At 37.3% G+C, this 288,358-nt stretch overlaps 1 protein-coding gene across 1 annotated transcript; it reads right to left on the bottom strand.

The window, feature by feature from the left end:
• Nucleotides 1-106,270: 106,270 nt before the first annotated feature.
• Nucleotides 106,271-273,234, bottom strand: LOC131064199 (probable cytosolic oligopeptidase A). The gene is made up of 17 exons (XM_057998254.2): nt 272,813-273,234; nt 235,986-236,153; nt 210,106-210,229; nt 208,514-208,590; nt 203,046-203,189; nt 202,473-202,703; nt 202,291-202,381; nt 190,040-190,161; nt 180,484-180,591; nt 180,119-180,364; nt 176,428-176,573; nt 164,055-164,172; nt 161,561-161,720; nt 161,406-161,437; nt 136,377-136,442; nt 108,296-108,367; nt 106,271-106,602 (listed from the first exon to the last, which is right to left on the bottom strand). The coding sequence occupies exons 1-17, from the start codon at nt 273,152-273,154 to the stop codon at nt 106,516-106,518; spliced, it is 2,334 nt and encodes a 777-aa protein (XP_057854237.2). The 5' UTR covers nt 273,155-273,234; the 3' UTR covers nt 106,271-106,515.
• Between the last annotated feature and the right edge of the window lie 15,124 nt (nt 273,235-288,358).

Below are 288,358 nucleotides of genomic sequence, written 5' to 3'. Positions count from 1 at the left end.
GGAAGTGGATTTTTGCAAGGCTCATGATCATCGTTGGTTTTGTGACCGTCTACCGTTATGTCACTGTTATCTAGCAAATCGTAAACCAAGTTTTTCAACCTTAGGCAATCATTTGTGTGATGCCCTTTGTTTCTATGATATTCACAGTAGTGCACGTCATTCCACCATGATGGTTTGACTTAAGTTTCAAAATACCTTGTGTTTGGCAATGTAATGAGTTTATTTGCCAATAGTTCTCGAAATGCTAATTCAAGGGTTTGTCCTAAAGGTGTGAACTTCCATTGATATGATGTCAGTTTCATGTTAGTGTTGTTTCCTTGATTGTTGTTACCTTGGTTGATGTTTCCTTGATTGTTTGTTTCTAGATTATTGGGTCTTTGATTGGTATTCCCTTGAGTGTTGGTTCTTTGATTTATATTGCTTTGAGTGTTGGTTGGTGGAGTAATACCGGATAAGTTTAACATAGGTTGTTTTGTTTTAACATTGTCAACTACACCATCATTAACAATATTCTTATTCCTTGTCCAAAATTTGGATTTATCCGAGTTGTAGTAAGTGTTGTTGGAGGAAGTAGAACCTTCTTTACAAAACTTTAAAGTTCCCTTTTTGATTAAAGCTTCATCTATCTGGATGCCATTTTCGATCAACTTTTTAAAACTAGGTAGACATTGTAGTTTAAGTTGATAGCTCATTTCCTCATTAACATTGTGTATGAAGATTTCCATTTTTTCCCTTTCAGGTACATTTCAGGGATATCTAGAGATCAATCTTCTCCATCTTTGTAAGAACATGAATATTTCATTGTTCTTTTGTTTCGTGTTGCAAAGATCAAGCATGGTAATCTCGTGCTAAATGTTATAGAAATATTGGGAAACAAACTTGTTCACCAACTCCTCAAATGATCTGATGGGAGGTGTGATTTTTGAAAGCCATTCCATTGTTTATCCCCTTAGGCTTCTTGGAAATAACCTCATCATGTAAGTGTCATTATGGGAAAACTCCAAGCTCATCGTGCAAAATTCCCTTACGTGATCACGAGGATCATTTTTACCATTGTATTTGTCATACTTCGGTATTTTAGAGTTAGGTGGGAATGGTTTCATGTTTAAACTTTGATCAAATGGATAAGGACAAATATCCTCCAAGGAATATCACGTGGTAGAGCCCTATTTCATGTCTTCCATTTGTTGTTTAAGTGCTTGTAGTTGTTGTGTGAGTGTTACAAGAGGATTGTTTCCAATGTTGGTATCTTGATAGTTGGTTTCACGTTAATTATTAGTGTCATCTTGGTCATTGGTATGGGCATGATCATGTGTATTGTTATGATCAGTGTTGGAAGTGTGTGTTCTTGATTTTGTTCTTTTGATGCTCTCAGTTTGTTTTGGTTGTTCCATGTCAAAATCCTCAGGAATTTTGATACCTTTGTTAGATAGCAGGAGGAAGTATTTCTGTTTGTCAGTTTCTATGAGTTTTTCAAGAAGTTTGTGTAGGCCAGGGTCCTGTTGTGCCTCCTCAATAACTTCATCTGTTATTTCTTCCTCATACATATTTAGGTAGTTTTTCCAAGTGTTAACCTATCGATGTCTCATGCTTGATTCATGGTCTTCGTCGTCCCACTTGACATTTTTACATGATCGTGTAGAAACTGACATGATGTGATGTGACTCAATATGTGATTGTCTCTTCAAGTAGTTAATCCAAATTGATCCTTCCACTAAAGTTGATATCTTGTGATAGTGCTGACCTTTGCATGAAGGAATGTGCTTTCAAGGATTCTTCGTCAAAATCCATATTTTTACCACGGAGATAGTTGCAGAAATGATGTAAAAATGTCCTATATTTTAGAAGGAGTTTGTGGTTGATATAGAGGAACTTGTTTTTCCTCAAGACCTTCTTTTGACTAGGTTGTCTCCTTTTTAGATCAGTTTTTAGACAAGGATGCTTCTTCTTGATGTGTTGAAGAATGGTCATGCAAGTGATCAAAGTTTTGGTTGTGAGATTGATTGGATGAATACCTTGTTTTGATCTCTAAGTCTACTAAGTCGAATAGAAGGTTTGATATGCCCCTATTGATATGACTAAGCATGTCAAATGATATGATAAAGATTCCTGATAGTTGGAAACTAGATGGATTTGACTAACTTAGAAAGTTAACTTAGTATTTTGATGTTTGATATGGGTTGATTTGAAACTTGTGATCACTTGTTGATACCTCTTTGATTTGGAAGATAAACATATATCTGTGATAATGGAAAAGGAAAGACCACTCAAAAGGGTATTTAGATCTATTTTTGGATTCCGAGAATCTTTGCTAGACAAGCCTCTATTTTAAATGCACTAATCAAATGCGCTATAGGATCTTTCAAATGCGCCATATGATTGTTCAAATGTGCCACACGATATTTATTATGCACCATTGTTTATGTTGAATGTGCTACAAGATGTTTTAAATGAGCCACAAGATGTTTCCTATGTGCCACTATTTCAGTTGAATGCGGTACAAGATGTTTTAAATGTGCCACAAGATTACTCAAATGCACTACTCTATGTTCTACTTGACTTGACTCAAACTTTGAACTAATTTTTGGATGTTTGCTTTTTTTTGCAAGATGTTTTAGGAATTTTGACAAAAATACATAGCAAGCATGAAGACAATGGTCATTCTAATTCTAAACATCGAATGTATGTTTGTTTGAGGATGTGTTCAAATCCCCAATGTTTTCACGGGTTTAGACACAAGAAAAAAACACCAAGTAGACTCTTTAATCAAGGGTCATCAATAATACTATAGCCCACATCTGGATACTCCTTCAACTCAAATAGTTGTGTCACCCCCTAAAGGGCGCCCATTTTTTTGCCTTTTTCCAGAAATTAATTCAAAGATGATTTCTTGTCAATTGAATCATTATCTTGGGAGATATACGACGAGTGTCTTGGGGGGATATTCTTCCCCACCCTTGCACTATGATATTAATAATGTCTGGATACTGACTCGGTGAGACTTCTATTTCTAAAGTTTGTAATCAGGCTTCTGTTCGGTCTTCAGTGATAAAATCCCTTAGGAGGCTTCCCAACCTTTAGAACAAAGGCTTTATGTATCACAAGGATACTAGGGAAAGGCTAATTACTGAAACAAACCATTGGAGGGGATTTTCATCAGCCTCCACATTTGATTATAGTGGGTTGGAATACTTGGCTGAAAGCCATTGCCTACTTAGGTCGTTGCCTTCTCACCAACCCCCTCAAGGCAACTCAAGAAGGCATGCTCTCTAAAGGTTTAAATTTCTTGTAAGGAAATAAAGCATGAAGGAGTGAGTCTAGCTTTTTGGTCACCCAATTAAGGGGAGAACATATACCTATTACTCAAGATAAATCAATCAACTGTTCTTTATAGTCCCTCATTGCAATGATTTTCTAACTTCTATTTGGAGATGTTGCTCCAACACTCTTGGTGTTCTTTTAAAGCCCACATAGCAATTTGTTTTGAACTTTGGAAATAAACTTGGTAAAAAAAATAAAATTGCGTTGCTATAAGCAAAAGTGTCTTGTTCTTTTTAACTTGCAAAAATAGGGTGGATTGTTCTTTTTAAACTTTGCAAGAAATGAAAGATTTGTTGTTTCTTTTTAAAGCCCAAATGAAAGGTGATCTTAACTTGCAAAAATTAGAAGTGAGATTTTGTTGTTCTTTTTATAACCTTGCAAGAAAGAAAAATGTAGTTCTTTTTAAAGCCCAAATGAAGGTAAAGTTCTTTTTAGGTGCACCAAATAAAGTATGAGGTTCCTTTTAACTTTACAAAGGAAATAAAATATGAATTCTTTTTCAACCAACTTCAAAATAAAGTAAGTAAAAGAAATAATTAAATCATCTACCCTAAAACTTGCAAACCACTATTAAAACCTGCACCAAAAACTAGTTAGCAACCTGCAAAATCAAAGTGGGCTAGACAAGCCTAAAATTTTCCAACTCTTTTACAATTTTTGTTTCTGTTTTATATGCGCTAGAAAAATGATTATATGCACTAAAACAATTTACAAATGTGCCACAAAATGATGTAAATGCGCCACAAATTCACTTAAATGCACCACAAAATGACTTAAATGCACCAAAAGAAGTGGCGTATGTGCCACAAAATGATGAAATGTGCCGAAAGAAGTGGTTCATGTTCCAAAATAGAGGGTAGATGCCCCAAAACGTGTTTTGGAGTCCTCTACATGATTCTACGGAAAAAATGTTAGAAATTTGTGGGTTGCCCCATGGTGGGTGCCAAAAATGTATGCCAAGAAGTGTGGCACTTGCAAGAGAGACACAAACCACTCAAACACACCAATGAAACATTACGTTAGAGGTTAGAAATTATAAAAAAAGAAAATGAACCAAACTCTAAGCACGTTCCATTGTCCTCTATCTCCATGGACACCTTAGATTCAAGGTGGCTCTCAGCTTCGAAGAGCACTTGATCTTGGGATGACTACTCAAAGAACGAGAGATAGTGTATGATCTAAGATCTAAATAAATGCAACTAAGATCTTAATGATGTGTTGTGGATATGAAACTTGATATGATGCAAGATACATGGTTAGTATGATATTAAGCTAGCATGAATATGATATGGAAATGATATTGATCTAGAGTGGAAATAGAACTACATGATAAAGATCTATGTTATGATACTAAAATGATCTAAAATGCTTATTATAACAAAGAGAGTTCAAAATGATTAGTGCTACGTGACTATAGTTTAGATGCATGAAAACTTGGATCTCTTAAAATGAAGGAAATGGAGCTCTATTTATAGAATAATTGGTCAAATGGATGGACAAGATTGAATTTTCTTGAGAAGGGTTAGGATTGAAAGTTATCAATCCATGTGGGGTTTTCAATCCAATCTTTGATTGACAAGTGTCACCATGAGAAGGGTTGAGAGGATGTTAAGAACGTATTAAATGGTTATTAAGCTTGGGGGGTTAACCTTAAGAGGATGAGCCATTGGATAAAGCTATTATCCAAGGATGAAGGCTATTGTCCAAGAGTTAAACTCTTGTGCAAGGTTGGAAGATGGTCAAAGGGACAACCATCACGGGCTAGGGTGATGTCTTGTAAGAGACATTAAATGGTTTAGAAGACTCCAGAGGCTAATTTTTAAGAGCCTTACAAATTTGGGGAACTCAACAAGTTAACTTGTTGAAGAGATAAAGTCTTTAGAAGAATTTCTTCCAAATTCGGAGAAGTGACTTCCCCAAAATTAGGGATGTGACATGATAGAAGGATCAATCTAGTTAAGTGGGAATTGAGGACTTCTAGAAGAATCCTTAGGAGGTTAATGGAAAATGTAGGAGAATGCAAGTGGGAGGAAAGGGGAATTTTTAATTAGAATAAAAAAGATTTATTTCAACCAAAATGAATGCAACTTGCATTTGTAGGAAAATGCAAGTGGGGGGAATTTTATAAATAAATATTGATTTATTTATTTGTAAAATGAATTCTAATTAAATGTAAATTGAATTAAAATGGTGGAAGGGAATTTAATTAAATAAATAGAATTTATTCAATTAATAGAAGAAAGGGGATTTAATAAAATGTTGTATTTAATTAATGGTTGGTCTAGAAGAAAAGGGATATATTAAATAAATCTTAGTTTATTAATGGATGGATAAATGATAATTAAATAAATAAAATTTATTTAATTAAGTGTGCAAGTTTTAGGTGTCTACACACCCGCATGTGGCTGCTGCAGAGTTTGATGCGCTTCAGGCAGTACAGTGGGGTTGGAGAGCAGGTGCTGCAGATCTAGGAATGACACCTCAATATGACACATGGTGGGCCAAACAAAGGCCTATTCCACTTACTAATCCTATAGTTCCTATCACACCTTAGTAGATACGTCATCATAGACAGCGAAGGAGGGGCAACAAGGAGGAGGGAGAGGGTGAGGGGGGAGATGACGAAGGAGATGGGGGTGGGGGCGGAGATGAGGAGGGAGGAGATGAGGACGTAGACATAGACATCGGTGAAGACACTGAGTCTAGTAGTAGTGGAGATGATGATAATTCAAATTTAGGATCATCGATCAATGATGATGGGGATGACATCGACATGCCAGAGTTGGAGGATGTACTAGCTGCAGAGGGAGGTGGGGATGGAGGATAGGGTGGTTATGGAGATGATGATGATCCGCAGATTTTGAGAGAGCAGATTCAGAGTCTAGAGGATGAGATTATGAGGTTGATGCAACGATAAAGTGATGAGAGAGGGTTCTTTCACAGGGATTATGTTTCCTTAGTGAGGGAGAGAGACCAAATTTCCAGTGAACAGGATCTTCTTCAAAGGGAGCGAGATATTTTATTGCCAGTTTTTTGATTGATTGATTTTTGATATTTTTTTTTATGTTTTTGTCCTTTTTCCAAGAGCTTTTTCTATTTTTTTTGAATTTTTTCAAGATCATATTTGAATGTTTTTGATAGATTTTTTCAGGATCGTATTTGAATGTTCTTTGGTATTTTTTTAGGATCATATCTGATTTTTTTTTGGATTTTTTCAAGACTTTATTTGATTTTTTTTGGATTTTTTCATTACATTTTATGATTTTTTATGTTTTTCAATGTTTTTTTATTTTTGGATTTTTTTTTCAAGACTTTATATGAATTTTCTTGGATTTTTTTACGTTTTTTAATGTTTAGGGTTTTTTTCAGCTATGCCGCTAGTATGCAGATCTGTCATGATATGATGATCACCAAAATGCATGTGGAGACAATGTATTTTGACATGACCGATGCTAATGCAATATGCATGATGAAGATGCATTTCCTATTTGAACAAGGATGATTGTGTTTGTTTAACATTTTGTAGTACACCAATTGAATTGGAGGTGCAAAACATTTCATAGATAAGTGGTCAATCGATCCTCAAGATCCCTTGGAACATACAAATTAACACACTTAGTGACTAGGATTTACAAATGGAGATGCGGAAAACTTCTCCATTTATTCTTGAAACTTTGATCTTCTTTTGCCCATGTATGTGCAAATGAGTTAATTCCCACTCTTGTGTTCACTAAAGATCCTTGGCATCCTATATGAATAGCTATGTGGATTATTCTAACTTCAAAAGCATCTCGGATAGAGCCTCGTCGCCAACACGATTTTAGGGCTCCGACAAGGTTATAGACTGTAATCTCTCAAATATTGTTCCATTGCCAGTAGGCATCCATAGCCCTGATGGAGTTATTCTCATGTCCCCTAGTCAAGATTTTTGTTGCACTTGTATGTGTGATATTTCAGTTATATATCATTGCTCTTTTGCCTTGAGATGGATATTTGGCATAAAACTTTTTCTTTTTCTTTTCTTGCCTTGACTTGTAAGTAATGAAACCCGCATGGGTGTGACAATTACAATGACGCTGAAGTAGAATATTAGATTTTTCACTAGTCATATGATCAACTAGGTGTCTAGAATGAATTAGAGATTTTGTTAATGTGCGAGATATAGCAATGGATAGATTTCGGGTTAACAAGTCTCAAATAGTGAAATATCTACCCAAACAAAGGTAAAGCATCGTCATGGGGTGATGTTGAAAATGAATGACCTTGGGATCTCAAAAAATTCATATTATAATATCTAAGAAAGGAGACGACCCTTGTTTCTCTTGAATACAAACAAATGATAAATTTGGACAGTTGCCTTGTTTTATTGATGCTGCTATATGCTAATGTAGAAATTTTGTGAATGTGATGCATTTGAAAATAACCTATATGTAATGCAGTGCTTTTAAGAAAATGATATGCAATGCAAAAAATAAAACCAAAACTAACCCAAACCTTAGATGTAGTATCGTTTAAGGTGTATATTGTTCATAGGGTCAGGAAGTGGATCTCCCTCCATAGTAGCCAAGTTATATGCTCTATTTCCTATGACCCTTGTTATGATGAAATGACGTAGCCAGTTAGGTTCTAAATTTCTTGGCTTTTCACGCTTTGCTAGGCTCCTTTGGTTCTCCTACTTCAAAATTCCTTGGTCTTACTCATTTATTGTAACTCCTTATTAGTATATTCTGGTAGGCTTGCAAGTGATTTAAAGTAGTTTGTGTAAATGATGTTCAATTTACATTCAATATGCAAGTTATATTCTATTAAATAATCTTGTTATATATCTTATTGCCTTAATGTATGAATCTAACTATCTTCTTGTTTGTGGCAGGTGAGAGGAGCATTTAATATTTTCCATGTCCTATCTGACAAATGCCACTCAATATAAGTATATAACAAATGGGGTACGATCAAGAAATGCCTTGATCGGTCATGACCGATCAAGACATTACTTGATCGTGCCTCTTTGTTTATACTAAACAAATGCATGTTTCAACGTTAATGTCGATCGGTGTGGAGTTATTATAACAACCGATGTCTATCGGTGTTTGCACAATGTTAACAACCGATAGTTATCGACATGTTAGCCTTAACAACCAATAACTATCGGTGTAGGCTTAACATCTGATAACTATTGGTAGCCTTTATTATTATGCCACCCGATATATCATATGCAACCCGATATTAATCGGTATTTTCATTAATCATTTATTTATCATTAATTTATGTTAATCGATATAAATTGAAATTCAAGATTTAGTAATTGATGAACATAAACAAAATATATAGTATGATTATCAATGAATAGGTTATTTATATGCAAATGTAGAATGGCTATCAAAGAGGAATTAATTGCTTGAAGGTTTTATCATAGTTATCGATATGATAAATGATTGAATGAGAGACTTCATTTATCTCTCATTCAATCATTTATCTTACCGAAGCTATCATGCATTAATACTCCCTCTTAGCTAGGTAAGATGAATGTAGACAATATATTCAAGCATCACAATTCAATTGATAGTTAGTATTTTAGACATTCTTAGGAAATCATACCACCTAATCATATGATATGAAGTATCACCTAAAAATGTGATACTGAAGTCAATCACATCAATCTTGTGATTGATAGGATATCACCTAAGCATGTGGTATCAATATTGCCTACACACGCAATACTTAAGGATAATCATATAAGAAAGAGTAATTTCTCATCTTATCCAAGTTGTGATATGTGCACTAACATTTTATACAAATGTTTTATCACAACACAATCATGGCACTTCCATGACACACCAGAGATCCAACATGATAACTAGTTTGGACATTATAAGATCGTCACCTTATAATGTCCCCATACAAGTGTTCACTATCTTGAGATATCGTCACCTCTTAGATATGAACCCAGGGGATAGAATCCAAAATTGTACTATCATAACAAAGAGGTTTACACATTAAACATCTTATAGGTATGCAAATATAGATTAGAAAGCAAATTACCTTTCTATCATACCTAAACCCTTTCTGAAGTGATCAACCTTCACTATAGAAAGAGGTTTGGTCAGAATGTCTGCAGTTTGATCTAATGTACAAACATATTCCAATTGGATTGCATTCCTATCTACCATATCTCGCACATAGTGGTATGACATTTCAATATGCTTGGATCTGTCATGAAACATTGGGTTTACTGAAAGTGTAGATCTAGTTGTCACAGTGTATAACAGTGGGTTTCATAGGTTCTCCAAACAACCCCACAAGCAACTTCCTAAGCCATACTGCCTCTCGGGAAGCCATAGAAGCTGCAATTTATTCTGCCTCGGTGGAGCTTTGAGCTACAAAAGACTGCTTCCTACTGATCCAAGATATCATAGCTGAACCTAGACTAAAGCAACACCCTGAAGTGCTTTTCCTGTCTGTCAGACTTCTAGCCCAATCTGAATCTGTAAATCCGTGTAGGTCTATATCAACTTTCTCATATTTGAGACCAAGGTTTAGGGTACCTTGTAGGTATCTCATAATGTGTTTTACTGCAACCAGGTGTATCTCCTTCGGTTCACACATAAACTGACTTAGAGCATTAACTGCATAATAGATATCTAGTCTTGTATTTACCAGGTACATCAGGGACCCAATCATCTGTCTATATTGAGTAGGATCAGTGGGTTGTGACTCTATTGTTGCTTCTTTAAGTTTATGTAAGTTGGTTTCCATAAGAGAGGTCATGGGTCTACAGTTTAGCATTCCAAATCTCTTCAAAATATCCAAGGTGTACTTTCCTTGGTTTAGTATAATGTTGTTAGAATTCTGCCATACTTCCAATCCTAGGAAGTAATGAAGGAGTCCTAAGTCCTTCATATCAAATTCTTTGGATAGATCATTCTTGCATTGATCTATAAGGTGATCATTTCCTGTGATTAATAAGTCATCAACATATAAAATCAATATTAGCATATCACCTTTATTTCTTTTGTAGTAGAGATTAGGATCTGCATCATTTTTGGAGAAGCCTAGTCTTGAGAGATAGGTATCAATTCTTTCATACTAGGCCCTGGGAGCCTGTTTGAGCCCATAGAGAGATTTCTTGAGTCTATACGTATGAGACTCTGAATCATGAATTTCAAAACCTTCAGGTTGCTCTAGGTAGACTTCTTCTGAGATCTCACCATTTAGAAAAGCTGTCTTAACATCCATTTGGTGTATCTTCCACCCCTTTGCTGCTGCAATGGCTAATACAACTCTTACTGATGTATACCTGGCAACAGGTGCAAAAGTTTCTTCATAATCTATTCCTTCCCTTTGTGAGAAGCCTCTGGCTACAAATCTGGCCTTGTATTTTTCAATACTGCCGTCTGCAACATGTTTGATCTCGAAAAGCCATTTAGATGAAACCACAAATTTCTTGGTTGGCCTAGGAACAATCTCTCAAACATCATTTTTCATAATGGACTGATACTCTTTAGACATAGCATTCTTCCATACTTGATGTTCAAGTGCATATGATACATTGTTTGGTTCAACTTTAGAGAGATCATTCATAAGGGCAACATAGCTAGTGAATTTATTAGGCCTTTTGCTTTCTCTGAAGGTTCCTAAGGGAGCAACAAATTTTTGAGCTTCTTCTACAGTTTTGGTGGCCCATAGTGGTCTTTTCTTGAGGTTTCCTCTAGGTGGACTTTGAGTTTCACTCATAGTTTCCTTAGGATTCTCCCTTTGAAGCTCAGGAGTAAGATCTCTATCTAAGATAGGGTTGGGGATATAGACTTCAAGATCTAGAGAGCTTTGGGCTCTTTTGAAGGCTAAGTTTTCTTCAAAGATCACATCCCTACTTAGTTCAATATTCTTTTGACCAAGTATATATATCCTATAGGCTTTGGAGGTTTCACTATATCCTACAAAGATTCCCCTTTTTCCAGAAGGTTCTAATTTTAATCTTTTCTCCTTAGGTACATGAATATAGACAGGACATCCAAAAATCTAAGGTGGCTTATATCCAGTTTTGTTTTAGTAAAGACTTCCTCAGGGGTCTTATCTTCAAGATGAGAGCAAGGACATTTGTTTTGAATATATACAGTAGTGCTAGTTGCTTCTGCCCAAAGATTGATATTTAGATTCTGATCAAGAATCATAGCTTTGGCACCTTCAATGATTGTCCTATTTTCTTTTTCTGCTATCCCATTTTGTTGAGGGTTGTAGGGTATTGTTAACTCCCTCTTAATCCCTAAATTTTTACAAAACTCTTTAATTAATTCTGATGTGTATTCCTCCCCATTATCAGTTCTTAGGGTTTTAATTTTGTTTCCTAAGTAATTTTTTGTTAGTGATTTGAATTCTTTAAACCTGTTAAGGATCTCTTCTGATTCTTTACATTTCAGAAAGTGGATCCAGGTTTTCCTAGAGTAGTCATCAATAAATATTACATACATAGGTCCACATACATCAGAATGAACTAACTCTAAGATTTTACTTGTTTTCCTAGTACTACTCTGAAAAGCACCCTTAGTATTTTTACCTAGGGCACATCCTGTGCATGCCCCTGAATGATATTTCTTTAGCTTAGGTAGACCCGTGACAAGGTCTCCCATTGATGATAAAGATCTAAAATTTAGGTGGCCTAGTCTTCTATGCCAGATTTCATTGGCATCTATAGTTTCATGAATTAGGGCTAAGTTGGGCTCTGTGCATAGCTTATACAAGTAGCTTTATCTTTGACCAATTGTTTTAGCTTTCTTGATGGATGAGTTGTTTGGCCAAGCCAACACTTTGTTGTCCATGAAGGTTACTCTGTATCCATTGTCCTCCAGTGCTGATATTGAGACAAGATTCCTCTTAATGCCTGAAACATATAGCACTCCTCTAAGTTGTAATGATACACCTGACTTTAGTTTGATGGTGCAATTTCCAATTCCTTTGACAGGGTGTGTAGAGTCATCTCTGATGGTTACCTCCTCATCATTCTCCTCTTTCATGGAGTCTAGTACTTCTCTAAATCCTGTGATGTGTCTGGATGAGCCACTGTCAATCACCTAGGAGTTCACTTTATTTGATGTTTGATTTGTGAGTGCTGAATAGAGCACATACTTCTCGGAGTCCTCTTCCCTTTTTGTTTTTCTTATTTTGGCAAATGTGGCTTGTTTAGCTCTTTTTGGACATTTGGCAACATAGTGCCCAAATTTGTCACATCTATAACATTGAGTTTGAGAGAGGTCCTTCTTGAAGGAGTTCTTGCCGTGACGACCTTTTCTCTTTCTGAATTTCTTCTGCTTGCCCTTTTTGTTTGAGTTCGTATTTAGAACTTGAAGATCTTCATCTATATTCTTTTGTTTTATCCCTTTCTTATTTTGCCTTGATTTCTCTTGGAGACAATCAACCTTTAGCCTATCAAATTTTGGAAAGTTATCCCTTGCATTGATGCCTTGGATGAACGTTTCCCAGATACTAGGCAACCCATCTAAAGCAATGAGGGTTAATTCTTTTCTTTGGATCTCATATCCAAGGGTTGCCAGTTCATCCCTTAAGGTAGATATTCGCATGAAGTAGGCATTGACTAATTCTCCTTTTATCATGGCTATATGATTTATCTCTCTTTTTAGAGCCAAGGTTATACTAGCATTGGATATCTCAAAAGCGTATTCAAGTGCTTTGAACATGTTGAAGGCTATTTCGTGTTTCTTTGTAATGGGCATAATATTGTTCCTTACCCCATCAACTATGATTTTGATAGCCTTATCATTTCCTTCTCTCCAAATTGCTTGATCAGGTTCAGTCTTAGGCTCTTTAGTTTCAGTCTTTACAAATGATTCAACTTTGTTTTCTTTTAGAATCATTTGAATTTTGAATTTCCATGCAGAAAAGTCATCACCCCCTGCGAGTTTGTCTTCAAATTTGATAGTGCTAGTCATTGATAGGATTGTGATGTTGAATATATACTTGATTTGAATTTTACGTAAAACTGAATAGCCTCAGGTTCGATTTAACTATAGCTTTGATACCATGTAAATGATGTTCAATTTACATTCAATATACAAGTTATATTCTATTAAATAATCTTGTTTTATATCTTATTGCGTTAATGTATGAATCTGACTATCTTCTTGTTTGTGGTAGGTGAGGAGCATTTAATATTTTCTATGTCCTATCTCACAAATGCCACTCAATATAAGTATATAACAAATGGGGTATGATCAAGACATTACTTGATTGTGTCTCTTTGTTTATACTAAACAAATGCATGTTTCAACATTAATGTCAATCGGTGTGGAGTTATTATAACAATCAATGTCTATCGGTGTTCGCACAATGTTAACAGCTGATAGTTATCGGTATGTTAGCCTTAACAACCGATAACTATCGGTGTAGGCTTAACATTCGATAACTATCGGTAGCCTTTATTATTATGCCACCCGATATATCATATGCAACCCGATATTAATCGGTATTTTCATTAATGATTTATTTATCATTAATTTATGTTAATTGATATAAATTGAAATGAAAGATTTAGTAATCGATGAACATAAACAAAATATATAGTATGATTATCAATGAATAGGTTATTTATATGCAAATGTAGAATGGCTATCAAAGAGGAATTAATTGCTTGAAGGTTTTATCATAGTTATCGATATGGTAAATGATTGAATGAGAGACTTCATTTATCTCTCATTCAATCATTTATCTTATCGAAGCTATCATGCATTAACAGTTTGTCACTTTTCATTGAGCATTTCAAGCTCTTGTAATCTTGCAACTCGATAGTCTTCCTCTGTTATATATGTTTTAAGGAGACTCTTGAAGAAGGTAGTTCTTTTTCAATGGGTAAAATTGCTTTTGTACCATAGACCAATGAATAAGGTGTTGCTCCTGTATGTTTGTATACCCCTATTTTGTAAGCCCAAAGAGTGAGATTTAACTAGAGATGCCAGTCCTGTCTTGCGTCAGTAACAACTTTCTTTAGGATCTTCAATATTGTTTTATTTGTTGCCTCTGCTTGTCCATTACTTTGCAGATAATATGGCATTGCAAATCTCTGTTATATCTAGAAATGTTCACACAGTTTGCTCATTTTTTGATTCTCAAATGGACGTCCATTGTCAGTCACTATACACATTGGAACCCCATACGAACAAATGATGTAGTTACGCATGATTTTTTCTATTTTCTTATCAGTGGTGTATGTTAGAGGGATTGCCTCGACCCATTTGGCAAAGTATTCAGTAGCCGTTAAGATGAATTTGTGCTCATTGGATGAAGTAGGATTAACGTTACCAACAAGATCCAAACCCCACTATGAAAATGACCATAATGATGTGATAGGTTGGAGATCCTGCGCTGGTGCATGTATGAGGTCCCCATGCACTTGACATTATCTACATTTATGTACATATTTGTAGGCATAGTTTTCTAGAGTAGGCTAGTAGTACCCAGTTCTTAGTAACTTCTTTGCGAATGTAGGGCCACTTGAATGTGCACCACAAATTCCATCGTGTACCTCTTTTAAGGCAAGTTGCGCCTCTTCAAAATTAAGACATCGACAAAGTGTTCCATCAAGACTCTTTCTATAAAATGTGTTGAGTTGTTGAGATTGTTGGGAGATTGTTGTAGTATGTTGGATTTGGTTGTTGGACTTGGATATGTTGTTGTCATTAATGCCAACATATTCCTGTGAGTTTTTTGAGTGAGCTTGTGAAGGTTTTTTGATCTGGTTTGCTGTTCTTTGGTTACCAGTTCCTGGTGTTTCTTGTTGGTGTTCTTGTTGATATTCCCTTCGGTATATTCCACAATGATCAGATATTGTGCTGAGACTTTGGGATGTTGTTTGGGATGATATTGTGTATCTTCATTTTAGATGGTTTGTGATTTGGTGACCCGCAAGTTATCTTTCTTCATGGCAGTTGTTATTTGGTTGTGTTCTTGAGCCTTGAGGCGTTGACCGATGAAGATTTGATTTGAGGTATTGGTGCAACTGTTCCAGATGATTCTAATGTGTTTGATGGTGTCTCCTAATCATGTCCTATTTGTTTTGGTGATCCACATTGATTGTTGTGCGAGTTTTGGTGATTTCTATCAACCGATGATGATTTATTTGCTATGCGGTATTTCTGGTGGTGTAACGTGTTGCAGTTGATCTTGGCGTGATTTTTCAGTGGATATGATCATTTGAGAATTTGAATTAGGTCCATGCTATGTAATATAAATCATAATATTGGTTCATTGGTCGATCTTTGTATCGTGTAGTGTAATTTTTGTATTTATGAGTTGAGGGTTTAGCCGATTTTTCTATCAAGGTTGATGATTTGTATATATAGGTGATATACTTATGTAATTTAGTTGTGGATGTGATGTCTGTATTATCAAAGAGATTTGTGTGTGCGAACAAGAGATATATCATTCGGTAAAGTGTTATGGTGAGATCGGTGTTGCAGAGCAGACAACTGTGCTTAACCAGAACTATTATCAGGCATATGTAGATGCTACTATTGTAGTTCATTTGTTCCGGATTGTAGTCCGATTCATTTTGTAAGTTAGTGAGACTTCCCTGAGGGTTGGAGCCTTCCAAGCATATATCTTTTGGGTAGTGAGCCTGAATGCATGTGCATTCCCCATTGTAATATTTTCACATACTACTACAGAGTATCATCTTATTGTGGGTAGGTTCCCACCGTGGTTTTTCCCTTGACTGGGTTTTCCATGTCAAAAATATTGGTGTTGTGTGTTGTGTTGTTCATTTGCTTATCTTTCAGTTGTTGCAATTTATCAGTTTATGCTTTGGTGTTTGATTATCTGTGTTCCGATGAAGACTGATTCACCCTCGTTCTCAGTCTTCCTTCTTGATTGCTGCTAATAAAATGTGTCAACAATAATGGTGTGTTTAGATGCTTGATGAATAAGAGTCTTCTTTTAATTTCTTGATAGATCAGGAGACATATATTGATAATGTAAGTATTCATATATCTCATTATACCATGGGGATTCAACACCCACAATTACACACACATATTTTGATGAGGGAATCTCATATGCTGGTACCATCAATTGTTCTACAATGAACTCAAACTGAGTTTCATTATTAGGCATGTCTAGGAGAGACCCTACTGTAGCCATACCTTATTCTGCATTCTTGGGATCTGCTCAAAAGTGATGTTGCTGAAATGTTATTTGCAATCTTCTACTATTTGCTTAGAAGGCATCAATTTATCATCTTTTGTGTTATAGTCATCATTCAATTGATTGACAATCAATTGTGAGTCACCATACACTTGCAGTTCTTTTATCTTCCACTATATAGCGGTATGAAGTCCTATGATGAGAGCTTCATATTCATCTATATTATTTGTACATGGAAAATTGATTCAGAATGACTTTGGGATAGAATCCCCTTGAGGGGTGATGAAAAGAATCTCGACTCCTGCACCATGATTTGTGTAAGAAACATAAAAGTACAATTTCCAAGTGGTGGATGTTGTCAATGTAAACACAAATTTATTAGGAAAATCCACTAATAGCGGGTAACTGTCTTGCAATGGAGCTTTTGCCAATTGATCTACTATAATCTGTCCTTTGATTGCCTTTTTGTCCATGTATTCTATGTCAAACTCACTTAAAATCATGACCCACTTGGCCAATCTTCGGATTAATGTTGCTCTGCTCAATAGATACTTGAGAGGATCAAAATGTGCTATGAGTTGAATTTTGTGACTCAACATATAATGTCTAAGCTTTTGAGATGCGAAGATCACTTCTAGATAGACCTGTTCTATGGGAGTGTAATTAAGATAATATCCAATAAGGGTTCTACTTATTTAGTATATTTCTCTTTCCTTTCCTTGATAATCATGTTGTGCCAAAAGGGCTCCCAAAGATGAGTTTGTTGCTGATATATATAGTAATAAAGACTTGCCCAGAGTAGGTGGAACTAATACTGGAGTAGTCAAAAGATGATCCTTTAAAGCTTGAAAATAATCTTGGCACTGATCTATCCATTTGAAGGTGACTCCTTTCATGAATTAAATGCTAAAATGGGTGTCATTTATCTGCTAGCTATGCTATGAACCTTCTTATAAATTGTAATATTCCTTCTAATCCTCTTAACTGCTTGAGTGCTGATGGCGGTTGCGTATCAATGATTGCTTTGACCTTTGCTGGATCTACCTCAATTCCTCTACTAGAAACAATAAAACCTAGAAGTTTGTTGGATGTGACATCGAACACACACTTGTTTGGATTTAATCTGACATTGTATTGTTCTAATCGATCAAATATCTTAGCTAGGATTTCCAAGTGACCTTCTCTTGTTTCTGATTTAGCTAGTAGATCATCAACATAATCTTCCATGATATTGTGTATTGTGTCATCGAATCATGTTCTCATAGCCCTTTGATATGTTTCTCCAACATTCTTAAGACCAAACGACATGACATTCCAACAATATGTTCCCCATGGATAGGTAAATGCAGTCTTGTGTTGATCTTCTGGTGCAATCTTGATTTGGTTGTATCCTGAGAAATCGTCCATTAGTGAAAGAATTTCATTCCCAATAGTTAGATCAACTATCATGTCTATGTTAGGTAATGGGAAATCATCCTTAGGACATGTGTTTCTTAAATCTCGGAGGTCTATGCAAATTCTTATGCCCCCAGTGGGTTTAGTCATAGGTACTAGATTGGATATCCACTTAACATAGTCAATAGGTCTAATGAAGCCCACATCCAAAAGTTTCCACAACTCCACCTTTACCAATAATGTGATCTATGGATGCATCTTTCTAAGTTTTTGCTTGTATGGTTTGATTCTAGGTAACAACAACAAGTGATGCAATACCAATTCTGGGTCTAAACCTGACATCTCTGCATATGACCAAGAAAAATTGATCGAGCATTGTTTGAAGAACTGTATGAACCTATTATTTTCCTCATGATTTAATTACTCAACCAAGTGGATATTGTGTATAACCTCTCATTTTTCTATATTGATTTATTCAATCTTTTTCATAAGTAATGCAAAATTTTCTTGTTCAAAAGGGAGATTGTCTAACTTGCTTTTACCAGTGTTATCACTTTCATCTACATCTTCTGACATAGAGGAACTTCCTTCCTAAAATTATGTTGTTCTATCCAAGTCTATAGAAAACCTTGCCTTGTGATCATCATAGGGGAACCCTTCTCTGACATCAAGGAATTATGTGATAGCTTCATCATTTTAAAACCAATCCAAACTTGGCGACTCTTCATGTCTGCAGTCAATTAGATGTGAATGTATAAGGGGTACATATTTGCTTTCCTCTGTTGGAGAAGTTTCTGACATCATACAAACCTAGTTATTCTTAACATATTTTACTTATCTTGGGTGAACTGGTATATCCTTGTAGACAATGCCATCATCAATAAGTGGTTGGTTGTCATATGTCATGTCTATTATTCGTGGGCTACTATTGTCAATAGATAGAAATTCATAGTTGTGAGAATCTGTCACACTTTCTATATATGTTTCACTATCTGATGCGGTGTCACTTGTCTCATCTTGTTCCTCAATGGGTGGTAGGGAAACTTTAGTTGTAGTAATACATAATGGGATTTGTTCTCTACTTGTGGGTCCTCTTTGTGTGGTGGAACCTTCTCTCAATCCTGGTATAAGACATTCCAATCTTTCTTCATCTGACTTATTTGGTAGAGCTAGGTTTGTTTCCCTTGGTATAATTATGGAATCCATTGGCAGAATCCAAGTATTAGATTCATTTGTAGGTGCTAATCCAGTTTCTATTACCACATTTGTAGATGCTAACCCAGTCTTTGTTACCACATTTACTTGTGAAGATATTTTAGGTACCATACTTTTGGATGATGCCACATTAGCTTCTTGTAAAAGGTGCTTGGGATCTTTTCCATCTGATTCCATACTAGGGTATGTTGCTACTTTTTTGCTTCTATGAGATGAAGGAGGAAATACTCGCATTGATAACCGATTTTTGAGGTATGTACTCTGATGCTAGTCTAGGATTATTCAATATGTCAAGTGTTCATTGTCTTGCCTCTATTATCTTTGTGACATGTTTATATCCTAACCCTTGATTCTTTGGGTTCTCCTAAGGTAAAACATGTTCTATTCTTCCTTGTATTTGTGGTCCTAAGCCTGTGGTACCATCATACCAATGTTTCTGTAGCATTTTGAACCCATTGATTCACATCTTCATCTAAGGATTCTTCCTATAAGTCTCCCCATCTAATGAATGAGCATGAATATGAGTATTTGACTATCGCTTTTCCTTTATCTTGTTTTATCAAAGTAGTCTAAGGTTTCCCAAAGGGTCTAGGAGAAAGAGATAATTATCTGACATTTGATGTACCTGAAATGGAATATTCCCCACAACCAACCTCTTTAATCTGTAAACAAGGTGTCACAGGTGTATCTTTTTGTGTTTCTATAATTGTCAATGAGTCCATTTGTGTGGTGAGCGAGGCTACTTGATTGATAGGTACTTGGTTATCCACACTAGCCTTTAAGTGATTACAGTGTTGAAATGAATTCAGATCAACATGGATGGTGATTTCAATGCCACTGTATAGAAATTTAACACATTCGTGGAATTTCGAAGGTACAACCTGCATTACATGAATCCATGGGTGACCTAACAACATGTTATATCCTAGTTCTCTATCCAAGACTTGAAAGATAACCTCTATTGTGATAGGTCCTACTTGTACTGGTAGTGTAACCACACTTTTGAAGGGTTTTCTTCATCATCATATGCCTTTATGTTTATTCTCTTTGTGGGATTAATGTAAAGTTCAAAATAGCCTAATGCCTTGACCAAATTTAGTGTATAGATATTAAGACAAACTCCTCCATATATGAGTACTCTTCTGACTTTCTTCTTATGTATATAAGCCTCTAGATGTAGTGGATCATTGTGAAAAGGTCTATCAGTAGAAACATCCCGTTCTGTGAAAGCAACATGGGTAGAAGTGGATAGATTCCCTACCATGGATTAAAAAGCATTTTCATCTATGTCTCAGACAACCAATAAGTCTTGAAGTGATTTATCTAGGATAGCCCTGTGATTTGGTGATATGTGCAACAACTCAAAAAGGGATATTTGTGTTGGGGTTTTATTTAGTTGCTCAACCACATTATAGTTTCCTGCTACTGGCAAATGATTCAATGACACTCCTTGTAAGGTCACTTTTGATCAGTGTGTGATTACTGCACAATCTCCATCTCTTGGATTTACTGTAATAGTAGCCATATGTTATCTCTTGTGAGGGATTTCACTCCTTCAAGATATGTTGTGCTATCAAGGTTTATTTCATATCCCATCTTATAAGCATCATGTGGAATTTTGACATCCATGAATTTTTCTATAACCTCATATTCTTCAAACCATTCTAAATATGGTGACTCTTCCTACCCCCAGTATATAAGACAAATATTCTCATCTTCATCATACCTTGGTATGTTTGACATCATGTTGTGTAGGGGAAAAGTGAGACTAAGTATGGAAGCCCTAATCCCACTCTCATACACACTCATAGAATACGAAAGAGCCAAGGGAGGTGAGACACTTTAGGCTACTTCTTGTGTGGAAGAGAGAGACAAGGATCATCTCTTAGGTTTTCTATTCCCTTGCTGTAAATGATAGAGAGGAATGATTAAAAAGTGCAACCTAACCTAGGATGCAAGTAAGCAAGCAAACCCTAATCTAGAAATGCAAATCAAAGGACAACTGATATACTGCTGAAAAGTACAGATTAGGAGGCAAAATAAGAGGTGCACCTTTGTCTAAAATTTGAGCAAAATTTTTTTGGACTAGGGTGCCACGCCATTGTCCTGATTTTGCAAGTTTGGAGCTGCAACTGACAAAATAGCTTCTGGAGCCTGCAAGACACTGTTATGCCAAATCCTGCTGACAGAGTGCAGGACCAAGGTGAGACACCTCTATCCTAGGTAGGATCAGGGAACCACACCCCTATCCTAGGTAGGAACAGGGTGCCACGCCCTTGTCCTTAGGGTTTCTGATGAGATCTATACCCAAGAACTATTTCTGTGTGCTCTTCCGGTCCTGAAACTGCTAGTGACGCTCAGATCCGAACCTGTACTTGAAGTTGCAAAATAGGGTTTTGGGTGGCTATATAGGGTTTTGCCTTAGTCAAACCCCTATTTTTGTGATTTCCACCTCCACAAATAGTCGATAATGTACTGAAAATATGTGTGCAAGAACCTTGTGTGTGTGCAAGATCCTAAAATGAAAGCAAACAATCTAGAGCAACCCTAATTGCTTATAATTGACAAAGTAAATGCTCTAAATACATGATTAAAAGTGATCTAAAGAATGAATATGAATCAAAATAAAGCTTATGCAAAGACATGAAAACAACATGAAACCATACCCAACCCCAAGGGAGAGGTACAAGCCAATCTTTAGTCGGTAATCTCTTATTGTTCTCCTATATCTTCAAAAGCCCCCAATTGATGAAATGATGATTGATGCATGTTTGATGGATGAATGTTGAATGTTTTTGAAGACTTCAAAGATCTACTCTTTTGATGCAAAGAAGGCTCTTTATGCTCCAAAAACCTGCCCTTAGATTCTTAGAAGAAGACCCCTTCAAATGAAGAAATAGAGCTCTTAAGTATGAAATCCTAGATCTTAATTTCATGTTTAGGCCAACCTAGGATTTGAATTTCTCACCAATCTTTTGGGGTTAAGCATTATTATATCATAGGATTATACTCCCGATTTTTTAGGAAAAAAGCTGAGGACCATGTGCATTCCCGTCACGGTCCGACCAAGTTTTCACCAAATTTTTGGGGCCATTAGATATGATGATATTAGAGTGCATCCCAAAGTTATATCTGATTTAGAGATGTTTTGATATGCGGAATCAGGCCTTAAAGGTCAAAATAAGACATAATTAGGGTTTATGATTAAATGATTTATTGAAGGAATAAAATGGAAAGGGGCACGCTTAGGGTAAACGGTCCAAATTTATAACATGTAAAGTGATGAAACATGACTTTATATCTAATTAAATTAATTAATTAAATTCTTAAAGGGAAATTACAAATGCAAGATGCAAGACACACTAAGGCGGGTACTAACCTAAGTGTGATATTGTACCACCCTAGCAAGGGTGTACAATTTACGACACTAAATTTAGCCCCCACTTTAGCGGTCATATGACACTACGTGCATATGCAAGATAAAGTACATAAAAGTAAACATCATTTGAAAAAGGATATATGCATAAGTTGTTGGAAGAAGCCCCCAACGGTAGCTACAATACACAATTAGGAACCGCACCTTACAAAACCACATTTTAGATCACAAAATCACCTAATGCTTACTAAAAGAAGGTGATGAAATTGCGGGTAGCTATATGCCCCCCCTTGTTTTGACTTGCTAATTAGTGAGATGAAACAGGGTATCATGTTTACCACAGCGAATTGTGATAAATATTTTGATGAAGAAAGTTCACAACAAGGCTTGATTGTTCATTCAAGCACGTTATGTAACTAATATGGAGTGGGAGGGAAAACTCACGATCCTAACGCCACTGACGGTGCGAGACTCAGAGCTCCCTAGCTCAAGATATGAGAGATTGAAGTAAAAGTACATAAATTAGGGTTTTTAACTTAAAATCATAAAACAAAAAAGTGCATAACTCATTAATATGAAAGTGACACATTCATTTGTCACTTTTTGACTTTTCAGCACTATTCACTGCAAAGGAGACCATCTATTATTTAGAATGCCTCGACGCCAACCTGAGAGACCTACACGGATGGAGTTCCTGCACTAGTCCGTACTTGCTGACCGACCACTCGATGAGGTGAGTTGACCTTCCATTGATTGCCTTCTGACTCTTTCATGCTTTTAGTGATTTCAAGATTGTGATGTCATTTCCGAAACCGGGTCCGTGCCTCCTATTCGGGCACCTTGGGGTCCTACTGTGCCTTGGTCCCAATGGGGAGCCCTGGTCCTAGTAGGGTGCCCTAGTCCCAATCTGGGGCAACCAGTGGCGACACGAGATTAGGCGATTGAATGTCAGAATAGATAGAATGAATGCTTTGTTTAGAAAATGATGATGATCGATTACTGATGATAGAATGTTTCATTTTTGCAGACACTACCATATATCCGCGAGCATACTGTCGGGCTCACCTTCTAAAGCCTTCAGGAGTAGATCCCAAGGCTGACACTGGGGGAGAGGGAGTTGCTACGTATGGTGGGGTTGTGGTATGCGATGACTATGACGACCATTAGATTTCATTTTGCGATGCTTATGGCATTGATGAAGAGGTGGAATGCAGACACTTCAACGTTCCTATTGCCTGTGGGGGAGATGACAGTCACCCTCGAGGATGTATACCACATCTTGCGCCTTCCCATCAGGGGGGAGACCATGAGATATCAATCCGACCACACTGAGGAGGATTATAGGAGAGAGCAAGTATATACTATGGGGAGAGTGATTCTTAGTGAGACGAGGGACTGTATCATGGTCAGCTAGCTCCTACACTCGACCGATGAGGTTCCATTACTAAGGTGACTCATAATAGCGACATTGCATTGGTCATGTGACCTAATGGGCGTGACACACACATGCATGGAGGCCTCATGTATACTATTTGAGTGATGGAGAGACACAAGAGAGTATACTCTTGGGGTCAAAGAATGCTTGCACATCTCTATCATGACCTTGGGGAGTATGCATTTGGATAGGGATGCAACCTAATGACATGAACACTACTATAGGTGTGAATTTTTTAGCACATTACCTGTACTAGGGCCACTAGAGTCCCTATAGACTTAGTCCCAGAGCAGCCTAGGGTATTTTCTTATCCACTTATCCGTGAGTGGCGATTTGGCAATCTCTTGCATTGGAGATTGAACTTAGATAGATTGATAGTAGACAAAGTCATATGGAGACCCTACCTTAGGATGTACATGTGGGCAGGAATAAATAGGCAGTTGTTCTTCCTGTAGAAGAACCATCTACTAGACGGATGGTACAACCACATAGTCATTCTCTTCTACTTCAACCACTAGTGATGAGATCAACATCATGGATTTAGAGGGGTCAGATCGAGACACTACAATAGACTACAAAGAAGATGTGGGCTCACGCTGATGATTCATCACATGGTAGGGGAGGACATATACTGGAGCCATCTTCATGGCAGACTTCCTTGGAGGGAACCTCAGACCATGGAGATAGATGGGAGACAGAGGAGGACCCGATACATCTGAGGAGGGCTCAGATGATGATGTAGGAGAGTAGGAGGCAAGTGGAGATGGAGATGATCCTAATACTAGAGAGGGAGATCAGGATGGAGATGATGAGGAGGAGGATGAGGAGGACGAGGAGTAGGAGGAGGATGAGGAGGAGGCTAAATCAGATGCAGTTACTCATCATTTTGGGGACAACACCATAGCACTAGATACACTGAGAATCCCATCGTAGGCGGAGAAGGACCCTATAAGGGGTCTTGATTCTAGTCCCCATCAGCCCATGCCCACTGTACAGAGATAGTATGAGCAAGGAGAGCCTAGCCAGTCCTAGTCTCAGGCGGTCTCTGTCCATGATCCCTAGTGCTGAGAGGGAGATCTAGGTAAGGTGTTTAATTTATGTATCTTATTAGTTTAGATTTGATGATATAAAATGTTACTGATGAAAATCTCTTCCTTTTCCCTATAGGTACTATCCAGGAGTGACACTCTCTCATTCAGAATGTAGTGACAAAACTCATCATGACCGCACACATTCCCAGTTCCTCACAGATAGCGCATAGATCATAGAGGAGTGTAGGACGCCATGAGGATCTATTCACCCCCCTTTGGATGGAGATGTAGGTCCTATGAGACATTACATTAGACAAAGCACGATCTAGCAGCATTGCAGATAGAGGCAACCACATATCACGTGATTATGATGGAGAGGGATTGCAAGAGCTCCTCACGGTCTATATTGTGATACACACCAATGGGCCCACCTCCATGACCATATCAGGAGGGGACATCTAGTCACCATCCTCCAGCTACTAGTCCCAGGGATAGGAGATGACCTTACTATGTCATGAGACATTTTTTTTGATGTATATATTATGACACTCATGGATATGTATGTATTTATGCCCATGTTATATCTAAAACATGTTATTGTAATAGTTAAACAATGCATGCACTGCTTAGATTAAAAGTAACACATTTGGTGATGAACATGTATGTCTAATTTCATTTCCATGTGATTGATTTCTCAATGCTTCATGATTAAATTGATACATGTGTGATTTAACTAAGTATTTAATTAAATGCTACTTTGTTGATGTAGAAGAGAAATATGTTAATCTTAAGAACTATATGACTAATGTGATTTAATTAACTCTAATTAAACACAACATGATATAATCCTACTTAACACATAAGAAATTGTATAATATGCTAGCACATATAAAATGTAAATCTATTACAATTTACATAAATGAATCCAAGACAAACAATAAAGTAAAGAAACATTCTTGTCAAGAATGAAGTAATGTAGACTAAAAAATATAACATCATTTAATCATACCTACTTTAATGAAGATATGCTAGCATATTATCCAATTTTGAAGAAAAAAAAGGTACAAAGAGAGAGAAGATAAACTAGAAAGAGAGAAAGAGGGAGAGAAAGAAAGAGATAGAGGCTAGGCCTAGTATCTATGAAGGTGCCTAGCATTTATACGTTCCCTGAGAGGTGTACCTTCCACATCTGCTATCCTGTAAGCACTTGATCCATAGACCTCAACAACAATGTATGGTCCAAGCGAATTAGGGCCAAATTTTCCTTTCTCCTCAGGTAAAGAATTCACGTTACACTGATTCTCATAAATCACTAAATCACCTATCAAGAAGGAATGTTGAATAACTTTATCATTGTAGCTCCTTTGCAAAGTTTTATGATATGATTGAATATGCTTGAGCACATTTATACACCGTTCATCAAGCATTTCAAGTTGTTGGAGTCTTTGTTTCTTTATAAGAATCATCATTCATTATACCCCTAAGAGAAACTCTCAAAGAAGGAATTTCTAACTCCAAAGGCATAATGGCATCACCACCATAAACAAGATTATAAGGAGTACAACCCATAGCAACATGTACACTTGTTTGATAGGCCCAAAGAGAATAGGTTGATTGAGTATACCAATCCTTACCATGCTTGTTCACCATCTTTCGAAGAACCTATTCAATTATCCTATTCGAAGACTCAGCTTGACCATTTGATTGAGGGTAATAAGGTGTAGAAAATTTATGTTGAATATGATATTTCTCGAGAAAATTCTTCACATCCTTATTTTTAAATGACTCTAATGCCTCGCCAGGAAACCCCAAAGGGATTAAGCTAAAACACACAAATGGAGTGCAAATAATATATATATATATATCTTTAATAAGACACAATATTAAGATACATTGGGTTATCTAAAGCTTAGATAACACAACGGAAGACTAAACAAAACCTAAGGAGTTTCCCAATGTGATTACGTAACTTAACACCTAACTCAACTCACGACATTTGATCCAAGTAAGCATGTTAACTTAATTACATGTTATTACTTAAAACATGGATATAATTTTCTCAGTAAATTAAAATTATAGATAATATGATGCGTTCATCCATTATGGTTGAAGATGAGTCTAATATGAGGAAATTTACCCATTGAAGTTAAAATATAGATAACATAAGAATTCATCTATTAAGGTTGAGATATAGGTATCTTGACGAGTTCGTCCCATTTAGTTAAAATATAGTTAATAAGATGAAGTTCATTTATTAAGGTTAAAATGTAAATAACCAAATGAGATCATCCATTATAGTTAAAATATGGCTAATAAGATGAAGTTCATTTATTAAGGTTAAAATGTAAATAACATAATGAAGTTCATCCATTAGGGTTAAAATATAACTAACTTGATGAGTTCATCCATTATAGCTAAAATAAAGCTAATATGATGAAGTTCATTTATTAAGATTAAAATGTAGATAACTAAATGAGTTCATCCATTTTAGTTAAATTATAGCTATACAATGGATTTCATTTATAAAGGTTAAAATGTAGGTAGCCAAATGAAGTTCATCCATTAGAATTACAATTTAGGTAATATGACGAGTTCATCCAATAATTTTTAACCATTCATTACGTACAAATTTACATTTAACACATGCCAAGCACCTTGTTCCAAAACGTACTATAATTACATCATAACTAATGAGTTCTTTTCATGCTTACCTATTTTCATTAACATTAACAAGACACATTCCTTCATGATCCAATTTATTGGATTTAAGAGACAACTGCTACATGCATTATGATAAATCTCATCCAATCCACTTATACATTCTATCAAAGTGCCATCCATACATGCTAGCACTAACCATTAAACATAAGGACAAAAGCATCACATAACACCAAAAGGATCTCGGAGTTCACCCTTAGAGGGCTACATCTCTGAGTCTGCTCAACTACAAGACCCCTCTGATATTTAAATAGGTTAAAGGTACATAAGGTTCACGTCATTTACAATCCTGCCATTTAGGTGAACATAACCAATATACAAATGACCACTTCGGTCAATAAATACATAATGATCCCTACATAGAAATGGATCCAAATGAACATATTAAAAAGCAAATACAAAGGTCTCTTGTCTGAAGGTACTCTAACTAGGGACTTGACCATCTATGGCCAACCACACATCAACTAGACGATAGGGTCCCAACAAATATATCAAGTCTTGCTGTTACTTAAGCAAAGACGAGTATAGAAATTAAACTTGCATAGGCATTAACCGGTAGGGGCAATCCTTTTTCCTATTGGTTTAAACAATAAAGGTCGATCAAGTTTTCTAAAAGATCTAAGCTTTTCAAAAATACATTAACAGAAGAATCACAATTACAAGTTGATTAAAATGTCACAATCGCAATATTACCATTTGTCTAATTCCCATTTCAGAGGAAAAGTATAACTACCATTTATTTCACTAAATGATAATATCAATAACTTACCAACTCTCAATTCGACACATTATTAAAGTTCCAATGATTCTAATAGCATATCATTTAAGTCTTCAAAATATCCAATGATAAGTATTTCATTTCTAAAATTCCTAGATCACCTATAACAATCAAATCCAATAATAATACATCCTTGAATAACATATTATATAGAAATTACCAAGATATATTTTATTTCAAGAAATTTTCCAATTAAAATCATATTTGGTCTTTTTTCCAAAAAGATACTTCCTCATTAAGACGGATACCCAATTTAAGTATTAACTATTATATATTTATTAACCCCAGGAAATAAAATATAACCATTAATACTTCAATAATAATACCCAGTTTCAAATTAAATATATATATATATATATATATATTATTCCTCATTAATAAAAACATATATATATTAATAATAATTTAATATTTCACAAATAAATATTAATTAATATATAAATATTAATCTTCATTAATACACATATATTAATAATATTTAATTATTTTGATTAAAAACTAAAAAAAAGAAACTTTAAATTTAATATGTTTATTTTTTTTGTTTTAAACTATCCTACCACATAGTGGCCCCCACACCGTGGTTACCATAGCTGTGGTTTCCATAGACTGTGGTCTTCACAGCCGTGGAGAACCACGGACTAGGGTTTCCACAGTGTGGAACCACAGCCGTGGAGAACCACGAACTGTGGTTTCCACAGTGTGGAACCACAGCCGTGGCCTCCATGGTCTGTGGTTTCCATAACCGTGGAGAACCACAAACTGTGGTTTCCACAGTGTGGAACCACAGTCGTGGCCTCCACGATGTGGAGCCATAGATGTGGACTCCACGGTCCGGGGTTTCCACAACGTGGAACCACAACCTTGGATTTCCATAGGGCTGTGGGTAGAGCGAAAGCTCCCCATGCCCAAAATCAGATTTAAATAATTTTTTTTTATAATAGCTCCAAAAAAAAAAAATATAAACAAACCCCCAAATCTGCAGTCTCAGACTCAGAATTTTCTGAGAGGTAAATTTCGTTTTCAATCTTCAGACATGTATATATATATATATATATATATATATATATATATATATATATTTTCTGATAATCTCAAACAAAACCCCCAAATGAAATAAAAGTAAACTAAAATCCCCAATTTCTTTCATTCACAGTCCCATATATTTTCCAGAATGTTCAAAAACAACAATATGAGAAATTTTCCCAGCAAGTTCATGATCTTCCAAACACACAATAACTTTCAAAGCAAGATTTGCTCAACCACAAAACCATATTTGGCTACCTAAGATGGATTTACTCCCATTTATCTGCTCCATTTAAACAATCTTGACCAAAAAACAACCAATATTCTCAAAACTAAAACTTAAATTTTAAGAACATTCATGGATTTTTTTTTTAAACCAACATTTCATGAAGAACCACCAAACCCAATTTTTGATTTAACAACAAAATAGAAAAGTAAACAAGAATCCTACATCTCTTCGCATTCCTGGCAAGATCCGATGGAGAGCCCAACCTGCAACTCAAGAAAAATCTCCATTTCCTCCAAAATCCCCAATTTCTCCATCCAAAATAAATTTTTCTCCAAAAAAAATCAACAACCCTAAAAATATTTTTCAACCTAGGTTAAATAGAATAAAATTTGACCTAATCTCTTAATTTCGAATTTAAACACTTTTTAAATAAAAAAAGAAAGAAAATCATTCTTTTCAACTATTCAAATAATTTAACTTGTTTTTCTAATTAAAATTAAAATGCCTCTTTCTCATTTAATTTTAATTCTCTCAATATTAACAAAGCTAACATTTATATTTCGCAATATTGATGAGGGTAAAATATTTTAATTAAATTAAACTCCCAAAATCAATCTTTCACACTATATCAAATATATATATAAATTAAACTTGCTTTCTAATAAAATTAATTTTCTTAATTAATTAAAATTAACCTTTTTATTCCAAAAAGCAAAAAGGGATTAAATTATTTTTATTTCGAATAACTTTAAATCTTCCCTTTTCAAAATGCATAAACTAAATAAATTCACGATTTTAAATTAACCATTAAATTAAACTTGCTACAAACATAAATAGAGCGATCTTTTTAATTAATGATTAATCATGTAAAAGAAACCTATTTATTCTAACTTCCTTAATTTCTAATGCGTAAATGAACACATTAAATCAAATTAAATACTTAGGATAAAATACTCAATTTTTACCACATGCAAGACATGACCCAAGAAAGCCAACCAAATGCACGACCCACAAACCCAAACGAAAATAGAAACTGATGGACCACATGTGACGCTCACTTGAGCATGACTAGGGTAACACGAGGGTTTTACGACCACCTAACCCAAATTCTAAGGATGAAAGAGGTATACTCAACCCTGCGAATCCCGATGAAGACAAACCTTGCACCTAGGCGGTACTGTTCCTGCAATCTCTTGCAACCATGAGTCCTACACACACACACATACACAGATATATATATATATATATATATATATATATATATAATGAAAGTGTAAGCTCGAGATTAATAACAAGAATCAGGAGAACAATTAAACTTACATAAGAATCGATGCGAAAGGACATTAACAGGTACGCATAGTAATCACAATATTTGACTACAACATTACATCATGATAAATCAACCATTCAAGAATGCCACATAAAAAGTCAACCAAGGTCAAACCGGTTTTACAAAGCTGACTAGGGTAGGGGCACTACAATGACGTTCCATTATCCAAAACTAAGGCAAAAGGTATTCCAAATCGAGAAATAATGTTTTCCAAAATGAATTGACAAATTACTTTAGCGGCAGTGCATCGAAGAGGAACAACTTCTACCCACTTCGTAAATTAATTGGTTGCAGTTATGATGAAGGTATGTCTTTGAGATGAAGGAGGAGATATTTTACCAACAAGATCCAAACCCCATGTAGAAAAGGGCCAAGATGCTACTTGAGATCAAAGTTTTTGGGCAGGGGCATGGATCAAATTGCTATGCTGCTGACACTAATGACATTTCTTAACAAACACGAAGGAATCCTTTTCCATGGTCTACCAATAATATCCCATTTGGAGTAACCTTTGAACTAAAGATCTACCCCCAAAATCCCCCCCACAAGCACCTGAATGTGCTTCCTCAAGGGCAATATGGATTTTGGCTTTGTTGAGACAATTGAGGAGAAGACCATTATAATCCCTTTTATGAAGAACATTAGAAAGGATAATGTATCTAGCGGCCAAATTGAGAATTATAGCCCTAGTATTCTTGTTCGAATAGTCGGGAAAGGTACCATCACTCAAATATCTCATGATATGCGAGTACCATTTGTTAGAATATATAATGCAAAAATATGCCACATCACTAGGATTATCAGCAATATCCAGGGTAGTGAGGTTGTGAATAGTGAATTTAAGATCTACCAAGGGATCCTCTAAAGATACAAGAGAGGCTACACATGCCATTGCATCAACATGTCGATTATCTTTTCGAGGAATAGGCTCCATGGTATAAGAATCAAATTTCTATAATAAAGATATAGCTAAATATCTATATTGTAATAACTTGTCTTGCTTCCTATCACTTGTCTTATGATTAGTTGAGAATATCCAAAGATATGTAGATGTTTTATATTTAATGCTAAGGCTGCTTTAATTCCAGCTATAAGAGCCTCATATTCAACAATATTGTTGGTACACAAGAAATTGAGACGATATGATAAAGGGATAGGCTTCTTTTTAGGAGAAATTAAGACCACCCCTGCCCTTGATCCTGTACAACATCTAGAGGCATCAAAGTACAATTCCCAAGTCTCATCAATCTCAATAGAGAAAATGTATTCATCGGGAAAGGACTCCAGATTAGGTAGGGAGAAGGGTGAGGGAGCCTCAACTAAGTGGTCAGTCAACGCTTGACCCTTTATTGCCTTCTGTGAGACAAAAATAAGGTCAAACTCGGTCAAGATCATAACCCACTTAGCTAAGCATCCAGAGAGGTCAGTTTTAGAGAAAAGATGCTTGAGGGGATCAAATTTAATGATAACATGGACTTCAGCATTCAAAAGGTAATGCCTTAACTTTTGGATTGCAAAGACCAAAGAAAGGCATTGCCTTTCTATCATAGAATATCGGACTTCGTAATCGAGTAGAGTGCAACTTATATAATAAACTGAATATTCTCTACCATCCTTATCACATTGTGCCAACAAGGCTGCCAGAGCATGAAGGGAAGCGACTGTGTATAACAAGAAAAGCTTAGTAGGATCAACAGGTTGAAGAATAGGAGGATTGGCCAAATAGGCTTTTAGGTCTTCAAATGCTTGATGACAATCCTCATTCCATTGGAAAATGATATTCTTTTTAAGAAATTGAGTAAAAGGAAAGGTATGATCCGCAAGTTGAGAAAAAAACCTACAAATAGCCTGGATCTTTCCCTGCAAACTTTTTAGTTGGGAGACATTCCTAGGAGGTGGCATGTTAACAATAACATCTATTTTCTTCGTATCCACCTCAATGCCATGATGTGAAACTATGAACCTTAATAGTTTTCCACTATCCACACCAAACACACACTTTTGAGGATTCAAGCGCATGTTATACTTACAAATTCTCTCAAAGATTTGGCAAAGTATCTTAACATGATCTATACGAAGAACGGATTTAGCTAAGATATCATCAATGTAATATTCTAAAGTCTTATGCATATAGTCATGGAAGATGAGAGTCATAGCACGCTGATTGGTTGCACCTGCATTTTTCAATCCAAAAGACATCATAACCCAACAAAACATGCCCCAAGGGGTGGTGAAAGTAGTTTTGTATTGATCTTGAGGATTAATGAAGATTTGATTATATCTTGAGAAACCATCCATGAAGGATAAGAGGGCATGACCTGCTATGGAATCCACTATCATATCGATATTCGGGAGAGGAAAATCATCTTTTAAAGAGGATTTTTTTAGATCATGGAAGTTCGTACACATCCTAATCTTGTTTTCAGACTTAGCCACAACCACAATGTTTGAAATCCATGGAGAATAATCGATAGGATGGATGAATCCAACATCCAACAATTTTTCAATCTCAACTTTAACAAGTAATGCCACTTTAGGGTGAATATTTTGAATCTTTTGCTTCATAGGTTTAGCATCACGAATTAGGACAATGTTATGAGTGACAATCTTAGGATCTATGCCAGACATATCAGAGTATATCCAAGCAAATATTTCAGGAAATTCAAGTAATAACTCAGAATATTGTTTTTTCTCTTCTTCGTCAAGACATCTCCCTATCTTAATGATCTTATCTTCAACATAAGGATATATCCTGATATCAATAGTGTCACTTATTAGGAGATTGCTTTGTTGAGGAGCATCTTTTAACTGAGGAAACTCTTTAACTATCTCATCATTATTTATTTCTTTCCCAAAGTAAGCTTTTTCATTTAGACAATAGGGAAAGCCATGATTATGGTGATAATGAGGAAGGTTGTCATAAGCTCCTAAGAATTTGGCTAAGGAATCATCGTTAGGAAAAACATCCAAAGCTAGGATACTAGAAGAGTCACAGTCAATATACTCTAGATATTTTAGCAAAAGGGAAGAAAAAATGACATAAACACTAATAAATGATCTCTTAGAGGTTTTAGTATGCTTAAAAGGATCATAACCAAGCCCAAATTTCATATCGCGGAAGTTGTTTTCCAAGGGAATCTTGATCCCCTGTTCTTGAGCACCACATCCATTACCATTATATCCGCATCTAGCTAGGATGTGAAAACCAGTACCATAAAGATTAGCCATTTCTGCGGAAGGAGGATTTTCATAAAGCAAAGGGTCAAAGTCCTCCGGGTCAGAAATGAGAGATGAATTCTAGGAAGCCGCCACAAAGTTATTACTCAATGGCTCAGACAAAGCAGATTGCACCTTAGGTTCTCTAGGGGGAATTATGTATTCCCTTATGAAGGTAGGATTGAAATCGAGGGATCCCTAATCATCTTCTGCAAGAACCTTCTCAGGAGAAAAGGTGTTCTTAGTAATAGAATCGGGCTGATAAGATTCTCCATCAAGAATCTTAAGTTCACTTGAGGAAGTATTGGGAATCGATTCAGATGTAGGAGATAAGTTTGATGAAGTGGTCATATTAGTAGGAGTAAAAGTTCAAGAGGAATTATCTAAGACAATTGGGGAAGAGCCAATTGAAGAGGATTTAGAACTTGATGTTTGTAGACAAGCCTGGAGACTTGTGTCACCTAGCAAGGTATATGTTTTATTGTTGTAAATAAATTTAATTTTCCTATGCAATGTAGAGGGGACAAATTGCATGCTATGAATCCAATGTCGCTCTAGCAACAAGTTATACATCAATTCTCCAAACATGACATGGATAGGTGTGGGTAAAGTAATAGGACCTATGTTAATAGGTAAGGTAATGATACCTAATGAAGATTTAGCAACATTGTCAAAGCCTTAGATAGTAAGAGAATCGGGCTTAATAAGAGATGTATCAACATTGATCTTATGCAACAAGTTAATGCTACAAACATTAAGGCTAGAACCATTGTCTACTAGTGTTTGCTTTATTGCACTATCATTTATGATAACCAAAATCATCAAAGGATCATATTGTTGTTGAATTTCACTAGAGGGTAGCTCATCTTGTGTAAATACAATCTGAGCCTTAGGTGTTGTGATAGAATTAATCAAGGAAGCCATATTATTAGATGTCACTACATGTGGGACATTTTAATGTTTTTAATGCATCTTGTAGCATTCCATGATGAGTTGAAGAAGTTTGAATCAAATCCCATAGGGATATCTTGGCAGGAGTAGCTTTAAGTTGTTCAACTAGGTCATAGTCCTTACCAAGAGTTTGTGAAATGCAAGATGCTTGAGGAAGAATAGGTTGAGGATCAGGAAGAGAAGTTGAAATAACCAGAGGAGGATTAGGTTGCCTATTATTTCTTGTATTATAGGTATGGGAAACTGCATTATAACTCTCCTTAGTTAGTTGTTTAGCGTAGATATAAGGACTCTTAGTGGGATTCCTTCCTTGAACTGTAATGATGATTTTTTTTGAGTACTAGAGGAATCATGACTATATCCAGCTTGAACCATGAAAAGAGGTTGATTAGGAAGAGTTGAAGTTGGAGAAGGACAAGCACATTGGACTACAAAAAGAGGGTTGCTATGTTCATTCACATTGATCATATTGAGTAACCTTTTAGATGCATTACTCTTGTTTTAAGGTTTAGACAAAGACATAAAGTCATCAAGGGCATCATCCAATAAAGCATGATCATAGTGATTGAAAGGTTAATCTTTGGACTCAAAAGGAGCTGCAACTGACAAAATAGGTTTTTGAGTCTACAAGACACTATTTTGCCAAATCCTGCTGACAAAGGGCATGACCAAGGCGCCATGCCCCTGTCCTAGGTAGAGCCAGGGCGTGATGCCCCTATTCTAGGCAGGACCAGGGGGCGACGCCCTTGTCCTAGGCAGGACCACAACGTGATGCCCCTATCCTTAGGGTTGATGAGATATGCACCCAAGAACTATCTCTGTGTTCTCTTTCTATCTTGAAACTCCCAGCGATGCTCGGATCTGAACCTATACCTGAAGCTACAAAATAGGATTTTGGGTAGCTATATAGGGTTTTGCCTTAGCCAAACCCCTATGTTGGTGATTTCCACCTCCACAAATAGCTGATAATATGCTCCAAAAACCTACCCTTTATGATAATATGATAATATACTCTTTCACTGTAAAGAAGGCTCTTTATGCTCCAAAAACCTGCCCTTAGATTCTTAGAAGAAAACCCCTTTAAATGAAGAAAGAGAGCTCTTAAGTATGAAACACTAGATCTTAATTTCATGTTTAGGTCGACCTAGGATTTGAATTTCCTACCAATATTTTGGGTTTAAGCATTATTATATCATAGGATTATGCTCCCAAAATTTTGGGAAAAAAGATGAGGACCATGTGCATTCCCACCATAGTCTAACCAACTTTTCACCAAAATTTTCAGGGCCGTTAGATATGAAGATATTAGAGCGCATCCCAAAGTTATGGCTAATTTCAAGATATTTTGATATGCGAAATCGGGCCTTAAAGGTCAAAATAAGACATAATTAGGGTTTACGATTAAATGATTTATTGAAAGAATAAAATGGAAAGGGGCACACTTAGGGTAAAGGGCCCAACTTTATAACATGTAAAGTGGTGAAACATGACTTTAGATTTAATTAAATTAATTAATTAAATGCTTAAAGGGAAATGAGAAATGCAAGATGCAAGGCACACTAAGGCGGGTGCTAACCTAAGTGTGAAATTGTACCACCCTAGCAAGGGTGTACAATTTACGACACTACACATGCAAACTTGATTATCACAATTGTCGGTCCATTGAATTTTCTCATCATCATGAAATTCTTGTTTTGGGTCAATATTTATTGCATCTCCTGAGCTAATAGCATGAATGGTATAGTCGTATGAGACCTTTGTATAGTTAGTAGTGTTGTCTTGCGTTCTTGATGTTGATGCCTTACCTTTGTCATGTTTGACAAAAGGGTCATTAAAGATGGTGTGGTTTGTGTTTGTCAAATCTTTGTTTGTGTCCACTGTGATATCACCTTGGTCTATCAAATCCTGAATAAGTTTCTTCAGCTTATAGCAACTTGCAATCTTATGACCCTTTGTGCGATGATAGTCACATAAATAATTATCATTCCACCAGTTTGGTTTGAAAGGACTTGGTTCATACACTCTAACCTATGGAAAACTGATCACATTTGTTTGTATCAATTTATTTAATGTTGATTCAATGGGCTCTCCCAACAACTTGTAATTCCTTCTTGGAGCATTCATTCTTGGGAATCTTGTGTTTGTAGCTTGTGAAACATTTTCATTTGTTGACACTATATTGTTTTCTGCATACATACTTTTATTCTGAAAGGATGATTGAACCGGTCCTTGTAAAGATACAGTTGGTTGAGCCCTGTTCACTGTATGAGTGTCCACAACACCATCATTAGTCATATTCTTGTTTCTTGACTAGAACTTAGGTTTATCATTGTTTGTGTTGTTTGTAGAAGCTCCATATTTTATAATACCTTTCTCTACAAACCCTTTTCTCACATTTTAAGGCCATTTCCATGATTTCTTTGAATGAGGTCAAACACTGCATTTGTATTGGTTATTTAATCTGTGGAATCAAATTCTCTATGAGCATGTCAACTTTCTCATTTTCTAGAATATTATTTTTGCATCTTCAGTAGAGAGATATCCATCTTTGTAAGAGGGACACAAGGGTTTCATTTTCCTTTTGTTTTGTAGCACATAGATCCATCAATGTAACAATGGTATCAATGTTATGTGAGAAATTTGCAATGAATTGTTCAACTAGTTCACCCCATTATGTGATCTTTGGTGGAAGGTGTGAAAACCATTCCAAAGCGGAACCTCCAAGACTCTTAGGGAACAATCTCATCAGATAGGTGTCCTCATGTGCAACCTCTATACATACAGTAAAAAAATATTTGATGTGATCCCTAGGATCACCTTTCCCTTGGTATTTGTCAAATTTTGGTGTTTCAAAATGTGGATGGAAGGCATACATGTATATTGTATGATCAAAGGGATAAGGACTTAAGTCCTACATTGTATATCTCTTTTTGTCATTATCGGTTTGCATAGTTGTCACTTGTTGTTGGAGATTTTGTACTTGGGTTAGAATTTCGGTTCAATGGTGCAATCTACACGTGTATGTTTTCCACAAAAGGATATGTGGTAGTGTAAATAGGAGCTTGTTGAAATGTATCATAACTATAATTCTGATGATATGATGAATCAATAAGGATCCAAACAACTACTAAGAGGGGGGGGGGTGAATCAGTAGATAGAAAACAAAATAAACTTTCACCAAACTCAAAACCCAACTTACAAATCAATCACTTGAACTAACTGGTTCAAACATAGTACTATAAACTGCAACTGCACTGCCAGGTTTACCGATTGACTTAAATACCAAAATAACAGTGTAACATATCTGAAACTCTCAAATCATTTAACCAAAACATCAAACCATTTTACTAAAATTAGTAAAAGCACATTTCATATCACTTCCGGTCATCTTAACACATCTAAGTGGCTTTACTAGTTAAACAAATTAACCATATCAAAACATAACCACAAAAATAATTCACCACTTGACACAATAATTTTTGATGTGGAAACCCAAATGGGAAAAACCACGGTGGGGATGAATACTCACAAGTATTTTGAACTCTTCTGAAGTTCGCTCTGTTAGGAGCCAAGCCTTGTTAGAAGCTTTACAAAAAAAGTCCTGTTAGGAACAGATCTGGTTAAGGGATTGACTACAATACCTTGTTAAAGGCAATACCTTGTTAGGAGTAACCTCGATAGAGGATTTCAAATCCAAGCTAATGGATCACCTGGTGAGAGGATTTAGAAAACACTAAGCCTGTTAAATCTTACCCAGTTAAGGGATTTAACTGTTGTAATTGTTAGAGAACAACAGGGTTTTGCTGATCTAGTAATAACACTACTCTACTTGATCAGATCCTTTTAATGCTCCTATCTTCCTTCACACATACTGTAGATACTCCTTTTGGTTTAGCAATCAATCACACTTACATTTAACCAAAATTGCCAACACTACAACAAAACAACTCATCGACCTTATAAGCAAAACAATAGGTTGGTAACACATCACAAAACCTAAGATCTCATAGAGATTACAAACAATTTGGTTCAAACATGATCGTTAGTGATGCAAGAGCACCTATGCACTAGGAGGTTAAAAGTTATAACATGAGAAATTTAATTACATTTGAGTCATTCATTATGTATTAAAGTCATTTGAGTCCAATTGAAACCAATGTAAGGCCTGAAAATGGTTTATAATTATTATGAAAAGTTAGGGCAGTGAGTTAACTTTGTTTTGGCTTTGGTTTGGTGTTTTTTTATGAAGGAATGAATGAGTTATGTTAGTTTTTGTAAAAACAGTTTGTAAACCCTCATTTATAGAGGTGTGTGCAAGGGTTTGATCATATTCCAAATTTTAAGCATCGGAAAAATCTAAATCTTAGTTATTCTGAGAGTAGATTCAAGGGGCTTTCAGATTTATTTGATTTCATATCAAATGGGTTTGTATTTTGGGAGATATTTGATGCCCTAGGTGGACTGTACATGAACAATTCTTGTGTTTTTGTAAACAGTCTATGTGCAGAGACCATAACTCTTAACGCCACTGTTGGATTATTCTAAATTTTAGATATATTATAGTAATCATAGTTATCTACATCTCCACTGAAGAGATTTCAAAACCGTTTTCTGGTTTGAAATATGTGAATAACAGAAAGTAGGGTATCAAAAATGTCACAACTGGGATAGATTTGGAAGGTGATTGGAAGCATGGATTGGATGGACTCATGATTGATTGGTAATAGTTTATAAGGATATGGTGAAAGTTTTGTGATTAATTTAAGGTTATTGATTGAATGTTTAATTTTATGGAATGTAAAGGTTGTAAGTATCTTTGATAAGATTGAGGAACCTATCATATTTGTTATTGATTCAATGATAAGGTGTGTTGTTACATGATAAATGCCTCTAAAATGTTGTTTAGATGAATGGATCAGCATGATCCTTGATGGTTGGTTGGTTTTCCATGATACTCTACATCAGTTAGATTACATAGCAATCACTGCACATTGTCCAAGACAACCTCGACCGCTCTTGGATCATCACACACTGGATCTTGTAACTCATCACGTGGTTTCCACTTCATGCTATGCACTTGCTCATTCCCAAGATAAAACAATTATCTCTACATGCCAAAAATCACTTTGAAACTCATCACATGCATTATGCATACGTGTCATAATCATCTCTAATCACCATTCGATCATAGATCAACACAATCGATTCACCAAACTCCATCAGTTAGGGTTACTGGTTGATCTCACTGCTTCAATAGTAATACCATTTTCCTTCACATGCTCAACTACCAGTTGCAATACAACATCACTACTGGTTGCAATACAACTCCATTACCGGTTAAAAATTACATCAATGATAACACTTAAACTTCATTAATGCAATTTTCATGAAATGCCAACAAATTCTACATGTTGTGGCTTCGGCTAGGTATTGTGAAATAAGCAAATTGTGAACGCATGTTTGGTTGGGTTGTACTCATTGTATTAGCGGAACTTGGATTTATGTTCTGATGACTGTATATGGAACTTATTGAGTGAGATATCGAAGGTTGTGTTGCACTTGTCTTATGGGAAACATGCAAGGCTTGCGTTTGACTTGGTGCCGAAACATTTGATATTGCTGGTGTGGTTTGAGAAGTTATGATAGCTTGCGTTTGTGTGCTAACATTCATAGTTGCGGATGATGCGCTTTCTTGAGAACTTGAGTTTGACACCAAAGTTGCTTGGGTTGATGATGTTGATACACTTTGGGAGGAACTTGAAGTCATAGCTTGTGTTTGTGTTACATTTGGTATGTGACTACTATTTTGACATAATGTAATTCCTGGTGGTAAGATCGTTGTGACATCAAAACCTTGAGGTAGCTTGGCACCATTTTGTAATAACAAAGAAATATATCTATCTCTATCATTGTTTATAAGGGCATTTAGAATCATAAGTGTTACCCTTATTTTAAAATTTCAAATCGTTACCCCTTTATTCATGGGCTTGGTGATTTCTAGAAGTTATGTCATGTGTCGCGTCCCTTTTCTAAGTTAGTCATGGAGTTAGAAAGTTCTAAAAGTCCCCAATTGCCTGATATTTCCCATCTTTTGTTTGGTCGCTCTGTCGCGGGTTGTAGGAAGCTCGCAAGTTCTGACCATAGGTTCATTAGTTCGCATTTTCCTCGACCAAGCGACTTGTCAAATCTTTCCTAGGTTTCGGGGTGCCGCCTTTGTGTAAGTTTTTATATGGCCTAATGTTATTTTCCTTGTCAGCAAGAACAAGCCAAATTAAGGGACCGTTTAAAAAGGCGAACTAAATGTGGCATTTAAAGTATGTCACATCATTTAAGTACATGAATGGGGTTGTAGATGATTTTTGAACTGGTCTCCAGTTTTCTGAATTCTCTAAGTGTATCATCTATCTTGTGCTCATGCAGAGTATAATACAAAAATAGTGGGTATGCATGTGAGACATGGTGACAAAGCAATTGAATTTTGAAACCTTTCTGCAGGAGCTTAAAGTAGGAGAAAGAACTCTACTGTGAGAGAAAATTGTTCAATGTGGTTTGGCCTCTGGAGCTAGTTTCCCATTTGTCGTTCACTGCACAGATTTGGTTACCACTTGCTCTGAGAGATACAACCTTGAGACTCAGGAAAGAAGAATTTCAGGGACCCTCAAAGCATATCTTTGGAATCTTTTAAAGCATTGGGTCACCTACAAATACACACCTCTACCTTTGAATCTGAGATGCACAAGAATATAGCTGTTATTGATGGGTTGATTATAAAGTGGAAGACAAGGTTGCGGATCACTACTATACCAGAGGATCCAAAAAATGGAGCTAGCTATGAACAAGTACCATGAATACAAACAAAGGATCACAACTCAAGAGGCAACACGTGTTGAGCAGGAGGTGGAGATTGTCGATGATGGTGAACTGGGAGCTGAATAGGTGGTGGCGGTTTCATGTTTGATGTTTTAATTTCTTTTCCTTATCATTGATTGGGAGGCCTAAAGAATTTTAAATAACAGTTTTCTTCAAGAAACCATTATCTTTCATGTTTTAAATATCTGGACTTTGTTTTTGGTTGGGATATTTTGGGCAAACTTTGTTTTCCTCATACGAGCAATTTTTTTTATGCATGTTATTATCTGCTATTTTAATAAAAAAGAACTACTGGTAGCTTTCATATATTCATAACCTTTTAATTATGGTGTGTGAATGCCTTTCTATTCTTTGAAATGGATGTCAGTTGGTGAATTTATATTGAAGTGGTAGATGGTTTTAAATTTCAGTTATTGTGAAATATTATCTGTGAATGATGTTTCCTAGTGACTTTTATTTGAGAATCCAAAAAATCCCCAAAATAGTAGTTAATGTTGTGAATGCCTTTGCAAATCTTTTTGGATAAAATCTCTTTCCTTACTTGCTTTCTGGTTAAAAGCATATGAGTTGTTTATTTATTCATTGAAAATCATTAGAAGGTAGCTGCCACCTTGTAAAATAAGCAGCGAATCAATCAGATAATAGTTTGTTAGACTGGTTCAACTGTGGTTACATTTGTCATCTCCGTGGGCATGAGAATATAGAGTTAGGTGACAAATCTCTTAACCAACATATTTTTGGTGACTCCGCTGGGGAAATTATAGAAAATAGTATTATGAGGCATTTGTGGAGTAGTAGTCAGTCATGGGCTTATCTAAACAAGTTGCCCCTATATTGTAGCCCAATGTAGATCGTTTGGTCTATAATCAAGAGGATATAGTTGTGACTCTTCAACGTCTTTCTTGGGAAAAGAGAAGAGCTGACCGCCAGTTTCATAGAGTTTATGCAGTTTTGGAGAAAGAAGAAGATTTTGGAGAGAATGTGGTGCATCTGGACGCTGCCCAAGAAGGAGTAATAATCCTAGCTAAAGAAGTTCATCTCTTACCAGCCCTTAAAAATAATTAAACTTTCCACCTAAAGTTGAAGTTGGCGACTCTAAGCCTTGTTGTTTATTAAAATTATGGCTTCCAAAAGATACAATAGGGATGATAAGAAAAAGGGGATTGTTGATAAAGATTTTGAAGTTCTAGAATCCTTCAACTTTTCATCTTTTCTACCTCTGCGGAAGACTAAGGCCGTTAGCAAACCTCCTTCTCCCCCTAAGTCTAATAGACCTACATCCGTCAGTGCGCACACCCTCAACCAAGCCCTTGTATTATAGGGTACTAGATTACCTTTCCAATTTTGTTTCCCAATCCCTGTTATCTGATTCATGGCTCAAACCGTCCCATGGGGTTTAGCAATAGGTCCTATGACATTTGCGGCTGGAGCTCAACTCCATGATTTACCAAAAGGATATGGGAAAATCATCCCTAAGTTCAAAGGAGATAGAAAGGTTTCTCTTGAGGAACATTTAAAGGCTTTCTTTGCTGCATCCTCTATCTTGGTAGTGCAACATGAAGATGTTGCAATGAAATTATTTTTAGAATCTTTGACTGGTCCTGCAGCTGAATGGTTTTATTCTCTTCCCAACGGTTGTATAAATGATTGGAACACATTGAGAACCTAGTTTGAAAGTATATTTAAGACATCCAAGGATGATTTAGTTTTGGTTGCTCAGTTAGATTCTATGAAGAAAGAAGTACATGAAGATATGAGAGATTTTATGGCAAAGTTCAATAAATTGTTTAATAGAATCTCCATTAATATGAGGCCTAGTTAGCATTTGATTAAAGACATGTTTATCAACACTCTTCCCCTGATATAAGTTTTACTATTAAAAGAGAATGTGCTGCTAATATAGAAGCTTCTCAAACTTTGGCTATAGCAATAGAGGATGATCTCATTACAACAGGGAAATGGAAGAAAGAGTTACAGACTATAAAGCCATTGCTAGTGAATTCCACTGATCCAGTAATTCAGAGATTAGTCAATGATATTATTACCTTGAAGAGGGAGATACCTAAAGGTCCATCAAATTATTATTCAGATGTTCCAAGAAGAGATTATAATTATCAAGGTGCCCAAAATAAGCCACTCTCTATAACTAGTCCAAGTCCAAGGTTGGCAATTGAAGTTCCCCCTTCTTCTTCTTCTTCTTCTTTTTCTTCTTCTTCTTCTTCTTCTTCTTCATCCTCAAATGTGAATAATCATTGTGTTTTTCATTTGACATCTGGTCATGATGGAAGTACTGCCCGAAAATGATAAGATATACATAGTTGCACTCTACTAGTGAGCATGCCACGAAGCCTTATGTGGAAGAACCTAGCTCATCCAAGGATGTTGGTGTGAATTTCTTTGAGTACCTGCACGGTGATGATGACAAGGAAAATGTATTGGTTGAAGTAAATGATCCTAATTACGTTCTATTCACCAAGTCACAACATGCAAAGGGAGATTCAAGTAATTCCTCTTCCACCCCAAAATTCCTCCCTCTTAACTAGACAAAAGAAAGAAGACCGAGGGACTTGCAAAGAATCTCAAGCTGAGGTAACTCCTTCTAAATAGGATTTTTTGTAAATATTTGGGGGGAGAAATTTAAATGGATTGGTCCCATGCTTTGATTCCACTTGAAGGGAAGAAGATGCACCTTAACCCCGAGCTTAAAGCTAAACTTACTATATTGATATCTGGAGACCCTACGGCTGACATTTTATTTGTGGAAACTGGGCTTGGTACCTATATGTGCTCATCAAATCCCCATGATAATTTAGATCAGATTACCCCTGGCATGAAGGATGAATTATGGACACTAGAGTTCGATGGAAGTTGTGCCAATGCTAGATTGGGAGTAGGGGTAGTCTTAGTCTCAGTAGATGGCTACAAGTTTCCCTATGCCTTCAAACTAGAATTTTCTAATACCAATAATATTGCAGAATATGAGGCTTTGTTGCTTGGTTTAGGGTTAGCTAAAGAAAAGGGTATCAAATAGTTGAAGGTTGGTGGCGATGCTGAGTTAGTTGTCAAGAAAGTCAGAAAGATTTATACTATGAAGAACAATCATCTGAAGCATTATAGAAACAGGGTTTGGGAATGCATTGTATTCTTTGACGCCTTCTCGATTGAATTTGTTCCAAGAAGTCAGAACACAAGAGCTGATTCATTAGCTATTTCAACCTCTTTACTCTTGCCCCATCCTGATTTTGTGGATAAGACTTTCCAATTGGAAGTAATATACAGACCAAGTCTCCCTGATAATGTTGAGCATTGGCAGGTGTTTAATGATGATAGATAGATAATTGAATTCCTTAAGAGTTCTAAGTCTTTTGCTCATTGTTATTTCAAAGGGGGTGTTAATGGGTGTAATGAAATCTTGGAAGATGAGGATACTGATTCTAAAGGAAAAGAAATATAAGTAGTATAGTTGAAAGGAAATAAGATACCTAAAGGATTGGTCTCCCTTGAAGATATTTTTAGTTGGCACGATCAATATCTAAAGCAAAAGAATAAGTCTATCCCTACCTCTGTTGAATATGACCAGGTCAGCATTGGGATTGAGGAAAATCCAAGGCTCGTCTGTGTTGGTAAGTGCTTCTCTCCTAAAGAAAAGGAGAAACTAATCACTTTGCTGATTTGTTATCGAGATGTCTTTGCTTGGAGTTACGCTGACCTAAAGAAATTCAGAAATGGAAGTTTTTCAGCTTAAAATTCCTTTAAAACTTGGTGTCACACCTTTCAGACAGAAACAAAATACCTACAACTTGAAGATTGCTGATGCAATATTTGGTGAAATTGAGAAGATGCAAAATGCAAAGAGCATCTACCCTATTCATCATTCTACATGGGTGGCCGATATTGTTCCTGCCAGGAAAAAGAATGAAGAAATAAGAATGTGTTGATTTCAGAAATCTGAATCAAGCTTCTTTACAAGATAATTATCCATTTCCTGTCATGGATCATATTTTGAAAACAGTTGCAGGTTCGAAGATGATGTCTATGCTTGATGGCTTCTTAGGTTATAACCAAGTTGAAGTAGCTCCTAAGGATCGACATAAGAATGTCATTTGGTCTTATGAATGTTGGTGCCACTTTCTAGAGGACTATGGACCTATTATTTTGAGATTTGAAAAATATAATCATTGTAATCTATTTGGATGACTTGACAATCTTTTCCAAGAAGAGAGCTAATCATCTGCATGATTTGGAAGTGGTTTTGCAGTGGTGCAGAGAGGAAGGAATCTCTTTGAATCCTAAGAAGTCTATCTTTGTCGTGACTAAAGGAAAAATCTTAGGTCATATTGTATCAAAGGAAGGAATCAAGATTGACCCTAAAAGAGTAAAGGAAATTATGTAGTTTATCTTACCAGTGAACAAAGATGGTGTTAGATCTTTCTTTGGCGAAGTGAATTTGTTAAGAAGGTTTGTTCTTGATTTTGCTGAGTTGACTAAGCCTATTGCAGAAATGTTGAAAAACCATCCCTCATTTAGGTGGAGTCCTGAGGGAAAATAATCTTTTCAAGACATAAAAGTGGCGATTGTGAATGCACCCACCCTAGTGTATCCTGATTTCACTATGGGTTTCATTATATATTCATATGCCTCAGAACATACCTTGTTAGCTATATTGTTGAAAAGCAATGAACAAGGTATTGATGCCCCAATATCTTTTATGAGCATCCCTCTGAAGAAGTATGAGTTGAATTACTCTCCTCTTGAGAAACACACTTATGTTGTAGTCAAAGCTCTTAAGAGCTTTAGGTATTATATTCTACATTCCCATGTTGTTGTTTTTGTGTCGGAGGCAGCTGTGAAAAGTATTCTTACTCAACAAGAAATTGGGTGTAATAAGAGATGCTCTTGGATAGCCAAAGTGCAGGAATATGATGTGGATATCAAACCTACTAGTTTGGTCAGGGGAAAGAGCTTGGCTAAGTTAATTGCAGAGAGAAAACCCTTTGAGGAAGAAAGTCTCCCATTGGTATTGTTTACTAGCATAATAGATGAATGGTTCTCAGATGTATCATACTTCTTGACATATGGAGATTGTCCCACTCACTTATCCCCAAAAGAAAAAAAGGAATTTGAAACTAAAACTAGAAGGTACGTTCTTTGGGAAGGAAATCTGTATAAAAGAGGAGTTGATGGTACTTTCTTGAGATGCGTAGACAAAGAACAACATAAGAAGTTGTTGGAATTATTTCATAATGAGGCTTGTGGTGGTCATTTCTTTGCTTTTGTAACAACTTTCAAAATTCTCCGTCAAAAGTTCTATTGGCCAGGTATGTTCAAAGATACATATGAGTGGGTATCCAAGTATGAAAAATGTGCCATGTTTGTTGGTAGACCCTATTTAGCCACATTACCCTTGAGACCTGTTGTGATTGACAAGCCTTTCCAACAATGGGGCATCGACTTTATAGGCCCAATCAATCCATATTCTTCTGATGGACATACCCATATTTTAATAGCCATTAATTATTTTACCAAATGGGTAGAATCCATCCCTGTGAAACATACTTCTTCTGAAGTGGTCTGCACATTTTTGAAAGAAAACATCTTGGTAAGATTCAGAGTTCCCAAGAAAATAGTTGTTGACAATGCTAGTTATTTTTTATCAACTGACATTACCTTGTTTTTCTATGAGAATGACATAAGCTTGGCACACTCCTTGGACTATTATCCTCAAGGAAATGGACAGGCTAAGTCTACCAACAAGAATATTGCTTCCATCATCAAGAAATTAGTGGATGAGAATCAAATGGAATGACATAAAAATATGTATGATGCTTTATGGGTAGATAAGATAATATATAATAGGTCTATAGGCATGTCTCCTTTTCAGATTGTCTATGGGGTGGAGAGTCCTTTACCCTTGCCACTAGAAATCTCTGCACTCAATTTGCAGAAGGCTATTTAAGATGGACAATTCAATTTGCAGTGGAGAAGAGGATCATGTACCTAAATCAGATAGAAGAACAAAGAGACATGGTGATAGACAAAATTGCTCACCACCAACAAATGGTTAAGAAGGTTTTTGACAAAAGAGCCAAACAGAGAGATTTTACAGTTGGAGACATGGTACTTCTTTGGGACAAGAGAAGGGAACCAAAGGGATTACACAAGAAGTTTGATTCATTATGGAAGGGACCTTTTCAAATCAGACAAATCCTTCACAACAATTCTTTTTTGTTGGCCTATCCCGATGGTCCTCCATTATCTCTTTCCTATAATAGGCAAGATTTGAAAATATTCAATTAAAGCAGTGTCGTCTCCTTTGTACATAGTTTTGTTTTCCTAGTTAGTCTGTTTTGCTTTCTTTCTTTTGTCTTTGTTTCCCAATGAATAAGGCTTCGACCAAGTTTTGTGGATTCTCTGTGTCCTAAAAGTCCTTTACCCCAATTAAGAGCCAATGTGTTACCCTTATTTTAAAATTTGAAATCGTTACCACTTTAGTCGCGGGCTTGGTGATTTCTCAAAGTTATGTCATGTGTCACATCCCTTTTCTAAATTAGTCATGGAGTTAGAAAGTTCTAAAAGTCCCTGATTGCCCAATATTTCTCATCTTGTGTTTGGTCGCTCTTTCGCGAGTTGTGGAAAGATTGCAAGTCTTGATCATAGGTTCATTAGTTCACATTTTCCCCGATCGAGCGACCTGTCAAATCTTCCCTAGGTTTTTGGGCACCGCCTTTGTGTCAGGTTTTATATGGACTAATGATGTTTGCCTTGTCAGTAGGAACACACCAAATTAAGGGACCATTTAAAAAGGCAAAGTAAATGCGGCATTTAAGGCATGTCACATCATTTAAGTACATGAACAAGGTGGTAGATGATTTTTGAACTGGTCTCCATTTTTTCTAAATTCACTAAGTGTATCATCTAACTCGTGCTCATGCAGAGTATAATACAAATTCAGTGGGTAGGTGTGCAAGACACGGTGATAGAGAAATTAAACTTTGAAACCTTTCTGCAAGAGCTAGAAGTAGGAGAAAAAACTCCTCTGCCAAAGAAAATTGTTCAATGTGGTTTGGCCTTTGCAGCTGGTTTCCCATTTGTCGTTCCCTACATAGATTTGCTTGTCACCCGCTCTAAGAGATACAATCCCGAGACTCAAGAAAGAAGAATGTAAAGGACCCTCAAAGTATATCTTTGGAATATTTTAAAGCATTGGGTCACCTACAAATACACACCTCTACCTTGGAATCCGAGATGGACAAGATGCATAAGAACATAGCTGCTACTGATGGGTTGATTACAAAGTGGAAGACAAGGTTATGGATCACTACTATACCAGAGGACCTAAAAGTGGAGCCAACTACGAACAAATACTGTGAATACAAACAAAGGATCAAATCTCAGGAGGCCACATGTGTTGAGCAGGAGGTGGACATTGTCGATGATGGTGAACCGGGAGCTGAATAGGTGGTGTCGGTTTCATGTTTGATGTTTTAATTTATTTTCTTGATCTTTGGTCGGGAGGCCTAAAGACTTTTAAATAACGACTTTCTTTAAGAAACCATTATCTTTCATGTTTTAAATATCTGGACTTTGTTTTTGGTTGGGATCTTTTGGGCAAACTTTGTTTTTCTCATAAGAGCAATTTTTTTATGCATGTTGTTATTTGCTATTTTAATATAAAACCACTGATAGCTTCCATATATTCGTAATCTTTGAATTATGGTGTGTAAATTCTTTTCTATTCTTTGAAATGGATGTCAGTTGGTGAATTTATATTGAAGTGATAGATGGTTTGAAATTTCAGTTACTGTGAAGTATTATCTGTGAATGGTGTTTCATAGTGAATTTTATTTGAGAATCTGAAAAATCCAAAAAATAGTAGTAAATGTTGTAAATGCCTTTGCAAAGCTTTCTGGTTAAAAGCTCTTTCCTTACTTGCTTTCTGGTTAAAAGCATATGAGTTGTTTATTTATTCATTGAAAATCATTAGAAGGTAGTTGCCACCTTGTAAAATAAGAAGAGAATCAGTCCGATAATAGTTTGTTAGATTGGTTTAACGATGGTTACATTTGTCATCTCCGTGGGCGTGAGAATATAGATTAGCGATGGGCTTTCATACTAGTTGTATGCGGGAAAAGTGGGTCGATAGAACTCAAAATGTGAAAAACTGAGTTCTATGGAGCCTTGCTCACACACCCACATGACTTCTTGGTGCAAGCTATGGAGTCATGAAGTATAACTCAGCTTCCCAAGGATGGTTCCATGGTTCTCTATCTTCCACGGTCCTTCAAACCAATATTTTTGCTCTCAGATCATTGAGCAAAATGGTTTAGGGATGGCAAATACAAGAACAAGGGATGCTTTTTGTTGATTTAATATAAGATGCATCCTAAGCTATGCATGATTCTAGAAATGCAATAAACTAGTTATAAGATGACAAGATTAGCAAATAAGACTATCCTAGCATGCTATATTAGTCTATGAATAAGCTAAATGATGAGGAACATACTCTAAACATGCATATTTAGATTAATTCCTATTGAAAAGAGAAGCTAAATGATGAGCATATAAAATATGAAAGCTTGAATGGATTTGAGTATAAGTGAGATGCTAAAGTCTTGGATGATATGAAAATGGAGGGATGAGAGCTCTATTTATAGCAAAAATAGGGCAATGGATGGCCAGGATTGAAAGAGGCAGTCAAGGGTTGAGTTTGAAAGTTGAGAATCCATGTTTGCAATTGGCACCAATAAAATGGTGACAATTGTCAACATAAGACTGGGTTGAGAGGAGAGGTAGGAAGCATTAAATGCTTGAGAAGACCTCATGGTTACCTTATGGGTTAAGGGTTAAGGTTAAGTTAAGATTACCCATTGGATAAAGCTTTTACCCAAAGGATAAACTCTTGTGCAAAGGTTTAAGGATAACCATGGTCAAAGCAATAAATGCTTGATGAGACCTTTGGGTTACATGGAGGTTGAGTTTATGGAAATTCTTTAACCATGTAAGAGGGTTTGAGTTAACCATTAATGGTTATGAAGACTTTGGGGACAAATTTGTAAGAGTCCTTCCAAATTTGGGGGCAACTGGATAAAGGCTTTAATGCCTTTTGAAGACTTTACTCCAAATTTGAGAAGTGACCTCCTCAAATTTAGGGGAAAGGGATAATGGATGGGTTTTGGGTTAATTGATTAGGTTTAGAAGAATTCTAGAAGGGAGTTTAGAGAGGCAAGGGGAGATGTAGGATTTTCCAAGTGGGTGGGGAAAATAGAATTAATTAAAATAAATTGCTTTATTTCAATTTGGTTGCAATTAAATAAATTAGATTTATTTAATTTAGGATAACTATTTTAATTAAATTTGAATTTAATTAAAAAGTGGATAGGGGCTTTAATTGAATAAAATGAATTATCCTATTAAATGGTATAGTGAATTTAATTGAGTAATTTACTTAATTAAATAGAGGAATGCGGATAATTTAATTAAATTGGATTTAATTAAACATAGAAATGAACATAAAATATTCATTTAGGAATATGGTCATTTTTATACGTCTACATTTTGCCCCTCTTTCAAGTGACATGTGTGCACATGTTATTTCAAAGAAAATGGTGTGTCGTTGTGATTTTTATGATCGATGTCATTTTTATGATTTTTAAGTTGTGCCCCAGATTTGATGCATGATGCCCCAGATTCGATAATTGATGGTGATGCCCCCTCGGGAGATGAATCAATATTTTGAAAATTTTGATTTGATTGGATGATTTGTGTTTGGTGTGTATGATTTTGGCTATGTGAAGCGTTGAAATTGATTCATCTCCTGATAATTTTCACGCTGCAAGCAAATTACATGCCCTTTTCCCTAACCCTAATTTCATTTTTCTCCTATAAAAGGGGAAAAGTGCTTTGATTTGATTCATTTGTGCATTGTTGACTTTTGAGAAAGAGATTTTGGAGAGAAGTCAAAATGCCCATTCCGTATTCCAGGCATCGTTTTGAGCGCGTTCGAAGGTATCAGAGACCTACCGCATATGGACCACTAGTAAGTCAACCTTTTTGACCCTTTCTTGATTTTTTATTTTGTCATTTTGGTCAGTTTTTTGGAATTTTTCACGCGGGGTTCACGGTTTAGTGCATAGGGGTCTTAGATTAGCGCATACAAAAACTGTTGTAGCACATGGGGGTTTAAATTTTGGGTGCGTCCGAACTTTTAGGGTAGCGCATTTGTTTTCTAGGTTAGCGCCTTAGGTTTCTAGGTTAGCGCATGGTCTTGGTTTAGCACATTAGGGGCACAGGGTAGCACAGAAAGTGAAAAGGTTAGCGCATCGGGTTAACCTAGCGCATAGGCTGCATAGAGGCTCACATGTGTAGGGGGAAGTAGCGCATAGATTAGATCTAGCGCACAGGGTTAAATAAGTAGCGTGGTCGTAGGATAAATTAGCGCATAGAGTTAGTATAGCGCATAGGTCGGATAGGATAGCGCGTATAGAAAACAGTTTAGCGCGTGGAGGGGTTTCAGCACGTAGACAATCTATTTTAGCGCATCGAGAAGATTTTGTGAGGTAGGGCGATTTTGCAAATGATAAAAAGTGATAGGACAAGGCCAGGTTTGCCAGGATAGGTGTAATTTGTGCGTTGTTGTGTCTGCTGTCATGGTGTTTGCTAGTTTGTCCAATATAACTTGTTTTGATTTGCGATATTTCAAGTTATGCATAGATATTAATGTGTTATGTTGAGCAAAGCATGATTTGTTTTTGTACTGTGTTTCAAGTTCATTGTGTGAAGCCTGATTTGTGTTACAAGTTGATATGGGTTGGAAACTTGATTTGTTTTTCAAGCCGATATGAGTTGGAAACTTGAGTTGTTTTACAAGTTGATATGGGTGGGAAACTTGAGTTGTTTTACAAGTTTATGTGATGTGGAGACTTGAGTTGTTTTACAAGTTTTGATATGGTTTTTGATAACTTGAGTTGTTTTACAAGTTGATATGGAATGATATGATGTTGAACTTGATTAGATGAGCAAATTGTTTCATGTTTTTGATGTGATTTTGATTTGAATATCTTTGTTTTGATGTGGAAATTGATATTGGACTTGGTTTGCTGTTTGGCAGGAGCAATTGGGAGTGGTTCAGTCGCGTGAGCGGTTTCCTAGACCTTGGACATTGATACCACGGTTGGCACAGGCTGACCTTGACATTATTGAGAGATGCGACCTTACTTCCCTATTGGATATGTCTTGGTTCACTGTGAACTGGGGTTTACTTACAGTGCTCACAGAGAGGTGGCACAGCGATACGAACACCTTTCACTTTTCCACGGGTGAGATGACAGTCATGCCAGAGGACTGTTACAGGATCCTACACATACCAGTAGTAGGTTCACTACTACCTTACGAGCAGTCGGAGGAGGGCAGGACAGAGGCACATCGTCGTATATTCCAGGATGAGACAGTTTGTGGATATGAGATCCCCTGGTAGGAGTTCTTGGACTTGGATTATGTACCTCTCCCATCAGTACTGGCAGGGTTTATAGGTGGTTTTCTATGTCCCGACCGCAGGTCGAAGGGACTATCTGTGGGATGGGGTTTGGTATTAGAGGATATGGTGACACAGGGCCGCAGGTTCGCATGGGGATCGACTATGCTAGCCCATCTGTACAGGGATTTGCACGAGGTGGTATACTTGGGTTACGACAATTTGTCAATTGGCGTGATGCTCCTACAGGTATGGTGTTGGGAGCACATTCCGCAGCTAGGCCATTAGCAGACAAAGATAGGCCTGTTGGACGTGCCTATGCATACGGTTATAGGGGTCTAGTTGTCCAGCGGAAGCTGGGCAAATTGGAGCATTGGAGGAGGGTTTTGGACGACATTGATACGGTCACTTGGCGACCGTATACAGGTTGCGAGGTATGGGCGGAGGATGGGCTAGAGATGCCCTATGTTTTCATGACTCAATACCTGATAGGGAGGACCACGTTTGTGATTGAGAGATTCGTGGTCACCAGAGTTTTGCGGCAGTTTGGTCGGCAACAGGGTATACCACAGGGGGCTTGCTTGTATACGCGTCGGAGGTAGGACATACTAGACTAGGGTCCGACTATTGACAGTGTGGTGGCTGTAGAGGAGTTTGTGAGCCTAGCGAGCCAGATATGGGATTATGCCCCAGAGATTTTGGATGCTGGGATGACAAATGAGTTCGCTAGATTGTTCACCGTGCAAATAGTGGCGAGGATATCAGATCCGGAGGAGATGCGACCTTCATTTGATGATGATGAGGATGAGGGAGGTGGAGATGATGAAGATGATGGAGATGGTGGAGGAGGACGATGAGGGAGAGGAGATCGGGGGAGGAGAGGAGATAGAGGGTTGGAGAGGGCAGTTAGACGAGCGGTGATGGACAGAGGGAGAGGTGGGTTGACCATTGGAGCAGGTGGTGAGGGGATGGTGGGGGAGGTTATAGCTGTAGTGGGAGGGATTGACGAGGTGACACGACCAGTTCAGAGGAGGAGGGCTGATGTGCTACCACCTCCAGCACCGAGGACAGGCAGAGGGAGAGGGGATACCGCTTCACAGGGACCCCTACGGGTCCGGATCCCTACTCATGTGGAGGATGCATAGATTAGGACCCTACAGATGATGGTACAGTAGCTGCAAGCACAACTATTGACGCATCAGCGATAGATTTCTCAGCTGACCACTGAGCGAGACACGAAGATAGAGCGGCGGGGTCGAGTGGAGGAGCTTGCAGTGAGTGTGCAGAGAGCAGCAGCAGGTGGTCCAATGAGAGACACCCTGAGAGAGCTTTCTTTGAGAGCTCAGAAGGCAGAGTACTACCGTCGTCATTATGAGGCTGTGGTACCTAGGGATTGCTGAGTATAGAGCTTTACACAGTCGAGATCTAGTCGATCTCGAGAGACCAGGTCACGGTCAGAGAGCTGAGGTCTGACAGGGCCATCGAGACATGATCCTCCTGGAGATCCAGGGGCAAGGACTTCTGTAGCGAGACCGTCTCCGTCAGGAGATAGTCATACTTGAGAGATGCTATCTCCATTGTATTTTGATCATTGTATTTGTTTGTACTGAGCATAGATATGACAGATTTTGTACATTTTGATCATTTTTGAGATATATATATATATATATATATATACATACGGCACCATTTTCTTTGATCATGTGGTGTGTTATGTGGATGCATGTTCTATGTGTTCTTTCTTTACTTTATGATAATGCAATGCTTAGATAGATGATATGATGCATGATGTATGATGTATGCTTTGATATACTGTGAGATGTATCTTGAAAATGAGATGTATGATAATGATGTGTAGCTAATGCAAAATGATATGTAATTATTTATAAAATGATAAGGCAACTATGTTAAAATGATATGCAACTAATGTTAAAATGATATGCAACTTATGTTAAAATGATATGCAACTATGTTTTTGGAGCATCCTCATTCTGCATTTGTCATCCTGATATAACCATATGTTATTTGCTTTTGAGACAAGTATCATCATTGAGCATTGATTTGTTTGGGATATGTTGAAAATTTATACAAGCACAATGGTATAATTGAACCATAATGACCTGAGAAAAAATTACATGATGTTCGATTTTCCAAGATAGCACAAGCGTCAAGGTTTAATGGAACCAGGACGACCTAAATGGGTATTGCATATAAACAGACAAGATTAAACCATTTGTATGCATGAAGTGGGATCGTGCCTTTAGTGATATTCGATGTATCACGTCTCAAGACAAGTATTCACATAGTACAAATGATTGCCTCCCAGACAGAAGACTAAGAAATTATTGGAGTTGCCCCATGATCTCTAGCTTTGAAGCTTTTAGTGAGAAAATGTAGAGAATCCAATAATTTAAAAAGTTCAAATGCAAAAGTAGTCAAGATTTTATGCTATGATGCAACATTTATTACTTCAGAAAATCATCCATCTTTGGTATTTCTTGTGATGCTTTGTTTTGTTTTTGCGATGAAGTTTAGCTTTGGTCGTTGGATGCAATGTTTCTGAGTTTGGTAAATAGTTTTGATGTCTTGAATGTGTTGCAAGTTTTGACGATTTATTGCCTCTAGCTAAGTGTGCCTCTTGACATGAATATGTACAGCGATTTCCAAGCCATGGTGGAATGTGGTAAAAGGATATATGGATAGACTAGGATAGTGACTATGCTAAGTATGTCCTGAATGGATATTTGCTAAGTGTTGGGTGATGGCTGATAGTGTTTTACGGCGAAGATAAGGATGTGGATATAGATAGAAGAGCCATCCTCTCAGAAATAGCGCCTGTTACCAGGTTTTCACTAGTTGCTTTTATTGTACCTTTTTATTTGCTTTTTTTGGATTTTTTTTTTTTTTTGCTAGTTTTTTCTTTTTTTGTGCATTTAGACCACTCAAGTGTAGTATTTCTTCAAATGAATGATGTTAGTTGGTTCTTCAAGCACATCTCCTTCTAAGGTTGTGAGCTGATATGCACCTAAGCCATAGACTGATATGATGACATAGGGACCCAACCAATTAGGTTCAAACTTCCCTTTCTTTTCTCGATCTTGCTGATTTCTTGGATTTTCTTTGAGAACTAGGTCACCAACTTTGAAGTTGCGAGGGATGACCTTGTGATTGTAGCTCCTGCACATGCATTGCTGATATGCTTTGAGATGAGTGTAAGCATGCTGACGTCTTTCATCTAATAGTTCTAGTTCTTGTATTCGGTTGACCCGATACTCTTCATCTGGGATTAAGCCTTTTAGAGAGACTCTGATAGACGGAATTTCTACCTCCAGTGGTAAAATAGCTTCGGATCCATAGACCAATGAGAAAGGTGTTGCTCCTGTAGGTGTACGGATGCTGGTTCTGTATGTCCAAAGTGCTGGATTGAGTTGGATATGCCACTCTTTGCCTGCATCATTGACTATTTTCTTGAGAATCTTCAGTATTGTTTTGTTGGATGCTTCTGCTTAACCATTTCCCTAGGGGTAGTATGGTGTAGAGAACCGATGTTGTATTTTGAATTGTTCACATAGTTCTCGTACATCTTGGTTTTTGAATGGGCGTCCATTATCGGTGATGATGGAACTTGGAATACCATATCTACAAATCATATAGTTTAGGATAAAAGATGCAATTTGTTTTCCAGTTACTGTGGTCATGGGGATTGCTTCTATCCACTTGGTAAAGTATTTTGTTGCAGTTATAGAACTTGTGTCCATTTGAAGATGAAGGATGAATTTTACCAACCAAGTCTAATCCCCACTGACAAAAGGGCCAGGATGTTGCAAATGGCTACAGTTCCTGCACGGGCGCATGTATCAAATTGCCATGGATCTGGCATTTAGGACACTTCTTGGCGAAGTGGTAAGAATATTTCTCCATTGTAGGCTAGTAGTATCCCATCCTTAGAAGCTTTTTAGCAAGAGTAGTCCCACTTGAATGTGTTCCACAAATACCTTCATGAAGCTCGTGTAAAGCAGAATTAGAATCATTACGATCAAGGCAACGAAGAAGAGTACCATCTAGACCTCGACGGTACAAAGTATCAGCGGTAAGGGTATAACGGGTAGCTTGCCAGATAAAATTACGTTTCTGGTTACAGGATTGGTCAATGGGTAAGATGTTGTTCTTTAGATAATCATATATTGGTCCATATAAAGGGGAATCCGAACTAGTTAAGATGTAGATGACATGGGATTCAGAGTGGTCATAGGCTGGGGAGAACAGTTGCTCTACCAGAAACTCGTAACGACTCTGTTGCTCTGGAATTTGTAGTAATGAAGCGATAGTAGCCATGGCATTGGCTACTTTGTTGTTCAACCTTGGTATCTGCTCGAAGGTGATGTGTACAAAATACTGTTTGAAGTCATCCACCATTCGTTTGTAGGGTAGTAGCTTGTCATCCTTTGTTTGATAGTCGTTGTTGACCTGATTGATAACTAGTTGTGAATCTCCATAGATCATTAACTCGGTGATTTTCCATTCTACAGCCATTTGATGCCTATAACCAATGCCTCATATTCAGCCACATTATTCATGCATGGGAACATAAGCCTATATGATCTTGGTATAGAGTGTCCTTCAGGAGTGATGAATAGAATGCCAGCACCTGAACTGTGTTGGGTGTAGGATCCATCAAAGTATAGGGTCCATTGTTTGGTAGAAATAGCAAGAACGTCCCTGTTCAAAAATTCAATCTCCATAGTTTGTTTTCCTGGTAGCGGTGCTTCAGCTAGTTGATCTGCAATTGCTTGTCCTTTGATGGCTCTTTTTTCTGTGTATTGGATGTCGAATTCACTGAGAATTATGACCCATTTAGCCAATCGTCCAGTAAGAGCTACTTTGCTAAGTAGATATTTGAGAGGATCAATTTTTGCTACTAGCTTAATGGTGTGTGCTAGCATATAATGTTAGAAATTTTGAGATGCGAAGACCACTATTAGACAAGCCTTCTCAATGAATGTGTAGTTGAGTTCATAGCCATTCAATGTCCTGCTGATGTAGTAGATGGCTCGTTCCTTTCCTTGTTGATCTTCTTGTGCCAATAGTGCCCCCAGCGATATATCTGTTGTTGAGATATATAGTATAAGGGGGGGCTTTCTTGTGACTGGTGGTACTAGAACTAGTGGATTCATTAGGTACTGTTTGATTTGATAAAAAGATTCTGCACACTTGGTCTCCCATCTGAAAGGTACATTTTTATGGAGCAAATGATTGAATGGTAGACTTTTATCAGCTAATTGAGCGATGAATCGCCTGATTGATTGAAGTCGTCCTTGTAGAGATCTGAGTTCACTGATATTCTTTGGTGGTGGCATTTCCATAATGGCTTGTACCTTTGCTGGGTCTACTTCAATACCCTTAGCTGAGACAATGTAGCCTAGTAACTTTCCTGATGTAACCCCGAAGACACACTTCTTAGGGTTGAGCCTGACTTGGAATTTCTCTAATTGATCAAAGATCTTTGTTAGGATGCTGAGATGTTCTGCTCTAGTGAAGGATTTAGCTAGTAAATTGTCCACGTAGTCTTCCATAAATGTGTGCATCATGTCATGAAAGATTGTTGTCATTGCTCTCTGATAAGTATCCCTTGCATTCTTTAAACCAAAAGGCATAACATTCCAACAATATGTGCCCTAAGGATAGGTGAACGCGGTTTTATCTTGATCTTCCAGGGCTATTTTGATTTGATTATAGCCCGAGAAACCGTCCATTAGTGAGAGCATTGCATGGCCCATTGTGAGGTCTACAATTATGTCGATACTGGGCAAAGGAAAGTCATCTTTTGGATAGGCTTTGTTGACATCTCTAAAATCAGTGCAGATTCTGATATAGCTGTCTAGTTTTGATACTGGTACTATATTGGAAATCCATTCTGCATAGTCAATGGGTTGGATGAATCCGACATCTAATAGTTTCTTCAATTCAGCTTTGACCATGAGTGCCACCTGGGGATTCATCTTTCGTAGCTTTTGTTTGACTGGTTTAACTCCTGGAGAGATGGACAAGTGATGCATGATTAAGTGTGGATCTACTCTAGGCATATCGGCATATGACCAAGCAAAGTTAATTTGCTTTTCTTTAAAGAAAATGATAAATGCTGATCTTTCCTCCTCTGTTAGAGATTCTGCAAGGTGTATGTTTTTGACTGCTTTTGTGGTAGCAATGTTGATTGATTGAGTGGGCTCATTCAATATGGGTGATCGCTCATGAAAGTGCTCTGGAAGAGTGTCAAGTCTCCCATCTTTAAGTGCCTTAAAAAGATTTTCACCCTCAGATGCATCCTTTATTTTTACTTTTTTGTGATCTAGAGCTGCCATTGATTGGTTTTCAGCGTCAGATCTTTTACTTGGATCATTTTTGCGACTGACAGACTTGGCACTCCCTGGTTTGCAGACATCGTTACTTTGTTTGCTGGTAGAGCCTGTCTCCGGATTAACGGTACATAGGTAATGGATAATAGATTCACCGTTTAGGAAAATTGGTATATCATGTATTTCGGGTTCATCCCAGTCAATGAGGTCAGGAAAGACAAGCGGTAAGGAATCATTTGGTGGATCAAGTTCTGCTACTGTAAGTGTCAAGATAGAGGTTTCATCATGATTGGTCTTAGTTTTAAAGAAGTCAAGGATTTCGTCAAGGTCTTCGATGGTATTATCTTCTGTATAGACTTGTTCATAATGCTTTTGTTTGCTTTCCTTGGCGTCATAGATATTCTGCGGTCCAAATTCAAGAGGTCTTTCTTCTGCGTTATGCTCTTCTTGAGAAAGGGATGTTGCCAGTATTATTAGGGATATCTGCAGTAGCATTTGAGCAGGTACCCCATTCATATTCATTTGGATCAATCTTTGAGGCATCATCCCAGATTCTATCAGTGTTGTAAACAGGTATGTTGTATGGTGAAAATAGATCTTTGATGATGGATACCATTTTGATAGTTTTTGTTGATTTAGTGTCAGATCCTGCTTCTATTTTCTGTATTTGTTCATAGACTGTGCCTTCTTGGGGAGGAACAATGGTATCAGGAGATGATATTATCAGTTCTTGAGATATTGGTGTTTGAATATGAGCTACTGCTGCAGATATGGCCTTCTTGTGGTTTAGAAGCTTTTCCTGATGTAACTTCTATTCTTGACGTTCCCATGCTTTGCGGATTGTTTCTGCTGACTCAAATAGTGCTTCCTACCAGGATTCTTCTTTGTACTTCTTCTTTTCTTTCCATTGAGGTTTTGCAGTTATGCGTGGCATTTTTCTTAATAGGAAAGTGAGTTTACAACCCAATCCTGTTTTGTCCCTACTGGGTTGTGAAGGAAGATCTATGGGTTCAGTGACTCCTTCCTTGCGTTTGCCAATAGGTCCTTTACCGTCATATCCCATCTGCTGCATGATTAAGTATCCTTTTCCATATAGGTGTGTTGGTAAAACAATGTCCAGAGCAACTGCTCTGTTATCTTCTTCCTCATCTTTGTATAACCAGCTAAGAATGTCCTTATCTTCTGATTCATGTGCTAGAGTTCCCAGTTGGATGAAGGTACCATCAAATTTGGTGATGGGCTGAGTTACCAAATGCGTTGATGTAGTAGGCAATCCATGAGATCTAGGTGATGTTGGCAATTTGGCCAAACACAAGGGTTCCAAAGAGTATTCTCCCATACGTTGGTCTTTGATTTGCATTTGCTGCTTGAAATCTCCAGATAATGAGTCGGGCTTTGCTGTTTGTAGATCTAACGTTGAGGATCTCTGCTTTTCTCTATTATGAGGAACTAAATTGTCGTGGGCTGCCCCCATTGCGTTGCAATGTTGAAAGGGGTTGTGATCAGCAGATATGGAGATCTCTTGTCCGTCATAAGGGAATTTGACACATTGGTGATACGTAGAAGGCACTGCTTGCATTTCATGTATCCAGGGTCACCCTAACAAAATATTGTAGGTGAGATCTATATCTAAGACCTGACACATAGTATCCTTTTGCACTGGTCCAACTTGAATGGGTAACATCACGGTTCCTTTAGATGACCTTTCCTCATCATCATATGCCTTTATGGTAATCTTCTTACGGGGATCAATAGACTCTTCTGAGAAGTCTAATACACAGATAAGCTTTAAAGTACATATATTAAGTCCAGCTCTTCCATCTATTAAGACTCTTTTTACTCGGTGTTTATAAACGATGACTTCAATATGGAGAGGAGTGTTAGGTGGATGACTCAAGGAAGTATTATCATGCTCTGAGAAGGTGAGATTATGAGGTCCTGTCATATGGGCGACCATGGCTTGAAATCTGTCTGCATCCAGATCTTGAGGTACATTGGTTTCCAATAGCGCTTGTTCCAATATGTTTTTGTGTTTGGGTGATAGTTTCAGCAATTCTAGTATAGATATCCGAGCTAGAGTTTTGCGTAATTGGCTAACCAAGTCATATTGGATTTTTGATGTAGTAGTTGTAGGCACGGTATGTCCTTTTAAGGCATATTTCTGAGTTCGGGTTGTTACATTGATAGATTCATGATCACGCTAATCTCGGATGGTGCTGACGTTTACCTGATGATCTTCAGCTGATATGTGATTGATGGTGTTGTTGTAGATATGGTTGATACGAGCTCCACGTGTATCATTTGAGTTTGAAGCTCCATCTTTGTTGTAATTTGGAAGAGGATTTTTAAAGGCTCCGTGGTCACCATTTGTTTTGAGACCATCTACTGTTAAGTCACCTCGATCAATCATGTCTTGAACAATATTTTTCAATCTCATGCAATCGTTCGTCTGATGACCCTTGTTACGATGGAAATCACAATAGTGCAAATCATTCCACAAAGGTGGTTTGATTTGGGGTTCATAGTTGCTGATTGCAAGAAAGGAGAGAATCTTGTTTGCCAGAAGTTCTCTGAATGCTGATTCTAGTGATTGCCCCAGTGGTGTGAAGACACGCTTTTGGAAATTGTTTGTGTTGTCGCGTGAATTGTTGTCAGGTCCTGGATTCATGTTTTTGCTTTGAGTATCGTTGGTGTTGTTTGTGTTGAGTTGTCCTTGATTGGTGTTTGGTGCATATGTGTTAGCATTTGGATTAGCACCTTTATGACTTTTCGTAGCCTGAGGATTTCCGGATAATGCAAGCACTGGTTGCTTAGATTTTGGATCATGCGTTTCATTGTTGCCTTCATTTTTGTTTCGAGTCCAGAATCGAGACTTGTCCAAGTTGTTGTTGTTCTGGTTATTGTAGTTTGATGAGTTTGTTCCTTCCTTGAAGAATTTGAGTGTTCCCTTTTTGACACACGCTTCCTCTACTTGAATGCCGTTTTCAATCAATTTAGCGAAAGATGGTATGCATTGGAGTTTGAGCCTGTAACTCATTTCACCATTCAAGTTATCGATGAAGATTTCCATTTTCTCCTTTTTGGGATATCTCGAGGATATCGTGATACCATACGTCGCCAGCATTGAAGGAATATCATGAATGTTTCATTGTTCTTTTGTTTGGTGTTGCAAACGTCTAGCATGGTTATAGCGTGTTGAATGTTATAGGAGTATTGTGTTATGAACTTGTTAACCAATTCATCAAATGATCTGACAGGTGGCGTAATTTTGGATAACCATTCCATTGTTTGCCCTCCCAAGCTTCTTGGGAATAACCTCATCAGATAGGTGTCATCATGAGCAAACTCAAGACTCATGGTACATAATTCTCTGACATGATCACGAGGATCACTTTTTCCATCATATTTGTCAAATTTAGGCACGTCTGAGTTTGGAGGAAAAGGGATCATGTGCAATCTCCTGTCAAAAGGATAAGGATAGATTTCGTTTAAAGAGTACCGTACTGTTGTCCCTTGTTGCATGTCTTGCATTTGTTGAGTAAGGGCAGCCAAAGGCACATTGTTTTGCCGAGGGAAAAGTTCTTCCCTTGTATTGATCCTGGGTTGAAACGGTGTTTGGAATGGTATGTTTTGCTCAGGAATGTATTGTCTTGGTGTATGTTGCTCTGGTATGTTTTGATCCGGGATGTTTTGCATTGGTGTATGTTGCTCTGGTATGTTTTGATCCGGGATGTTTTGTTCAGGGTCACGTGCTTCTCTTTCCCATTGTCGTTCTTGATATTCGTAATGCTGAGGGCGTGTCCTAAACACATCTGCGTCAAGGTTTTCAGGGAGTTTTACTCCTTTACTTGTGAGCATGAGCAAATATTTTTCTTTGTCATTTTCGATGAGCCTTTCTACGAGCTTTTGGAATGAAGCACTTTCCTGACACTCCTGAAGAAGTGCTTTAGAAATTTCAGTATCCTCTAGGTGTGGACCCTCAAAAGGATTTGACAACCTTTGATTCATACTAGACTCTGCGTGTGTCTCGCTTTGTTGGTTTTGTTGAGAGCGAGTAACAGGCATTTTAGTAGAAACTTTCAGTGACGAAGGGGACAAAATCCTCTTGGATATCTTGCTCGGGGGTTGGTGGTTCTAGTTGGGGTGTGTTATAAGTGATACACTCGTCGGGTAAGAATGCTGGATTGTTCCTTCCTCCACGGTTTATGATTTGATTAAAAGCGGATTTTTGACAATATGCCCTAGTCTTTAAAGGCTCTTTGTCAAATTCGTTGGGTTTTTTTTGGATATAACGTTTGACGTGATGAAGGAACACTCAATGAGATTTGAAGAGTTGACGATTGATGTATAAAAACTTATTTCTCTTGATGAATTTGGAAAAACTAGGTTGTTGTTTCTTCAACGTGATGTTACGATAAAGATTCTTTCTTCTCAGAATATGGGGATGTTGGTGTAAATAAATATTCATTTTGGGTATTATTACACTTACTTAAGTTAACTTAGGATAATGCATCTCTTCGTAGTTTGGATTTGAGACACTTAGGGAAGTGTGCACATAGGGATAGAGCTTATAGGAGAAATTCCACCTTTTGTGGTCTTATTTTGCTGTTACACTCCACATTCGGTGGGTCATCCACCTCTTGTGGAATATTATATTATTTCTCCTACCTACCCCTAGTATTTCTTACCTACCCTTGTTTCTCATTGAACCACATGTCATAATTGTGTTCTCATACATCCATATGGCCTTGCCTATATAAGCAGGCCTATATTCATTGTATTGGTTAATCCAGTTGATCATTTTGCATATTGATGAGAATACAGTTTGTTCTTGTCATTTTATTGTCTCTTTTATGCTTTTCATTGTGCCCTTGATCTTGGCAAAATCCTACATGGTATCAGAGCTATTGGGGCTTCATTGATTGGTTTTTGGAGACATCGTGAAAGGCTTCTATTTTCAGATTTGGGGATCTTCATTTTTTGGGGGTGTCATACAGCGATTTGGACATCACCGTTGAATCCGGGAGGCCGTTTCCATAAATTTTGACTATAAAGTCGACCTATTTTGGTGAGAAATTTTTTTTCCCCATTTTGGCTATTATCGTACAAATTTTGAAATTTAAAAAAAAAAAATATTTCTCAAAAAAAAAATTCGAAAATCGAAAAATAGCGATCAAAAAATCAAATCAGAAAAAAAATATCAAAAAAAACAAAAAAAATATATTTTTTGGGGGGTCCGCAAACCCCCCCCATGATCCCCATACTTGCAGGTCTGCGCAGCGCTGCCACAGTACCTGCACCGGTGGTACCTTTTTCCGAGCAGCCTCTATCACCGCTGCCGCTACAAATTTCCCCTGTGCCGCCGAGACTGCTGTACCTCCCGCTGCCGCCGAGGAACTCCCGCGCTACCGCTGCTCTCCCGCCGGCCGCCTCGCTCCCGCCGCCGGCTTCCCTCCTGCCAGTCTCCGCCTTCTGTAGGCCGACGATCTTCGCCTTCCGCAGGCCGTCTCCGGCACCTGTCCACCCCGCCTTCGGCCGCTCCCTCCTCTCCGGCGACCGTCACCCTACCGCCGCAGCCCAAAGATCTCTGGCGACCACTAAAACAGGCGGCCCCATGTCCACCACGTGGCAAGCGGCCACTGGCCCGCAGGCAAATCCGTACACCCTGCACAGTGACATCAGATCCGTACGCCCTGTCAGTCGTACTGAACAATCACCTGCACAGTCATTTGCGCAGTCAGCAGTTCGTACAGTACAGACGCCCAGTCAGCAGGGAGGCGAAGTTTTCGCAACGGTCATATGGCTGTCAAATTTAACACAGTAAACTACTGACGTCAGTGCCACATCAACAGCCTTTTGAAATTTTTTTGACCCCTCTCCATTGAGCTTTTTAGTTTTGCAGTCCAACTTTGAAAGGCCATATCTTGCTCATTTTTGCTCCTTTTTTGGTGCAATTTTTTTTTAAATGGGCTAAAATTTTGTGATCTTTGCAGTGGTGTGGTTATTTTCTGATTTTGGTGCATGAGTTTTTTAGAATTTTTGGACTCTCTCAGCTCTGCCTATCCAATCCTCAATTCTGCAACTTCAAAGGCCTCGTTTGAGCTCATACGACCTCCTTTTCAGGTGCTGTTTTTTTTTAAAGTGCTTAATTTTTCGACTACTTTCATAATCTATGATCAGATTTCAGAGATTTTGAGTGGAAATTGTAGTTTCAGATATTGGTCTTATTTGGCCTATTATGTACTTGTAAATTGCTTGGATCTTAGTTAGATCTCTTGCACTATCAGTTTGAGACTCTTTTGGCCTTATTGAGGCAATTGTAAAATTGTAAATCAGAAGTCCACTTTGCCATTTTTTGCAAGTGGCCCATTGTATACGCACTACTTATAAAGTGCCAAATCATCACTTTTGGGGGGGGGGGGGGGGGGGTTCTTTGATTGAGTGAATTTGGGGGGGTGTCTTGTGTGATTGTGCCTCTCTTTGTGCTCCTTCCATTTTTGTTGCAATGAGTCCTAATAAATTTCCACCTTTAACTCCACATAATTATGCATCATGGAAAATTAAAGTATGGAGTAAATTAATGGAAAAGGGCCTCACACATTACATAGATGGAACAATAACAACACCACCTGATCCTAAGGCTGATCCAAATGCTCAATTAGAATGGCTCACAAAGAATTGCATGGCTCTTGGAACTTTGCGCAAGTATGTATCAGATGACCTCATTTTTCACATTGAGAAGTGTAAAACAATCAAAGAGGCTTGGGATATGTTCCAGAAATTGTATGGTCAAGTTGATGAAATCAGAGGCTATCAGATTGACAATGAACTCACAAACTTGGATCCCAAGTGTTTTGATACAATCCAAGATTATGTCACCAAAGCAAATGAGCTAAGAGCAAAGCTTAAGGATTGTGGAATTGACAAAAAGGATGCTCAGTTGATATTCAACTTGTTGGACAAGCTTGCACCAAAATATGCAGCATTTGTGTCTAGCTTCCAAACTCATTGTTTGACAGTGGGGAGTTCTTATGTTATGCCTTCATTTGATGCTTTCACAGAAATGTTAATATTGGAACAATCTAAGTTGTTGAACATGGGGTTTCTCAAGTCTTCAAAGTCCAAGGCTTTGGTGGCCAATCAAGGGAATCAAGGAAGTCAAGGCAAAGATTCCAACAAGAAGAAGAAGCAATATAAGTCTAAGCCACACCAGGAAAAAGGACAATCATCCTCTCCATCACAAGGCGATTTTTCATCCTCTTCCAAGAACGGGACACCACCTTAGAAGGATAAACCAACTTGTACATATTGCAAGAAGTATGGTCATGATGAGCATCGATGCCACGCAAAGCAAGTTGATGAGTTAACCAATCTTCTCAAGAAAAACAACATCAACTTGCCATCCACCTACACAAAGAAGGATTCATCTCCTTCCTCTTCCTCACAGTCTAAGGGAAAGCATTTGTGGCTACAACATGTTCTTCACAGCAGTGGATACTTGACTCGGGTGCCTCATATCACATGGGTTCTACAAAGGAGCAGTTTTCTTCATTGGATCCATCTAAGGTACCTCACATTTACATAGGTGATGACACACAAGTAGAGGTTGAAGGGAAAGGTTCAGTTGACATGGATGATGGAACATTTGAGAATGTTCTCTATGTTCCTAACTTGTCTACCAACCTTCTCTCCATCTACCAAATCACTCACTATGGGAATGGGAAAAAGGTTGAGTTTATACTAGATTCAGTTGTGGTAAAGGAACTTGATGATGATACCTTGGTAGCAGTGGGACAAGTCAATGACAACTCAAGGCTTTATTCATTCTCCCACTTTGTGCCAAGTTCACCTTCTAGGGCGTTGCTTACTCATTCAAATTTAGAAAGTAAGCTATGGCATGAGCAGTTTGGTCACCTAACTACCGCTATCTTCAGCAGCTAAGCACTAAAGACATGGTCACAGGTCTACCTCGAATCAATTTTTCAGAGGGTGTATGTTCAGGTTGTTCCATGGGCAAGCATCCCGAAGAGAAGTTTGATAAGGGGAAAACTTGGAGAGCTTTGGAAGTTCTTCAACTTGTTCACAGCGATGTAGCATGTCCATTTCCAGCACCTTCATTTAGTAAGGCCCGCTATGTTCTTACCTTCATTGATGACTACTCCCGCTTCACTTGGGTCTACTTTCTCATTCATAAGAGTGAAGTATTTGACAGATTTCAGGACTTCAAGACTTGTGTGGAGAAGCAATCAGGGAAAGTGGTCAAGATTCTTTGCACAGATAATGGAAGGGAATATGTGAACAAAAGACTTGAGGATTTTTGTACTGTTGGGTCTCAAATCAACAGATTGGATAGGTTCTAAGGAAATGCCAACTCCTATGATCAAACCCTCCAATTGACTTGGCCAACTTATAGAGTGAACCTATTAGTTACTAACTCTCTCTCTTTAGGCTCTGCAGGACCTAGGCGGGTATACCTATTCACTGAATGTCTCCAATAAACAGTGCTTTTTATAGCAGATATGTTATCCTATTCTGGTATCTCCTGATCTTGAAATGGCATGAGTTCCTTGAATGGAGATATTGCAGACGAGTTCAAGATTGTTATTTCGCTTTGTGTTTCCTAATTACTCCTGTAGCTATCAAAATAACTAATTGTGAAAATAAACGATGAGTATGACTTGAGATTTAAGCCAGTGCCTTCTTTATTGCATGGGTTACAGAGTCATTACAATTTTCTTCAGGGCTTATAGTGCGAATCTGTGAGACAGTTTTTTAACTCATCCCTTATGAACCTGTCAGTTACTATTTCTTTCAAAACCAAATGAATGCTTATATTATGTGCTGATTGAGTGAATTTAACCCTACCCTTAAGGGACCAGTCAATTAAGCATTGCAGGGAACAATTACAATCCGCAAGCAAAACTTTTGTTACAACATTATAACATAAAGCATAGATTTGATCTTAAGAATATGAATAACCCTATCTTTATCAGATAATATCACAGACGATTGCCAAAAGAAAATGAAATAATCCACAACACATATGCAGGGAAACAATTGATCAAGATTTGTATTCCATTGAAGTTCGTACACGAAGACTTACAGGCTGTAGTCCTTTCGCTCATAATCCTATCTAATAATATCTCTCTTACATTACAAAAAACATTCTCATATATATATGAGGACGCAAGCTTTTCATGAAGAGACACGACTTTTCAAAATATTAGTCGTCAACTCGAGTGTTTCTAAACTTAAGCAAAAAGAGATTCAAAAGTCCCAAATGATGAATGTAATCATCGTCTTTGAAAGTTCTGATTCGAGGCGTTTGCTTTTTTAATTCATCCCCTAGCGTCAGGTACTTGAATATCATCTGGTTGACGGTAGGGGCCATATCCTTACTCCGATCAATTTCTGACAAGGCCCAATCCTTGACGCTGACAAGCTCCTTTCGCAAATCCTCCAAGGTTATTACCTCTCCTTCCTTGTAGACGGAAGGCATTCCAATGGGTCTTTCATCATCTAATTCTTTTAGATCTCTTCTCAGCATATCTTCGAGTTTGGCATGATTATCCATATACGCGTTACCCTCAGCCTTTTCTTCTGGCGTCATGGAATCGTCATTGCTTAGCACCCCCTGCAATCGTGCTCTTAACCGCTCATGCTCTGTTAGCGCTTTTATGGTTCCATTGTAGACTATCCAATATGGTTCAACCTATAAGAGCATGGTGTTAAACCGATGTCCTATGACGTCATTGACCAATTTGTCCATTTTTTGCTGGATATTGTCTGCGCGTTTATTGGCCTTCTCTGCCTGATATTTCCAGTACAGGGCATCAGAGACGTCATCCAAGCTGCGTCCTGCAGGGTATGAGGTGTATTCGCTGATAGGAGTCCCCGTTTCTAATTGCAATACCTTTGCTTGCAGCTTCTGGTTTTCCTCCTTGGATTTTTCATATAATCCCTTGTATGTAATGTTTTCTCTGACCAGAAACTCTGTCTGGTCCAAGTTTAATCTTGCAACATCCAGGTTGAGCTTCGCAGTGACCCTAGGATCGGTCTTTCCAACCTGATGAACCATGAGGTGCCCAAAGGTTTCTTCTATATCCACAATGATTGGCCTCTTCCCTTTTGGATATAGTGCCCACTGTAGGAGAGCCTTTTTGTCTGGATCATATCCAGAGCCTAGGAACAGTTTATCTACCTCCTGGGGCAATACCTGCTGATTCAAATCTTGTTTCTTCAAAAAGCCATCAAATAAGAGTGCTGAGTTGATATCCCAACCAGAGAAGATGATCACACCAGCCTCTTTTAATAATTTCCTCCCCTTTTCAGGAGTCATATCTTTCATGAGGACATCAATTTCATCCTGTAATCTCTTCATCTGTTCTTCCTCTGGTTTTCCAGCCATGCTTCGTTTGACATGAGCCCCTTTGTATTGATATAGAAATGAGAGGAATTCCCTAGAGGAGGCGAATCCATCATCAGCAATGAAGTCCTCATGCTCAGTCATTCTTATGTCAACAACATCTTTGATGTTGATTTCTCCTATGTCCATGTTCATTTCTGTTTTGAAACCAGGAGGATAATCCTCTCGAGGAGAATCAGGTGGGATACTACTGGCGGTTGATTTTGGTGACATGTGAGCTAGGGGCTGACTGTCTCTTTCAGTATTAATGAAGCGAAGGAATTGTGAAGGAACTCTGTGCATAATTTCAGCTTCATGTTGAAGCAGCCTTTTAGCTACCTCCAGAGGATCTTGGAGATTTCCAATTAGGTCTCCATCTATCATTCCCCTTGCCCTTTTCCATTTGTAGGCCTCCCAGACTAACTCACTCTTTCCTTTCAAAACTTTGGCCTCCTCTCGCTCAAGGTTCTTAATTAGGTCGTCTGGCATTTTGGCCATATGTATCCCAGCTTTGAGTTTCTGTGAGGCTCTGGCAGCTTTTATATATCCTTCGGGATCAAAATTCTCCCTGGGCTCACCCAGAGTCATGCCATAGTAATTTAATTTATTCTGTAATAAATGATAACTCTTTGAACTTTTGACAATGAAATCAGAGAAAACTAATAGACCTGGAACAATAGATTGTTTACCAAAATCAGTTAAATGTTTAGCACTGGCAATAGACAATTGCCTTATAATCTCCAAGCTAGCCACTCTGTCTGGCACCGTAATTGGAAGCATGTGTGGTTGCCCTTCATATCCAAATACCCTTATCTCCGTGTGATTATCATGGCAATACCAATCACCCCAATTGTGTTCAATCTGTGATTCTGGAGAGAAATCCTTTGGCCTGAGGAACCTCTTAATTTCAGGGGACAAAGTATAATCCCTGCGTTGTCCAAAAGCTGCACTGAGAGGTTTCACAAAGTATTCTTGAAAATGCCAATATTGGTTGTTCATAAACCTCTGGTCCCATGCTGATACCCACAACTGAACTGGCTTCTTCAGACCATTCTTATCATAGGACCTGATGCTGAACTCATCTGGCCAGAAGTTAATTTCTTGTCCACAATAAAGAAGAATATGCATTAACATGGAGTATAATGAAAAGTGAACATTCACAAGGTCTCCTTTCATTTTTTCCAGCCCATGATTCAAGGTATCCGCAACATAAGTAGCAAAATCAAATGACCTAGGGTCTTTTGATTGAATATCAGCACACAAAACCATAATCCCAACATCCATGAGTGGATGAGCCTCTATGCCTAGTACTTGGGCTGCAGTATAATACGTATATTTGAAATATGGATGGAAATGGTTGACATCAAATGGCACCTTGTCACTTTTGCCAAACTGAACAAATGACCCACCCACTTTTGGCCTGTGAACAGGTAGCCTCCAAGTCCTGTAGATATTTTCCAAACTAAAGAATTCCTGTGAGAGTTTCTTCATATCGATGCTTTCCTCGACTTCCCAGTCTAGATCAAAAACCATATCAATAGTCTGCTTGTTGATTACTACTAATGTATTCCCTCTGTAATCACATATGGTTTTAGTTCTCGGGTTGTAGCAATTTACCAGAGCTTTCATTAATTCTACGTCTACAAATACATTTGGAACTACTAGCTTGCCTAAGTTCCTCTTCCACAGATTACTAATGGGTTCGGGTGCATCCCTTCTTTTGTAACCAAACAAAAATAACTCATGCCCTCTTATCTCAGTCCAAATGTCTCCTAGATTTTCAAATTTTTCCTCTAATCCTTCTTCTTCACTTTTAATCTTCTTGGACCTTACACTAGACGATGGACACTGGTCTAATAAGTCCTGAGTCAAAGCTCTCCCTTCTTTCTTCTGTCTCTTGGACTTCTCTTCAGGGTTTAACTCTTTTCCTTTCCTACTCCTTTTAGAAGAAGAAGACGAAGGTTCCATAGTTATAGTAAATAAGAGAGACAATACTTACTTGGTAAAATGCTCAACACTTCTGGTTATCGTTTGCAAATCTCTGCAAGTTCCTCACAGCTTTCAATCTCTTAGCATCGATCTGATTCTTACGAAAATTCACTCAGCTTAACTGTAATTGAATGGGCAACTTGTGTATAGTTAATGTTCTGCATCTGTAACGGCTACTCAAGTGTTTTAAATTTAATTGCAGATGTGACACTTTTCAACTGGGCCTTTAATTCCTTCACGGGAAGTACAGTCCGCTCAAAGTGCGCGTGTTTCAAATTATCGATGAAACCCTTGCCTTCGGCCGAGTGTTTGAATCTTCCATCGAAAGCTCATTTTCTTCGATAATACTGTTTCGGTGAAAAACTTACGTCGAGAAGCCGCTTTTAAGACTCATCGAAATTACTTTTTCATCGATAGTCTCCCTTTTCGACAAGTTGCTCGCGAGTTTCATCGATGCCATACTTTCGATGAGTTTCTTTCTTCGATGAAGGCTTATGAGTGTTCATCGATATCTCCTTTTTCATCGATATCCTTTTTATCGATGAAACAGCTTTTCTTTTGTTCGACGCCACGTTCATCGATGAAACTTGCATTTCGATGAATGTCTCTTGAGTTTCCTCGGTAACGACATTTCTTCGAAATCACCTTTTGCCTTTTCGCCTTTTCGATGAAACATGGGGTATCGATGAGCGGTTTCTTGCGTTCATCGAAGGTAACTTCTTGCCGAAACACCTTTTCTTAGCGCTTTATATGCCCTGTGTCAATGAAAATGCTCTTTCGATGAAACCTCTCCTGCAGTGCTCGACACAGCTTACTGGCCGAAATATCCATTAGTCTTCATGCTTATGGAAACATATAGTATTATTTTTTCATTTTTATTATATTTTTTCTTTTAAAAAATAGTGCTCAACATGTACATTTGAGGGGATTGATCTTCAGCATTCTGTAGCCTACACTCCACAGCAGAACGGGGTTGCAGAACGCAAGAATAGAACTCTCAAAGAAATGTCTAGCTGTATGATACATGCACGTTCTCTTGATCCTGCCTTTTGGGTAGAGGCTATCAGTTGTGCCACACACATCCAGAATCGGGTTCCTCACAAAGCTTTGCAAGGTATTACTCCTTTTGAAGCTTGGGCTGGTAGGAAACTGATTGTGAGACATTTCTGAGTCTTTGGGTGTCCAGCATGGGCTCGCATACCTTCGTAGAAACGCAAGGCATTGGAACCTCAGAGTCGGCCTTGCATATTTGTTGGATATCCTGAGGGTGTTAAGGCATACAGATTGATGGATCCAAAGACACATGAGGTGTTCATTGAGAGGAGTGTTCACTTTGAGGAAAGCTCTCCTAGCTTAGCCTCTCTACCTCCTCCACCTTCCTCCATTGTGGATAGTGATGTTAGTGATTCAGATGATGAGACTCCTTCAACTCCGACTCGCAGGGTTACACCTCCGCAAGGTCCACTTGCAGTTGAGGAGCCTCGTTCTCCACCTCCACCTAGACCTCGTTGGGCTCGACAGACACTTAAGTCTGTGGGTTCTCTTGTTGGGGATCCTTTAGATACACGGAGAACTCGATCACAACATCAGGATCTTCCACATGCATTCATTGCCACCGCTTCTGATCCACAGACATTTAGGGAAGCATTAGGGGTTCCTGAATGGGACCAAGCTATGGAGGAAGAGTATAGTTCCTTGATGAGGAACAACACATGGGATTTAGTCCATCTCCCTAAGGGGAGAAAGATGGTTCGATGTAAGTGGATCTATCGGACCAAGTTTGCATCAAATGGTAGTGTGGATAAGTATAAGGCTCGGCTTGTTGCAAAAGGTTTTTCTCAGGTTGCAGGTGTTGACTATACTGAGACCTTTGCACCCGTAGCCAAGATGAACTCCATTCGTTTGACACTTGCTATTGCTGCAGCTCATGGTTGGGCTGTACATCAGATGGATGTGAAGAGTGCTTTTCTTCATGGTGACCTTGATGAGGAGATTTATATAGAGCAGCCACAGGGTTTCATCCAGGATACTTCCTTGGTTTGCAGACTAAGGAAATCTCTCTATGGCCTTAAGCAGGCCCCCAGGGCTTGGTATACCAAGATGGATTCCTTTCTTCTTTCCGCAGGTTTCACTAGGTGTCATTCCGATCCGAATGTCTACATTTTGCGATAGGATGACTCTCACTTGATACTTGTGCTCTATGTTGATGACTTGATCATTACAGGGAGTACTTCATCCATCATTAGCAGGGTCAAATCTACTTTGCATGACATATTTGCTATGACTGACTTGGGTCTTTTGCACTACTTTCTCGGGATCAAGATTTCACAGTCACCTTCTGGGATTACACTATCGCATCCCAAGTATGCTCTTGATTACTTGCACGCTTTCATATGGCTGATTGTAAGCCTGCCTCGACTCCCTTTCTTTCAGGAGTCAAGCTTGAGGCTCAGTGTTGTTCTCCACCAGTTGATGCCACTTTGTATCGTCAGCTTGTGGGTAGTCTCATCTACTTGACTCATACACACCCTGATATTTCATTTGTAGTTGGCATGGTTTCCCGCTTCATGCAGGAACCACATGAGCTTCATTGGAAAGCCGCCAAACGCATCCTTCATTACATCCAGGGTACACATCACTATGGGATTCACTATGCAACAGGCACAGGACTTCGCTTGGTTGGTTACACAGACTCCGATTGGGCTGGCGATCTAGTTGATCGTAAGTCTACTTCTGGTTACAGTTTTCACCTTGGTTCAGGCCCCATTTGTTGGCAGAGCAAGAAGCAACATGCTATTTCTCTCTCTTCGACTGAGGCTGAGTATCGAGGCACTGTTAACGCAGCAACTGAGACCATTTGGCTCCAGCAGATTCTCACCAAGTTTGGATTCACCACTCCACGACCGACAGTTCTACATTGTGACAATCAGAGTGCTATTGCGATCTCGAAGAACCCGGTCCAGCACCAGCGGACCATACACATCGAGATTCATATGCACTATATCTGAGAGCTCATCTAGGAGTAGGTCATTGATTTGCAGTATTGTCCTACAATAGAGCAGGTTGCTGACATATTCACCAAACCTTTCACCAAGAGTAAGTTCCAACAGTTGCGAGCTCTCTTGGGGGTGCAGGATGTGTCATTAGGGGGGGTCAGCTGACTTCTCCTTCCTCTCTTATGGGGGGGACTTCTTCCTCTTTGAGGTTTTGTCCTTCTTCTTTGAGAGTCTTTTGTACATTCATCTCTCTTTTGGGGGGAGTTTTTTCCCACTGGGTTTTCTCCCTTTCTCCGTTTGTGAGAGATTGCATTGCATAGTTTTGCTTGCGTTTGCATATTGTACATGGGTACCTATCATGGCCTAGTAGCCGGGACCCATCTTGCATTGTTGACTTGAGTCTTCATTCCCCTAAGTTGCACTTAAGGGGGGGTGTTGGTGTAAATAAATATTCATTTTGGATATTATTACACTTACTTAAGTTAACTTAGGATAATGCATCTCTTCGTAGTTTGGATTTGAGACACTTAGGGAAGTGTGCACATAGGGATAGAGCTTGTAGGAGAAATTCCACCTTTTGTGGTCTTATTTTGCTGTTACACTCCAAATTTGGTGGGTCATCCACCTCTTGTGGAATATTATATTATTTCTCCTACTTACCCCTAGTATTTCTTACCTACCCTTGTTTCACATTGAGCCACATGTCATAATTGTGTGCTCATACATCCATATGGCCTTGCCTATATAAGCAAGCCTATATTCATTGTATTGGTTAATCCAGTTGATCATTTTGAATATTGATGAGAATACAGTTTGTTCTTGTCATTTTATTGTCTCTTTTATGCTTTTCATTGTGCCCTTGATCTTGGCAAAATCCTACAGGGGATTAGTCATGCATGAGTGATCAATGGTTTGCTTTGATTTGTTTGGATTCAGTTGATCTTGTTTTGAAAATTCAAGTCTTACTCTATCAAAATGAAGGTTTAGATGCCCCTTCACGACAAAGTGTGTCAAATGATATGGATAAAAGCCTCCCGATATGGAGACTTGATTTGACAACCTGAAATATTTTAAACAAGTGTTTTTGAGATGAAATCCGTGAAATGGTAAAGGATTCTTTTGACACTTGTGATGAGGTTTCCGGATTATGATAGGATAGATATGTTTTACCATGCGATCAGTTTTGGATTTTTACAACGTTTGTTTTGACACAAACTTGGCTCAAGAAATAGCTTTTAAAGTTTTGTTTTTGCTACTCTTCTTTGATGAAAAATGATGTTGATGGAAAAAGGCTTCTGAAAATGTTTTCAAAATTTTTAAAATTCCTCACTGTTTTGCCCCCTGCCTTTTTGATTTTGGTCACGTGCTAAAACAGAGACAAGATGCGCTACCAAATTTACTTCACACGCTAAAATAAGGACCACACGCACTAGGCTGCCCCCAGACATGCGCTAAAGTTTTGACTGTTTAAAATTTTGTTTTCTTTGTTTTGAAAAGCTATGCGCTAGTATGGGTTTGTGACGTGCTAACTGTTAAACCCGATGTGCTAAAGTTTGGTTTCCATGCGCTAAGTTGATGCTTCAACACGCTAGACTGTTTTCCCAATGTGCTAATTGTTTAACACTGTTTTGAATTCTGGATAAAAATTGCTATTGTTTTGAACAGATGCGCTAACAGGAATACTCTAAGCGCTAAGGACTTGTCCCCACGCGCTAATCTGCCCTGATTTTTCCTTTGGTTGGTTTTTCTGCAATTTTTGGATTTGATTGTGAGTTTTTCAGCTTTGATGGATGATTTTCTAAAGTAGTAAATGCAAGTACAGCACAAAGAAGACAACCATTTTTGCTTAATCTAACAAAAAGTGTATGTTCTGCGAGGATGTGTTCAAATCCTCAATGTTTTAACATGTTTGGATACGAAAAATACATTTCAGAAAGACTCTTTATTCAAAGGTCATAAATAACATCATAGCCCACTAGTCTCGATACTCCGTCAGCTCAAACAGCCATGTCACCCCCTAGAGGGCGCCCATTTTTTTGCCTTTTGCCAGAAATTAACCCAAAGTGAATTGCTTCACAATTGAGTAGTTATCTTGGGAGATATATGGTGAGTAATCTTGCGGGCGGATTCTTCCCCACCCTTGCACTATGATGTTATAAATGTCTGGTTACTGACTCGGTTCAAAGTTTCTATTTCTATGGCTCGTAATCAGGCTTCCTGTTCGACCGTCAGTGGTAAACTCCCTCAGGAGGCTTCCCAACCTTTAGAACAAAGGCTTTACATATCTCGAGGATACTGGGGGAAGGCTAATCGCTGCGTGCAACCGTTGAAAAGGACTTTCGTCACTTTCCACTTTTGATTATAGTGAGTTGGAACACTTGGCGTCAAAGTCGTTCCCCACTTAGGTCATTCCCTTCACATCGACCATAAATGGCTTTAAGAGTTGATTCCAACTCCTCGGGAAGGAAGGCCTACTAAAGGATGTAAATGCTTGAAGTAAAGAAAGCTTTTAAGAGTGGTTTGGCTTTTTGATCACCCAGTTAAGGGGAGAGCATATACCTTCCACTTTCGAGACAAGGCAAACAAGGTTCCTTTTAAGCCCTCAATTCAATGATTTGCTAACCTCTACCTGGAGATGTTGCTCCAGAAAAGCATGGTGTTAATTTTACTTCCACAAATCAGTGATTATTTAATCTAAGGAAATAACCGAGTCAACAAAGCAAAAGGTTTGTTTTGGTCAACAAAGAAAAATCGGTAAACAAAAGGGGAATTACTTCCCTCTTTGATTGCAACAACTTTTTAGGTGAGGTTCTTTCATCTGCACAAAAATTTAAAGATGAATCCTTTTGTACACCAAAGGATGGTGAGGTTGTTTTTATAGCTCTATTTTTGCAAAAAGAAAATTTTGTCTTGTTCTTTTTAGAGCCAAAAAAATAGGTTTTCTCCTATGAAAGCCATAAATGTTCGGTTTAGTGATTCTTTTTATAGCCCAAAGGAAATAAGTGAGTTCAATTCTTTTAAGAATAGAAGAAGTTTAAAAATTTAAACTAACTTAACTAAGTTAGTGAAAATCCTAACTATCTTAAATTTTTTAAGTTTAAGCTCCCATCTGCAACAAATTTTGATAGAATCCTGCAAGAAGACAAGTTGAAAATGTTAGATGGTTGGTGGACTTCAACAAGTCTATTTTCTTATTCCCGGTTACAGATTTTGAAACTTTGATTTCTATCTTTTTTGGATGCGCTACAGAACAAACTGTACGTGCTACATAATAGCCGTGATGCGCTAAAAGAAGTCTTCAACGCACTACATTGTTTTCGGGATGTGCTACTCTGTGTACTGAAAGCGCTGCTCTATTTTTCTCCCACGTCGAGACCTATAGGAAAAATTTAATATACTTATGCGCTAATAAATAGACTTGACATGTTAGGTGATGGACTCCATGCGCTGAAAAGTGAACTGAATGTGCTAAGCTGTTAACCAGATGTGCTAGGGAATGATTTCCACGCGCTGAATCTTGTTTTCCGCGGACTTGCAAAAGTGGATATATTTCAAAACCGATTAGATATATGGGGTAATGCCCCATGGTGGGCACTAGAAATGTATGCGGGCAAAGTGGGTCGATAGAACTCAAAATGTGAAAAACCAAGTCCTATGGAGCCTTGCTCACACACCCACAGGACTTCTTGGTGCAAGCTATGGAGTCATGAAGTATAACTCAGCTTCCCAATGATGGTTCCATGGTTCTCTATCTTGCATGGTCCCTCAAACCAATGTTTTTGCTCTCAGATCACTGAGCAAAATGGTTTAGGGATGGCAAATGCAAGAACGAGGGATGCTTTTTGTTGATTTAATATGAGATGCATCCTAAGCTATGCACGATTCTAGAAATGCAATAAACTAGTTATAAGATGACAAGATTAGCAAATAAGACTATCCTAGCATGCTATATTAGTCTATGATTAAGCTAAATGATGAGGAACATACTCTAAACATGCATATTTAGATTAATTCCTATTGAAAAGAGAAGCTAAATGATGAGCATATAAAATATGAAAGCTTGAATGGATTTGAGTATAAGTGAGATGCTAAAGTCTTGGATGATATGAAAATGGAGGGATGAGAGCTCTATTTATAGCAAAAATAGGGCAATGGATGGCCAGGATTGAAAGAGGCAATCAAGGGTTGAGTTTGAAATTTGAGAATCCATGTTTGCAATTGGCACCAATGAAATGGTGATAATTGTCAACATAAGACTGGGTTGAGAGGAGAGGTAGGAAGCATTAAATGCTTGAGAAGACCTCATGGTTACCCTATGGGTTAAGGGTTAAGGTTAAGTTAAGATTACCCATTGGATAAAGCTTTTACCCAAAGGATAAACTCTTATGCAAAGGTTTAAGGATAACCATGGTCAAAGCAATAAATGCTTGATGAGACCCTTGGGTTACATGGAGGTTGAGTTTATGGAAATTCTTTAACCATGTAAGAGGGTTTGAGTTAACCATTAATGGTTATGAAGACTTTGGGGACAAATTTGTAAGAGTCCTTCCAAATTTGGGGGCATTCAACAAGTTAGCTTGTTGAATGGATAAAGGCTTTAATGCCTTTTGAAGACTTTACTCCAAATTTGAGAAGTGACCTCCTCAAATTTAGGGGAAAGGGATAATGGATGGGTTTTGGGTTAATTGATTAGGTTTAGAAGAATTCTAGAAGGGAGTTTAGAGAGGCAAGTGGGAGATGTAGGATTTTGCAAGTGGGTGGGGAAAATAGAATTAATTAAAATAAATTGCTTTATTTCAATTTGGTTGCAATTAAATAAATTAGATTTATTCAATTTAGGATAACTATTTTAATTAAATTTGAATTTAATTAAAAAGTGGATAGGGGCTTTAATTGAATAAAATGAATTATCCTATTAAATGGTATAGTGAATTTAATTGAGTAATTTACTTAATTAAATAGAGGAATGCGGATAGTTTAATTAAATTGGATTTAATTAAACATAGAAATGAACATAAAATATTCATTTAGGAATATGGTCATTTTTATACGTCTACATTTTGCCCCTCTTTGAAGTGACGTGTGTGCACATGTTGATTCAAAGAAAATGATGTGTCAGATATGATATCAAAATTTGATCGATATGATGTTGTGGATATGAAAAATTGATTTGATATGAAAAGTCGATATGATGTTGTGGATATGAAAAATTGATTTGATATGAAAAGTTGATATGATGCTGTGGATATGAAAAATTAATTTGATATAAAAAATCGATATGATGCCCCAGATTTGATGAACGATATTGATGATGCCCCAGATATGAAGAATTGTTTTGATATGAAAAGTTGATATGAGACTGTTGTCGATATGAAATTGATATGAAATTGATGTTGATATTTGTTATGATAATGCCCCCTTGGGAGATCATTCGTGCACACAAGGCATGAATGATCTCTCGAAAGAAGAAGAATGTTGTTTGAAAGATAGAAGAGTGGATAGTGATGGCATGCATGGGTTTGATCATATTGATTAGATTGATTGGAATGAGATCAAGTCTGGTTTCAGGTATGACACCTCCTGTATAAGACATGGATGATCGAGCGTATGGTTTCAGGAATGATACCGTCTGTATAAGATATGGATGATCAAGGATCTAGTTTCAAGAAAGATGCTGCCTATATAAGACATGGATGATCGAGTGTCTGGTTTCAGGAACGATATATCCTATATAAGACCGATCAAAACGCCTAGTTTCGGGAACAATATATCCTGTATAAGAGCTTATCAAAACATCTGGTTTCAGGAACGATATATCCTGTATAAGAGCTGATCAAAACATCTGGTTTCAGGAAAGATACATCCTGTATAAGACATGATAGAAGATAGTTTGGAAGAATGATGAACATATGATAGTGAAGAAAGATTCCATGATGATGTGATAGATATGCATGCGAGGGATGCAATGATTCAACCTTTAACGAACTCCATCTTTATCAGGTGAGAACCTTATCTTCCTTGTCTCTTCTTTGATGTTTCACCGGTTGACATAACATGTCAACTATCACCAATGCAGATTCCAGTAAATGTGTTTGTCAGTGGGCAACATACTTTCCTTCTTATCGGTGAGACACATTGATGACACCAAGTCATCACACTCCAACTATTCTGCATCAACCTTCCTTCAGTATCCCAATATCCCATGTATATTCTTGTAGACTCACCAACATTCTTCTCCATCAAACCGGTTCTCCTCTCATCTGGTTTGTCAAGATGACAAACACACCATCTCAACTCCTCATTCTTCCACTTGTACAACCGGTTTTTGCATTCAATCACCTACCTATCTCAGGGAATCATTTTGCTAGTACAAGTGTGAGTTTACTGAGCCGAGGATACATCATCCACATGACATATGTCATCTTGCACATAGAGGGAACATACTTTGTCAACCTATCACCTATCCTGGGATAGATTCTTCATCTGGTGGGAGTCCTGCTAGTTATCCTTACACTAGCAATCTGGTGGCCTGCTCATACTTCTCCTTTGGTGTTGATGTGAACCAAAATAGCATTTTTCCATTTCAGCACACTCAATGCCCATCATGTAATCTCTTCATCCTAGTTGTATGCAACACTATATCAACAACCCTTTTATTGAGTGGTCACTTTACTACATCTCCAACATATCGATACACATCGGTTCTTCCTTATGCATGAAGATGGTCACCTGGTTGTCACTAATGACAACACAACAACACTTCTCCCATACTGGTCCATCTTCTATTCTGATTGACATCAAACTCTAATGCCAACAACCTTTTGTTCACTAGTTGACATCAATGTCAGTGATACCGGTAACATCCTATACCAGTTGACATCAATGACAACACAATGCCAATAATCTCCCCCTTTGGCATTGATGTCAACACATGTAGTATCTGGTATACTACATTATATTTCTCCCCCTTTGACAACAATGGCAAAGGGCATTGTCAGGATAACATTCCTCCTTGTATCTACCGAGCACTGACATGAATCTTTCTCCCCTTGTTACCGAGTGCATCTCCCCCTTTGAAGATTATGCACAACATCATCTCAATCATCAACACTTGAGATGGAAAGCTCAGGTACCAAACAACCCTTAACATCTAACTTGGGTCTCTCTCCTTCTTGAGCATCTGTTTGATCTGCTTTTGTGTTCAGTATATCTGATATCAATCTGAGGATATAACTCTGAACTCCCCTTGAACCACAGATCTCTGGTCTTCATTTCTCATATGCCTGATTCCAAAATGGTACTCACCTCAATACCTCTGACATTTACCATCATGACCACACTGCCAACTGTAGGTCACATATCCAACCAGTTGACTCATAAAGATGTATGCACATAAGATCAGCTACCAGACCAATACATGTCATTCGGGCCCTTTTTTATAACACTGGTAACATGCTGCTCATACCGGTCTCTTGTCTCTACTAGGACACTTTCCTTTTTACCTTTATTTCCCGGTTCCAATTCCCTCTACTACTATTCATTTCATCTGTAGCAGTAAACCATCTTTCATGAGTAGTCAGGGTAACTACACATACTGGCAGCAGCTTGTTCATCTCCTTATCCATGTTCAACTAAGGGGTGAATGATCTAGTCAATATGTAACTCCCCCTGAGTCCTGCATCTCCTTTAATCCATAGGAGATATCACTTGTGCATTGAACGCACAATTTCAGTCCATGCTCTTATCTTCCGGATTCTTCCTCCATGTTTGCTTGATTTCTTTCTTTTCCACATCTGGAGTCTTGGCAACAGGATTGACCTTCTTCTCCTCATTGGTCCTTTCTCTATAGATAGTGCTATAGTGACATACAACATCCATGTCAATCTCATGACTGGGGAACCTTCTAACATATCGATTCTCTCTTCCTTTTCTGACCATGCCATTTTGGCTGGTTACTGGTTTCCTTGAATTCTTTGATTATGCAGGAGCATTTCTCTTCATGTTCCATGCAGGTCTATGCTACTCAGATCCCCTGTAACTGCTCTCACTTTGAGCATGATTAATCCTCTGGTTTCCATAAGACTGCAAGTTCTTCCTCTTGCAATCATAACTTCTATGGTCGGGTCTATTGCAGTTATAACATACAACATTTGCAAAATTGGGAGAGAGGGTATGCATTCTTTTTCCCCTAGATGCATTATGCTCATATGCATGAAATCTATAGCCATCCGATTTATTATACCTAGGAAGCACACACTATTTATTCTTAGACCTTATTTTACACTCTTCTGCCCTATGACCATAATCTTTACATCCAAAACAATAACCGGAGAAAAGAGGCTTATTACTTACAAATTTATTTTGCCAAACATGAGGTGTTCTTACCGGTTTGGCATATGCATTTTTGCTTCTCTGGGAGTGGATCTAGGGTTGTCCATTCTTTGCAGATCTTCCATCTGATCTCTTCTTCTACCATGCATGGTTTGACTTGGTGGCAACAACATTTCTTTGTCTTCTACCGGTAGGAGGTCTTTTCCTATTCATGCTAACGGTAACATTGTCTTCCCTCACCTTTCCTTTTCCTTTCAGATCTGCATTGTATCTCCATGCAGCACCAACTTTCCTCTTCATGTTTTCACCAGTTGAAGTCAGGTAAGCCTTCTTTCTTGCATTATCTTTGACTGTGAAGGTTTGGTTTTTTCCATTTTCATTTGACGAGACAAATTGAATATCTTTGTGGGAGGTCTCCTTGCTTGTAGAGCATTCACCAATACCACATCCTAATCCTCTAGTATCCTTGGAATGTTTTTATTTACTTAACATTTTGTCCAAGGCCTCAGTACTGCCATCATACCGAATCCTTATCTTGAGCTCATTTTGACATTTCTCAAGGTCTTTCTTGATGCTCTCCATTTCCTCTTTCAGCTTCAGACACTCGTTGTCCTTTGTTTCCACTTCTAGCTAGAGATCCTCACATATTTTATCCTTGTCATCAAAGACTGATTTCAACTCACCAGTCAATCCTTTTTCCTCTTCAAGCTGAGATATCAATATGTAGATATTTTTATTTGATTCTTCAAGGCATATTCTCAACCGAATGCATTCATCATGAACTGAATCTTTGTATTTCTTAAAATCTTTTCTAACACTATGCAACTCATCTAGTGCACTTACCAGTTCACTTTCAAGATCTACTTCGGCTTCATCTTCATCATCACTCCCAAACACATCTTGCTGGTGGGATCTGTCTGCCTTGTCACATTCTGATGTGTGCACATCACTTTCTGTCCCTTGTGCCATGAAGAGATGAGTTTCCTCTTCATCAAAACTGCAGCAGCTAACCGATCTGCTATCAACACTTCCACATGTGTCTACATTGTTGTCCTTCACTCTTCCACGATCCGATTCAGCAATGCATGGCTCATTTCCATAAAGCTTCTTCAGTCTAACCCATAGACTCTTTGTTGTTTTGCATTTGTCCACCTGTGAGGAGACATCACCTGTGAGCCCACTGAAAATAGTCTTCATAGCTTCTTCATTACATATACATCTTCTTTTTTCTTCAGTGCCAGAGGGGGGACATACATCCCTGGGGAGACCATTAACAAGTGCCATCCAGACATCATAACCTAGGGAGGCTTATCATAACATAGTTTATCATATCCCTGGGGACATACACTTCATGACAGCACAATATTCTTCTATACAACAACAACCTTTAATGAATTTGGCTTCATTATTTATAGCCTAGTTTTCCCGCCAAAGGCCAATTCAAATCTAGGTTGTTAGGGTTTCCTCATCATCCTCAAGGCAAACAAAAACCAGTCAAATCTTGTCGAATATGATCTTTCTGACAGTCAACTGTACACTTCCGCCATTAAGGTGCCATCTTGATCACGCCTTTTATCTTTGGCAATCTGCAACTAGTCTGTTGGCACACTTTAGTCAATCGCCATAAATGGCTCAGCTATTTCTTTCACCAACTCTGATCTGCACAATCAATATGTCTTGAATCTCTGATGTCTATTTGATCTCAAGCCGCACACCTTTGCAACTCCACCTCGAGCTTTGCAGTCACCATTACTATCAGACCAACCTCAACTACCTCACCGACCTGTGCATGTTTCATCTGCCACTTCATCTTCACATGGCATCACAGTCGATATCCTCCTCATCATACTATTCTATCGGTTTAGCTTGGTTATCGACCACACACATAACCGGTACACCCATACTGGTTTACCAATCCTACCGGCACTAACCACCTTGCCGGTTGTCCTTCTTGTCATGACCTTTTCTAATATGTTGGTGTAACCCTTGTGTTTGCACTTCACCGCTCTGTTGATGTCTCATACTCTATCGGTTACCTCACCATGTCTGCATTGTGTTGAACTGCCGGTGGAACACTCAAACCGATCTTCAGACATGTCAATCCAAAACATGCACATTCTCATCATGTAGGAGTCTTTTGCACTTGCACCTTGTCCATATTACCAGTGGGCTTTCATACTAGTAACCACGCTTGATAACACCATGTTATCAACCTTCAGCGAACTCCATCTTTATCAAGTGAGAACCTTATCTTCCTTTATCAAGTGGGCTTTCATTCTAGTAAATGTGTCTGTCAGTGGGCAACATACTTTCCTTCTTGCTGGTGAGACACATTGATGACACCAAGTCATCACACTCCAACTATTTTGCATCAACCTTCCTTCAGTATCCTGATATCCCATGTATATTCCCGCAGACACACCATTATTCTTCTCCATCAAACCGGTTCTCCTCTCATCTAGTTTATCAAGATGACAAACACACCATCTCAACTCCTCATTCTTCCACTTGTACAACCATTTTCTGCATTCAATCACCTGTCTATCTCAGGGAATCATTATGTCGGTACAAGTGTGACTTTACTAAGGGGAGGATACATCATCGACATGAAATATGTCATCTTGGACACAGAGGGAACATACTTTGTCAACCTATCACCTAGCCTGGGATAGCTTCTTCATCCGGTGGGATTCGTGCTAGTTATCCTTACACTAGCAATCTGGTGGCCTGCTCATACTTCTCCTCCGGTGTTGATGTGAACCAAAATAGCATTTTTCCACTTCAGCACACTCAATGCCCATCATGTAATCTCTTCATCCTGGTTGTATGCAACACTATATCAACAACCCTTTTACTGAGTGGTCACTTTACTGCATCTCCAACACATCGGTTCTTCCTTTCTGCATGAAGATGGTCACTTGGTTGTCACTAATGACAACACAAAAACACTTCTCCCATTCCGGTCCATCTTCTATTCCGATTGACATCAAACTCTGATGCCAACAACCTTTTTTTCACTAGTTGACATCAATGTCAGTGATACCAGTAACATCCTATACTGCTTGACATCAATGACAACACAATGCCAACAAAACTATCTATACGATTGCGGTATTTTGTCTGAATGAATGCGTGAAGTTAGGTCCGCTTGTGAAATCCGTACCAATCTTGCAAGAATTCTCAAAATCCATACAATCCTACAAAAACGCAAAAGAAACACAAAGGGTTAATTGGTTGTTATTCACATTGGGTTCACTAAATGTTTCATGCTTAAAATCATCATTGCTAAATAAGAAATAAGGAAAATCATGAATTCCTTAACTATTCAAGCAATCCTAAACATAAATCAATAAAATAGATGCATAATTGAATCAATTAAACAATATAAAACTCCCTATTCTGCATCATAGCTTCCATTGTTCTTCTCTTCTTTGTGGTATGGTGGTTGTCAAATATTGTGCTAGTAACTTGCAAGTGACACAAAGATTCAAAGTTCGTGATTGTTGAAAATGAGGAATTGATCCTGAATTTATAGATTTTTAGGTGAGATTGATTGAGAGGTAGAACAAAATGATTAAGAGGTGGAACTTAGGTGAGCTCACATGTTGATTGATAGTTGAACCGCTGATTTGGAGGTGGAACAAAATAGATTGAATAATTAAATGAGTTAACTAATTGAGAAAAAAATTGATTGAAAGATCAAAAAGTGATTGGAGGATAATTAAAGAATGATGCAATTAATCAATAGATTGAATTGATCAATTAAAATAGATTGAATAGTTAACTGAATGATGACTGATTGAATGCTTTTTGGGAAAAAGCAAAGTGGAATCATAAATAGAGATTGAAAAGATAACTGATTTAATTAATCAATTAATTGAATTGATTAATTTAGCATTTGCTTGAACTTTGATTTTGATTTTCAATATAATAAATTAATTCAAATATTGAATTTATTTTAAATTCAATTTGTTATTTGAATATATTTAGAACTTGATTTTGGTATTCAATTTGATTTTTGAAAACATGCACATGTATTTGAATTTAGAAAAAATTAGAAGAATATGAATTTGAATTTGAATTAGAAGAATTAAATGTAATTAAATGAAATTAGAATTTGGAGATTTGGAATTGGAATTAGAAGAATTAATTAGTTAATTAAATAATTTAAAGAAACTATTTAATTATTTAGAAATTGAATTTAATTAAATAATAAAGATTTTTTTTGGATAGGTAATAGGCTATAGCCGAATAATTTTATTAATTTAAAAATGTTTTTACACCCCAGTTTAGTGTGGGCACTGGTAGGAAAGAACCGGGTCAAGAAAACCTTCGGTCTTGCCCAAAGAAATTCTTCCTAGTAAAACTATTTACAGATAATACATGAGCTACTCTAAGCTTTATTGCCTAACACCAGCAAATAATACATGGCTTTACCAAGGAGCTTCTCCCTTGGTACAACATTAGAAATACATATATTACATTGCATCTTCCTTAAATACATCTCTTATTACAGAAGCATATACTTCTCTGCCAGCCTCTAATTTCCATTCCTCTGACTTCTCCTATCAATTTCCCCTCGTTTGTCCCCGAGTAAACATCCATGTGACTCATTCTTTAACCTACAATATTGAAACCACTACATTGCTCCAGAACTGGTGCATTTGAAAGGTAGAAGGAAGACATCTAATTATGTTGATAGTGAGAGACTATGTTTCAACCCAAGATTGAAATCTGCAGTCTTAAAATGCTCAAAAGAGAGAGAAGCTAAATTAAAAGAGCTACTTATCCTCATCCTAAGGCCAAATTTCATGAGGGCACTGATTAATCATTTAAGTAGAACTTAAATTCCCCATCAGCATCAATCAAGACCAAGAATAATCACCACATCGACACTTCATAAACAATGGAGCAGAATATCCTCACTGGCTTTTTGTTGTTCTTTTCTTTGGCAGTTGTGTCTTTGTTGTCCTTTTCTGTAGCGGCCTGTTCTATTTCTTTGTTATTGGTCTCGGTCTAGTTGCTTTAATTCTCTATCTTTGGATTATGTTGTAAGGGGTTTCGGGTCCCCTCAAAACTTGTTTTTGCCTAATCAAAAACAATGGAGCAGAATATTAATAAATAAAATGTAATATAACTTTCAGAAAAAGAACCCTTCTCTATCCCTGTAATAAAATAATCAGAACAGAAGGAAATCTACCAAATTATCCATGCCTAACTGTCTTTGCATATAAAATCAAACCAGACGAAGAGTTTCAATGACCAGATATATTCAATAAAGAGAATACATTCTAAATAAATATATGTATTTCAGTATATGTGTGTGTGTGTGTGTGTGTGTGTGTGTGTGTGTGTGTGTGTGTGTGTGTGTGTGTGTGTGTATGTGTATGTGTATGTGTATGTGTATGTGTATGTGTATGTGTATGTGTATGTGTATATATGTGTGTGTATATGTGTGTGTGTGTGTGTGTATTTGTGTGTGTGTATATACATCTATATATATATATATAGATATATACACATATGTATGTATATACATACATATATGTATATATATCTATATATATAGATGTATACACACACACACATATATAGATGTATATACACACACATACACATGATATATACCAGATTGATAGATTAACATATCTACAGGATTATAATTTCGTAAATGCTCATAAAATTTCTTAGAGCTTTGTCTATAGTCCTATTTTTAGAAAGACTGATAGATATTGTATGAGAAGTCTTTAAACAACACATAGGTCCAAAATAAACGAGGAGTTCATACCCTAATCACCATTATTGTCAGATTCTAGGATTAATACCGGACTTAACAAAATGTATACTCCTTCAAAAGAAAAGGATTGCTATATTCTAAAGAGGAAAGCTCAATTAGGTTCCAGACCATGGAACTAGGGAGCCGTCATACTTTCTCTTTCGTCTTCACTAGCCTTCCTTTTCTGCACCACCCTTGCACTCCTCCTAGCATCGTAGAGGTGAGAAGCCCTGATAATTATAGGGGGTAAAACTTGAAAGTTTCCCAGCTCTGACTCTGGAAATTTTGGAGGGGGCTCAAATCCTTCAGCTCTCATGTATTCAACCCACCATTGGGTGCCCTCCACTGGCTTCAGATGCAGCCACTTCTGGAGGAAATCAATATTGCACCCCATAATTGATTTCCTTTCTATGAATTGTTTCCTATCCTTTATTACCAGAACAGGGCAACGGATAATGCCTTCCTTTTGGAGTTTGGCCTTCTTGCCCCTTTCCAATTTGTAGTCTTCAGGAAAGGGGATCCTCAAATGTTCATCCACATTATCTACCGCAATTTCCAGGCCCCTGAGGAGTTTTGTCCTGAAAATTGCTTTGCAAAGGTATATTACATCTAGCTTCGAAAATTTTAACACCAGAAGGATTACCACAAATGTCACTGGAATGTTTGGATTTACCTTGAATCTATGGTCATAGTTTATCATATCCTCCCCCATAATTTCATGAATGGCCCTAACTGATAAATCATCTAAGTCATTTAAGACCCTACGCCACCTTTCTGGTTTAACCTTACCTCTAAATGTCATCATCCTATGCTTTGCCTTAGGAAAAAGCACAATATGCGACTCCATTGAAATCAGACACTACAATTCAAGGAAATTTCACATTAAAGAAAGGCAACCCAACCTGTTTAATAGCTTAAGACGGTGCAAATTATTAGTGTCGATAGATTCTCACGTTAAGTGAGTTTTCCCTCGATAAGTACGAGTGATGATGAAGACCTACTTAATTTGTCCGCCTTGCGAAGACATCATAAGCTGCCAACTACACATGTTAATACTATTATCGAGGGCACTCGTTATCAAGACCATTACTTGTAAGGGTGGGTTTAATAAACGACTTACTTTATTTAATTAAAGGGGCCAATGCATATTATAGTTAGATCATCCCTATAGGTGTATAGAAGGGTTTTCACTCTTTCTTTCAAAATTTCTACCCAATTCTAATCAACCCCTAAGTTTGCAAGTTTATCGGCCTTACCGTTGGCTTCATTTTATATAAGATTTAGAGTCTAATCTTTTAAGTCTTTGAGAGGGACAATAGCCCTTCCTATGTGGCCATTTAAATACCTATTAGGTGTGAATTCATTCCTTTGAACCATAAATAATGATTGCGAGATCTCCTTCAATTTCCCTGATTAAAAGTTTTTTCCTCAGAGGAGACATTCATTGAGTGCTTGAATTCTTGCCATATTATTAGTTTCTAATCCAATAGGTTTACTTTAAGCTGGCAATTATCAATCAATCCCATATATATATATATGCACACCCACCATAAGAACAGAGCCAAAGATTAAAAAAAAAACCTATAATCTTACCAGGATCAACTAAGTTGCTAATATAAGTTAGAATGACTAGTTATATAAGGAGGTTGTGTCATCCCTTGTTAATACAATCGGTTGGCCCCTATACCCTTGTTTGAATATTTGTCTATATTGCTCTTAGTTTTACTAGTTTTTCTATGATTGCCCTACTCTCCCAAATCTTGATCTTGCCAAGGATTTGAGATTCTCACCGAGCTCCCTCATTACATTATGATGTTTCCATTTGCTCCCCTATTTGCTAGTTCATATGCACGGGAGTTGCCCTCTCTATATATGTGGTTGAATATTGTCTTCTTGAATAATTGGACTAAGTATAGAGCTCTTGTGAGTATTGCGTTAAGCCTCCAATTTGGCATAGATCCTTTTCTTAAATCATTAATCACAATTGCAGAATCGCCTTCAATGGCCAGTTTCTCCACCTTCATATCTTTACATATTAGAAGCCCTTCCACAAGGGCCATCAACTCAGCCATGTTATTAGTCTCAATACCAATTGGTTTTGCATACCTTTCCATCTCTGTTTCATTTAAATTATGAAGACAACATCCTATTCCTGCTTGACTTGGGTTACAGTGTGATGCACCATCGAAGTTGAGCTTGAACCACCCTCTCTAAGGAGGATGTCAAACACATTCTTCTCTTTTTCATTTATTTTCCTCAGCTCTAGGCCCTACATAGGGGGGAATCTTAAGACCAATCCATCTACCCCTCATCTTCTCATCCCAGTAAGACATCTTGACCATCATTTTTTGTTGATTCATAATCTTGTTGTTCACAATTTCAGTGATGGCAACCTCAATTTTATTTGTTAGTTGTTCCCAGCCCATCTTCTTATCCTTGAAAACGTGTCTATTTCATTCCTTCCATAACTCCCATATAACAATAGAGGGTGCTACTATCCATAGACTAACATACAAACAACTCTTCTTTATGACAGGCCAGGCTTGGAACATACTCAAGATGGAATTTGGCAAAGTTGAGCTCCATCCCAACTTGTTGCACAGCCACATCCAACATTGGTTAGAGAAATTAAAAATCAGTAATATGTGATTTGCATCCTCCACTTCCTCTTCACATAGTAGACATCTACTCAATCCCTCGTATCCCATTTTTCTAAACCTGTCAGATATCAAGATCTTGTTCTGTAAAGCCAGCCATGAAAACATGCCAGCCTTAGGTGAACAATTTTATCCCAAAATAAATCCAGTGCGATATTAGTCTTGGGCCTTAACTATCTCCTAACAAGGTAGTTATACCCATCCTTAGTGTTGTAGTCTCCAGATTTTGAGTCATCCCAAATCAATCTATCATCACCAAAGTGAAAGGTAATATTCCTATTTTCAAGGATCCTAGTGATCTCCTCTTTTTCCCTATCCGGATGTTAATGTTAGACAAGGATTTCCATCTCCATCCTTTAGCAATTTCCCCATCCACTACTTCAATGTAATCCTTAACATGTTTGCCCCATCAAGTTTCCAAGAGGGTTTTTGAGTTTTCAAAGTTGGAAAGTCTTTCTATAGCTGTGTAACCACCCCAAGAGTCTGACAATAACAGGGCATGTTCTCCATTGCCAAGGTTCCAAGTTAATTTCTCAGTAATAGTGCTTTTGCATTCTAACATAAAGTTCCATATATGCGAGCCTCTTGGGGGGGATGCAGTCCTGAAAATACTAGTTGAATCATTTTTATTTAGGTATTTGTGACTTAGGATTTTAACCCATTTTAAATGAGGGTTTTTGTACATTCTGCATATTAATTTAGCACCTAAAGCCTTACTCTGTTCCTTAATACTTTTAATTCCAGCACCCCCTTCCTCCTTGGGCCTACAAACCTTATCCCATACTAATGATGAGATTTTCTTTTTTTCCCCCACTCCTTGCCAGAAGAAGGTTCTCAGGTGTTTGCTTAGTTCCTCCTTTGTCGTAGGGAGATTCATGCAAGATAATTGATAGATTGGCATTACAGATAGTACTGATTTTAACATAGTTGCTCTTCCTGTAGAGGAGAGCCATCTACCTTTCCAAGATTTTGTTCTATTCTTTATTCGATACACCATCTGATCCCATAATTTTGTGGCCCTACAACCATTATCTATGGGTAGCCCCAAGTATTTACATGGTAGTTTGCCGTTTTTAAAGTTCAGAATATTGCATATTGCATTTTGTGTTCAAATCTATATTAAAGAAATTTTTGTTTGATTTTCCTTGCTAATTTCATATCCTGAGGCCTTAGTATAGGAGTCAAGAATATTTTATAATGCTTGTGCTTCTTGTCTACCTCCTTGGCCATATAGCATGGTGTCATCAACAAATTGTTGGTGCGTGGTAGGGGCTAACTCACTAGTTATTTTGATACCCTTAAAAATATTCATTTCTCTAGCTTTTGTTATAGTTTTGCCTAAAGATTCCACCATAATAATGAATAAGAAGGGATATATGGGATCCCCCTGTCTCGATCCTATAGATATGCTGAAAAAACCTTCTAGGGTGCCATTTACAAGGAATGACATTTTTGGAGTGGAAATACATTCAAATATTAGGTTGATCCATTGTCTAGTGAAGCAAAAGGCTTCCAAACATTTGCAAAGGAAGTGTCATTTTACCTTATCATAGGCCTTCTTGATGTCTAACTTAATTAGCATGCTCAGATCACCATTCTGGTGAATAGAATGAATAGCCTCTTGTGCTATGATAACTCCATCATATATAGGCCTCCCAGGGACAAAGCTCGTTTGCTCTTCACTAATTAAGAAAGGGATCAACTTTTGTATTCTGTTTTCCATGGTATTAGTGAGTAATTTATAAATAGTATTGCATAGTGCTATTTGTTGGTATTGTAAATAAGTCGCACTCGGACCGATGATGGACTGGTCCAAGAGGGGTTAGTAGCTCGGTGGTAGAGCACTCCAGCAGCATATGGAAGGTCCTAGCTTCGAGTCCTAGCTGGTCCATGTCTCAACATGGTATCAGAGCTAGGTCCAGGCTAGGAGCCCCAAGCACACGAGAGGTGTAGATTAAGGGGGGGTGTTGGTGTTGGAAATAAGCCACACCCAGACCGACGATGGACTGGTCCAAGAGGGGCCAGTAGCTCAGTGGTAGAGCACTCCAGCAGTGTATGGAAGGTCCTAGGTTCGAGTCCTAGCTGGTCCATGTCTCAACACTATTGGCCTAAAATTATCAACACTTTTTGCTTTATCTTTCTTGGGTATAAGGGCTAAGAAAGTATCGTTAATTTCCTTTAGCAATCTTCTTGAGTTCCTCACCCCTTCCAGGGCCTCTGTCATCTCATCCCCTATGAAATGCCAACATTTCTGGAAGGAGGTTGGGAACCCATCCGGTCCTGGAGCCTTGTCTGGGTTCATTTGCATAAGTGTTGCTTCGAACTCAGCTTTAGAAAATCTAGCCAGCAAACTCTTGTTCTGATCTTCCGATATAATCTTCAGGATACTTGCTAGAATGTTGTCCTCATTACCAAAATTAGAGCCCTCCTAGTTATTTAGAATATTCTCATAATACCTAATAGCCTCAGGTGCAATCTGAATAGGGTCCTTTGTACTAATACCATAACCATTTTTTATCTTAGTTATTATGTTAATAGTCCTTCCCTGTTTAGACCTATTATGGAAGAATTTTGTGTTCTTATCCCCCGCATTTAGCCATGTTTCTCTAGACTTCTGACGCCAAAAAAAATCTTCCTTAGCTAAGATATCTTCATATTCAGCTAATAACCCCTTTTCTCTATGATAGAGTGTCTCATCCATTCCATTTTCAACTACCGCAGTATTAACCCTTTCTAATTCTTCTTCTAATTTTACCTTTGACTCAAAGATGTTGCCAAAGTGATTTTTATTCCATGACAGTAGTTTGTTTTTTACTATCTTTAGTTTGCTAACTACCCTGAATAACTCAGATCTTAAAATATTTGTCTCCTTCCACCATTTCTCTATTAACTCTAATACTTTATCATCTTTCAACCACATTTGTTCAAACTTGAAAGGGAATCTTTTGGGCCTAATATCTTTTTTGATGGTTAGCTGGACTGGATAGTGATCCGATCTAGATATGGGGAGAATTTTGCAGATAGGGTATAAGGGAAGTCAGTTAGACTTCCTTTAAGAAATAATCTATCTAATTTATTTGCTATGTTACTAAATCCTTTCCTCCTGTTATTCCATGTGAATGAATCCCTAGTAGTTTAAATTTCCATAAAATTATTTTTATTGACTCGGTCCTTAAAATCAGTGGTCAATTGAGATACTTTCCAGCTCCCTCCCCATTTCTCTGTATGATTAGTTATGGCATTAAAGTCCCCTCCTAAAATACAAATCTGGTTTGGGATTGATAGCAAATATTGATCTATTTCGCTCCAAACCCGTCTTTTGTCCCTATTCTGTGTTGGCCCATAAACATTTATCAAGAGGAACTGGAGATTATTCTTAATGCTCTTAACCCATACACTCATCCAATTTTCTTGACACCTATCCTTAGTGAAAGAGACAAATCTAGGGTCCCATATCACTGCTAGTCCCTCAGAGGCTCCAATTGTCAGGGAGCTTACCAATTCCATGGTGCCTAGTCTTTTCCTAAATGTATCAATGTCCTTTGTATTAAGTTTAGCTTCTTGTATCATTATGATATCTGATTTAGTTGTGATGCAATGCTTTATGATACGCTGCTTGTTAACATTCTAGGTTATGAGCTTCATGGTTTGTTGGGAAGGACCTTCCCCTTCCCTGCATAAAACATAGAAGTCGTTTAGTCTAGCCCTCTACTGACCCATCTATAATTCTTAGTTCAAACTGGGATTTTCTCCCTTTTTTCTTATGTTGCTTGGCACTGTCAAGGGTTTCTTTCCCTGATTCAATTTGTGCAATTCCTAGGGTTTTAGTAGCTCCTCAATTCTCCTTATTATTTAGTTCTAACATCATCTCTGCTTCGTCTATCTTATCTTGTTCATCATCCCCTAGTTCCATAATTTTTGCAATTAGCAATTGTTTTTGGAAAGCCATTTCATCCTCATCAGCAATTTCCTCCACAAACCTATCCATAATTTTACTGACTACCTCATTACATATTTGGTTCATTGTCAGATTAATGTTATTCTCATCCTTCTCACCTTCCTAAGGCATAGATTCCTTAACTGTCATGTCTAGTGAATCCCTCTCTTTAGCCTTATCCCCTTCTTCTGTAGGCATCTGGTTATTAAACGTGATGGGTATCTCTTTAACAGTTGTTTCCCCATCCAATACATTCTCCGAAAATAATAGATTATTTAAATTAAAGGATCAGAATCACAATAAAATAAATAATACATTTTAGAAAAGGGTAAATGATTAATTGATTAGAAATAGAAATAGAATAATTAGTAAGATGATGAAGAAATATGAATTTAGAAGAATAAGATTAATTAAATAATTATTTAACTAATTGGACGAATAATTAGTACATGATCAATGAGACATTTTTTGGTGTCTGCACTAGATATCCTAGATGGATATGGCATGCTTCTAGGATGCGATTAGTCTTGGGGTTTGAATGGGTATGTGACCACCAATTTTTCACATGTGGTTACCATGGAGAGGAATACCAAATCAAATAAGGATAGATAGTACCTCAAAATTGAAATTGATGATAATCGAGTATGATGAAGATAATAAAATTTTGTTCTTGGAAATGAACCTTGGTCTCCATAGATCATATATGGAAGAGGTTTTGATGTTACAATGTTTTAAGAAAGAAGATAAATTGCAAAAAATGCTATAATCTACAAAAGCACTTGTTCAAGATTCATCTTTTGAGGAATGTGAAGGCATGTTCAAGATTTTTCAAAATTGTGTCCTCAAAAATGTTGAGAAAGAGATTCAATTGGGGAAACAAGTTTCCCTCTAGGATTTGTTATTACCTAATTGGTGGAGGATTCACAACATTTCTCATTCCAAACTCTCTTGTGCAATGTGTAAAATTACTTTAAATGAAGTCCAAAAGAGAATTCTCGAAGTGTTAGGAGTTGATAAGATACACCCCAATAAAGAGATTCCAAAAGTAGAAAAGGTTGAGAAGGTTGAGTCCAAGCAAGACTCAGTCCCACAAGAGAAGTATAAAGAAGAAGTTACAAACGTTCCAGATAACTAGGTGTGGATATTACGGTTTGATGGGTCCAAATCCAAGAAGGGAGCCAAAGTTGGATTTGAGTTAATCAGTCCATCTGGAGAAGTGCATTTTGGCACTCATAGGTTACAATTCCCTTGCACAAATAATGTAACTGAGTATGAGTCACTAGTTCACAATTATTGTGTGCTATTAGGAAAGTAGTTAAAATATTCCATGTCTTTGGAGATTCTGAGGTAGTTGTGAGACAAGTGAGAAAGCAATATGTTTGTCATGATAAAAGATTAACTTGATATCATAATCAAGTATGACACCTCATAGAGAGTTTCAATGCTTTTAACGTTAAGCCCATATATTGATCGAGCAATCAAGTGGAAAATTCATTAGCTCAAATCGCTATTTCTTTGGAGCCCCTTGCTATGGAAGGTTTGAAGAAATTTACGGTTGAACTTACTCCAGTACCATTTGTTTTGGGTAATATCACCAATTTTCAAGTGTTTGAAGATGACAAGTATATATTGGACTTCTTCACAAACTCATATGTATTTGCAACTCATATAATTGATGAAAAAATAGAAGAAGATAAGTTTGACCAAACAGGCATCATGAAATTGAAAACCAACATATTCCTAGAGGAATGATCAGGTTGGAAATAATCTTCGACCCAAACCGATTGAATACACTCAAATATTAGAACACCAAGGGAAGTCAACGTGATACAATAAATGTAGAGACAAATGACGAAGTAAAAATGTTTTCATAGGAAAAGTTTGTACACTTGAGGAGAGAGAAGGCATTCTCAAGAATATGAAAGAGTTTCTTAAGGTGATTTCATGGAGCTACGAAGACTTGAAGACTTACGACACCTCCATCATCACTCATACAATTCCTCTCAAGATTGGAAGAAAGTTGTTTCGACAATGCCAAAGGCCAATTAATGCACTTTTGGAGCCATTGATCTATCAAAAAGTAAAGTTCTTATCAGAAGGAATCATTTTCCCAATACGACACTCAACGTGGGTTGCCAATCTAGTCCCAATCCCAAACAAAATGGGGAGATAATACTATGTGTTGACTTCCAAAATCTCAATCAGATGTCAAAAAAGGACAACTATTCTTTGCCATCATTGGATGAAGTTTTGCATGTTGTGAATGGATCCCAAATAATGCCATTCTTATATGGATATTTAGGATATAATCAAATCATAATTGAGCAAGAAGATAGACTCAACCATTTTCACAACAAAGTGGGACACATTTGCATATTAAAGAATGCCATTTGGACTCATCCACACTAGTGCAACCTTTCAGAGGGCGATCAATATTGCTTTCTGAGATTTAATCAAAAAATGCATCATAATTTGCATGTATGTTCTTATAGTATTTTCTAAAAGGAGAGAAGATCACATGGAAGATTTGAGGAGAATTTTTTAAAGATGCAGAAGAAACGGGGTGTTTCTCAACCCAAAGAAGTGCATATTCAAAGTCACTAAAGGAAAGCTCTTGGGACACATCATCTCAAAAAAGAGAATTTTGATTGACCTAAACTGTCTAGAGGTTATTTCCAAGATAAACTTGTCAAAAAGTAAAAAAGAGTTAAAATCCTTCTTTGAGAAGATTAATTTTGTGAGAAAGTTTATAACTGGATTTGCAGAAATTGTCCAACCATACATGTGCGACCAAGATCACCTAGAGAACCAAAGAACAAGATGAACACCCCATCACATTTATGAGTGCACAACTCAAAGATGTCGAGTTGAGATATCCAAACATTGAGAAACAAGCATATGCTTTGGTGAAGGCCATTAAAAAATTCAGGGATTATATTTTGAGAAGCAAAGTTCATGCTATCATTTTGGATGTTGCAATGAAAACCCTCTTAATGAAAAACAACCTAGGAGAGAGAAGAGGAAAATTGGTCGCCACTATCCAAGTGTACAACATAGAGATTCAATCAATGAAGCTCGTTTGAGGACAAGCGTTGACACAGACAATTGCGGTTGATGGGCTAGAATTAGTTCAACAAGTATATGAGCTCCAAGATGTAACCCTAGATGAATGGTATAAAGACATTGTGTGTTATCTACTTAATCAAAGATGTCCTTCCCATTTGAATCCAATACAAAAGAGAGCAATATGAATGAAAAGTCAATGTTACATGCTCCAAGAATCAGTGCTATACCAAAGAAATCATGAAGGCATTTACTTGAGATGTGTTGGAAAGGAAGAAGCAAAAAGGATTATAGATCACTTTCACAACAAGTTTGGGACCGATCACAGTGTTAGTTTAGCTATTGCACACCAAATTCTAAGGGCAAACTATTATTGGCCTACTTTGTTTCAAAACACTCATGAACATATGAAAAAATGCCACGTTTGCTAGGTAGTTGCCTTCTGAGAAAAGAATCATGTCATGCCACTCCAACCTGTGATTGAAGTAAGACCTTTTGCCAACTGGGGACTACACTTTATTGGTATGATCAATCCACCTTTCTCTATGCAGTATAGGTATATTCTAATCGCTACTAATTACTGCACTAGATGGTCAGAGGTTCAAGCTTTGAAACTTTGTATTACTAATGTTGTGATCAAGTTTTTATTATGCTTTAGTCTGTTATAATGGTCTAACATTTTTGTCTTTAAGATTTTCAAATTGGGCCTTTGAGTATGGAATAACATTGACATTCTCACCAAATTATTATCCCCAAGGTAATGGTTTGGCCGAATCCACAAACTAGAAATTTCTAAGTGTCATCAAGAAGTTGCTAGATAGGAATCCAAAAGACTGGCACACATTTAAAATTATCTTTATGCAGATATAAATCAAGCAAAGAGTTCTCTAGGAACCTCTCATTATCATTTGGTGTATGGACAAGATCCAGTCTACCTGGTGCAATTGAAAACCCCAACATTCTAATTCATGCAAGAATACCTAAAAGGTGAAGATAGGGTCCAAACATGATTGACACAGTTGATGAACCTAGAGGAAAAGAGAGACACAACTTTAGACAATTTTGCCAAACACCAAAGATTTGTGAAACGTTGGTTCGATAGGCAAGTGAAAATTAAGTCTTTCAGGTTTTCTAATATGGTATTGTATTGGGATAAAGCTCACAAAAAGGAGGGAGGACACATTAAATTTGACAAACTTTCGAAGGGTCCTTATCAAATCTTCAAGATTTTGGGAGACAATGCATTTAAATTGAAGACCTTGACTCGACAAGATATTTCATTGCCTATCAATGGATGATTCTTCTAGCATTATTTCCAATTATAGGTTGATTTTTAGGACCTATCCAGTACATAGTTAGGAGTACGTTGCTTTTTAGTCTTGTCCTAGAGTAGGTGATTCCTATCTTATATTAGGTTTCCTTTTAGTTTTAGCTGTAGGTTTTGCCTAGAGTTAGTTGATTTTGGTCTTTGGTTTGCCATACTCTAGTTTTCTTTGAGTCCTTTGGTGTTAGTTGTTTAGTTTTAGTTCTGAGGGGTCTCAATTTGTGAGAAAGGTAATGTAGTTAAGACACACTTTTGTGTTCTGCTAGTTATGTCTAGTCCATTTCCTGGATGGATACTTGTGAAATTCTTTAGAATCCGAGATTGTTTTTGTTAAAATTTATCATTGGGTTAGGATTTGTCCTTGACTCGGAAGAAAATCACGTATTGTGTCTTAATACTTAAATCTTGTGATTATTATATTTTATACATTTAATCAGTTTCTCTAAATTATTGTGGTTTCTTAGGTGAAATCGTGACTAGTGAAAAATCTTAAATCCTACTTCAACGCCACTGTAATTATAAAATCCATTATAAGATTCACTACTCATGAGCCTAAGTGTGAAAGTTTGAAAATAAAAAAGTGATATCAAGAGAAAAAAAATCATGAAAAAAAATGAACTGAAAAAAAATATATATATATATCAAAATATTTGGCTTTGGGAACATGTGAGTAACTTTGTTGGCGCTATGGACGCCCGATTGGCAATAAAACAATATTGATGAAATTACAACAATAACCTCATTGGGACCATGAACATTTGCTAGCAACGAGGCTCTATCTAGGATGCTTTTGAAGTTAGGACTACTCGCATAGCTCATCATGGTGGATTATAAGGATTACAATGGTCTTGTAAGAAGGAATGAACGCACTTGCATACATAGATAATCAATGACTAAGTATCTTGATACAATTTGACATTTTTTTCCCTTTCAAGTATGTTACCTAGTCTCTTGATAGGTTAGGGAGAACTAATCAAAGGTTCTAGGTTTGGAATGAATTTTATTCTTGAAATGTTTAGAAACATTTCCCCAGTGGAGTCGCCAGATGTTGTAACTTTTTTACACATCGCCCCATTGCAAATGGAGATCCCCTTTTTTTGCTTAGTAATCTAACTGTTTCATAGGCTTTAGTTAATTTGGCGGTAGTTTTGATCTCTAATTGAAAATTTTCCCCTTACCGTGTTCATAAGTCACCAAATATGTATCTTCAGCCAATTAGTTGTCAAAAGATGTAAAATCTTGAAAATGTAGTTGAAAGTGTCAAAATTGCAAAAAATGTTGTAAAATTTTGTTGTCACGTCAATTGATTGGGATTTAGAGTTTTTGAAGTAATAGGCATGGAAGAGTTGGAAATTTCATTCCTAGACAAGGATAACTTTTTGTCAAGGTCAGATTTTTCGACCTTGATAAGAGGGAAATAGCGAGATAATTTTGTCAAAATTCATTGAAAGGGTTTAAATGGCATTCCATGTGAAGGAGTGCAACTTAAAAGAAGTTGTGGATTTATAAGTTTAAATTGATTTTCTTGACAAAATTCCCAATTTTCATTTAGGAAATTCTTTACCAAGGTAATTTCTAGCTCAAACATCTTATTGTCATAAAATTTCTCGCTTAAATGTAATGAAGCAATCTTGAACAATTTTACTTCCAGCTCAAACAAGAGGAAGCACCTTCACTTCTAGCTCAAACAAAGGAAAGCAATCTCAAGCAATTTCATTTCCAACTAAAATAAGGGGTAACACTCAACAAGTTTTCATGTTCCTTCATGTCACCTTCGGCTCAACACTTCTAGCTAAACACCAAGCGCTCATCACTAATTTTGTTGCAAAGTCACCCTCCCCCTTTATTGGCAAAATTAAAGACTGAGAAAATCAAAATTCAAACACAAGATAGCAAGTCAACTTAGGTGCATATGAGTTCAAATTCAAAAGAAATTTTGAAATATAACCCAAGTTGGCCTAATGGGAGAGGTGTGATTCAAGTGTTAAGAGGCTTATAAAACAAGATAAAATCTCTTCACTTAAACTCCAATTCAAAAGCAAGTTAAAAAGAGCAGAGCTGAGTGAACCATCAGGAGCATATTTGAAACAAACTTTTCATCAACAATCTTGTATTTGAGGCAAGTTTCATTAGCATTTGGGGCGAGTTCCATCAACATTTGGGGCAAATGCTATGGATGATTTTGAAATAAGGAAGAGGATGTGTTCAAGGCTTTCGATGCCAATGATAAGAATGTATTGGCTATTTCATTCGAATCAAGTGGAGGATGATGTGAATTATGTTCAACGCCATTTTGAAGAAGAAAAGAGTAATCCCTTCTAGGTCCTAACTCTTCTAAGGTTGAGGTAACATATTTAAATATATTAATGAGAACAGTCATAACACATACACAATGATGGATGGATCAACAAGTGAATAAGTTGAAATAAATGAATAGCCCTCTAACGTATGACTTGATGGCTGATTTGGAATCGAGTTCTTCTGAGGATGAGGCTAATTAGGAGCAACATGAAGACATTGTTGAGGAAGAAGGAGATGGGCAAGAAGATGAAAGTCATAAGGAAAGGAAAGATGCAGTTGAGACTTCATGAGCAAGAAAGACTAAGAGAAATGAAGTTTCACGTGAAGAGCCACCACAAAAGAAGCAAACATCAAGAACATTTCACTCATCGACTAGCACTTTTGTTCAGCAAGTTGCCTCTTTCATGGGTAGAAATACAACCTCAATTGTCGAGAATGAGTCACAAAAGGAAGTCGAGGTTCATCCAATTATTCTAGCAAGGGTAGAATGAATCCTTGGAATCCATTCAACAACGAGATCATGACATAGATTTGTCTCAAGGTCTTGAAATTCCACCTGTTGATCTAACACTGATACCAATTGAGGAAATTGTGAAGGATGTAGACATGACTTTCTTAGATGAGGATATCAATGAAGGAATGATATCAACACTTCAAGAATTTCAAGACAATGAATAAGTGAAAGATGAAATAATTGAAAATATTGAACAATGCACCACTGTTGAATGGCCAAGAGATAGAATGAAGAAGCTTGTGTTAGAAGCTAATGTGGATAATACCTTGGAAGATTTTCTAAGTAAGATTGGCAAGACTACAAAGAAAAAATAGGAAAAGAGGTTCTCCAAGATTACAAGAGAGTTCAGGATGTCGCACAGTGTAAGTTGCAATTCCAAGAGTTGATAAGACACGAGATGATATCACTCCAAAAGAGTATGAGATTACAACTCTAGATGTGGGACTGGCAACACAAGATCAAGCAATTGAAAATTTGATGAGTCATCAATTGTGATTAAGGAAAGATTAAGAAAAGTGAAAGAAAAGAAGAATCAACTCAAAATAGAGGTCTAGCGATTGAAGAATTGCATTAAACGCTTGATGAATCCCGTTCGAAAAGAAGATGAGACATTTGTCCCTCTAGCAATACTTTCAAGGGAATAAATCGATAATTTAGAAGAGATGAAGGCTACAACACAAGCAACAATGGGTTGGACTGGAAAGGCATTTAATAAGGCAAATGTATTTAAGGGGTCGGTACAATCATATGGTAGAAATCATTCAAGATAGGATCTTCCTAAGAAGACTTTGGTGGATGGTAGTGTAATGGAAGTGAATCAAACTTGTCACTTCCACATATGGTACTTTGCATTAATGGCAAGGATGGAAATTATTGAGAAAGCCAAAGAGAATTGTGTTTAGTTAAGCACCATGATCAAGGGAATTCACGATAAAATCCTAATTGCACCGAAGGTTGTCCTTGGGAGACAGAAGTGATTGATGAAAAGGATATGAAAGTAAATCAATTGAAAGAATAAAATGAAGGCTATCTTCTTCAAGGTGATGATCAATTTCAAAAGATCATTTTGAGGATGTTTATTTGTTCATGATTTTCGTGAATGGAGTTCATGATCAAGGATCGGAATGGGAAAAGGCATTTGCCACATGTACAACTGACTTGACATTCATGGAGTACATGGAAACTATGTCAGTGTACCAGTGGAGGAGCTTGATTCATCATGTCCAAATTCGTTGCATTTGCCATCAAAGAAAAGGATGCGGGGAACATTCTCCTAGATAATAGTTTGTTACAGTCTTAGATGGCATAGAATTTTGCTATTTGTTTTTACTCCCATTTTGTGTCAAGGAAGGTGTTTATTTTCCATCGGCTAGCATTTAATAAAAATTTGGTAATTAGGCTCTAATTAGGGTTATTTTGAATTTTCTATCGGCTAGCATTTAATAAAAATTTGGTAATTAGGCTCTAATTAGGGTTATTTTGAATTATCATGATCATTAATTTCAAATCAATCTTGGCCCTTCATTTGTAATAAGAGCAAGAAACTTTTATGAAATTGTTGTTGAAATACTGCCAAAACAAATACAAACTCATTGAAACTTAGTGAGCCTATATCTATCCATAATCCAAAATTAATCATTCACATTGTAAACCTTGGGGTCACCCTGTTAGATCATAAAACTTAACATTCAAAATTTCCTTATTTAAGATAAGATAAAATACCTAGTATTTTATTCTGTCTGAAGTGCATAAAAAAGACATCAACAATTCCCATAGCAGATGATTCATCATTGAATTGCATTATTGCGTGTTGTTCTCTTAACAACATTGGCAGCATGAGATGATTCATCATTGAATTGCATTATTGCGTGTTGTTCTCTTAACAACATTGGCAGCATGAAATGATTCTTGCTTAATGCTTATGAGCATGGGGAGACGCACATACTAAATAAAATATTCAAGATGGAGAACAAAATAGGTGATCTTGGGTGCTCCTCCCATGGTGGCATCCCCTAGGGATGATCTGGCTTAATGCAATTTCATCACTCATTTATAGAATTTCTTCTGATCTAGTTTTGGTATTGCCAATGTCTTTCCATTACCCAACTGGCAGGCCATGGGGGAATTCTCAATCATGATCATTTTGTACAGCATAGGACTTAATTGGTTAGACATTCTTCCTCATCGCACATGTTGACTTTGGATGTGGAGGTAGAGGATGACTCCACTATTGTTCAAAACAGGAAGATAGGTCTTCCTAAATCTATTTCAGATTCCCATCACTCATTTATAGGATTTCTTCTGATCTAGTTTTGGTATTGCCAATGTCTGTTTCCATTACCCAACTGGCAGGCCATGGGGGAATTCTTGCTCATGATCATTTTGTACAGCACAGGACTTAATTGGTTAGACATTCTTCCTCATCGCACATGTTGACTTTGGATGTGGAGGTAGAGGATGACTCCACTGTTATTCAAAACAGGAAGATAGGTCTTCCTAAATCTAGTTTTGGTATTGCCAATGTCTGTTTCCATTACCCAACTGGCAGGCCATGGGGGAATTCTTGCTCATGATCATTTTGTACAGCATAGGACTTAATTGGTTAGACATTCTTGCTCATCGCACATGTTGACTTTGGATGTGGAGGTAGATGATGACTCCACTAGTGTTCAAAACAGGAAGATAGGTCTTCCTAAATCTATTTCAAATTCCCATCCACAGGGTAAGGGTAAGTCTATTGCAAGGGGGCAAGGATAGTGTAGGTTGGGTGGGTTGTTTAGCATTGACAGTTGGGTGCAGCTGTGTTGTTGAATGGTTTTTTTGGTAGATGGTTTTGAATAACAATCACCTATCACCGAAACTACTCCCAAATAATTGATAAGATCCAAATAAGTAACAAATAACAGAAGACATAAAAATGGAACACATGCAAGCTCCTGCCATGAAATAGATGGTAGTATTTCACAGATCTTGCTGACTCTGCAACATAGCATGCTTTAATCTAAATAAGCCATTACGAGTCTATCATAACTTAGGTGTAAAGCTAGTAGCATTGCTTATCATTTTGTGGTCCTGTACTAATACTCCATTTGGTAGTGTTACTTTTGCACATTAACATTTATCCATTATTTTCTTTCTCATCTTATAACTAGCAAGTAATTTCCAATATTTAGAAAAAAATGACCTTTTCATATTCTGATCAACCCTTTCCAAAAGGTGCAAATGCTTTGTTTCTCTAAGATGCCATTGCAGCCTTATGATGCATTACATCATAATCTATTAAGCTGCAACAATGAGGTTAAAAAGAGTAAATAAACCAAATTATAAAGAATTTTGTTCAAATACTTCACTACAAAAATCTATTAAGCTGCTACAGGTGTTCTCAACAACCCATTATGTCTAAGAAGTGCATCTGTTGATGGTTCTCTGCCACGGAAATCTATGAAAACCTGCAGTAAAGGCAAAGAATGTACATTATAATTCGACATTTGCCAGGCTATGTGAAGCTATTGTGATATTTAAGAAGTATACAAATATTGCAAATACATGAGATTCAAGAGACTTGTGTCTATGTGTTTGACAGGAGCTGCTCTAAAAAACATTAACCTGCCAATATATGCAATGGATGCAAATTACACAAATAAAATTAACCATGAACTAGTTTTTAAGCAAACAATTGTAGCATGGAGGAGAGTGATCAGGTTTACTCAGGTTAATATGAAAAAATTACAATGTAGATATATTGCACAAATATGCATAACCGCATACAATCGTTGGATTTAAAAAGGCATATGGGCTTTGACAAGACCACAAAATATAAGATTGTTGTGAAAGTTAAAATAAAGAAAAAAGTGGTACATGTACACTTAAAACTGAACACATTCAACGTTTCAGCCTTTTCCTTAAAGAATAGATATTCCATCCAATGAGAAGAACATAAAACTCAGTCAGCATGCATAAAATTCTATTGCAGGGGATAGATACCCTGTATTGAATAACTTATAAATTAATGTGCACCAAGCAGATAACCAGAAGGCATAGAGTGCCACAAAGCTTGACACTGAAACCACCACTGGTGTAATTACTGGCGAGGGGGAGGATGTTAACACATCTTCCTGAAGAGTGCATGAGGTAACACAGTTTCTAGAATGAAGACTGCTTTTATAAGTCAACTGAATTGGATCAACAGAATATAATAAGGGAAAATGATCTCTCTCAAACAAATTAGAAACACAGCACTTAGTAGAATATATATAATAAAAAATGATAATTATGTCTGATAGTCTGCTAGCAATGGAACATATATTTTCCTGTTCTCAAAAAGCACAGAGGGTGCATGGATTTGTTGACATGAAGAAATGATACGTCCTTAGTATCCATCTAATCTGCAAAGAATTGCGCTTTTGAACTGGTTATATCAGAGATTAGTACAAGACCTTGTTAACAAAAGAGTTGGTTCAAACACAGACACCAAGAATCTTGCTTACACAATCAAATCATTCAAAAGTTAGACATGGGCAGAGACATCTGGCATTCTACAAAAGATTGTTCCTTCAGAAATATGCAACTTTATCCATTAATTTTTTTGCAAAAGTTTTGCATCAACACGGGCAATGATTTCTATTTAAGGAAGACTATTTATTGAAGGAAATAGCCCCAATTTTTATCATGTCTTGATCTCTGAAATATATTGAGCAGCCTCACTTAAAAAAATCTTGGAGGGAATTGGGTAATCCACAAAAAAGACATTGTAGTGCACAAAAGAGAAATTTCACAAATTGGTTGTTCATTAATTCAATCATTGGTAAGGTTGAGGGCATGATAAGTCTATCCATCATGATTCCACTCTTGGGGAGTTTTATGACTTCAGTGGTGCTTACACAATTGGAGCCAGGTACAAAACTGAGGGCTATTTGTTAGACACATTGATATGGCTACTACGATGTATGTGGTTCAACCCTTGTATGTGGTTGAACTTTGATTTAAATCTTTAGTAGAAGGTTTGAGTTTGCAAAAGTGTGCCATGCAAAAGCCATTTTTAGAAGATCAGAGCAACTCCTAAGCTTCTTCCATCTCAAATACTTCTTTTTCATCAAAGGAAATCAACAATTAGGTACCTAAAATCCCAATAATTAAGCTTACCTGCAATGGTGGTCGGCCACCTCCAAGAGCAAGAATTGTATCCCTGAATCTTCTGCCTGTTTCTTTAACAGCCTGACACATTAAATTGTAAATTATAAGCTTTGTAAAACTAGTATTTCTTAGGAAATGCAACAGAAATAAACCAGAAAAATGAATTTAATGATGGCTAAGCTCAATTAGAATATCTTTTAATACTCCTTATAAGATAGAATTAATGATTTATATCTGCCCTTTTGTACATAAAAGTGTTCCACATGGATTAAATAATTAAGTAGTGTCCTAATTACTCCAACGCCCCTCCTCAAGATTAACTTAGGTATAAGCTAAAGAGCTAATGAATGCAAGCATGAATGGATGGACCCTGACAATAAAGGCCTGATTAGGTACCCATGTACCTAATCAAAAGAGAAAAGAAGAAAACCCAGTGGGACAAAACTCCTCTTCAAAAGAGAATAAAAGAAATACAAAAGAGTACATGTGACAAGAATGAAGGACTCAAGATGTCCCCCCAAGTACAGAATCAGTCACATTAGTACAATCAATATCCCCCCAATAAGACACAGAATGAGGATATGAATCCCCCCAATGAAGAAGTAGCTCCTATGACAATGATGAGAGCCTGAAGACATAACATGATCCACTGCCTACAAACAATATTTGCACCCATCACTTTGGAGCTGTTCTGGATGTTTCCTTGGCCCACCTTACTTTTCAGCTCTCTCATGTCCTGAGGATGTTTTTGAATTGCTTTAGCATCTTGGGAAGTTTCCTGTTTTGGGGAAGAGTGGGATGTCCCCCTCCTCACCATTTGTAATATGACAATATTCACAAAATTGTATTTGTATTTCTGCATCACTCAAAATTTTATTTCAATTTTCAATGGTCAATGTTAAATATTCATCGTTTGAAGTTCAACATCATGGATGTGTCATTAAAATTTCAATGTAATTGAAAATCTATAAAAAATGTTTTATATAGATAAATAATTATATAATATTATATAATCATGGCCACATACATATTGCATATTCATCCATCTTGCCATCCCCAAAATCAAGAATTTTTTGTCCTATAAACTTGGAGAAACACTGGCATAAACTCATCATGATAAATCCAATCGATACAATTTTATGTGGCCCATAAAAGGTATCAACAAGTGTCAAGAAAGGTCTCCATGAGTGTTTATACATCTTGAAAATATATGGTTATCAGGCATTTATGAAAGAAAAAACAGATAACAATATCAAGAAGGCATTGCATAGAAATTTATTGTACATGGAAGAAAGCAATTCTTAGCCTCATGTCATCCATAATGTCCTTGGTAGGACAGTTTGCTCAAATCCACCAATTCTTTTTTACAATCAACTCAAATCCTAACTTTATTTTATCACCAAATTCCCGATGATGGCAAGGTGAGAGCATACAGAGACTGAGATTAGGAATTTAGGACAACAAAATAACTAGCAAGATATTGGTGACTAGCCGACCAAATTAAAACAATATCAAACCAAAAGAATTGATCAATGCCAAAATGGCAAATAATGATATACAAGTTCTGAGTATGCCAAACTGATAAATAACATGTGGAAATGAGAAAACAAAAAATGGTAAACTATATCCGATTCTGGTTCATGTCAAATTGGCAAATAATAATATAAAAATAAAATGGATCCAATGGTTAAACTGACCAAGATCTTACAATGATAGCATGGATCTGATGATGACCCTTTCAAGATCATTAACAATAATAATCAAACTACTACCAGAAAACTGTTCAGTTTATTACAACTGAATAATAAGCATCAACAAATCTCCTAAAACCTAATCCAAGTATTATTTCAAAAAAGTATTCCACATTCTGAATATTGACATTTCACCAAACTATTCATAACAAACTAGAGAAAATGAAAATTACATGGAAAGAAGAAATCACCTTCGTTGCAGTAACTAAAAATGGCCCAAAAGTTCATATTATTAATGTGTCAGGACAAAGTTTCAGTTCAAAGCAAATTGCAGCCTATAATAATGAGTCACCCTTTCCCTTCACTTTTACAGTAGAATTATTGTATAATTCAGAATTATTTTGATACGCAAAATAATAATAATAAAAAATATTACCAAACTACAGCAAATAAATGGCTCAGTAAGGAAGTATGGTTTTCTGTAAGTTGAATATGCCTTTAAAATGTGACAATCGTAATAAATCCAACAAAGAAGCACAACCCACCATGCACTAAACAACCTAAACAATACGGCAAGGTTAAAAGAAAAAATTAATCAGATAAAACAACAAAATCTCTAAAACCTTCCATAGAATAATCTCATGCACTTGTATAACTTGGATGGCATACAGCCAAATAGATATAGTACGGCCTCCATTGAGCTGTGTAAGATACGTCATGTGGAGGATATAAATCTCAAAAAATATAACAAACAAATCAACAGCAAAATTTATATCACCTTCAACTCCAAAGAATCTAGAACTTTACACCAAAATCTGGAACCTTCAAACTGAAATCAAACTAAATAGTAAAAATCTTCAACAACTGTAATACAATGGCAATCCCTGTGTGAAATTACTTTGATGGCTAGAAGAGTTTTCATCCCTGAAACCATTTTCCCAAGGGTTTTTGCCCTCAAACAATAGAAGAACTCATACTTATTCTTTACAAATGAAACTAATAAAATGAGCAAAAAGACCTTTTTTTCGAAAACAATCCTCCTTTTATAACTTTTTTGGGGGAAAATAATATAATATTATATTCTTTTATTTTATTATTTCTCAATGTCATTAAAAATTACAGCCTTTTAGGACCTACTTGATTCAATACACAGCTTAAGTTATTACAGCTTAAACTTTTCTCAGATCTACCTATGTCTTGATGTACCCTGGATGGCCAGCTAAAGGTGCATCATGAACTGCTCTTAAATCTTTCCTTTCATCTCATATATTCAGGCACCAAATGGATTCTATTCATGTAAAGACGAATTCATTAACCACCTCATACTTCTCATCTTGCAATCTACCTTCCAAAATGTTAATAGCAAAGGCAGTTTGAAAGGCAGTTTGAGAATACTTTGCTATGATTTGTATCTTGCAATTAGCTGTAACATCTGTCATAAAACATAAAATGGGCTTTCTTGACAAATCATCTACTCCAACATTATTTTTACCTTTAACATACTCTATGTCAAAGTCATATGCTTGAAGTTTGCTTACCCATTTTTGTTGTCTTTTGTTGAGATCTTTCTTCTGACTCAAAAAGTACTTCAAACTATTGCAGTTTGTTTTTACCACAAACTTTCCTTCCACCGGATATTGTTGTGACCAAAGCATGCATGATGGCCAACATTTCTTTTTCATAAATTGAGAACCCTTTTCCTGTTCCTCCAAGTTTATATCTCTCAAAAGCAATTGTATACTTGTATTTAAAAACAACTCCAGTCCCTTCTCCTAAAGCATCACATTCAAGAACAGAAGAAAGAGAGAAATTAGGAAAGACCAACACTAGGCATGAACTCATCACCTCTTTGAGTATATCAAAAAAAATTCACTAAAATTAGTAAAATATACCAAGTGAAGACTCCTTTCTTCTTCAAATAAGTCAACGGATTTGCCAACTAATTGAAACCCTTGGCAAATCTTCTATCATAGATGTAGAGTCCAGATAACCCTTTTAGTGAGTCAATGCTTTTAAAAGGCCAATCCAAGATAATTTGAATCGTTTTAATCATTTTGAACCCTTTTACACTAATAGTATGACCCAAGTGCAAAATTTTGGTCATTCCGAATTCATACTAGTTTGAGGCTCAAATTGCCCAAAACTTTGTCAAAATGTTCAAATGGTCCTCTTAAGTCTTGTTGTGAATAAGTATGTCTTAAAAAAAGACTAGAACAAACTTCCTTGGCTGCTTATTAAACAACTGATTCATACAAGATTTGGAATGTGGTTGGAGCATTAATCAAACCAAATAGCCTGATTAGAAATTCATGGTGTCCATAATGAAACTTGGATGTTTTATGAACATCTTCTTCATCAGCTCTAATTTGATAGTACCTTAATTTAAGGTCTATTTTAGAAAAATAGATTGCACCATGCAACTCGTCAATCCTGGGGATCAGCTACCTATTCTCAATAGTATTTTTGTTTAGTGCTCTTTAGTCAATGCACATTCTCATTGTACTACTTTTTTTCTTGACCAAGCCTACTAAAGAAACGAATGGACTTGAACTTGGCCTAATGTGACCCATATCAAGAAGCTCCTTAATGGCCTTCTTTATCTCTTCCTTGTGCCTTCTAGAATAACGATTGGTAATCAATGGTTTGTCACCTTCTAACTTAATATCATGCTCAAACCCTCTTTTAGGTGGCCTCCCAGAAGGTATGTCAGTAAAAACTTTTATGTACTTCTCCAAAAGAAAGACTAAACATCCACATGGTCTGACTTGATGCCCTCTAAAGAAATAGTAGGCATAATCAAGCATTGGGCTGCCCAAGCAACAGTTCTATGGCATAAAGTTCTCTCCATACACTTGGCTGAAACGATTCTTGGAGCTACATTTGACATTCCATGAAACACCACCATCTAATAGCTTTGGACTCAAAGATCATGAGCTGTAGTATATAGAATTCGAGAAGCATGCCTATATAGTGGTGCATGTTAAAAAAATTTGCTTTTACATAACTTTGTTCTCACTCCAAAGTGATGGTACCAGATTTGGCAATAAAAGTTATTCTAACTCAGGAAGACTTGGGTATTAAATGAGGCAATTGGATCGCCAAAATTTAGGAATATGATTTGGACATTCAACCAAGTTGATAAAGGGAAGGGCTTTGTGCAAGTTGATAATCAAGTTAAAAGGTGTTTAAATGCAAAACTGAAGCTTTCTTATGCTGAATAGATTCCCATTCAAGTCAAGATTAAGTGTTGTAATTGTGCAAGGAAGAAGAAAATTAATAGAAGATCTATGTCAAGCAGAGTTCCAGGACTCACCTAGACTCGCTAGGACTCAACGAGTCTCAAGCCGAGTGACCCTGGGCGAGTCTCAGGGGCTTGGACTCAGGCTTGCCGAGCCTTGGGCGAGTCCAGCCGAGTCCTAGGGCTCTCGGACCCGGCGAGTCCCGATGCCAGGACTCGACCGACGTCAACCCAAATGAAAAACAAAAAACAAAAAAAAAGACTTTTTAAAACTTGTTTTAAGTTGTTTTTTTTCCACTTATATTTTCTTCTAAGTGCTAAAAGTCATCTCATTTCATTCTATTGAAAAAATTGGAGAAGAGTGAGTTGTGAGAAAAAAAAAGAGTGCATAGTGGGGCAACCGGCAAGGAGGAGCAAAATTTCAAGAAATCGCATTGGGGCAGCGTAAAACTTGCATTTGATGCATCAAGAGCTTGTTAGAGAGGATTGGAAAGAGGTTGCATTTCATTTCAACCTTGTTCTAAGAGGTAAGATTGAATTTTTTTGGTGTTTTATAAGCAAAATTTACATTTTTTTTTTAAACATTTGTATTCATTTTCTTTTGAAGAAATCAGCAAACCCTACCATGTGTTAATGTAATAGCATCGGTCGTCTCCTTCATGGCTGACATAGTTAACTAAATTGTCTAAGTGACATATCGACCTTAGACAATTTAACTATATCGATTTGCCTTTATTTATTGATTATGTGTTAATCTCGCCATCCTTGATGATAAAATCGGGAGCATATTAAACTCTAACATAAGACGTGTTGATTAATATATAAATCGCCACTAATGAAAAGGTATGTTGCTAAAAAGAAAAAGCTGGCCTTCTTGAGGAGTCGTGATGGTTGGAGGAACCTGTGTTTAGGTATATGTATGAGTTGCTTTTGTCTCTCAAAGGCATCGATAATATCCATCCACATTACACTTAGCATATCGTGTATTCCCTAGCAGATCGAGTTATCTTCTACTGCAGTTTGATTCATTCCTCCAACAGAGTGTACTCATATACAAGCAGATCGTATTAACTATCATTCTTCAACAGTTGGAAATATATAAGCAGATCATGTTCATTGAATCTAGCAGGTTAAAGAGCATTCATTCTACAGCAAGAAGAATCGGATCCAACTTACATTCAGCAGATCGAGTTCATAACTGAATTCTACAGTTCAATTATTTTATCGCCTTGCATGGTATATTGTTGTGTGCATAAAGCTTCAAGTAGTGAGGCCATTCTTTGTAAATCATATTCAGATCTGATTAAATATAACCCTCCCTGCTTCTTTTGTTCAGAAGCGAGCCTCTGACGGCAATCTTTCTTCATATGGTCGTACTTGTGACAATAATTGCACTGCACATTCTTCTTCTTAGCACCATCCTGTGTCTGAGAAGAGCCTTTCTGCTGAAAAGACTGAGAGGACTGAAATTTGCCTTTATCCTTGTGAAAGGATTGGGCTATAAAGGCATTTTCCGAGGAGGCTGAAGTAGTACCACTACCAAACTGTTGTTTCCAGTGATCCTGCTATAGAAGTTTGGTGCACAATTCTGAAAACTTCAGGTCAACATTAGTTGAAGTAATATTGAGGGTCTCAATGAAGTGTTCATACGATTTCGGAAGACTTTTCAGAGTGATTACTACCATGTCTTCTTCCTCCATAGTCCGACCAATAGCTTCAAGCTGATCTCGAATGTCCTTAATCCTCGTGAGGTGTTCCTGTAAGGACATGCGTTCGTCCATCATAATGGAGAACAGCGGATTCTTCAGAAAGAATGCTCGGCTCTTGTCGGATGTCTCATGCAATTCCTTCAGATGCTTCCAGATGTCGAAAGTTGTCTTGATGGAAGGAATCTGTGGTAACTGATCATCAGTCACGGAGAGTTTGAGAAGCATAACTGCCTCCTAATTGCGTTCATCAAACTTATCTTGATCTGCACTAGGCGTACCAGGACTGAGCTCTTTTCCCAAAACAAGCTGGTCAAGACGCCTATATTAAAAAATGGTCAACATACGCTGTTTCCAAATGTTGTAATTGTTGCCATTAAAGCGTTGACTGCCTTCTAACATCAGGTTGGTTAGAGAAGCCATTTACACATTTCCCAAGGCACGGAAAACGACAGGAAGAGACAGGTACAACTGCAACAGGCACGGATTTCAAGATAAGTTTCGGCTGATGCGAAAAAAACTGACAGGTGCCTGAAAGATGAGAGGAAACCCAGAAGGAATCTGAAAACCAAATTCAAATCCGCTGGCGCAAAAATTGATGCACGGAAAACGATGCACCAAAAAATTCAAACAACTACCCAGATTAGGTTTCGAAAAACCCACCAAGAATCTGCAAGAAAAATTTATTTTCGATGGAAAACTGAAGGTAAACACCTTAATCGAAAAAATCAGAGGGTCGTGGGAGCCATGAAATTCCCAGAAAATTTGCAGACAAAAAACTTGGCACAGAAAAAAACGAAAGTCGCACCACCAACACTATAGATGTCCCCACACGGGTTTTAGAACCCACACTAACTGTCTGCAAGTCGCGCACAGAGCCACGAACGCCGCCGAAAAAACCAGAAAATAGTCACCGTAAAAACGTGATGCAAAAGAAAATAGAATGCGAAAAAATTCGCGTCACCTGCACCCTGAATTGCGAGCGAATAGCATTGCAGAAGGAGGAAAAACCTTCATGTGCAGCCGAAAACCTCCAACGACAGCACTCAGGATTGCATGAAAACAAATGGTCGCGAAAAATCGCGACTGCACAAACAGCACATAGGCGCGAAAAGAAATCGCGCAAGACGAGGAATGAGCTGTTGCGAAAAAGAACAGACGCAGGTAGAGGTAGATTCCCTAGAACAAACCCATGAAGTAGACACAGGAGCGAGGAGGAAAAAAACTGTTTTAAGATTAACTGGAATAATTTCGAAGATTTCCACTAATTTGAAATTAGAATTAAAAAAATTTCGAAAAAATTCTCCTAAAGCTTTGATACCATAAAACAGTGCGAGACACGCAATGGATTTCAAAGAATTGATTGATTTACAGAATGAGCAAGACGCTCATAAATAATACATGACTATTTACAAGAATAGCAAGTTTCTAATAAGAAACTGCTGAGAAGATCGTAGAAGATCTTTCTAAAATAGAATATACACTATTGAGCATTAATACTAAAATTAACATTATTTTAATATTCTAATAGTTTTCCCCGGGTAATATTTGTGCATTTGTGTGAATTATTGTGTTACCTAATCTGATCATAAAACTTAACACCATGTAGATTGTTTTTTTTCCAAAACATAAAGAAATCAGCAAACCTTACAAAGTACCTTTTTTTTTTCAAAACAATGAAAAAATGTACATTGTAGGGTTTGCTGATTTCTTTATGTTTTGAAAAATAAAAACAATCTGCATGGTAGGGTTTGCTGATTTCTTTGAGTTTGAAAGAAAATGAATACAAATTCTATTACATTGTTTTTTGTTTCAAAACATTGCTATTGCATTGGTTTTTGTATTAATTTATAATTTAACAATGCACAAATATTCATTTTTTGTAATTGTGTCTTATTCCAGCAACCTTCAACTTTTGAAACCCATATTTTTCACAATGTCGAGTTCCACTCCTACTCGTAGAACAATCCCAAGTAGAAGAGATCCAGGTTGGAAACATACTAAATATTTTCCCGGGCAAAAGAAGGGAGAGACAAAATATGCAAAACAATCTTTCATGGAGGCATAAATAGATTGAAATACCACATTGCCGGCATACGTGGCCATGATGTGACCCTTGCACACTAACACGTCCTGAGGCTATTCGTGAGTGCCAAGTGCAAATAGAGACATTTGAGAATCAAAAAGAAATGAAGACGAGGCAAAGGGAGGAGTTGGCTGGCATTTGTTGTGTTGGAGAGGCTTCTTTCATACCTCCATATCGTCCTAGTGTGAGTGCTACTGTTACTGCTTCTATTGCTGCTAGTGCTAATGGTAGTGGGAGTGCAAGCATTGGTCCTAGAATTCGTAAATCTAGGATGGATTCATATTTTGAGCCGCAGACTACTCCCAACCTTCGTTTGAGAGCATGGGTTGGAACAAGGAGGTACACGATAAGGCTAAATGTGCAATTGGGAGATTTTGGTACTAGAGCAATATTCCATTCTTTGCAGCCAGGTAATTCCTTTTAGTTTTAATTTGATTGTTTAAACTCTTTAATATTTTATTATTTATAGTTTGTTTTCTCTAATGAATTTTTATTGGGCATAGAGTTCGACATACTTATCTTATTTAATTTATTTGTGACAGGTCTCCTTATTGGCAAAGCATGGTTGATGCCATCACTATTTGTAGGGCGAGGTTCAAAGTGTTGGAAATATTGTCATTAATGTCAAGGTCAGTCAGTTGAGATTGTTAGAAGTTCGTCATTGATGACAGATATATCAGCAAAATGTTGTTACTAATATCAAAGGCACTCAGTGAAGATTGTTGACAGATATATCACAGTTCAAGAAAGTAAGTAGGCAATGTTATAGATTGTCATTAATGTCAAGAGTGGAATTATATCTGTCAGTATTGAAGTTGATATTAATATTGAAGTGATCTTCTACAATCAGTATTGAAGTTGATATTAATATTGAAGTACTGTGTAAGTAATACATAGCGCTGAGACAAAGACTGATGGTAACAAAGACGTATGGTAACATGATTGATCAGCGACAGTAAGCAAAGACTTATGGTAACATAGCACTGAGACAAAGTTGACTCTGAATCAGCGATTAACATGAAGACGTGTTCAATTCAGATATAAAGTAAAGAAATAAAATCAACCTTGTGAAATTGTCGATAATCATAGAATATGAATGTTGGTGACATCTAGATATACAGCATTCATAGCATTTATCTATCAGACATAACAAACGATATTCCAGTTCCCTTGGTAGTTGATTATATATTAACAGTAATTTGTATTGATGACAGCAATCAAGTAAATGAACAGCGATGTTAATGACAAAGGTGTGAATCATTAAGTCAATACAGAGGTGCGATTGAAGCCATCTTTAATCATTCCAGAACTGACTCAAATGATAAGAACTATTTGCAGTGATCACAGCAATAAATAATAAGACAAGAAGTATGTTGACAGGAATAATCATTATGTTATGTTGTTATATTAGGTTTATGTTGTCGTCGGTAATAATGAGTAGGTAGTTGGAGTCGCAACGGTTGTGTCGCACCCCTTCGGCTGTCATATATTGTACCACCTCCGGGTGTTGGAGGACATGTAATGTTGGCGACACATTATAATATGAACATCTTTTGACATTAATGGCAAGCTTATTCTGGTACTTCTTTTGTATTTGCATTGTGCATTGCTGTTCGATTTCTGTATTCTTCCTGTTTACCCAGTGAGGTAAACATTTGGCGCCGCTGCCTAGACGAACTCGGGAACGGAAGACACGGATGGCGCACAGACACAATGGGCCTACCCGTTGGTGAAGTGAACCCGGAGGCTGACGACGCGCAGACAGAACTGTACACAGGAGAAGACACGGCAACACGAGAATTCTCGATTTTGCTCCAGGTGGCCATTCAGACATACGTTCGACGAGAAGCAGCGGAGGCAGAAATCCCACCAAGTGCCGTGTGGACAGCGCTGGAGGTTAGCCCGGCAATAAACCGGTTGATGAACCACCTCCCTCGGTTGCTTGCAGAGGCATCGCTGGCACAACAGGCCCGCCTGGAGGAGATTGCCCAAGAAGAGCGACGACGACAAATCCTGCAACGCTACGAAGAGAACAGCCGACGGGAAACGGAACGAGATGGCGCCAGGCCAGGAGGAAATTGAACCTTTGACTTATGCCCAATAGACTAAATAAGGACAAAAATGAAAAGATACAGAGTGACGAATGGGAAGTGGCACAAACTGCATTGAATCTCAGATAGCAGAGAGAACGAAGGCGTAGGCTAAGGCAGCTTGCCGAGGGACGACCAGCCGAGGGGTTGCCCGAAGGGAACCCAGGAGGTGTCACGGAGGTTGCGGAGGCAAAGATAGACGGAGAGAACTACACTGTCTACACTGTTGTAGGGCTGCCAGAAGGAGTCACGAAGGGTGCCGAAGGAGAACTCTACAGTTCGCCATAATACCACCGTAGGGTAAGAAGCCGCGAAGAGTTGGTGGAACAAACAAGGCGAAGTCTAAACCTGATCGACGCTACCAGAGACTTGCTAAAGAATTTGTCCATTTCAAAGGACAACCGGAGGGAGACAACGGAAGGTGACGGTACGACCGAAGGTGCCGAGGGAGCACAAGGGTACCGTACGGGAGGCAATTTGTTTGGTTTGGTGTCAGCAACTTTTTCCGGAGGACCCACGAGTGGAGGTTTAGTTGCAGGAGGCGGAGGATCGCCAAGTACAAGCACACAAGGAATTAGAGGAGCGAGACCCAGTGGTGGGATGGCGAGTAAACAAAAATTGCCAAAGTTCACAGGGGAGGGCAAGGAAGACCCCTTACGACACTGCCGTACATGTGAAACCATTTGGTCCGCCAACGGAGTAACAGACCAGGATGACTGGGTACAGCAGTTCCCAGCCACGTTACGTGGAGTCGCCATAGATTGGTACTCCGATGTAGATAAGCAAAAAGTGGCCACATGGGCTACCCTACAGAAGGAATTCACGGAGGAGTTTCGGTTGCTCCGTGATGACAACGAAATTGTAACAGAGATATACAGTACCAAGCAAGGTACTAAGGAGACAGTACGGGCATACAGTCGGAGGCTGAAAGAACTCTTGGGTAAAATGGAGAGCCAGCCGGCTGAGGGCTTAAAAAAACGATGGTTTGTGGAAGGATTGAAATCCTCCCTACGAAAAAAAATGAAGATTGTACCCCAGACGTCATATGATGACGCCTATAACAGGGCGATGGATCTAGAAAGCGAATATAAAACATCAAGGAAGAAGAAAAGTAATAGATATTCATCTGACGATGATGAAGATTCTGACGGGGAGAGCAGTAGCGGTGGCGAATCGGGTAAAAAGCTAAACGCGCTCCAGAAGGACATGGAACGAATGTTGAAAGAATTCAAAGCCATGAAAGGGAGTACAAGTAAGACGGAAGAAAATGAAGTGTGGTGTACAAACTGTAGGAGTGACGGACACACAAAGGGTACTTGCCCGAAGAAGGCATTTTGTGAGATTTGCCAAGTGATGGGACACTCCACCAAGGAGTGCCCATACAATATGAAAACCCGAAGCACGAACCAGGTGTTGTTCACGGAGCAGGCCACAACATCTGCACTAGCGGGTACGGGCCAGCAGACTAACACAACAGCATCATCTGGAGGTTACCGGGACAACAGACGCGGCGGCGGAAGGAATAGCAACAATAACAATAACGGAAGCCGTATCCAGTATGATGCCAAGGGCCGACCAATTATCCAATGTAGGGCGTGTAATCAGTGGGAGCACTTCGCCCGTGATTGCACGAAGGAAGCCACCCCTCAGCACCTCTGCCGTTGGTGTGGGCCAGGCGACCATGAGGACGCAAATTGCCCGCAGGCAGGGGTTAATCTCCTCAACATTGAGAAGGTTGAGAAGACTGGTGAGAAAGAAGTACTGGCGATCACCCACGCCCAGACGAAAAAAGTCACTTATCTCGACCCCCGTACGGAGGAGAGATTACGGGAGGCAAAGGCCAATATTGAACGTGAGATGACGACCGAACGACGGGACAACGAGGTGGCGAGTACATCATCCCATACGGAAGCGGAAAATAACATCATTGGGCAAATCTTGCAGATGGAGGTGCCGATAAAGGTAAAAGACCTTCTAGACTCTATGCCACAATTGAGGACTGCCATCCTCACCAATATGCAAAGCACCGCAGCGTCGAGTGCACCACAGGTACGGGTTCCCGCCACCGCATCGTCGAGTGCACCACAAGTAGGGGTTCCCGCCACCGCTTTGAAGAGTACACCACAGGTGGAGGTTTCCGTCAGCCCTTCGACTGACCTGATGTTACTCACCGTGAGCAGTGGTAGACACCCAGCTGTGGTAGAAATGGGTATCCGTGGGACCATTCTGAAGGACACCATTGTGGACGGTGGATCTGGGATGAATGTACTACCAGAAGAAACATGGAAGCGGCTGGGGAAGCCCACCCTATGGCCACCCACATTCAACCTGGTGGGAGCGGACCAACACGGCATTAAGCCACTCGGCTTGTTGATGGCCCAGCAAGTGACGATTGGTAAGCAACCATTCTTTTTAGATTTCGTGGTTATTCCCTCAAAGAAGAAAGGCTATGACGCCATCCTGGGGAGAGCGTGGTTGATCAACGCGAGGGTAAACCACAACTGGAAGAAAAATACCCTTTCCATGGAGAAGGGAGGGCGGAAATATACCATTGACCTACACACCCAAGATGTCGGCGAAGAGCTCGCCTCTTCAGACTCGGACTCAGAGGACTCTAATAAAGGGGAAGGGGGTCCCGATGAAAGCAAGGGCAAGAACGCGATGGAGCCGAACAGTGAAGGGGTGCTCGAATTGGAGGGATGTTCTGAAGATGAGGTATGCTCACTTAATGGGCTCTTCCACTGGCAAATGGAGGATTACGAAATGTTCCAAAGCTATAGGCTCGAAGTAGAGGAACCAGAGCAACCAACAGAGGTGTACCTGCCAGAATACAAAGAATATTGGAAGGGAGACGCCCCAAACCCTGGCGACGTAGAGAATCCGAAGAGTGTTGGCAACGATTGGAACCCTGTGTGGAAAACCACAGTCTTCAAAATCTTTATTATTCTTCTTCTTCTTATGTACGGGAAGGAGGTCGTGGTCCCTGTAGAATTTGTGGTTCCAGGTCTTCGGATGGCCATGGAAAATAGACTTGCCACCAACGGGTACAAATTGAAACCCTACCATGCGAAGCGCGCAAGGGACCCGAGAGGCCGGACGGACACCCGAGAGCCCAAAGGGGGACCTGAGCGGATGGAAGGGGACTTGAGAGGCGAGGCAGGCGACTCAAGAGGCACAGGACCACAACAGGAAACCCTTGGGCAAGGAAAACTGAGAAGGATGAAGGGCAATCTCAGAGACAGGGGACCTCAGCAGAAGACTCTCTAGCAGGAAAACCAAAAAAAAAAAAAAAAAGCCAAAAAAAAACAAACAAAAAAAATCGTATGGCCGTACGGGTCAGCTGACCGTACGAAAAAAAAAGAAGCAGCCACGGTGGAACCACCGTACGGTAGCACCACCGTGCGATGGCAACACCGGCGGTGGCAACACCGGCGGTGGAACCACCGTGCGGTGGCAACACCGACGGTGCGGCCACCGGCGGTGGAACCACCATACGGTGGCAACATCGACGGTGGAACCATCGTACGGTGGGACGTCCACCACCGTGCGATGGAAACCACTGCTGTCGCGGAGCACAAAGACATAAACTCAGCCCCCGCACAAACAAACACAGTCGTACGGTGGAGGGTGTTGACCGCATGATCGGAGGTGCTAGTGTTGTGTTGACCGTACAGGAAGGTTGTATGGCCGGGATGCCATCGGGGAAATTACAGTGCCATTAAAAAAATAAAAAAAAAAACGACGGCAGCCAGATTTAAAATGATTCGCTGGAGTTTGAAGCCAGGACACTGGAAAAGAAGGGTCTTTTGGCATCTTAAAATATCACTGAAATGATGCGCGCCATGGACTTTCGTGGGGTTCTGAAGGTTGTAAATTGGTGTTGGCGCTGCCCCAGGACCCCGCGAGGGGCGCTGCCCCAGGACCCCGCGAGGGCGCTGCCCCAGACCCCGCGAGGGGCGCTGCCCCTCGACCCCGTTGGGGGCGTTGCCCCCAGACCCCCAGTTTAATTTGAGCCACAGAAGACCACGGGAAGTGTTGTGGTTGTCCATATTGTGAGCAAGAAGCCCGCAGCTAAGCATTGGCAGGGAAGCCATAAGCCGTAGAGGGAGGCGGATTGGAGGTTGGGAACAAATAGAGTTTGACGGAAGGCATTGCAAGTCCGTGCAGTTGTATGACACCAGGGAGTTATTCAGTTCAGTTTTTAGCCTTTGGGGAGTGTGATGGAGGATTTGAGGTGTCTCCTAGCATTTGTGCCAGCGGATTGTGGCCACCTCCAGGTAGGATAGGTACGCTTTGAGGAACTCGGAGTATGTCTCGGCTGGACGTGAGGTTGCCTTGGTGGATGCACAGAGGGCTCGGGAGGAGCTGACCACCAGGTTGGAGGCAATAGTCACATGAGACTTAGTTCAGCGTACCCAGGAGTTGGATGCCGGGAGAGCAGCACGTGTGGCTATCAAGGACAAATTGGCTAGGGAGATAGTATCAATTGAGTAGCAGTTGGTGGAAGCTGAGACTGAAAAACGTGTTTTGCAGACAAGTTTGGGTTAGGCACAGGAGGACTGTGATGGCAAAGGAAGCAATATTGGTGAAATCCGCACTTGAGCATCGGATGGTAGCAGAAAAGGGTTTTCAGGCGAGGACGCAGCAAGTGTATAAGATCTGGGCTCGACTGGCGTCAGTAGTTCCTACCGTTCATCTCTAATTTGTATTAAGTCGTCGGAGTCGACTTCTTTTCTTGGGGGGGATGATGTTGACGGGAATAATCATTATGTTATGTTGTTATATTAGGTTTATGTTGTCGTCGGTAATAATGAGTAGGTAGTTGGAGTCGCGACGGTTGTGTCGCACCCCTTCGGGTATTATATATTGTGTACCTTTTCTTCGAAGTAGGATCATGTTAGTCGTGTCAAATGTAATGTTATAAGCACATGATGTACATGGACTGTTGAATTAATATAGAGACTGGTTATTTAATGTATTTCCATTATGTTCTGTGCATTTACTTTCTGCATTTAACCTTTTACCCGAGAGGGCAAACATTTCCCGTCAACAAAGTATTTGTTGAGAGTTGAACAGTTATAAGATACGACTTCAGTATTTGTTGAAAAGTCATATATTAGCAATTGAATGAATTTATTCAAGAGGAGCTGTTATTAACAGAGGCAGCGATAACAAACTATTTTATGGACGACTTTATCCATGTTCTATAAAGTTGACTTGGGTATAAGGTGACATGTTTGGCTGGTTTGTCAGGTTCATGCAGCAATTCTTTCTTATTATTTAAGAAAGAGTAGGGGCAGTTGTATGTTTTGAAGACAGTGATTTGATTAATGACTCTATTGGAGAACGGTTAACATAAAAGGAGATGCAGATGATGAAATGAAAGCTCTCTATCAAAAAGGAACCGTGGCATTTTTGAATTGAAATATGCACCTTAATTTGGAGGCTTCAGGATTACCTGCTATTAGCTCCCTCAATGAACTGTTGATATTAGAATGTCCCCATGACAAATTTGATAATGAATATTTATTATGTTGCAAGCTACAGCATGAAATATGTTCTCATTGTTCGTGGTTCTGGACCATTCAAAATATGGTATTGAAAGCATTGACAAATTACAGTGATTGTATATTCTAAGGCAGCGATTCATGTATGCACAGTGATCAAACAAGGAAATGGTGATCTAAGATAAGTGGCAACTTCTTTAATAAACTCCAGGCCATCGGAAATCTCGAAGAAGAAAATATCTCTAGGAAGTTGATCAACACAAGATTTGATTGAATGTTTTTTTTTTGAAGGTGAGATTATATACAAGTCGCTTCATATATTTGAGAAATATATTAAAGCGGTTCTCAATATGAGTAGCAACTATATTTTATTAAGAAAGCGCTTTGTTTAAAAGACCAAATAAAGTATAAGAAATATCATGAGTGGATGAAAGGGAATTGATTAAAATAAATTTAATTGTGTCTAAAGATATTGTTTATATTGAAGATAACAACAATTTAAATTAAGAGATAGCAGTATGCAATTAAGAATATTTAAGGGTGCAGCCAATAATACACGAAAGATTAATATACTCAAAAGGTACAATGAAGATGAATTCAGGAAAGATGTTTTCAATATGTTAGTAATGGGTGTCATTATTGAAAAGGTGAAAACACTAAACAAGATGACTTTTCAAAGAAACATTCTTTCATGAAAGGTATAAATATTTATTGAAGGAAGATTGGAAAGTGTGTGTGTATCTCTATGAAGATATATATGTAGAAGTATCGAATAGAAAGGACATATCATATAAATTAGAAAATGAATGAACGTGTCTATGTAAAGTTGAAAGAGAGTTCAATAGACAGAAAATAAAATAAGAATATGCAGATATAAAAGAGGATGTTAATGCAAATATAAAGAAGAAAATCCAGCAGATATAGGAGTGAATTATTGCAGAACCTATGCAGATTTGAAAAGATTGTAATGTCCATCATCCGTTGTTACAGCAACATTGTATAGGTGGAATTTCAGAGTTAAGTACAGTGGGTTGGTGCTCGCAGATTCTGAAGTGGGAGTTGTTGCTTCCAGTGGGCTCACAAAATTCAAAAGTGGGAGTTGGTGCTTCCAATGGGTTGGTGCTCACAAAATCAGATTTGGGAGTTGGTGCTTCCAGTGGGTTAATGCTCACAAACAGTGTTAGGGGTTGGTGCCTACAAATATTGTAAAAGAAGAAATATATAAAAGCATTGATTTACCGTGGTTTTCTCCCGTAAGGGATTCTACGTATATATCTTGTGTTCTACTTGTGTTCATATTAGATACATCACAAATGAATGTTGATATGCAATGAATATGTTTGTGAGATAAATTATATACTTGTTATTGGAGTTGAAAAAGTTAAAGTTAGTTTGGTCCTAAAACACCAAATTTTCAGCAGATAGCCATTCGTACTTTGAACCAACCATGCAATGCTTCTGCTCGTGAGCGCAATTGGAGTGTGTTTGAGCACATACACTCCAAGAGGCGCAATAGACTATCTGTGGAAAGGTTAAATGATCTAGTCTTTGTTCATTACAACCTCAGTCTTAGACATAGACAGGTTATGGACCATGACACCACCCGGATCACGCTAGAAGAGGTTGATCCAAAATCTGAATGGATCAGTGAGGCTACGTATCCTGTCTTTAGTGACGAGGACTTTGAATGGATCCACCAAGTAGATAGAGAGGTTGAGGCTATAGCCATTGCAAAGGAGGTTAGAACACGAATAGAGCCAGAGCCAAAGCCAAACCCAGACACAACTGATGTTGGTGAGGGTGGAATGGAGTCACGAGCAAAGAGTATGGTTGCTGAATCATCTGGGACCTACCTTAGACGCCTTTGTAGGAAGGATGCAGGCTCCTTTGAGCTATAGACTTGTAGTTGTTTTGATATTTGTGTGGAACATTTGATGTCATGGATTTCATATTCCATGAGTTTTGAAATATTTTTAAATTTGACACTGTGACTATTTATATATCTATGTTTGTTATTTCCTTCAGCTACAATTTGCGTTTATACTAATGTGATCGATGTATACATGTGTATGTGATCAAATTAGCTTCTATTTGATGATGCTATTGTGTATTTAAGGTTTATTTAATGAAGGGTGCATGAAACAAGTTTTAAATCCTTAAAAATCTCTAAACTTCTTGGGTTTTTCACTTTGCCGAGTCCTGGCTGAGTTTTTTTGCCGAGACTTGATTCATGAGTCAAGTCACCCTTGCCGAGTTTGCCTTGAGTCCGAGTCTCGTTTCTATGATGTCAACTTTGTGTGAAAACAATGTTCAATTCACAAAATAGCTTTGAATATTTTGTAATAATTAAATGCCTTCATCTATTTTCTAAGTCGTCGTTTTCAAGTGTTATATGCCTCTTTAGGATCAAATTAATTGTTAATACAAATCCAAATATCTATGTTTTAATCTTTGGATAGTATTACTATTAGAATAATTAATTCTTTTAGTCAGTTGCCTTTTCAGTGGTTCTATTAATGGTTATTTAGTTAGTCATTTAGCTTTTTAGTTCGTCATCTTAGATGTCAACTTATTTAGCTTTTTAGTTCATTTAGTCGTTTAAGTGCAACTATTGCTTCTTTTATAAGACCACATTATTTGCTTTTTAGTGTTTATCTTTTTAGCTTTATTTAGCGTTTTAAGCATTTTAGCTTCATGTTGAAGCTTTAGATTTCAACGGTTTGTTCTTTTTAGAACACTGCCTTGTAATTCCTTTATATACGGTTGTATATTCATAATTAATTTATCGGATTATTGAAGATCATTCGATTATTTTTCATGGTATCAGACTAGGTTGATAGGATTTTTTAGAGTTTGGCGAATTTTTTAATAAAAGTTTGTGGAGGCTACTTGGAAATAATTTCCAGATTTTTTTTAAGGTTTTTTTATTAAAAAAAAAATCTAATTGCTATTTTCAGTTCGTGGGCTTCTGATTCAAAAAAAAATTCGGAATTATTTTTTCTAAAATTTTCGAAAGGAATTTTTTTAAAGAACAAATATTGTTTGTTTTTCTTGGGTGTTTTGGAAAGTCGTGTGCCAATTTTCGTGCAGGTTTTGTCGAAGGTTCTTTTCATGCTAGGGTTTTTGTAGACTTCACGGCCTTTTCTGTGTTTTCCGGTGAGATTTTCGTGTCTGAAAAATTGCAAATGTTGTGGTTTTTTCAACCTGCATTTTCATGGTCTGGTTCGAAGGTTTATTGGGCAAAGAGTTTGTGGGCGGTGCAGCTTCTCTTTGACCAATTTTTTCTTTGCAAGAGAAAGTCTTTTCATGTCTCGTGATTTTTGTTTGCTCTTGCAAATTGCGTCGAGGTTTCTGCGATTTCTTTGGCGCAATTTTTATCTTTTCCCTCGGCGTTTTTTTTATCTGCCACATTCCCTGCGGCCAGCAGGATTTTCATGACTTTGATGACTCTTTTTTGGGTGGCAGTGATTTTTTTTTTTCCAAAAATCGCATTTTTTTGCGCGCGGGATTTCCATACCCTGGGTTCTATTTTTCCGTGACCGCTAGGGTTTCTATCGTCTGGTTTTTTCCAGACCTGCGCAGCTGATAGGTTTTTTTCCCCTTTTCTTTACGTTTTTTTAAACAAAAAAATTGTCCTTTTTTTATTACTGATTTTTTTTATAAAAAAAAATGAATATTATTTTTGCAGATTTTTTTTCTTATTTTTAAAAAAAAATATATATATAGCTTTCAGATTTGCAGAAATTTCTTTTCTGGGTTTTTGCAGAATTTCATGCCTTGGGTTTCGTGCCTCCTTTTTGGCTGCTTATTTTTCTGCCATCTAGGGTTTGCAGGAAAAATCTAAGTTTTTTCAGCAACTTGTGCATTGGAATTTGTGCATTCCGTTCTAAGGTTTCAGATTCTTTGTGCAGCTATTTCTATTATGATTTTTAATCAGATTCTTCTATCTCCTGCCTCCACTAGGTTGACCTTGTTCAACCTCAATTTCCGTGATGGCATCTTTGGCCAACATCATGTTGGAACACAGTTAGAAGTTCAACGGCCGCAACTATAACACCTGGAAATAGCGCATGTTGACAATATTTGAAAATCATTGCCTTGATTCGACTGATTTGGGCAAGGCCTCTTGTCCTACAAGTCCCATGGTTTTCACGATTTTTTCCTGAAAAATTGTCGGTTTTTTATTTTTTCCACAAAAAATCATGAGAGGGTTTTGCTTGATTTTTTCCTCAAAACTTGTTTGTAGGGTTTTCACGAGTTTCCTCAAAAATTGTTTGTTAGGTTTCCACAATTTTTCCCTCAAAAATTGTTCACAAGGTTTATTATTTTTCTTTAAAAATTATCATTTGTAATCCGTGATGTTTGCATGGGAATTTGGTTATCTGGGTTTTGCAATTTTTTCCTCAAAAACAATGATTTGTAACCTCAAATTTCTTGGTTTTTCGTTTTTTTGCTCAAAAATCGTGAATTCACTTTTGGAGGATTCTTGTTTCAGGGTTCATCGGTGGGTTTTCACGATTTTTTCTAAAAAAATTGTCTGCTGGTTTTTTTCTATTTTGTCCTCAAAAATCATCTGTAATTCATGAAGTTCATGTGAGATTTTGGTTATCTGGATTTATCATGGGTGTTCCTATCTTTGGGTTTTTACTATTTTTTTCCGAAAAACGATGATTTGTGAAATCTAGTTTTCAGGGTTTGACAGTTTTTTTCTATTTTGTCCTCAAAAATCATCTGTAATTCGTGAAGTTCATGTGAGATTTTGGTTATCTGGATTTATCATGGGTCTTCCTATCTTTGGGTTTTTACTATTTTTTTCCGAAAAACGATGATTTGTGAAATCTAGTTTTCAGGGTTTGACAATTTTTTTCTCAAAAAACGTGCTTTGTTGCAGTCATTTTTGGGTCGCACCTGGAGTTGTTGGGGCGAACATCTGCACCCATGGTATCTTGTAGTTTGTTTTGGAGTTGCTGGAGCAAACAGTGCTCAGTACTCTTCTGCAAAAAATTTTGCCGTTTTATCGAAATCGTGTTTGTTGCTCTTTGGAGGGTTTGCCCATTTTTCCTCAAAATCATGGTTTCAGGCTCAGTAATTCGCGTGTGATGGTTACTCTAATTCGCATGTGAGGGTTACATCAATCATCTGGAATCAGCCATTCTTGGTCATAACCACTTTGTAGATCCTGCGAGGGTCTCCGTACTAGCAGTGTTCTTGCGTTTGTGATCAAAAGACCTATAGTGTCTTCTGTCAGGTATTTAGTTGATACAATGACCATTAAGGGAGGGTATTAGAATAATTAATTATTTTAGTCAGTTGCCTTTTTAGTGGTTCTATTAATGGTCATTTAGTTAGTCATTTAGTTTTTTAGTTCATCATCTTAGTTGTTGACTTATTTAGCTTTTTAGTTCATTTAGTCATTTAAGTGCAACTATTGCTTCTTTTATAAGAACACATAATTTGCTTTTTAGTGTTTATCTTTTTAGCTTTATTTAGTATTTTAAGTGTTTTAGCTTCATGTTGAAGCTTTAGATTAACGGTTTGTTCTTTTTAGAACACCGTCTTGTAATTCCTTTATATATAGTTGTATATTCATGATTAATTTATCCGATTATTGAAGATCATTCAATTATTTTTCAATTACCGTTTATCTTTGGCTATGAAATACAAAAAATTCATTGGTGAGATAGGAGATTTGCAAGTCTTTTGCTCTAACCGTTGAGATCAAAAGCAAATAGGTCAAATTTGGTTTAGTTATTTCATCTTTATGCAAAACCCCAAAAAACAAATTATACAATATTTATAGTAGCGGACTTGTTTATTGTTTTACATTTAGGAGTAGATTAAATCAAGGAGCTTTTCCTACAATTTTGAAGAGAAAATTTTCTCATCCACTATTATGTTTTGTGTTGTACAAATTATAAGTTACTAGGCGTTATTCATTATAAGGGGATATATATTCTAGTTTTCTCATCTATAGTCACATCTATATATATAGTTGCAGCCAACGGAGGTAGTTTTCATTGGGTTGGGAATATTATGAAGATATTCAATCGTTTAAATATAAAACTAATCATGCTATTGTGTTTCCTTTTCCAAATTTGCAGCAACCTCTTGAGGTAGAAACAGATGCAAGTGAATATGTTATGGGTGCCAAATTATTACAATGATGGTAAGCATTTTTATTATTATGAATCATCCAAAGGATTTTACTTCAACTGTTAGAGGATATCTTGGTTGTGATAAGGAATTATACACACTAGTTCAAACGATTGAAAAATGGAAGCATTATTTTTTTGGTTAAAAAAACTTTTGTGCCTCGTATCTTCCGACCTCTACAACATTTGCAATTTGAAAGTAAATTGCAATAGTCAAGACACTATAAATGGATAGAATTTTTGCAACAAATTCATTTGGTGATCATATATAAGAAGGGAACCGGAAGATAAATGTGGCTATGGTGACTCAACTTGAGCCTTTCACAAAATGTGGGGAGAAGTCCAGAGAATTACATACACAAGAAGTTGCTAAAAGTGAATAGTGCTTCCACCTCAATGTTGGTCTCCTCAACTAATTGGGAGAATTGTGTGTGACAAGAGCACAAAGATTACTTCTCAAGGGAAACACACACCTCCAGAGTCATTGGTCATTTTGGAGTCAAAAGATCAATGTCTTGCAAAGGTATGTGTATGGGTGTCATGCCCCCAATCACGAATAGCAGATCTAACAACCAAGGCAGCAGGGACAACAAACTTCACATCCCAAACCCTAGCACTATGGTTGCATGCCGACACAAAATTTTGTAAAAGGAAATTCACTATACATAAGTCAGTGTTTGTTTATTTTATCACCAATATTATCTTCATGGTAGTGACCTTATCCAAATAATAACAAATAATAATTAACCAAAGAATGGTTCCTGTTGTCATTTTGTGACACCCTTGGTCCATCAGTAAGAACCGATCAGAGATACGATCTATGGACCAGCGCTGCCCTAGTTGATCAAAAAGAAAGCAGAAGAATCATGAAGTGTGAAGTGTTGCCTTGTCCGGAGGAAGTTCCTCCCTTGGCCTTTTCTTCCTTCCCTGGAACTTCAGAACCCTAAGGTTCCGAGGTTCTTTCCCTTTGCCTTCTCCTGTTCTCCTTCTTCGGAACCCCAAGGTTTCGAAGTTCCTTCTCTTTGCCTTATCTCGCTTTTCCTTCTCCGGAACTTCGGAACCCCGAGTTTCCGAAGTTCCTCTCCTTCTTTCCCTTTCTCTTCTTCTTTCCGAAACTCCAGAACCCCGAGATTCCAAAGTTCCTTTCTTTTCTTCTTCACTTCCCCGGAACTTCGGAACCCCAAGGTTCCAAAGTTCCTTTGTGCAGTTTTGCATTTTCCTTTTCTTTCCTTCTAAGTTTCAGAACTCCGGAACCCCGAGGTTCCGAAGTTCCTTTCCCTTGCCTTCTTCAAAACTTCGGAACCCCGAAGTTCCCTCCTAGCCTTTCTTCCTTCCCTTTCTCCGAAACTCCGAAACCCTAAGGTTCCGGGGTTCCGAAGTTCTCTTCCTTTGCTTCCCTTTCTTCTCTCCGAAACTCCGAAACCCCGAGGTTCTGAAGTTCCTTCCCTCCTTGCCTTTTCTCTCTAGTTCCCCCAGAACTTCGAAACCCTGAGGTTCTGAAGTTCCTTCCTTAGCCCCTTTTTTCAATTCTCCGGAACCTCAGGGTTCCGAAGTTCCCTATTACGCTCCTTCCTCTTCCCCGGAAATCCAAAACCCCGAGGTTCCAAAGTCCCCAAACTTCTTTCGACTGGTGACATTTCCAGATGGCGTGATCGACACTCAAGGCTTTAAATGCTCCGATAGTTTTTGTGACTTGTGCACCTTCTTTTGTGGAGCCACAGGGGTGCATTTAATGTTTTTGGCAGGATTTCCATCAAGGAAGGTAAGGGGCCATGCTTGTTGTGGTGCCTTGTGTCATGACTACATACTCTGACTTTGGAAGGTCAGTCAATCCACCCTTCTCAGAATCGCCTTTTGTGGGTATGGCTAGGTTGCTTGCATGTACAAGTCAAGTGCATGCACTTCCCTGCACTCCCAGACTGACATACAGGGGTCATGATCACTCTTGTAACCATTTTCTATATAAGGTTGTTAAGCCTCATTGTAAAGGGTTCTCTCCCTACTGGCTTGAGCTATTCTATGCTCTCCCACTTTTCTTGTATTATTCTGTATTTTGCAACTGTAAGTTGACCGTTGGCCTAATAATTAATTGAAATCACCATTTTTGCCTTCTTTCAACCTATGTATGTTGCGTATGTTTCTTACCTTCAACATAGGTGTATGTTTTATGGTTCTTCTCTCATATATGTTGTGTTAGAATTTATTTCTGAGTGTGACTTGTGGAAAACCTTCTCCCCTCTTGACATTCAGTGAATTCTAACCTCCATATATGCATTGGGGTTACTCATACAACTGAAGTTGTGCATCTCCTGGGTGTTTCAGTCGATTCTTTGTGTCATTTCGGGTAGGGAGAGAAACAATCTCTTCTTGGTGCATCACCTCCTTTTGTTTTAAGCATTTCTCTCTTCCCTTTACCTCTGCAATCCGTTAGGATAGGCCTAGGAGTTAGTTTTGAAGTGTTGAGTTGGTTCATCATCTGCACCTGGATTGAGAAGGAAGTCGGCCTTCTCCGGAGATTCAACCCCCTTGCGCAAGGTCCCACACTTCGAGGTTGTTTTGCTGAGTTGATAGGTCAGCAAGGGTGTGAGCTTTTGTGATAACAGTTCCAAAGAGTTGGCATGAAGAGACATCTCCCTATAAACCATCACAACCATGTGCTGGGGTCACGACTATCCAATACCACATAAAGGGTATAAGAATCAGGTCCAGCGTCCAAGGAAGGGAGAGGCATCAATTAGAAGAAGAGAAGATAATAGTCTGCAGCAGATCAAACCCTTAGAACAGGGGACAGATTTAGAGTATTAAGGCTAAAATTAATAAACAGATTTAAGTTTATCTTATTACTATTTCCATTCTCTGGTAATGCAGAATTATGTTAGTTTTATATATTAATTTATGGCGTATTTTTATTGTATATTAATAAACCATTAAAACATAAATATACTTTAGCCTAGTCTGTCACAAAGAGTTGGGGGAAGAAGTCTGCATTTAAGGTAGAACCGCTAAGAGCACCCTGTTGCAGTGAAAGTGGAGAGAGCCGTGAAAAGGGCACAATCACTGCACTTTGAGAGGGAGAACAGATAAGGGCACCCTAATGTAAGACCTTCCCCAACACCTGCGTGAGGGGCTATGGTTAAAACAAATAGACATCAGCCATTAAAATTGGAAGGAATGCATGGAGGAAGAACAGCTAATGCAGGGCACCCTACCATGTCAACCCTTGCCCGTTCTTCCATGTGTGAGACTCACACTTATAATTGACTGGCTGAATATGTAATTTCTAGTTCTAATCATAAATTTGTTTCATAAATACAATTAACTGGTTGCGGATTTCATAATCAGAAAGTAATCCATTTCAATATTTTTTAAGTAGAGAAATGTACTCCTAACACTGCAATTTGCTGGTTCCTTTGGTGCTAGTGAATTCAGGGCAGAATTGGAATTGATTTAGTAAGGGGACATTACAATGGGCCCAAAATGCAGCAAGAAGTGGCAAGATTTATTTTAAGTTATAAAATTTTCTGTACTAATAAATCTAAAACAAGAAAAGAATTATTTTCTTGGCCTCTCCCTATACCAAAAAGATGGAAAAGAATTTTATATAAATTTTGTAGAAGGTTTACCTATGAGTAAATATAGGCATAACTATCTTTTTGTAATTGTGGATAGATTGAACAAAATGTACATACTAGCTCCATGCAAGAAAACAATTAGTGAAACAGAAGTAGCTGAAATGCTTTGCACTCATTTACAGGTGCACTTTTGGCTTCCTACATCCATCATTTAATATAAGATATGAGGTTTTAGCAAAATTTGATCTACATTATGGAGTATAATGGATACCACACTGAAGAAGACTAGCATTCCGTCCACAAATGGGGGTGCTCAACACACCTTCAGTGCAACTCATTTGAGGTCATAACAGAAGGTCTCTCAAGACTTGGGATGAACCTTAATTAATAATATTTGGTAGACATAATCACCACTACCAGCTGGGCTTTCCCCTTCTTGGGGTTTTCCAAGATAAATTTCTAAGTTTTCTATTGAAATCTTCTTCATTTCTGCATTTAACTTTCAGAATTAACATTCTATCCAAGACTGTCATTTCTATTGAGCAAGTAGGACAGCTGTTTCAATTGGTGATTCAGTAGTTTCTATAAGCAATTCTTACAAATCACAGATCACATGTAGCTCCAAATTTCATGCAGGAGAAGAAGAGATAACCATCCCTCTTCCTAATTATCAAAAAAAACACTAAGCAATGCCAAATGATTCTATTGCAAAGCACGTTCCTAGAAATGACAATTTAAGGTTTTTTGCTGGCCTCCAAACTACATGCAGTATCAGTGAAACATAGCAATTTCATGATTTTAGTATCCCTGTAGAGGTTGCTTCATCCACTCATCTTTGTCCACTCGTCATAGTAAAATTGTAAAGTATTCCCCTTGAAAGGTATGTTTCAAAAGCCCCAATATGATAATATGATATGTGGGTTTTTCTTTCAACATGGACCAAGTAATGAAACTTTAAAGTTAGAAAACCAATTTCCACACAAGCTTCCAACTTTATCAAGGGAATAGAAAGCATGACCAATTCTTAATCCATCCAAAATTCAGTCTACACTTAAGAGGAGCAATGGCTAACCATTTTCAACTTAACCTCGATTTAAGCAATAGGGCAGAAAGGATGGCTAACCCTTCTACATTCTATGCTAGATTTACACATGAGATCAAAAGTTACAATTGACTCTTCTCTGTAAGGATTTCAGTTTGCATATGGAACTTCCAGAACTTGTTGAATGGGTACAATGTACCAGAATGCAAATCACATGTAGCCTAGTTCAATTGATTGCATTTGGATCACAATAAATTCAGCACATGCCTTCAATCTTGTACCAAAGGAAGATTCTTCCCATCATTCAGGCTTATTCCACAGACAAATTAAGAGAGTTGAATATATTTGCAGTAAGAGTGAAAAGGAGGCTAGTGAGAACCAAGACAACAGAGAATCCAACAAGAAAACTGGATTGCATTAAGAGGCAGCAGAAAGGTAAAGAAGGCAATTTCCCAAGTAAACGACAAAAAACATCAAAAGCTGGTTTTATTTTTTTCAGAGTTACTTTTGTTGAAAAAATTGTTCTGGCATGAACATCTGAGATATAACTTAAGTTGTGAATTCAATTCGGCATTTATGGTTTCCCCTTATGTATGTTTTTCTGTGCACTTTAAAAAGTTGAGTTGTTAACAGTTGATTTGTTCAACCCTCATTCCATCACAAGAACATGATATGACTAATATAAGAGCAGAGGTCAATTAAACCAAAATTTGTGTTTTGAATAACAAGAGGGAAGAGCACGATTAAATACCACAGATGGCAATAAGAATTGCACATGCTCAATCTCTTAGAAATTGGGTGTATGTGGTTTATAATTTATAACACTCTAAGTTGTAGAAAGAAACATTTTATTCAGGCTACTCCATTTCCTTGCAATGGTTCAATAAGAAGCTTATGGTCACAAACAAACACATACACAAGTTGTTCCTCAATAAAAACATTGTGTACAAGGGTCATCATCCAGACTATCCTCAAATAATTATGATAATGTCATTAAACTCGGTACCTTTTCATTATCCAGTCCAGCCTCTTCAAATGCTGAGAATGCATCTGCAGACAACACCTCTGCCCACTGCAGAAATTTTGCCAAAGACCAGCTCGTAAGAATAAAATGCAATTGATGTATAGAATTACACAGAGGAAATGCATTGGCAAAATTGCTAATAAACAATCAAACATATTTACCTATTTTCTGAATAGGTAATTTCCATTTAAAGGCATCTATGATATTTAAATCAGACCAATGTCAATTCATATAAAGGGGTACCAAATTTTCAATGGTTAAGGACTGAATCTAATTAAACTTACGATTATAATACATCTGGAAAATGTCAAATAAGTGGGAAATATCAAAGGTGTATCCCAGTCAATCTCTTGGAGACTCGTACAGTTCATTTGGTTTTTAAATATAGATAAATATACAACACAAGGAGTTCACATCCATCAATCAGATTGCACATAGACACTACATATGCCTCTGACTTGGATGCATCAAGGAACCATTTTCTATGATTGATTATTGTACAGGATGTTATCTGTTAGATTGTTCTACTGAGAGAGAGGCCGCATCATCTATACAGTAGATGCCCTACAGTAAGTAATCATCTATTTCTTTATTCAATGATATATTAATATATGTATAAATATTGTCTCTTCATTTATCTGTATCACTGTATAATACAATTCTTTGATTAAATATCATGCCCTAGGTCTTTTCAGTTATCACAGTTCAGTCTTAATTCATGCAATCAGTAGGCACATGTATATAATTGTCATTCATCAATGCAATAGACTTCAACAAAAAGAGATATTCTAAAAGATCTATCTGTTGGATTATTCTATTGAAACTCAAGAGACAACCCTCATAATCTATACAATCAATAAATGGCCTACAGTAAGCAATCATCTATTTGTATTATTCACTGATATATACGTAAAAAAACTGTTCTCATTTATCTGTATTGCTGTGCAAAATAAATATTGTTCAAATCAAGAGGCATATGTATCATTAATTAATGCACAAGACTTCAACAAAAAGATACATGATCATCTATCATCATTGTATTTTATGTACAAAATGTTAATATTCGCTATTTGATATAGTCCTGCTTCAACCTGCAGTATATTCAGTGCAAATATGCTATTAGAAAACTAGAGTTAATAATGATAGCATTCAAAACACCTGTAGGCTGGTTTTCACCCAAAACAGGTGCTTCCATTGTTAAAACTAGTTCAAAATTCAGACAGTATTTTCAGATACTGAATTGTGCTCTCATCAACACAAGTACAATTTTCTCAGTGCAAAACAACACCTGAACTGTTGCAAGGTCAATGATAAATCTACTCCAGGAAAAAGAGAACCTCGATATTTCTTTGTAGCTAAGTGGTAGAGCAGCCAAGCATCATGATGGGACGTCCAAACTTTGGGTCTTAACTGTCCATATTTTTCAAACACTGTATAAGAACCGAGCTAGTTAGCTTTGAGTCAATGATTGGTTTCAGGGAAGTATTGGAAGGTCAATCCATAGTCCAAGATATAAAACTAATAAGGGGTCATAAACTTGGCAGTAGAGCACCCAGCATGCTGATGAGAGCTCCTGGGTTTGACTCATGGCTGGTTCATGCTTTTCAACATAAATGAAGTGTGCAATTGCTTGTCCTTTAGAATAGCCATTGGGCTCATAAACGTGTGGTTTCAATTTGGTCTTCACATTGATTTGTACCAAGAAGACATCAGATATGGATTTTTTTGGATCTGTCTTTGGCACAGGGATCTGTGAGAGAAACAATCTGGTAAGTACGCATTACTGATAGTCTGATACCTTGCAGTCTGAAAAGGATCAATGGAACCATGATTAGGTGTTTCTTCTTTTAACCATCGTCTATTGTAAATTTTGCCACGTGTTATTAACATTAAATGAGAACTAATGAGGTTGGCAAGAATATTGAAAATGACATACAAGAATTATATAAAATTAGTCAGGCCAATTGAAAAGGAGAATTAAAGGTCTAGATTAGTAGTCCAACAATGGTATGATATTGGGCTACTAATCTCTAGGGTGCTGGTGATCTTAAAGTGATATTGACACAGAATTGTAGCTGTAAGAGAGACTTGATACAACTTATATCGCTTCCCTTCCACAGAGTTTCAGAGATGGGCATAGAAGACAATAGGCAGGGGGTGAGCATCTTTATATCATGCCTGATGTCCTCATTCAACCATTCGAGGTACAATAAGAGCACTTTGTCTTCATCAAGGTCATCAATTCACGTACACAATCTTGGATATTCCAAGTTGTAGCTCTTGATGGATCCTATACAAGGTACTAAAATAAATAGTTGTAGTCATTGTCCCAAATGTTATATAACTGTCAATTGCGATCTCCTGTGTGAATCCATTCCAACTAGATATTTACCAAAGGGCTGCTCTCTGTGTCCAGACGTATAGAGGCATGAGGAATCTTCTTTTTCTTGTGGGATTTGGTAGAAAGAAATATTGCAATCAAGCTGATTAAGCTAATTTTCAACATCAAAAGTCTGAGCTTTAAGACTTTGTGATCAAGTGCAAAAAATCTACAACTTTGTCTTATAATACTGATGGACATCTGCAAGAGATGATTGAGAACATTTGATACCTATGTGGATATAGTGCAGGAGTAATAATATCAGTTTGTAGGGAGTCAATGACAATTTTTATGTCCATATCAACCTCTAGGTTTTCAACCTTCCAATTAAGATCAATATCCAAATCATTGAATGCTTGTTTGGATTCCTGAACGAGTAACTTCTTGAGCTCTTTTGGACTACACATATATTGTCATCTAGATCTAGTGTTGCCTCCTTGAACCCAACAATAGCATGCTAATTGTCATTTGAAAACAAATGAAGGTATTGTGGTTGGAAGGCTCCCAATCAAACTATGCATGCCAGCTAGAATTAAAAAAGAGGGCAGAAAACTCAAATTTTACTTGCCATGGATGATGCTTTGATAACACTTGTAAGGAACCTTCTTGATCAATGGAAATTGAAGACCAGAATTTCAATAGAGACTTTAATTGATATTGACCACTTTGAGGAGGCGACCTCCTATTACATTGTCATTTCAACAATACAATATTACTCAAATTCCAGGCATCCTTCCTTGAATACCCAAAACTCCTATATATAGGAAATAATAAGATAGTCATATGCTACCTAATTTACTAAAATAAGTGAAAAAATGCTACAACATGCTACCCAAAGAAGAATTAAGAGAGAAGTGAGACTGAGAAGAATGAGAGGAGAGAAGATAGAAGAAAATAGGAAATAAAGATGGGGTATATGATATTTTGGGTCTTGATAGGGTCTTAAAACTTTTTCTCCTACTTCTTCATGTTTACCTTGGGAGCCCTGCAAAGACAACATGAATAGACTGAGTGGGGAGGTGAATTAGTATATTGACAAACTTGTACTTTTCAAAACTTGATTAGCCACAATAGCAATTCTTCAAAACTTAATCAAGACTTGTTTAACCAGAAATGCAAGATCTAGCACTAATTTAGGTGGAAACCCTTTCAGGAGAAAACCACGGTAAAATATTGCTTCTATTAGAAACTTCTTACAATTTTTATACACACCAACCCACATGAGACACCAATCCCCTTTAGATGATTCATAGGCACAAACCCACTACAGACACCAATCCCCACAACTGTGCACAAACTCAGCAAGAGACACCAATCTCTTTCAAGACGAGACACCAACCTCCAAAAGAATAGAGGAATAAGTGTTTGATCTTCTTCTTGAATCAGATCTGATATCACAAATATGCTCAAACAGCTTCTTGAAATCTGCTCTGCTCATAAACTTTAACACTTTCTGCTTATAGGTCTGCAATAAAAGACTTTAGAATCCGCTCATAAGATCTGCAACAAACTGCTCATAAGATCTGAAATCTTCTGCTCATAAAGTCTGAAATAATCTGCTCATAATCTTTATAACTCCTTAGTTCTGCTCTAAATTTGATGAGATGCATGATAATAATGACCTCAAAAGAATTCTTATTTATACCTTATGTTTTATATGGAAAAGAGATGGTTAAATCTAGCTGGTAATTTAACCAGAACCAACCTCTCTGTCATGACTCCAGCTATAACACATTCATCATCACTATCCTAATTAGACAAATTAAGAAGATTGTCTTACTCTGTAAGAATTCACAATTTTCGACTTCCTCAATCAAACTAAGGCAAACAGGGATGTGGAAAAAGTAAGAAGTTAACAACAGCATGAAGGATGCATCGATTATAGGTTAACAACAGTAATTAAGATAGGAGCAGCGATCTGATAGTTTGGCCCCAGCAGTTGAGTACTATTTTAAAAAACAATTAAGTTGATAAACAAAGGATAACTTAACCATGTGATTAAGTCAACAAAAGGACAGTGATTGAAGAGGCATGTCATTTGCCAAAGAAGCAACACACCAAGAGACGTCTCCTCTAATAAAAGACATTAACATATTAAATGGAGAAGATATGATGGGACAAGGCATCAAGGGAGGAGATTGAAAGAATCCAGTGACCTCACATCAGCGATCAGATCAGATCAGGATTATTTTTAAGTTACAGACAGTAACATCATTGTTCTTTGTGGTATGCATGGATAATTGTTTAATATAAATGTATATATATTAGACATAAATAGTAATATGATTTCCAAATTGCAACAATCAATCATGGCAGGGTGAGGATGGGAATGCAAGGAGGGGGGACGGCTATAGAGTCCTCACTAGGCACACCACCTCATATGAGATGGCGAAAGGCCACATGAGGCCAAGAGGGCTACGATATCTTCTCTTGGGCCTGAGGTAGAGGATCACTTTCAGGCACCTTATTGCATCTCCCCCTCAACCTCTACACTGATCGATTGTTGGGATGAACCCAAGGGAGTCTCAATCATAAGAGGGAGAAGGATGGTATGACGAGGGGGAACAGGTGTAGGACACCTCACTAGGCACACCACCTCATATGAGATGGCGGAAGGCCTTATGTGGCCAAGAGGGATGATATATCTGCTCTTGGGCCTAGGGTAGAGGATCATTTTGGGCACCCTATCATGTCTCCTTATCCTAACCCACAATGGTTGAACTCCATTAATGAATTAGATATATCATATGACTAAAATAATGTTCCTAAACCTAGTAGGGCCTCGACCAGAATCTCTCTTGTTCAACGATTTAAATTGGTAAACAATATCCCTAACTCTATTTTATTTCTTGCTTTACATGGAATTGTGATTTTAGGGAGAAAACTAGGGCATTTATGAAAGGGGACATTACAAATGGTATCAGAGCATTGATCTTTACCCGCCTGCAAGGTAAAAATAAATCAATGGAAGCATTCTAGTTAATGAGAAGGAATCTAACAATACGTGTATGTGTGTATTCTCCGTGTTTGCATATATCCAAATGTATGATTTGTTTTTTATGTGTATGCTCCGTGTTTGGTCCATACTTGGTGTGTTTCCAATATGTCTGCTCCATGAATACCTATGATTACTGTAAACATATACCTATCATCATGAGATTTCTGGTATATTTTTGGTTGAACAAGAGAGTTAGGGATGTGGAAAAAGCAAGAAATTAACAACAGCATGAAGGACGCATCGATTATAGATTAACAACAGTAATTAAGCTAAGAGCAGCGATCTGATAGTTTGACCCCAGCAGTTTGAGTATTATTTAAAATACAATTAAGTTGATAACAAAGGGTAACTTAAGGATCTGATTAGGTCAACAAAAGGATAGTGATTGAAGAGGCATGTCCATTGCCTAAGAAGCAACACACCAAGAGACATCGCATCTCATAAAAGACATTAACATATTAAATGGAGAAGACGTGATGGGAGAATACATCAAGGGAAGAAATCGAAAGCATCCAATGACCTCACATCAGAAATCAGATCAGGTCAGGATTATTATTAAGTTACAGACAGTATATCTCTGTGTGTGTGCACGCGCGCGTGTGTATATATACATATATGTACATATGTATATGTATATATATATATATTTATATAAATATATACATAAATACATAAATACATATACATATATATATATATATATATATATATATATATATATATATGTATGTATATATATATTGATTGATTGTATGTAGCAATAGATGCACGAATCCTTAGACATAAGTAGTAGTATGATTTTCAAATTACAACAATTAATCATGGTAGCATAAGGAAAGGGAATGCAAGAAGAGGGAACAGCCATAGACTCCTCACTAGGCGCACCACCTCATATGAGATGGCGAAAGGCCACATGAGGCCAAGAGGGATAGGATATCTGGTCTTGGGCCTGGGGTAGACGATCGCTTTGGGGCACCCTATTGCAGCTTCCCCTTCAACCTCTACATTGATCGATTGTTGGGATGAACTCAAGGGAGTCTCAATCATTAAAGGGAGAAGAAGGATGCTATGATGAGGGGTAACAGCTGTAGGACACCTCACTAGGAACACCATCTCATATGAGATGGCTGAAGGCCACATGAGGCCAAGAGGGATTGTATATCCTTAGACGTAAGTAGTAGTATAATTTTCAAATTACAACAATTAATCATGGTAGCGTAAGGAAAGGGAATGCAAGAAGGGGGAACAGCCATAGACTCCTCACTAGGCGCACCACCTCATATGAGATGGCGAAAGGCCACCTAAGGCCTAGAGGGATAGGATATCTGGTCTTGGGCCTGAGGTAGACGATCACTTTGGGGCACCCTATTGCAGCTTCCCCTTCAACCTCTACATTGATTGATTGTTGGGATGAACTCAAGGGAGTCTCAATCATTAAAGGGAAAAGAAGGATGCTATGATGAGGGGTAACAGCTGTAGGACACCTTACCTATCAAGTGAACGTGTCTCCATAAACTCCAATCCAACCCAAAAACTGATGTAGACCCAGATAAATTTGAAAATGCAATGTACAACCATGTAGGACAGCCAAGTGTCAACCATGAATCCATGAAAATTATGTCACAACCCAGCCAATAAACAACTACATAAGCATATGAAATAGGTGACAATTCCATAGTTGTATTGTAGTTGTCTCCATTAATAGCCAAAGACAAAGCAAGAATGGTTGATCCACTAAACATATCACCCATAAAATCATGATACACCTCAATGAAATTGTCAACATCACAAATTGATTCATGCCCTTCAACCGTTGGTAAAAAATCAGATTGTTAGCAAATTGAGGTTTCAACCTTTACCTCATACTTATCTATCCACTCATGAATGTCTGCCGTGATACACTTTTTGTCACCACTATCCTTCTTGGATTTGTGCACATGTGACATCACAAGATTGCTGCCCCAACTCAAAAAACCAGAACCTTTCCAAGGTGTCTTCATTGCTCCTTCTTGTATCTTTTTTGAGGGAAGATTGTTCCTCCGTGAGCGTTGGTATATGAGGTGTCTCCTGCTGCAATAACATAAATTCCTAGCTGCTAAAACTGATCTGTTTTTCATTACTAACCAACTCCATGGTGTAGTATGCAAAACAAACCAAACATTATCAAATTGTAAGATCTTCCGATTAGGCAATCTCTTAGTCTCTATAATCAGCTCTCTAAGACAATATGCCTCATGTGATCTTAACAAGTATTCCTCCAATGTAATCATGTGTACAAAACAAGGATTATCGAACTTACTAAGGGCAGTCATACCTTCCAAGCAGCTTACATCTACAAGCTACTTCTTATGCACGTCATTGTCGATTGATCCTAAAGTTGTACCACCTATCTCAGGACTGAAATTTGCATCTTCGTGTGAAAGTTGCCCCATAGGTGTGGCTGCCTTAGAGAATCGTTTTCCTGATTTGCATTCAAAGTCCTGCCTCTCAAAATCAGCTACCGCCTTGACCTCTTCTTCACCAAATTCCTCTTTTGAAGCGTTATGCCCCACCCAAGAGTCATGATGGCATGATGCTGAAACAAAGGTGGATTCCTTGAGTTCTTTGTGATGGGTTAGGTCTTTCCAATCTGAAATAATGTTCTTTTCCACACACTCTTCCACATATTCTTCCTCAACCATAGATTGATCATTCAAATCATGTTGTGCTAGAAGTCTTTGATCCACAAAACCTTCATATGTATGAACAATGTCTCTTTCAACATTACTTAAATCTGAATTTGTACCTATGGCTACTATTTTGTCATCCTTATTAGTCACAACATCCACATTTGTAGATGCATGTTCAAGTAACGGTTCTTGGAAAATTAATGTAGCGCTGTTATTATGCATAACCAAATCAGAATTAGCTTCCTCCCACTCAGCAGCATTACCATAGCTGCCACAAGTTTCATGTGCCTCTTCTTCAAGTGAATTCTCAGCATTGGAATGATCTATATGCTCACCTTTAGTGACTTCAATGTGTTCATCATTGTTATGCCTCTTATCCATCTTCTTAGCTTCATCCTCCAAAAGCAATTTCTCAAACAATAATAACATATCTGATTGATATTTTTGAAATGCTTAAAAGAAGTCATTCATACCATTCATAAGCTCATCCATATGTCAATCATTTCATTGTGGACTCATACTATCCCTTCTATCCTTCCTTGATGGACTTGTTCTGCCTTTATCCATTGTTGTAACTTTTTTAACACCTGTTGTATGTGACGTTGATTTCGGAAGGAAAGTAGGTGGCAATCTTCCATCTAAAATTCTACCCATTGTTGTGTCCTTCTATAAACTTGTTGTATCTAGCTAAAACAACTGATTTTAAACTGACATACAACAGATTAGAAGCAACATGCAACCATAATTTTTGACATGCAACTGATTAGAAGCAACATGCAACACTCAAAATCAGCATGCAACTATCTGGGCAGTCACCAAACTGACATGCAAGATCTGAGTAGTTGCCAAAACTAACATGCAAGTTCACTAAACTGGCATGCAAGATTTGGGTAGTTTCCAAATTGACATGCAACGCTGAAACTCCAACAGGCCGGCAAGATCGCCAGCACTGATACCACTGTAATATCTCAAACTCGGATATTGCTTCAAATCTGATATGGGTTTTCATTTTTGCTCATATTTTGTTCATCATAATATAATATTGTGACATGCAAACATGCAGATTGAACATGCAAGATCAATAATACAAATTTTCAAGGAAATCAATCAATGTAATACAGAGAATCTAAATAAGCCAATGGTATTCTTTAATATAGAAAAGTATTGCTGTTTACAAACGCATGTTGCTGTTACCAATCAAAAGATGCCTAATGCCATCAAGTAACACATACTCGGAATGCCTCCATACATAAAATAACAAACCCTCTGAAAATCTACAAGATAGATCATCGAGTCTCCATGAAAACTGATCAATGATATGCAACTGTGAATCCTGAGATGAATTCACCAAGTAGGCTGATCTGGTTTTCCGTCCAAATAACCAAAACCTCTAGGGTTTTCGTCCTAGGGTTTACTGAACCTGCAAGCTAAAGCTCTCAAGCTCTCAAGGAAAAGTTTCTTTGAAAATGACAATTCAAGAATGAATCCTCATTGCACTTTTTCCTCCTTTTATAATACTTTTTCTTTTTGAAAGTAATACTTTATTTTATTTCTCTTAATTTACTTTTCCCCTAAAAAGTGACTTTATAATTTGTCATTGACATTATTATAAAGTCACTTTATAAAATAAAGTATGTCCAGCTGCTGATTAATTAAATTTAAATAATCCCATAGGACTTAGGACTATTTAACATTTAATTAATTAATTATCACTCGAACAAAAGGGGGCATTACAATTAAAAGGGGCAAAAGGTGAATCATTTCTCACATTGTGAGCGAAGAGTTGAAGCTGTAGAGAGAGGTGAACTAGTTTTCAAGGCGATCAGAAGGTTTGAGGTGATCCAACAAGGAGTTCTTGTGCATCCGACAGAAGAAAAAGGTATTTATTGAAGCGTGTTTATCCTTTGAACCCTCAATTTATTGAAACGGCGTCTTCTTTTGTTGATAATCCTTTGGTAGTAGAAATTTATGAGCGAGCAAGGCCGCAATTCAAAAGACATCCATTTAAATCTGTCGAGGACAATCCCAATGGTGCTTTTTCATCCGTGCCATATGGAGTTTTGCATGTTGATGATGTTAGGGCATACATTCACTACACAATTGAAGAAACCGGAAGTAAGGATATCCTAACCTTGTATACTGAGCACATAATGGATGAAGTTGGAAACCCCAAACCGGAATATGCACAGTTACAGAAGAAGGGTTTCACGCAGTTTGTTCATTTTCCAACATTCGATGAAGATAAATGGGTAAGATACATTTTGAGTCGTGCCCACGATGAATTCATATGGTCGGACAGACCCTACAACATAACTGTTATCACAAAAGCTTGCACCCTTGTTGAGCTATCAACTCAGCAAACTTGTGAAACATGGAAACAACCCCAAAGTGTGGGACCTTGCGCAAGGGGGTTGAATCTCCGGAGAAGGCCAGCTTCCTTCTCAATCCAAGTGCAGGTGTTGAACCAACTCAACACTCCAAATCTTACTTCTAAACCTATCTATTGTGACGTATTCACACATCGCCCCATTGCAAATGGGGACCCCTACTTTTTTTTGCTTTCTGAGGTTTGCTTTCTAGGTTTTTAGGGTTTTGTCTGTTAGCCTTTGCATTTTGAGTGTCGCCAAGGGGATCACTAGGATGGCAGGCTTTGCTTGAGCCAGGGGGAGTCAGCAGGTGCTCCAGGTTAGGGTTTCTTTGAAAGTCTCCCTTAGGCCTAGTTTTGCTCTTGTTGCTAATTGTGTCTTGTTTGAGTTTGAGGAGGTCAATGAAGCTTGGTGAGTGAATATCATCTTTGAAGGTCTGAGTTAGGTCAAATTGGTGAGCGATGAAGTCTAGAATGTCATCCTGATCTTCAAATGTCCTGAAATTTGGCTGTCTGGAATGTCATCCTGATCCTGAAATTTGACTAAGTCTGGAAAATTGAAGAATCCTTCAAAAACTAGATTTCGCATTATAACTCCTAGAGGTCTGAAACCACTCTCAAACATCCTGACAATATATATGGAATATAACTTAAAGTATAAGTGACATTAATGTTATATTCCATATATGAATCCTGACGAAGAGACCAAAATGTCAAATTTCGCTCCTTACCCTTCCAAAGGGTCCATAGCAAAATTCTCCATAAGACATTCTACTTTGACCCGAACATAGAACTAACTCATTCCCAGGCATTATTGAGGGCAAAACACTTGTTTGGATAAAGAAATGTGAGAAATGAAGTCAAGATTTGAGCCTAAATGTGAATTTCGCTCCTGACCCTTCCAAAGGGTCCAGAGCGAAATTCTCCCTAGACACTATTTTCTCCCTTGTTTGGGCTAACATCCTTGTTCCTTGGACATGGTGGGGGTAGATTGATATGTTCTTACCTCAAGAAGTGATTGAAAGCATTAAGGAATGAAGATTTTGACCTAAGACATGGATTTCGCTCCTAACCCTTCCAAAGGGTCCAGAGCGAAATTCATATTTTCTCTATTTTGCTCTTTAACTTGACCAAGTTTGGAACTTCTAAGGCATGGTTTGGAAGACTTGGATGCATATTTGCCTTGGAGAGGAGATTTGAGGCGATGAAATGATGGAAAACAACGTGGAAGGAGAATTTCTCTCCTGACCCTTCCAAAGGGTCCAGAGTGAAATCCTTAGTTTGACCCCCTATCTTGCCTAAAATGATGAAAATGACCTTGTCTTGAGCTAATTTGATGGTGGATTCACTTAAGTGAGATGAAAGGAGCTTGAATTTGATCAATTTTGAGGAAGGATTGGATGAATGAAGTGCAAAATCAACCTGGAAAGAGGATTTCGCTCCTGACCCTTCCAAAGGGTCAAGACCGAAAATCCTTACAACTCTCTTTTTCTTCCTTGTTTTGGCCAAGTGTTGGTTTCTAAGGCATGTGGGAAGGTGAATTGGTATGTTCTTGCCTTGGGAGGTGGTTGGACGCATTCAAAGATCAAGATTTTGCCTAACAGATGAATTTCGCTCCTGACCCTTCCAAAGGGTCCAGAGCGAAATTCTTTATTAACCTCATTTGCTTCCAGGCTTAGGTCACAAACCTTGTTCCTTGGGCGAAGAGTAATGTATTTTTGCCTTGCAAAGAAGATTGGAATTGAAAAGATGGAGAATCAAGCCTAGAATAGGAATTTCGCTCCTGACCCATCCAAAGGGTCCAAAGTGAAATTCCACAAAACCACTCTTTTCTCCCAGTTTTGTGCCAAGTCAAGTGTGGGTCAGGGTGAGATAGAATTGGATATGTCCTTAGGAATGACTTTGAGTTGCAAATTTGAAGGAATTGAGCAAAAACTAGGATTTCGCTCCTAACCCTTCCAAAGGGTCCAAAGCGAAATTCCTAAGATCACCTATTTCCCGTGCAAATCAAGTCAAACTTTTGGTTTTTATGGCTTAGGGAAGAATGGAGCAACGTTTCCTTGACCTTTGAGGTGAGTTGAAGTGAGAGACATGATAGAATTTGTCCTAAAATGCAAATTTCACTCCTGACCCTTCCAAAGGGTCCAGAGCGAAATTTTTACAGGGCCTGTCCCTGGGAAGGATTTTGAGCAAGCTTCATTTTGATGTCTTCTTGTTGATGTTTTAAGGTAGAAAATGCTATGTTGAATGAATTTATTATGTGTCCTTAATCACATTTTGGTTTGTTTTGCAAATAGAAGAAGATCAGGACAAGGACGACCTGTTCTAGTCCATCATCATCAAGGACATTCCAAAGGCATAAAGGTAGACTACATGTGTTCTAGGAGTTGCCAACTACCTCCAAAACCTTCACTTCGCCGCACTAAGGAACCACAAGATGACAAAGAAAGGCTTTGCTAGCACTTCAAGGCGAGATATGCTACCGGAGGAAGAAGACTCGATAAAGAAGGAGGCCTCATCAAGAATATGGGAGTCAAGGGGGTACGCTTTTCATCAAAGTACATCAAGGACGAAGGAAGATCAACCAAGGCACACAAGTCAAACAAGGTGGCATCCCAGTCGTTTTTTCTCCAGTTGGATTGGTCCACCTCAGCATGTCCAGATTCAATGTACCTCATTTATCAGGGACGGCACAAACTTCGGTGTACCTACCCCTGCTTCCCATTGGTCCTCGCTCCGGGAATGTAATTTTCTCATTGGCTAGAGGAAGTTTGTTGTAACAAACCCTAATTAGGGTTTCTATCTTGTAATCCTAGCCATTGGTTCTAAGTCAATCAGAGTCGTCTATTTGTAATGGGCTCCCTATATAAATCTCTGGCTCTTCATTTGTAAAGGTTAATAGTTAATAGTCAGCTAATAGGGATAGTCAGAGAATAGTTAATAGTTAGCTAATAGTGAATAGTCAGAGAGTAGGAAATAGTTAGAGTAGAGTAGAAAGAGAAGGCAAAGACTGTTGCCAAGATATTGTTGCAAAAGACTTGTAAACTTCATTGAAGAAATGGTGAATTCTATGGGTCGATTCAACAATTTGCATGGTCTCTATACTTCTCAAATTTGATTTCATGTTATTAGGTGAATGGAAGAAATTTGTATGACCAACGGTGAAATTCGTATATCCATACTAATAGCGGTTTGTTGATTGCAGACTTGCGTTGCGTAGTCAACTGGAATCATTCAGCTTAAGCTTAACTTCAATCATCGCTTCTTCATTGATATGCATCAACCTGACGGTGTCCATGCTTGTAGCGATGATCTAAACATCATAAAGCTTTCCTCAAAAGATCGCACTAATCTTGTGGAGATGATCCTAGGATGTCAAAGCAAGACTTAGTTAGAATTTCATCAAAGGTCATTCATTGCTCTTACGTTCTTAGCGTTAGAAATAGATACCATTCCAACCCTTATCCTTTTTTTCTTTTTCAAAATCAAGGGCCAGTGAAATTCCATGTTCCAGTCTAAGTCACCAGGTTCGAATTCGAATTCGAAGTTCGATAGCTTTGAAATTTGAATGAAGTTCGATGAGTAAAAATTTCGAAATATATAAAATTCGAATTAAATTCGCCATATGTAATTTTTTAATTTTTTTAATAAATATATGTATTATATCTATAAAATTGCCTAAATAGTTTAACATTGATAAATAGTTTAACACTATTTTATATTATGTGTATAAAATAAAAAAATAAAAAATAAACATTATAAATACACGAGAAGCCTATTGTGTATTATGTGTATTTTAAACATTATAAATAAACATTATAAACATTATAAAAATTATAAATAAACATTGTGTATTATGTGTATTTTATAATATTATATTGTGTATTATGTGTATTTTAAATATTATAAATAAACATTATAAAAATTATAAATAAACAGTGTATTATGTGTATTTTATAATATTATATTGTATAATAATATATTATGTAATATGAAACATTGAAACCTAAAAAAAATTTTAAAAAAATACACATAATCGAGAGGACGGACTGATGACAAAGGCAGAGGCAACAATTCGAGCTTCGACGGAATGTTCCGGAGCTTCTGCAACGGCAGTCGAAGGTCCGTCCAAGTCTGCAACGGCGGTCGAAAGTCCGTCGACTAAAAGTTGGAATTGATGCGTCCGCGACCTAAACTTTGCTATGTTTTCCACCATGGCCCGTATTTATTAAAAAAACTCGATGAAACCCTAAAAAACGCAAGGAAATTTTTTTTTCGGAAATTACGTCATCCCTAATTTTTGGTACGAATTTGATCGAATTTTTGATGAATTTTATAAACTATTTGAAGTTTGACGAATTTCGAACTTCAAGGTTGAAATTCGGCCGAACCTGGTGACTTAGGTTCCAGTAATATCCAAAGCAAATCAGACGTTTAGGTTGTCGAAAGTAAGTCCCCTTGTGATTCCAGCAAAATCACATCGTACCGCAAAGAGCTTATCCACACGTACAGAACCTACATATCAAAACCTTGGAGTTACTCCAACTGATCCTTTGGCGAGATCTTCAGCAGTCGGGAAACTTTGTTCAAGAGAGGATAAGGTACCTTTAGGTATTTTATTCTGTGTTTGGTCATGTACAAAAGACACATCGATACTATCCTAACAGCTTGCAAAGGAAAAGGGAAGAAAGAAATGCTTAAAATGAAAGGAGGTGATGCACCAAGATAAGAGATGTTTCTCTCCCCACCCGAAATAGCACAAAAAATCAACTGAAATACCCAGGAGATGAACAAACTTCAGTTGCATGAATGACCTCAACGCACGTATGGAGGTTAGAACTTGTTGAATGTCAAGAGGGGAGAAGGTTTCCCACAAGTCACACCCAAAAACAAGTTAACACAGCATATATGTGAAAGCAAGCCACAAAAATACACTTACAATGAAGGTAAGAACACATACACAACATCCATAAGTTGAAGTAAGGCAAGAATGATGATTTCAATTCATTATGAGGCCAATGGCCAAACTAACAGTTGCAGAAATACAAGATAAATACAAGTCTTTAAGAGAAGTGAAAGAGCATAGAATAGCTCAAGCCAGTAGGGAGAGAACCCTTTACAATGAGGCATAACAGCCTTATATAGAAAATTGGTCGCAAGAGTTGTTGGAGCATTAAAAACCTAAAGTGTTGATCACGCCATCTAGAAGTGTTGCAAGTCGGGAGGAAGTTGGGAAGACTTCGGAAACACAGGTTACCGAAGTTGGGAAGACTTGGGCTTGGGATTTTGAAACCTCAAGGTTCCGAAGTTCCGGAGTTGAGGAAGAGAAGACTAAAGAAAGGAACTTCGGAACCTCTGGGTTTTGGAGTTCCGGTGAAGAGAAGAAGAGGCTAAGGAAAGGAACTTCGGAACCTCGAGGTTCCGAAGTTCCGGGGAAGAGAAGAAGAGGCTAAGGAAACTTTGGAACCTCGGGGTTCCGGAGTTCCGAGGAAGAGAAGAAGAGGCTAAGGAAAGGAACTTCAGAAACTCGACGTTCCGGAGTTCCGAGGAAGAGAAGAGAAGATTTAGGAAAGAAACTTCGGAACCTCGGGGTTCCGGAGTCCGGGGAAGAGAAAAAGAGGTTAAGGAAAGGAACTTCGGAACCTCTGGGTTCTAGAATTCCGGGGAAGAGAAGAGAAGACTTAGGAACTTGGGAACCTGGGGGTTCCAGAGTTCCAGCAAGACAGCACTTCATACTTCATGATTCCATTGTTTTCTCTTTGATCAACTGAGGCAGCGCTGGTCCATAGAACATATCTCTGATCAGTTCTCACTGATGGACCAAGGGTGTCATAAAATGACAACAATAACCAAGCAAGCCATTCATGCAATCACAGTCTGCACCAAACCATTTATCGGTCTAGCAAATTGAATTCAGTCTCCGGTACTGCAATATATGCAGGTTATGAGATGGTGAAAGAGGATATGCAGTATGACTTGTGCACAGTGCTTCTTGAAGAGCCCCTGAGCAATTTGAAGAAAATCAAAACAGACAAGAAGAATGTTTTCAAATTTGATTCATTGATTGTCTGTCTAGCACTGTACTTCATAAATGAAATCCTCAAGACAAGCAGGGTCCAATGGGCATATGACTTTCCGGTAGCCACTCAGATCAAACAAGGTTTGCAAAGATTGGGAAATAAAGAGTATCAGACAGTTGCCCTGTGGAGTTTCTTCAAAACCTTCCAAGGTAGAACGAAGAATAGGGAAAGAATCCCTAAGGAAGTGGTGGACAAATATGCAAATACTATCTATTTCATGGTCGACAAGGACCAGTGCCACATGGAGGCAATAGAGCCAAGAACAATATGGATAATGCCAATGGGTTATGAGGTTGATGCTCAACATCTTTTGAGAAAACCGGTTGACCCTCAAGAACCAAAATTTGGCACATTCAAAGAAAAAGATATGGAACTGCATAAGAAGTTCACTCAGCCCGAAAGGAAAAGAAATGTAACAAAAATGGCCGAGGCTATGGCTGAACAAATGGGATTTACCAGAGAAGCTATCAAGAAAGCTAAGGAGAAGAAGGCTCAGATGGAAACAGAGATGGAATCAAAGAAGCCTAAGACTAAATCGGTTCCCTCCAAAGCAAAGCCCAAGGAGACTAAGTCTTCTACTCCGGTGAAGTCATCAACAGCTCAAAGCTCATTCGACAAAGGAGTATTGAAGCAGAAGCCAAAAAGAACCTATGTCGTTGTATCTCCTGTTGCATCTGAGACAGAGTCAGATGAGGAAGCCAAGAAAGCAAAGAAGAAAGGAGAACTTGTTAGAGTAAATTGGAAACCGCAGTTTGGTGGTGCCCAGCAAAGCAAAAAGACAAAATCTAAACCCTCTCTAACTGGCAGGCCTAAAAGAGGAAGGAAGCTAAGGACAGAACTTGATGAAGATCTTGAATCCAACAAGGTGGTAGGTAAATACACCATTATTCCCCCATTGACTGCAAAAGAACTAACTAATGAAATAGTTAATGATGGTAATCTCAAGAATATTAGTGCATACTATGAAAATTTTGATGAGAAAGATCTGAGGGAAATTGAGGAAGTTGTTGTGTTGCACTTGCATAACTTCAGCAAATCATTAATTGAGTTAGAACGTAGCATTCCGAAAGATTTATATAACATTCTTGATGCTAGAAGGCTAATTGCAAGCCGATTAGATAAGGAAATGAAAGAACGTGAATTGATCAATATCAGTGCTTGCATTTCTCAAGAAGAAATTGATAGACTCGTGGAGTTAGCCAACAAAAAGGAATTCTGAAGCAAAAACAGAGTAAACAGGCTTATGGTTGGCAAGGTTGAGGAAGTTAGAAAAGAAACTGAAGAAATATGGAAAAAGTTCTTAAAGAACAATCGGTTGCCAATCAACCCTAAGTATGATGATGAATCTCAGAAGGAAGACACTTTTCATCCGGAAGATCAAGCCAATACAACACTTGATGCAGAGGACAGTCAAAATCCTCTGGTTGACCACCCGGAGATGGTGAAAGGGAAAGTTGAAGAGGCCAAAGAGACACCAAAAGATGATACTGCACCAAATGGTGATACCGGTGCACGGGTTGAAGAAAAAGAAAAGGATAAAGGTCAACTTGATAAATGTTTCATTTTGTGATTGTGGATATATATGACCGATGTAGGAGATCTTTTTGGGGCATGATATGAGCAAGTGGTGATCGAGAAACCTATTTGGCGAAGTTTCACGTCTGCATTCTTGATCCTATAGCTGACTGAGAAGCAGGACAGGGAAGAGTTACAAAGGTGTTACAGTCAAACTTTTTGCACTTAACCGAAACTAATCCAGGCATTGTTTGAAGCTATTTTGGATTTCAATCATTGTAATTATCATTGTAAATGATCTGTAAGTCAATGAGACTTCCATATTGTAATCGAACCTTTGGTTCTAGGCAGTGTGCCTGAATGCATGTGCATTCCCCTTATGTAATATTTATGTACTCCTGATCACAGTATATGAATATTGTGGGTTCCAATCCCACGGTGGTTTTTCCCTTTCCGGGTTTCCACATAAAAATCCTAGTTTAAGATTTTGTGGTTGATTACTTTGTGTTTCTGCATTTTACTCTCCTGCATTTGCTTCCGATGGTCTAAGAATAAGTTTGAAAATTTATTTACCAGTAGTACACTGATTCACTCCCCCCTCCTTCTCAGTGTTCCTTGATTTCAACAATGTATATATATATATATATACACACACATACACATATATACACATACATACATATATGATGACATTATTTGTGTTTATGAGATGCTTTACATAGATGTCACGTGTGATTTAATGCAAAACAATGTGTTAGATTGCTTTGATTAAATGCAACAATGATGTAAGTAAAACACCAATGATGAACATGTATGTCAAATTTAATATAATTGTGATTGATTAAACAGCCCATGAAGATTGCTTAATAAATGCTAGAATGATTAAACTGATACATGTGTTTGATGTTATTTGTGTTAATGAAATGCTTTACATAGATGTCACGTGTGATTTAATGCAAAACAATGTGTTATATTGCTTTAATTAAATGCAATAATAATCTAAGTAAAACATGATGATGAAAATGTATGCAATTGTGATTTATTAAACAACCCATGAAGATTACCTAATAAATGCAAAAATGATTAAATTGATACACGTGTTAAATGTGATCCAATTAAACAACTTGCCACAAGTGTTTAACTAAATGCAACAAGTGATGATTCAATGTACACATGTTGAGTTAAATGTCAATGTGATCTAGTTAAATGTTTATCTAATTAAATACAATCATGATCTAACTAACATGGTGCATAGAATACTGAATTATATGCTAACATAAATGAACATAATTTCTTAAAAGGATTGGAATTAGTTTACAAGAGGCAGCGCTTGGTAATAAGACAAAACAGCAATTAGTTTCAAATATAAGGGTTGTGTATTTTCATAAGGATATCTCTTTTCAAAGAGATGTCATTTGAATATGAAGATATAAAAAGTGGAAAAATTGTGGAAGTGAGAAGAAAACAATACTGATAAACATACATACATACACCAGCAGATTAGAGTGAGAAGAAAACAATAAAAGATCATTCAAAAGCAAATTTTTGAAGGAGACTATAACAGAATTTTAAGAAGAGAATAAAAAATTTCTGAAGGGGATTATAGCAGATTTGGAGAAGATATTTTAAGCTGATACTGATTATAGCAGATCAAAGGAGAATTATAGTAGATCTGGAGCAGATCTTTTAAGGTAATTTTGTAGCAGATTTAAGACAGATTATAAGGAGGTTTATTCTTCAAGAAGACTAAGAGTTTTCTGTTCAAGAGGTTGGTGCCTCTACATAGAAGAGATTAGTGTCTCTTACTAGGTCGGCGCTTAGGTGTGGGGGATTGGTGTCTCCATTGGGCTGGTGCCTATGTCTCCAGTAGATTGGTGCCTACAAATCATTTAAGAGGGGATTGGTGTCTCTTGTAGGTTGTGTTGTGACGTTTTCACACATCGCCCCATTGCAAATGGGGACCCATGTTTTTGCTCGTTTTGCTCGTTTTCGCTTTGCTTTTTAGGGTTTTGGTTTAGTTTGTCAGTTGTCTGGATTAGGGTCAAGCCTTAGGGTTTTTTCATTTTGGCGTTTTCAGGCCAGAATCCAGTCAGTCTTGAGAGCTTTTTGAGCTTCCTTTCATAGGATGCAATTTTGAATAAAGTGAATTCACCAGAATGGTCTATTTTCAATTGGAATTTTGAGTGCAGAGTCTTAATTTGTCTAAGTGTTGATGATGAAAATGTGAATTTTATTCAATTAAGTAATTTTGACCTAAATTTTGAGTTTTTTTTGATATTTGATCCTGGGCATGGGGAATGATTTGTTTTTGCCTTGTGAAGTGATTAAACTTGTGAAATCATGATATTTTGGCCTGTAGGAGCAAAATCGCTCCTGTCCCTCAGTGAAGGACCGGAACTCGTTTTCAAAAATCTTACTGTCTCTGCAGGATCAAGATGATTTTTCAAGTAGAAATGGTAAAGAAAGGCATGATCTTTCCGTTGAATATAAATTGAAGAATTTCACGAACACGGAAATGCCCCAGGAGTCAAAATCGCTCCTGTCCTTCAGTGAAGGACCGGAGCTCAAAATCAAATATTGCTTTGTCCTTGCAGGATTTTAACAACTTGACGATTTGAACAGGTCCAAGGAAGTGCATTTTACCAGTTGAATATAATTTGAAGACACAAACATGAAGAAAGTGGACCAAATTGCAAAAATCGCTCCTGTCCCTCAATCAGGGACCAGGGCGAAATCCATTGTAGCTCCCGTCCCTCTCCCAGGGACCAAAGCGAAATTTCTTATAAGGCAAAATTCACGCAAAGATCAAGCAAGTTTTAGGTTTGAGGCAAGCAAAGACAATGAATTGAACCCGTTGAAGACAAATTGAAGATTACGAAACATCAACAAGGGACCCAGATGCCCAAGTTCGCTCCTGCCCCTCAGTCAGGGACCAGAGCGATCTTTGCCTTAGACGAATTTCTTGCCAAGTTTGAATGATTTCCAAGCCAAAGGTGAATAAAATGGAGCATTACAAGACCATTGAAGATAATTTTTGAGGTTAGCAAAGTGAGATGAAGCCTACAAGCACAAATTCGCTCCTATCCCTCAGCCAGGGACCAGGGCGATATCTTAGTTATCTTGCTTTCATCCCAAGTTCAAGACACTCCAGGACGAAGTACAAGGTGGCGAGGACGTTTTAAGGTATCTTGATGAAGAACAAAGTTACAAGGACCGCCAAAATGAAGGATTTGCACTTAAATACCTAGGTTCGCTCCTGTCCCTCAGGCAGGGACCAGAGCGAAATTTTCATGAGAGCCTAGATTTTGAAAGTTGATCACGTTTTAAGTGTCCAAGGGGATCAAAAGGACTTCATTTTACACAATGAAAGCAGTGGCAAATTGATGAAAGCAAGTATGAGCACAAGACATTGAAGATCGCTCCTGTCCCTCAGGCAGGGACCAGAGCGATATTTATCATATTGGCCAAATCCTTCCAAAATCACGTTAAGTCAAGATCATGCGAGGTGGTAAAGGGTCTAAGGTATCTTAAGAAGGTGATATACAAAGGTTTCAAACGTCAAACGACTATCAATTGAGCCAAGGAAGCTATATCGCTCCTGTCCTTCAGGCAAGGACCAGAGCGATTTTCATTAAATCATTCATTTTCCTTCAAAATCAAGACAAGGCAAGGATAGGCAAGATCAAAAACATCATTTAGGAAGCAATGAATGAAGAACAAAGGTTGAAAGATGGCAAATTTTGGCTAGAGTTTCAAGATCGCTCCTGTCCCTCTCCAAGGGACCAAGGCGATAATCCTCCAAACATCAAATATGCCTCGTAGAAGCCAAGTGAAGTAAAGTGGAATGAAGGGACAACGTCATTACTTGCCATATAATGCAGATTGGTGATTGAACAAGCAAGATTAAGGAGAAACACCAAGATCGCCCCTGTCCCTCACCAAGGGACCAGGGCGATATTAGCTAAATCATTCATTTTCCTTCGAAAATCATGTCAAAGCAAAGTTGCAAAAGGTTTAAAACGTCATTTGGAAGGCGACAAAAGAAGTGAACGACAAAATGTTACCAATTTGAGCTAGATATGGAAGTTCGCTCCTGTCCCTCACCAAGGGACCAGGGCGATATCCACCTTAGAGGGCATCCATTCACCAAATCAAGTTAGTCAAGTTCAAAATTCCCAGCAAAAATGCCAAATTCAATGTGGAGATGGAGGTTTTAACGTCAAAAGCACAAGAATCAAGACCAAATTGAGATTTCGCTCCTGTCCCTCAGTCAGGGACCAGAGCGTTAGGTTTGCATCTTTCCACCTTTTTTAAAATTCTTGGCGTTAAATCATTTTTTGAATTTATTTTAAATGCTAAAATCAACAAAATCAAAAAAAAAAATTCAATTAAAATAGCATTTAAAATTAGCGCATGGGCCTTTATTAATTAATTTTTGCCTTTTAAAAATCGAGTTTATTTAAAATTATAGGCATTAAATTAATTAATTATAAATAAAAATGGGGCACTTGATTTAAAATATGTTTCATTTTACAAGGGTCGGCCTTTAAGTTTATTTTAAATTTGCCTTATTCACCAAAGTCGGCCTAGGGTCAATATGAAGGTGAGCGCCTATAAAGGAGGAGTAGTTTATTTCATTTTCACATCATCATTTATCATCTTTTCATATGCGATTTGGAGTATACAAAGGAAATGCGAAATTATCATTCAAGAGGAAGTGCGAATTGTGTTCAAGGTGCGAGTCTTATCAATAGGAAGGCACAAGCATTATCAAAGGAGTTCGAGTTTCAAGTTAGGCGAACTTGCCAAGGACATTGAAGAACACATCAAAGACTCCAAGGGTGGCGAATTGATAAAGAGGACGTTCCTTATCCTTGAAGATCACGTTGAAGGCTTCTAACGTTAATTTTGCCTAGGCAAATTCCTCATTTTGTATTCTAGTGTTAGCTCTCAAGAGAGGTATGGCGATATGGATTTATTGTTTTGATTTTGAATTTTGATCGTCATAATCTTAAATTTTGAATTTTGAATTTTGAATTGTAATGGCTCAATCGTTTTTTAGGAAATAATAACTCAAGGATTTATTATGAAGTTTCCTAAAAAATTAATCTAATCTATGTTATATATTGCAAAATCATGTTTCTAATTTTGAAATGTTGTGTAGGCATCAAATGGAGATCTCATCAAGGAAAATCAAGCCGAATCAAGGACGATCTTCGCCGGGACGATCAAGCCAGGACAGGGGCGACCTCTTTCAATCCAGCGTTCCAAGGCGAGGTACATCATCATCCTGCACATTAAGGACACATGGAGTTAGAACAAGGGCTCGTTGAAGAAGAAAATAGTTCCAGATGAATTAATTAAAGCAAGCTTCTCAACAACATCAAGTTGAATATCTACCAAGTTCCAAGTGTCAAATGAGGTGGCGTCCTAGTCATCATTTCTCCAATCAGTGAGGTCCACCTCAGCATGTCCAGATTCAATGTACTCAACTCATGGAAGGTGGCACAAACTCCGATGTACCTACCCCGGCTATCCATTGGTCGATTTTTCTAGAGGGGACATGTGTCCAAGCAATATAATTTTATCATTGGTCAAGCTTTAAATGTTATGTAATGGTTGTAACAAACCCTAATTAGGGTTTTCATTGTTGAATCTTGGCCATTGATCTTGAATTGATCTAAGCCATCAAATTGTATTGTGGGCACTATATAAGCCCTGACATTTTATTTTGTAAAATAATTAGAGAGAGTCAGAGTTAGTTAGTAGATAGAGAGTAGTTAGAAATTGATAGAATAGTAATTAGAGTAGAATAGGAGGACAAGGCAAGAAATTGTTGCCATTGATTGTAAACAAACTCCATTTTCATTGAAGTAATGGTGAAGTGTGTCGTTTCTTGCAATTTGCATGGTTTCTTGTTGAGTCTTCAATCCTAGATGGTAGATGATTAGATGAATGGAGGAAATGCGATTGATTAATGGTGGAATTCGTATATCCATACTACTAGCAGTTTGTTGATTGCAGACTTGCCTTGTGTAGTCAACTGGAATCATTCAGCTTAAGCTCAATTTCAATTTGTCGCTTCTTCATTGATATGCATCAACTTGATGGTGTCTATGCCTGCGGTGATGATTTGAACATCATAAAGCTTCCCTTAGAAGATCGCACTAGCCTTGTGGAGATGGTCCATTGATGTCAAAACAAGACCTAGTTAGAGTTTCCTCAAAAATCAAATCATTGCTCCTACATTCTTAGTATTAGGATTAGATCTTCTCTTCGCCCTCATCCTTTTTCCATTTTTTCAAATCTAAGCCAGTAAGAGCCTGTGTTCCAGCAAAGCAGATCGGAAGTTCAATCATCAGATGTAAGTCCCCTTGTGATTCCAGCAAATCACATCATACCACTGGAGTTTATCCACACGTAGAGACCCTACTAACCAGAACATTGGAGTCATCCTAACTGATCCTTCATGCGAATCTTCAGCAGTTAGAGACTTTATTCAAGAGAGGATAAGATGCCTACGAAACTTGTAAGAGAATTTTATAAGCTATATTTTGCCATGGTTTTCTCCCATAAGGGTTTCCACATAGATCATGTGTTCTCCTTGTGTTGAATAATTGTTAGATCTTGTGTGAATTATATTGTGCAATAGATATTATTGCAGTTGTTAGTTTGAAAATGTAAAGGATTATCTTATACTGATTCAACCCCCCCTCTAAGCATAAACGTGTGCTCATCACGCAAGATGTCAACAATTGTGAAGGAAGCTTCAGGTGACTTACTGACTGACATATCCAAGGTCGACGAGACAAATTCCTGGCTTGAGAAAACAATCATTATAAAGAAAATTCCGGAACATCACAATATGGCTAAACCTAGTTGACTGCATATATATTTTGATTCCATATAATTCAGAAGATTACAAAAATAAACAAATACAACTTAAACTATAAAGTAATTTAGATTGCTGAAGAAAAAAATAATGCATGCTATAGGCTATCTACCTTGTAGCTATAGTAACCAGCTTCATATCCACCTGTTTAACAGGAAAGGAACTTTTCAGAAACAATCAACAATACCAAAGATACACCTAATCTGAAAACCAATAATTGATAAATTTTTTAGAAGGCAAATTAGTTAGGGAGAGACTTGAACTAACCAGCAAAGATATGATTGAAACTGCAGAGGAACCTGTCTTCTGGAAGAGGTGGAACAACCTGTGTCTGCTGACCTACTCTACGATCAACATCATAAATTGTCTCTGAACCACCAGGCACATATTTTGAATGTAGCTCCAGATCAATACTTGCAAAACGGATCTACATGTTCGAATATCGAGTTCAGATGAAAATCAATCAACAACAAATCCAACCAACCATAAAATGAAAAAAAAGTATGTTTAGACATTGGAAGCTCCTATGATTATATAATTTTTAATGTTAAAGCAATATTTACATGTCAACCTTACATTATATCAAAACTTAAGAGAAAGAATTCAGGAAGTGGGATTCTAAAGGTAGCTAGTCTTGATTTGGCCACTGGCCAAAACAACACATAATGACGATGGAATGTGATCCTTGCAGTTAAAGTTTAGTTGAACATCTACTTGCTGCAAATATTCTAATTAGTAATCTAAAATCTTTATTCTTAATGATAGTATGCTGAATGTTTGCGCTCAACTATGGTAATTAACCAGTGTTTCTCCAAGTTACACGGACAGTGGGACAAGGCATTGGGAAGAAGGCTTCAGAGATGGGAAAAAAAAAACAGATTTTGGCAATGGTTATCAAGATAATATTTAGATATTGGTATTTGACTTTTTCAAGTAGAATTAAATTAAGAAATACCAAAAATAACTTTAACAAACTAAAAGAAGACATTTTAAATTGTGAACATTGGCCCATCCAAAGTGTATGACTGCTGAAACATTTCTACATTTGAAAGGGAGGGACCGCGTAGGTATCTAGAACAAATTTAATTTGAAACGAATTCAATTATGATGACAATGAATTTAAATCATTTGGTGCAAGTTTGACTAGTCTGACAGACACATTGAAGACATTGTTTCACCAAAAAACTATGTTGCCAGTTTGCTGGCATCTGCCCCCAGATCTGGATCTGTTTTGAACCAAATTCGCAGTTCAGATCAAAACGGCTTCAAATTCTTGCAGGGGATGTTTTCATGATTGTGGGTTCGTCCCAAGCAAACCTGAGTGAACCTTGAGAAAACAGAGAAAACCACGCCAAACCATGTAGAACCTGTGATGAAGCTGTCTAGTTTTTCATGTCTTTTTTTGTTTTGTTTTTCTTTTTGTAATTATTTCACATTTGTTTGACTATTAAACACAAAAGGAATCCCTAACCCTAAAAGTGCCATGTAAACCATTTGAAACCTTAAAACAAACTCATTTTATGTCAATTTGACTCACAAAGACAAAAACCATTCCTTTTTGCCGAACTCTCTTTCCTGTTTGTTATTACACAAAGACAGCTGAAGATTGAGCATTGAAACTTCCAAAGTGGTTTTCACTTATTTTGCATCTGTTGTTTTAAAAACTTATTTTCATAGGAATTACAAAGGCAACTAGTTCTAGCTCCACAGGTTAATCCCATTTCAAAATAGACCTGAATTCACTCCCCTTTGAAAGTATGTTGATATGATACGATCAATTTTTGGTGGTGGCGGTAACTTTAGATACTCCTCAAAGCATTGTCTAGGCTAAATTTGTTGCCCAACAACTACATCTCAAGACTATCTTCTATCTTATTACATACACAAAGTCAAATCCATGGAGATTTTTCTTCTAGCCGTGATAGATGTCTATAATTAGCTCTTTGTTCTTCTGAAAGGATTGCTTCATTTGGCCCAATCTAGTGCCATCGTTGTTGGTGCTCTAAGACCAGCTCACTTTTTTGTTCTATTGGGATCTCTATTGAAAAACTACCTGCTTTCATGTGTTCCTTGGAGGTTCCTCCTCGACTCCTTTGAAACCCAAGAGTTGCAAGAAGAGACATCTATGAACAATAACCACTTCACCTAGACCTCCATTCCTATCCCACTTGACTCAAATCTTTCTTTTTACATTAAGCATTTCATTGTTGACTATACTAAAGGCCCAATTCAAGAATAAATATATGAATTATAAGTGAATGAGAATTTACTTGAAAGTATGCAATTGAATCCTGATAAATCATCACATAATTTGATACATTGCAAAAACAGAACTTACATGAAAATATATGAATTATTCATGTTCTATAGTTTAAAGATATGATTCAGCAATATGTATTATTCAATAATAGTTATTTTAAGCTTTGGTTTACTAGAATGAACACAACTTCTTATGAATTATGAACTCCGCTGTGGTCTAAAGATATATTTTATCAATTTGTATTGTCCAATAATAGTTACTAGAAGTTTTGGTTTACTGGAATGAACACATATTCCTATGAATATGAACTCTTAAACATATTATAATGAACAAAATACACTTCAGATTTAGAAAATGAGATATTCCTCATTAAATTCACTCTTACAAATATTACCATGAAAAAGATGAAAGTACCTTAAGATTTTTTCCATGTGACAACAAAACCAAAATATCAAAGATTAGAAAATTTCAAGATAATAATAACATTCCAACAAAATATACCTGCCGCAAGTTCTGTGAAGCTGCCCTAAATGTCCGTGCAGCTACAAGCTTTGAGTATATTGATTCTGAGAGTGTTTCGCCAGTTTTGTAGTGCTTAGCAATACCCATGAGTGTATCCCTGTATGTGAAATAGTTAGAAGAAAAGGTATTCAAAGAATGCAACTTAAAATTATTTACAAAGAAAGAAGCAATCATCATAACTAGACCTCATGTACTTGAGCATTCCTGCCACGTGATCTACCAAATTGTAGTTTACAGTACTTATTAAATTTACAACTTACAAAAATAATCAACTGATCAAGACAAATGAGGCACGGTCAAGCAATGCCTTGATCGGTCATGACCGATCAAGACATTACTTGATCCTGCCTTTTTGTTTATACTAACAAACAGCATGTTACGTAAATGCCAATCGGTGTGGAGTATGACCGAAGATTATCGGTGTTTACCAAGCGCTAACACCCGATAGTATATCGGTGACTGTCAATGCTAACAGCCGATAGTTATCGGTGTGTTAGCCTTGACAACCGATAACTATCGGTGTAGACTAGCACACCGATAACTATCGGTGACTAACATAATATCACCCGATATGTTTCCAATATATATTACATGCACCCCGACATAATATGCAACCCGATCTAATATAATATGCAATCCGATAATATATTAATTGGTGTCATCATTATTTATGTTTAATCAATATTCATCTAAATACAAGATTCATTAGATAGATGAACATGAGGAAGATACATAGTATGATTAATCAATAGTTTGTCCATATGCAAATATAGAATGGCTATCAAGGATGAATTAATTGCTTGATGGTTTTATCATAGTTATCGATATGATAAATGATTGAATGAGAGACTTCATTTATCTCTCATTCAATCATTTATCTTACCAAAGCTATTATACATTAACACTCCCTCTTAGCTAGGTAAGATGAATGTAGACAATATATTCAAGCATCATAATTTAATTGATAGTGATCATTTTAGTCATCCATGGGAATCATACCACCTAATCATTTGGTATGAAGTATCACCTAAACACGTGATACTGGAGTTCATTATATCAATCTTGCAATTGACAGGATATCACCTAAGCATGTGATATTAGTATTGCCTACAGGCAATACTTAAGGATAATCATATGAGAAAGATTAATTTCTCACCTTATCCTAGTTGTGATAAGTGCACTAACACTTTTATACAAATGTTTTATCACAATACAATCATGGCACATCCATGACATACTAGAGATCCAACATGATAACTGGTTTGGACACTATAAGATCATCACCTTATAATGTCCCCATACAAGCATTCACTATCTTGAGAGATCGTCACCTCTTAGATGTGAACCCAGGGGATAGAATCCAAAAATTTGTCCTAAGATGACAAAGAGGTTTACACATTAAACATCTTATGGGTATTCAAATATAGATTACAAAGCAATTTACCTTTCTATCATACCTAAACCTTTTCTGAAGTGATCAACCTTCACTCTGGAAAGGGGTTTGGTCAAAATGTCTGCAGTTTGATCTCCTGTACAAACATATTCCAGTTGGATTGCATTCCTATCTACCATATCTCGCACATAGTGGTATGGAATCTCAATATGTTTGGATCTGTCATGAAACACTGGGTTTACTGAAAGTTTTATGCAACTCTGATTGTCACAGTGTATAACAATGGGTTTCATAGGTTCTCCAAACAATCCTACAAGCAACTTCCTGAGCCGTACTGCCTCTCGAGCAGGCATAGAAGCTGCAATGTATTCTGCCTCGGTGGAACTTTGAGCTACAGAAGACTGCTTCCTGCTGATCCAAGATATCATAGTTGAACCTAGCCTGAAGCAACACCCTGAAGTGCTTTTCCTATCTGTTACACTTCCAGCCCAATCTGAATTTGTAAAGCCATGTAAGTCTATCTCAACCTTCTTGTATTTGAGACCAAGGTTTAGAGTACCTTGTAGGTACCTCATAATGTGATTCACTACAACCAGGTGTATCTCCTTTGGTTCACACATAAACTGACTTAGAGCATTGACTGCATAACAGATATCTGGTATTGTATTTACCAAATACATCAGAGACCCAATCATCTGTCTGTATTGAATAGAATCAGTGGGTTGTGACTCTGTTGTTGCTTCTTTACGTTTATGTAAGTTGGTTTCCATAGGAGAGGTCATGGGTCTACAATTTAGCATTCTGAATCTCTTCAAAATATCCAAAGTGTACTTTCTTTGGTTTAGTATGATGTTGTCAGAATTCTGCCATACTTCTACTCCTAGGAAGTAATGAAGGAATCCTAAGTCCTTCATATCAAATTCTTTAGATAGATCATTCTTGCATTGTTTTATAAGTTGATCACTTCCTGTGATTAATAAGTCATCAACATATAAGATCAATATTAGCATATCATCTCTATTTCTTTTGTAGTAGAGATTAGGGTCTGCATCATTTTTGGAAAAACCTAATCTTGAGAGATAGGTGTCTATTCTTTCATACCATGCCCTGGGAGCCTATTTGAGCCCATAGAGAGCTTTCTTGAGTCTACACACATGAGACTCTGTGTCATGAATTTCAAAGCCTTCAGGTTGCTCTAGGTAGACTTATTCTGAGATCTCACCATTTAGGAAAGTTGTCTTAATGTCCATTTAGTGTACCTTCCATCCATTTGCTGTCGCAATGGCTAATATAGCTCTTACTGAGGTATACCTGGCAACTAGTGCAAAGGTTTCTTCATAATCTATTCCTTCCCTTTGTGAGAAGCCTCTAGCTACAAATTTGGCCTTGTGTTTTTCAATACTGCCGTCTGCAGCATGTTTGATTTTGAACAACTATTTAGATGAAACCACAGATTTCTTGGTTGGTCTAGGAACAATCTCCCAAACATCGTTCTTCATAATGGATTGATACTCTTCAAACATGGCATCCTTCCATACTTGATGTTGAAGTGCATCTGATACATTGTTTGGTTCAGCTTTAGAGACGTCATTCATAAGGGCAACATAGCTAGCAAATTTATTAGGCCTTTTGCTTTCTCTAAATGTTCCTAAGGGAGAAGCAAACTTTTGAGCTTCTTCTACAGTTTTGGTGGCCCATAGTGGTCTTTTCTTGAGGTTTTCTCTAGGTGGACTTAAAGTTTCACTCATAGTTTCCTCAGGATTCTCCCTCTGAAGCTCAGGAGTAGGATCTCTATCTAAGCCGGAGTTAGGACTATGGACTTCACGATCTAGAGAGCTTTGGGCTCTTTTGAAGGCTAAGTTTTCCTCAAAGATCACATCCCTACTTAGTTCAATGTTCTTTTGGTCGGGTATATAAATTTTGTAGGCTTTGGAGGTTTCACTGTATCCTACAAAGATTCCTCTCTTTCCAAAGGGCTCTAATTTTAATCTTTTCTCCTTAGGTACATGAATATACACTAGACATCCAAAAATCCTAAGGTGGCTTATATCTGGTTTTGATTTTGTAAAGACTTCTTCAGGGGTCTTGTCTTCAAGATGAGAGTGAGAACATCTGTTTTGAATGTATACTGCAGTGCTGGTTGCTTCTGCCCAAAGATTGATATTTAGATTCTGATCAAGAATCATAGCTTTGGCACCTTCAATGATTGTCCTATTTTCTTTTTCTGCTATCCCATTTTGTTGAGGGTTGTAGGGTATTGTTAACTCCCTCTTAATCCCTAAATTTTTACAAAACTCTTTAATTAATTCTGATGTGTATTCCTCCCCATTATCAGTTCTAAGGGTTTTAATTTTGTTCCCTGAGTAGTTTTCTGTTAATGATTTGAATTCTTTAAACCTATTAAGGATCTCTTCTGATTCTTTGCATTTCAGAAAGTAGATCCAGGTTTTCCTAGAGTAGTCATCGACAAATATCACATAATACAAAAATCCCCCCAATGAATTTACAGACATAGGTCCACATACATCAGAATGAATTAACTCTAAGACTTTACTTGTTTTCCTAGTACTACTCTGAAAAGCACCCTTAGTATTTTTGCCTAGGGCACATCCTGTGCATGCCCCTGAATGATATTGCTTTAGCTTAGGTAGACCTGTGACAAGGTCTCCCATTGATGATAAAGCTCGAAAATTTAGGTGGCCTAGTCTTCTATGCCAGATTTCATTGGCATCTATAGTTTCATGAGTTAGGGCTAAATTGGGCTCTGTGCATAGCTCATATAGGTAGCCTTGTCTTTGACCAATTGTACTAGCTTTCTTGATAGATGAGTTCTTTGGCCAAGCCAACACTTTGTTGTCCATGAATGTCACTCTGTATCCATTGTCCTCCAGTGCTGATATTGAGACAAGATTCCTCTTAATGCCTAGAACATATAGTACTCCTTCAAGTTGTAACGATACACCTGACTTCAGTTTGATGGTGCAGTTTCCAACTCCTTTGACAGGGTGTGTGGAGTCATCTCCAATGGTTACCTCTTCATCATTTTCCTCTCTCAAAGTCTAGTACTTCTCTGAATCCTATGATGTGTCTGGATGAGCCACTGTCGATTACCCAGGAGTTCACTTTGTTTGATGTTTGATGTGAGTGCTGAATAGAGCACATACTTCTCGGAGTCCTCTTCCCTTTTCGATTTTCCTAATTTGGCAAATGTGGCTTGTTTAGCTCTTTCTGGACATTTGGCAACATAGTGCCCAAATTTGTCACATCTGTAACACTGAATTTGAGAGAGGTCCTTTTTGAAAGAATTCTTGCCATGACGACTCTTTCTCTTCCTGAATTGCTTCTTCTTGCCCTTTCTATCTGAGTTCATAGTTAGAACTTGAAGATCTTCATATATATTCTTTTGTTTGATTCCTTTCTTATTTTGCCTTGATTCCTCTTGGAGACAGTCAGCCTTTAGTCTATCGAATTTTGGAAAGTTGTCCCTTGCATTGATGCCTTTGACGAACGTTTCCCAAATACTAGGTAACCCATCTAAAGCAATGAGGGTTAAATCTTTGCTTTGGATCTCATATCCAAGGGTTGCCAGTTCATCCTTTAAGTTCGATATCCGCATGAAGTAGGCGTTGACTGATTCTCCTTTCATCATGGTTATATGATTTATCTCTCTTTTTAGAGCCAAGGTTCTACTGGCATTGGATATCTCAAAAGCATCTTCAAGTGCTTTGAACATGTTGAAGGCTGATTCGTGTTTCTTTATAATGGGCATAATATTGTTCCTTACCCCATCAACTATTATTTTGATAGCCTTATCATTTCCTTCTCTCCAAATTGCTTGATCGGGTTCAGTCTCAGGTTCTTTGGATTCAGTCTTTACGAATGATTCAACTTTATTATCTTTTAGTATCATTTGAATTCTGAATTTCCATGCGGAGAAATCGTCACCTCCTGCAAGTCTGTCTTCAAATCTGATAGCGCTGGCCATTGATAGGATTGTGATGTTGAATATATACTTTATTTGAATTTTACGTAAAATTGAACAGCCTCAGGTTCGATTTAACTATAGCTCCAATACCATGTTAAATGATGTTCAATTTACATTCAATATGCAAGTTATCTTCTATTATCTAATTTGGTATTATTACTTTCTTATTGTATATATCTAACTATCTTCTTGCTTGTGGCAGATGAGAGGAACATTTAATATTTTCTATGTCCTATCTCAAGAATGCCACTTACTATAAGTATATGACAAATGAGGCACGGTCAAGCAATGCCTTGATCGGTCATGACCGATCAAGACATTACTTGATCCTGCCTTTTTGTTTATACTAACAAACAGCATGTTACGTAAATGTCAATCTGTGTGGAGTATGACCGAAGATTATCGATGTTTACCAAGCGCTAACACCCGATAGTATATCGGTGACTGTCAATGCTAACAGCCGATAGTTATCGGTGTGTTAGCCTTGACAACCGATAACTATCGGTGTAGACTAACACATCGATAACTATCGGTGACTAACATAATACCACCCGATATGCATTCCGATATATATTACATGCACCCCGATATAATATGCAACCCGATCTAATATAATATGCAATCCGATAATATATTAATCGGTGTCATCATTATTTATGTTTAATCGATATTCATCTAAATACAAGATTCATTAGATAGATGAACATGAGGAAAATACATAGTATGATTAATCAATAGTTTGTCCATATGCAAATATAGAATGGCTATCAAGGATGAATTAATTGCTTGATGGTTTTATTATAGTTATCGATATGATACATGATTGAATGAGAGACTTCATTTATCTCTCATTCAATCATTTATCTTACCGAAGCTATTATGCATTAACAGTACGATGGTACAATCCTTTAAAAATGGCCTACAAGTGCCCAATTAGCCATGTAAGACTCCTAAGTGGAACCAGATATATTATGTCCAATTCAATTGCATGCTATTTGTTACAGTACTACTTAGATAAAGGTAATCACAACTACCACTAGCGGCCATAAATAACTCCTAAGGTGATAAATAACAATTAAGGTTTGCAACATAATTCGTGTGGTTGACTTGACTATGGACAATGTCCAGCTTCCTTGACAATCAACAAGGATATCATGTGAACATAGCAATACCCTTTTTCTTACCATTCAGCAGCATAAAAAAGAAACACACTAAACACTGGCAGGAATTAAAGGAAAAACCTCAGATATCTAATGTCAAAACTTTAACTGTTAATCTCTAATACTGTTGAGCAATATAGATAGAACGTTATCTATGCCAATCACAATGTGTGTATTCAAGTCTGCTAAAATCAATTCCAGCTAAATTTAGAAAAAGATAAAGACAGAATGTAAGATAAAACAAAATGAGTAATATACTAAAAGTAATCCATAACTGATATATATGGTTTCATTAGAGAAGAAGCAACTTATAAGCTCCAAGGTCTTGTTTGCAAGAATCTCTCAGTTAGTAAAAAGCACAAAGTTTTAAAAACAAAACAATGTTGTGATCTTCCTATTAAAAGGAGAAAACCAAGATATTGTGTTGCAGTCTATGATCCCTAAAAGATCAAGGATCTACACAGATACTTCAGAAACAACATGAAAAAAAAAATTAAAAATTCATGACTGACATTCCTGTAGTGTATGAAATTGTGTGCTGATGAGTGAGCTACGGAGCTCTATTATGAATGGTTCATAAGGCACAGCACTTGTTGAAGGTTTTGCACATGGGGTGGTGTTGGTGTGCATTTTATTACCCACCGGACACGGAATAAAATGTCCAAAGACACTCTATCCTCTCTTGAACAAAATCACTGCATATGCTAAGATTGCGAGAAGATCATATGGTGATTCCAAGGTTTCTTTTGTCAGGTCTTGACGTGCGGACAAGCTCAATGGGCATTGTGATATGCTAGTAGTACACAAAGGGACTTATGCTTGGCTCGTTCAATTCACAATGAAGGTCTAGACAATGAAGCTCTATCGATTGGGTCTTGTATCATGCACTTTAAGAAAACTGAAAAGGAGATAAGGATTTAGAAGGACTAAACTATTCCTAAGATTTCAAGAGACGGTATTGACTAGGTGAAACCAATAACCACGCTTCGCTTCGCCACGCTAGGACAACTACACAAAGTGGGTGCAATCTTCAAGGTGTGTGCTTATGATTTTCATGTCATGAATAACTACCATCAAATCGAACAATATTTATCCAGATAGAAGTTAAGCAACCACAAAGTAAGCTCAGACTAACTTTACACAATGAACAAAAATCATATGTTCATCAAAAGTATGAGTGGAAGATTCCCCATAAATCAATACTTATCAGATCTTGCATTCGTCTAACATACATGAAATAAAATCTAAACTATGATGAGGGATAAGAACCATGCAAACTCCAAAATAAGAGAAGTAATCACCATCAATTCGAACAATGCATTACTTATTACTTTGGCAGCCATAAACAACAATTTGCTTATCTCAACATGCTTTGCAACATGCTCCCATGTTTTACAAATGAGGGGCGAGCTCAATTTATAGGCTCTTCAATTACAATTCAATGGTCGGGATTGATTTTGAATCAACAGTCGAGATTACAAAATAAAACCCTAATTAGGGTTTGTCACAACTAACTACCCCTCGACCAATGAGAAAATCACGTTTGGGGACACTTGTCCTTTTGCTAAATATAAACCAATAATAAAATAGAAAGTTGTTGCATTGTGGAGTGTGCCTTTTAGAAGCCTCCATGGATAAGTCAGGTTCATTGAACCTGGAAATGTTGACTTGGAACAATTTGATTGGTTGGAAGATGACGAGGTGCCACCTTAGAGTGTTGGATGTCCTCCTTGATCACTTTGTTCTTTTTAGAATATCTTTCCTTGCCAACGACTCTATCCTTTGCACTTGCTTCTTCCTAGCTTCAATCTTGGATTCCCTTTGAGATTTTGATCTCTTCTTCTCACTTGCATTTGAATCTTTGAGGTCTAGAAGTCTCCCCTTGGAGCAAATGTTTGGACTTGAAATTATTAAAAAATTTCTTTCCTGACTACTTTGAAATTCCTCCTACTTGAACTAGACTAATGTTATTCCTCTGAATTCTCCAATTTGTGTCAAGAAATTGTATATGGAAATTTGTTTGGAATACTCCTCTTGTCTCCATCTGATTTTGATTGGGAGCTTGTCTTCAATTCCTCAGGAGTCGGGAGATGAAATCCTTCAAGAAGTTACCCTAATTGCTTCAATAGGTATGGGATTGTCGATGAAATCCCCAAGAAGTCCGAATTTTTTTCTATATTTTCACCAAGTCTAAGGACTTTTCTTTCTTGATGCCTTGAAATTCTTTCAAGTGCTTTGAATTTGGAGAAGAATTCCTCTGTGCTTTCGCCACAATGGAGGAGATTGGAACTTTCTCCATGAAGTAATTCCCATACTTAGCCAAATTTTGGCTATTCAATTTCATTTTGTAACACCTTCATGCGGACCTTCCAACACTTAGCCAAGATTTGACTCTTTTGTTGTGGAAAACTCCACACTTAGCCATTTTTTATTCTCTTTTTTTTTTTGTTTCCTCTTGGCAAATTCCAACGCTTGGGTCAGACTTCAAAAAAAAAACATAGATAAAACATCCATTGCCAAGGCAGACTTTAAGGAAAACATGAATTTTTAAATATCTATTGGGCGGAGTTTGGGATTTTCATGGATTTTCATTATTTTAGATCGGACCTTGGCAATTTTGAGGATTTCCTAACTCATGCAGATCGGACTTGAGGAAAAACATGGACAATCCTCTAGGCACACTTTTCCTAGTCCAAGTCGGACTTAGCACACTTTATGACATGGTTGGATAGGACTTCAAACATTCTTTTCCTCGCTTGGGTAGGACTTTGAGAATAATTTTCCTCACTTAGGTAGGACTTTGAGAATAATTTTCCTCGCTTGCTTCAAAAAAATCCACTTGCTGTCTCCGAAAATCTTCCTTCATTGAACTTGGGAGAGAAAGTTCTTTCAACTTTCAAACTTGAGAAAGAATGAGAATGAAAATGACAAGTTGAAATTGATATGAGGTTGAGAAGTTCGATCTTTTTAGCATCTTTACATTCTTTCATGGATTTATCAAACCTAGTCTCCTTCTCATCTTCCTCAAAATGACAACTCAATCCCTTCAAAAGATTTCAAAAGGAAGTTTTTATTTGGCGCCACTTCACACTTAGCCAACTTGATCATGTGTTGGCAAGGAATTTTTTAGAAAATCACGTGTAAATTTCTCTAAGTTGGGCAAATTTTGAAAAATATTTGAAGTGTTTAGGTGAATTTTCTCGACTTTCAAACTTGGTCAAACCCTTAACCATGGCGGACTTTTCTATGTGTTAGGACATTTCTTTTATGACCATGGTGGACCTTGGCATATGTTATGCCATTCTCTTGGTACCTTGGGCGGACCTTGTGTGATCTCATGCCATCTTTGCTTCTAACCTTGGCGGACATGATGTGGTTGTATGCAAGGTGGACTTGACACTTGGTCAAGACAATTCACTCTTTGGGGAGCGGACTTTATGCCTTCTCATGCCAAACCTTATCTCCCCTTGGTGGACTTGACACTTGGTCAAGATAATTCTTGTTTGGGAGGTGGCAGACTTTGCTGATTGCTATGCAATCTGTGTTTCATGCTTGGTGGAGTTGCTACCTTGGCAAGACATTCTTACTTCAGCCTTGGCGGACTTGGACATGTCCTACGCCATATGTTTCTCCATCATGAGCGGAGCTTAGCCTTTGCCGTGCCATTTGCATGTTTTTCTTGGGTGGAATTCCTCATGGCACAAGACATTCCATCTTTACTTCAACCTTGGCGGACTTTGTCTGTTTCCATGCCATTGTTAGCTTTTCCTTGGCGGAGTTAGCTAGGTGTTATGCCACTTTGATGTTTTTCTTACGCGGACTTGTCACTTAGTCAAAACATTCCTTTCATTTGGCGTGGTGGACTTCACCCCTCCGTAAGACATTTCTTGATTTGCTTGGGCGGCATCTAGTATGGCATAGGACATTGCCATCTCCCTTCATGGCTGACTTGACACTTTAGCAACCCAATTACATGATTTGTCTAGGCAGACTTGGCTCTTAGCTAGGACATTTCTTTCTTTTCTCAAGCAAACATTGTCGTGGCCTGAGACATGGCCTTCTTCATTTAGAAACTTTCCTGCCATTTACACTTGATGGATTTCTTAATGATTTTCAACCTTAGAGGTCAATTTTCAATTTTGAAAACATGAAGCCCACTACCTTAACTTGACCTTTCCAAAAATAGAAAAAAGAAAGGATCCCTAAAAAATAGGAAAAGCTTTCTAAAAATAGCCATTTCAGGGATCGTGCCCAAAGTGCCAAAAAAGAAACTTCTTAAAAATAGGAAAAAGCAAAAAAGCAAACTTTCTAAAATTAGAAAGTTGTCTAGATTGACTCAAATCGATTGCGTTCTTCATCCTTGGGCCTTCTGAGCACTTTGATGGTGTCCAAACATTGTTTCGACAAATGATTTCCCTAATTGACTTGATGACCACCTAAAAACTCAACTCCTCATTGTAAAAAAGAGTAGTGATTAGCAGTTGCAACGCCACGGCAAAACCCTAAAAAGCAAAATCAGGGAGGTCCCCAGTTGCAATGGGGCGATGTGAAAAGGTCACAATAGGTAGCAAGCTAAGTAAGCTTGACCATGGGGGAAACTCAATTGTTAAGGACACTTGAGCCAGTGTTGCATTGGGATGGATGTCTTCTCACGAAGTTTTGGTGGTTTGCCCTTGTGAGCATCACCTAGATGCAATGGGTGCTAAAAGAACCATTCATGGTCATGAGTGAGGGGTTCTAGGAAACCACTCAATCAAGATTGAATACAAACTCACAATCCAAAATTATCACATAGCTAAAAAATTGCCAAGACAAGTATGTAATGGCAACAACAAATTATTAAAAAATTTAATGAGCCAAGTTATCTCAGCACTATGTAAAGCGTGACAATTGTAACTCAGGCTTCCAGCAATGTGCAGGAAAACTAAATAACATAGCTCATCAAAGACTGACCAAATCATTTGCCTTTATGGAAATAAAAGTGAACAGTGGATAGCTGTAAGAAAAAATAGCAAAGCATGTGTACATGTAAGCATCAGTTAAGAATCTAGGCAATATCATGACAAATTATAGCCAGAACTGACCAACCATACACATCATTAACAAACACCTTCATGGTTTTAAGTTTGCCTTTGTATTTCTCTGTTTAAGTCAGCATTTTGCCATTTTCAAGTTCATTTGACACCTATTAATGTCTATTTCTTTATTAACCAACAAACTCATAATCTTTCTTTTTCACCTCCATTATCAATGGAATGCATGCATGGCTCGTTAATCTTCAGTTCTTAGATTCCCACACTTAGAATGGCAATGAAGCATACACAACTTAAATTCCATTGAGCGATTTAAATTTTCACTTACATTTAGGTAATTTCCATCATATGAATGATCACTCAAAAGTAAAAACCGGATGACAATAAAGAACCATTTCATTAAGTTTGAAGTTTACCAAGAAGCAAAATCATATTCCTTCAAGTACACACTCAAACAACTCATAAACACTGCATGTCACCAGTGAATTTCACTTAAATTCAGTGATTTCAATTATCAACAGCAAATAAGAATTTTTTCATATATGACTTAACTGAAAACTCAAAGGTCATAACAAACAGCCAGCATGATTACAACAAAGACCCAAGTTATTGACTTCCAAATTTACCTAGCAGAGAAACCATAATCCATAAGTACACATTCAAGAACCTAGGCGATAAAAAATCATCTCCTGCTTTCTAAAGAAAGTTACCATGCTAAAGAATTGTCCAACCCCTTTGTGCCCAAAAATTTCATACAAAATAGATGGTAAAGACCAATTACCTGTGGTAGCACCAGTTCTCCATGAACTGTGACGGAAGCTCAACTGCATCCCACTCTACACCTCGAATGCCTGCTACTAATCCTTCATCTTGTTTGGTAAGCATATGTTGTAGAGCATGCCCAAATTCATGGAATACAGTCTCAACCTAAAAGCAATGCAAGAGAGATGATTAACATCGTGAATCTGATATAAATATTATGATGCTTCATAAAAGCATTACTTTCTTGCCAGTGTAAACATTGAGATAAATGTCATACTTCTGTTATTATCTAAATTTAAATGAGCTTTTGTTCTGCATAATGAAGAGAGATTGTTTGGCTACTCTAAATCAACCAAATCACATTGGTAGGATATGGCTAAGCATTTAAATGATTTATTGATTCCACAATTTACTAAATAGTAAAACTGTTAAATACATAATACATGGGCATATACATGTCAGTGAGTCATGGACTTTACCTCTCTTCGTATTAAATCATGGGGAACCAAGTGGTAACACTTTCGTAAATGCTATGAGTAGATGAAGAAATGTTCTGTACAAATCTGATCTCTATGTTATACTAGACATAAATACATCAAATAAGATTAAACGCCACAGGTAAAATGCAAAGATGATCCAACCCCAAATTCTAAGCACACACAAGATGTCAATATACAACTTGTGACAAGCTTCTAATCACTAGAATGTTAAAGTAGGCAGTATAAATCGATTAGGATAAGTTTTCAATAACAATCAAGCCATTTTCTCCCCCATGCTCAGTACTTGGCTTGGTTCATGCCATTAAGTTTAAATAAATTAGCTACAAATGAGCAATAAATGTTGAGTTGAACTACTGTTCTATTGTAGCTCTAGTAAACATGAGGCTTTTAAACGAGCATATGATACTTCTAGTATCCTGAGGTCATCAGGAGTGTTAGATTTATGACTCTGTCAAAGTTCATGTAGTTAAGTACTAAAAAGTTTAAACATCTATCCATCAATATCTAAATTCTAGGATCTAAATGGAAGTTTTAATTCAACCTCCAGCAAGACAATCAAGACACACAAGTCAATATAAGAGTTGATATAGTACACAAATTAAATATTTGTTAATGATTACTTTTAACTCTCCAATTCACTTAATTTGACTTTGAATGTTTCTTTTTCACTCAAGATTTTTGAAAACATGGCATTCATACTTATACAATTCATTATCTCAAACTCAGATTAAGTATATTATGATAATCATTGTGGACATTGAATAAAACATGCCTGACGCTCGTCTAATAATCCATCTTTAAAATATTAAAAACAATGTGAAGATAGTAAACAATGTTCCACATCTCCACACTTTCTCCATTCATGTTGTGTATAGAGGCAGTTTTTGCAATATGTTATTGGCACAGCTCATGACCCCAAAGATCTTAGATCAAGTTCTAGCATATGATCTGAAGAGAGAGAATCTGATGTCAGAGAACCTGAGTTTAGGCCAGAGTAAGTGGCATCATGGTCCACCTACCATGGGACGGCCAATGCTAGATTAATGTCCATCGAGCAGTTTGAGGACTAAGGAATATGTATACCTTACAAAGTTATGATCGAGAAGCAGACCTCAAATTGAGAGACAGACATCTAAGCTTAGCCCCCAAGATTGTGGAAATTGTCAGCTGATCTGTAAGGCTTGGCTTCATAAAAAAAAGAAAGTTCTTTAGAGCTACTAAAGGCCATAACTCTATTTTTGCTGATAATAACCACAAGCTATCAGAGCTCACAGAAGCAAAAAATATGAAAGAACAAATTGTCTCTGCAATCCCTCACAAGAATGGGATAAGAGGACAACATTGTATCCAAAAAGCAGATAGCTTGGTCTCAAGCATTAGTTTTTAAGACAGTTTTGAGTCTCCGGTTCCACCGGAAATTGGCTTCACTCACTGAGAGAATCTTCAAAACTTTATTGATGAAGATAAACAATAGTCTCCTAATACTTGCTTTCAGTCGCTTCAGTTTTCCCAAAAGCAGTTTTCTTGCAGGTTTTGATGAAGGTACAGCTTGTATTTGTCTCACCTGTTAGAAAAACCTGGTGTTACATTCTATTGAAATTCTGACAGTTTAGACTAGAGTATTACCGCATAGGTTTTTTGTGTAGTGTGAAGCAATTATGTGGCATGTGTCATGGTGAATTTCTGATGTCTGATGTTTTTCATTTTGTGCAAAATTCAAGATTTATCATATTTAACAGGAAGAGTATTATAAAAGCCAGAGTTCTGAGACGGGCAAATGTAGAGACAATGGCATAAAGCACACAATTGATGTATACATAAGTTCGTCCAAAAATACAGATAACAAATAAAAAGCCTAAAACAAAACACAGCTCCTATATCCAAACACCATGTATACAGCCCAATTGCATAACATAGGTCCATAAGCTAGGTTACTGGGTTCTGCTCTGCCTGCCCGGAATCAGAGCCTGGTTTGATCCAGGTCCCAGTGCAGTCCAGGTTCACACCTGGGTTCGTCTTGGGTGCAGCCCGGGCGCCCGGATTCCCAATGGAAATTATCACCTGGCTGTGGAAGCAGCCAGAATTTCATGAAGAAATCCTAGTCTCTAAATTCTAATCTGATTTCTCCTCTTGTATGCACTTCTTTTGATCCATTTGCCATCTGTAAGTAGAGTGGAGGTGTGTTCTAGGTCCTTTTGGGCCTCAGCGCCTGCCTTCTTTGTCCGCCACTTAGCCACAGCTTCTAATTGAGAGCAACATAGAGCCCAACTCACACGTCAAAAAGCTCCTCGGGAGGAATATATTTATGTAATGTCCACAACTATTGATTAATTAATCTATTTAATATTTATTAATTTTATAGTTTTTTTTATTAATTCAATGATATATTTATGTTATAATATATGTATTAATATATTATATTAATCTATGATTCTATATAATATAATATATATATATACACACACGTACCCGTACTGGTACCCAAAGGAAAAAAATTTGCCTTACCTGCATACCCCATTCCGTTTCCGTACCAGAACCCGTACCCAAATTGGTAACTTAGTCCATAAGTATGCTAATCTTAAGAAACAAATTCTACAAACTAAAGAAGAAGTTTTGGGCGGTAAAGTGGATTTTCATAATTTATAATTGAATAAGCATTGGGAGTTCTGTATAACCACATCTGCAAACTACTCATCATAATTATGAAATGGAGAAATATCAACAAATAATTTATAATATGCTCAATTCTCTGCACTATCTCCTCTCATCTTTATACATGAATACTACATTTACAACAATTCCAATGCAAGTTGACTATAGTTTTGCTGGCAACTCCAAAGGGCCTAATGTTAAATTAAAATTCAGATAGACACAAATGTTAGGCTGACATTTAGAATAAACCATACAGGTTGAATAACCTGTATTTTTATGCCATACATGACCATATTGAACTAAGATACATTTCCTATATGATTAGTCTATAATTGAATCCTTCATAGCTACAATGTTATGTAGCTTCAGCTAGTAAATTCCTCATAGCTTTATCCTGAAATCTATTTTTTGTGGATAGGGTGTATAGCTAGCTGCAACACATATTATTCTATTGATGCATGTTGGCTAAATTCAAGAAAAGAAAATTAAAGGTGAACAAGCACAGAAGGCAAAATGTAAAACTATTCAGAGGGAGAACATATCAAATTAATATGTTACCTCTCGGAAAGTCATTAGGCTTGGTTCATCTCCAACTGGTGGAGTCTGATTGCAAACCATGTGTGCTATTGGTAACCTTACTGAACTACCATCCTGTGCAAGGACACGGCTTCGGCCAAAAACTTCATCCATCCATGCACCACCTCGTTTTTCTGAGGGCCTTGAATATGGATCAAAATAAAAATATGCAACTGGGCTACCTGATGAGTCTTTGACAGCATAGAACCTCACATCCTTGTTCCACACCTGGAAACAGATATCATGAACATAGAAACCATAATAACATGGTAGCATCAGCTATAAATTAAATTATTCTTGATGTAAAACAAAACAATTAATTAAAATAAGCAAAACGTTGGTCTTACTGGAGCAAGACCATCTGCTGGTTCAATGTCAATATCGAAAAGCATTTTTGCGAGGCCAAAAAGGCCATCCAATACTTTTGGCAAAGAGAAAAATGGTCGTAACTCTTCCTGAAAAAGACAGTTTTTACAGTATATGCATCAGTCCCTATTGAAATGGTGAAAAAAATGCTGCTTCTTACTTCTACAAAGTGCACAAAACCACGTGAGCTGCTATGCAAAATGCTCCAAAATGCTAAAATGAAGACAAGTCTTCCAATATATAAGGGAAATTAGGAATGTTGCCTTGAAGTATTATTTGGTCAGAATAATCTGAGACAGTTTTTAATAAAAGCATTTTAGTGAAAAGAATTAAATTACCATTATTTGACTACCAAAGAGAAAAGTGATACACAATTTCCATTATCATTTCCAATACATGATGACTGATTTTATTGAAATTTTATGGATTCTTTACATAACATACGGCACTCCATCTTAAGATATTTCCTTTAAGGTTTATTTGGAAATATTCCACAATCTATCACTTCTCATTAATATGCAGAGTGGCTTTTGTTTTGGCCTCTCATTTGTAACTTCTAACTTTTAAGAAATGGTTTATCTTCTCAACAAAGGCTTTGTTTTGGGATTTTACAGCAAGAAGTTTAAATAATAATTGATTAGTGTTACTATGCTAGTCTCTTATTTAATCAGTCAGAGTTTAAATTTGGAAGCAATGTGTGTATGGATAGTAAGATATATTGATTCTGGAATAAGTCTCACCCTCTGATTCATCTTCTTATTATTTGTTTGTGTTAACTATTTATTTGTCTACGCAAACCATTGCTGGACCAGGTTCAAACTCGAATGGATCCCAGTCCAGGTATGGCCTGTGGTATGTCCCTAGACCTGTGGGTCTTCCTTACATTGGGATGTACCTGGGGCAGACCATAGGGCATATCCTTGATGAAGCCAAGCTGAATCCAAACATGAGCTCCAACCAGCAACTTTGGATTTTCGTAATGGTTTTAGTGTTGCTTGTTCAAAAAAGAAAGAAAGTTTGAAGCATACACAGAATTTGATGCTTCACTTAAAACTATTTGAGATACTAGGGGTGGACCCACAGGCCCAGTGGCATACACTGGTCAGAGGTCTACACTTAAACCCTAATCAAACATAAAATAACATTCAAAGTGAATAATATAAGCAATTTTAACTTTTATTTACAACATTCGGCATTGAATTATGAATTATGTATTATCAAATGTGTTGGTTCCTCTAAGTGGAAGGCTGAAGATGAATTTTGATGGGGACTCTCAAGGCAATCCCAGGGCCTCAGCTGCACGTTGAATTATCAGGAATGAGGCAGGAGTCCTCCAATGGGCCTTCTCAATGAAACTCCCAAGGTTACCAATAATAATGCAGAATTTGCTAGATTGCCTAAAGCTTTGAACACAGAAGAATTTAACGCAGTTTCTTACCAATTGGTGTGTAGCTAGAAGACTTCTAAATGGATTGAAGTGATTAGACCAATCTTGGATAAGTTGGAAGACTTCTCCTTAAGGCATGTATATTGCAAATCAAATATTGCAGTGGACTCTTTGTCCAACCACAGGATTAATCAGTCAAAAAAGATAGTATTGTTAGATGGAACAGATTTGTGGCCAGGTTTGGAGAAGATCCTTTGTGCTGAACTATCGGAGACCTCCTGTGTTAATTGTCAAGTTGAGCGATTCAATCTATTTGCCAAATCGAGAGGGTGGATTTCATTCTCTCTTTCAGGGTTTAGCTGGTTGCAGCGGGAAAAAAGCATAAATAGAGGGTCACACCTATTGTTTGTTCATCGTTGCAGTGATGAAGCCTAGAGTAGTGATCAAGGGAGTGAGATATGGCTATGTAAGTGAGTCAATGGGATGACAGATTGGCTGCCTCTTCAGTGTTGCTGTCCCCCCACACTGGGGGCAATTGCCTCCACGGTAGGAAAATGCAGGAGTGGGCATGTTCATGACATTGTAATCCTGGAGAATTTTCTAATGGTTTTCACTAATGTAATGGGACACAAAGGGCATGGTAATCTGGCTGCAATAAAGTATATTGACAGCTCATGTGTCATGCCCCCGTCAGATTTGGGTTAACAACCTCACATGCAAATTACTATCTTGTAAATTTAGATGATAAGACATAAAAATTACAGCCGACTATGATCAGAACAGTGACTTAGTAGTGACCAAATATGGAAGGTGGCAGACAAATTAATATTATGACCGATTCATGAAAGAAGTATAAAATATACAGCAGTGTGTTAAAAGTAGTTATTTGTTAAGAACACCAATTAGAGACGCATCAAATTAGCAAGTGAAAGGACGTGGTCTATAAGCTGTCAAGCTGACCAATGTGCATTACTAAAAGGTGCGATTAGGAAGATTATATGATTTGACTTTTGATACTCTCCAAATGGTGAGATTCCTAAAGGAAAAAAGAATATTGTCTTCCTTAAAAAAGGTGCGATTTGCATTAGCAATTATTATTGTGACTAAGAACAACAATCAACAAAGAGAAAGATATGTCTCTTCAATCTGAAAGGGCGTGTATCTTAGAAGTAAGGATATAAATAAAGATTGGAAATTGAGTTTGAGAGAGGAAAAAAAGAGAAAAGGCTGAGTCAGTGGATGTCAGCGATTTATATCTGGCGGCCAACGGTATGCTGATAATAATTGTTATACTGTTATTGTTTCTTTCTGAGAGTATTCTGCCGTAACCTATGATATATATATATATATATATATATATAATGTCTTGATCAGAAAAATAATAATTTTAGATTGTAAAATCAGAAAGAACTCTTAAATAAACATTAAAGATAATATGTATATACTATTCATTCTTGCTACTACTATCAGTATTTAAGAAGATGGGATTGAGTTGTTTCCAAGAGGGGCAGTCTAAATCCAGCCAATAGGATGATTCCCAAGATAGGGTAAGGATCAGCGTCCTGTAAACTTTGAGGGCACAGTCCCAAGATAGGGTAAGGGCTTGGATCCGTAAACTTTGAGGGAACCTATTAAGTTTGGTATCTAAGTGCTTGGCAACATAGTCATCTCCTCCTTCCTAAAACTGTAGTAACAAGGATTGAACTTTGCATTAAGAATTACGGATGATAAAATTAATTATCTAATATGATAGAATTAATTGTCTAGTATGGTGGATTGACAATATATTCATTAAAAATTTATAAATTATTTAAAACTATGGAATATCACAGATTTCATTTATGTTAAGGAAAGAGCTAAGAATAGAGCTGTCTACTAATCAATTTAGTTGAAGTCATAAGTATATTGAGGTAAATTAATTACTGTTAAAACAGGCCTAAACTTAGTAGGGGACATTACATCATGGTTAGAGGAACTGCTCTCTACCATCTCAAATTATGATAGAGGGGCAGCCAGGCATGAAATTGGCAGAATTTTCTATCAAACAGGCTTAGAAAATAATGCAGATTTACAGAAATGTTTGGAGCTGTTTTCTAAAGGGATCTACAAGAGCAATATGGAAGATTTCCAGAAGTACATGGCAGATTACAGAGAGTAAAGGAGGGTCTTAAGTATTTTCTAATCAATATTAACTAGTCGTTGTGGACAATATTGTCCTCTCAAATCTTTGATGTAATTTTGGTTTGATATTACTGAAAGGGAGTATAGCATTGTAGTCAGTGTAAAAAGCCTATTATTATGTTTTGATAATATTGGTTATAAGATTATGTATTAATTGTTTGTATATAATGTTTGCTGGCTTCGAGTAGTTACAAGCATCGGTTGGTTGATGGTTATGTTCCTCTTGGCAACTGTTGGGTCTTTTAAATAGACTGTGTTGTCAAGGAAAGTAGTATGACCTAGTAGGATTGACTTTGATCCTCGGCTTGCCATCTTTGGTCTTCTTTTGTAATAATTCTATGTGCAAATAAAGATACAGTTTACTCTATATCTGGTATGCATTGTCATCTCTATTATTAATTCATGTATTCATTTTATCAGATAGAAGATTTATTAGAATATTTAATTATATTTTAGTCACCTATATTTAGTTCCTTGTTTAATGGTCATTTAGCTTTTTAGTTAATTAGCTTTTAAGCTTTATTTAGCATTTAGCTTTTTCTTTTTAGTTAATTAGCTTTTAAGCTTTATTTAGCGTTTAGCTTTTTAGTAGTTCACTTTAAACGACTTGTTCTTAATTTAGAACGTCGTCTTGTAATCTCTATATATACGCTTGTATATTGTTGAATAGATTATCCGATTATTGAATCATTCATTCAATTTATTTTTCATGGTATCAGAGCGGGTCGATGGGATTCTTTAAAGTTTGGCGAATTTTTTAATAAAAATTCATGCCCTTCTTTCTGGAATATTTTCCAGATTTTTTTTTATTGGTTTTTTTTTTAAAAACGATTTTGCTTTTTAGAAGGCTTTTTGAGGGTTTCTGGTTCGTGGGCGAATTTCTTTGTGCTGGGCAGCAGTTCATGTTTTTTTTTAGCGTTCTGAAGATTTTCGGGCTTGCAACCTGGAGTTTTTTTTGCAGATTGAAAATTTTCCTAGGGTTTCTGCAATTTTCGACTAGGGTTTTGACCCTTCAGTTCAAGTCGAAATTTTATTTTTCTTGCAAATTCTTGGTGGGTTTTTCGAGACCTCAACTGGGTCGTCGTCAGATTTTTCTGGGTGCATCGTTTTCCGTGCCTCAATTTTTGAGCCGTCGGATCTGTATTCTGTTTTCAAATTCTTGGTGGGTTTTTCGAGAGCTTTTCTGGGTTGGTCTCCAATTTTTTTGAGGGCCTCGTTTTTTGCGCCTCGAATTTTGTGCCAACAAATTTGCCTTGGAATTTAAAAACAATTCACAATTTCTGCTATGTCTATGGACGTTGGGATTTTTTCTGTTTTTTGGGCACCATTTATGCTATTTGAAGTATGCAGAAAATTTTAATTTCTAGGTTTCTTCCAAACCTTGAAATTTGCACCTTGGAATTTGTGCCAGAATTCTCCTCCAGGGTTTCAGATTTTTTGTGCAGCTGCTTCTATTCTGATTTTTGAATCAGATTCTTCTGTCTCATGCTTTCACTAGGTTGACCTTGTTCAACCTCCATTTTCGTGATAGCATCTTTGACCAACATCATGTTGGAACACAGTCAAAAGTTCAACAGCTACCACAACACCTGGAAACAGTGCATGTTCACGATATCTGAATATCGTTGCCTTGATCAGATTGATTTAGGCCAGACCTCGTCTTACAAGTCCCAGGGTTTTCACGATTTTTTCCTAAAAAATTGTCTGTCGGTTTTCTGATTTTTTCCACAAAAAATCATGGGAGGGTTTTCACGATTTTTTCCTCAAAAATTGTTCGCAGGGTTTATAATTTTCCCTTAAAAATTATCTCATCTGTAATCCGCAATATTCGCGTAAGATTTTAGTTATTTGGGTTTTACCCTTTTTTTCCACAAAAACGATGATTTGTAACCTCAGATTTCTTGGTTTTTCGATTTTCTCCTCAAAATCGTAAATTCTCTTTTCGAGGGTTCCTATTTCAGGGTTTGACGGTTTTTTCCTCAAAATCATGCTTTGTTGCAATTAGTTTGGGTTGCACCTGCCAGGGCGAACATCTGCAACCGTGGTATCTTGCAGTCAGTTGTGGAGTTGATACTCTTCTACAAAAGGGTTTGCCAATTTTCCTCAAAATCATGGTTTTAGTTTTCAGTTTGGTTACCCAACGTTAGGTTGGATGGATTCTGGTATTCTTGGTCATTAACACTTTTCAGATCCACGGAGGGTCTCCACTGCAGCAAAGTGTTCTTTTCATTTGTGATCAAAAGACCTGCAGTGTCTTCTGTAGGGTAGTTAGTAGATAGATGACCATTAAGGGAGGGTATTAGAATATTTAATTATATTTTAGTCACCTATATTTAGTTCCTTGTTTAATGGTCATTTAGCTTTTTAGTTGATTAGCTTTTAAGCTTTATTTAGCATTTAGCTTTTTCTTTTTAGTTAATTAGCTTTTAAGCTTTATTTAGCGTTTAGCTTTTTAGTAGTTCACTTTAAACGACTTGTTCTTAATTTAGAACGTCGTCTTGTAATCTCTATATATACGCTTGTATATTGTTGAATAGATAATCTGATTATTGAATCATTCATTCAATTTATTTTTCAAGATTGGTATACATTTGGTGGTGTTGCCTTAAAAGAAATTGGGTCAGATTTAAGCAATTTATGCCCTTAGATCCCCATAAAGGCAGTAAGAGGCCACAAGGTGGTCAAGACCATGAGATCAAGTGATCTTTAAGGATTTATTAAGCAAAGGGAATGAAGGAAAATATTATGAGAAACACCTGACGAAAATACAACCAGACGATTCCAAAGTCAAAGATCTTCACAAGAACGTAGTCAAGTTGAAAAGTCTAGACAACCTTCTCTAGATGAGAGAAGTTGGGAGACAAACTCATATTCCTTCCCAGAATTGTATGAGTAGCCTTTGGGGCATTGAAAGGTTGTCAATTGAAGGAGAAGAAGACAAGCCGCCAAGGGTGTATAAAAGAGAATCTAACGGTGAAACAAGTGCATAGAAGGTTGAATCCAAGGGAAGAGTTGAAGAATCCTACGTGGGCAAGAGTGTGTGAGAAGCAATAGAACATCTTAATCAAAACACTTGAGAAAGCAAATTCCAAGCACTAGATTTGCATCAAAATAAAACAACAGTAAGCCCCAGTGGAAAAAAGCAAATGTTGCCCAAGTTTGCAGGCAATGGATTAGAGGATCCCATTAGGCGATAAAAGACTTGTGAAACAATCCATATTGCAAATGGGCAAGATGATAAAGAAATTTGGCTACGATCTTTCCAGCCACCTTGTGAGGTGTAGTGATTGACTAGTATACAAAAATTGATGAAGCCTCCATAAATACATGGAGCGATTACAGAAGGCCTCCGAAAAGAGCTTAAATTGCTTCCTAATGATAATGAAATAGTAGTAGAAATTTACAATACAAAACAAGGTAAGCACAAAAACGTACGAGCTTATAATCATAGACTTAAAGAATTGTTAGTAAAATTGGAAACAAAACTAGCTAATAATCTAAAAAAGAAATGGCTCATTGAAAGTCTACTTGTCATCAAGTAAAAAGATGAAGGTAGTACCACCCTCGTCCTATTTTGAAGCCTACCAATGGGCAATGGACATAAAAAGTGAAGATAAAATGTCCTCGCACAATAAAAGAAAAATAGAGGATTTGGATGCAAATGACAATGAATCAAGAACGATAGAAGTGACATGCTTTGAATTCTTACATCATTCAAACACATTCAAAGCATGTCACTACTATGAGTTGTTGAGTTGGTGCTCATAACACTTGATACTCATATATTATCAGTAGCAGCATTTCAAACACATTAGCATGTGGGAGAAGAAGTATGATAGATCCGCCCGAAGCTATCCCATACTAAGCCCAAGGGCGGAACTTTGGCCCGATGCTTGTACCTACTTTCCCTATCCATACATCATCGCCTAAGGTTAATAGCCATCACTACAAGTCAGAGAGTGGATCGTATGGGGGTTTCTTGATTGTCCTATCTAAGCCCAAGAGTGGAACTTTGGCCCTCTATATGAGAATAAGCATTTTGGATGGACTCTGTTTTGTCTAATCTAAGATTATTTATGGTTATAAGGGTGAAATTTGGTTAGTTAGATAATTAGTCATACAATTAAACAAGTACATTATTAAAATTTGTTTCATGATTAAATATCATTCTAATTTTGGGCATTGCTAGATGCATACATAGTTTGTCAATATAATCAAGTAATTCACTAATTATACACTTCCAGTTTTAGAATACAACCCTACCTCCCAATATGGAGTATATAAATATTCAGCATTAGGCCCATGCAAGTTGTACATTGTAGAATCATAGGCATCATCACATTTTTAAAATCATACTTGTAGTTCACAAATTCCTGGAGTTCATTTCATACAGCAAGTAGCAAAACACATACATATTGAGGAAATTTGGTCTTTTCAAATCTTACAACCACTGGATTCATTTGCTTTTTTCATAATTTGGTACACTTGCTAAATTTATAGGTTCTATTTACATGCTTAGGTAGATTATTGCTTTATTCTTGCTGCATTGTTAAACTAATCTGTTTATAAAAATTAGCCTATGGGATCCTGAAATCAAAGCTGCATTAGTCATCTACTTTGGTTGATTAGACGCAAAAATGATTGGTGTCGACCATGTAGAGCTTCCCTCACTTAGATAAATTTGTAAATAGAGAATTCTTTGAACCCAAAACATGTCTTTTTCAACTGCACAAGTCTCTAACAATTTCACGACGCCATTTTGGCTATGAGGTGCTTCTCTTGTCCTCTCTTACAATCAACAACAAATCAAGAAACATTTACTCATACAATTGTCCACAGATGCTTGATGCACCAACTTTCAAGGTTCAAAGGGCAACAAAATAACTGTCTACAAGAAGATGAAATAGAAGAAAGAAATCAAATGCATTTGATGGTGAGCAACAAGGACATATCATGTAAAGGCTGACAAAAAACAGAAGCATATATCAACTTATTAATATATAGAGGATTATAACAGAGACGAGTCCAACCATGTTCTGAAAGTACCATAAGGTTCAATAATATTCTGAATGTTGTATAAGGTTCTTCCATAATAGCTTTCCCACAGTTGTTACGACTTACAATTGTGATCACAATTATTAAAGCATGGGGAATTCATCACAAGTATTAAAGCATGGGGAATTCATCACAAGTATTAAAGCATGAGGAATTTGTGAGGAAACTTGTATATAGCATCAACCAAGCCAGAAAACAAAGAACCACTATGGATCAGATAGTAAGATGGGCAATACCACAAAAAATGTTAAGAAAATTGTGGCATGCCAAGTATGAGGGGCCATTCCCTGTTCATATATCAAACTAGGCAAAACATATGTTCAGAATAAGATTCCCTCCAAGGCCAATGTCTTTAGTGGTTAAGCTTGAAGGCATATTTTGCCTCTTATTGGGCATCTTTCTTCTAATATAGAGTGGAGTTGAATTATAGATGACAGAGAATGCACAACCACAAACATTTAAAAGTCAAGAAACAAGAGTCCACACTAGAGTGTAAGTATTCCGCTATTCTTCCTAGAAATACAAGAACACTAAAAATTTAACCAGTCAAAAAAAATCTAAAATATTTTGGTTGCCATTTAATAGGTGTGTTCAAGCTTTGGGATCATTTACCTTTGCAGTTTATATTTTTGTATGTATCTACTTCTTTTTTTATTTTTAGCATAGGCTTTGCTTAAAACCGCTTTCATATAACTTGAGAGATTCGAGCTTTGGAAACAAAACATGCGCCATGTTTACCTAGCCTCTACTATCATGTATCCTACTATAAGAATAATATTTAAGATAAACTAACATCTTGAATATTGATAATAAACCTGAACCTGTTACAGTGAAGACACGAGAATAACTGCCCATAAAATTTGCCGACAGAAAGAATAAAAGTAGCAATACTGATTGTCCAAAAAAGGACTAACCTCATTAATGTCATACTTAGCCTCACGAAGGCGCTCACTCCAGAAGTTAACATCCCAATGGCACATATCATTAGCTTCTTCAGCACCCTGCTCTTTCGCAAAAATCTTCAAATCTTCCAAATCTAACAATTTTACAGAGCAGTATAAGCCAATAAACAAAAAAATTAATTTAGGTTATTAAATTACAAGACATTCATGGATGAAGTAAACTAATATCCATTACTGGGCATAAGAAAAGCAAAAAAAAGTTTTCAAATAATTTCATTATTTAGTATTGCATATCATATACTTTATAGATTTCCCATAAATCACGGATTACTTATACACTCAATCTGTGATTTTATTAAGAATAAAATGAAACCATAACTGCTCATCATAAATCTAAGTCACAATTGTAATTCTTTAAGTTAAGAGTATTAGATTTCTAAAGTCCATTTCAGTGAACTTTAAAGTTTTTTTGTAGAAAACTGTCTAGTAGTTTTACATCAACATTTGGATCACACTCTATGATCAAACTTCAATAAGTTTTTAACAGAAAGACCTTTGAAGCACATCATACAATCTAATAAGTGTAAATTAAAATTTCAAAACAAAATGGAATACCATTTAAACTATGTTCCACCAAGTTTCTAGGACATGGACTATAGAATATGTTTCTGAGACCAATTATATTGAGGTCATTTTGGGGGTCAGCAAGAAAGGGCAAAGGGAACAGCTATATGAAAACAGGGAAAAATTTAAAAATATAGGGAAATTTCAAATATTCATATGATAATGTTGATAATACATTGATCGTATACAATATAAAATCCTGAATACACTAAATTAGAATTGAATTGAGAGTTCACATGAGAGTTGAACAAATTAATAAATGTCAAAACTTAAAATGTAATCGCTTCCAGCCTTCCATAACTGATTCTCAATGTGCATGTGATAGAAAATTATAAAATACAACAAAATGCCCAAAGGCTGCATGTTTGAACTACAAAATGACAGTCACAAAAACATAGTGATATAAAGTGTGAGGCTGCTCCTAATCTGAATCTGCCAACACTGAATCACAATTGGAATCTGACTCACAGCCACTACTACTATGAGGGAGCACCTCATCCAATGGAACTCCAACCAATCCGTCATGCGTCTACTCATCAATCTCGGTGGCATTTTCAAAACCAACATCCCACCGTAAAGATGAAGTCTGTTAATCCTCTAAATTGACAATCCTAAAGTCGCAAAGCAATCCAATGGAACTCCAACCAATACCTCATGGGTCTCAATCATCAATCCTAGTGGCATTTTTAGGATCAACATACCACCATAAAGCTGGAGTCTATTAAAACTCTAAAGTTTGACAATCCTGAAGTCGCAAAGCACTATGCAAGGCAACTAACTTCTTTGCTTGTCTAAAGGTAAGCCCATTACTTTTGATGCAGTAGATGAAGTTGTATATAGACCGAAGTTGTATATAGACCAATTCCTTTGCACTAGAGGAACTAGCAACCTATGAAATGAGGTGAATAGAGAGCATCCTCAACTCTAGTGTATCCTTGTAATGTCATGTTCATCATCCCATAGGATCATTTTTAGCTAATGTAGCTCTATCTATCTTCACCTCTAATTTGTTGAATGTTGGACCACAAAGATTAGTAAAGGCAAGCCATTATGTGTGACGTATAGTCAACTCCTCACTTGAAAACATCTTTTGAAAGGCCTTAATTAATCCTTCTTTCACCTCTTCATCATCACCAGGAGGCAACCTACTAAAGTTTGGTGCATACCATTTGGGATTCAAAGCAATGGCTGCCATATGAAGCAAAGTGTTCATAGCATTCCACCATCATATCACAATGAGATTCATATGTTATTTATATAAATCTCAAATTAGGATCCCTATTACAAATCACTTGCATCACCTACCCAAGCATCTTGTCTAATGTCTCATAAATCACTCCAAGGCTAGAAGAACCTCTATCAACATATCAATGGCATCTACAACCAAAGAGATGATGGAGCAAACATATCTACAAACAAAAATTTCAAAAACGACTAGTTAGAATATTAAAATCAAAAATTTAATAACAAAATCAAAAATCAATTTATTAATAAAAGTAGCAAGTTATTAAAAATAAAAATTTTCTTACCTCATAATGGACAACCAGCCATCATCAAAGATCCCTGTTTGATACTCTTTTCTTCAACAATGTTTGCAATAGGCCATGCACTCCACTTTGAATTAACCATCATCAACTATAGAGCCTACTACGCCTCAAACATCCTCTCTAACAAAATAAAATAACTAGCATACCTTGCCTCCACAAGTTTCAAGAATTTCTTTCTTCGAAAAAGTCCCAAGGAGAGAGAGTCAAGTGTGGTGGTTACAAGTGAACTTCTAAATATCTTAGGCTCTTGTCACCTATTGCTACACCCAATCAATATTCCCTATGTCTTTCAATGCATTGTTCAAATCATGAACACAACATGGGTTCCAAAAGATGTGCTTGTAAGTACATTCCATCATCATGCCAACTAATTTACATAGATGCCAAATCAGTGGCTAGTTGTACGATGTTTGAGGCCCCAACCTCCTTTATGGCATCTCTAAAAAATATGAAATTGGAAGTCTACATCCTTCCGCTTCCCAAAACAATCAATGGCTCTAAGAAATAAGAACCAATTGAACATGTGACTATAATGTTGATGAGTGGCCAATGTCGAAGATTGATACACCTATGCATAACAATAGAGCATGCCCATCCTAATCCAAGTCTCCCTCATGTCCTCTATCACTGAACTCACCTTAACATATTCTTTGTCAACAAGGGTAATGCATAGTTTATGTTTTAAAGGGGCTGAATGAAGGACCAACTAAAGATACAACTTTGGACATTTGTTTAAAGTAAGGAGAATGTGCTACACAAATGGGATGGCATGGGCACAAAAAAAATTGGCAATGGAACACGTTGCCACATCCCATGCCTACATATTAAAAATGTTTGCAATAGTCTTTCTCTTTCCTCTTTTAGAAACGTCACCACTACCACAACCTTAGTCACAGCATTTGCCGAATTTCAACCATGAGATTCGAAATTCAACGAGCTTCAAAACTTGACAAAAATATCGTTTTCATTCGCCGAAAATTCGTATGAATCAAGGGCATAATTTTTAATAAAACATATTTTAAAAACAATGTTATTTTTTGGGTTTCTATCAAGTCGGAGGAGAAGAAACCACACGAATGTATTCAAGCTGCACAATTTTCTGCAAATAGGAGCATGAAATGAGTTCTCCACCTATAGAACGCAAAAAAAAAATTCATTCATGGATGGTTGTAGCAACCGGTCAAACCGAATCACAAAATTGTTTTACTCATCCAAAAACAAAAAGAACACAAACTATATGGGTTGGGTCAGAGAAGGGTAAGGCGGTTGCTCTTTTAATATTTAATATTTTGATTTTAATTTTTAGGGTTTGCTTTAATTTTTTATTTCTGTTTTCTCAAATAAAATTTATATCTTCATATTCTATATTTTAAACCATGACCATTTGTTAATTAATTTTGTTTTTTACTTGATAAATTAAATTTAATATTTTAAAATATTGCAATTATATTTTTAAATATAATATATTTATTGTAATATATATTAATAATTATTAAATTAATGTTCCAATCAAAAAATTATTAAATTAATTTTTTAAATATATTTTGAAAAAATTATTATAATATATTCAAATTTAATAATGTTATTTAAAATAATTAAATTTATAAAGGCAAATTTAATCACAAATTTTTTTCCTAACTTTTTTGCCCTTGTCGAATTTCATCCGGATTTTAATGTCGCCGAACATGAACTCAAACCTTGTGACAGACCACAAGCAACCATAGAGGGGTTTTGCATACTTGATTATCTAGATTGTGTTGACGATGGCATGCCCTTAGACCTTGCTTTTGCCTCCATATGCAATCTATGAACATCTACCTTCTCATACTCCTTTATATCTAATTCTAGACACTTTAACCCCATGACTTGTAAGGTGCAATAGATGAGAATATGCTATTGTAAGGCACAATAGATGAGAATATGCTCATGTAGCTCACTCTAAAATCTGATTTGCAAATGTGACAACCATATTCAACTAACCCCTAAATTTTTCTTTATGTCTTTCTCTATGGTTGTCACTAATTGGAGAAGGGTTTTTTTGACATTCAAGGGCCCTTAGCATAAAGTTCAAAAACATAAATGGATTTTGTGGTTGTCCACCTTCACCCATGGAACTCCCACACCCTAAGAAACCCCCAACTAAGACTGCAACTCTCACATTTTGATTTCCTTCTTCCATTTCATGTTTTCACTACTCTCATTTTTATTGTTCATGTTGTTTTGTGAAACAATAATGCAAGTACAAACTGAAAATAGAAAAATGAAACAAAGGTTATACATTTATTCCTTGAACTTTGAAAAAATAGCAAAAAAGAAAAAAAATGAAAGAATCACTTACCTCTCTACTTTCTTGCTACCTCACTCCTCACTATTCACTAACACTGATTTTTCTTGTTGCATGTTTAAAACATGCTCAAAATGAAATTTTTTTGCATAATAGTTTTGTTATCTAAAAATCAATTAGAATGAGATATGGAAGCCTTTTTGTTGGTGGTTTAGGTCTCAAAGTGGTGTGGGGGCCCACAAAAATAAATATAAATAGCCTTCTTTAAATTTTGAAATTTTTTTAATAAAAAAAAATGCTTGCATAGAGTAGGGACCCCTGATCCATCCTCCCATTTTGAGTACTTTTACTATTACGAAAAGTAATGACATAGAGAATTATTACCAAGATATTCAATTGATTACTATGCAACAAAGTCTCTTTAAATAGGAATTACAAACAATTTATCCATTAAGGATAAGATTGACAACTAAAAGAAGCAGATGACAACTAAAAGAATAAATTATGTTCTTAAAGTCTATCCTAACGACTAAATTGACCATTATTATTAAATATTACAATGTAATTTTAATTCCATTAATGGTCAATTTGTTAACTATATCAACATTTTCGCAGAATTTTACAAATCTATCACAACACTCAAAGGACTTAGTAAGAATGTTTGTAGTTTGGTCTTCAATTGGAACGTACTACAACATCACTAATCCATCTTCTACAAGCTAACATATTAAATGACAACGAAGCTCCACATGTTTTGCACACTCATGGAAGAATGGATTCTTAGCAAGCTTTAACACACCTTGATTGTCACAAAACAAAGGTGAAGGCCTTGCTTAAGACATTTGCATGTTTGAAAGCATCATCTGAAGCCAAACTACCTCACATTGCTTCTATTGAAGAAAGAGCCACTACATGCTGCTTCTTACCAGTCCATGTGATTTCACTTGTACCAATACTAAAAACATATCTAGAAGTGGAATTCAGTCATCAACACAACCAGCCCAATCTAAATTTGTGGATCTTTGATTGTGCTATATCAAATGCCAAGGTCAAGTGTCCCTTTCACATATTTCAGCACCCTCTTCATTGCAACCCAATGTTGTACCTTAGGTGTTGTCATGAATCTAGAAATGTAACTCATAGCATCTCTCAAATCAAGTCTAGTGGTCGTAATATAGATAAGGTTGCCCACTAGTTGCCTAAATGATGACTCATTAATCACCTTTGAGTCTATTTTGGCTGAAAGCTTCAGCCCTTTTCCGATAAGTGTAGATGAGATTTTGCAATTTGTCATTCTAAATTCGTCTAGCAAACTCTAGGCATATTTCCACTAAGAAATGAAAACACCACACCTATCTTCCAAACCTCTACACCTAGACAATAATGTACGAGACATGTCTATCATGTCAAAAACCTTACACAAATTATATTTCATTTGTTCAATCAAATGTGCCTCACTACTTGTAATGATAATATCAACCACATAAATGACTAGAAGGATGATGTCTTTGCCTACACTTTTGACATACAAATTGGGATCTAAATGACTTCTCTGAAACCCTTATGCATCCAAATACCTATCGATCTTTATGTATCATGCCCTTGGATCCCCCGCTCTAGGGCATATAGAACCTTCACCATTATGCATACTTGATACTCTTTTCCCGAAACCTAAAATACCCAAGGTCAAATCACACACTTCTTCCTCCAAGTCTCCATTGAGGAAGGCACTCTTCACATCCATTTGATGGACATTCCAACCAAACTATGTTTCCATAGTCAAATATAGCCAAATGGTGCTCATCTTTGTTGAAGCAAAGGTGTTCTCATAATTAATACCTTTTCTGTACAGGAATCATGTAGCCACCAAACGTGTTTTGTACTTGTCAAGTGTACCATCAGCTTTGCACTTGACTTTGAACACCCATTTCCAGCCAATGGCTTTCTTCCCTAGTAGAAGATCTGAAAGAACCCAAGTCTTGTTTTTCTTAAGACTCTAATGTTTGATTTGCATGGTGTTTTCCCATTCTGGTTTACCTTTTGCCTCTACAATATCTTGTGCCTCATAAACACACTAAATGTTAGCCATAAGAGAAAGGTTTAATTGTGTTCTACTTACTCTTGCCTCTAGATGATCTGCCCTCAATCATCTCCTCATACCAAACATCTTCAACAAGTTTTTCCCACCACTTTGGTCTCTTTGTAGAAACCACTCCATATAAATCAGTGTGGTCATCATGACTTGGGTTGCCTAATACTATATCATCTAGATGTTGATCCAGGTTCTGAAAAAAATCTTCTAGTACAAGTACTAGTACTTACTAGGGAGATTCCACATGTTCAAAATCACCAAAGTCTCCCATTCAAGTGAAGCTAATGGAAGTTGGACACCTAAATATCTAGCCTTCAAAGACTGATCTTCAGTATTCTAGATGTTAGAAGAGAGCTGAAAAGGCTCAGAAAGGCTCAGCTTCATCAATCAACATCCTCGTTGAATGTCAAGTGGTCAATGTCCATATCAATCAGCTTGTAGGCTTTATGATTGTCGATGTACCTTAAGAGCATCGACTTGTGACTCTTTGAGTCCAACTTGTTCCTTTTACATCTAGAATCCAGACATATGTTATAGAACTGAAAACCTTCATTGCCTCTGTCGGAGACCTATTGAGTAGATAAACAACAATGTAGACTGCCTATGTCCTAAAGTTCTTGGGAGCACTTTAGTTCTCCAACATGCACTGGGCCATCTCTATAATAGTACGATTCCTCCTCTCAACTACTCCATTTTGCTGAATATAGGGTGTTGTGAATATGGTACGGTTCCTCCTCTCAAAAATGGTTGCTTCCAAAAAAAAACTCGTAGTGGCCCTAAAAAGCAGAGAAAACCCTCAATTTTTGGTGTAAATCCTGTCGTGCGCACCAAATAACTCATTTGTGATTCCAAAAATGGTCAACAATGGCACGATTTGCTGAAAAGACTGGCACAAGACATTGCATAATATAAAAAATGTGATTTTTAACTCAAAAATGCTGTGATTTCTCCAATAAACTAGTGCAATTCTGAGAAAAACGAACCCACAATTTTAGCAGAAAAATCAAAAGACCAGTTACCAATTCTGCAAAAACCTCATCATTAACTTTAAGAAAACACCATGCAATTTATAGTGAAAGTGGCGCCACAATTTTCACCAGAAAAGACCCACGAATTTGTTTGTAAAAATTCACCAGAAGTTTGTTAACAAAATTTGCCAAAAACCTTTGTATGAAATTGTACAGCATCCTTTGATAAATTCTCTGCCACTAATACAAACATGCAATCACATTCAACACTCCCAAAGTTTCACAAATCCGAGCTCTAAAACCATATTACAAAAAGTAATGACAGAGAATGATTACCAAGATATTGAATTAATTACTAAGCAGCAAAAAAATAGTAATTACAAACGATTTATCCATAAAGGATAAGATTGAAAACTAGAAATAGCAGATGACAACTAAAAGAATAAAGAATATTCCAAAAGTCTATACTAACGACTTAATTGACCGTTGATAATTTGATACTATATATTATAATATTATTTTAAAATGTAGAGCAAAAAAATAAAAAATTAGGGACAGCAAAGGGACATCCCCAGGCCATCCCCACGTTCCCAAGACATCCCTCGAGACAATACACCTTTAAAAACCTAGGGGTTGCATCCCCGAGGGGCGAGGAACATAGCATTTAAAGTTTTAAACTATGAACCTAAATTGGCTATGAAATTACATCAAACAATAACAGCTATGACAAACTTCTACATTTGATACGTATCCAACTCCCAACACTCTTGTTATACATTCACAACATTAATTGTTTACAAGTTGTAGAAATAGTTGTTTGGGTACTGTTATCACAAAAGTTTGCACCCTTGCTAAGCTATTAACTCAGCAACTTTGTGAAACATGGAAACAACCCCGAAGTGTGGAACCTTGCGCAAGGGGTTGAATCTCCAGAGGAGGCCGGCTTCCTTATTCAATCAGGTGCAGGTGTTGAACCAACTCAACACTTCAAAACTAACTTCTAGGCCTATCCTAACAAATTGCAGAGGTAAAGGGAAGAGAGAAATGCTTGAAATAGGAGGTGATGCACCAAGAAGAGATTGTTCCTCTCCCCACTGAGATGACACAAAGAATTAACTGAAAACGCCCAAGAGATGCACAAAATTCAGTTGCATGAGTGACTCCAATGCATGTATGGAGGTTAGAATTCGCTAAGTGTCAAGAGGCGAGAAGGATTCCCACAAGTCACACTCAAAAAACAAGTTAACACAGCATATATGGAGAGAAAAGCCACGAGACATACACCTATAATGAAGGTAAGAAAACATACACAACATACATAGGTTGAAAGAAGGCAAGAGTGGTGATTTTCAATTAATTATAAGGCCAATGGCCAAACTTACAGTTGCATAAATGCAAGATAAATACAAGAGAAGTGGGAGAGCATGGAATAGCTGAAGCCAGCAAGGAGAGAACCCTTTACAATAAGATTAACAGCCTTTATATAGAAAAAATGGTTACAAGGGTGATCATGACCCCTGCATGTCAATGTGGAAGTGCAAGGAAGTGCATGCACTTGACTTGTACATGCAAGCAACCTAGCCATACCCACAAAGGGCAATCCTGAGAAGATGGATTGACTAACCTTCCAAAGTCAGACATGACATAACTCACCAAGCATGGCCCCGTATCTCCCTTGATAGAAATCCTACCAAAAACATTTAATGCACCCTTGTGGCTCCACAAAAGAAAGTGCACAAGTCACCAAAATTGTCGGAGCATTAAAAGCCTTGAGTGTTGATCATGCCATCTGAAAGTGTCGCCAGTCGAGAGGAAGTCCAAAGACTTCAGAAGCTCAGACTCCCGAAGTGAGGAAGACAAGGGAAGGAGCAAAGAACTTCGGAACCTTGGGGTTCTGAAGTTTCGGAGAACTTCAAAAGGCTAAGGAAATAACTTTGGAACCTCGAGGGTCCAAAGTTCCGGGATAAAGAGAGGAAGAGAACAAAAGGAACTTTAGAACCTCAGGGTTTCGGAGTTCCGAAAGGATTAAAGAGAGAAGGCAAAGGGGGGAAGGAACTTCGAAACCTCGGGGTTCCGGAGGTCCAGGGAACTGCGCAAAGGAACCTCGGAACCTCGCAGTTCCGGAGTTCCTGGAAAGGGGAGAAGAAAAGAAGGAACTTCGAAACCTCGGGGCTCCGAAGTTCCTCAAGGTTCCAGAGTTCCGGAGGAGGAGGAGGGAGAAAGGCTAAGGAGAGGAGGGGCTAAGCTAGGGAAGGAACTTCGGAACCTCGAGGTTCCAGAGTTCTGGAGTTCCGGAGAGACTGGAGAAAAGCTAAGGGAAGGAAGGGAATTTCGAAACCTCGGGGTTCCGAAGTTCCGAAGCAGGAAAGAAAGCGGCTAAGGCAAAGAACTTCGGAACCTCGGGGTTCCGGAGTTCCCGGGGAAGAGAAAAGAGGGCCTAGAAACTTTCGACAAGGCAACACTTCAAAACTAACTCCTCTGCTTTTATCCTTGATCAACTAGGGCAGCGCTGGTTCATGGAACATATCTCTGATCGGTTCTTACTGATGGACCAAGGGTGTCATAAAATGACAACAGGTACACACACTCAGCCATATTCTAGCCAAGTTCAATGTGAGTGCCTATTTACAGGAAAATGCCACCTCTAGACATCTCGGCATGACTAACTCAGAATCCTGATAAATAAATATGTTTAAGAGGCTTAGAAAATGTTTTAACCCATCTTCCACCTTGCATAATAAGGACATCTTGGCTTCTTTTGGAAGAAAATATGTGAAGAAGAATGGAAGGAGTGAGGCGCCACAGAGCTACTGCTGATCATTAGCATAGACTTGTTAAAAGTTTCTTGGTAGTGGAAGCAGTAAAGACGTAATACTATAATAAATATAATCAATAAAATTGATTCTTCTAGGATCCTTTAGAGATTTTTATAGCATGATATGGTTCAGTTTTATTTACTATAAATTCCTTTCCTAGTGTTTGATAAAATTTAGAATAAAAATAGAAAGCACAATAAATAGATGTGTTTAGCAGGCCTGCATTTATTTTGAAGGCTGTGTAACACTAGATACTTGGGCTTTGAAAAAGCAATTTAGACGGAGATGCAAATGGAAAATGAATTACTGGGTAATGATTGGGTTCTTCCTTTCTTAAAAGGCATAATACGTTACCTGCTTCTATGCCTTTATATTTATCATGCTGGTCAATTGGGTAAATGTATTTCTGTTGATGGCATCATGCACAGATGAAGTTTTGAGTTGATGTTTTTTGCTTATATGAACTGTAAAACTAATCAAGCAAAAAGAACACCAATCCCTAGGGGTTTCAAAAGACACCAAAGGAAGAATCTCATTATAAAATAGAAATGAATCACTTGAATGAATTGATTGAAAAAGTGGTAGGTATCACCTATATTCTATGTTACCAGGTTCGCCTGCTGCCAGGCTGGATCCAGGTTCAGTTCACACCAGATCCGGGTACCAGTCCAGTTCACCCATGGGAACCAACAGGTTCTTGAATTTGGCCAAAAAAATATTTTTACATATCGGCATGGGTCTAAGTTAAAATCGGAGTTAATATTAAATGATAATTGAGGGTTTTTCTTGTATCTTGCTACAATATCAGTTATAAACTTATATCATCTGGATATGTTATGGTTTCATAATTTATTGTTGTTATATATTTGCTAGTTGCATCTGCTGTCACATTATACCAACATTATTTATTTTTGAATTTGCTGCAACATCCATGATAATTTGATGTATGAGGGTTCCCATTATGATTTTTACTTTTTTTTGTACGGACAAACCAAAAATGAACCTAAACCCCAAAAAAAATTAGCTGAACCCACGAACCGGATGAACAAACCCAAACCAGGATCAGTACCAGAACCGTCAAATTAGCATATATTTGTACAACCTAAAAAGTTACAAAAGAGTAGTAGGTTCATTGAGGTTCTAAACCCAATACAGTTATAAGTGCAAATTACACATTTACATTTGCATGTTAAACCTGAAAGCTATACATGATCCAATGGTATTAAACAAGAATCAATAACTCAAAGGAACCCAGAAAAATAGCTTTTCCACTCTAACAAGCCAACCATAAAAAGACTACAACAACAACACAGTTAACAGTTTTACATTTGCATGTTAAACCTGAAACCTATACATGATCCAATGGTATTAAACAAGAATCGATAACTCAAAGGAACCCAGCAAAATAGCTTTTCCACTCTAACAAGCCAACCATAAAAAGACTACAACAACAACACAGTTAACAGTTTCTACTGAAAACCATAAGGAACAGGGAGCTATCAACTCACGTGATAAATTAATCAACAACATAGGACTGGTGGGTTGTGGAGTCCCATCAATAAGTGACCCTTTGTAAGATGTCCCTAATAATGTTCCTTTTCAATAAATAATTCTCTGATTTTAAGTGTTCTAGGGCCCTGTCCAGTGATAAGAGTATTGACAAGGCATCCTACAAAAGGAAAATTCTTACAACTATCAATATTGCTCAATGTTGGTGCCCATGACTTACTTCTAATTGCAAATATTTTCATGGGATGGATGATGACTATCAGTTTATATCTCTATATAATCTCTTTGCATCAACTCATCACACACTCTACACCCTCAAGTCATGCACTTCAAATTTCATAAATCTGGTAAATTCCTCCTTTCTATTTTGATAAATATTATGTTTAAGCCTTCTAATATTTTCTAATGCATATAACTTTATACCTTGTACAGCTGAATCCCATGAAGCACTGCGAAGCCTTTCTAAAAGTTCTTCTGCTTTCTCAACACTAGCCATTTTCATGGCCATGCTTACCTATGGATAACATAAGGCATTCAATCAAATACATACTAATAATCAAGATAGATTGAAAATGATCGAAAAAACCTAAAACCATCCAGATTACCTCTGCATAGTTCTTGTATCCAAGCAGTTTAGATTTCTCTGCTCGAAGTTTCAAGATCCTATCAATAACTGGTGTATTATCTAAATCTCCACTAGAAGCACGTGTAATAAAGGCACGATATAGCTCCTCACGGAGACCACGATTGCGTACATGCTGCATGACAGGCAGGTAGCTCGGAATGTCTAATGTAATAATCCATGGACCATCCTCCGCAGTTGCACCTTCTTGCCCCTGGACACCAAATTATGTCAGGACAATCTATTGCAAATATGAAATACAGAACTGGCAACATTTGTGTTGTTGGAGATTAGTTTGAATTTGTATAAAAACAAGATGGTTTAGGATCTTCTTGCATATGAGATAATAGAATCCACTGTAGACCACCTGATCAAAAGGCAGACGAAATGCATTTGAATTGCATCCAAAGAAGAAAAGAAAACTGGTTTTCCTCTCAAACAAATATCATAAGGGATATGCAAAACATCAATAAAGATAATGAAAAGGTATATCTTTCATGTCCTTGCAATACTGAAGTTAAACAAAAATCAAAAGGTAAACTGACCAATAAAATACCTTTGATTTTGCTGATTGAGCAGCCAGACCTAGAGCAGTAGGTGGCAATCCTTCAATATCCTTCTTGTCCGTTATTAGTTTTTCAAATCTTTTGGTTGCATCCAATACATTTTCACCAAATTTTAGTGAGAGTTTTTCTAACTCCTGCAAACGCAAATTAAAAGTGTAAATATCTGCATACATAAAAAGGAAAAACAGAATGTAAATGTGAAGAGAAAGAAATGTCAATCTATGATCAAGGTAAGTTGATCGAACTCTAAATTAGATGTTAACCGGAACCAAAATCCAAACTAGGGAAGGCAAACCCTATAAGGGTAAAGAGACTTCTGTGGTCAAAAACTTGTGCTTCTAATGGCGAGGGAGCAGAGAAGCAAGAACGTCAATGAGCAAAGAAGCAGAACTCAAAAGATGCAAACAAACAAAAAAGAAAGAGAGAGAAAAACAATCAATGCACACAAAGAAAAAGAGAACCACCTCGTTGGCTGAGGGAAGACTGCAAAAGGCAAAATGATGACACCCCAGTGGATGAATCAAATCCCTCTTGCTGATTGAGAAAACAAAACAGGATCAGATGCACTCCTAAAGGCAGAGTCACTCTACTTGAACCTGTTGATGTTTGTAGCTTCGGTCGGCATCCTTCAGGCAGCCAACTACACTTAAATATTTATATTAAGGGGGGCCGACTTTGTGAAAGTCCGCCACCCTTGGGAAAGAATATATTGTTTTTATTATTGAGGGCCGACCCTTTGAGAAAGGGTGCCTCACACATATATGTACAATATTTAATATTACAAGGGAGGATCGAATAAAATTAGTAGAGCAGTCTGCATACCAAGACAAGCAGGTCTTTACATAGGCACAGTGCTCAGGGGAGACAATAGCTGTATATCGTCTATGACTGGGAAGGCAACAGATCTGAGTCGTTGCTTGTGGTTAATCGAGCACACCACAAATCAACGGAACCAAGGGTGAGAACCAAAGGCAGCTGGAAGGAGTACAGAGTTTGAGCATGACAACATGTTCATGGAAGAAAATCTGGAGATGTTCAAATATAGGGCTTTTGATTGGCAAATTCAAAGATCTGTAGCTGGCTATGGGAACAGTTGAGGAATGGACAAGGCAAAATTGGTATGACAACTATCCATTGGAATTTAGATTCTTCTGAAAAGAATTTTTTATTTTGATTGGTCCAGCTGAAGTTTCCAAATCAATAATAGATGGTGGACAATGGTTGATTCTTTTGCAACTACTTTTGAAGGTGCTACCACGTGGTTGCTCAACACAAAAGTAGTTGCAAAAGAATCAATATGGCTTCAAAGCTTGTTGAAAGAGTACTTGTATCTGTCCCACTATATTATATGATAACCAAAACTATTTACTCTTACCAAAGAACTCTTGTTTAAAGATTTAGAAATAAAACATATTAAAGTTCATGGGTACTACATTCAAGAGTACTGATTATCAAGTGGCAGTTCTACAGTGATAGAACTTGGCTGGAATCCGCACAATCACAAAAACAATCCTCTATGCAGTGCCTCTATTACAAATCTTAGCCTCACAAAGTTGCCATTGTGGGGAAGTGTTTATAACAATGACACCTCCTAGAGGCTAACACTGTATGTAAGACCTTAGGCACTTGTAAAACCTACGGGCGTTGTCTAAGACCATAGGGCAAAAGTAAGACCAAATGGGTTTTTTGCATGCTTTATATTACAAGCACTTTGTATCTCCTCCTTTGCATTCCTTCTTCCATTTGTTAAAGCATTGTATATAAGACCAATGGGCATTATTATTGTAACAAGAACCTAGGAAACTGGTTTGAAGAGACCCAAGCTCCAATAAAAACTTTATAAGACCTTTATAAGATCTTCATCTTCGCAAATCTTTGTATCCTCATGGCATGCTTGTCAAAAAAATTCCTATTTTATTGAGGAGCTTCATCTTTTCTTCTAAAAGAAATTGATAGCATGAACACCTTATAAACATTAAGGACATTAGAGCATAATGTTTATTTCGGGATTACATTTGATGTAAGTACTCATAAATAACATTTCTTAATTTAAAATTTTATCCCTATAATATTAAAAAAGGGGTAATTTATGAAGTTTATCTTTATATATAAATTAATTATTTATTTATTAAATGTATGATCAAAAGGTTATATGATGAAAGGTTGTGACCTATTCACCAACCTTTTAGATTGCTTTAAATAGACAATCATAAAACATATCGCACATTGTGTAGATTCATGTCGGGCATTATGAAAAGAAGAGGAGGAAGCAAATAGTCTAATATCAAGGTTATTCTCATGTCTGTATTTATACTAACTTATTATAAGTTTACTTGATGAATAATGTTCCTGTTGGGTTTTTTGTGATATTTTTAACATAGTTTTGTGTATTTTTTATGAGATTCCTTTGTGTTTTCTAAACTTCAACCAGCTAAAACTATTTGTAATGCTAACACAAACAAAAATTAATGGAAAACCCCTTGAAACTCCCTAGTGAACAATAAACTCTTCTTGGGGTTCTTCCTTAAGTTGCCGGTCCCGGATCAGATTCGGATTCTAGTTCGAGATTCGGGTTCGCAAATTCGTTCAATTTTTTTGGGGGGTGGGTTTGGGTTCGCTTTGGGTTCGTATGTACAAAAACATATAAAATTAAAAAATTAAAAATATATACATATATGCAGCAGAAAATAAATTCATAATACACCACTGTCATGTGTCAACTATGCTAATAAACTAATAGTAACGTAACATAGCAAAATACAACACCATATATATTAATGTTTTAGTCCAAATGTCAAATAACATAGCAAAATGCCAAAATACACCACCATGTCAATGTTTCAGTTCAAAAAGAATAATGTCAACATTAACAATCAGCCATCACTGATCAAATAACAAATATCATCAAAAGTCATCAAAAATATCATCATCCTCCTCCTGTGGCAAATTAGAAGCACAAACAGTGCCACTGGCAGTGGTACTAGCAATCTCAGCCAATAAAAATTAAAGATTAAAAATTAAAAATAAAAAAACGTGTTTAGTGCCTAAATTCGGCCCGGTTTCTGCTGCTGAATTCGAAATTCGCTGCAAATTCCCCAAGATTCTCCCCAGGTCCTTCTCAGCGAACCCACAGGGCAAATTCAGGACCCTGGAAGAATTTGCAGCGAATTTGTAAAGGACCAATAATCCTGCAGAATCAAACCAGGACCCTGAGAAATTCTGGAAGAATCTGGCAACTTCGGTTCTTCCCATAGTGTGTTGGTTAAGTGGTGGTGGTGTTTTTGTGGCCACCATGGTTCAACCCCTGCTGCGCCATTGTGATTGCAGGCTTGTGCCTTCACTGATCCATGGTGTTTGCGGGTTTGAACCTGAGCTTTGATAAATGGGAATGAGGTCCCCCATTTGTGACCTCACTGGTTCATAGATCTAGGTCAAAAGCGTTTCACGTGGGGACGGAGGGTGTGTTGTGCTGGCATCATTGATCACGTTAAAAAATTTACCTAGCGAACAATAACATTTAGGTTAGATGTCAATCATAATCAACATGACAGAATTTTAAAACCTTGCCAAAAATATTTTATTCTATGTAAAAAAATATACAATGTTGTATGCTGAACTGATTTATTTAACTTCAGAATTACAAACAAATGTACTCATCAACAAGCACCACACAAAGTTTGTATAACTGCGAGAGTGCCCCCAACTTATTTAGACGCTCGGGTGCTGTTACAGAACTGCACATTTTCCATTTTCCAATTAATACTCAGTACTGTCCCAAGTGTGAAGGAACAGCAGCAGGTTCCAGAAGGGTCGGATTACTAGTTATAGGAGGCCTGATATGTTGGATCAAACCCAGTTGAAGTGATCTAGACCTGCAATCTTATGTGTCAAACTTGCAAGTGCAATTCCCAACAAATATAATGATATATATTCACTCTATTCGCTCTATTGGTGCAATTGTGATGAACAGCTGCAAAGTATTGAAAGCATGTAAAATGGAGGTTGAAATCACTAATGAAGGGCCTGTAGATATATTGCAGCAGTGATGGAACTGGCCTTGTGCCTCCACCCAGCTAAGTGAGACATCTGGAGATGAATTAGGGCTGGAGGTCTGACAATGTTGTCAATATCTTAAATTTCCACCTTCAGATGTGGCGCTGATTCCTAGGAGCAATTTGCTATCCTTAAGTTGTTTTTCACCCACAACTTGAATAATTAGGGCAGCACTGTAGGTTTGCACCTAAGCTTTGTTAATTGGAGATGAGGTCCCCCATTTGTGACCTCACCGATTCCATCGCTCCAAGTCAAAAGTCGTGCCAGCGTCACTGGTCACGTTATAATGTTTACCCAACAAAAATAAAAATAAAACACCTTTCATTTTAATTATAATATTACTATTAAGTTGCCCCTAAAATTAGAAAATACTGGGCCCAACTTTAATAATATTGTTAATCATTTTGATCTGAAAAAGGGGACATGACATTTTTTACCCAAAAGGCTTCCCCCCACATACATGTGGTGTAATGTGTTTACTCTATGCTTTCTCCAATTTTATTTCAGTTATTTTTAATTATATGTAATCATTATTAGTTGCCTGAGATCCTAATCTAAACACCACCTAGAAAGGGAAGTGGCTGAGCTTGGCTGGTTCTATTACTAAAATAAAGTCAAGTTGACAGTCTCTACCAACTGACATGTTCTCACCGATAAGGAATCTTAAGGTTCTAAGAAAATTTACCAGAATTATGAAAAAAAATTCTGTGGTGAGACACATCCCAGAAAAATACTCAATTCATCAAAAAGTCAAAAGCAATAAATGATGAGAATTTTACTGTTGTCACTTTTGTTACACAATATACACTGCCATGCACAAACGATGACTAGGAATGATGAATATTAAAATGGAATAGATCATTTAAAGGTAAAAGTTTAGGAAGCTGAGATATCAACCTACTTAGGTTTAAAGTTTATACCATGTAAGAAAAGAATGGTGAAAGAAAAACATTGCATTTCTGTAGAATTCCAATCAGAGCATTCACGAAGGCACCCAGACATTTTGTTTCAGTGAAAAAATATAAACAGAAACAACAAATTCATAAAGTTGAGAATTGAGACAAGTTCTAATGAATGAGGCATGTGCTGGCCCAAGCTACAGAGCATGCACCAAAATAGGAGATGGATTTATGAATATTAATAGTGGACACGCTGTGAATACAAAAAGCATTTCACTCAACATAAAAAGAGAATCAATGAACAAAAATTCTCAGTGGTGCAATCCCAGAGTTCCTCCACCGAAAAAAAAAATTCAATTAAAATAAATATTTTAAATACACTTAATTCATTTTTTCTAACGCTTGTCCCTAGGTTAATGCAACCATTTGCAAGCAAGCTACTTTGAAATACAGAAAATTCCACCCTAACAAAAGATACATTGTATCTTTCTTTGGAAAGAGCCCACCTGTTGAACTTCATTAAATTGTGTCTTAGCATCTCCTTCTAGAGCAACACCATTAAGTATGGCTTCCTTAATCTCAACTGCACCTCAGAAGAATATTGAGTGAGTATAAAAAATCAATGCTTAAACCCTAATACAAGTAAAATTAGAAAAAATACTCCAAAAACCTGAAACTTAAAGCATTAGAAATACAACCCCAAAAGAGGCAAACATAGCACATGAAAAGTGTAAGGACCAACAATATGGAAGAGGCAAGAAAATTTAGTTCTGACATGATTAATATTTGCCAAATCTAAGTTATCAAGAGTAAATACAATGTAGAAAAAGACATGAAAGGTATGCACTTTGTTTTATTCTTTTCATTTATAAAGGGTTTGTTCTCTCTTGTCAACATTTTGTTTTCATGCTAAATTCTTTCCTAAGAATCGAAAATCCAATTCAATTGGTGTTCTTCAGTTGTTATATCAGAAACATCACTGTGATACTTCCAGCTTCCAAGAATTCACTTTTTCTTTCCTCTCTTTTGCTTAGAAGATTGTTGAGTTCACATTTTGAGGAGCAGATCTAGGACTATACAAATTATTTTGTGAGATAGAACAAATAAAGCAATTATTTGGTCCCAAACCAGTTAAATTCAGTTGCAATATATCAAGTATTCCTAATGTAATTATTCAAATAGGCATGTGAATCCAGTCTTATTCAATATGTGCCATAATATACCGAATCAACCAGAAAATACTTGTTTTCACTTTTCAGAAAAGAAATACACAGGGAGGGACATCAAAATCCTAAAGGTAAATGTCACAGAAACATAGCAATTTGGCTTATGAGGTTTGCTCTTTAATATCGAAAAAAAATAGAGAGTCTAAAATATTTTCACCAAATGGTTCCTTGAACTAATCTGAGTTTCATGGCAAAGGCAAAGACCTCGCAGACTTGATAACAGAGGTACATAATGATCAATTGGGAAGCAAAATGGATAACAATGCAATTCTATATCACTAGATTCTCTACCATATAAAATGGGATCTTGAATTAACCTTTTCATATACTGATATTTATATCATGAGAACTCATTTATTACTCAAGTTTAGATTTTTCATTAAAAGTTCAGTACTTTGAGAGGAAGTACACGACTCGTCAATCAGGTATAACTTTTGGATCCAAATAAATTGTAATTATTGACTATTTTGGATTTTCATAGCCAGGCACAATATCATGTATCTGGATACCACTGTGTTTAAATCATTTTCTTTTCTTGCATTATCCTTCATATTCCTATTTCTTTTTCTCTGAATCTTCATATTATAGGTTGCCAAATCCTCTATATGTAATCTTGGCCTTTCTCTTTCTCTGTTAAAGATATAGAGTTTTCTTTTTCTGAATTCAGATTGTGTCAGCAGTTCCTCAAGCCAAGTCCAAATCTTATTGCAAGAGATATGTATAATCACACATCAACAATCTCCTGCCTTAGAATATAAGAAAAAACACAATGTTTCTATTTACAAGAAAAAATTATGTTACTGTTAGCTGCAAATGTAAAAGAGATGCATGGGGGAAATTGATCGAAGTGGAAGATTCGGTTCAGATATTACCTTCTACAATTCGCTTCTGTGCTTCACTCAGAGTTTCCCAATTAGGACCCTCCTTCAGACCTTTAAATGCATTATAGATAGGTTTACTCTGTCCCAATCTCAGTTGAAAAGCTACTTTTTCAGGCTGCATATAAGAAGAATAAGTATGAGACTCTACATCCAATCAAAACGTGAATATCCATGACAGAAAGAACATATTACAAAATAAGCATCTAATGAATATAATGACTCTCCTATTGAGTTTTTTTTTCCTTCTTTTTTTGGAGAGGAGAGAGGGAAGCAAATGAAGAAGAAACAAAATGCAAGCTTTAATGGCAATCAGAGTTTATGGCACCCATTGCTCGAAACAAATAAAGAAAATGTTAATTGAACCTCATAACATAAGAATCAAAATAAACCCTCCAGAAAGATTGAACCAAAACACTCATCAGATTTTAGAAACTGCAAATGTCAAACTTCAAAAAAAGTCCCAAACCAGATAAAAATCTAATCCCTTGATGAAATGACACTCAGAGGAGAACATAGGTTTTCTCACCAAAATTCATGCGTATAAGTATGCTATCCAAAAGTCAATCCTGGATCTGTTGACACTTAACAGAGTATCCATGTGAGTCAAAAATGAAATCAAGAGGATCAAAAAACCTTATAATAACCTTAAGCAAAGAAATTTGGGAGATGAGCAAGGGGCATAGGTGGCACAAACAGGTGCTGTAGGAAGTAGAACATGCAAGGGCATTAGGGCTTTCTCGAGCTACAGTCTTGACTTTCTGGCGGGTTCTGACACCATATCTCTGTGCTGGCACCTGATGTTCAGAGGTGGGAATCACATAGGGTGTGAGGTTTTGTGCCGATTTTGCTTGTCTTTTCCTTGAGATATCTGCAAGCTGCTCAGGTTTTGCCTGGTTTTTTCAACTCCTTGCTGCACCTTTCTGGGTTTTTATTCTCCATTTTGTGACTTTATTTTAAGCTGTTTCTGAGGCTTTCACTGTGAAGGCATGGGGTTCTGCCTCCCCTGGGATGGAGATCAAGGTTCTTCAAAACAAAACCCCTGTGAAATTGTCAAAGCCATGAATGAATCTCGGTGTAGGAAATTAGATGTTAGATCCCTAGAAAAAAGACTAAATTCCAAAGGTGAAATTTGATGAGAATTATCTTATGCAGGATTATGATGATCTTGAGGAATATGGATTAGTCTACAGGTTCTTTAATATCTGGCCCTCACAAAAACGGGCATCCAAACTTGAATTATAAACAAATGGAGCTTGAAAATATCTTAAGAGCCTGGTAAATGTTTTTCAGTAAAAGGGATTTTTCTTTGTGCTTTTGTTCGGCAAGAGACCATGAAAATGTTTTGAGAAGGGGCTGTGGTTTACAGCACGAAGTGGTTTGTTCATGAAATATTGGGATGCCAATTTTGACCCAAAAGAATAGATACCTCATTCAATTCCTATCTGGGTTAAATTGCCATTCTTCCCTATCCAGTTTTGGAGAGAAGAATATTTCAAAGTGATTGGGGACAGACTCAATAAATTTGTGAAAGTTGCTGAGATGATTTCTCAATGAAGGCTTACAAAATTTGCTCGAATATATGTGGAAATTGCTGTTACAAGGTTTCTTCTAGAGTGCAATGAAGTTGAGGTTCATGATCAAAATTGGAAACAAAATAACTATACACAAATACAATTTTAATGTTTACATCATCATGAATATGGGCACATTTTCCATAACTGTCCAAAAGCTCGAGCAGGGAACAAAGGAAATCCTAAATGTGGTGAGAATAATGAATTTGTTACCATTGAAAATAACAGTCAAAACAGCGTAAATAGGAAGGAGGTTGAAGGTGTATTGTCCATTCATGATAAATTTGTTGCTTTGAAAATGAAATATTGAAGGAAAAACATCTAATCCTAGTGGAAAGGCTGGTGAACGAAATCCAAAAGCATTCTCTAATGAGGAAGAAAATCTTGAGGCAGTGAAGGAAACTCAAGAAACTAATATTTTTAATAAAGGGGGAGCTTTTCGGGAAGTGAAGAGTGGAATAGAGCTGTGTGTGAGAGTTGAAAATTTTGTTTCAGAAAGTGAGGATGATGAGCGATTGAAGCTATTTGTGAAATTGTCCAGGGGAAAATCAGGGAAGGCAGAATAAGAAGGCTCCATTTCACAACCTTATAAAATGATTTTTTTTCTTGGGATATAAGGGGCTTGGGTTCAGCCTCCGCTAAAAGAACTCTTCAAAGTAAAAAAAATATCTGTAGCCTGACATTGTGTCTCTTCAAGAAGCTAAACTTTTAGAGGAATCATGTTAAAATTGAAAAGGGTTATAGAAAAATAATTAAGTTGAGATTGACTGTGTTGGTTCTAGGAGTCAATCTAAGCAAATCAACACAAGCTAAGGCAGCAGGAAATAGAAGTTCACCATGACAGTCAAAGAAAATTCATAGATTTAAATTTCTTTGGAATGTCAAACTTCCAAAATGATGTTTCACTTAGGATAGCTCCTGTAATGGGTTGGAAAATTGAGTTGTTGGTGGTGAATTCAAATCATTCTAAAATTAGAGGGAAAAGTGAGAGAGCTACATCTGTGGATTAAAATTTTCAATATACATGTTATAATTTTTTTGGAAGAAAGAGATCTGCTTGACATAATTCCCAAAGATGTCATTTTTACCTGGTCAAATAGAAGGAAAGAAAACTCTCTGATTATAGAGATTAGATAGATCTTGTTGTTGAGACTTTGATGGGTTTCAAATTTCAATAATGAGGCTGAATCCTTCATCTTACCAAAGATTAGACCTGAGATAGATTTCTTGTTGTTCAGTCTTTGTTGGGTTTCAAATTTCAATAATGAGGCTGAATCCTTCATCTTACCAAAGATTAGATCTAATCATGCTCCTAAATTCCTCAAACTTCAAGGTTTTGAACCTCCCAGATACACGCCATTTAAATGTAATCCTTGCCTGTTGGTGCATTAGAATTTTGAGGCAAATGTGAAAAAGCGGTGGAATGAATTCAACGTTGAAGGGTTTGTGACAACAGATCCCATGCAGTGTTGAAATATAACATAACTAAGATTCACACAGGAGCGTCATGAATTATGAGAGCACGCTGAAAAAAGAAATATGCAAGAAACTAGAAGTCATAAATACTTTGGCTCAAAATGATTTAGAAACTTATTTCAGCAGAGCCAAAAAAAAATGACATGCTTTTAAGTTGGAGAAGAGTCAAGAAGAAAATTGCTTATTGCGTCTTAGATCCAGATTTCTTTGGGTTAAGCATGGTGATGCTAATTCCAATTTCTTACATAAAACAGAAGTGGTACATTAGATGAGAATTTATGTTATAAAAATAGAAGGTAAGAAAGATATTAATGAGGATAACTCTACAAGAGCGGCTGCAAAGGATTATTTTCAGCAAAGTTCCCAGACTCGGACTCGGCTCGGACGCGGCAAGGCCGACTCGACTCGTGACTCGGCTATGACTCGGCAATGACTCGGCAAAATAAAAAAACCCTTGAAATTAAGAGATTTTTAACAATTTAAAACTTGTTTCATGCACCCATTATTGAATATAGCCCAATTATAATGTGTGCTAGCTTGTTATGCCATGAAAGGCATGTTGGTAGAGTATCTACTTGTTTGGGGCTTCTGTTTAGTATTTTCTTTGGCCAAATTGAAATTTTGGGAGCACCAACATGAGACATCATGAATATCTTCACTTGGAAACTATAAGGAGTGCTTGTGTATGGTAGCATTAAATAGTGTGCTTGTTGAACTTAGGTTTTACCTTGGGACTATAGTTGACCTTGGTCTTTCTTAGACCTCTTAGTTTTTAGGATATATATATGTTGGATGGAAGGGGAAATTGTGAGGCCAGAAGGGTTTGAAAATATGCTCCTCATAGACATGTCCCTTGCCAAAAATAACTTCTGCCCCATGGGGGGATTTTTTGGGATGTGGGAACAGGTAGGAAATGTCCCCAACTCACCCCCTTTTTTCAAAATTTTAAGAAACATCCCTGTTGTGAGGTACTCACACATCGCCCCATTGCAAATGAAGACCCCCACTTTTTGCATTCTAGGGTTAGCTCTTTTAGTTTTATTGTTGGTCGTTTTAGTGTCTTAGCCTTTGCATTGAAGGGATTGAGTTTCTCAAAGGTCATCAAATCAGGTGGATCTCCTCAAGGTGGAGTGAAGGAGGTTAGGTCAGTTGAGTGATTAGGGGTTATTTAGATCATTCCTAGGGTTTTTGTGTACTATCTGGTCACGCTTCAAGTTGCTAAATCAAACCTTGGTTGAATGCATAGTGTCCTCCTAGGTCCCGTCCCTTACATCAAGGTTAGAGTGAACTCGCCTTAAAAGTCTGGAATGTCATCCTGATCCTGAAATGGCCTGAAATTTGACCAAGTCTGGAAATTTGAAGGATCCTCCAAAAACTAGATTTTGCATTATAACTCATGGAGGTCCGAAACTACTCTCAAACATCCTGACAATATATATGGAATATAACTTAAAGTATAAGTGACATTTCCTTATGTCTTTTCTCACTTAAATGTTATATTCCATATATGAATCCTGACAGAGAGACTTAACTTGTCAAACAAGTCAAAACATTGACCTGTCGTGGCCGAGTCTTGGAGTTTGGACTCGGCGAGTTTTGCCATAACTCAAAACTCGCCGAGTCCGAGTCCCGAGTCAGCAAAACTCGCCGAGCTTGGCTCGACTCGCCAACTCGGCGAACTCGCCTGACTCGCGGCGAGTTTGGGAACTCTGATTTTCAGACTCTTCTTTATAAGCATAGTTAGCAAATTTGGACTTGGAGAATACTCAGCAAGCCAAAAAACTGACTCAGCGAATACGGATCAGAAACTTGACAAAACTTGGCACCTTAAATAAAAATTAAATTTATGCAAAATATAGCTACAAAATGTATCAAATTTTATGCAAAATATGCTTAACCAAAAAAAAACAGTTTTTGCAGTGTCTATCCAACATTTTTCCCTCAATTTTGACATGTTGCTGAGTTAAATGGAAAAACTCACCCATTTTTTGGCGAGTCTTCGTGAGCACATGCCAAAAACTCAGTGAGTTTATCAAAAAACTTGGACAAATAACTCAGCGAGTAAACACTGATAAACCATGCAGGTGGGAAAATATTGTGAGCATTAACCAAGTACTCATCAAGTATGTAAACTATTGTTTACAAGGGTGATTGTGCAGGAGTTGTCTCAAAATCAAAATGAGTTAACTAAGCACATCCCGCCTCTTGTTTCTAATGAAATGAATGAGTAGTTGGTAAAGGGAATAACAATGGAAGACCTTAAACTGTCATTTTTGCCTTTCAGCTTGACAAGTCACCTAGTCTAGATAGTTTCCAGGCCAACCCTTTTTGTAGAGCATGGAATATTATCTCGAATAATCTCCTTTAAATGGTGAAAGAATTTAGAATATCACGTAAGTATTACCATCTACCGACTCTATTTCTCTTGCTTTAATCCCTGAAGATGATAATGCTTGCAGATTTGACAGGTCCAGGCCCATATCTCTTTGTAATTTTTTCTTATAAAATCATTGCAAAGATTATGGCTATGAGATTGCAGTCTTGGCTTCCTGTCATTACTTTTTAGTTTTTAGAGAAAAAAGGAGGGATTATCAAACACAAACAAATTCTTGTTGAAGTGATAAATGTTCGAGAAGCTATCCATTCTGCATTGATTGCTAGAAGATGAATGATGCTGGTTAAGAGTGATTTTGATACTGCTTATGATCATCTTCACAGAAAATCTCTTTTAATGGTTCTATTCAAAAATGGGTTTTTGTGAGCAATGGGTTAACTGGAAGGCTGCATAAGCTTCAACTCCTTTTCCATTTTGGTCAATGGTGGAAATTGTGGATTTTTTTATGGCCACAAAACGAATTAAACAAGGTTGTACTCTTCTCCAGCCTATTAAAGTAATATTGTAATATTTAGCTTATAAAGGTCATTTCAGTCGTTTAGTTAGTTTTTAGTAACTTTCTATTTTGTAAGTTAGAATTTAGAATCTTTCTATTCTATCTTTAGTTCTCAATCGTTTCCATTATCTTTTGTAATTGCTTATATAAGGAGTATTTATCTCCTTTGTTAATACAACAATCAATTATTATTCAATGGTATTACGCTAGGTTACCGGTACATCTAGGTTTTCCCCCAAATCCAGGTAGGATTCGACTCAGATTCGGATTCGAACTGGAATCCCTATGGAATCAAATAGGGTTCCTCCATTTCGTCACTGTAACGTATCCGCCTTTTGACCCACGCATCCCAACGAATCTGATGTCGACGTGGTGTATTGCTGGCATTATTTCGACAAATCCATGTCACACGACTTTCAAGAGGTTTTTCCTTTGACTTTCGCGGAAGGCAAATGGGTCATTTAAACCCTAAAACGAAAAGAGAAAAGGATGTAGAAAAGAGCTCTTGACACCTTGACTAGCACGACGCAGTAAGAAAAGGGCATGACGTAGGAAGAAAAGGGCACGAGCACAAAGAACCTTCGACGCAGGTAGGCAGGCGACGACGCAAGCAGGAGGGCAACAGCAAGCAGGCAGGAGGACAACGGCAAGCAGGCAGGAAGACGACAAGAGCTAGGGGACGGCAACAGCAGGCAGACAGGAATGCAAATTTTTATTTTGTTTCAAAATTCTCTATAGTTTTAGATTTTTTTTTATCAGTTCGTTTAAAAAGAAACAAAATATAAATTTATTAATTAATGATTTATATTTTAATTTATATAAATAATAAATGATAAATATTTAAATTCAATTTAATGTGAAAAGAAAATTATTCATAATCTTTAAGTAAAAATATATATTATCATATATATTTTTACAAATTTTTAAATTACAAAATAGTTAAAATATTGATATTTACAATTTAAAATAATAATAATACAAATTAAAATTAAATATCAATATGATATTTAATTTTAATTTGTATTAGTATTATTTTACATATGAATATTTTAATTAGTGTAATTTAGAAGTTTGTAAATATATTAATATCGTTATAGGTTACTTTCAAAAATTATGAATAATTTCACTTTCACTTTAAATTAAATTTAAATATTTAACATTTATTATTTATATAAAATTAAATTTATTGTTAAATATTTAAATTTTAATAATTATTTTTTAACTTGTTGTAGATAGCATAATGGCAGCGACTACTAGCTCTCTTTCTCAACGGACTTTCAAAACTGACCCAAATTCACCTTTATGGAAATATGTCAAAATAATAGACCGAGTAAAAGGTGGTGGAACATTTAATTGGATATGCAACTTTTGTAGTGTGAAAAAAACTAGCTCCTGTAGCCGTGTCAAAGTCCATTTTTGTGCCATTCCCCAACAAAGAATCAAACCATGTCCAGGAAACGATGGAAATGGGTTGCCACCTCAACAAATAGCAGGATATATTAGAGAGCAAGAGGAAGTAGATGCAAGAGTTGGTAATGCCTCAAACCATCCTTTGTTGAGAGGAAGAGAAAGTAGATCAAAGAGGCCCCCTACTTCTCCATCTCATAGTAATTTTCTTGATATCGTGGTAGACAGCCACCCATTCTTGGGCACAATTGATAAAGAAGAACCTGTTATTGTGAAGAGAAGTAGGGGACCATTATAGAGAGCATTTAAGAATGATGCTAGAGAGATTGCAGATCAATCCATTGGAAGATGTCTATATGCAAACGGTTTGTCATTTAATGTGGTACGATCACCATATTGGCAAGATATGTTGAGAAAAGTAAATGAGGCTCCACAAGGGTACACAGGGCCAAGTAATGAGAAGGTGCGTAGCACCTTACTAGCGAAGGAGGTAAAAAGCATAGACAATGCATTGGCTCCCATTAGAAATTCGTGGAAACAAACAGGGGTGTCCATCATTTTTGATGGATGGAAGGATACCAAAAATCGGCCATTAATTAATGTAATTGCAGTGTGCCCTAAAGGGGCAATGTTTTTGAAAGCTATGGATTGTGAGGTACAGGTGAAGGATGCACAATTTATTGCTAACATCCTTATACAATGCATTAAGGATGTGGGACCTCACAATGTTGTCCAAGTAATAACGGATAATGCAAAGAATTGTAGAGCTACAGGTATGTTGATTGAGACACAGTTTGAACATATATATTGGATACCTTGTGTTGTACACTCTCTGAACCTCATGCTACAAATGTTGGGTAAGAAAATAAATTGGATCACACAAATCTATGTTTAGGCTGAAGAGATCCAAATGTTCATCACAAACCATAGCATGTCACGAGCCATTTTCAGATCATTTTCACAATTGGAGTTGCTAAAGGTAATTGAAACACTTCAATTTTAAAAATTTACATTTCACTTTAGTAATCACTAACTTGTTTTTTAAATTTGATCATGTCTTCTTTGTATTTTAATTTTCATTTTTAATTTTTGAATAGGTTGTTGAGACTCTATTTGCTTCCAAAACAATTGTCTTGAGGCAACTTGTGAAGGTGCGGGAGCCACTTGCTAGCATGATAATTAGTCAAAGTTGGTCTCTATGGAGGCAATCCAATACTGAAAGGGCAACGAATGTAAAGCACATGATCCTAGATGACACTTGGTGGGAACGAGTGGAATACCTTTTGAGTTTCATTGAGCCCATCATGAGTATGATCCGTTATACTAACATGGATCACCCATGCTTGGGAGAGGTATACGATGGCATTGACTCGATGATTGAGCAAATGAAAGTTATCATCAATGCAAAAGAGCAAGATCCCGAAGAAACTTTCTTCAAAGAGGTTCAGTCAATTTGTGTTGAGCTGTGGAGCAAAATGACCACCCCACTACATCTTCTTTCATTTGCATTGACTTTCAAATTTTATAGTGATGAAATGCTTGCTAAGCCATCAAGGGTACCACCATATAGAGATTCAGAAGTCATTGAAGGGTGTAGGACAACACTTACTAAACTCTTCCCTGATTCTGAAATGGAGGATTTATTGACAAGTGAGTTTGCTGATTTTGTATCCTCCAATGATCAAAGTGTTTCCGCTCTCCAAGACAAATATAAGAAGGATCCTCATGCTTGGTGGTACCTCAATGGCCATACATCACCACACCTTCAAACTCTTGCAATCAAACTTTTATCGCAAGTAAGTTTCTTAATTTTTATTGCTCTCTAAATTTATATTTTTTACTATTTTGAAATAATAAAATTATTAATTTAAAATTTAAAGTTAATTTTATAATTGTTGCCCTCTAACTTTGTGTCAATTATTCAATAGGTTGCTAGTTCCTCTTCATCTGAGAAATTGGAGCACATACTCCTTTATCCACTCAATGAAACGCAACTGATTGGTAGCAAGTAAGGCGGTGGAGCTAGTTCATGTGCATTCAAACTTGCGCCTTCTTACTCATAAACAAAATGAGTACAAGGATGGGAGCACAAAGTTTTGGGATGTAGATCCAGAGTGAACTGATTTGGATTTTTCAGCTGCCACATAATCTTTACTTCTGTGGAATCCAATAGCCAATTTGCTGCTAGTGCAAGTGGCAGTGAGCCTGCAAGTGGTTCCACTAATCTAGCTACATCATCTAATGTTAATGATGATGTTGATCTTGATCTTCCTAGTGACCCATATGATGCTGATTATTAATTGTGTTATTTTATTGTTGAACCAATGAACAATGACTTCGATATATTTATCATAACATTCAAATTTTGACAAATGGATATCAAATTAGACTTACAGTAAATTTGTTATATTTATATCATATATGTTAGTTCCAAGTTTTGTTTAGCATATTAATGATCTTTGGGATTCTAAATTTAGTTTTTGTTTCTACTTTTTAGGCTGCATATATGCATGTGTTTACAATTTTTTATTTTTTTTGTACGGACGTACCCCCCAAAAAAAAAATGCCGTACCAGCGTACCATACCCACGTACCCGTACTGGCAACTTAGGTATTACAGCATAGGTTCTTTTTTTGGCAAAATTTCAACAAAAAAATTTGTGGTCCATTTACCTAGAAATTTTGAGGAACTTTCTAGAGGCTTTTTGATCAGTTTTTTTTAAACAAAAATCATGGGATTCTTTTGGCGGATTTTTATAGTATACAAAAAGTGGTTTTTTTCCGCTAGAGATAGAGGGTTTTTACCAGCAAAGTTTTTGAACAATTTTTTGATTAAAATTGTGGTTTTTGGTTTGCGTTTTCTAAGGGTTTTTCAATTGCTTCTAGTCAAGGGTTTTTCGCGGCCATTTTTGCTACTTTCAAACTCATACGACCTAAGTTTCCTACTCCAGCAACCTAGCATCTTCCATCCGTGCAACTGGTTTTGCAGTCCATTTTCTGCATGATCATGGGTTTTTTTCACATGAAGGGTATTTTTTTCTATGTGCAACTTGTGTTTTTGATCAATCTTTTAAAAAAAATCGAGGGTTCTTTCCTTAATTTCTGCTCACAACAAACCTGTTTGCCTGCACACCTAAGGTTTTGGTGTGGCAAAAATTTTGAATTTTTTGGGTAATTTCTAACCAACTAGGGATTTGACAATTTTCCCAAAAAATTGTGAGTACTTTCGATTCTGGCTAGGGTTTGCAAAGAGCTCGACTTGATTTCTACAAATCTCACATATACAGTTTGACAATTTTTCCACAAAAACATGGTGTTCTTTTGCAGCAACTTTTTGACAATTTTCGGACAGAATCATGGCTTTCCATCTTCGACAAAAAATTTTGTTCTTGCTGTTCACTTTTGCAAATTTCCTGATTTTTAATCAAACCTAGGTTTGCTTCAGCAAGTGTTTTTGGACGGTTTTTTAAAAAATCGTGGGTTCAATTTTTTTCTGATTTTTAATCAACAAAAATCAAAGGTATTTGACGAGGTATTTTTTATCTCATTTTCCATGTCTCTAGATAGTGGGAGGGTGTCATGTCCCCTTTCTAGAGTGGACATCGGAGACGGAGGAGTTGGCCTATAATTGGAGTCTCGTAGGCTAGCAGAGGTTGATTGGGACTCATTCAGTGCATATAGTGATTGGATTTTGGCTTTACAGGCAGTTTGGAGCCAGTTTGGAGCAGTTCCTAGATTTTAGGGGGTATCCCTAAATTTTAGGAGGTCGTGACAGTTGCCAGTCGTGAGGTTATTCATGACCTTTTAGATGGTTTCAGTTTCAAAGAGATTGGGCTTGTTTCCTAAATTTTAGGAACATCCCTAGATTTTAGGGATGAGACTACCAGTGAATCCTTGATTTCCGACTTCAGTCACAGACAAGTGACAGGATGATTTTAGGGTTTGTAATGTCAATTGGGCATTTTGTGGCTATTTGGGTTATATTTTTAATATTTCCTAAGTTAGCGTTTAATAATTAAATAAGGCTAAGTTGTTAGCCATTTTGGAGTAATAAGGGGATTTTTGGTCTCATCTGGATGCGCATCCTATTGTGTGATAGCTCGTTGGAAAGATCTTGAAATTCTTTAAATCTTTCTCTTTGGTCTCAGGGCAATTCAGTGAGCGGATTTCTGTCTATGGGGAAAAAGGTCATTTTCTAGTAACATGACCACTTTAAAACAAGAAATTATAACATTTCCACTAGACCACGCCACTTGGAGACAATTAGGGTTCGATTTGCAATTGAGAGGGGTTATAAGGGGATAGGAGCTTCATTCTATGATTATCTTTTACACATTTTACATCTTGGATTTGAGATTTGGCTCTGGAAGAGCTTTTCAGCATCTGGGACGCCAACCCCAATGCCTTGCCTGTTTGGGACGTAGCCCCCAATACAGTGGTTTGGATTTGTTTGCAGCTATTAGCATCTTGGAGATTGTACGGCATTCTTTCTAGAGGTTCAGCAATTCTGACAGAGTTCAGCGTGGGGTTTGGGGTTTCTAACCAGTTGGGTGTACTTGGCAGCCGTACGGCTGTACCTGGCAGCCACTTTCCTTCCCACGTGCAGCACTTGGAGGGCTGGAATCTTGCCACAACTTCATTCCTAGTTATGTTACTCTTTCAGCATCCAGGTTGGAATTATTCCTGATTGTAATCTTCCTGAAATTATTGGAAATCTTCATCTGGTCAAATATTTGATTTTATATTCAGAAATCTGCCTTGAATCGAATTTGTTTTGGCTGTATATGAACTTCATTTTCAGTACTTTGTTCATGTACTTGTACTTCATTATTTACTTGTTGAAAAATCATCAAAATACAAAAAGAATTCAACCCTTCTGCAACTTCTGTCTATTTCTGAAAGAAAATATTAATAAGCAGGAAAAATCAATTTAAATAAATAAAAATTACAGCAGATTGGTAAAAGAGATCCATCGGGGATCTTTCAGTGGTATCAGAGCTTTGATCTTGCCAGCCTGTTGGGTGAAGATCAAGAGTTCTAATTCAGATTTGAGTTTAGTTTGGTTGAAAATCAAATTGAACATCATGACAGGGTTGTTTAGAAATAAACAAGCAGGGAAAGAATTTGAACAAACATCTTCAAGGAGTTCCAGACAGTCTAAGGGTACAACTCCTTCAACAAGTACAAGGAGAAGGTCTCCTGCCAAGACATTCAATGATATAGTTATGAACAACTATGATAAGTATTGCTCTCTTCCTAAAAAGATACGTGACCACCTTTCCTTCACACAATTCATGGGTGTACCAGTTGAAGATGACTTGATGTTTTCAAGTCCACGTCATCAACCAAGAACAAAACAAGAGTCAATTGAGAGCAAGGGAAGCAAAGGAAGAGGAGCAGATATGATGTTTACCAGTGAGATTGGTAGGAAACTATTTGAAGATTTTGAGAGACATGTAGATCCAATTGGTGCCTCTTTGGTTGGTTACAACGCTGTCCCATCATTTTTGGTGGAAGATGTGAAGGAAGAGTTTGTAACTTCATGCAATACACAAGACATTCATGAGAGGTTTGATGAGTTTTCAGATTGCCCAAAGACTGATTTTGAATCAGCAATTGATGAAGAACATGAGGTTGAAATGGACAGCGTAAGTTTGGATTCATTTGTCACTCTACTTCCTCTTCTCAATTGGGAAGACCATGAGGAAAGTCGAAATTTAATGGTGTGTAGTGAATCCAAAGATTTGTCACCACAGTATGATCATAATTCTGAAGTCCATAACAGCAGTGACATAACTTATCTCCCTCAAGATATGACAGCCTTTGGTCATGAAGAGAATAGAGATTTGCATTCTACATTTGCGGGTGCTTATGGTACAAGCATGGGTTATGCTGATGCAAATAATACAACTCACCATAAGTCTGATTTTGTGTACTTTGGGGCAGCTGATATAAAACATTGCCAAAAGTTGAACGAAGATTGGTTACATAGAGCTGCCCAAGCAAAAACGCTTGCTGCCCAAGCAAGACACCACCTCCAAAGAGTCAAAGAGCGTCACAATCGGTTAGATGACGCAAGGATACAAAGAGAATCATCCATTAGATCTTTATTTCTTCCAAGGGAAGAAAAGGACAGCGAAGATATATTGAATGGAAATAGAAATCAGTTTGATTTTCTGAGTTTGATCAGCAATTTTCCTTCATCTAATGAGTCAAATTTGAAACCTTGCATTGAGAACATTCAAGTTGGGAAGACTAGGTGTGAAGTTTATGAGTTGTTAGGTGGCATTCATAGTGGACCAGCCACTGAAGGTTTATCCATGTTGCAGAACAAAAACATCTACTATTCATTTGTGGACTTGTCACTTCTTTCATATGATAGGGCAGCGATGTACTTATTAATTGGTGACTCAGTTTTCTTAGATGTGATAGTGGGCTATGAAGATCAGCGTGTAAGAGACTATATTTGGTGCATGGCTAAACAATATATTTATTTGGCATCCTCCAATGAAGACATACTAACTTGTGGAGAAATTGGGCAAGTTGCAGCCGCTGATCAAAGGTTTTGGAGAGGTTTCCATCACACTTTGCTTGTTGGAAATTGTCTTATTGATGGGTCCATTTCAACATTGAAGATTGGTGGTATTTATGGTTTCACAGTGGCTATAGAGAGACACGGTATCGACGATGCCTCTTACTATCATTGTCTCTTCATAACAGATGGATGTGGATTTAGTTTTATTTGGGATCCAGGTGTTGATTCATTTGATACAGCATCTTATAGGGATTATAGTATGTTGCTCCAGATATTAAGATTATATGGCACTTATATCAGAGGAGAGCAGCAGGAGCAGTTTATGTCCTACAAGTGGTTTGTGTGGGATCATGGTATAGACATGTGTAGTACCTTTCTTTCGTGGATCCTACATGGGTTGCTTCACTTCAAATGTATAGATGTAGTCGTGGGTGTACAGTGGTTGTTGACACTTGGACGGTATGTTCGGAATATCATGAGGATGGAGCTGGAGTTTACCCACTATCCATCTCAGTTTATCGAGCAGAGTGGGATGACAATTGATCCACAGGTTGATTGTCATCAGATAGCTGACGTGGATGAGTTATGTGATGTTACTCCTAGTGAGTACTTTGAGCCAGTTGATGTGGCAGTTTCACCTGATTCTCTAGACAGGGTGATTGTTTCATTGTTGGTTGGTGATTACATATTTTTAGATGCCAGCCTGGACAGTGATGATTTTAGTCAGTATTATATATTGTCTAGTGAGTTGGCATTAGATCTTCCAGCACATCAACAACAGTGTGTGGCAGTTGTGTGTCACTTGTGTCAGATGGGGTCAAATCACAGAGGGTCTTCCATGGATTGGCATTCATTGGATATTATGACGGATGTTATGCATGTTGGTGATCATAGACACATTAGTGGTCTTGGCATTTATGGATATTTGATCTATGGAGATGATATAGTTTTCCATTGCTCACTTGAGGTATTCAACGGGAGCTATGCTTCGCTTTGGGACCCAGGCAGTGTTGATTTGACAGCACAGGTGCTTCAGCGTTTTGAGGAGCCATTCCAGACCGGGTTATTGCATGTTGTTTATATCAGAGATGAGCAGCAGTTACATGCAATGAATTGTTTACGTCTTATTTGGGATGGTGGAGGATTGGTGTTTCAATTGCTTGTGGGCAAGCAACTCCGAGAGGGGAGGCTTGTCATGTCCCCTTTCTAGAGTGGACATCGGAGACAGAGGAGTTGGCCTATAATTGGAGTCTCGTAGGCTAGCAGAGGTTGATTGGGACTCATTCAGTGCATATAGTGATTGGATTTTGGCTTTACAGGCAGTTTGGAGCCAGTTTGGAGCAGTTCCTAGATTTTAGGGGGTATCCCTAAATTTTAGGAGGTCGTGACAGTTGCCAGTCGTGAGGTTATTCATGACCTTTTAGATGGTTTCAGTTTCAAAGAGATTGGGCTTGTTTCCTAAATTTTAGGAACATCCCTAGATTTTAGGGATGAGACTACCAGTGAATCCTTGATTTCCGACTTCAGTCACAGACAGGTGACAGGATGATTTTAGGGTTTGTAATGTCAATTGGGCATTTTGTGGCTATTTGGGTTATATTTTTAATATTTCCTAAGTTAGCGTTTAATAATTAAATAAGGCTAAGTTGTTAGCCATTTTGGAGTAATAAGGGGATTTTTGGTCTCATCTGGATGCGCATCCTATTGTGTGATAGCTCGTTGGAAAGATCTTGAAATTCTTTAAATCTTTCTCTTTGGTCTCAGGGCAATTCAGTGAGCGGATTTCTGTCTATGGGGAAAAAGGTCATTTTCTAGTAACATGACCACTTTAAAATAAGAAATTATAACATTTCCACTAGACCACGCCACTTGGAGACAATTAGGGTTCGATTTGCAATTGAGAGGGGTTATAAGGGGATAGGAGCTTCATTCTATGATTATCTTTTACACATTTTACATCTTGGATTTGAGATTTGGCTCTGGAAGAGCTTTTCAGCATCTGGGACGCCAACCCCAATGCCTTGCCTGTTTGGGACGTAGCCCCCAATACAGTGGTTTGGATTTGTTTGCAGCTATTAGCATCTTGGAGATTGTACGGCATTCTTTCTGGAGGTTCAGCAATTCTGACAGAGTTCAGCGTGGGGTTTGGGGTTTCTAACCAGTTGGGTGTACTTGGCAGCCGTACGGCTGTACCTGGCAGCCACTTTCCTTCCCACGTGCAGCACTTGGAGGGCTGGAATCTTGCCACAACTTCATTCCTAGTTATGTTACTCTTTCAGCATCCAGGTTGGAATTATTCCTGATTGTAATCTTCCTGAAATTATTGGAAATCTTCATCTGGTCAAATATTTGATTTTATATTCAGAAATCTGCCTTGAATCGAATTTGTTTTGGCTGTATATGAACTTCATTTTCAGTACTTTGTTCATGTACTTGTACTTCATTATTTACTTGTTGAAAAATCATCAAAATACAAAAAGAATTCAACCCTTCTGCAACTTCTGTCTATTTCTGAAAGAAAATATTAATAAGCAGGAAAAATCAATTTAAATAAATAAAAATTACAGCAGATTGGTAAAAGAGATCCATCGGGGATCTTTCAGAGGGTGTCACTATTTGTGGTAAACTTGGTCATACAAAGTTCTGCAGAAAGCAATTGGCTGTTCAAAAATCCAACTAGGGAGGGCCTCAACAGAAGGCTCATGTCGCAAAGCATTCAGAGGAGAAGGGGTCAACCTTCTATACATTCATGGCTAAAAGACCAGCAAATCATGACAAGTCTTATGCATAGTTAGTAGAATGACCATTAAGGGAGGTTATTAAAGTAACATTGTAACATTTAGCTTATAATGGTCATTTAAGTCATTTAGCTAGTTTTTAGTAACTTTCTATTTTGTAAGTTAATTAGTTAATATTTAAAATCTTTCTATTCTGCCTTTAGTTCTCGATTTTTTCCATTATGAAAAGATCTTATGTAATTGCTTATATAAGAAGTATTCCTCTCCTTCACAAATAAAACAATCAATTATTATTTCACAGCTTTGTATGTTATTATGGTGGAAGCTTTAAGCTATATGCTTAAGCATGCTAAAGAGCACAGTCTAATAGAAGGGGTGTCGATTACAACCAATTTGTGCAATGCTCTACTCACTCCCAGTTTATTGATGACTCCTAGCTAATGAGCTATACATTGGTGGAAGAATCCAGATAATTGAAGAAAACCCTTGCCAAATTCTGTCTAGCAATTGGAGCAAAAAATATGCAAAATAATCTACTGTTGTTGCTTACAATTGCTCCTCTATTCATAGCAAGAAGTTAGCTCAAATTTTTTATTTTACTTATGGGGATAGAAAGCAGTTCTTCACTTCTCTTGGTGTCCCTATTGGTCTGAGTAAGCATTGGAAAAAGTAGTGGGGAAGTGTTGTTGGCAATATCAAGGAAAGGATTAATGTGTGCACTCGTCAATGGTTGTCTTTAGCTGGGCAAGTCATTTGTATCAAATCTGTGTTAACTCCCATCCCTCTTTATTTATTGTCATCCATTCATGCTCCTGCTGACATGATTAGACTTATTGACAAAGCCATCTGGTCCTTTTTGTGGAAAGGGATGAAAATACAGAAAAAAATTAAAAAAGGAATTCTACCCTTTTGTGGATGAAGTTTGTTTGCCTAAATGCTGGTATGATTTGAACATAAGCAACTGTCCTTGTTGCTTGAAGTTTATGGGGCAAAGTTGATGTGGAGATTGATTTCTAAGAAGGAATCTTTGTGGAGTAGAATAATTGTGAACAATATCTTGGAGGAAGCTCACCTGAATTAATTTTTGCTGTAAATGAAAGCTCTTTCAGCGGATCTTATGCTTGGAGGAATATGACTACTGTTATTCCACCATTCAAGAAGGGTTGTTCTTGGTTTTTTGTTGAAAATGATAAGATAGATGGCATTTGGGTGGATCCCATAAATGGAATGCCTCCTTTTGGAGTTATATTAGAAAATTTTAAGATTCATGATTTTTTCAAAATTCAAGGTATTTGCAATATGCTTGGTTTTCAAGAAGGATAATCTTTTTGATGGGATAGGTGATGATATTTTGAAACTCAAGGAGAATTGGAATTATAATGATGAGTTAAAGGTGCAATGTAATGTCCCCTTCCAAAAATTTTCATAGAATTATAATTATATCAATTTAGCGTTAGGGTTACTTTTAACTAGTAATGTTTATGATAATTCTAACTAGGAAGACCAACATATTTCAACATAACTATTATGCTTAGATTCAATTATTGCAACTAATGAGCATTTAGCTTTCATATTACATTTGATTACTATTATATTTAAGCCCCAATCCCTAGCTTTAACCTAATCCTCAACACTACGAAGGATGGAGAATAACCACGTCAGGGTGCTAGAAACTATCCTTCACAAAGAGTGCCTTTGTATGATGTAACACATGCCCATTCCGCCTCTCCCTAACATTCCCACATTCAATCCTTCTAATGGGCAATAGAAAAAATTACTACAATATAACAATTCTTAATGTATTAAGAATGTAAATGTTATGAACATATTCTAATCATATATAACATATATATATATAATGAATTCATTAATGAATGCAGTTTGCTATATTATTCTCATTATTAATACTTATAAGTTATAACATATGAATATAAAAGATAAACATAATTCTGCTCATATTATGTGCCATAGATTGGCCTTTCATCTTTAATTATTAACTTTATGAAATTGTAATAATTAATTGTTCTAATTATAAAACAGATTCAGCATACCAGGCTGTGGCCTGATGGTAGAATGCAATTTAAACTTGATTGATGCTTGAGAGCCAATTATTATTAACTGCTCTTCTATCTTATCTGATCAATGGTGATCTCACTGGATGCTTTTGATTCCTTACCTTTATATCTCTCAATGTGGCAAGAGACGCGCCCTTTCACCATTAGCACCCTTTGAAAGAGAGCAACTCTTCATTATTTCTGCCCTTTGAAAGGGACACAACCTTTCACAATTAGAACTGCAATTCTTATTTAAATCAGATCTGCACTTCTGATTCCCAAATTATCCCCACTTCAAATGAGTTCTCCTCTCCCTTTTATATATCATATTTGGGGGAGTCACAACTTATCATTTCATGCCTTTTGACCATTCATTAACTTTAATCAAGTTTTAATTATTTTTAATTTTATTTTTATTTTTATTCTTTTGTATTTTAAATTTAAAATTATTATTATCATTATTATTATTATATTTCAAAATGGGGACATTATATGCAGTATGGAATTTTTCTCAAAATTAATGAAAGATAGAAATATAAAAGTAAAAGACAGTCAAGATGAATTATATGAAGAGATTTTAAAGAGATCATGGAAATACAAGAGGCAAAGTTATAATTTGTTATATCAAAATTTTAGTCATCTATCTGTAAGAAGCAGCACTTGGGAGAACATTTGGGCAAATAAATCACTCCTGAAAATTGATTTGTTCATGTGCATTCTTTCTCACAAAGCCATTCTGAATGCTGAAAATTTGAGCAAGCAGGGTATATTCGGTTCTTGTTGTATTTTATGCAAGAGGAATAGTGAAGACATATATCATCTTTTCATCCAGTGTGAGTTCTCCCAGCAGGTTTGGGATCATGTGTGGCAAGTGATAGATTTAAAAATGATATTCCAAATGTGATTTCTTGTTGCTCCAAGTTCTGGGTGGACTGGCCTGACATTTACACCTTTTAGTATTAACGGGAAATTAGCAATTATGCATTTATGGAAGATTACACCAAAATTTGTCTATGAAGAAATACATGCACATATTCTAAGAGGGGAGGTGAATCAGTATAAGACCAACTTTTCACAATTTAAAAACTTTAGCAACTATAATAAATAATTTAAAGCATCACAATTTTATGTGGAAACCCTTTAGGAGAAAACCACAATGATCCAGCCTTCGCAAAATCAAATCTTCTTTACAATAGTGCATAGGCACCAACCCACAGGAGACACCAATCCCCTGCAACTGGACATCGATCCAGCAAGAGACACCAGTCTCTTCCAATGAGAGGCACCGACCTCCCGATATCTTAGAATATAAGGCACCAAACTTCGAAATACAATATAACAATTTGCTTATGACTTCTTGGATCTGCCCTAAATCACCTTCAAAAATCTAATCACTACACTCCACCAAAATCTGCCTTAAAATTCTGCTCTCAAATCTGCAAAATATCTTCACACAGATCTGCAATGTGATCTTCACTAATTGCTCATAAATCTGCAATATCTTCACACAAGTCTACACAATGATCTTCAACAGAAATCTTTCACAAATCTGCACAATGATCTTCAACAAAAATCTTTTACAAATCTTGCATAAGTTCGCTCCAATGTCCTCCACGAAGATGAGGTCAAAAAGAACTCATAAATCTGCTCAAACCCTCCTTGGATATTGTTGATGTGCTTTTTATGCACATGCGAACACAGAATAAAATACCAAAGTATCTTATCCTCTCTTGAACAAAGTTTCCCCGAATGCTGAAGATTTCACCGAAGGATCAATCAAGGCAACTCCAAGGTTCTTGAATGTAGGTTCTCTACTTGTGGATAAGCTCTTGCGGTATGATGTGATTTGCTGGAATCACAAGGGGACTTACGTTGATGACCTGAGCGTCTGAACTACTTTGGATATCACTGGAACATGAGTCTTTACTGATCCTTGATTTTTTTAAAAGGAAAAAAGGATAAGGGTTGAAGAGGAATCTAATTCTAATGCTAAGAATGTAGGAGCAATGGATGATCTTTGATGAAACTCTAAGTCTTGCTTTGACATGCTAGGATCATCTCCACAAGGTTACTGCGATCTTCTAAGGATAGCTTTATGATGTTTAGATCACCGCTACAAGCATAGACACCGTCAGGTTGATGCATATCAATGAAGAAGCGATAATTGAAGTTAAGCTTAAGTTGAATGATTCCAGTTGACTACGCAAGGCAAGTTTGCAATCAACAAACCGCTAGTAGTATGGATATACAAATTTCACCATTGATCATACAAATTCCTTCCATTCATCTAATAACATGAAATTAAATTTGAGAAGTATAGAGACCATGCAAATTGTCGAATCAACACATAGAATTCACCATTTCTTCAATGAAGTTTACATGTCTTTTGCAACAATGTCTTGACAACAATCTTTGCCTTCTCTTTCTACTCTACCCTAAAAGCTAATTGCTCTTGAACTACCACTACTGATTATTGACCATCTCTAACTATTCCTCGACTATTAACCCTTACAAATGAGGAGCCAAGGCTTTATATAGAGAGCCCTTTACAGATTGACGGCTCTGATTGACTTAGAATCAATGGCTAGGATTACAAGATAGAAACCCTAATTAGGGTTTGTTATAACAAACTTCCTTAGCCAATGAGAAAATTACATTCTAGTTGTGAGGACCAATAGGAATCAGGGGTAGGTACACCAGAGTTTGTGTTGTCCCTGATAAATCAAGTACATTGAATCTGGACATCCTGAGGTGGACCAATCTGACTAGAGGATCAGTGACTGGGATGCCACCTTGTCTGATGTCTGTGTCTTGGTTGATCTCCCGCTGTCCTTGATGTGATGAATGATGTACCTTCTTTACTCCCATGTACTTTATGAGGCTTCCTTACTGTCAAGTCTTCTTTTCCCAATAGCATACCTCACCTTGAAGTGTCATTCTTCTCTGTCATCATGTGGTTTCTTCAAGTGGTAGAATGACGTCTTGAGGCTAGCTTGCAACTCCTCAAACACTTGTAGCCTTCCAACGCTTTAGAAGCATCTTGAGTCCTCCTCCATGCCTTTGGAACGTCCTTGATGATGAAGGGCTTAGAATAGTTCGTCCTTGTCCTGGCCTAATTTTCTTCCATCTGCAAAACAAACCAAAAGGTGATTAAGGACACATAATAAATTCATTCTAACATAGCATTTTCTACCTTAAATCATCAACAAGAAGACAATAAAATGAAGTTCGCTCAAGACCCTCCCAAGGGACAGGCCCTATAAGAATTTCGCTCTAGACCCTTTGGAAGGGTTAGGAGCGAAATTTGCCTTCTTGGCTCAAATTCTTCTCATTTCTTTGCCTTGAACTTCTCTTGACCTTTGAATTGCTTTCTCCTGAAGATATCATCAATTTGACCCCCAAAAAGACCAAAAAAGAGGATTTCGCTTTGGACCTTGGCCAAGGACAGGACCTATAAGGAATTTCGCTCTAGAACCTTTGAAAGGGTCAGGAGCGAAATTCATATTTTAGGACAAATTCTATCATATTTTGTGACCACAACTTGTTCAAATGCATGCCTAGAGATGTTTCTAATCCTAATCAACACTAGGTTTGATGCAAAATTGGAGCAAAATAGAGTTTTTAAGGATTTCGCTCTGGAACCTTTGGAAGGGTCAGGAGCGAAATTCTTGACTAAGCTCAAATTCCATCATTCCTCCACTCCAAAATGCCTCCCAAGACAAGCACATGCTAGCCTTCTCTCCACCAAGGCTTAGGAATTCATACCTTGACCTTCATCATGGGCAAACTAGGTGATTTTGGGAATTTCGCTCTGGACCCTTTGGAAGGGTCAGGAGCAAAATTCACTCTTTAGCTCAAAAACCTTACTTTTTGGACTCATAACCTATTCAAATACATGCCTATGGCCATCTTTAAGTCCAATTCACCTTCATAAACACTTGGCTTAACACAAATTTGAAAGAAAAAGGATATTTTGAGAATTTCGCTCTAGACCCTTTGGAAGGGTCAGGAGCAAAATTCAAGTTTTAGTCTTGATCCTTCATTTCCTTCACTTCAATTCATCTTACAAGGCAAAAATACATCACCCCACCTCCAACCACGCCATAGGAATCAATGTCTTGGCTTCACACAAGGAGAAAATAGGTGGTTTGAGGAATTTCACTCTGGACCCTTTGGAAGGGTCAGGAGCGAAATTCATTCTTTGCTTGTTTTCTCTTACTTAGCTCCATTCTTCTCACTTTGTTCTACTTTGACACTCACCTTTGGATCCCTCTCTCATGAAGACAACACCTGCTTGATGTCAAAATGGCTTGAAAGGAGAATTTCGCTAAAAACCATGGCCAGGGACAAGACCTGTTTAGGATTTCGCTCTGGACCCTTTGGAAGGGTTAGGAGCGAAATCCTTGTTCTAGCTCAAAATCTTGATCATTGGTGGCCACAATCCATTCAAAGGCACACCTAGGGGTCTTTCCAAGATCATTTCACCTTGATCAAGGTTTGTCTTGACACAAAAAATGGAAGAAAGAGGGATTTTGGGAATTTCGCTCTGGACCCTTGACCCTTTGGAAGGGTCAAGAGCTTTAAAAAATTTCGCTCTGGACCCTTTGGAAGGGTCAGGAGAGAAATTTGCAATTATGCTCAAATTCCTTACTTTTCATCACTTCACTTTGTTTCACACCTCAATACTCTCTCAACTACGCCATAAGGATGAGGTTTTTAGGCAAATTAAGACCAAGAAGGGAGATATAAGGGAATTCGCTCTGGACCCTTTGGAAGGGTCAGGAGCGAAATTGAAATTCGCTTTGGACCCTTTGGAAGGGTCAAGAGAGAAATTTGACATGTTAGTCTCTTCGTCAGGAATCATTTATGGAATATAACATTTAAGTATCAGAAAGACTTATACTTTAAGTTATATTCCATATATATTGTCAGGATGTTTGAGAGTGGTTTCAGACCTCTAGGAGTTATAATGCAAAATCTAGTTTTTGGAGGATTCTTCAATTTTCCAGACTTAGTCAAATTACAGGATCAGGATGACATTCCAGACTTCTCAAGGCGAATTCGCTCTGCCCTTGATGTAAGGGATGGGACCTAGGAGGACATTATGCATTCAACCAAGGTTTGATTTAGCAACTTGAAGTGCGACCAGATAATACACAAAAAACACCCTAGGAATGATCTAAATTACCCCTAATCACTCAATTGACCTAACCTCTTGAGGAGATCCACCTGACTCAAGTAGAGCCCGCTACCCTAATGAGCCCCCTGGCGACCCTTCAAATGCAAAAGGTCAATAGACAAGAACCTAAAAGACCTAAAAAGCAAACCCTAGAAAGCAGAAAGTAGGGGTCCCCATTTGCGATGGGGTGATGTGTGAATACGTCACAACAGATATCTACTCAAATAAACTCTTATTTCTGCTTTTCATACACATTATTTAATTGCTTGTTCAAAACAACCCCGAAAAGTCTTCTATTTATGTCCTCCACAATGCACCTTTTCACCAAAAGATATGCCTCTCCAAGGTGGTCGACCAAGAGGCTTGAATATTATCATTTTTTTTATTGTTTTGATTGCATTGCCCAAGGTGGGCACTTAGCACAAGGAGGCCATTGCTCTTAGGAATCCAAACAAAAAGCCATATAAAAAATAATTTAATTTCCCTTAGAAAGGGGCGGCTCTTATGAGGGGGTCGTCCAAAATAAAAAATATTATTTTTGCATTTTTACTCCTTCTTCAAGTATAGACACCAATTGTTGAATACTTGTGCAATTTGATAATTAAATGCCTCTTTCTTGGATCAACAAAATCTCAAGCATAGTGCCATAAATTTGGCACAACTTCTCCAACTATCACACCACTGATTTGCCCTTTGACATCAATGGCAATAACCCAACAATCTGCTGGAATATATGGATAAGTAGAAATCAAGCTATTTTGACAATGCCATGGTTATTTCTTTCACCCATTATACTCGTTCTTTAGCCCTCCTAAGACTTGGTCAAAGTTGACAACTTTATTTACTTTGAGTTTCATCTCACGTTTGGAGAGGAAAGATTGCTTTACAAGTTTGAAACTGAAATATATGAGCCTGATATTGTTCAGAAGGATCATCCTTCGAAGTTCTGCACTGATTCCTTTCATTTATTTTTTGATGGTGCTTCTAAAGGCTAGCCCAGTACTGCTGGGGCTAGGGGGGATGTTTTGAATGGGGAAGAGAAGGTTCTAATTTAGTACGCTAAAGGATTGGGGAAATATTCAAACAATGTTGCTAAGTTTTTGGCTCTTACAAGAGGAATGAAAATACAATTATGAAAGGATTCAAAGTTTTGTGATGTGTGGTGATTTGTTGTTAGTCATCAATTCTGTGTTAGGCGAGCTGAAAGTGAAGAGTCACTTGCTAAATTCTGTACTACAGGAAATGATTAAGTCATACAAAACTTTTCATTTCATCAGGTTCAACCATGTTGTAACGAATCATAATCAGCTTGCTGATTCTCTTGCCAATAAAAGTCTCAAGCTCAATCAGAGGACTCTCAGTAGGAAGGAGCAAATTGCTCATGTGTTGTAGCTTTGTTATGCTTTGTTGCTTTTGTAGATTTGTCCATCCCCTTTCTTAGGGTTGAGGCTGGTTGTAATTCTTCTTAGGAGATGAACACGAAAAAAAATGACCGAACTATTTTCAAGCAAAGATCCCAAGGCTTGTGGCATATAAATAAATTCCTTCTTGTAGATTTTTATTTAGAACATTAAAATTCAAAAGTTGGAGTACATTAAGGATGGAGATAGAAAGTGGACTAAAATTGACCCATTCTTCCAAAAAATCATTTTACTCATGGACCCTCCAATAACTAGGTATGTGAAAGTTCAATCATCATTGTTTCATCCTTTTCACTTTCATAAATCCCTCAAATTGGAAGAAGGTTTACTGTTCAAAAGCGTTAATCCTTTCATACTTCGCATGTGAATTTGCTCACAATCACATCTCTATACAAATTGAAAAAGTATGACTCACTTTGAAACTTCTAGAGATCCTCAATCACATCGTGACATTACAAATAAACACATCTAAAGCACATTCAGATGTCAACCTTTACTTTCAGATGCCAAATTTTAACAACAATACATTTTCAGGCGAATCTTACCTGCATAAATCTCATTCTAATATTTCACTTGCAATGCATAATAAACAAAGAATACCTGCACTTCCTCAACAGCTGAACGAAGTTCCTCAGAATCTTTGACAGCTTTAAGATGATTAACAACTCCCCATACAACAGAAATGCGATCCACAATCTTTTCTAAAGGCTCAACTAGCCTGGGCCAAGCTGGCTCTACTGAGCTTTCCAGTTCAGCTAAGTCATTTTCCTGCATGAAAGCATCATAAAACAATTAAGTCACACAACCAAGCAACTCATTAGTGAGCACCATTCAAAACAATTTCCAAGTTTTGAAAAACATTAAAAGATTCTTTCTGATACAACTTCATGAGCAATGGACATATGACAAATTTTCACCAAGACACAGAGTTAATGGCATTAATCACATTCAAATAGACAAGGAATTAAATTTCTTTGTAATCTAACTTTGGCATTTCTTAAAATGAGTGACCATGAAGGATTTACAAATCAAGAAACAAAATTAGAAGAGGCAATCCCTTGCTCACATCCACTATTCTGCAACAACAGTAGGAGGTATCAATTTAGTTTGGGGATTCATGTGAAAGAGGAAAGTAGAAAACTTCAGGTTTGGACATTAGGAAAATGTTAACATTGATAAACAGTGAAGGAAGTGGTTACAAGATTAACACATTTGTCATTGCAAGAGTTGCAAGCAATTACATACCAAAAACCGCAGCAGCTACTTCAAACAAAATGCATGCTTGGGACTAGCAAACATTGTTTTGCTCCAAATCAAAAGCAGAAAACTAAGATTTGTAAAGGCTGTTGGTTCTCCAACCTGTTTCTAGCAAATTCTATGAAGTTGTGAATTTCTATACTTGAAGTTGCTTGGAGGATGACCCAACAAATGAGAGATGATCAGTTCTCTCCACCACTTTAGGGATCTGCAGGACCTAGGGGGGTATCTCTATCAATGCACACTGGACTCTATGTGAAATGCAATAGGTTTATCACAGTGCAAAGCAGATAAGATATTAATGTGAATTTGAAACAAATTTAAAAGATTTTACAAGTTACTTTGACGTTTTTATGCCCTTATTGTTCATGTTTTAAAGTATAGAACAAATTATGCATCTAAATGATTTTCATTCTTTTAAGTATGAGCGGGTTGGTAGTTTTCCTACAGACTTACTGGTGACAAACTTGTCTTAGTCTTTACCCGCAACCGCTGGCCAGGCATAGGAACCAAGAACAATTTTATTAATATACCTAGACTCGAAGATCGTAAGCATGTGTTGTAATTTTTGCCAATGAAGCGTTGGCTACCTTCCAACATGAGTTGGGTAATGAAACCACCCCTCATGCAATCAAAAACTACAGAAAATAATGTAATCCTTTTGCTGGTGTAGTGTTGTGACCTTTTCACACATCGCCCCATTGCTAACGGGGACCCCCTCTTTTCCAGCTTGTTGCGTTGTTAGGTTAGGGTTTTGGCTGCTTAGTGGGCAATTTTGTGTTTCCCGTGCCCGAGTCTCGGAGTTTTGATCATGCCTAGTGCCCTTTACGGTTTTTTGAGGTTGTAGGATCAAGTTGCAAACCTTGATATTTTAAGGACCCTAAATTTTGTCTAAGTGTTAACCTTCTTGAGCATTAAACACGCGCGTCAATGATTTTAAAGTGCCAAGGTATTCTCAAACCTTTTGGAGTTGTTTTCTCGCTCCTAAGTATTATTTAAATTGATTTCACACTTTATCCCGATAATTTCCTAGTGTTTCGCTCAATTTTTTGGACAATTTGCCTAAGTCCAGTCTAATTTTGAAGTTTCTAAGTGATTTTGAGTGGTTAAAATGCCAAATTCCTAAGGGAAATCCATATTCCAAGGGTTAGAAGGTCAAATTCTATGCTAGAGGTGCTTTTCCCCTCATATTCCAAACTACCCACCATTTTCCCCCACTCAAAATCCATACTACACATGGGTTTCCCCTGAAATCCATACTGGCTATTATTTTCCACCACTGTTTATCTATGCCTAGATCGTTTTTCCCCTGGAAGCCTTGAAATTTGTCTAAGTGTCAGGATTTTTCCAGACTGCCTTCGTTTTTCCACCGGGAGTGCAGACTGAAGTGTGGACTATAGTGCGGATGAAGTTAAGGATGATTACATGCCTGGGTCGATTTTCCACCAGGCTGTTTTGTGACAAGTTAGTGCGCATTTTTGTGCAGACTCTCAATCCATACCCAAGTCGATTTTCCACTGAGAGCAATTTGATGAGTTTTAAGTCCGTATTTTCATCCAGACTGAGGTCGAAATTCCACCAGGGAGTATTTTTTGCAAATAAAGTGAATTTGGAGTGTGGATTCCTTGTCCATGCCCCCATCAATTTAACCCTGGCCTATTTTATATGCATTTTGATGAAATTTCGTATGGACGTATGGATTTTTGACCATACTAGGATCGATTTTCCCTTGTGGGGAATTTTTGACGTTTTAAATGATTTTTAATAGGATTTTTTAATCCCTACCCATATCGATTTTCCCCTAGAGGCTCAATTTTGACTTAAAATTGAAATATTTAATAAATGAGCCCCATTTTTAATTGTTTTTAAATGATGATTGACGATTATTTGAAATTTTACAAACAAAATTAAATAACTTGCAATAAGCATTTAATGTTTTTACCCTTCTAGAAGCAAGTTGGTTTTTACCAAACAAGTATATAAGCAAGTGTTTTATCCCACATTGCTTGTGTGGTGAAAGTGAGAGGCAAAAGCAACTATAAGAGAGGAGTCTCCAGCAATATTTTATTATTAAATCTGCCAAGTGTCTCCATGAAAGGCGATTTTTCTCTCTTATTGGCGAATTTTGGCAAAGTGCTGAAGTGAAGTGTTGCCATTGAAGTTCATTTCCAGATTTTTCGATTTTTTCCAAGTTTGGTAATTTTGTTGAGGATGGCGATTTTTAGTGTTTGAGAGCTTTGGCGATTTTATTCTCCATTGTTGCTTGTTGTTCCAGACCTCCATTGTTGCAGATTCGAACTACATTGAAGACATTTTCAGAATTTTTAAAAATGGCGCCATGGCTGGAAAAGTTCGATTTTTGCGGAGCATACTTTGGTGAATTCCATGCATGTTTGATGCCGCCTTTGCCCCCCTACTTGCTGTCATTTGCTTCAGATCTGAGTTTGCTTCAGATTTAGACCTCCATTGTTGGATGTACATTCAATTTTCAGACTTCAACTTTTATTGCCCAGCCAGCTGCAACTTTAGCGATTTACATTTGGAGACATTTTGGAGGCATTTTGGGATCATTTTCAGACCATTAGAAGGCTGTCTCAAGGTCTGCAACTGTGTTATTGGTTGCTTGTCCTCAGAAATTTATCTTTTACTAGCCATAACTATGTTCCCAAGATTAATTATTTTCATCATCAAGACTGATTTTTATCAAGTTTGTGCATATTTTGAAGGATTGCAACATGTTTTTTGAAGTTAATTTATTAGTTGCAGGTTGTCTCCAAATTTGTGATCTCCATTGTTGACTGCAGAAGGTGTCCTCAGACATACCTTGTGTGAAAACACAACCTTTCACACCTTTCCTTAGTCATCGTTGATCCGGTATACTCCTTTGCTTTTTAATTTGCATAATTTCTAAGCATAAGGAGGTATTAATGAATTTTATAGGGGGTTTTCATGCCCTAACATTGTCACATTTTGAATCTAATTGTCAAAATCTACCAAGAGTGTGGACTATTTTCCTGACTTCATGCTCTAATTAGCTTAAAATCTTTAGAAAGTCAGAAATTTTATCAAGAACATTATTTATTTTCCTAAGTCTAACTTCAAGCTTCGTACAGGTGCGATGTCGAAGTCCGGATTTAAGGAAAGGAAAGAACTATTGAAGATGCTGGAGACTGGATTCTATCTAGAGCTCAAGATTTCATCCAGATGGAAGGAGATCACAGATACAAACATGCATTTCCTAGACTTGAACCAGATGCGAGAGCGGATGTTCGGAGTCGGAAATCAGGTTCCTTCCCCAGCATATGTAAACATTATGAAGAGTGGTATTTTTCATGCCACTGGATTTCCACAGTCCATACAATGCAGTGAGCTTATCCTGGAGTGTGCACGATGTTATGATCCACTCACGCGAATGATCAAAACTCCTAAGGGCGTTGTCATTGCCTACCTTGTTGAGGATGCTATTGCTGAGGTGTTCGAAATTCCATGCGGAACGGATATGAAGGATGTGACCAAGGATGAATATACAGAAAGATACACGAAGAAGATGGGTGCATGCAAGAATATGATAAACAAATAGTGGATGATTGAGCCCAGGTCTCATCATTCCAAGGCTCCCAAGACACTCATGTGCATAGACTTCAAAGAGGAGTATAGTGACTTAATATTCCTGCTCAACAAAGTGATGGGGATGCCGCAAGGAGCAATATTCGATAGATGGATGTTCTATTTCATCCAGGATTGTCTTAGAGGGACATTGGTAAATTGGTCTAAGATTATAAGTGATAATCTAGACTTTCAGCTAAGGAATGTAGAGCGGTCCAAGTCATTCGCCATGACTTCTTACCTACTATACCTGCTTGCACGGTTCATTTCATATAGAGGATTGATATGCAAAGGTGAAGTCGAGAATGGGCAAGGACAATTCAAGAGTCATGAATGCTACCCCCAGCTGAGCATGTATAGAATTGAAGACTATAAGAGAGTGAATAATGCATTCACAATGTACATCACACGGATGCTGCAAGGCGAAATCCACAGAAGATTGTCCAAGGAGGCAACAGAGCTAATAGAGAAATATGGATCGTGGTATATTCAGTTTCCCACTTTCACGTACCTTGGGATTCATGGGTTTCAATCTGAACCCTAGAGACTTCCTAGGTATCCAACCGACAGAATGATCTTGTTGGAAGTGGTGAGACAACTTCTAGAGTTTGATGCCATTCAAAGAGAGAAGCATAGGACAGGCATGACATTCCCTATTTCAGTTGGGAAGACATCATAGGTTTGTCAGTCCAACACTGCGAGTGAGGAGCTTGCATTCTATCGATTCGCAACATATAAGAAAAGAGAGATTTGATCCGGATAAGAAAGTAGGGAGGATCAGGGGAGAGTTCATTCACAAGTTGACATAGAAGATTATTGGGCCAACCTGATGGACAAGCAAGCAATGAAGAGACGAATGTGGTCCAGAATGTCAGTGGATTTCATGAGGAAGTGTGGACTTTTCCTCATTCCTGATCAAGTGTTAGATGACAAAGATCACACGCATCCACAGTATGAAAGTGAAATGAAGAAGGCAATCTTATTGCCAAATTGGTCAGAGTTAGAGGAGATTAACCTGAATGTATTGATGACAGAGGTCTTGAGTTTCTCTCGTGCATGGATAGATATACAAATGAATAAGTTAGTTGATATGGGTATTCCCTTCACTTATGAAAGGATGAAGCTAGAAGAGTCTACTTTTGAGGATGATCAGAGGACTATCAGTGATGTCAAGATTTATGCAGACGAAGAGAGTCAAGCTCCCAAGAGAAGGAAGAACACGCCAGGAGAAGTCAAGGCCAGAGGGAAGAAGATTGAGGAGGTGAAGAAGAAACAGAAGACTATCATTCCTCCACCTATCATTCCTTCACCACCTCTCAATATCTCGTCAATTAAGGTTATTGAAATAACAGAGCAGAACAAGGAAACCCAGCAGTGTTCCAACACAGTGATACTACCAAAAAATATTCAGGAGTTACATGCCACAGCGACATCTGCACCTCCAAATGAGAATGATGATCAGTCGAGATCCCCTACTACCCTTTTGGAAGTTAGTTTGGGAAATGAGATATACGATTTGACCAGGAATAATCCTGATGATGATGATGATGTTATCTCAGCATTGAGAGGACTTGATCGAGAAATGTGTCTCGATGATGGCATGGAGATGGCCGCTATTCCTAATTGGCTGATGAAAAGTATGGAGAAAAGTAAGAAAATGATAGAGGTACAGCCTATTGACAACATTGATGACTACCTAGCTAGGAGTGATAAGGAGAAAGAACCCAAGAGAGCAGAGATTTTGTCGCACATAGCTCGAGATGAGACAGGAACGCGGATTGCGCAGATTGTTGTTCCTATTGCAGGCGTGACAGCGGACATTGCTACTCCTATGGATTTCCATATCACTTCAGTTGCCCTTTGTCGTACATCCAGAGAGCAAGAGATTCAGGAGGTTGGTGAAAACCTCAAGGCAATCGACGCAAGGTTAGACAAAGAAATTGCAGAGAAGGAAAGGTACAGAGAAGAGAATATCAGACTTCGAAAGTATATTGCAAGGATAAGGCGTGAGAATCCCACCCTTATTTCCCCTATTGCAATTGGCCATGGAATACATTCACACTATGAGGCAGCGAGAGATACACTCTCGGAGGTGGAAAAGTGGATTGAGAGTACAAGAAAGAAGGCAAATGATTTCCTTACTCAGTTTGTCCATGAATATGATAGGACAACAGAGCTCGTATTTAGAATCCAATATTCGGAGGGAGTTTGGGAAGAATTTCGGCCTATCCAAGAGAAGACTATTCCACGCCTCTAGGCTTTGAAGAAAATTCCTAATTCCACCTTGGTCAGCGAGAACATTGTGCACAGTGGAGACAGATACGATTTCCATGGCTGGTATTGTTCATTAGCCGTGAAGAGATCAACTTATGAGAACGCCCAGTCGAGTTGTATGGAGATGGAGGGATTGATTCAAGACATTCAAATGAAGATCCTTGCCTCGATTGAGGAATTCTTGGGTGTTGATGTTAGTGATGCTAGTGGTTTACACTTAACCGAATTAAGAGACAAGATGAGATTTATGTATTTTTGGCACTTGGACTCTTTGAGGAAGATTCAGTTGGTCTCTTTGTTGATTCATATTCATAGTTCGTAGAAGCTCATGCCAGATTGGGAGAACACTTTGGACGCTTGCTCGGATTCACTGCACGTGATTGATTTACAGTAGGATACCTTGCCTAGCATTTCCATGGAGTTAGATTCTTGGAGTATGCTAAGAGAGAGAGAGAGAGAGATGCAAGGAGGAATCTTCTAGAAGATTCCCTATTTGATGACTAGGTATCTTTTTATTGGGCCATATGTAGGTGGCGCCATTTTTTATGTAAACCCTAATTAGGGCAGTGTTGTGACCTTTTCACACATCGCCCCATTGCTAACGGGGACCCCCCTCTTTGCTAGCTTCCTGTGTCGTTAGGTTAGGGTTTTGGCTGCTTAGTGGGCAATTTTGCGTTTTCTGTGCCCAAGTCTCAGAGTTTTGATCATGCCTAGTGCCGTCTAGGGTTTTTGAAGTGTTAGGATCAAGTTGCAAAAGATGATATTTTTAATGATCCTAAGTTTTGCTAAGTGTTTGAGCATTTGAACGTTAACGTGTTTTTAAACACGCGCATCAATAATTTTAAAGTGCTAAGATATTCACAGACCTTTTGGAGTTGTTTCTCGCTCCTAAGGTAATATTTAAATTGGTTTCGCACTTTATTCCAACATTTTCCTGGCGTTTCGCTCATATTTTTGGAAAATTAGTCTAAGTCCAGTTAAATTTAAAGTCGCTGAGTGATTTTGAGTGGTTAAAATGTTAAAATCCTAAGGGAAATCCATATTCCAAGGGTTAAAGGGTCAAAATCCATGCTAGAGGTGATTTTCCCCTCACATTCCAGACTACCCAACCCATTCCCCCACTCAAAATCCATACTACACATGGGTTTCCCCTGGAATCCATACTGGCCACTAATTTCCCCCACTGTTTATCCACACCCGGAGCGATTTTCCCCTGGAGATGCTAAAATTTGGCTAAGTGTCAGGATTTATCCAGACACCCATTGAATTTCCCCTAGGAGTGCGGACTGGAGTGCAAGGATAATTCCATGCCTGGGTCGTTTTTCCACCAGGATTTTTGTGACAACTAAGTTAGGATTTTTGTCCGGATTTTTGTCCAGACAAGGATCGATTTTCCACTGGGAACATTATGAAGAGTTTTTGAGTCCGGATTTTTGTCCAGACTGAGGTTGAATTTCCACCAGGGAGGTATTTTTTCAAGTTGAGTGATTTTTGAGTGTGGATTTTTGTCCAGACACCCATCGAATTTCCCCTGGGGGGTGATTTTTGCAAAATGAGTGCATTTTTGTTTGGATTTTTGTCCAAACTCATCGCTTTTCCCCTGGAGGGTGATTTATGTGCATTTTGATGATTTTGAGCATGGATTTTTATCCAAGCATGGGTCGAATTTCCCCTATGGGGCAAATTTTGACACGAAAGCGATTTTTGAAGGGATTTTTTTAATCCCAACCTATAGCGATTTTCCCCTAGAGGCTTTATTTTGGATTTAATTTGAAATATTTTAAATAAAAGCCCCATTTTGATTGCTTTTAAATAATTATTAAATGATTATTTAAAATTTAAAAGCAAATTTAATAACTTGCAATAATTATTAAATGTTTGAATCTTCTAGAAGCAAGTTAGGGTTTCACCAAGCAAGTATTTATACAAGTTTCTTGGGAAAATTTCGATTTTGCTTGGAGGCCACATTTTGGTGGATTTTTCATGCATGTTTCTTGGCTGTCATCATTTCCAGCCTGCTGATTCGCTTCAGATCTGAGGTTTGCTTCAGATTTTGACCTCCATTAATGGCTGCCATTAATTTTCAGACTTAAGTTTTTATTGCCTAGCCAATTCTAACTTAAATATTTAGCATTTGGAGACATTTTGTGGAGTTTTTTGTGCACTTTTTAGACCATTTTAATGCTGTTGCAGGTCTGAAACTCCATTGTTAGGCGGTTGTCCTCAGAAATTTTCATTTCCAGCCACCTAACCAATTTTGGCGAATTTGCTTGGGGCTGTTTCCTAAGCCATTTTTCATCATTTTCAGGGATTTAAACCACTTTGCAAGGTGCTGGTAAGTCTGAAATGTTCGATTTTCAGACTTGTCCTCAAAAAACTAATTTTTACCAGCCATACTTACATTCCGAAAAATGATTGTTTTCATCAATAAAATTGATTTTTATTGATTTTATGCACATTTTGAAGATTACAACATATTTTGAAAGTCTGAATTTTCAGGTTGTCTTCAGAATTTTGACCTCCATTGTTGACTGCGGAAGGTGTCTTCAGACATTCATTGTGTGAAAACACAACCTTTCACACCTTTCCTAAGTCATCATCAATCTGGTATACTCCTTTGCATTCTTTGCTTGCATATTTTCTAAGCGTAAGGAGGTATAAATGAATTTTTATGCAAGGCTTCCATGCCTTAGTGTTGTCACACATTGAACGTAATTGCTAAAATTTACCAAGTGTATGGATTATTTTCCTGACTCCATGCTCTAAACTAGCTAAATCTCTAGAAAGTCAGGAATTTTATTACAAGTATTTATTTTTATCCTAGGACTAACTTCCAGTTTCATACAGGTGCAATGTCGAAGTCAGGATACAAGGAAAGGAAAGAGCTGCTGAAGACATTGGAGACTGGATTTTATCCAGAGTTCAAGATTTCATCCAGATGGAGGGAGATCACTGATACCAACATGCATTTCCTGGACTTTGACCGGATGCAACGTCAGATGTTCGGATCCAGAGATCAGGTTCCTTCTCCAGCATATGCGAATATTATGAGGAGTGGCATTTTCCATGTCGTTGGGTTTCCACAATCCATACAGTGCAGTGAGTTGATCCTGGAGTGTGCACGATGTTACGATCCGCTCACAAGAATGATCAAGAGTCCGAAGGGTGTTGTCATCGCCTACCTTGCTGAGGATGCCATTGCTGAGGTATTCGGAATTCCACGCAGTACAGACATGAAGGATGTGACCAAGGAAGATTATGCAGACAAATACACAAAGAAGATGGGTGTATGCAAGAGTTTAATTAATAAAGAATGGATGATTGAACCTAGGAATCATCATTCCAAGGCTCCCAAGACACTTATGTGCGTAGATTTTAAGGAGGAATATAGTGATTTGATATTCCTACTCAACAGAGTGATGGGAATGCCGCAGGGAGCAATATTTCATGGATGGATGTTCTACTTCATCTAGGATTGTCTTAAAGGAACACTAGTGAATTGGTCTAAGATCATAAGGGACAATCTGGAATTTTTAGTTGAGGAATGTAGAGCGGTCCAAGTCATTCGCCATGACTTCTTACCTGGTGTACCTGCTTGCACGGTTTGTTTCATACAGAGGATTAATATGCAAAGGTGAAGTCGGGAATGGGCAAGGACAGTTTAAGAGTTATGAATGCTATCCCCAGTTGAATATGCACAGAATTGAAGACTACAAGAGAGTGAATGATGCATTCACTATGTACATCACACGGATGCTGCAGGATGGAATCCACAGAAGATTGTCCAAGGAGGCAACAGAGTTAATAGAGAAATATGGATCGTGGTATATACAGTTTCCCACTTTCACATACCTCAGGATTCATGGGTTTCAATCTGAACCCTACAGACTTCCTAGGTATCCTACTGACAGAATGATATTGTTGGAAGTGGTAAGACAGCTTCTAGAGTTCGATGTTATCCAGAGAGAGAAGCACAGGACAGGAATGACATTCCCTATTTCAGTTGGGAAGACGTCAGAGGTCTGCCAATCTGCCATAGCTACCAGCACTGCAGGTGAGGAGATTGCATTCTACAGATTTGCTACCTACAAGAAAAGAGAGAGATTCGATCCAGACAAGAAGGTCGGAAGGATCAGAGGAGAGAAGTTCACTCATAAGGTTGACATAGAGGATTATTGGACTAACTTAATGGACGAACAAGCAGTGAAGAGAAGAATGTGGTCCAGAATGTCAGTGGATTTCATGAGGAAGTGTGGACTTTTTCTCATCCCTGATCAGGTATTAGATGATAGAGATCATACACACCCACATTATGAGAATGAAATGAAGAAGGCAATCCTCTTGCCAAATTGGTCAGAGTCAGAAGAGATTGACCTGAATGTATTGATGAGAGAAGTCTTGAATTTCTCCCGCACATGGGTGGATATGCTAATGAACAGATTAGTTGACATGGGTGTTCCCTTCACTTATGAAAGGATGAAGACGGAAGAGTCTACTTCCGAGAATGATCAGAGGACTGTCAGTGATGTCAGGATTCATGCAAACGAAGAGTCAAGCTCCCAAGAGAAGGAAGAACATGACTGGAGAAGTCAAGGCTAGAGGGAAGAAGATTGAGGATGTGAAGAAGAAACAGAAGACTATCATTCCTCCACTTATCATTCCTTCACCCCCTCCCAGTGCCTCATCAATCGAAGTGATTGAAGTAACAAAACAAAATAAGGAGACTCAGCAGTGTTCCAACACAGTGATACTACCAGAGAATACTCAGGAATTTCATGCCACAGCAACATCTGCACCTCCTGATGAGAATGATGACCAGCCGAGATCCCCTACTGTCCTTTTGGAAATTAGTTTGGGAAATGATGTATATGATTGGACCAGGAATAAACCTGATGATAATGATGAAGTTATCTCAGCACTGAAGGACCTTGATCGAGAAATATGTCTTGATGATGGTATGGAGATGACCGCTATTCCTGAATGGTTGAGGAAGAGTATGGAAAAAAGTAAACAAATGATAGAAGTACAGCCTATTGAGGATATTGATGACTACCTAGCTAGGAGTGCTAAGAAGAAGGAGCCCAAGAGAGCAGAGATTTTGTCACACATAGCTAGAGATGAGACAGGAATGCGGATTGCCCAGATTGTTGTTCCTAGAGCCGACGTGACAGTGGACACTGCTACTCCCATGGATTTCCAGATCACTTTAGTTGCCCTTGGTCGTCCATCCGCAGGGTAGGAATTTCAGGAGATTGGTGACAACCTCCAAGCAATCAATGCAAGGTTAGACACAACGATTGCGGAGAATGAAAGGTACAAAGAAGAAAATATTAGACTCAGAGAGTATATTGCAAGGACAAGGCGTGGAGATCCCACCCTTATTTCCCCTATTGCAGTTGACCATGGAATACATTCAGACTGCGAGGTAGCTAGAGGTACACACTCAGAGGTGGAAAAGTGGATTGAAAGCACAAGAAAGCAGGCAGATGATTTCCTTACTCAGTTTGTCCAAGCATATGATAAGAAAACAACGCTTGTATTCAGGATCCAATATTTGGAGGGAGTTTGGAAAGAATTCCGGCCTATCCAAGAGAAGACTATTCCACGCCTCCTGGCATTGAAGAAGGTTCCTAATTCCATTTTGGTCAGCGAGAACATTGTGCACAGTGGAGACATATATAATTTCCATGGCTGGTATTGTGCACTAGCTTTGAAGAAATCAGCTTATGAGAACGCCCAATCGAGTTGTATGGAGATGGAAGGATTAATTCAGGACATTCAGATGAAGATCCTTGCCTCGATTGAGGAATTATTGGGTGTTGATGTTAGTAATGCTAGTGGTTTACACTTAGCCGAATTAAGAGACAAGATAAAATTTATGTATTTTTGCCAATTGGACTCTTTGCAGAAGAGTCAGATAGATGACTTGGTCTCTTTGTTGATTCATGTTCATAATTTGCAGAAGCTCATTCCTGAATGGGAGAACACTTTGAATGCTTGCTCGGATTCATTGGATGTGATTGATTTACAGCAGGATACCTTGCCTAGCATTTCCATGGAGGAGTTAGATTCAGTTTTGGCTAGATTCTTGGAGTATGCTAAGATTCCCTATATGATTAGGTATCTTTCTATTGGGCCATATGTTGGTGGCACCATTTTTGATGTAACCCTAATTAGGGCAATTCTAGGGTTTTGTTGACATGATCTCGGCCGTTGATCTTAGATCAATCTGGGCCATCCATTTTGTAAGAGACTCTATATATGCCCCTTTGTCTCTCATTTGTAAGAGAGAGTTTTTGTAGAATTGTTGGTATATGCTACAGCTATTTGAATCCTAATCATTGTTCAATTGTTGGTGATTTTGCTCTTCAAGTGTTGTATTTGCATTCATGGTTCTCAATTCCTCCAAGTTAGATTAGAATTTAGATTAGAATTTATTTTCATGTATGTTAGATTGAATGAAAGATTTGTTGAGTATATTTGTGTGGAATCCTTAATCCATACCACTAACCTCTTTCCGCTGGTAAGTGCGCCTTGTGTGGTCAACTGGAGTTTGAGTAAGCATAACTTCAACTATTATGCGTCCGTTGACAAGCATCAACTTGGATGGTGTCTTCGTTTGATGGTAATAGTTTAAAAATCATTAAGTATACCTTAGATGATTGCACTAAGCTTGTGTCAATACCTGATTGTGAGACCTTGCCTGGTTTGATTCCACTAAATCCATTCATCATTCCCTACATTCTTAGGATTAGAATAGATTTCCTGAACCCTATTCTTTTTCCCCCTTTTTTAATAAGAAATAAATCCAGAGCCCTATTGATAAATCTTAAGTTGTCAGCACACCTATTCCGCATCATTCATGATAATCCAAACATTTGCGTAAGTCCCCAAAGTGAAACATAGCAATTCACATCAACCACTAAACTTACCCACTCGTCAAGACCTGACATGTAGAAACCTTGAAATCATTTGAGTTGATCTCATTCTTAGCATCTGAGGTGATTTTGTTCAAGAGAGGGTAAATTACTTTGGTAATTTATTTTGTATTGTTATGTGCATAAAAAACACATCAACAGGCAGTTCTAGGGTTTTGTTGGCATAATCTTGGTCGTTGATCTTGGATCAATGTTGGCCATCCATTTTGTAAGAGACTCTATATATGTCTCCTTGTCTCTCATTTGTAAGAGAGTTTTTGTAAAATTGTTGGTATATGCTGCAACTATTTGAACCATAATCATTGTTCAATTGTTGGTGATTTTGCTCTTCAAGTGTTGTTTGCATTCATAGTTCTCAATTCCTCCAAGTTAGATTAGAATTTTATATTAGAATTTATTTTCATGTATGTTAGATTGAGTGAAAGATTTGTTGGATATATTTGTGTGGAATCCTTAATCCATACCACTAGCCTCTTGCCGCTGGTAAGTGCACCTTGTGTGGTCAACTGGAAATTTGAGTAAGCTTAATTTCAACTATTACGCGTCCCTTGACAAGCATCAACTTGGATGGTGTCAACGTTTGATGGTGATAGCCTGAAAATCTTTTAAGTATACCTTAGACAATTGCACTAAGCTTGTGTCAATACCTGTTTGTGAGACCTTGCCTAGTTTGATTCCACTAGATTTGTTCATCATTTCCTACATTCCTAGGCTTAGAATAGATTTCCTGAATCCTATTCTTTTTGCCCATTTTTTTAGTAAGAATTAAGTCCAGAGCTTCATTGATAAATCTTAACTTGTCAGTACACCTATTCCACATCTTTATGATAATCCAAAAATTTGCATAAGTCCCCAAGTGAACACAGCAATTCACATCGACCATTGAGTTACCCACTCGTCAAGACTAGACATGTAGAAACCTTGGAATCGTTTTAGTTGATCTCATTCTTAGCATCTGAGGTGATTTTGTTCAAGAGGGTAAATTACCTTGGTATTTTATTCTGAAATGTTATGTGCATAAAACACACGTCAACATGTAGTAATGTTGAAAAAAATCTCATGAAACCCAAGCAATTGAATAGCAAAATATACCCACAATGTTTTTTAAAAACGCCAAAACAAGTCTATAAAGCACTAGAAACCCTAGCCACCAAGGAAAGAACTCAATTTGGTCAAAAAATCATCAAAAATTGCAGAAGACTCGATAATCCAAAATATAATGCATAAACCCATCGCGCAAGTCTGAAATGGCAAAAAAAACCTTCATTTTTCTATTAAAAAAATCAATAAAAAAACTTCAAGAAATCTGTCGACCACCAAGAAAACCCTATACCATGACTTCTATTGGAAAAAAACAAAATTTGTACCAAAAATATGCAACAATTTGAAGCAAAAAAACACAAAAGTTTCAAGAAAAAGTGGCACACAATTTCTACTAAAAACCTAAGTTACCCAAACCATCACTACCATTATTACAATGAAACAATCCATACAATGTTACTTTCCCATACATAGATGATAAACCCATAATTGTCAATAAATATTCATATATCATAAATGTAATATCATATTCATAATTTGCAAAAATGATAATATTCAAGTTTCAAAATGTCATGATACAATGAAAACTCAAATTACAAGCCATCTGTGGGATTTAATCTCCATATTCATCTTCATTTGAAGCATCCAACCCAAGCCTAAGGTCATCATTTGGTTCAAATTCAGAATCAATTGAACCACTATCCATTGGAATGCCACTCCCACTAGCTATGTCTCCCTCAAGTTCCATAGCTGCCTCGTCTATAGTGACTTGGGCAAGTTGTGCACCTGAAGCATCTAAATCAGCACACTCAGGGCTAGATCCCAATTCCTTGTTGCACCCGCATTATATTCAGGTTTCTTGTGTGACAACAAACGAAGGTTGGTGTGTATGTAGACCAAATCCTCGGCTTTCTTTGCACCCAAACGATTACGTTTGACTGAGTGGATGAAGGACTATGTACTCCAATTCCGCTCAGCTAAAGAAGAACTTGCAACCTATTAAAAGTTAAAACATAATTAGAAATTTATAAATTATAAAATAAAAATTATAGCATCAAATGGAATTGGAAAACGATAAAAAAATAAAAAATAAAAAAGATACATACTTGGGAGAGAAGTTTAATTGCAAAAGGCTGCAAGTAAATGGAGCCTTGACCATGTACATACCACCACTCATCAGCATCCATCCCATATCTAGCCTGAAGAGCTGCAATATCATGATATTATGTGGATACAAATTGGCTGAACTCCCTCAAGACAACATTTCTTGTCTCCTCGTCTTGATATCTTTTTAAAGGCAGCCCTATAGCTAGAAGCAAGCTCTCATCTCTATATGGTGGCACCCTCCTTGGTGTTGCAAGCATCTCTACACTGTAAAACTTTGGGATCAAAGAAAATGCTAAGAGATGTAAAGGGGTGGTCATCTTGTTCCAACGGTCAACAACTTTTTGCATAACTTTGAAAAATGTTTCCATTGGGTCATTTACTTTTCTTTGTATTACTTCTCTTATTTTCTCCAGCATGCAATCCATGGCATTATAAATTTCACCCAAACATGGGCACTCAGTATTAGCAAACCTAATCATGCTCACGATGGGCTCGATGAAATTCAATACATATACCACATTATCCCACCATTTCTCATCAAGGATCTATTCTCTTACTTTTTTAGCTCTTTTTGTGTTGGACTGCTTCCATACACTCCACAATCCATTCATGACCATAGAACTCAAGGCCTCTTGCACCTTCACAAGTCGTCTTAAGACAAGCATGTGAGATGCAAATCGTGTTTCAGCAACCTAACATGACATAAAAAAAATACACATCATATATAAACTATAAAAATTAAAAATGAAATTTAAATTAGTAATTACCTTCAACAACTCCAACTTGGAGAAGGTCCTAAAAATGGCTTGTGACATATGATGATTAGTCACAAACATTTGAATCTCCTCACCCTCCACGCACACTTGTTTCACCCAATCAATTTGTGTGTCGATCTTTTGCATGATTAAATTGAGTAAAGATGTGACCATATGTAGCCTCCACTATAGTCCCATCTGCCCTAAAATCTTTAGCATTGTCCGTTATGACTTGGACAACATTTTCAGGCCCTACCATGTCAATGCATTCTATGAGGATACTGGCAATGAAATTTGCATCTTTCACTTGCCCCTCACAATCGACCACTTTCAATAACATTGCCCCTTTTGGCCACACTGCTATAACATTGATCAATGGCCTATTTTTACAATCTTTCCGTCCATCAGAAACGATGGACACACTTGTTTCCGGCCATGTATCTTTGACGACTCTCATTTGTGACTCTACGGATGCTTTCTCCTTTGCCAATAAGGTGGTTCGCACCTTTTCATACCTTGGACAAACATAATCAAAAGGTGTATTGCAAAGGGCATGCACCATGTCTCGAAAGTAAGGTGATCACTTAATGTACACTTAAGGCATGCACCTTGTCTCGATGACATTATTTGTTTAGAATTTGTACACAACAAGGAAGAAATCACTTAATGTATCTTGATGCTAACATCTCATGATTATTATATTTTTTCACATTAATTAAACTCCGAGACATTATGGTTTTCAGGTGAAGCCGTGGTTAGTGAAAAATCCAAAATCTTGCTTCAGCACCACCGTAATCCTCAAACCCTAGTAAGCTTCAATGCTTATAAGCCAAAGGAATTGACGGAATATGAAAAAACAGCAATATCAAAAGAGAAAATTGAAAAGAAAGAAAGAAAAATCAAGGGAAGAAAATGAGTGAAAATGAAATATCAAAATTGGCTAATGGGGACATGTGAGTAACTCCATCGGGGCTATGGATGCCCGACCGGCAATGGAGCAATATTCGTGAGATTGCGGCAATAGCCTCGTTGGGGCTATAGACGTTCGACTGGTAGTGAGGCTCTATCTAGGATGCTTATGAAGTTGAGATAAACTACGTAGCTAATCACGAGGGAACTTGGATATCATGATGTTCTTGTTGAGAGGAAATGAACTCAATTGCGCACACATGTGTAATCAAAGACTAAGTATCTTGATGCAATTTGAGTTTTTTATCTTGTTTGTGTACATTCTCTAACCCTTTGATTCATTAGAAAGAATTCTCCACAAGTTCCGAGAGATGGATTGGGTTTTATTTTTGAAATGTTCAGGAAAATTTTCTCAGTGGAGTCGCCAGATGTTGTGACCACATCACGCATCGCCCCATCAAGATGGGGACCCCCCTTTTTTAGGTTTTGCCTTCTCTAGGAGTAGTCTCTCTATGCTCTCTTCTAGTGAGTGGAGTGGAGTAAAATATCAAGTGTCGCATAAATGATTCGTAGATGGACTTAAGATTGAACAAACCAAGTAGAGTCACGTGAAAGAGCTAAGTGAAGAGTCATTCATGAAGTTACATACCTTGTCCTAACCAAGTAGAGCGAAAAATTTTACCAAGGGCATGTACCTTCCATCTCCAAATCATATACCTTGCCTCAAACTTGGAGCGAATTTTCATCTTAAGACCATGTACCTCGAGCACCAAGTAGAACGAACTTTTCCACCTTGAGCTTGTCCTTTCGAAGGACATAGAGTGAATTTCACCTCCAAGTGGCGTACCTTGCTAAGGGTCCAGAGTGAATTCTTCTTCAAATGATGTACCAAGCAAAGATCAAGAACGAATTTCTCCAAGTGAAGCCCTAGAACAAATTTTGAGTAATGTCCTTGGAGAGGTTATGGAGCGAATTTCTTACTTGACCTTGTCCTTGCAAAGGTCCTAGAACAAATTATTTCCAATTGATGTACCTCCCGAAGGTCTTGGAGCGAATTTTTTTTAATACAAGTCATGTCCTTGGAAAGAACACAAAACGAATTTCATTTTAGGTCCTGTCCTTCCAAGGGACATTGAGCGAATTTCATTTTGAGTTCTGTCCTTCCAAAGGACAGAGAGCAAATTTTGTTTTAGGTCTTGTCCTTGCCAAGGTGAGAGCAAAAATCTTATCAAGAGCCTTGCCCTTCCAAGGGTCCTAGAGCGAATCATGTGTGTACCTTGCCAAGGACCTGTTCTGACCATTTCACACATCGCCCCATTGCAAATGGGGACCCCCTTTTTTTCGCTCGCTTTTCGCTTCACTTTTAGGATTTTGTTAGTCAGTCAGTTGTCTGGATTTAGGGTTAAGCCTTAGGGTTTTAATTAACGTCTTTTCAAGCCAGAATCCAGTCAGTTTTGAGAGTTTTTGAGCTTCTTTCGTAGGATGCAAACTTTGAATGCAATGATTTCGCCAAATTGGTCTATTTTCAATTGGAATTTTGAGTGCAGAGCTTAAATTTGTCTAAGTGTTGATGATGAAATGTGAATTTTTGTCCAATTGACTAATTTTGACCAAATTTTGACTTTTTTGATTTTGATCCCGGGCATTGAGAATGATTTGTTTTCGCCTCGTGAATTGATTAAACTTGTAAAATCATGTTATTTTGGCCTGTAGGAGCAAAATCGCTCCTGTCCCTCAGTGAAGGACGGGAGCTCGTTTTCAAATATCTTACTATTCCTGCAGAGTCAAGATGAATTTCGAATTGTAAGTGATGGCGAAAGGCGAGATCTTTCCATTGAATATAAATTGAAGATTTTCATGAACACAGAAATGCGTCCAGGAGCAAAATCGCTCCTGTCCCTCAGTGAAGGACCGGAGCTACAAATCAAATTTTGCTTTGTCCTTGCAAGATTTTGACGACTTGACAATTCGAAGAGGTCCAAGGGAAGATGTTTTATCAGATGAATATAATTTGAAGTGCAAATATGAAGGAAAATAACCCAGAATGCTAAAATCGCTCCTGTCCCTCAGGAAGGGACCAGGGCGAAGTACATTATAGCTCCCGTCCCTCTCCAAGGGACCAGAGCGATATTCTTCATAGGACAAAATTCAGGCAAAGATCAAGGCAAGTTTGTGTTTGATGGCAAGGAAGACGATGAAATGAACTCATTGAAGACAAATTGAAGATTTTGAAACGTCAGCAAGGACCCAAAATGCCTAGTTCGCTCCTGTCCCTCAGGAAGGGACCAGAGCGATTTTTGTTATGCATGATTTTCTTGTCCAGTTTCAATCGATCCCAAGGCATGGATGAATGGAAGGGCGTATTACGAACCCGTTGAATATAACTTTGAAGGTGATAAAGTGAAATGAAGACCACAAGAGCTAGAATCGCTCCTGTCCCTCTCCAAGGGACCAGGGCGATATGATGGTTATATTGTTTCTTATTCAAGTTTAAGACATTCCAAGGCGAGGAACAAGGTGGCAAAGACATTTCAAGACATTTCGATCAAGCACAAGGTTACCAAGGTCATCACATTGAAGGAATTTGCACTCTAAGACCCAGTTCGCTCCTGTCCCTCAGGAAGGGACCAGAGCGATATTTCCATAAAGGCATGAATTTCAAAAAACAAGCAAGTGTCAAGCTACCAAGAGAATCGAAGGAACGTCATTTCACGCATTGAAGATAATTGCAAGTTGAAGAAAATAAGAACAAGCTCACAATGTTGAACTTCGCTCCTGTCCCTCAGGAAGGGACCAGAGCGATATTGGGTATATTGATCAATTTATGCAAAAATGACGTTAAGACAAGGCTTCACAAGGTCATACAAGGTTCAAGGTGTCTTTTGAAGGTGATATATCAAAGTTTGGAACGTCCAAATGTTGTCAAACAAGCTAAAAGCTCATATCGCTCCTGTCCTTTGGACAAGGACCAAAGCGATTTCATCAAAAACACTCATACTCCTTCAAAGTCAAGGCAAGGCGAGGATGGACAAGGTAAAAGACGCTATTTGGAAGGCAATAAACGATGAACAAAGGTTAGATGTTTACGAATTTAAGCCAGGACATGGAGATCGCTCCTGTCCCTCTCCAAGGGACTAGGGCGATGTTAGCCAAAACACATGATATCCTTTGAAAATCACGTTAAGATAAAGACGCACAAGGTTTTAAATGGCATTTGGAAGATGATACAAAGAAAAGTTCATATCAAGATGGAGAATTTCAAGCAAAAACCTTAGGATCGCTCCTGTCCCTCTCCAAGGGACAAGGGCGATGATACATCCAAAACCACTTATGCGCACGTGCAAGGCGATCTAACTTGAAGGACCCGACAAAATGGGTGATTTGAACGTGGAAATGAAGAAGTTGAACGTGGAAGTTACAAGAAATCATGACAAAAATGGTGAATCGCTCCTGTCCCTCTCCAAGGGACCAGGGCGATGAGGTACGTCTACTCCATTTTCAAAATTTGGCGCTCAAATGAACATTTTAAATTTACCTTAAATGCTAAGATCGATGAGTTTTGAAAATCCTATTAAATTAGCATTTAAAAAATTGCGTTTGGCATTTATTAATTATTTTGCCTTGTTTAAAAATCGAAATTTATTAATTAAAAATCAAAGGCATTTAATAATTAATTAATTAATTAATAAATAAAAAAATCGAATGGAGCGCTTTGACATGGAGGTCGGCCTTTATCATCTAATTAAAATCGTTTAAAAATTGATTTATATCACCAAGTCGGCCTTAATGAATGGAAGAGGTGAGCGCTATAAAAGGAGAGTGAAAACTATCATTTTTACATCATTAATTTATCATTCAAGTGCGAGCCTTCATCCCAGTCAAAGGTGGTGCGAAATTGTGTTTGAAGAAGTGCGAATATCATCCAAAGGTGGCGCTAATACTTCCAAGGTGGTGCGATATTTGAAGATCTATATTGAGCGAATTTGCCAAGATTTGAAGATCACGTCAAGGACAAAGGTGGCGAAATTGATTTCTTGAGGAGATCACGTTGAAGATCATCTACACCTCAATTTTGCCTAGGCGAATTTTGTTCTTTTTGCATTCTAGAGTTAGCTCTCTATTGAGGTATGGCGATTTGATTTTATTGTTTTATTTATTCATCGTCATATTTTAAATTTTGAGTTATTTTGAATTTTGAATTCCTAGCTCAATCGTTTTATTTTAGGAAATGATAACTCAAAGACTTATCATGAAGTTTCCTAAAATTTATCCTCTAATCTATGTTATTTATTGCAAAATCTAGCTTCTCATTATGAAATGTTGTGTAGGTATGGCGACCCCGAAGGCAGGAGCATCCACCAGTCGCTCAGCTCTCATGAAAGAAGATCAGAGGACCGAAGAAGTGGAGACCAAGATCGTGTCGAAGTGGAACAACATTGGAGATACCAACTTGGGGAACTTCAGCACGAAGAAGTTTCGAGAGGTCCCTTACATTGGCAAGCCATCACCTGTCGCCCGGAGAATAATCGAGAGTGGCATCATTAAGGCGGCCGGCTTTCCTCCAGCTGTTCAATGCCATGAGTTGATGATCGAATGTGCTCGTCACTATGATCCACAGTCCAGAACGATCGTGTCCAAAGAGGGAAACACTTTGGCGTACCTTTCAGAGGAAGCTATAAGTGAAGTTTTCCATCTTCCAGAGCACAGGGACATGATATACAAGAGCATAGAAGGAACCAGATCAATGTATGAAGATGATCCAGATGCTTGTCTAAGCATTATCAATAAGAACTGGCTACTTAAGAGCCGTCCCCGTCTAAGCAAAGTCCCGAACACACCGCACAGGATTGATTTCCAAGAGGAGTACAGAGATTTGATTACCATGCTCAACCGAGTTACAGGAGCCCCTCATGCCTTCTATTTTGAGAAGTGGATGTTTTACTTCATCCAGGTGATTGTTCAAGGGAAAGGTACGATACATTGGGCTAGGATGATTAGCCATTGCTTAGACGTACAGTTGAGGAGACTCAAGGCTACTAAGTCCTTCCACATGAGTTCATATGTCATCTATGCCTCGATCAGGAGTGTTGAATACGCAGGACTACCTCACAGAGGAGTGATTGGAAGAGGACCCGGCGAGGTCAGAGCTTGTGATTCCTACGCCTACTTGCATCATCCGCCAGGGAGCAACTATAAGTTGGTTAATGATACTTTCACGATGAACATCACAAGGACGTTGCAAGGTAGAATTCACAACAGATTATCTCAGGATGCTCAGGAATTCATAAAGAGGTACGGTGCTTGGTTCATTCAGTTTCCCAAGTTCACTTATATTAGAGTGCATGGATGTCCTTTACCTCCATACATGTTGCCGAGATATCCGACAGACAGAATTGTGTTACTTGAAGTAACAAGACAGTTGGCAGCATATGTGAAGGCATTCAGACACAGACATCAGAATGGAGTTCCAGTACCTATCATTTTGGGTAATTCAGTTGAGGTATGTCCTAATGCTTTAGCTATGGATGACGCAGAGAAGGAGTTAGCCTTGTATTCTTTTTCATCTTTTGCTTTGAGAGAAAGCTTTGATCCACATGGACATTTAGAGGAGACAGTCGGCAGGAAGTTTAGACATGAGTACCAGATTGAAGATTTTATGATGAATCTCTTAGATGATCTTGAAGTGAAACGGAAAATGCATTCTAGATTGCCTTTGGATTTCATCAGGAAATGTAGGATTTACAGAGTGGCCGACCAAGCTCAGGACAGTGGCAGACATATCCAGTCTTCCTATGATCGAGAAAGCAAATCAATAAGGTTGGATTGGAATGAGCCCGAGGTCATGGATTTAGATACTTTGATGGCACCAGTCTTGTCTTGTACTCGCAGATGGGTTGACATTCAGCATCAGAAGTTGAGAGAACAAGGTATATCTATGTCTTTCACTTTGGAAGAGAAACCTGCCGAAGGTGGAGCTAGTGTGAGTGAAGGCAATCCTAATCCTAGGAATTCAGGTGAAGGTAACCTTCGATGTGCCAGTGAGGGCAATCTCCATTCAAGAGGTTCGAAGAGGAAAGAGAGACCTGGAAAGAGAGAGTCTTCCAAGAAGAAACAAGAGGCTAACAGAGATCGATCATCCGGTACTTCTTCTAGACCTGAGAAGAGAACAATTCAAGTTGAAGAATCCATGGAGTCGATGGTACAGAACGATAGGCAGGAGGAAGGACAGGCACAGCATGGTTCACCAGATGGATCTCTCCAAGACTATGAGTTAGATGAAGACAAAGAAGACAATGAAATAACATCTCCTCCCAGACAAGAAGAAATAGTGCATAAAGAGATTCAAGTTCAAGAAACCAGATCGATTATCCCAGATTGGTTGAAGGAAAGATTAACCAAGGTGATCGTAGTAGAGGACGAGGACAATGCAATTGATTTAGAGAGCCTTGTTGGACGCTCACATGAAGTAACAGAAAAGAAGAAGGCTACCAAGATGTCCAAGATGATTCGAGATGAGACTGGATCCAGGAAACTGCAGATAGCTACACCGGCAGCAGACAAATATGAAGGTGAGATCCTAGCAGAGGAATATGATATACAGACTTTTGAGTTAGGACCATCCACAGCAAAGCAGACTTTAGATGATGCTATCGATTCATTTGAAGCATTGAAAGACAAGCTTAGAGAAGAAATGGAGAAGAATAGGAAGCTTGAGCGAGAGGTCGGTGCATGGAGGACATATTTCAGTCACATCAATGAACCTTTGGGACGTCAGGATCCAGTTAGATCACCAGTGCAAGCATTGCCGCTTCAATCAATCAATGAAGCAGAAAAATTCAGGAACATGGTCCAACATACAAGTAATTGGATGGATAGATCTCATACAGTGGCTATAGAGTTTGTAACAAGGATGATGAAGATTATTCATCAAGCTATCCAGGTTCTTGAGATGATCCACAATTTGATGATAACAGTAGCTGCATTCGCCCATACCAAGGACGTTATCATTCCTGTCTTGAAAGTTATTAGACACACATCAAGGAAGATTTTAGCGCAGGAGAAGATCTTGGATGGAGAACCTCACAGTTTGTTTCATTGGTCAACCTTACTCCATATGAAGAATGTTTTCTTCGAAGACATCAGTACTAGATGTGGCCAAGTTGAGGAGGTGATCAATCCGATCCAGGACAAAGTATTTGAGGTACTTCGTACCATTCTTGGCAGAAGGATCGAGGTCGAGACAGATGTGGATATGCAGGAACTAGAGGATAGAATCAAGATCATCTTTTGCAAGGACGCAAATGTTACAGATGAACAGTATGATCAGATGTTTGCCACCATGCTCCTGATTGAAAAGACGAAGGAACTTGAACCTTCATGGGACGCAGCTCTTCTAGATGCATTCGATCAAGTCATCCACTTAGAAGAGAGTATGAAGAATCTTCCCAAGATTCCAATTGCAGAAATCGAAGGAATTGTATCAAGATTCATTGCATATGCTAAGAAAGAGAATTGGAAAGGGAATAAGATTCTAGATGAAAGGTTGTTACAGATGACATGACATCTTATTTCTCATTGGTTTATGTCTCCTAGGTTTTTGTGCCAAATTTAATGTTTGGCTATGCATTTAATATTGTTCAGTAAAAAGGAGGCCATTTGTAACAAACCCTAATTAGGGTTTAGGTGTCATGATCTTGTCCATTGATCTACTTTCAATCTGGACCTTTCATTGTAACTGGGGATGCTATTTATACCCCCATTTTTCATTTCATTTGGTAATAGTTAATAGTGTAATAGTCAATAGTTGATGTAAGAGAGATTAGAGCTAGAAGCAATTTTATTTTGTAGCAAGATTGAGTTTTGAAGAGAGGAATTCAAGCAATTGTTGTACATGATGATTTGGAAATCAATGAAATATTGAAGTTATGGTGTTTTGTTGCAAATTTCTTGAGTTATCTTCATGGTTGTTTGATTTACTTGAATTGTGCTCAATCAAAGTAGCTTGTTAATTTGAAGGACATTGTGTGAGACTTGATCTTTGTTAGGATTCGTAATCCAAACCACTAGCTTCTTGCTGATTGTAGGAACGCCTTGCGTGGTCGACTGGAGAATACTTTGAATCCCTTAATCTTCAATCATTATTGCATCTTGGGTATGTACCTTCGTGGTAGTGTCCTTGATCTTTGATGCATTGAATATCATTTTATTACCTTAGAAGATCGCACTAATTTCAATTGAGTTGTTATCTTATGGCAAAATTGAAGTTGGTCGAATCTTGCCAAGTCTTGTCCATACTAAGTCATCCTTAGGGTTAGATTAGATTAGACCTCTTTCAAACCCTACTTTTTTTTTGTTATTTTTGAAAAGTTTCTTAAGTTTAGTAAAATCTTGAGCTTTCGGAATATGTAAGGCCCCTTGGAGGAAACAGCAAATCACATCATACCGCTGGAAGCTTGTCCACACGTAGAGACCCTACTAAAAGAACCTTGGAGTCTACCTAACTGATCCTTTATGCGTATCTTCAGCAGTTAGAGACTATTTTCTCAAGAGAGGATAAGATGCCTATTGGCATTTTATTCTGTGTATGATGGTGTACAAAATACACGTCAACAGGACCCAAAGCAAAATTCCCGAAGGCAAGCATTTTGGCGCCAAAACTTATTCAAATTCGAATTGCTGAGAGGAAGAAGTCTGATCTGTTAAGTCGGCCAGCATCAAGGAAGACAATTTATTTTTGTTTTTATTAAACCAAGTCGGCCTTAACCCCAAAAGTCATGACTCTACCCTAAATCGCATATATAAGGAGGATCAAATTAATCATTTTAACATCAATTCAAAACACAATTCCTCTCTAAAAGCGAATTTTGTCAGCAGGTCTGCGAATTACTCCAATTGAACAGCAAACTTCATCAAGCATTAGCTATTCTCAATCAGCATAAAAGGCAAATCTTATCATTAAATGCAGATCTGGTCTTTTGGAGGAGACGAATTTGTCATTTGAAGATCAGGTTGAAGAGAATTTGCTCAGCAAAGGAACCTATCATACAGTGAATTCATCTTAGGACAGCCCAGATTTGCCCTAGGACATTAAGATTGCATTCCAAAAAGTGAATTCATTGATTATTGTCACTCCTTTGATCAGATTTAGAAAGAAATATCAAAGATTAGATCAAGCTGTATATCATGTGTGTTTGATGTGCAATTGTTCATTTTGCAGGAGGTAAGGAAAGAGATCAAATTGGCCAGGTTGAAGGAAGATCGGAACAAGGACCTCAAGGAGAGAATTTCAGCACCAAGGTCAAGATACAAGGAAGACCTCTTCAAGAAGCTTCATCAAGAACACGTCAAGTGTATGAAGAAGACTCAAGGTGCTAAACACCTGCAAGCAGTAGAGCAGGACATCTTCAAGGTTCTCATTCTATCACATTGACATGGAGAGATCATAAGATGGCAAAGGGGAGATCATACAACCATCACGAGGCAAGATATACAAGCAAGAATTGAAGGAATGACTTGACCATGACAAATACTTCCTTTCATCACTATGCAAGATCAAGACGAAACTTCATCAGCAAACACTAGAGCATGAAGGAAGGATAACATACATAATGGAAGAATGTTTGACAATCTTGAATTCCCTTCAGGAATCCAAGAATTGAAGCCAGTACATTGAAGAGTTACATTCAACCAAGTGCATCATCCACTCAAAGTACATCATGAGCAAGGGGAGGAACAATCAAGGTCATCACACAATATCAAACATGATCAAAGAAGCAGATTGTTTCAGAAGAGTTAATCAAAGTTCGCTTCTCATCAATCATCACATTGAGCAACTAAATAATGTTGAGTATCAAGAGATATTGCTCAACGTTCCTTGACCAAGCAAAGTGCAAGATTGACATGGCATCCCAGTCATTACTCCACCAATCAGAAAGGTTCCACCAATCAGCGCGTCTAGATTCAATGAACCAGACCTATCCATGAGGCACAAACTCCGATATACCTACCCTCGATATTTATTGGCCAAATATTCTAAGGATGACATGTGTTCAAATATTGTAATTTTCTCATTGGCTAAGGAGAGTTTGTTGTAACAAACCTTAATTAGGGTTTCATTGTAAAATCTTGGCCATTGATGGAGAATCAATCCTAACCATTCATTGTAAATGAGCTCTCTATTTAAAGCTCAAACTCTTCATTTGTAAAGGTTAATAGTTGGTTAATAGTCAATAGTTAATAGTCAATAGATAGTCTAAAGAGAATAGAATAGAAGTTAGAGTAGAGTAGAGTAGGAGGAGAAGGCAGAAATTGTTGCCTAAGTTGTAAATGAACTCTTTTCATTGAAGTCATGGTGAAGTGTGCTGTTTCTTTACAATGTGCATGGTTTCTTGTCGGATCCTCATGTTAGATGATAAATAAATTAGATTGAATGGAAGAATTTGTTGAATGCATTTGTGTGGAATCCGTTTAGTCCATACCACTAGCCTCTTGTTGATTGTAAGTGTGCCTTGCGTGGTCAATTGGAGTGATATGAACTTAACTTCAAATCATTATACGTCCATTCCTTATGCATTAATTTGAATGGTGATCAATGCTCATGGTAATGATTTGAACATCTTTGAAACATCCTTAGAAGATTGCACTGAGCTTGTGTCAAATTGTTCGGTTTGATGGTGAGACCTTGTCCGGTAGGATTCCACCTAATCATTCATCCATATTCTTACATTCTAGGCCTTAGAATAGACTCTCTCAACCCTTTCCTTTTGCCATTTTTTCAAACTCGAGCTAGTTTAGGATTGATGGTGAGACCTTTCCCAATAGGATTCCACCTAATCATTCATCCATCTTCTTACATTTTAGGCCTTAGAATAGACTCTCTCAACCCTTTCCTTTTGCCATTTTTTCAAACTTGAGCTAATTTAGGACCGAAAAGCATCACCAGATTGTAAATTCAGATGATCAAGTTCCAGCAAATCAAGCATTCAGGCATTCAAATGTAAGTCCCCTTGTGATTCCAGCATAATCACATCAAACCAATGAGCTTATCCACACGTAGTGACCCTACATTCATGAACCTTGGAGTCTTCTCAAGTGATCCTTAAGCTAATCTTCAGCATTTGAGAGATTTTGTTCAAGAGGGGATAAGATACTTTAGGTGTTTTATTCTGTGTTCGCATGTGCATAAAAAACACATCAACACCATCAAAGAGACAACTACCACATGGGCACAAAGTTCGATGCACCCACCATCTTCATCTATTGGTCAATTATTCAAAGGACATGTGTCCCATCAATTGTAATTTTATCATTGGTCAAGCATTAAATGTTTTGCAATGAGTGTAACAAATCCTAATTAGGGTTTATATCTTTCGATCTTGGTCATTGATTGTGAATCAATCTGAACCACTCAATTGTAATAAAAGCACTATATAAGGCTCCATTTCTTCATTTGTAAGGGACAATAATAGTTGATAGTCAATAGAGACATAGACAACAGTTAGAGTAGAGTAGGAACAGAAGGCAAGATTGTTGCCAAGACATTGTTGTAAGAAGCATGTAAACTTCATTGAAGATATGGTGAAATTTGTTAATGCTGATCAGATTTAAATAGTTGGTATTTTCAAATTTTATTAACACTTAGATATTAATTTAATCCTGATAATATATTACTGATATCTTAATAATTCCAGATTGCAATATAATGTCGATCTTATTTACTGTTGTATTTATCAGAATTTCTCAATGCTGATTACACAGTATATCGAACTATCCAAGTTCGTATATGACAGACTTCTCACACTGCAGATCGCTCTATCTTCTCTCACAATATTCTCTGCTTCAATCACTAATCTTGACTATACTTAATATCAACTTCCGTATGTTGACTGCTCTCTATATTGTTCGCTGTGTATCTCACCAGACCGAATGTGATATGGTTGATATTATATAGGCTCGGTGGTCAACATAGAGTCACAACTCTATGTGAAACTGACACGGTTCCACAAAGAGTCGTGACTCCTATGTGGAGCCATGTTTATCGATAACTATCGATAACAATAATCAACATATAACCAAACAATATGCAATCAGTATAATTAATGTAACCGATAATATGTTATGATAACAATATTTAATCATTACATAGACAGGTCAGTATACTAATACAATCGATGCTATGTATAATCAGTAATATAAAACTATTACTGATTATATATAGGATCGATGATATATATAATCTGAATGTCACATCAATGATTAAATCGATCATCATATAATATTGTAATCTGTGATCAGAATGCTAATCTGCAGTGAAGTACGATAAAGGATAGGAATAAGGAATAATCATACAAATGTCTAAGGCCGTTAGGCCAATTAGACATTTGAACGGTTAGAGTCATCCGACCGTTGCTACATAACTTCAACAAAATTCATATGTTTATTAGACAATTTGCATGGTCTCTACTTCTCGTTTTATTTTTATGTTGTTTAGATGAATGGAAGAACTTTGTGTATGATCAATGGTGAAATTTGCATATCCATACTACTAACACCTTGCTGATTGTAATTGCGTAGTCAACTGGATCCATCTTAGCTAACCCTAACTTCAATTGCTACTTCTTCATTGATATGCATCAACTTGATGGTATCTATCCATGTAGTGGTGATTTGAAAATCATAAAGCTATCCTTAGAAGATCACACTAACCTTGTGGAAATATTTGTTGCATGTCGAGGCAAGACTTAGTTGGGTTTCACCAAAGATTGTCCATTGCTCTTGCATTCCTGAGATTAGATCAGCTTCCTAAACCCTTATCCTTTTTTCCTTTTTTTTTCAATCAAGTGAAATCCCACGTTCCAGCATAATTCAAAGTATTCAAACATTCAACGCAAGTCCACCTTGTGATTCCAGCAATATCACATCAAACAACTAAATCTATCCAGGAGCATGTCAAGACCTGACATTCGAGAACCTTGGAGTCGTCCCATTTGATCACGCAGCTTAGCATTTGGGAAATCTTTGTTCAAGAGGGGATAGAATATTTAGCATTTTATTTTGTGTTGCATAGTGCATAAAAACACCATCAATAGGTTGGAATATTAGAATGATTTCATTGGAACCTTCAACAGCATGTGCAAATTAAAAATAAAGTTAGACACTCACTTCATAATTTTAAAACATCATGAACTATGCTTTCTATTTATAAACCATCACACTCCTATAAGCACACTGCAAGCTGGCTCTAGGAATTTTCCCCAAAACAACAATAACGCGATGGATATGCCATGTGTTTTCTTCTAATTTTATACTCAATGCCACCAAAGAGACATGTGGTACACTACAACCAATAGGAGCATTGCGATTGTTGGCATGATTAACAATCACCTAATAATATCACAACATTTAACCACATGCATTGACAACTAAGCCACTATGTGCAGTAACACTTCATCTTTATTTCCATCATGCATCGCATAGATGAAAGTGTGTTCCACATTCAAACCCACAATTCAAGGAGCTACATGATGCAATATCAATGTCATTTGTTTACAATCATATAAAATACCACCCAATTGGAAACCATATTAGCATTTCCCTAGAAGAGATAAACCCATCACACATGTTAGGAGTGAAGGTGGGATCCACATTGAAAACCACAATGTGAAGGACTCACCCAATGTAATGGAATGTAATGGAATGTCACCAGTTGTCACAAGCCGAAAAGACTTTTGTAATTACTTTGTGAGTCTATAATGTCCTCTTCCCAATTTGCCCTAATTATCACAATCGCAACAAACTAGGGTTAGGGTTACATCTTAACAAGTAGAATATCTCTTTAAATGGCGTGATTCTTGGATTTGAATACTGCAGTCATAACATAAGCAACATATACAAATATGCATACATACATACATACATATATACATACATATATGTATGTATGTATATTCAATTATTAGGGTTAGACAAACCATATCATATTCGTAGATTGTCTATAATATACATAAGCATATTAGGGTTTGAAGGAAGAGACATTATGGGTCCGCCCAAAGCCATTTCTACACCAAGCCCAAGAGTGGATGTCTACCACAGCTCTCTTGCTTGCTTGATGGCTTGTACCTACTTTCCCCATTCATGTCTCATATCCTGAAAGACAATTGCCATCTTGTGGGATTGAGGGGAGGTTGTAAGGGGTTACTTGACTCTGTAAGTGCCCTCTTTGTCCTAGGCTGCAATGGTCCTTCTAGGACAGCCTACTCACAAGCCCGCTCACCACCCTTCTCTTATACCTCAAGCCCTTCCTCTCACAAGGTAGATTTAAAACAGTATGCATATCTATTTACTACCATAGAGGCATATACTTGAGCATTAATCTTACTAAGCATCATCAACATATAAAGATACATATATATAAGGAATTGACAAATACATGTGAGTATTATTTATACCAAGATTTTGGATGCAATGGTTAGATAGAAATCTCTTGCTATTTAATAATTGACTGTGTGACCTTGTCCGATCTGATGTCAACTGTTGGACTCGATGCTATTGTTGCAGACTGAGTGATGCTGGAAGTATGATCTGCCTTCTGATTGGATTGGTTGCTGGTATCGATACTTGATGTTTCTGCAGATGTGTTTTTGGATTCATTCATTATGTATCAGATCCAACACTCATAAAATGCAAGGGACTGTATGCTGATTATTATTTATTTATTCAGATTTCTACTTAATCTCCTTTCTCTTTATTAGTTTATTTTAAATCTGCATATTCTTCTAATATGATCTGCTAGAATAAATCTTGCTCCCTATCTGCCCTAGATCTGCCTTAATCAGAATTAGACCTCCAGATCATTCAATTTCCATTCCATGATGATTACTTCAAATGAATTCCCCCTCTTTTTACAGCCTCCAATATGAGGGTGAAATCATGACACTTCAATATTTTTACCCCTTTGAAATCAAGATGCAATAAGAAATCAACACGGAACACCAGCAGGGCAAATTTGTAAATGTTAAACAGACTATTAGAATAGTTTTATTAATCAGTTCTCTGATCTCTGTATGTTGTTAATTCGATTTTATTCTTCTATCGAATTGCCTCTGTTGGTTTGCAAATTATATATATCTGTGACTGATCTCTGCAGTGATTTTATTACTGTATGTAATAAAATGAACCTTTGGCAATGTCAGAATGGAGTTTCGTATTTATCCGTATACTGGTCGCCTATGCTCTGTTATCTTTTCTTTCCATCTGCAGGGAGCATGTTTGGCATCTATATATCATTCACATATTGGATAGTGCCTCCACAGGGAGTCACGATCCTATGTGGAACCATCGTGGTTCCACATAGGGTCGTGACCCCTGTGTGGAGTCACAATCCTACCCAACATCGGCATCAACAACTTAGGTGTAATTTGAATGTTTTGTTTATGTCTAAGTATTGTTAGTTAAGTCTGCTAACTAATACGCAATCAGTAAGATCGTAACAAATATGCAATCAGTACGATCGTTACTGTGCGATTTTCTCTTTCGTCTGAGACTATATTTTAATGTTGACTGTTGATCTCCTTTCTCTTTATTAGTTTATTTTAAATCTGCATATTCTTCTAATATGATCTGCTAGAATAAATCTTGCTCCCTATCTGCCCTAGATCTGCCTTAATCAGAATTAGACCTCCAGATCATTCAATTTCCATTCCATGATGATTACTTCAAATGAATTCCCCCTCCTTTTATAGCCTCCAATATGAGGGAGAAATCATGACACTTCAATATTTTTACCCCTTTGAAATCAAGATGCAATAAGAAATCAACACGGAACACCAGCAGGGCCTTAAAGTTGAAATGTGACCATGACCAAATAACATAAGGATGTAGGATCACAATCTTCTTGGGGATCGGGCTATAAACTTAAGTGGACAAACCAGAAAAAACAGTCAACATTAAAATAAAAGAATACAATGACAACGTGCACAAAGGACCATAACCTAGGATAAGGGTTTAGAAAAAAAGAGTATAGGGGAAAACCCTAAAGAACCAGAAAGACCAAAACCCTAAGATTTTCATCAAAATAATGAGAACATTCCAACAAAGACATGTAAAACAAATGTAATAACACATCACCAATTCTAGAAGTCTATGAAATAGTATTCGAGAACCTTCCAATCCCCTCCCTCTAGACAAGGAAATGAATACATAACCGGAGTCCTACATAAACAAAAGCAAATATTTCAACCATGAAATATAGACACATAATCAGAGAATGACAACAACACAATAGAAAAAGATTTGCTGATAATTGAAGACACTGCCCCTTTACCATCCATCATAAAGGATGGTCCGTTCAAATTTTGCACCAATTATCAAGCATCACATGAACTAAAACTCACGCTCAAGAAGATGTTTCAGAATCCCCAAATTGATATAATGGCTAGAGATATACAAAATTTGATCTGCATTCCGAATGCTATCAGATTTGCATCTGGGTAAAATGTATGCTCCAGAGAAATTTTAATATCTAGAGAAGTATTATAAGATTAAAACCATGTTATTTATCTTTCCAAAGTGACTGCTACTTTAAAAGCAACATGAAACACTTCACCCTTTAGTCAATGCCTGTTGGCAAGAAAAATGGGACACGGACTGGAGTTCCAAGCCCACTTGTCGATAGAAAGCATTGCAATAAATCAGGTACAGTGTGGAAGCAGTTGTAGATCTCCAACCAAATTCAGAAAGCTAGAAAGACCATTAGAGTTTTATTGTAAAACGGTTTGGGGTCTCAAAAATGATTATCTTACAGTCATGAGTGTCAAGGATCATCAATCATGTTTAGGAAAAAATGACAAGCAGAAGTTCACTCCACCTGTTTATCACAAATCAGATTCCCTATAAAGTCATTTTCTTAGCATCGGATCCATCAAACCACATGGAAATGGCCATTAGAAACTTAGAAGCTCTCAGAGGAAGAAGGTTATTAAGCATGGCCATTGGGTTTTTACGTACAGGGTTTGGCTTTTTGAGCATGAGCCCTGGCTTCAAGGATGAGTTGGAATTTTTATGAAAACATGAATGATCAGATTTAACCCTTTTAACAATGTCTATAATTTCCATTCGTGGGTAACCGTAAAACTTTCTCGACTTCCACTGAATGTTTGGAATGATTTTGTTTAGGAATGAATAACTGCATCCTTCGTCAACCTTTAGTTGTTTTCAAACATCAAAAAGGAACACAATAATCTTGGTCATGCTCAAATTTGCACTAATCATGAACTTTCCAAATCTTTGATTGAATCCATCAAGCTACAACTACTTGATTAGTCTAACCCTTGGTACCCATATACCATACCAAAGACATCTCCATCTTGAAGACCCATATGGGGAAATCTCTAGACATTAGAAAACTATTGATGAAGTTTCTTTGTGTATCTATATGTCTACTAGAATAAATAGAAGTACAGTTGCCGTTGCACCAAAAGATTGACCTATTAATGCCCGATATAACCACTAGACTTATAGAATCCTCAGGAGGCGGTTAAGCTATGTCACAAACTCGAGCATTGCGCTTCACAGCACAAGGAGACCAAGGGCGCACACCTTGCAACAATTCCCCCCCAACACAACCGAGGGGGTTTGAACCTGTGAGCCAAGCTTTGATACCACTTGTTAGAAATACACTTGCCATTGCACCAAAAGATCGACCTATTAATGCCCAATACAACCACTAGACTTAATGAATCCACAGGAGGCGGTTAAGCCATGTTGCAAACCCAAACACCATGCTGCACAACACAAGGAGACCAAGAGCACACACCTTGCAACAATCCCCCAGCGCAAGCGAGGGGGTTTGAACCTGTGACCTAGGCTTTGATACCGCTTGTTAGAAGTACGATTGTTGTTGCACCAAAAGATCGATCTATTAATGCCTGATACAACCACTAGACTTACAGAAGCCACAGGAGGCGGTTAAGCCATGTCACAAACCCGAGCGTTGCACTACACAGCACAAGGAGACTAAGGGTGCACACCTTGCAACAAAATAACCCCTTAAAACTAGGAAACTTCCTATGGAGGTTTCTAAGAAATATCATATAAATCACACCAAGTTTTCCTGAAGTACTGATATGTCATTGACAAAAGCTAAAAGAAATAAAGAAACGCGTTAATAGAATTGTAATTTTCTATTTTTTGTATGAACTAAAGAGTAATAGTATGACGGGAAACAGTAATAAGGCTTAAGATGTGTACATCATTGCAGCTTTATCAATTGATTAAAAATATAGTCATCTTTGAAAACTCCTGTACCATTTTTTTAAAATCGTGGCATTTCCCTCCAAATCTGTGTCTGCCATCTCAAAAGGGATTATGGTGTAACACTTTAAATATGCATAATCTGCCAATAATCTGGTCTAGATGATCTTAAGAGTCACCTCATCTCAAATCGCCATAACGGACCAATTTGGTATTGATGGAGTCAAATGTCATCTCATCTCAATCAACGCAAAAAATTCATAAAATTAAACATCAGAATAAGTGAAAAAGTCCTACATACTAATGTGACCCGAATTGCCACGTGAATCAATTCATCTCAACTAACGGAAAATCATTGCAAAATTGCAGATTAAAATACATAAAGTCGTATAAACAATTCGGCCAAAATAGCATTAAAATCCATCTCATCTCAATTACTACAAAAGGACATTAAAACAAATAGATGTAAATCAATTTGGCCTCGGTGCCATTCAAAATCCATTCTATCCCAATCGATTATTTTATTTTTTAAATCGTGTATCAAATCAGAAACAGATACAACCAATAAGTCTTACAGAACAATTTGTCCCGAATAACCTTCAAGTTCATCTCATTTAACTATAATATCATTTTATATTAAGTGAATATAACAAAATCATGAAAGCGTATGCATATCACCAACAGATACCCTACAGAGTATTTTGACCTGAATAGCATTGAGATTACTTCTTATATTAAAACAAACATATGATCTCTTTGGCATAAATGGCATTGGAAACCCCATATCTCAATCAACAGAACAAATCGTCGCAACAAATTCTTACAGACAAGTTGGCCTAACTGATATTAAAAGTTTTTCTCATCTCAATAATTTGAAAATACATATCATAATTCTGCATCAAATCAAAACAAGCAGACTCACCCGGAAGCTGACCGATTCGACCTAAATGGCATTTAAAATGATCTCAACTCACTCTACCATTATCACTATAAAATCACGAAAGTGATATTGAAATTACCAATTGGCATATACACCAAATAAGCTCTACACGCCAATTTCGCCTAAATGCCGTTAAAAGTTATCTCGTTCTCATCTCCTTGTAATTTCAAATGGTAATTTGGTGGGCAATACAAAATCATAAAACGGGTATCGATTTTTCCCATTGACTGATGTACCCAATAAGTATGCATAACAATTTGGCCTAAATGTCATTGAGCTCCTCATATCACTAAATCCTCAAATGCTTATTTGTTGGGCATTACAAAATCATGAAATGGGTATCGATATTACCAGTTGTTTCAAGACAGCCCTTATGCCTGGTAGTACGTGCTTCGCTTCCACTGCATCAAAGCGAGGAAAAGGACCCTGCTCTAGCAATGGGTTACCAGCCTCCTCCGCCATGCTTGCGACCTTTCTATGATTATCGCAAATGGAAAACCTTTTGGATTCTACGCCTACTGAATTTTTCTGACTAGAGAAAACAGATCCAAATATGAATGATTTCTTTTTACTACACAAAACCAACGTATGATTATGACGTCTATTGGAGCGTAAAAAGGGTGCACATGAAACTGAACCGGGTTTCGGTGAAATTAGGCGAGACAATCGAAGAGAAGTTATTACAACTGTCATTCTCTACGGGACCTGATGCTTTGGTATTTCGAATTTGTGTAACACAAACGCAAGGGCAGGGCCACCATGGACTTTGAGGAGGAACGGGGTTTTATGGGTTTTGGATAATGAAATGTTAGGGGATTAAGAATTCTAGTTTTAAGTAATTTAGATTCTCTTAAATGTTAGATTTTTTTTCTCATTCATTTTGATTGTCATGTTTTGTTTTAGGTTGTCTATATTAAGGTAGGTTGTTATATGGGATACAAATATTATTGGAGATTGTTCACTAGAAAGTGTCTTTTGATCTCTAACATCTTCTTACTTCAAAATAGGCATGTTCTCGTTTTCCTTTTTTTTAGGTACAGCGTACCTACCAATCTTGTATCTAAGATGTTGAGATTCAATTCTCAACTAGGCAATTCCCAATTTTGCTTCCCCCTTAATTGTAACTCCTACGTAAAAAAATTTGTTGAGCTTTTATGTGGGGTTAAACATATTAATGTATTATGTTTTCTTCTAACCTTTGTCCACATGGTAATACTAAATTTTTCTATCACATTTTTTGTATTCAATCATTGATGTTTGAGCATTTTTGTATTTTTATATTTCATTTATTCATCAAATTATTCTTTTGTTTCATCCACAACTACTTCCTTTGACTTAGTTCCTCCTCCACCACCATTATTAACCAATGGTGATTGTCCTTGTTTTGATTTTATCAAATAACTTAACATGTGATTTATTGTCGATGCATCCAATAGGAAGTATCTATTTCAACCAAAAGAATCTAACGTGAGATTGGCAATTTTGATTTTGAGGTTGTTTATGATTAAATACTTTTGAATTCTTGCTATTTACTTCTATTTGTTATCTAGGAGGATCCAGAAGACCTAAAAAAATCACACTCCCATAATCTAGCAAAACTAGCATCATTGGATGGAGCTCACCAATACGATCCTGACGCAACTTAAATCGCGTCAAACGGAGGTCAAACACAAAAATTATGCTCGATCAAAGTTTGTCGAGACCGGAGTTTCGAGATGCAGACTCAAAAGGGCAAAAAATATATCATCTCCAAATCTGACAGAAACAACACCAAGTCGAAGAGCTCATCGAGACGATTTTGATGCCGCTTGAATTGCGTTAATCGGAGTCCGTATGTGCGAGATATGGCTAGTCAAAGTTTTTCGGGAAAAAAAAAAAAAGTTGACCAAGTTGTACGAATGTTAACGTCGGCATGACACATGGAAAATGAGGTGGCACAAGTAGTTGACGTGGCACAAGTAGTTGACATGGCAGGACATGTAGTGGATGGCGTACATGGGCCAGTTGGGAGGTGATACATGTTTGTAGAAGGACAGCTAATAAGATGCCACGAGGCCCAATGGATGGACACCACATGGCACCCCTGCGGTGGTCTCAATGGTTTTGGATTTGATCACAGCAGTTACGGTTTGCTAAAAGTGGTGTGGATTATCCCATCCACCTTTCTTGGATATGATAAAGGCCTTGCTTCTCATCATTTGAGATGTGAAACAGGTAGATGGAAGTTGCCAAATGAAGAGTGGGAAGAAATAACGTGCATTTTTTGCAACAAGAGAGAAGTAGAAATAGAATGGCATTTTCATTATGAAGTGTGCAACATATGAAGACATTCGCAACTAGTTTGATAACAAATTAAAAGTGGACAGTCTGAATGAGCTTTTTGAAGAGTCAAGACTTCACAAAACAACGAGTCTCTTAATCAAGATTCACAAGAGAAGATCCAACATGGAAAAGAACTTGAAATTGGGCTAAGTTGGAGCTTTTGGGTCCCTTAGGCTACTAGGTCTTGTGGATGTCATTAAAATTTCCTTCATTCATTCTATTTAAAGTTAAATATGAGCCTATATTGGGGAGGTGGCAGTCACCCCTAGCAACTAGTGTGCCTGCATGTACTTTGGGCATGCTAAAGGCACAATATGGTTTTGTTTGAAAACTGAGGCGTTCCATGGAGATAGGGCCCAAGACCTCCCCTAGCCAATTTACACAATTTTTGAAACAAGATTAAACCATATAAGCTCGTTTTAAAATGTCATTTTTAAAACAGAGGATTTTAAAGGGTTTTTAAGGGGCTCGGGTTAATATAAGCCCTATATTAAAGATTGTTAATTTCAAAATAGGAGATAGGAGAATATTTTGGAAGATTTATTTGTTAACCATTTTTTAGCATGTGAAACAGTATTTAAAGGGGGGAATTTTCCTAATGAGTGGACATTGCACATTAGAGGAACTATAATTCTCTTGGGGAGAATTAGGGAAATTGGAGGATAAGGATCTTCAAGTCCTATTGTAAGCACAAAGACCTTGTCATTTTGTAATACTTTTTAGTGTATTTGGGTTATGAGGTAACTGAAGCCTAACCCGAGAAGGAGAGTACGCAGGTGTCTTTAGGTGCAAGAGGAGACTGTGAAAGATATTGTAATGTAGGTCTAGAGCTTCGATGATTTAAAAAGGCATTTTAAGCTTGGTGTCATTAATAAAGTGGTCCTACATTGAGAAGCGGACCCAAAGACATAGCTCGAACATGGGTGAACTCTATTAACAAATCCTTTCTTGTATATTTCTTATTCCCTTTCAATTTTAATTCATTCTTTAAGTTATTAATTAATGTTATTAAGGCGTGTAAAGGATTAAGTAAACTCGATTTTGTAATTTCAACAATAAATAACATAACCATGCAATTTTGTTTGCAATCGGGAAAATCTGTAATTTAAGCTAAGTGCAAATTAAATTTGTAAATTTGTGATTTGGCATGCTATTCTCCCATACTTCACACTCGTAAAGGACTACTACTATGACAAAGAAGAGGAAAAGATTATTTGGGCTTTTGAATCCATGAATCAACATTTATACATCTGTTTTATAGTAAATATAAATATTTCCTCCCCACCCACCCACCCACCCACCCAAAATTTTCTTTTCCTTGCAAGTCTCCCAACTAGGTTGTTTGTGAAAATCTATCCCAAGTTGTAGAAATCGATCCCAAGATACTCATATTCTTCCACCATTTCCAACAAGCTTCCTTCCAAAAGAAATCAAGATTTTTTCCTTTTTCTTCATAACAAAAAGATCATGACTTTGTCTTTATTATTCACTTGCATGTTGACCTTATGGAAAAAGCGTTATAAGGCCCTCATGTGCTTTTTCAAAACATGAGTTTTTTTTACAATTAAGATAAGTTCATTGCCATATAAGAATAACCTCTCTATTATCTAGCAAGTTGGACACCACTGCCCCCCTCCTGACAACTATTTTATTTAACCACTCTTCAAGTTTGTCAATGTATAATCCAAACAAAGTGGGCAATAGGAGAAAACTTTGTTTGACACTTATATTACTTCCAAAATATTGTGATATTGCATCTCTCATTCTGATGTTAGCCCTAACCTACTCATGAAGCTTATGAACCATTTCTCTATGTTCATCTAGAATTTCAAGTTCCTTTGCCTTATTCTAAAGTTTATCCCTAAACACCATTTCAAAAGGTCTTTTAAAATAACAAAGAAAAATAAAGGTTCTTCTCCTTAAGTTTCCCATATTTTTCAATTTAATACATAAGGATAACGTAGTGATCAAATAGTGGAATGTCTTGACCTAAAGGCAACTTGCCTTTTTCTATAGTTTTACTTCTTTTTATATGTAGCTACTTATTCTACCATTTTTCAACTCCTAGAAAGTTATATTATAAGAGGGTTGATCAAAATAGTGTAATAATTAGATAAATTATTAATGACACTAATCATTGAAGTAATGTCATTTAAACTTATTTTGATGTGTGATGTAAGAACTTGTACTCCCCATTTAAAAATTAACTTATTATTTTTTACCCCTTCCTAGATCCTTTATACCTTGTTTGATATCTTCCTTGATGAACAAGTGTCTTTATCTTGGACTTACTCATAGAGATGCTTCCCATATCCTAACCATTAACCATTGGTGATATCGTTTTCTATTTATTTATTTATTTTTATAATTCCCTTCAAAGGCACTTGATTTTTTACTTCTTGTGTTTAAATGTCTTTCTTTTTTGGACTATATTGATTTCCTATGAGTCTTATTATTTTATGCATTCATTCCAAACTCTTTCAAATATCTTTTGTGACCTTGTATTTTTTTTCATACCATGTGTTTGTCAAAAAGTATTTGTAGATCCTCTCATAGGCCTACATCTTGTGCATGCACTCAAAGCTTTGTGAATTAATGGGATCAATATATGTGGCTACTTATATGGTCAATTACCTCACTAGTTGTAGTAATGGGATCATGTTTTTTTATGGATATAATATCCACTATAACTAGCCTTTAAGGAAGTCTCTTACTAAAATGTCAGTTTTCTCCTTCTCGTTATATTCCTTCCTTCAATCCTTTGATAATGGTATTTAGAGTCTTGTCTTACTAGTCCTTTTATTCCTTTATTTGCAACTTAACTTGTTTCTTTGCTATTTCCCTTTACTTACGTGGTAGTTTTCTTGTTACTTATGCCGAAGATTTTACTTGTTCAATCTAGTCTCTTAATTGATTTTCTTGTATTTTCATATTTGTCATATATTGGATTTATTTTATTTGTATAATGTCATTTCCTTCAAGAACCTCTAGATGATTTTCTTCGTTTATTTTCAATTGATCTGAATCCCATTCTAATATTGTGCAATCTTGTTGTCATGTTTCATTATATTTTATAAGTTAATTACCTATTCAAGTATTTTATTTTCTCTTGACAAGTTATCATGCAATTTATTTTATCTCTTTATCTTGTATTTTCCATTTATTTATAAAGCTTAAGTCTCATTTTCATGTTGACGATCTCATTGACACATAGCTTTGAAGAGCGCATTAATAGTGTAGACATGGAATTGCATGGATCTTTTTTATATTCGGACTCTTCCCTCTTTCTCATTAGTTTACCATGCACGATTCAATATTATTTTGATTCTCCTCTTACTCATCCCAATCAAAAGCTCGTTCCCTCCTTTCTTTATTTACACCTCGTGTGATTTATTCTTCTTTTATTTTTTACATTTTAATAGTGATGGTTGAGGTGTTGCCAACTACTCTCAATAGAATCATAATAAAAACAAAATTATCTTTTTTGCTTCAATTTTAGGTGTACCTATGTCTTAAGATCTCTCTATACGATTTTGCATCCTTTTGTACTAATATTTCACCTTTTCTTACTATAATAGTATGTGGGCATTATATCATACAAAATTCCCATTGCCAACTATTAACCTTGCATATGGGTTGAAATTAGGATGTGGGTAGTAGTAGGCAACCCACTCAAGAGTTTAAGAGTGAGATTCCAAGGAATTAAATAATTGTCCTAATTTAAAAAGTCTATGGTTGAATCAAGCAACTACATTTGGCACCCTTATATAGTTTCACAATCATTAACTATGTATTTTCGTGGCCCTGTGAGTTTTGAGTGCAAGGGGTCAACATGTTTAAGTGTTGGAACCAAAATCATGTCCCAAGAGTTAGCAATAATTTGTGCACCTAATACTACATTTGGGATGGTTCATTCCTCCCAAAAGAATTAAAAAGCCCTACATAAATGTTAACTTTTTTTTCATATCATGTCATACCTTTTTTTAATCAAAAAAGGTGAAATTTATTTAAAGAATGGAATTTTTTACAACATTAAGACTTATAAATGGCAAGAGACATTATTAAGGAGGAAAGAGGTAAAACCCAAGGAGGCTTCCCACTGTTCTACTTATCATTGTAGACACCTAAAATTGTCCTGTCTAATTAAATAAATGTTTTTATTTAATTAATTATTTTATCCTAAGTTTTCTATTAATTAAATAAATCTTTATTTATTTAATTAATTCATTAATCCTCTTCTAAGCCTTTCCTCATTTAAATAAATACTTTAAATTATCTTTTTCCTAAATTAAATTAATATTTTATTTATTTAATTGATCCCACTTCTTCTATTAATTAAATAAATATTTATTTATTTAATTAATTCAGTAGCCTTTTCTACCCATGACACGTGTCATTCATCTCTCAATTCTTCTCTTACCTACCCTCTCATTAATTTCTTATTTCTTCTACCTAGCCGACCATTTATCTTTACACCTCTTAATCTTATTCCTTCATTTCTTACAATGTCTTCTATATAAGAGGATGCTTTCTTTATTATCGACCCTAATGAATGAATGGCAGACTTAAGCCTTCTTGTAATCAAGCTATCAACCATAATTTCGTTCTTTGTTGAGCTCTTGTGCACACATAAAATCTAAGAGCAAATACACCAAACAAGATTAATGGAGATAAGAAGAGATGAAAATTGAAACCCTACTAGACATGTGAATGGTATATTTGGTTATTTGGTTTATTTGCATGATCTTAGGTATCTTCATTTGTGTATGGTGGATTGCTTTCATTGTTAGGCTAGGGTTTTATGGTTGGATCCTTATTAGTCTTTCAATATTGTTGTTTTTCACTATCCACTTTTCACCATATACATTTTGGCATGCCCGGTGGGACTCTTGTCCCTTTTATTTTGACATCTTGTTTGCAAATCTTGTGTTTTTGAAAGTTGCAGGTTTGGCATTGCGACGATTCTGCATTTTTTGCATCTGCATAATGTTTCTGCGTCTATGACTGTTATTTTTGTGTTTCTGATTTTCTGTTGTTTTTGCAAATCTGTCACTCTGAAATTGCATCTATGAAGCATATTATCACGTTTTTGTCTTAAAATCACGCTCGTGTTGCATATAGTTGCATTTTTGTTTTTTTGCAGGGTTTTGTTCAATTTTGCAGTTGCAGGTTTCTGGAATCGCGTCTATGAGCTGTTTTGTCACGTCTGTGCTCAGATCTTGTTTATGTGCAGGTTTTTGTCACATCTGCATTCTATTCTCTATTTTGTAGGTCTCGGATTTGGGAAACTGCGTATATGTTTTATCATTCTGCATCTGGTATAGTTGTATTTGTGTTTTCGGATTTGGTTTTTAGGGCTAACCTCTTTTGATCTGACTAACGAAGTGGTGCAGCTGTTTTAAAAAGAGAAAACGTCTTGTCAAAGGGGTATTATTTCACAACTACTAACAAGTTTGGTGCAAGACCTTTGGCAAATATTTGATTTTGAAATTGCTTGCTTTGTCTTCTTTAGTCTAGCAAAACATTTCAATTGGTGCTCTAAAATTAACAAATGTCTTTTGTGTCTTGAGCAATAGGCTCTTTTTGTTTTACCTTTTAGAGGGTCTGCCTCCTGAGTAGCCCATAAGGCCAAGTGAGAGGGAACGACCGAAGTGGTAACAAGCTAAAGCCAAGCTCTTCCAAGCCACTATAAATAAGTGTTTGTGATGAAATTTGCAAACAGTGGGTGTTACATGTTGCTATAACGACGTTATGACTCCCCATAAACCCTATAGAACGCAAACTCTATAGGCTGGGAGGCCTTCCATTTAATGGAGCGTAACACGCTGCTAATTATAGCCACCCGAACGGATGCCCTTACTAGACACCTTTTGTGTTAGAAGCCAAAAACCTTCTACTTGTTGGCGTAGGAGGTCGGACCTTTGAAGTGGCTCGCATTCTTACGGTTCTCAGTAGAGATACAAAGTTTGCCACAGGGAGTTTTCATGGGGACTGGTGCTTGGCTGCCCCAGAGAAGTGAGTGCCAAGGGTGGAGCCAGTGGGGTTATGTATTTAGGTATCCGCTCTGAATTGCGTAGCCTTGGGGTAACCCCCCAAGTGAGACTCAACAACTATTGTCCCGACTAGCCCTAGGATTTGTGCTTGCATGATCAAAACACTCAAAACATTTTTCAAACAAAACAAAGAAACATTGTGTCTACCGTAGTTTCAAGTGTATGCAAAAATATTTCACATCATATTTCACATTTGGAAAAAAAATTGATCCTTTGGATAAAACACCTTCAAACATTGAGTTTTCATTGTCATTATGTCCTCCTGCCACAAAAAGAATTAAAACATTGAGATTTGGTCACATTAAACAACCTCATAACCAGACAGAATTGCACAAAGTATCAGAAATTGCGTCTGTGACTATTAAAACCGTGTTGTGTCCAGAAACCGTGTTTGCGCAGTATGTAGACACCTAAAATTAATATTTAATTAATTTAAGCCTGGCAACATAATTAATTGACTTAATTGTGTTGTCCTTATTCTTCTCAGTGTTAATTAAATCTAATTTAATTAATCCTGTCACTATTGTCCAATAATTAATTTATCAAATAAATTAATTATTCCCCTCTTCCTCTAAAGTCCCCTCTAATAATTATTTCCTCTAAACCCACTTAATTAATTTTAATTAATTAACCTATTCATGTGATTCCTACAAATCACTTTTCCTAATCCCATTAGCCTAATTAATCCTTCTAGAATCTCTCATAATCATGATTATCATTATCCCTCAATTTTTAATTCCCACTCATGTCACATCAACATTGAGTCTCTCAAAGAAATTCAAATTTCTTTGAATCCCTCAATGCATCCTTATTTTGGAATTTTTAATTCCTCATGTTTGAAATTCAAATTTGTCCCCCCTTTTCCCAAGGAATTTTATATTCATGTTTATTTTCCCAAGGCACCCTTGATCCATGCCTTCTATCTCAAATCAATCTCAACCCTTCATGATCAAATCAATCTTGGCCCTCCATTGGCCTCCTCCAATCTATAAATTGGAGCATATTCTCCTCACAAAGGATCCACTTCTCATGCATTGTCATGTTGCCTATTTCTTCTCTCATCCTCTTCATAATCCTCTATCAAATCCATCCATCCCTAATCTTTCAATCCAAATTCAATCCATCAATCTATCTTTTTGAGCACAAAGGAGATCAATCCACATCCAAATCAATCAAAGGAGCACATCAAGTGGAACATCATCAAGGGGCACCTTCACTTCATCAAGCTCAATCCGAAGGAGAAGGTAAAATAGTAAGGTAAAAATGATCTCTTAATGTTTTAGTGTTTTTCATGTTTATTTTATTGTGTTTTTCTCATTTGACCTTCTAATCCATTTTCCCCTCTTCACAGTACAATTTCGCGTCTGTGTCCCACAATAGAATCATCAGCAAGAACTTGTCACAATTTTTGAAATTGCGTCTGTGACTATTAAAACCATGTCTAGGTTCAGAAATCACATCTGTGCAGAGCAGAACTGCGTCTTTGACTTTCAGGATAAAAGTGTCATTATCATCAAAAAATTGTGTTTGTGTCCACTGAAACTGCGATTAGAAGTCACGTCTAGGTTGGTTAAAACTGCGTCTGTGTCGACTGAAACTGCGATTAGAAGTCACCTTTGGGTTGGTTAAAACTGCGTCTGTGTTCACAGTTGAGAGATTACAAAAAATTCTTGAGAACAAAAGGGACTTAAGTTTTTAACCTTCTAAGGCTGCTTCCTATAGGACTTCATTTTTCAATCAACCTGTCTTGGTCACACATACTTCATCATTTTCCTTCACTTACATTTCCCTCATACATATCTTCCAAATTTGAGTCAAAAGGTCACTTTGCTTGTCCCCATCAAACTTTGCAAACATACTACAACACAACACTAGGTGATTCCCGCATCAAGATCTATCATCTTAGGGTCACATTTGGTCTTCTTGAGTCAAGGTCAACTTACCTCATCAAGAGATCCATCATCTCTTTGGAAGCCACACCTTACTCTCAAACATACATACTTTGGTCTTATACTCTTGGACATTGCAAGTTTACCCTAGATTCATCTACATTTCATATACCTCTTGGTCTTCCATAGTCTTTACATTTTCATCTTATCCTTTCATTTTGGTAAAGAATTTAGTCTATGGTTGAAACCCGTTCACAAAGGTCTACAAGGGAAGCCAAAGAAGCTTTAAGGTCTTTAAACATGAGTACCTGTGAGTTTGATGGAGATGAATTTTACAATCTATTTGACAACCACAATAACATACCAGACAATGACAACAATGACAACAACAATGAAAATGACAATGACAATGACAATGTATCTGTGGATTCTGCAGAAGTTGAGGAAACTATCATGGATCCCCATTTTAACAAATTGGATCAAGAAATCATGAAGAGGGATAGACAATATTTCCTACAAGTCATGGTACAAAGTTGAACAAGATTACCCTGTGATTTTTATATGTCACAAATTTTGGAGGATGATAGAAACCAAATAAATCAAGTTAACACAAGACAAAGGAGACCTACTAATGGTGGTAATAGGAGAGAGCATCTCGTGCTTGATTCACCTTCATCCTTATTTCAAAAACCTGAAATTCCAAACACATACATTCATTCTCATGCTAGTTATGATAAAACCTCTCATGAACAACCCCGCAATCTTCCTTTCCCATGGAGAAGAACTACCACCATGCATGACCATGATGCTACCCAATATAATACCAATCCATATAATTATACTCAATCAAACAATCAAAATCATGACATGAGGAAACCCCATGTCAGATTTGGGGGCAATACTCAAGATCACTCTAATGATACCTCCTATTCTCATGGTTATGACATGTATCGACCTAGACCTAGTTCTCCTCACTACAATTCCATACCAAGTGGTCCATATGCAAGCTATAACTATGTCCCTCCTCCATATGAACACATATATGATCAATACCATCCATACATGCATTATATCCCTCCTCCTCTGCTCGGTGGCTCAGGCATGGGACTAGTTCAGAGAGAAAAGACACCACCCAAGAATGACTTGCAACAACATATCAAGGATTTACAAAAACAAATGGCGGACATGAGTACACCAAAGCAAAAATATACAATGAAAGATATATGTCCTTACCCATTTGATAGAAGCAGTCCAATTCCTCTATTCCCTCCACATTTTGTGACACCAAAATTTGACAAGTACAAAGGCAAAATGGATCCTAAGGCACACATAAAACATTTTTTCACAACTTGCATTGAGGTAGCAAGAGAAGAAACATACTTGATCAGATTGTTTCCACAAATCTTAGGTGAGAAAGCAATGGAATGGTTCTCCCAACTTCCACCTAGAATTAAATCATGGAGTGACCTATCAGAGGCTTTCATACAACATTTCCCATACAAAATTGAAAAATATGTGTTAGTGGCTACCTTGTGCAATACTAGGCAAAAATATGGGGAATCTTTCTCTTCATTTTTACAGCGATGGAGAGGTCTTGCTAGTAGATTCTCTTGTGATATCCCACAAAAACAAATGGTAGAAATGTTTACCCAAAATGTAAATGAGGATTTTGGATATGAGCTAAGAAAATAATGTTTGTCTACTTTCAAAGAGGTCATTGAAAAAGGAATGGCGATAGAAAAAATCCTTATTGAACAAGGTGTCATTAAGATATTCAAAGAGAACAAAGAGGAATCAAATGGGAAAGACAAACCTCACTTTTGGAACAATAATAAGAACACAGTCAATGACGGGGTAGTATATGCAAATGTTGTGAAACCTACGATAACTTTCCTCAGTGCAAGTTCTTCTAATGCAAATGATCAAGTGAACAATCAAAGGCAATCAAAACCTCAAAGAAAATACACCCCCTTGGGAGAACCGATTGAAACAACATTCGAGAAGTTAGTGGCAAACAAGCTCATAAAACTACCAAATAATCCACCATATGAGCCAAAAGTAGAACCAAGTTGGTGGAATGATGATGAATATTGTGAATATCACAAGAGCAAAGGGCATTTAACTAGCAATTATCACAGATTGAAGAATATCATATAGGCTCTCATTGACAGAGGCGACATAGAAGTTGATGGTCATACCTCCAATGAAGAGCATGCGATGTTCAAGGAGCCATTTCCTAAACATGACAAAGGAAAAGCCAAAACTACAGATAATCAAGCCAATTATACTAAAACCCCCTATTATTATGATTCTACAATTAATCACATCTCAATGGACAATCATGTTTCAACCATTATCATAAAGGACAAAACTCTCGAAGATTCTACCCAAAGGAGTAAAGTTGTTTTGAAAGGCATTAAACTATCTTCTTCATCCTCCAAAAACAAAACCTCCAAATGTAATGTCACAACCCATCGAGGTAAAGTCACCTTGGAAGGTGTTTCATCCAATCCCACAACCTCTTCATCCACCAAGAATGAGTATGACCTTGTAGACCAGCTAGGGAAAACACTCACCCTCATTTCCATCCTTGAGATTTTACGCATATCTCCCTCATATAAGGTCATTCTTGACAAAGCATTGAGAGAAGCCTCCATACCCACTGATCTGAACGTGGACCAATTTCAAGCCATGTTGGGATACCTTTCCACTCCACATTGCCTTACATTTACAGAAGTCAATGATGTCTCTATATTCCAACCACATAATGCACCTCTTTACATTGAAGATTTTCTCCACATAAACCATATCAAACGAGTCTTGATAGATGGAGGAGCAGGTCTGAACATTTGTACAGTGAACACTATTAAACAATTGGGATATTTTGAACAAACTGTGAATTCAAAGAACAAGATCACCATTAAATCATATGATGGTGAAGAACGCTCATCCAAAGGAATGGTCACCTTACCTCTGAGAATTGGGCTAGTCACGAATGATGTGGTTTGTCAAGTCCTTGATCTAGATCTCACATATAACATACTCTTGGGACATCCATGGATACATGAAATCAGAGCAGTACCATCGACATATCATCAATGTATCAAATTTCCTTACAATGGAGTTGAAGTAACAATAAAAGGTGATCCAAATCCATTCATATATTGCAATAACCTGCGACCAAGATCAAAGATAATAATTCCGTTTAATAGAGAAGCAACTCCATCATCAACATATGTGGATCCAGAATCCTTGAAACCTTCCACGTCAAAACAAGCAGAGCTCAAAGAAAAATTTGAGGTTAAATACATGGGATGTGGTGAGTATATATTTCATGTTGATCAACTCCCACAATCTCCTGAGACATTTAGTCAATAGGAAAAAACTACAAACAATTTGCAATATCAAGGAATTGGGTGTGAACCACCTAGTGTTGTGGTGAATAAGTCTGAATGCAAATCTCCTCTAGTGGTGCAAGCAGCTCTTGATATCAATAGTCCTCAGAGTGGTTCCAACAAATAATCTATTGAATATATCACCAATGTTGGCATTTGGCATTATAACAGACAATGGGAGATTGTTGGCATTTCAATAAGGATATAGAGAAGGTTGTTGATGATTATGGATATAACTGATTAAGGATGTTTACTGTCTTGATATTATTATTTTGTCATTGATGTCAAGAAATTGATTTTCTAATTCAGTATGATGTTGCCATATCTTGAGAAGTATGATTTGAAGAGTATAAAGATGTCGGTAAAAGACACAGAAAGAATATGATGAATAAGGGGATGAATAAGATATTCAATGGGCAACTATTACCGAGTCAGACAATGATGAGATCATGGTGTTTAGATTGTTTTAACATCATACATATGTTGTAGATTGTAAGGTTAATACTATACTATGTTACCGAGCAAAGAACCTAGTCGGTAAACCCTAAGGTTATCGCTATCGGTTAATAAAGGCAGGATGTCTACCAAGTGAAGTTTAGTATTTACCGAGTTGTAATCGAGCTGTAACAGAATACATTAAATGGTTGCATGCATTATTTAATGAAGGAAGCTGATGAGCTGGAACTGATTAAATGATTGGTATGTCGTGCATGAAGTTTGTTAATGAATCTATGGCAAAGGAAAATCGACATGAAGATCTACAGCTCATATTGAACCGCAATACCCTAGCACAAGTTCCAAGGCAGGGTAAAACATTTTCAGATCGAAGGATACATTGAACCTGGTCAAAGTTTGAAGATCTGATGGCTATGATTGATCATGGGAAATGTGATCAAGGAGATTAAGCGGTTAGCTAATTGTTTATAAATAGGGAACTATTGATAAATAATGTATGCGGGCAAATGTATGCACAGGGATGCTACATAGTGATTATCGAGCACAGAAGCTTGAAGACCTGTTTGAATAATAGAGTATAGAAGCCCAATAGATGGACAAGATTAGTTCTATGTCTAGATTATATTGAGCAAATAATAATCTGCTTTAGCATTTTAGATATGAAGTTGTAGATAGATTTTTATTACTGTTATTTTATGAAAGTGACAGAAAATCTCTTAACCGAGTGGACTTAACAGTCTTATTTGTAAAACCCTCTAGCAAGGTGACATTCTGATCGAGTGTTTGAAATCCTTTAACAAGGTCACTTCTAACAAGGTGAAGATCCTAATAGATCTGAGGGAAATCCCTTAACCGGGTCACATCTAGCAATGTGTTTGTAATCTTTAATAGGATTTGCTTTTAACCGAGCATACTCTCGAAGAGTATATTTCTTAGTGGGTCTGAAATCCCATAGTGGTTTTTCCTTATTTGGGTTTCCACATTAAATCTAGTGTTATGAGGTTTATGATGTTTATATGCTTTTGAGTTTGCATGTTTAACAGTTTTGGTTATATTACTGAAGTATATGTTACCGAGGTTGAATCTGATGTTTTTATGGAAGATTAAGTTTGTATGATTCACCCCCCCCCCCCTCTCATCTTGTTGGCTATTGGATTTGTACTTACATTAAGTATCAGAACTATCAATTGGTATCAGAGCTTTGGACTCCGGAAGAAAAGTTTAAAGGTACTTGAGGCAAAGATCCAAAGATGTATAAGAGGGATGCACCAAAGCTGAACAAGTCAAGTTTCTCTACATGGCAGAAAAGGATGAAGCTGCACCTATCAGGAGTTGGAGAATATGATGTATATTATCTGGAGAATGATTTCATCACACCGAGCACCTATCCATTGACAATGGAAGAGATAAAGACAAAGGAAGAACATATCCAAGCAATGATTGAAATAACATCTGCATTCACTGACTCAGAGTTTAATGATCTAGAAGGTTGCAATGATGCAAAGGCTATGTGGGATAAGCTCATATCAGTATATGGAGGAGATGAATATGTTCAAAGAGCAAAAGTAGATAGTCTAAGAGGACAACTTGAATCTATGAGGATGAATGAAGGTGACAACATAACCCAGTACAGTATAAGACTAAAGGAGATTGTCAATCAAATCAAAGGAGTAGGTGGAACTATTGAAGAAAAGGATATAACAAGTAAGTTGTTAAGAACCCTTCTACCGGCTTATGCAATCAGAGTCTCTGCAATCAATGAATTGAGGTCTATACCTAATA

The sequence above is a fragment of the Cryptomeria japonica genome, chromosome 6, assembly GCF_030272615.1.
Source record: "Cryptomeria japonica chromosome 6, Sugi_1.0, whole genome shotgun sequence".
Taxonomy (NCBI): domain Eukaryota; kingdom Viridiplantae; phylum Streptophyta; class Pinopsida; order Cupressales; family Cupressaceae; genus Cryptomeria; species Cryptomeria japonica.
The sequence above is the reverse complement of the archived record's forward strand: the minus strand, read 5'-3'. Positions and strand labels throughout refer to the sequence as shown.

What these genes read in the sequence shown, in the direction of transcription:
- LOC131064199 (XM_057998254.2), bottom strand. Translation starts at nt 273,154, where the DNA reads ATGACAGTTGTAATAACTTCTCTTCGATTGTCTCGCCTAATTTCACCG. An exon ending in ATGGGATTCAGCTGTACAAG is followed by an intron (nt 190,162 to 202,290) that starts GTATAAAGTTAT and finishes TAAAATTGTTAG; the next exon opens with ATTTGGAAGATTTGAAGATT. An exon ending in TTTCAATCATATCTTTGCTG is followed by an intron (nt 161,438 to 161,560) that starts GTTAGTTCAAGT and finishes CCTGTTAAACAG; the next exon opens with GTGGATATGAAGCTGGTTAC.